Source organism: Xenopus laevis, chromosome 3S (assembly GCF_017654675.1).
Source record: "Xenopus laevis strain J_2021 chromosome 3S, Xenopus_laevis_v10.1, whole genome shotgun sequence".
NCBI classification, from domain to species: domain Eukaryota; kingdom Metazoa; phylum Chordata; class Amphibia; order Anura; family Pipidae; genus Xenopus; species Xenopus laevis.
This window is the reverse complement of record NC_054376.1, coordinates 86,850,849-87,139,206: the sequence shown is the minus strand read 5'-3', so window position 1 is coordinate 87,139,206 and position 288,358 is coordinate 86,850,849. Positions and strand designations below refer to the sequence as shown.

The window sequence follows — 288,358 nt, the reverse complement described above, 5'->3', positions numbered from 1 at the left end:
TCAATCGGCCTCTTATTAAAAATTACCAGAAGTGAAGAAATCTAGTTGGATATGATAGCCTGAACAGCTGATGTGTTTCTTCAAATGGCTGTTTAAAACTTGAGTGAATTCTTCTGAGGGGTGGTAATTTACAAGTGATACATTACTTTCCTTCTATAATTTATTATTCCATCTATTTAGTTGATCTCATATAAATAGGGAATGGCCATGATTTAGGCCAAATGTTTAGCAGCATGAGGGCCCACTGACACCAGGGCCCACCGGGACTTTTTCCTGGTATCCCGATGGGCCAGTCTGACACTGGAACTGCGCAACTTTCCTCTGACCTTTTCCAGTAACATAGTAAACCAGCTGCCTTACTGCAGTGCATGGAATGAAGAGCCCAAGCAGTACAGTATGAAAGCAGTGACCAAGCAGAAAATCTTGGTTAAAAAAATCTCAAATCTAAAAACAAAGGTATTGCTAAAATAATACAATTGGCCAGAGGAAATAAATGAATCCAAATAGAATGAATTTCAAAATATTTTTAACAACCTTACATTCCAGTCATTTTTCTTAGTGTTCAGGAAATGAACTGAACAGTTTTTAAACAACCTAAACTGTTTTTAATCTCCATTTAAACTAGAGTTTCTTCATATGTAATGAAACTGCAAGTCAGTAATAAATCAGTGTTAGTCAGTTTATCTACCAGAATGGTAAGCAGGAATGATGTTATAAATTAAAAACAAACCACTAGCAATATCATTAAAGGCTCTTATTAAAAAGAAACAAACTATTTTTACAGGTCTTGAAAGAGGCATGGCAAACTAAAATGTATGATATCATTTGATCCGATTAAATTCCTAATAAACTAAAGTTCTTTACTCTGCTTACTCAAATAAAAATTCAGTGGTCTCCCCTCTCCCTATTCATAAGTTAGCCATTCCTACTTTTAGTCATGTTCTCCTTGTTCTCTGCAACCCACAGTTTGTGTTTATTTCCCCAATGCTTCCTAATTCTGAAATTATTCCTTAAGGCTAAAAGCTGTGATAAAAGTAATGGAAAAATCATCTCTTTACAGTTTACATATGAATTATTTATAAGATTTTTTTTTGTAAATGTGTGTCTAAATAAAGACAAAGGCAGATTTTAAATACACATTTTTAGTTTGACTTATAACAGTCCTTTACATTTGCTATCAGTACAGCTTAGTGTGATAACATTTGAATATTCTTCTCCATAAATGTGATGCCTATGGTCGGACCCCAATATTTATATTAACTGTATATATGATTATCCCGTATTTCTGAAAAAGCAGATTGAGAGGAAGGAGTTTTTTCGACTCCTGAGAGATTTATCCTTTACAGCTATAAAGGAAAACAAAAAAAAACAAAAAAAAAATCTGAATTATCTTGAGCCTTTTTACTTTAATTAAAGTATCTAGAATTGCAGTTTAGGAAATATCTACAACAATAACTATTCGGTATAGCCTAAGATATACAATACTACCAAAGTTCAAATAATGACTCTCATTATTCTCCCCACAGTCCAACGCAGAGGGAGTTTTCAAGGGTAGTTGGGGGGGGTACCTGTATTTTTTTTACATGCATCTTGTATTGATTACAATATTGGGACCCTTATTTACATTTTTATCTTTGCAAAATGATAGAGCCTCAGACCTCAAATGGGGTACAAATAAGGAGACAGTAAATGGGAGAGGAAATGTATATAAAAATATAATACAGGTATGGGACCTGTTATCCAGAATGCTCAGGACCACAGACAAGATAATGGATCTTTCCATAATTTGGATCTTCATACCTAAAGTCAACTAGAAATTTGTGTAAACATGAAAAACCCAATAGGCTGATTATACTTCCAGCAAGAATTGATTATATCTTAGTTTGGATCAAGTACAAGGTCCTATTTTATTATTACAATGGTAGATGGAAGTACTGTAATTCAGAGCTTTCTGGATAACGGGTTTCCGGCAACGAATCACATACTTGTACAATGCATCAGCCTTTTTTTCAGTTAGTTCCATCCTTTTACTTTTAATTTATTGTTAGTATTGCCATAGTCCTAGTTATATTGTGACAGTATGTTCACATTTAAGTTGCAATTACATAAAAGGCCAAGGTAAAGGGTTGTTTGTGGTCTGTACAGCTGGAGAGAAATTGCATATTCTGCTTCCAATTAAGTTGCTCTGTGCCAACAACTCCACTGTGCCAGTAAATCAAAATAATAAAGGAAGGCGAACTCCAGCAGAATCTCTGCAAAACTTTTATTCCAGGTTGTGGTTGCACGACATGTTTCGGGTAGATACCCTTTATCAAGTGTACAAAGACCATTACCATGTGCTCATATATATATATCCAAAATAACCATTAACCCAATTAAACCTAAGGTATTCTGGGTAAACACTAGGCACACAGTGATTCTATCCACATTTTCAAAACAGTAACATTCATATATATAAAACTGAATAGGTTATTAATACAATGTGGCATATAAGTGCAAATATTAAAAAGCATTATTATAAATACAAAAAGAAGATATGGTTTAAAAAAGTCCAAAAAATAGTCCAAAATTGTCCATAATCAAAAATTAAGCACAGTTTCCTTTGTAGAAACCGCAGGGGCATCAACCATAAACAGTCCACACTTATGGTTGGCCACTGTATAAACCTGGCCCTCCCGATGATGGGAAACTGCCCAGAAAGGACCTATCCCAGGTACCATACCCATATGTTGCAGAACTACAACTCCCAAATTGCTTTGACTCTTGATTTTGTATTGGAGAATGGTGGGAGTTGTACTACCAGTAATATCCGTTAACAGCAAAGATATTAAGCGAGGTGGCCTAGCCATTTGTTAAAATATACAGTTTTTAGAGTACTCTAAAGAAGCCAGGAAGAGCATAATAGAATCTCCTCTAACCCACCTAAGTGTAATGACAGCAGGAGATCAGTGTAATGCTGCAACTAGCTGGCCATTTCTTAATGCCTGAAAAAAGGAAAGAAAATTAGAATTTACAAGAGACAGCTTAAAGTAAACTGATCATTCATACCTTTTGCTATGATACCATCCAGGTGCCTTATCCACCTGGCCTTCCTCTGAATCAATAGATTATTCCAGTCTGCACCCCTCATAGGTTTCTAATACCTTGCATTTAAGCTGGCAAGCACTATGTTTTTTATTGAAAAAATGTCTGGACACTGAAGTATCTGTATACGATCTGTTTTGAAATTATGAATATTACTCTTATGTTATTGTATATGGGTATGCACTGGGTGTAAGGTCTTTTCAACATAAAGCATTCTACAAGGGCATTTTAATGCTTAAACCACAAATTTACATGTGGCATATGTTTTTAACGGGATTTCCACCCCACTGGATGGATGGTGTTTGTTGGGCCCCTTAATAATAGAGCTGCTTATATTGCAGGACAGGCACAGGAAAGTGACAAATTTAGGTTTACCCAAAAACAATTTTTTGGTGGTATCAGGAGGTAGCGTAGGCCATAAGAGGTCTCTACATGATGCTCCTCTTCTATAAGCGAATCTAGGGAGTTGCAAAAAAGTCCACCATATTTTGTATCTTATTTTGATTTACTGGCAATTACATTAAATACTGATAACTTATGGATTTGAGCAGTCACAGTGAAATATTATCTCATGACATTACCAGAAAGACAGCATTTTTTTTTATTGTTCCCTCAGATGCACTAAGCAACTGATTTGAATTTTCAAGCAAGGGTCTTTATTAACCTTACATGTGAACCTTGAAACAAACACAGTGCAGTACATGTTTGAATTTTACGCCTTTTTATACGAGAACATTTTAGGAAGTCATAATATATGCAATGAAATATAAAATGGTACATTGTTGCATTACATATAAGCAATCATTTGCATATTGTACCGTATGGACAGACTTGGCATTTTAATGGTGTAAAGTAATGCAATAAAAATATCTACCTTATATAGTAAAATATGTATTTTGTATATTCAGTAAGATATGGAGTATACTGTAAGAAGTGTGCAGACTTTAGTGCGGATATTTAGAATAATTGGGTTAAAGATACTATGAACATTAAAAGACAATAATAACATACGTCATGGTACGATATGGAAACACTAAAGGAACACCCTCTGGTTATGGAATCGTCCCAATACCTAGAAACTCTACAACAGGAACAATTACGGACTGATCATGCACCTCCCAGAAATCATCAGATTAACAGATTACTCACCTCATACCTAACCTAATCCTCATAAGACTTACTCCCTCACACCTTTAACCACCACTGAGCTGAAAGTTTTATAAGATATTAAAATGTTATGCTTATTGCCATAATCACATTGCTTTTCGCCCTGAGACATATTTACTAATGTATCTTGTGATTTTACCTTGTCAATTCAATAAAAACAAGTTTGAAAAAAAAAAAAAACCGAATAATAGGATGTTTTGCCATCAATATGAATTCATGCTAGTGTGTTTAAGAAGTAAACGGTACTGTTTTCTTATGAAAGAAAAAAAGCTAAACAATCAAAAATAAATGCTTAGGATAGTATCGGAACTAGCAATATTGTATTTCAGAGCTCTCTCGATATGCTAGCCTTCAGCCCTGTTATTTACAAAAACACATTAACATTATATGGTGAAAGTTACTGAATGTAAATGCCATTCATTTCCCAGAATTCAGAACCCAAAAGATTTAATCGGAGGGAAAATATGACTATGAGCAAGCATGTAAGAAGAGAAAAATGAGAACAGCTTCTGTAAACTCTGATGTAAAGAATCCTTTTATTAGGCAAATGAGAATATATTTGCCAGAAAGGTTACAGTGTGTAGCTTTTTTGGGTCGGGTGGGCTATGTCAGAACAGTAATATTTCCCTTTACAATGGAAGCATATAACTTCCCTGCTTACAATTTAAAATTGAACAAGCTGAGGGAGGGTTTGCATTACACTGTGAGCCTAAAGGAGGTGGAGAAACTGGTCCCAGAGAGCACTCAGACAGATTATTACAGTTTCTTTTCAATCCATGCACTTAATCAAGTATTACAGGCTTGAGGCAGAGTAACTGTTGTTCACATTTTTATTGTGCAGCCACACTACATGTTTAAGCATCAAGAATATAGAAAGGGCTCTTGATGCCTGAAACCTGTTGTGTGGATGCACAATAAAAATATGAACAGCAGTTATTTTGCCTCAAGTCTGTGATTATCTGCATGGATATGCTTTATTGGAGTCTAGTGATGGAGTACAAGTGGGAATTACAGCAGCATAAGAGCATCAGCTATTGTTTGTTACCCTCAAATTTGGTGTTCCTTTCAATCCAGGTATGTCTGTGTAACACAAAAATATATATTTATATTTCACTCTTGTATGTTCAAGATGATTGCACTAATACACATATGGGAGAATGTATTAAAAGTCACAGAGGAAAATGACAAATACACAAATAAGAATAAAAATGTACATTTCACAATGTATTATTTCTTAAACTGTTATTGCATTACAGATTTTAATTGCACAGTTTTAAGAAGAGCTTGAAGGTGTTATCTTTTTGAGCAAACATAACTTTTTCAGTAAAAAGTTTTACTACATTAACTGCAATAGGTGCAAACTATACATTTTGCTAAACAGCTTCCGAGTTTGCAAAAGCTATATTAAATTTACACAAAGGAAGATTTGTTTGTGCAAATATTACCTTTGATTTTTTTTGGAAACCCAGCACAACTTTGAAAATCTTCTTCTGGAGTTCTTTTTTCATCTGACTTTAACACCATTAGACTTTAATAAATCCCCAACATTTTTTTATCCAAAATAATGGTACTTTCCCCTTTAAAAGTCCACCTAGAAAAATTCAGAGCTTAATAAATAACCCCCTAAATGTCAGCTAAACATGTTAAATATTATGATTTACATTATACTTTATATGTACAATACATCTGTGACTTTAAAATCAGTTTGTGTTTCAAATACATTTAAATGTCTTGTTACAGTCCAAAAGCCTTCGGATTCAGCTTGAGGCAAACTGCTGGCAAATCTGCTGACAGCTTCTCATTCACAATAATCAGTGACTTAAAAAGGGTAAACCCTTGTGGATGGACTTAACCTAATCATTATATCAACAATCAACCACACTTCTTACAGTTAGAAAGTTAAATTGCTTTAAAGAAGTTATTCAGAAAAGACTATTGTGAAATACACAAGCTTTAACACAGATCTTATCAGCTCAGCATTCAATAAAATATAAGGCAATTTTAAGGAGAGTTGCCAAGCATCTAACATGTAGCTCTTTGTCAAATAATGTAGCATTGATTGTATGAATAGTTCACAAACTTTTTAATAACTGTAAATAGTTATAACAATATAATTGTTTATCTGCCATTTTTTTGTGGCAAGTACAATGCAGCAATGAAGGGAAAAAATGTAACTGGGGGGCACCAATTGGTAACCTGCCAGGTGTGTCTCTTTTTGGACTTAGCCTACAGTATGTGCATTATTGAGTGTTCTGATTCTTGGAAGCCATACTGTAAAGCTATTACGTCTAACCAAATCTGCCAAATGGGACACCTGTTAGGACCGGAAAAATTTTGCAGCACCCACTGCGACAAACTTCTATGGTCCAGTTCTTTCTTTAAGAAGAGGGGCACCAGCCAGTGGTGAAAGGCTAGAGATTTCTAATGGGTGCCTATTGTCATGGCCAGTTGACAGATTGTATAAAAATGATTACCAGGGGGACCACAATATTTAGCATAGAGACCTAGAAGGAGTTTGGCTGGGAAACAGGCAAAGTAGCTTTTATTTCCCAAACAACCTGGGCAAAATCCTAGTTCCACTAACTGTACATAGATTGTATTAACCTATTTTTACACCACATGTACAGTATTATAGGGTGAACATCAATATCTTACCATACACAGGTCCTGAATCCCATTTGCCATATGAGTACCGGGAGTTTCTCTCAATGGCAGTACCTCCACCTAGTGGCATCTGAAGATACAACTATGGGTGCCCCCACTAGGAACAATGAACACACACAGTTGCAGTAAAACAGATAAAACTTTATATAAATTGCAGAATTAAATACCATTACACATCAACTCACCAGGGGCTCATACAGACCTGGTACAGACATCCACAGTGTCTCAGATCTGCAGGGCAAGCTCGCAGCACTATCCAAAGTATGAGAACACAGAAGCCATCTTTACTGTAATCCATCCACAATGAGCACCTTTAGGGTTCTCTGCTGCCTCGAGCTCCAGACCATCTTCATCCAGGACGAGCTCCATGATGCTTAGGGCCCTATACCCCAAGCCCTTCAAGGGCACCTGAATTCCTTTAGGTCCACCACTTAGCTTGATAAAAGGCCATTTGAGGCTTGAAACATTGCTGTGATGCCCAGAAGTTTGCAATAAAGACATTTTTATCTAACCTGAGTGGTGCTGTTCAATTACAATTTCTTCAATATTGACCATTGAAAAGGGGCCACTGGGGAACCTGCACCACGACTTAAGAAGCCATGTGAGATTTTCAGACCATAGGGGAATTTAACCCTATGGACCCCTATAATCGTTTTACAGGCAAATCAAGCAATTGACAGCAATGCTATACTAAATATGCAATATGTATATAGTTTATGCAAAATACCCCTATCCCCCAAAGCTTGTATAAAAAGGAACAGTAACATTTTTGTAACATAATCCTACTCTAAAGTGTTCTAATACAACATAAATCATGTTGCCCCTTAACGTTTTCCACTCATTTACCCTGAAAACACCAGTTAGAAAACATCTGCTAGAAGTCTCTGAATATTGTGATGGGTTATTGTACAAACAAGGTTCACAGAAACAACCCTGTGGTTGGAAATAATGATATAGGATAGATTGTCATAAAAGGATAATCTTTCTTTAAATGGATGTTACAACAAATATACTATATGTATAATGGAAAATTTAACATGCTGGGGCAAAAATGGTACTGTACAAAACTAAGTTACAATATTTACATAAGAAAAGCTTTCCCCTCAAATAAGTATGAATTAAAAACACACTATAGATCTGAAAGCCATAAATATAACCAAACATTTTATTCATAAATTACCTAGTAAAGACTATAGCACTTCTAAAAGACTAACTATAGAGATTGTCTAAAATTAGTGAGCTGACAAGGAACTCATCGAGGGCTGCAAAACTGATTTAGGGGCTAATCCCTTACATAGTAGTGCCAACAGGGTGCATGATCTGCTTATTCATCTTTAGAGAAAATAAGCAGAAGTTATTTATAACTGAGCATGCTATATATAATTTACAAAAATACTTGTGGAATGATTTATTACCCTTAGTAAAAGGTTTCCTGTATTTATTTTTTGGCCTAAAATGAGTGTCAACTGATTGTCTGAATCTTTTCTCCCCTATGGGTTATACATATGTGGGGCGAAGAATTTTGAGGGGTAATTAATTTGTTCTCCTTCTGAATTCCCCAGTTCGATCTTTGTTAACTCATCCTACACAAATTGTTCCATGACACACCAATGGGCAGATTTAAAAAAATAATTGAGTTTGTGTTTTTTTTCTTAAATCGACAAAAAATGTGAAACTGAGTAGTCAGCACATATTAAAGAAGAAAAACACAAAAAGTCACTGAAAAAAAACAGAATTAAAACATTGGAAATTTTCAGCCTCATTATAATCTGGACTCAAAAATTAATGTATAGGCTTCCAAGTCTATAAGACTGCAAGAAATTAAATGTTAGAACTTGTATCAAGGTTTTTATACAGGACATTGTGGGAATATATACAAGAATAGTCGACAGATTAGATTATCTGACTCACCCTCATATGTGCAATACACATTCATCCAGGAGTAATTTGGAGCTGAAAAAAGTCCAGATATACAAATCAGCCTTGACAGTCTCAAAAACACATTTGTTCCCAATATTAGACTATAAATATCCCTTGAGTAGTGGGTTAACTAATAAAGATTGCCCATAATTATTTTATAAATTTTAATATATTAACATTTCATAATACATATTTGTCTAAAATACACACCACCATCTTTCACCTACAGGCAAAGACAATGCAAAAAAATGTTTTTTAGGAAAAGGTTTTTACTTAATACAATTTTGAATATGTTCTGGCACTTTTAAAATAATTTGAATGGCTTAGTTTTGTCTATGGTGTCTCCAAATAGGAAATCTTTTGTATATAGATGACAGGAGAATGTGAAGTATTGAAATCCTGGTTGCCTGGATTAAATATTTCAAAATATAGATGCTTTCAAAAGGTTTAGAAAACATAGTGTAAATATAGGATGACACTTAATTTATCAAGCTTGATAAAGGGCCTGGTAGGCTCGAAACATTGCCTTTTTGTATGTGGGTTAAATAAATTATTTTTTGCACACTATTACAAAGTATTTCAGTGTGCCGCTGGTACATTTCTCCTGATTTACACATAAGCTTAGGTTCAAATATATCAATATCAAAATTGCATATTTTGCTTGTTTGAGGGTAAAAAAAAAATAAATTTCACATATATAAACTATAAAATCTGGAATGAAGAACTTTGCCTTTTGTTTACATGAAGGGTTCAATGATGTTGATGTGATTTACAGCCTTGTTGAATAAAAATGAATTGAACAAAGCAATTTTCATTTTTGGTTGGCTTTTCTGTCTTTATAAACCAATCTGAGTCCTTTTTAAACTATGCTTATGATTAGCTAATGCTTTTTTTTTTTAACGTGATCTTGAAAATTCATAAATCTGCCCCTGGTGTCTTTGGCACCTTGACAATAGTTTAGTTTGCATATTGTCCAGGTACCATGGAAATGAATTGCACAGAAGAAAAGAAAACTAAAATAAAAGCAATGATGCACAAAATTGATTCGGCTGTATACTAATTCCTTCACAAAACTGAATCTAAAACCTAATTTGCATTTTCAAATATCTCCACAATCCACAAGACAAATTCATCTATGAATAACAAAAACAGTCACTTTCCATTCTCCAGTAATTTAAGCCCACCATAATGCCACTCCATTTTAACCATGTATAATATGCACTTCTATGGTGCTGCGCAGTCATTTTGATTAGCAATGTATCCCTGTCACATGGAGCTTGCAAGCAAGTGTCCCTTTTGCATAAAAATGTAAGAAACACGGAGCAACAGGAATAGTGTTGAACCCTTAATTGTCTATCTTGAAATAATTCCATCTTATCGACATTTGAAAAATTAGATCTACGCTTTATGCGTTTCATGGCGTCTCACCACTTCCTCAGAAGTGATTGCTTCTAAATAAGTGGCGAGATGCCGCAAAATTATTCTCTGTGGGGGACAGACTACATGTGTAGCACGGAAATAAGCTTTTACAGAGAGGTATGATACTCCCCTTTTTTGGATTTGTTTGAATAGATTTGTCCCTTTCCTGGGTCCATTGTAGTGGACCCAGGAAAGGGTCCACTACAATGGACCCAGGAAAGGGACAAAGCTTTTTTCCTGGAGGAAGAAGGACCTGACTCATAAATATACAAAGGAACTAAAACAAGTTAAAAGTGTCCTCTCCTTCCCGCAGAGGAGTCCATGGACTTGATACTAGTGAACCCCAGAATTGGTTACATGTTACCCAAAATACACAAGGAAGGAGACCCATCATCTCTGGTATTGACACATTAACAAATGGCATATCTGGCTCAGTAGAAAACATCCTGAAGTAAATTTTAAGAAAAAACACCCAGCTTCATACAAGACACAACTGACCTTTTAAACAAACTGACCAATATAGGTCCACTTCCAGAGGGCACCTTCCTAGCTACCATGGGTGTGGAGTCTATGTATACCAACATCCCACATGAAGATAGTATTGCAGCCTGCCAATACTTCCTTGAAAAAATTCATATGCCCACAACACCAACTCTACAACTGATCAGATTTATACTAACACACAACTACTTCTCATTAGGATATGCCATATAGCTCCAACTGATGGGAAGTGTAATGGGAAGCAAAATGGCACCTCAATATGCCAGTCTGTTTATGGCCCAGTTAGAGGAACATTTACTGGGTTCTTGCAACATCAGGCCCTTAACCCATTTATGGTTATTTAGATGACATACTTATCATATGGACATCATCAGTAAAGGAACTATTGGCATTCTACCAAAGATTTAACCAATTCCACCCACTATCAGTCTTATCCTTAACCATTCTTATTCACACATCAACTTCCTTGATACCACCATCTACATCAAAAATGGAACAATACAAACATCCCTATACCAAAAACCAACAGGCCGTCCTGCACATCTTAGATGGCATAGCTTTCATCCTCATCACATAAAATAATTAGTTGTGTTTAGCCAGGCTCTGAGATACAACCAGACTTGCCTAAACCTTGATGACAGAAATAAACATCTCCATTCTTTACAGAAAACTTTTGTTAATCAGGGATACCATCTGCAGGTTATTGATGATTTAATCAACAGAGCAACTCAAATACCCAGAGACAAAATCTTAGAATACAAAGAAAAGACAGAAAACACCAGGGTAACTATTGTAGTTACCTACAACCCACAACTAAACATTATTAGAAAAATAGCCAGAGACCTGCAACACATGCTCCATATAGACTAAAGTAAGTATTCCCAGAACTACCTCTCTTGTCTTATAGACAACCAAGTCAGAAGTGCTCTTCCTAAAACAACTAAAGCAGGTACCTTGCCCTGAAACAGCAACAGATGACCTGCAAATACAACCTGTGCAAAGATCAAGTTGCTATACCAAATACACAAAAAGTCTACACCCTTCAGGGCTACAATTCATGTGCTAATATGGTATACATGATTACATGTACTAGATGCTCTACAGAAGGCATATACATTGGAGAAAAAGAACAAAAACTAGATACAAGGATGAACCATCACAGACATAAAATCAAGACCAAATCATTTGATACACCAGTGAGGCAACACTTCTGCAATCAAAAGCTCAGTCTTCTGGACATGAATTCTAAAGGGAACTTTAAAATTGAATGAAAAAGGAATCTCTATGAATTCAAATGTATGGAGTTATTTAATACATTAAGACAGGGACTACATTTAGGGTCAGGTTTCATGTCACACTATGGGACCTGACTGAATCCAGACCCCTGGACTATTGACAACCCAACTCAATTAATTTTATTATCTGTACAATTTATCTCTATCTATCTGTAACAAAAAAAATCAAGCATCAATTTTTGCTCCAAAAACTCAACATTATCGAATTTTCTCCCAGAAAACTAGAATTTATCCGATTTTTAGCAGCTTCAGAGCATAATAAATCTCCAGAAGTTCAAGATTTTTTTTACCCTTTAAAACTGGACCAGAAAAATTTGAAATAGGCCCCTAATTGTCTGTCCTGCGGGGCAGGCAATATATGATTGACAACTGAGATTTTCAAATACTTTTATAACAGGTATGGATGTTATGATAAAAAATAATACTTTTGGTTTTCTGTTTAATTTGAAAAGGGCTTTTATTTTACAGGTTTTTATGGGTGGGTGAAAAGTCTCCTTAAAGGAGGTATAAGGAAGATTGTGAATTCAAAAAAGACAAGGGCATGCTCAAAAACTCACACTCCCATAGCTGCTCTCCATTAGCATCCCCACTGTCCACACAATCATGGATCGTGGAATAAGAAAGATTGAGGTCTGAATGTAAAAATAAGCACTATATAGATTAAAAATTACTTAAATTGATAAAAATACCAAATATGCAAACAGTTAGGCCCTCCCAATATTCTGAGGCACAACTGTTTTGCAGTAATATTTTAACTTTAAATATCTAATATTTTATCTAGAAATCTTGGGGAGTCAGAAAAAGTTCACTTTGTACATAAAACAAAACACAGCATAGTAATACAGGAAAACTTTATATAGTACAGGTAATTAAAGTTCTGGTAAAAATTCTATTCCAACAAAACATTATTATACAGTTTTATATAAATATATATGTATAAGTTAGCTAAGCCTCAAAATGTTCAGGGTGACAAGGTTTGGGTTGCTAAAAGGCAAGCATTCAGTCTATCAGAACCAATTCAGTGATAGTGCCAAACAGTACCAGAATTACTATTATGGACTTATAACTATGCAAAGGTGGGCTCTGCTTCCACTAGTTATGGATATGGTTATGGAATTCTTTAGAAACAGGGAAAAGATAAGGAAATTACTTTTTCTGTGTAACTTTGGTTGTTGTTGTTACCATTTTATTGAAATGACACAAACATTACAGGAGTGCATCACTCTTGAATTTTTCATCAAGCGTAGGAGTGATATCCTTATTCTTTTAATCTCTGTGATCTATAAAGTCTTAGAAGCAGCCATATAGGGTCAGCTGTTTTCCTACCACTTATTTTGATGTACCTGATAGCCTACAAATCATTTATTATACATTCTCAAGAGAACGCTTATTTTAGTATGGTCAGATGTTTGGTTTCAGTTTCAATTTATCTTATCTAATGAGACAACTTATAGCTTCAGTCATGTTGATAGTAAAAGTAATAGCTTTACAAAACCAGTAACCTGTTGGTGTATATTGCATACTGCATTGCTGAAAAATGGGTTCCTTAGTTCAGGGAAGAAGTTTTTATTGAGCTTTTGTTGCATGATAGAAGATATAAGAAAGAGAAGTCCATTCTTAATCGCAGACTGATAAAAACAGAACAATTAATCTTTGTCTAAGGGAAAAAGCATAGAAATTAACTTCTGTTAACTAGCAAAATGCTAAAGTTCAAATAAAACGTAAATTATCAAAACTTCTGCAACATTGTTTTTGCTGCATTTTAAACTTATGTTCGCATTATTTTAAACTTATGTACATTGATTCTTAAATCATTTCTCAAACCTTTTCATGCTAGCACACAATGAAAACATGCATTGCCCATGATTTAAGATACTATTTGAACAAATTAATATTAGTAATATTAAGATTTCTGTTGGCTTTTTTAAAGGACCAGTAACATCAAAAGAAATTTTTAAAAAATTTGTTTACATCGAAAAAAAAACCACCAAGGCAAATTAAACTTTAAAAGCCTTTATTAAGAAATAACTTTCCGAAACTCCGCTTGCGCTCCTCTTCAGAAAGTGATCAATTTCGCTCAATTTCTCTGTCAAATCAAGATGGGGGAAAATGTAAAAATTATACTGCTTTTATGTTGTTGTTCTGCATTGTTAACTAGTGGGGGAAAAAAGCATTTTTTTAATTAAATCAATGTTCAACTTAGGGCAAAACATAAAATAACAAACAAAATGTAAATTACTTGCTTTATGAGATAAATACTTTTGACATCTGAAAAAACAATCTTATATCCCCTTGTTCAATGTGAGTTCAATGATAGGGCTTATGCTGAACATACTTTTTCCCTTTTATTTAAATTAGAAAACAAAAATATAGAGTGTGTAATTTCTTGAGATAAACAAGAACCCTGGAAGCCATGAAGTTCCGTAGTGTCAATAGACCAAGTTCACACCATTCATCAGAAGATACAGAATGGACACATTGACAACCATGTGGAAGTGCAAGAGTATGTATTTATGTGGGTACCTTAATGAATTTCCATTGGTTCCATTTTAGAGCAATACTCACACTTATGAGTATTGTACTTTCATAAGTGACAGCTAAGATGTCACTGATGAATTGCAAGTCCATATACAAGTACTGCAGATGATCTCTTACAATCTCTAATATAACATCATGCCATTATACTTGAGTAATGACCGTGACAATTCTACTCTCTAATGTAAAGCTATAAAATCATTTACTTCATGCAACTAGCTTCCACTCCCCCAGTACTTCTCCAACCGATTAGTTTGTCACAGCACACTGTATCTCATCTGATAAAATGAGTTATTTCCTGCATGCTACTATTTTTAAGAAATTTTATAGAGTATGACCCTAAAAGGTTGCACAATGTGCAAAGAAATGTATGGCCTGGAGAGCGCTGTTACATAACAAACCAAGAAAGGAATGTAAAAGTCTACGATTAGTGATGGGCAAATTTATATGATTTCCATCAAAATACTGCACACAAAGTAAAAGGATCATATGACCATAACAATATTTTTTGGCCACTGCTTTTCATTTTTATTTAGCTATAAAATAGGGATCAGTGTTAGAGATGTAATATAACTAGAAAAATAGTATAAATGTTTCTATTAATTGTGTGCTGTCCCTCAATTGAAATAATTTATTACAGGGAACTTTCTTTTGAAGGGCTAATGACATAATGAAGGGAGGCTACTGTATAACCTCAAACATTGCTTTGAAAACTAGTAAATAATAGATGTATTAAACCTGCTTAATCCAGTTGTGTCTGTGTGAATTTCTTCTGATCCTGTAGACATCCAAAGTTTTAGTAGGATACACAGCACACGAACATCTGATTCCAGAGTAGCAAGTTGCTGGGAATCTTTTATACAAGTATGGGAACTATTGTCTGGAAACCAATTATGCAGAAAGTTCAAAAATAGAGCTATGTATTTTTTTTTATCCAGTCTGATCTGCAAAATCTGTTATTATTGAAAGAGCACTCACATCAAATACATAACATGATTAGATAACTGTCTATATAGGAACCACACATGAGATAAAGAAAGTATGCTATGGAGCTGTCCTTTCTTAGAAGAAAGCTACTAATGAACTGGAAAGAGGTGAGAGACATGCAACTAAACTGGTTAAAGCAATGAAACTATTCAACTATAAAAAGTTTGGTTAGTTTTTGCTAGAAAACAAGTGCTTGACAAGATTTCTCAAAGAGCAAGGGATAATTTACATATAGAAAAGAATAAAGGGCATGGGGCTACCCCTTTAGACTTGAGACATAAAGCAGTGAAAATTATTCCTCACCATTTATGGAAGTGAGGCTTTGGAATGACCTACAGGGATGTGATGGCAGATTCCTTTAATGTCTTTAAAAGGGGGCTTGGATGCCTTTCTTAAATGGGCAAAATATTCAGGGCTAGAGTTATCTCTAGGTCTATAGTTTTTGTATGTACGTAAATGTTTATATGGTATGTGTGCATGTGTACGTGTGTGAATATATACAGTGTGTAGTTTTGTATATGTATATATTTATATCTTTTTTTCACCTTCCTTTAATGGATATTTGTGCCAAATTAACTACAGTAGAACCCCCATTTTAAGTTTTTCAGGGGACCAGGGAAAAAATGTGTAAAATCGGTGAAAATGTAAAATAAGGGAAATGTTTTAAAGACACATATGTAAAGTATTCAAAAGAAATAAGTACAAGAGTCATTTTTTTCAAAACACATGCACTACTCCCCTTCTTCTCCAACACATCTCACCACTTCCAACTGCTTCTCAGTCTTGTGCCTTTCCTTGCTCCTTCCCAGCATAGCTCGCCACTTCTGAAATGGTCATCTTTCCAGCCCTCTTCTTCTGCAGCATAAGTCACGGACCTTCCACACCAGAGCTCGCCACAGTCACATTTCCTGACCCTTTCCTTTCCCAGCACAGCTACCCGTTTGCTTACCCTTCCTACACGATCACAGGATAGGCATCTGCATAGAGGATTCCGATGAGCTTCGCTAGTTTCAGGAGCCTTAAATCTCAGGGGTAAGGATTTTTTTAATAAAGTAATATAAAACCCAGGAAAATAAAACGTTAAAAACGGGAATAGCACCATAGAAATACACTGAGACTGGTGAGACCACAATAAAAAACACCTAAAATGCAGGAAAATTTTCTACTGTATGTAATAGTGTTAAAATCAGGGAGCAGAATACAGCAAAATGTACCTTAGCTGAACACATTTGAAATGCAAAAAAAAAAAAAAATAGATGTTTCCATTCGGGTTGTACTGGGAAAAACCTGCAATTATTTCTGCATTTAAAGTTGCATTGGCTTTTTTATATAATTTAGAAAATGTGTATAAGTATAGATCCTTAACATAGTAATACATGGTGTCAGTGCAATGTCATTCTCTCAGAATGTAAATTTAGAATCTGTCAATTAGCAATCACTTACCACGACTAACAATGAATAGCTTATCCTTCATATTGATTTTAGCTTTCTTTTATGTTTCAGGAAGTGTGCTTACATTCAAACTGTCCATTGCATGTGTAATTCAGAACATTAGAAGAAAATAGCTTTGTTTTACCTTAATCACATACAGTACCCGACTCTCTGAAAGGTCAGTGTTAATCCTACAGTTAATCTTACACTATATAAAAGTATTTTTGAATAATTCAACATTACCCCTTTATTACGTTTCTGAACATTGGTATGTATTTGGAAAAATCATCAAAAATACATCAAGCATTTTTCTTTATACAACTTACTTTACTTCTTGCTTATAAATATCAATTATAACGAATAATGTCCAGTGCTCTTAATCTGAGCACGTTAGGGCACACGACCATGTAGACACATGTGCGAAAAGACTGAAGGGCCCATTTACTGACAATCAAATTTAGATATTTTCCACAAATCTCTAAAAATTTGTGGTTTTACTATATTTTTTAAAAGCTGTTAAAATGTGAGATTTATTAAGTGTGAAAACCACGTCAACCTCTAATGCAAAAATTTGCCATGTCAAAGTTGCCAAGGTCTTATTGGAAGACAGTGGGAGCTGCGCTGATCTTATTGGACCATTTTAAATCAATTCAGACTTTTATATGTTTCCGATTTTTTTTTCTAAGAATTATCTGAATTTTTTGTAATTGAGTAATGATGGCCGAATAAATTCGGCAGACACCAATTCACTATGAATTTCCGTGTTTCGCCACAACCAAATTAATTCACAAAACTGTGGTGACAATATGCTGGTGAAAAATCTGCTGCGTCACAAAAATGGACGCTTGTACCATTGATTTTAATGCATTTGGACCAAATATAAATAATAAAAATTATTAAATAAAAATAAATAAAATTATTTTTGACATGCATTGACGTCAATGTGTTTCGCAAATTTTTCGCTGTTTCACGAATTTGTGGGCGAAGCAAAACTGCACAGATTTGCCCATCACCACTTTAGAGATATTTTTTTTTTACCACTTCGTTCAGCACTTTTTTGTCGTTCATACTTTTTATATTTGGATCTTTTAATAAATTCAATGACATTTGTGGTTTTACAGAATGTGAGTTTAGTGGTGGTTTCCAAAACCACTAAAACCATTAAAATGAGAATGTTAATGAATAAGCCTCTGAGAGTTTTCATGGACCATACACGTTTAAAAGGGAATGGAAAACTATACCAGACAGATAAATTGTCAGAGTGCTGTAATGTGTGAGGATACAGTTTTGTATCTGCTAGTTTTTAAAACAAAATAAATAAGATACATTAGGAACAAAAAGAACCAGGGCTATAGTGGAAGGAAAGGATTGGGTGCAAGCAAATAGAGGGTTCTAGTTAGTTTTCCTTAGTCCATAAGAGCAAGACATCCAGTGGGTTTAGCCCAGGACCCTCTGCCACCTGCCATTCCAGGAGAAGAATAAAAACCTAAAAACTTACACACAATGACAAAAAATCAAGGCAATGAGGCTTCAATATTGATGGGCTGCAGACATAAACAGTCAGAGCAGTCGGCTTTGCGCAAGTCAGGAATAAGGGCTGCATTGATGGTGGGGCAGAGGGTGAGGTGTCCAGTATTAAAACTAACTAGGTCTAATACCTACACATCTTTTTAGTGGAATTGAAATATAAATCAGACTCCTGCCAATATAGTTCCTTATGCAAACATATTGTCTGTGGGGTGACATGTTTTATTGAGTGACGTTAATAGCACAGACCCTCGTGGGTCTTTCCTTTGGTACAAAAGTACAAGACATTTAATGGATTTAGCACTATATCATCTATTCATTATTTCACAGAATAAATTGTAAGCAACGCTGACATATATCAGCACTTTCTAAAAGTCTTGCTCATTAAGTTTATGCATCTTACTTTGTCGGTGTTAAATGGTCTAAAATAATTTATGGAAAATAATCTAGAAATTTATTCTGTTCAGTAATGATATTAGCTGATGAAAAATGTATTCTAGTTTTCCATATTATTGTTAAACAAAAAGTTTGTCATAAAGATTTCATTCAAAAGAAGAAGTGGATTTGGTATCGTAATCAGTAAATGAAATGTGAATAGTAGAATGTATCATTGTGAAATCATCACCCCGCAGTTGTGATAAGGCAAAAGCCTGCTTAATGAGGCAGAAGAAATGTATAGAAATATGAGAACCAACGTGAAACTGTCTCAAGGTAATTTCAGAAATACATTTCAGAAACAACATCTCTACAGTCTCTGTTAAAAAACTAAATATCTTTATAATGATGGAATTAATAATCCTGTTGGGGTATTGTAGAATTTGCATTATTTTGTTCTAGACTAGAACATGTATTGCAATGAATTAAAGCAGTATAAAATTCAAGCAAATGCTGGTGTTTGTAATTTTACCCGTTTAGTTCTATATAACATTGCAAGTGGACCTCAATTTTAGTGGCAAGATAGGAATTTTAAATTCTTGCTAATTTCAGTAGCAGATAGGAAACAGTTTTAAATGAATCAGTTCATATAATTTTTTTAAACATGATGTTCAGCATCATAAGGAGAAGTTCAGAAATGAGGTTTATTTGAAATATAGTCTGGTTGATGCCATTTCTGGCATGGGTGCCCAAATGACGTGTGTGTGCCCTATACTTTTAGTGCAATTGTGCTGCAGCAATTGACAGAGCTGGAACTACCACCTGGTTTGGAGGTGGTGGCAGCTCCAAGGTTCAACTGCGCCAATATGAATTACTGCACTCGATTCAAAGTGAGGCAGGAAGGACTGAGTGGCCTTGAGTGCAGCTATATGGAAGTGCAAAGAGCAGCCTTTGACCCAAGCATCTTTAATGAATGGAATTATTAGTGCAACTAACTGTGAGGAAATTTGCATGACTGCAATAGTCGATATAAATGACCCCTTCGGAGTTTTGCCACAAATCAAGGCATACCGAAATCAAGAATGTTATCAAGGAATTGAAATTAAAAAGCACACCGCATAACAAATAAATGACCAGGATCAAATACAAAAGTACTGTAATATAAATCAAATTGTACATAAAGCAGTCACCACTAAGCATAGTGCTATTTACAAATGTAGCACGGTGGATATTTTAGCCATTCTGCACAGGATTCACAATAGATAATAGATAAGAATCACATTGTATATTACAGAGCTTATCTGTTGTCTGCTGTGTATCCTTTGCCTTTTCTCTTTTTTCAGCTTTGAATGGCTGCCCCATGGTTACACAGCAGCCTGTTTATATAAACTATTGTAGAGTTGCCAAAGTGAACACACCCGTTTTACCAGTGCAGAACAACAGTACATTGTATTTTCATTCCTTTGTTGGTGTTACTGTTCCCTTAATGAATAAAGCATTTCTATTAGAGAAAGGGTAAGCAGTATGAAATTTGAAAAGAATAATGAATAAGAAAAAATGTAATCATTAAAAGATCTTTCTAGAGGACATATGACATCTTTACAACTTGCTTAATAGTTAAGCAAGCAGCTTAATGCTTAATTGGGATCCCTGTGAGAAAATGGTACATATTTATAACTTTTTATAAAATATAAAGTTAAACTGGAAGCTTCTTTTTTCAACTTACTATGATGCATCTTCCTACTTATTTTGAACTTGTTTTGTTAGCTTCTTGGTTTTTATAATGTCTAGATACCAATCATAACAATCTCTGGAGTCTTCCAGAAATAGGAAAACAGTATTTATTTAGAGATAATGGGCAAGATTCAATTCAGTGAGAAAAAGATACATCACAGTTTATCATATGAAAAGTCATGGGTGAGATTCAATTCAAGGAGAAAAAACTCAAATGTATTGACTTTTCACGTGTTAAACCTTTTTCCCACTGAACTGAATCTGGCCCAATGTGACAATTGGACACAATGGACTCCATTCAACCAACTGTATTCTGACCTGAGTTGGTTGCATCAGAATTTAAGAGTTTTACAGAAATGCAGATGAATAGATGAATTCAGTGGCCATGAATTCAGGAATTCATGGAGATGAATACTATAAATATATTTCAGTTTTTTACTAGGGATGAGCAAATGTTTTCACCTGATACAGATTTGCCCCAGGAAAAATTGCAATAAATGTTTGCAACATGGAAAAAACAAACAACAGAAAAAAAACTCCTATTTGGTGCAAGAAAAAAAAAAACATCAGCAAATGAACGTAAATGTGAAAATATGGGGGTAAGCGTAATAGAAGAAAAACCGGCACTCAGAGCTCAATGCATGTTGGCAAAGCCCTGCGTGTTTATTACAATGTAACGTTTCGGGGGCGGGCCCCTTCGTCAGACAGCTGTAGTACAGAAAAGGGCACATACAGGTTTCTGTTGCAATCATAATTCCAAATAACTTTTAAGCCTTTGCAAATTAATGTAAATGTATCTAAGTTGTATATATTTCGTTCAAAAATCGTTTTTACCCATAAAGAGGATCACCGTACCAGAGGCCACCCCTTTAGACTAGAAGAAAAGAACTTTCATTTGAAGCAGCGTAGTTGATTCTTCACAGGGAGGTTGTGGAATGCACTGCCGGTGATGTTGTGATGGCTGAATTTGTGGCTTGGATGATTTCTTGGACAGACATAATATCAAAGGCTATTGTGATATTTAACTCTATAGTTAGAATAGATATGGGTATATGTAATTTATGTGAGGGTATGGAGGGGTGTGTGTGTGCCAGCTTTGTTCTGTAAATTAGAAATTTAGATACAAAAACAACTCTCCTATATTTGGCATAGAGGTTAAAACAATTGGTGCAAGGATTAAGTAAATTTATACACCAAGTTTTTTGTCAATAGTCAGAAAATATTGAACTAGCCCCATTTGATAACAAATACACAGTACACAGACTACACAGAAAAAGACTTGTTTTATCTATATTCCTATCTGTAGAATCTGAAGAAACAAAGAAAGCAGCAACTAATTATCTTTGGACATAACAAGTATCAGAAGTCAAGGCCAAGGATGTCACTGAAATTAGAGAAGTTAAGCAAGCAGAGAATTGCGGTTTGCAATTAGTAACCAAAGCTGTGTTGGCCAAAACTGAATATATTTTCATCTTTGCTATAACTGTTTGCAGACAAGATGGTTGGCAACAGTGACACCTGCTGGTAAATCTGTCATAGATTAGTTGCATCAGGGATATCATTTCTTGAAAAATCATGATTTTTTTTTATTGTTTGATTATTATTTACTTATATAATTTGTTTTATTACACTTAAACAAAAGTCAACACTGTAAGTTGATATGTGCAGGCTTTAGCTCATATACAAATTTTCATAATTTTAAATAGCTGAAAGCATACTGGCAAAAACATTGTGGTCTGCTGTCTTAATGCACTCTTCTGGGTCCTGCAGAAACCTCAGAGGAAATGTTGAAACCTTCAATTGCAAGCTAATCGTTATTTCAATGTCTGCTCCAATTTTTAGCATTCACGAATCCATTTCACAGAAGCAGAATGTTGTTTAAAGAACAGTTGATTAGTCACGGAATTTAAGTTTTGCTTCAGAGTTTCTGGTTTTAACATTTAACTATATCCTTAAAGGGATGAAATAAACAGTGATACACTGTCCCAAATAAAAAAGGAAAATTTTTTACTACAGCTTATCTTGAAGAGGTAATAATAGACTGTTTTCCTACAAAATATAATTCATGAAACATATATTGAGCAATAATGTGGGCTGCTGCCTGGTCTGTATTTTAAAGGTGTTGTAAATTCAACCCACACAGCTTTGCAGTAGGTATTTTTCCTAATCCCTAATGATATCCCCTAGGCTGCATCAGGCATTCCCAGCTCTAATGTGCCATTTACTAGGTTAGTGCTCCTTTATGTCAGAACACCAAATATTTAAAAAAGTCTATTCCCAGGTTTATTTGAATATTGAAAATCAGGGAAAACAGCAAAAACAAAGATTTAGATTCTATGAATAATGGTGATCCTGTTATCAAAATATATATTATAGGTATGGGACCTGTTATCCAGAATATATGGGGCACAGGGTTTTCCAGATAACGGATCTTTCCATAATTTGGATCTTTATACCTTAAGTCTACTAGAAAATCATGCATTAAATAAACCCAATAGGCTGGTTTGTCCAATAAGGATTCATCATATCTTAGTTTGATCAAGTATAATGTATTGCTTTATCATTACAGAGAAAAAGAAAATAATTTTTAAAAATTTGGATTATTTGGATAAAATGTTAGTCTATGGGAAAGAACCTTTCATAATTTGGAGCTTTCTGGATAACGGGGTTCCGGATAACAGATCCCATACCTGTAATGTTACCAAGAAGTTCCATATACACCATATATAATACAACTATGACAATATAAAATAAAAAGGCTGCAGGACTATTGCCTCTAAACAGGATGTCTTCATGCTGCTGCTTGGTCAAATGTTTCTTAATTTCCTTAGGAAAGATAATCAGCCTTTCTTTGTTTCTTTCAGTACCCTCCTACTCCATGTGTCCTGAAAATGCAATCATGGAACCCAGGGTCAGATTTAACCCTGGTACCTGCAGTAAGCCAGAGCAATCAAGAAATCATTCATTTTATTCATCAGTTGCCCAACCACAGAGCAGCAAAGGTAAGTATATCTGCCCCTAAGTAATAACAATCACAACTATTTGCGTTTGAATAAAGGCACCTCTTTTGGGTTATAATAACAATCACACTCAGCTATTAGAAGTTTTGCTAAGTTAGCTGCAACCAGTTGCATGAAAATATAATTCATTGAAGATACTGTACTTGTATCAACATGCACAAGGTGCACTTCCATATACTGTAGTTGTGTTTGGTGCTGCTGCCTTCCTCTTGCCTCCTGTTCTGAATTTCAGGCAGTTGCTCAGGGGAACCCTGAAGCTACTCCCTGGTTCAGAGGTAAGGGTAGCTCCAAGGTTCCCACAATGACCTGCATCAATCACTGTAGAGCAGCTACTCTGAAATAACAGGTGCTAACTCACTGTTGAACACTAGCAATCAGAGTTGGATTTGCCCACTGGGATACAGATAAAAATTCCAGTGGCCCTGATGGGCCCCAGCAGTTATCTATGTAGTGCTTAAATGGACAGCAGCTTTTTTTAGTGTCTGGATGCAAACCACTATAAAGTACCTAGTTGTAATATGGGCAAGTCTAAGCATAGTAGGGGGAGAGCAGGGCTGTCCCATTTTTGCCTGCAGTATTCCTGTTTTATTATATGCCCTTCTCCGTGCAGTGTACGAACTTGCCTGCCTCCTGTGCCATAATATTCGCTTATCTCTTTTTATTTTCTTCTTCCTCATGGCACAGAGAACTTTTACATTGCATAAGGTAGGGGAGAAAGTACAGCATGAGCCCAGTAAAGATAAGGTAGACGTTATCTACAGTAAGTCATTTGGTTGACCAAAAGAAGAATGGTTGGGGGGGGGAGAATGACATACACAGAATTTAAATAGAAACGGAATGGTGGGAAACATAAGGAATGGGAAAAGTCATAAAATACTTAAAGAACAAAGGTGTTAAAGAAAAGTAATAAAACGGGTGTGTATGGGGTTACTTCACTACTTTAAGGGGCTAATCTATTAAACTGCATCTTTTTTGGGTGGTACTTTTTTTATTAAAAATTCAGAATGCAAAAATACCCCACCTAAAACCTGTTGAAAACAAGTCAATGGCAGATGTCCTTTTTTACAACTGGAAGATCTTTTTGTGATTTGTGGTTTTAGAGGTTTTCTGGTGTTTTTGATGCTGGCTTTTTTGTGACAATATGAAAGAGCCATAGTTATTGTACAACAATTTCCATTTAGAATTGGTCACTGCTGCACCTGGTGACCCAGGGCTCTCAGGCAGTAGCTCCAGGGCTTCCTGAGCTTCCATCTTCCATTGCTGCAGTGTAGTTGCACTTAAAGCCTATGTCACAGACCTCACTTGCACACCAATCACTAGAATAGAATTCTAATTTGGTGATACAGTGGCACTTTTTACTAAAAACTTTGTCCAAGTTTCACACAGCTGTATGCGTAATATTATACTATAAAAATAAATGAATAAATAATAATAATCCTTAATGAATCCAATCTTTTTATTTTAGTTATCATATGGTCTATAGACATGATATGGAAAGTGATATCATATTATGGAAACAAGATATTCTACAGCAATTACTGTGTTTTAATTTAGTACAAAATCATCTTTACCTTAACACTACACAAAGGTTTAACCATAGCCCAGTATAATATTATACCTAGACATTTAAACAATATCAATAATGAGCTGCTATGAGCAAATGCCACAAGGAACAGATGACTGCGATTTTACACAGTACATATCATATTCATAATTGGCCAAATGGCAGGTAAAATCTCATAATATTTTTAATAAAGTGAAATGTCATCAGGCATATTGAATAAACACCATAATTAGGCTATAATACTACATATTATGATATTTTGAAAATATCAATGTTATTGTTGATTTCAACAAACTTTATTAAAGTTTTCAGTTTTAGAACCAATCAATAAACCAAAATAAATGTTTTCCTTGGTCATTCTAGACTGAGTTTTATTCTTTATAGAGAGAAGCAAGTGTTATTTTTATGGATCTTAAAGGGATTCTGTCATGATTTTCATACTGTAGTTTTTATTTCTAAATTACACTGTTTACGCTGCAAATAATTCACTCTTCCATATAAAATTTAATTCCTAACACAACAAGTTTTTTTTTTTAGTTGTAATATTGGTTTGTAGGCAGCCAACTTGGGTCATTTTTGCCTGGTCGTGTGCTTTCAGAAAGAGATGGAACTGCTTTCAGGCAGGCTATTGTTTCTCCTCCTCAATGTAACTGAAGGTGTCGCAGTGGGACATTGATTTTTAGTGCTGTACTTAAATCTAACAGGGAGCTGTCTGCTGGGAGGGGTGATATCACTATAACTTGCAGTGCAGCTGTAAACAGTGACTGAAGTTTATCAGAGCACAAGTCACATGACTGGGGTAACTGGGAAACTGAGAATATGTCTAGCCCCATGTCAGATTTCAAAATTAAATATAAAAAAAATCAGTTTGTTATTTTTAAAAATGGATTCCGGTGCAGAATTCTGCTGGAGCAGCACTATTTGATGCATTTTTTTTAAAAAAAAAACATGTTTTCCCATGACAGGATCTCTTTAAAATCATTATGGATAATGATATCATGTAAAAAAAAATTGGAGGGTTGATCAATAATGTTTTAGATCCATCTTGCAAATTATAATATTTTGATTTCTATTTGCTTTTTGTGGGTTATAATGGCATGGCTACTGTCCATGTCAGCATCACTGAGAAATGGCCATAACCCACACATACTCAGCAATTAGTATAAGCAAGGGATATAAATGCTGCAGATGTAATTATCTTCCCATGTTCTGAAATGCTCAGTAAATATTAACCATAACAGACCCAACAGAATCTGCTTTTGTGTGATATTTAAATTAAGTTTCCTTGTTATTGTTTGATTAGCTTCTACCATAACTAAATTTAAAGGCTTTCTTTCAATAGGAATGGTACCATAAAAATATTTACACTTAAAGCAAAATATGCAAATTGCATGCATGCAAACTTAGGTGCCAAAGTCTATATTTGAAAAGCCCATTCCTGTAAGTTACAAAAATTGCTGAGGTTTTTTAGGCTTGAACTCGAGTGTGAGTTAGGAAACTCAAGATTGCTTGTGCCAAAAAGAATGCACAATCTTAAATGGTCTCTTTAAAGAGAAAGTAAGACTGATGGGCTGACTTATCAAAGATTGAATTGTTGGAACGAAGAAGTATTCCCAGTGGTTAGTTTTTGCATTTATATATTTGTCAGATTTTTCTGACTGCTTTGAGAAGTCAAATACATTCATTTCCCATTACAGTTGGAATCCATACTCCCTGATGTGTATCACAAGCAGGGAGAAAGGATCCAAATATTTATTTTACAAACTAGAGCAAATCATTCCACTATCATTATCAACATTTTTAGACAACATTAATTTGAAGCTTCGAAAATGTTTTTTCGTGGTAAGGACACTCACTGCACTCACAGAAAAAACAAAAAAGTGGCCACATATAGTAGCCTTCCACTGGGAAAAACAAAAACTGCAAGTGGCCTACTTCTAGAAAACCCAGTGCAGATAAATTAAAAAAGGGTATCTATGGAAACCTTCTAAACAAATATAGAGACCACTAAAACTATGGTATAATGCACTACAAACTCTGTGGTATAATACACCAATATTGTCAATGCAAACAGCAAAATTAGATAATAATGTGTGCCAATACAATGTTAGCATAAAGAAAAAATAAATGACCGTTTGAATAAATGCATAAAGACTAAAATGAAGGTACTTCAACAAGATTCTGTTTATCACAAGAACATTGCAAATCGAACATAAGAGTGTATACTAAAAACAGTACCAGATTGCTGCCAATGCAACCGAGGGTACTAATTCACCCCAGTGCAACACTCAAAGTACCACTCTAGTGCCCAATATAGATAGAAATGAGGTAGGGGTGTGCAGTTGAATAAAATGGAAAGGTGTGTGGCCTGGTTCAAGAAAAGTATGGTAGGTATTGTAATTACTGTGTCATAGAACTAGAAAATTTAAAAGAATGGTGCATAAGTATCTCAAGTATAAGTATCATGTCCATACTTTGCCCACTACTGTGCATGATCAAATAGAAACATACCATATTAAAACAAATGCTATGGAATATTGTCATATTATGGAGCCATTGCCTCCATAGGGCATTTACCAGCTGTTACAGACATAATCATAATATAGCTGTGCTCTAAATATTGGAAACATATGTAGTCTATGTCCAAGAAAAGACTGCTTCCAGTGTAGAGGGTCTCTGGTATACAAAACAGCTTGTGAAGAACAAAAAATTAAAGAAGGGACAAAGGTCCCAAAAGTCATTAAGCTAGCAGAGATTGCAAACTGGTCAGAACAGTATATCAAAGAAGACCCCCATGTAATGTGTTGAAGACTTTACCATCTGTAAAAAAATATCTAAAAAGTAAGTATGGACATCTATAGACATTTTGGTAAATTGAATTGATAGCAAAAGCACTATATGCATAAAGCACAATCATGACAGTCAATCACTTGATATGCCAAATATTACAGTTCAGTGGTAATCAAAATATAACATAGTTCAAACATAACATCAGTGTTTTTAAATGGAAAAAAAGTAACATCGGGTTATTTACTAAACTACGAATGAAAAAATCTTGAAAAATCGGGCTTTTAAAAAAATCACAAATTTTTCGGAATTTACTAAACCCCGAGGTTGGAAAAGCCTGAATCTGAAAATCCGGCATCTCAGACCTGTCGAGGTTGCATATAAATCAATGGGAGAAGAGTTTTCGGGCAAAATTCTGAGTTTTCGGGTGAAAAAACCTGAAAAAATCTTGAAAAAACCTAAAAAACATAAATCATATTTTTTACTATTCTTTCAGATTTTTTTCCCGCAAACATTTTTGGAAAAGTGTATTAATAAATAAGCCCAAAATAACGTGCAGATTTGGTCAGAGTTTTTTTCAGAAAATATTGAGATAAATTTGGACGCCTATCTAGAATAAATGTTTGGTATAGTGAATGATTAGTAGGTAAATCATACAAAGGGCTGTAGTTTGATAATCCAAGATTGGAGAAGTTAATTCTAGTTTTGCCCACATAAGAAAGGCTGCATGGACACGTGACCAAATATATTATATGGGTTGCTACTCATAAAAAGTTTGGGAACCCTCTATATATAAATATTGTATGTACATTCTATTCTATATGTACCCTAGTAAATAACCTTTTTTGGTAGATTGTGTATAGATTACATAGGAGGTGACATGTTTTGTTTTATTTATTAAGCTATATTTTTACAATATGTATTCGTCTTAAGAGGGCAGAACTTAACGGACTTTTATCTTGTTTCAACCCAGATTAGCTATATAACTATGTAATATGAAAAGTGTATTACTTGAAAGTTAAACTAAACTGTTTCAATATGCTTGCAATGAATAATATTTCTTTATTCATGCTGCTATAAATATAGCAATTTCCCACACATTTGATAAAAAACACGAACATTTTGATAAATGTTCAGTATGAATTCTTAAAAGCAATATAAATCAGTGAATAGTCACCAGCCTTGCAAAGTATTAATATATTCAATGTTACTTTTTAATGTATTTTTGTCTTTATATCCTCAAAGTCATTATCAACAACTTTGATCAGAGTCACTTAATCAGCTAGTTTGATTTTATACTCACAGTGTGAAAATAAACAAGCATATATTGCAAGAAATAGTAATCTGTTGTAAAGTAATTTTTTCCCATAATAAAAGGAAATATTTTATAATTATCTTTTAAGCCAATAGCTCATCCAACAGCCTATTTAAAATAAAATTGAATTCAGCCCTACGGCTCCTTTCTGAAATAGCATGAATTTGCAAAGTCTAAAAAAGAAAAACAATAACACTAGTAGGGTGGGAATGTGAAAATAAATGGCGGAAATAACTTTTAAGGTGCAATTTTCATTAGCTTTTATAAGATATGCTCCCAAAACACATCTGCTTCACTAGTTGATAACCCTAAAGGCAGACTACAAGATTTTTTACTAGATTGTACAGCAGGGGAAAAGTTCAAAAAAACAAAACAAAAAGTATTATCAGCAGGCTCGTATCAAGAGGAAAAATCAATCATGTCAAATAAACAACTGACAAAAGCATTATTCAAGCAGTCTAAGAAATATATGGAGGCACAGAATCAGTCATCAGCCTTCCTAAGTCTATTTGTTATTTAAAATGTTCAGTGACAGAGATAATATTTGCCAATTGAAAGAAAATAAAATACATTTTTAAAGCATGAAATATTCAAATATTATAAATATTTGCTTTCAATATAATGTAAAAATACTGATGGCAGAGTATATTTACTTTTTGTTTTTTACTTGGATGCATGTGCCACATCCCATTTGCTGCCTGGCTCAGCTTCAGAGGCCACACGTTGATGTCACACTCGCGCCTATGAATGACAGCTGTCTTAGGTCGCATAATACCTGACTTCATTAATACTGTCAAAAACAGGCAAGCAAGAAAATACTTAAGGTTTTAGAGTTCATTTACTAAGAAAGGTGCTAAATTCTAAGTTGTCCATAGCTACCAATCCGTAATTGATTTTGTCAGTCTTATAATTAATCTATTACCAGTCAAAGCAAAGATTTGATTGGTTGCTATAAGAAACTGTGTTTTTGCAATTTAACATCAGTCACATTGTGCATAATAAGTCCTAGCCTAGACAGGTCAGTAGTACAGGACCAGAAACGCCCGTAATGGTGCGCAATCAGGCCTGGACTGAGAATTAAAATAGGCCCTGGCATTTCAGGTACATAGAGGCCCACTCAGCCCACACAGAGGCCCAAGCAGCCCCCACCAGCCCACTAAATACTGACTTTCTATGGGACCTTATAGCAGCCCCTCTGGCATTTGCCAGAATCCACAGATTGCCAGTCCGGGACTGTGCGCAATAATGATGTGGGTGTAAAGTACTGCAGAGAGACCTTGCAAATAGCTGTGTATATATTTACACAGTTAGGACATTCATTTAACCAAAGAACATTGAACATATTAATTTACAATGGGCAGTGAAACAAAGCAAATAATTTTGTTTTGTATTATTCCACCAGACGTGTATTTCAAAGGAAAATGCATATTGTCCCATATCGACCATTAATACAGTGTTAAAAACTTGTATATTTAACACCAACATTTATATTAATACAGTGTTGAGGAATTTGTACACATTAACCATCAGAAAGGCCATTAGCACAGTGCAGTGGAGTCTTTGCAAATTATTCACTCCTCCCCAAATTAATCCGTTTTATGGTTTACTTTTATCTCCAACAACTCTCATTTGCACTTCCTCTTCCATTTTTTAACCTCACCCTTCAGTAGAGTTATCAGGCCCCAAACCCACTATTTTTGCCCCCAACCTTGAGAACCTGTTTCACAGACAAATGTGGATACCGAGGACACCTTTAGACCCCATTCCCAGAAACCGATGGTTCCATACTACTGTTACATTTCTAACTTATCACATGTATCTTCTCTGTTGTCTTTTTGGCCTTCCCCTAAACTTTCCTTTCCTCATACTTGCAGGGAATGATTACAAGTTAAAACTACTTCAGTAATTATCTCTACCAGGTATACGGTTACTGGCCTTATATGCCAATTACTATCTAATAACCATTCTGCACTTGATATCTTATAATCATTTTAAATTGCTGCTTCACAAGAATTTGGACACCAAGGATTTTCAATGTTCTACTGAATATCCAAGTTCATTTTGGAACCTCAGCAAAATAACAATATATAAAGGCTGATTTATACATTTTCGACTTGAAGTAAAAAAAAATAGTTTTTTCCTGCAACCATATTTTTTTCATTCTTGAGAGCTTGCATACAATATTTAAGCAAAAAATTGTAATAGAATAATCATGATGCAATTTTGTCATGTATTTGTCTCACATTTTATTTTCAATGAAGCTAAAAATCTTGACATTTAAATAAAATGGGGGAAAAATATGAAGACTAAAGTCTTAAATAAATCTTTCCATGTACGGTAATCTTTTTCAAGTTGGAAAGCTTTTGCTGATAAACAGAAAGTGTTTGATTTTGTTTATAAGATTTGAAGACAACACAAGAAACATAAGAAAAGAAACACAATTTTTATAAATTACTTTCATTAACAAAAATTTACTTTATTTTTACTTTTATTTTATGTTTACACATCTGGTCAGAAAGTAAGCCACATCTATTACTTACATTCTCAGCCTTTTTTATGAATTTTATTTTTATTCTGTTAATTTACAATATCTTATCTGCTCTCTTTGTATTTAACTTTCTTCATTTAATCAGGCCCCAGTAATGTTTGTTAAATTGCATTATCCAATTTATGTTTACTGTGCTGTAAGCTTTGACATATAATTCCCCTCTGAATTATTTGCTCAATGATGAATAAAAGTAATATTTAAATGAATGGAGAGGACAAATTAACTGTTGTATACAGTATATCTGAATTCAGCATGCTTTGAAGTTAATCATAATAGATTCATTTTGTTCTGCAGTGTTTTTGCTGTAAAAGTGTTGGCTCCTGTGTTGACTTCTTTTAGCAGCCCAACTAAGATGGAAGTTTGACCCTTTACCTACCAGGCAACTTAGAATCTATGTCAATATGCTATACTGCATATTTCATGGGACATGTTCCAAATACCAAGGAGAACCAAGACACCAAAAAAATAGATTTGTATGATTTAGCTAATGATCTTAATTAAATTACTTTTGAGAATAGGCCCCATGTTAAAATGAAGACTATGGAATATCACAGATTTGCAACATCTGCATAAATGCCAATTAGCTCCCTCCATTCATACACTTTCCATTGAAAGGAGTCCTTATAATATATGTGTTCCATAACCCATAAAGGTTTATTTATATATGTACAGTACCTGACTTCTCAGCTGCGGTTTTTGTATGAATCTAGAATATTCAGATAAAAAAACAGCCCTTGCCTTCAGTTGAGTGTTTACACTTAGAAAAAACAGTGATCCTTGAAGCAAATAACCTTGCAGACAAACTAATCACATGAAAGCCTTGTCTAATTATTTTTACACTTCAAAACTTTTAAAAAGGAAATACAAGAAATATAATCCCTTTTAACTCCTCATGAATAAAGGCAATGCAGCACGTAAATAATAAATCCAGCACTGTTAACTAACACTAAAAACAAAATAGACTAATCAGAGCACTATCTGTAATACTTTTACAGATGAGCAGCATTTTTTAACTCTGTACATATATATTTACTATGAAACACAATGCCCATTACTGTTTGGGCTTACTGAATGAATGAATGAATGAATAATTCCTACATGGCTTTACACCTTTTGTTTCAAATGCATGGTGATGTCTATATGATCTATTAAACTTGGCTTTAAAACACATATACCCCCCAAATACTTTGAATCTCTCAGGACCTGGGGTTTTCCAAATAATGGATCTTTCTCTAATTTGGATCTTCAAACCTTAAGTCTACTACTAAATCATGTAAACATTAAATAAACCCAATAGGCTGTTTTTGCTTTCAGTAAGGATTAATTATATCTTAGTTTGGATCAAGTACAAGGTACTGTTTTATTATTACAGAGAAAAGGCAAATTATTTTTAAAAATTTGGATTAATTTATTGTAATGGAGTCTATGGGTGATGGCCTTCCAGTAATTCAGAACGTTCTGGATAACATGTTTCTGGATAATGGATCACATACCTGTATATTGTATTTTTAGTAAAAAAAGAAAAATGTATACAGTATATTTATATATATATATATATTTATATATATATATATATATATATATATATATATATATATATATATATATATATATATATATATATATATATATATATATATATATATATATATATATATATATTGGATATATTACAGACATGTGGTACAGTAGTTACAGGTATTTCCACAATTGAACATGATATAGATAGTGAATCTTTTAAGAAAAGTATCAATCTTAGGGCCCATTTACTAACTTACTAACTTTGCTTAAATTTAGTTTTTTCCACGAATCTCGAATTAACCAGGGTATTTTTAGCTTGTACAGCAGTACATATATCAGAATTCCCCTTGAAAAAGGCTTACAGCCAAAATGGGGTAATTCTAATTCTGTGGCAAGGTTATCCCCTTCATTCATGAATTGTATGCTTTGCTGACAGTTTGTCTTACCTTTTATATATAACTAAATTGATGTTTATCTGTGATTGATTCTATAAATACATTTTTTTTTTTGCAATACCACTCTGTTTATTAAGTGTGCAAGCCCTTTCTATTAGATTGTACCTATTGTTTTGCCTTATATGGGGGCATGTTTTGGGCTCATTGCACCTACAATTAACTATACTATTTAACACTATTTTTACATTAGAGTTCACTCCAGTGACCAATATTTCCATATTTCTAGACCTCCCTGTTGACCCTTCTGCAAGGTATTAATTACATAGAGCAGAATCATGCAACATATTAAGCCAAGACTCTTTCCCTTTGAGTCTGTGTAACATTTTATGAACACCTAAGGACTAGTTACGTCCTGGTGCTACTGCCAAGTGAATATATAGTCGTTGTTCGGAGTATATAAAATATAAATGTGTAATTTTTACTGTAAATAGAGTTTTTTTCTCACTGTTTCAATTTATGTCTTATACACCTTACAGCCATAAGTTATTTATCTGCATAGTGTTCAAGTATTAAGAATAACCAAGAAATGTTGGCTTTTTAATCACCAAGTTGGAATTGAATTGATTATCCAATTTAAATGAGCTAATACATTGATGATGTCATACTTTCCCTTAATCAAATAATCCTCTCTTTGTGGCAATTCCTACTTTGCAAACCTTTGCCATTCTAGATGTCAGTTTTTTAAACTATTCAGTGAAAATTTCAGTTCAATTAATTTCTTCTGTCACTCTTCCTAGAGGTGTCACTGACTGAGCTCAATAGGGTTGACGTCTGGTGAATGTGTTGGTCAGTCTATTACTGACAGTACAGTACTCTTTCTTCCTGTTCTTTGGCAAACAGGTTTACACTTAAAAGTATGTTCAGTTTGTTGTCTTGCTACATGGTGAAATTCACACCAGTCAAGAACCAAGAACTGACCACAGGGACTGCATGATATTTCTGTGTGAATACAGACTATTGCATGCTAGTGTGTTCTTTAAGTGTGTTGATGTAGTTGGTATATTAGCAAATGCTTTACTCCCACACTCTTCACATTTAAAGGGGTTCTGTCCTGATTTTTATGGTGAACTTTTAATTTCTTAATTACACTGTTTACATTGCAAATAATTCACTCCATTTGCCATTCTAAATGTAATTCTTGAACCAAGAAACAATTTTTTAAGCTGTCTGGGAGCTGTTATCTTGTTACCTCACCTGAACATGGTTCTGTTGATAGACTGCTGATGGGCTGCAGGGGGGAGGAGCAGCAAAGAGTGACTGAAGTTTATCAGACCACAAGTCACATGACTGAGAGCTTCTGGGAAACTGACAACTTGCACCATTAACTGATGTATTTTGAAACCATTTAACGTCAATCTGTATCATAATGTAGTTATACCACCAGTCATTATGACATGATGTTACAAGATGTTACACTGCTTTATACTTTGACTGCATCTCAGAGATAGATATACTGTGTTATACTTTGACTGCAACAATGCTGAAACATTGTACAACATACTGAGCAAACACTGTATTTTCTTCTTATTTATAGTTCATATTCATTGGCATAAACTACGCAACACTTTTTGAGCAACTGTCTGTAATCATGACACAAAATGTACATTTTTTAGTAGTTTTATCCTTTTAGATCACTCAGCATTACTAAATTAGCTACACTTAATTGTAATGAGATTGGTACTGTATTCCGTTTACACAGCAAAATTTAATATGTGAGTATATTGTAAATCTAGGATAAACTTAAAATGTATGAGATGTTCAAAATTAAATTGGACATTATATCAAAATACAAGTGCACTCTGGTACTATAAGGGTGCAAACTATTACAGCCTGTTTACAATTACTCCTAAAATGTTTGGAAGGAACAAATTAATTGCTACAGTATATACTTTATACGAGTAGAGGTGATTTAAAAATGCAGCAGATCATGAAACTTTTATGTATATGACTGTATATTAATTCATCTCTTTACCCATTATATTATTGTTTTCTATTTGTTAATGCTGTTCATTTTAGATTTACTCATAGAAAAAAATTAAGGAGAGAAAGACTATCCATTAATTTTTCTTAAAGGCCTTATAATAATATTTACTTCTTTGTCACAGATGATGCCCCTAACTTGTTACTTACCTTTCTGCGCAGGTCCAGTCTACGGAGTTCACCGACGCCATCTTCTTCCAAGCAATCTTCTTCCTGCTTTGACCGGCGCATGCGCAGTAGGAGCATTTCGCCGGTACGATCTACTGCGCATGCGCTAAAAGTCACGAAGAAAAACTTTGTGACTTTTGGCGCATGCGCAGTAGATCCGTACCAGCGAAATGCTCCTACTGCGCCAAAACGCCATTCAAAGCAGGAAGAAGATCGAGTGGAAGAAGATGGTGCCTGTGAACTCCGTGGACTGGACCTGCGCAGAAGGGTAAGTAACAAGTTAGGGGCATTTGCCCAGCGGGACGGGTAGGCCAGGGGGGAGGAGGGAGGGTGGACAATACACGGGAGGGGGGGAGGGTTTTTGCGCCAACTAGGTTTCCTTCTCCTTGAGTTTAGTGAATGTGTCTCCAAAGACAAGAAAACAAATACACATTTAAAGGACCCTTAATTTCTATGCTATACAAGTATACTTAAATATGCCAAATCCATTTTTCTTTACTATAAAACATTATCATGTTTATTAATTGCACCCAATATAAGTTAAAACTAAAACCCAACCCTTAACATTAAAACAGCATTAACAGGGCCTTAAAAAATGGCTTTGCATTTGTTAAAGTTGCCTCTTGACAACGTCACAATGGTGACAAAATGATCATTGAGAAAGCTTAAAATTGCCCCGCTTGGGGTTTGCATACATATATCAGCAAGACGGTAGGCCCAGTGAACCAGATAGGCAGGATATATTGATGCAAGTTATTGGTATAGCACAGCCGTGTGGATGTGCAGTCTGGATGTTGATGCCATACAGGTGAGACTTACTATACCGCAGCTTATAACACATATATATATTCAAACTTGGATCATTTTTGAAACAATATACAGTACCATTTGGTACAGTATATGGATTACTATGAAACCACAAGTATGGTAATTCATCTACCAGTGTAGTTAAAATGATAATGTTACCCATCTAATTTTTGATATATCATTTATATGTGCACAAGCTATGGAGAACTGAGAATGGCTCACATTACATTTATTTTATGTAGCTAACAACAAAATAGAACTGAAATGTATTTATACAGACGTGCACCTTTTGGCTATTAAAAGTTAGGGTTGTTTAAACTTAAAGGACAAGGAAAGGTTAAAATTAAGTCTGTTTTATTTTAACATGATTTTCAAACAGTGTTCTAAGCAATCACTGTTTCCCCTTACTTTGCTTCCTTTCTCTCTGCACACTCCAGTCTGCCAAAGCTCTCCGTAGAAGTACAGTGACGTCACTGCATTGCTAGCATCTCACACCCCCACTGCCACGGGCAGTATCTCCGTTGTCTCTCATTATGGCTCATGCCCCTTTTGCATGCGCAAAAGGGTCTGCACTTTGGACAGCTAGAGTCATGAATGCCTTTACAGCAATAAAAACCTAGCGATTCAGGACACTATCTGGAGGTCGTACATTCCAGCAAACTATGTCAGGTAAGCTTTCGTTCTCCTTTAAATATGGTTTAAATTGAATGTAAACAATAAATGTGATTGGTTTTAAAAGTAAAGTGAAATGTATTTGGCATACAGTATTTGAGTATATGTTGAGAATGGAAATTAAATGTCCTTCAAATATGTATGTGTTTTCTTGTTGGATTTGCATTTGAATGTTGTTGAATTGGTACCCCCTAGCTTATGCATCATTCAGAACTCACTCAGAAATGGGGATCACTGGTGGACAAAACATGTTGGGGAGGATTGTATTTAATACCTGTCTATGGCAGGATTTAATTAGAGGACTGATTGAGGATTTGATTGAGGAAGGGCAGCTGTTGTCCTGAAATTTTTGATCATAATCTGCATGTCTTGAACACTTAAATAAACGTGGGAACACCCCACTTTTAACACAGAAACCAGTACAACTAGCATCAGAATTTAATAATCAGCCATGTAGCATCAACTTATATTACAGGCCAATCTTATTTTCTGCTTGATAATTTGTGACAACCCCTAAGCTTAGCTTCTCAACAGCTGCTCAGAGCCCACTGAGCATGTGAGTGTCGCAGACACTTTCCAAGATGGTGACTCCCTGTGACTGAAGTCTGAAGTCCTGGATCATTGCTGCTATTGACAAGCTGAACCTTTACTCTGGTGCAATAAATTGAGTATATAAAATATGTCATTTTTTAGCCATATTAATTTTTAGGGTTTAGTTTTCCTTTAAGATGAATGGGAGTATTAGCTGCCAATATGGAGCTGCAGTGTGATATCCCTGGGAGTTTATGAATGGAACATTCTCCATAGTTGCCTTTCTTATAGCCTTTACTGAGAGTGATACCCCAATTTATGACACCTAGGCACTCCCATGCACTTAATACAGTTAAGTATGAAGCTATTCAATTTATGAAAACATACTGTACATGCAATACACTGCAATTTTACTGATACCAATTATTTGCATGTACAGTTGCATTATATAGTTATCTGGTTTCCATAAATACAAAATACAGTACAGACTTTCCAGATAATCCAGAATGCTTGAAACTGGGTGTTTTATGGACAAGTGTTTTTCCATTATATGAGGCACCATGCCTAAGAATTTTAAAACACTTAAAAGATTAAGACTTAAAATATACTCACAGCCAACATGGATTTATGCTTGATTAATTATCAAGTCCAATGTACTATAAATTCTGCAAAAAGCAAATTAGTCAAAAAGTTAGGACACTTTGGGAAATGGCATTGTAATACTTTGGAGCTGTCTATATAACAGATTTCCTAATAAAATGTACCATATCTGTGCTTATACATACTTTTCATTCCTTTAAGACTAGAGCATTCTTTGGAAATTAGTTATTATTGCCAATTAGCCCAACATGGAGTTATCCACAATAATAGAACATTTAGATCATAAAGTATAATTATTTCACACAGCTGTTTTATTCAATTCTGTATGAAATTGTTTTCCATTGCTTAATTTGTTTTTATTTTGCCTCATTCACAGGATATAATGGGATGATAGAAAACAGATTTACCTACGTTTAGAACATGCCAGGAAAATCCCACTTGTGCACTGAGACAATTAAATCCTTTGAAAATTGTTAATAATACAACAAAAAGCAAAGACTCTGAGATGACCTGAAAATCAAGCTGCTGATCACACAACAAGATGAATGTTATTACACTGTCAAATTGATATTTTACTGTACACATAAAAGAATCAGCTTCCAAGTATTATTATTATGAATTTTAGCTTCTCTCTTTATATCTTATCTTTAAAGCGAGCTGTCGTTATTTCAAAATGTTTACGCTTTCACATCAATCTTTACATCCTCAGAATTTTCTTTTTTTTTACTAATAGTTCCGGAACAGTGAAACAATACCAAAAGTTTTACATTTAACAATGTATTTTAAAATAATTGTCCAAATGTTTGCATAGTGCCAAGAAGCTTTGAGAACACAACAGTTGAAAACCGTTCTGGAAAATTAAAACAGATATTAAGTATGATAATTGTGTCAGATAATTAATAAAACCTATATGCATCAGGAAAGTATTTATGACAGTCAGGAAAGTTTTGATAAAATACCTACTAAACTGCTGAGAACCTCTTTAGAATATCACAGTTCAATATTTGGCAAATTAGCCCCTTAGTTTCTTGTGTATTTGTGTATTAATTACCCATAATTACTATACCCACTATCTATAACAGTCATGCATTTTTTCTCATCATTCCTCATTTTCTTCATATTGACTGGCTGCAAGTATGTACTCATTGCACTGTTATGTATTATTACATACATTTGTACCCACTGCTCAGTTTTTTATATATTCTGAATACATTTGGAAAACATGTAAATGTGTCTTACTATCCTATATTGAACGAGAATTCCAATGTACTATAATACAAATGGCAAAACATTTCTACTTGGCTTGCAGGGTTCCAATTGCTCTTTTCTTTGTGTGCAGCATGGCACCTAGCCAACAATTCAAAGAGACTAGAGTTTTCCCCAAAGACAAATAATCATTACTGTGGATGTAGAAATTTTCCAGTGAGAGTCCAGGGTGACTGGCTAAAGCTAAGAGGGAGCTGAAAAGGACAATGTTCTGCATCTTCAACTTCTTACACAGCAGGAAAATGCCTCCTCTGACCCTGGCCTAGAGCTAGTTTCTTTTAACTGGCTATGGTCATTAGTCTTCTTTGGCATCTAATTAACCCCCTTTTTTACTGAAGTTAATTTCAGAATTCACTATAAAGGAAGAAGCTTGGGTAAGTCATACCATTTGCTATCAAATTTACACTGGTAGCTGGGTCAACTTTGCATGTTTACAGCAGATCATTTTCTGCATTTGGAAGTTACAGGTATGGGATTTGTTATCCGGTATACCTGGGGTTTTCCATGTAATGGCTAATAATTTGGATCTCCGTGTGTTAAGTCTAGTAAAAAAATGTAAATGTTAAAACCAACAGAATAATATTGACACAATATGGATGTATGCAGCTTTGTTAGAATCAAGTACAAGGTACTGTATTATTAAGGAAAAAGGAGAAAAGGGAAATCATTTTAAATATTATTTTCCAAAAGTGGTTTATATGGGAGATGACCTTCCTGTAATTCTGAGCTTTATGGATATTGGATTTGAAGAGAAGAGATTTTATACCTGTATTAAAGAAGAAGTTCATTTTTTCATAAAAGCAATGACATCCTCAGAAAAGTAGCTGTCAATATCCCTGTTGTTAAATGTTTTTCGAATTTGAAGGCTGCACCAGTTTACAGTTTCTTAGTTTCCTTCTTTTCTCATGAACTTTTTTTGAACAAAACATATAGATGTTCTAAATCACAGGAAGAGAATGCTATGAAGAAGTGTTACTGCTCTATCTATACACTGTCGTCCTTTATTGCTTTCAGAAAGAGGTTTTGCATAGAGATGACAAGAAGGACTTGCTCCTAGTTTGGAATCCTTTCCTCCACCACTATAACACCACTATAGCAGAAGGGCTATCCCTTTCTGGGGTGTGGAATGTAAACAATTAACAAGTCCAATATTTGTACGTATACGTATGTACTATATGTGTTTGTGTAATTAACATATAAACACACAAACTTGCATAAATTGAAGGATGGCTTAGATAATTCTCTTGAAATTCTTAGCTCCCTTAACAAAGAAGCTTATCTTCTTCCAGAAGTTTTGATAGCTGAGGTTAATAATGTTGGAAAACAACAGACAGAGGTTGTTCCAGTGGATGTCACTTAATGCAGGGAGGGTCTATCTTTACTTAGCAATGTGATGTCATGTTTGACCTGTAACCCTGTGTGTTTTTCTTCTTCCTCTTCCTGTATATGCTCTCTATGAAAAGTTCCTGTTTCACACATGTTAGGCTGAGTTCTATAAAGCAACCAGAGGACTGTAACTTTTTTTTACGCTTACATCTCCTGTCTGACTGACAACTACTAGTCCAAAAGTGGCAGAAAGAGGCAAACATTTGTCTTGATAAATTACTATAAATATTTGAGTAGTTTTAAAACCAAGTGCCTGGGACTTAGCTAGATTAGTAGTTATTAAATGATTTAACTTGGTTTAACATGTAATTTTTCAACATTAATATGTACATTTTATAGAGATTCTCATATTTTTTTAAAACAAGAATGGTAAAAGAAAGAGAAAAGAAACAGCAATCATCTTGTTTTTTTTTAACAATTCTTGCTGCATCATTTCTTTTACAGCTAAGCACTTGAAATCATTCATGTCATTTTACAAATTTCCCTCTTAGCTATGGGCACTAACATCATCTGATGATTTATTATACTAGTTATTCAGCTGCTGAAAGTCAGATATTAAATATTTAAACCTACAGGGTATCGTGGCAAGATTACCAATGCTACCCTTATTCAGAAATCTGATTATGAAATACATGTGAGACTTCGGAATGACATAGTGCTTTGTTTCTTACAAGAGTAAATACTGAAAATATTCCTGTGGGATGTGCTTAATAGGTTTCAAAATATTTAGCTATGTACAAGACTCAGATACTTAGAAAGTGTGTAGATTTAGTGTGTTTAAATACTCTGGTCTGTTAAAAAGAGTATTGATGGATGAAGTGCAGAGTATTTAGCAGTATTAATATGGCTTGTGCTTATTAACGGTTATTTATAAAGCACTGACATATCTCTGTCCCTGCCCTACTGGAACTTACAATCTTAGGTCCCTATCATATTTTTACCCAGTAGTGTAAATATCATCAGGTGCCAATTAACTTGCCTATTTGTTTTTGTAGTATGGAAGGAAATCCAGTCCAGTAAGATCAGCATATCTCCCATTGACTTCAATAGGACATGGGCAACTTTTACTTATCAAAGTTTGGTATTAAAGGTTTTCCTGGTGTTTTCATTTAATAAATTTCAAAATTTTAGACCTTTTAAGAAATATAGGGAAAACCACCCATTTCTGGAGATTTGTGTAAAAAAAAATCACAATTGGCCCTTTAGTGTTCAGTGCTAAATTGAAGTGTAGGATTTTTTGCAGTACTTCATATTGTACTTCATCTGTGTAGATGAAGGTCAGTGAAACAAAAGATCTGGAGAGTAAAGGCTCTGTAAGGAGGAGACCACTATTTATGACTTTGCATATCATTACTAATGACAGAAAATATGGGCCCATACTGTATGTATTAGTCATAGCAAGAAATTCTATGATATCACATAGTCAATCATCTGTATCTATTGTTGTCACAAATTTGTCTAAATTAAATTAATTCAGCACAAAAGTCAAATTTTTTCTCACATTTTTGATTTAATGTGCCAACAATATTCCACACACAACTGATATAAAAATGGAGAATGCAATTAACCTTGTAAGCTTTTGAGGCTACATATATTTCTCTATATCAGAGGTTTACATGTAGTTCAGGGGTAAAAACAGAACAGGAATTTAATAATATTAACAATGTCCAAAATTAACAAATACAAGTAAGTTGAATTTGTGTGTAAGTTGAAACATACGTTAATTTATTAAATGTGACTTAGACAGATGTTTGTCTTAACATAGTATTTATTTTTACCTTTCTGTGCTCCACAGTAGACACCACACACCAAAGGGGATTGGGGCAGGTGGTTTATGAAAGCTAAATGCTAATAAAGGCCAAACAAACCACAGTATGTTACTGTAATAGGCTCTGTAAGTGTGATTTGTAAGGAAGCCAAATGTTTGTAACCCCCCTGACTCCTGTATCCAAACAGGCCCTGATTTAAGTAATAGGTGCCCCTAGGCTGCCAGGTCCTAGCTCCTCCAAGTGCTCACTAAAATGCCCTGAAATTTTGCTACCCTAGGCCTGGGCCTTTGTTGCTTCACCATAAATCCATGCTTGTATCCAAATACAGTAAAAGGGACAAGGCTGAGTCAATCAATTCATAATGTATAAAACTAGCTTTATTATCCATGGATAGATGAGTGCAGTAATCATTTAAATTACCAATTCATTGATTTCAAATCCTAGAAGTGAACCCCTCACAGTGTTCAACATTTTAGACAATGACCCAAAATGTTTTTCACAAACTGCTTCAAGTTAATATGACTACAGTAGAACCCACATTTTAAGTTTTTCAGGGGACCAGAAAAAGATGGTGTAAAATCCAGGAAAATTTAAAATCAGGGAAATGTATTATGCATAATATATAGGTGGGACCACAAAACAACAATGTAAAATGAGGGGAAACTTAAAATTAGGGGATGTAAAATGGGGGTTCTACTGTATATGCACTATACCAAGTGGAAGTGGGATGCAAATGTGCAGCAAGTGGTAAGGAAAGGAGATCACAGGCTGGGGGAGGGGGTCTGCAGGTCGGTCACTGGACCCCCTCTGTTTGCAGACCCCCCCATAGTTGCAGGGTCGGTAGCCACTAACTAAGCCACTGATTATAACATTCAGTCTTCTAAAGTTCTTGTTTGTGTGTGTTTACTTTGTGTTAATTATATGCACACAATTCCTACTGGCTAGCCATCAGTTTACTGTACACTGATATGAATCCAACTGCTTTCACTGATTATGTAAATCATGTTTTTTGCCTTTGCCTATGCCCCCCCCCCCCTAAAATGGTGCATATTTAATGTTTCCTGGTTCTTTCTTAGTCTGTGAATCACATTTTGCTAGAAAATGCATGACTTACATAGTATCCCTTGGGTCTGGTGGGAAAAAGGTTATAAATCATTGTATAAATCCTATCTATACTTCTTTTCTGATAGATAGTCGATCCTACCTTGTTTACAACAATAATTCAGTAATCAGGCCCATCTTCAATTAATAGTTTTTCTATCTCTAAAGCAAGATTAAACATTAATTTCTCTCTGAAAAATAATTACCTATTGGCAATCTCCTGTTTTGTAACAAATGTCATTAAGAAAACATCCATTAAGTTATCCCTCTATAATTTATGACTTCCCCACATATGATGCATCAATCTTATGAATTCTATAGCCCTAGGGTACTGAAATCAGGTAGTTAGTACAGGAAATAATTGACTTCCATTTAGCCAAATAGTCTGCTCATTGTCATATTTAAATAATCAGTGGAGCAAAAAGATTATTTGATTTTGCTGTGAAATGTTAAAAGTCTGTTTCTTACATTGACACATCACGCAATAAACTTTGTATTCCTTTGGCAATTGGAATTGTACTGAAATCCAAGTGTGATTCAAATAATATTTTATATGGATATATATATATATATTCTGTTTTAAAGGAACAGTAACACCAAAAAATTAAAAAAACAAAAAGTGTTTTAAAGGAATGACAACATAAAATACTATTGCCCTGCATTGGTACAACTGGTGTGTTTGCTTCAGAAAGACAACTATAGTTTATATAAACAAGCTGCTGTGTAGCCATGGCTGAAAAGGGAGATAAGGCACAGGTTGCACAGCAGATAACAGATAAGCTCTGTAGTATACAATGGGATTCTTCAGAGCTTATTTGTTATCTACTGTGTGTCAAACTATAGTTGTGTTTTACCACTGCAGGGCAACTGCACAATACATTCTCATTCCGATAAAATATGTTTTGGTGTTACTGTTACTTTAAATACACAGACTGACTCAAAGGAATACCTGCTGCTTGATATCTTGTGTTATCATTTTGCATTCAATGACAACCTGTAAAAAGGTTAAATAAATAGATATTTTAGTCTGTTTAAATGTAGAAATATATATAAACCCAATTATCAGGTAATTCTGCTGTAAAAATCAATTCAAATAGATCACATTGTATTTCGGAATAGAACCTTTTTCAAACATTTAGCTATTTATGCAGTAATTCAGTATACCAGAAAGAAGGTTCTGTTTATCCCTTAATCTCAATAGTGGAAACTAGCCATTAGTTTGGGTGAATGAAATGAAAATACATTTAAAGCAGACCTGTCACACATACATAAAAAGCTGTATAATGAAAGTCCTTTGCAAATGAAACAGAAAACCCAAATTCTTTATTTTCATTAAAACATCCATACCTGTTAAAAAAGAGGTTATGGAGGCTGTTTATCAAAATTCTAAAAGTTCTCACTATTTTCTGAAAACGACTCCGACCAAAACCGCACTGACTTTAACCCCCTATTATCAATACATTTTTCCAAAAATGTCCTGTGCGGGAAAAAATCCAAATCTTACAAATTTTTCGGATTTGTTGCTGAAAACTGACTTTTTTGGATTTGACGCCTGAAGCCTCAGACTTTTTCAGGTTTGACGCCCCAAAAACACAAAATCTTGAATTATCGAACAAAACCCAGCTCAGATCAGGATGGGACATCTGCCATTGACTTCTACATGAACTTGGCAGGTCTGAGTTGGAGTAATTTTTTATTCTGACTTTTAACACCATCGGAGTCTAATAAATCTCAAAAAATTTGCCTGCAGCATAGAAAGAGGCAGACATTTACTTTAACTTTCAGTTCAGCATATACTAGATGACACTGCACTCCTCACAGGCCCCCTCACTCCTCATGCTCTATAATTTTGTAGGGAACTGCACATAGGCATTAGTTCTCAACAAGGTTTTGTGATTCTACACAAGTTGCATTAAAAACAGTTTCCACAAAAAGGTGCATGCCTGCTTGCTGTGACTGTGTAATTCCAAGACAAAGGCAAAAAGAATTTTAATAATATATATTTAGTGCAAATTTGCAAGACAAAAATTTGCCATGTGGTAAGTTTTGGTGCAACAAAAATGTGTTGTGTTGTATCAGTATATATCATAGGTGGCATGTTAAAAATATCTTACCAAACTGGAATATATATTTAAGTAAATATTGCCCTTTTACATCTTTTACCTTGAGCCCCATTTCGTGATGGTCTCTGTGCTGCCTCAGAGATCACCTGACCAGAAATACTGCAACTCTAACTGTAACAGGAAGAAGTGTGGAAGCAAAAGACACAACTCTTTCTGTTGTGTGGCTCATGAGACCTAATATGTATGGTTTGTTTGTATGCACCGTGACTCGTAGGATCATATGGTGCAGCATTTAGTTCTTAAAATGGCAAATTACACGAAGTATGGTTTATTTACATGAAGCAAGGTTTTACATATGAGCGGTTTTATGCAATATATTTTTATAGGCACCGACAATTTTTGGCGGAATAGTTTTCCTTTCAAAGTACATAACATTTAACCTTCTGATTCTTAGGAAGTGCTCTCTTTCAAAGCAAGTGATTGTCAAGGTTTTACAGCTTAAGCCTGCCTTGGAGGTCTAGCCTTTGTTCAGGCTCCATAGTCATTAACACTAGTAGTGGTACAAGACTGCCTTGTGCACACAGCAATGCAGCAGATTGCAAATTGCATTGTTGCAATGTGACATTACAGCCTGCACCAAAATCCCACAGGCGCAAGGGACATTTAAATTGGCCTAAATGGTTTAGTTTTGTCCCATGAGGGAGCAAGCACTTATTCAGATGTAATTTGTAAATGAAGCCTACTGTCCACCAAAAAGCCTTCTGTCCACCAAAAGCAAATAGTAAAGTCATTTCTACAAGTCTTTGGGAAGATATGTTAGATACAGTGTGTTTGTTGTCCTCTTGATTCTTAATTAGACATATATGCAAACTTACTCCTTAAGTTCAAATTTAAACTTGGTGGAGCCCTTCTTCAGAAGTGTTACTGTATTAATACCTCTGATAGTTTATAAGCTACAACTCCCAGCACTCTAACAGCTGCTAGTTTCAATAATGCTAAGAGTTGTAGATTAACAACATCTGGAAGACTACTAGAAGCCAATGCCTGCCCTAAAGGCTTTAAGGAACAGTAACACCAAAAAATGAAAGACTTTTAAACTAATGAAAATATAATGTACTGTTGAGCAACACTGGTAAAACCAGTGTGGTTGCTTCAGAAACTATAGTATAGTTTATATAAATAACCTGCTGTGTAGTCATGGGGGCAGCCATTCAATGCTGAAAAAGGTATAAAAGGCACATGATACACAGCAGATAACAGATAAGCTATTTAGTTTAAAATGGCTTCAGAACTTTTCTGCTATCTACTCTGTGTCTTGTGCTTGAATGGCTGCCCCCACGGCTACACAACAGCTTGTCTATATAAAATATAGATGTGTTTCGGAAACAAACTATCAACACTATATTATATTGTCATTCCTTATGGTTTCATTTTTTGATGTTAGTTTTCCTTTAATGGGACCAAAGAAATTCACTGGTGCTCATCACTCCTCCAACCTCCTTCTTACTTCAAACTGTAATCAGAGTAGACACTCTTTAAAGGTAGACCCCACATCCTTACTACATTCATAGCTGAGTGTCTGGGAGGAAATCCCTTCCTCGGGTGTGGAAGGGTTGGCTACAAAAACTATTCTAGATTTTATGCATATATCAATTCTTTTATATTATCAATTCTTTTATATTGTTCTTGCTCCCTTTCCAGTTAGCAAAGCTCTTAGCTTCCAGTTGTTTATTTTACTGCTTCTACAAGCTAAGTGTAGTTATTTAAATTTCAGTATGTTTAATTTTTTTCAAATATGAAAATTTGCAAATCCCAACAATAAACACGTGTGTATATCTCATTTGAAACCAGGTGCAAAGTCAATATAAACATTTGGATTGTAACTGAAACAATCAGCAAGAACTAATTACAAGAAATAAATGTAATTTGCAATACTTCGAACTTTAGACACCTATGAGAAGAAAATTTGAACATAAATAAGCATGTGGGGAAAAAAATAAGAAATATAAACATAAATAGAATATTTCTGTACAAAAAACATTATCCCACTGATTGCCGAATATAGCAATCTTGGGATCTGCATGAAAACAGTAATTTCTAGTGATGGGCAGATTTATTTGCCAGGCATGGATTTGTGGCGAATTTTCGCATTTTGCTGCTGGCAAATGATTTTGCGAAACTGCAAAAAGTCACCAGCGAAAAAAGGCTGATCGAATTTAAATCAATGGAGCAGGGGTACGGAGTAGATCTGCTTCTCTCAGCCTGCAAAAATACGCAGGCTGACAACAGCCGCTGACAACAACATGTGTACTCAAAGCCTTCTAATCTAACACAATAGCCAGTTTTATCAGGAGCTAATGAATCTGTCTTTTTTTGTTTTTTAGGTGGGAGGGAACCATACTACCTTGAGGAAACCCAGACAGACACAGTGAGAATATACAAACTCCTTGCAAATGCACAGTGTCGGACTGGGGTACCTGGGGCCCACCAGAGAATCTCACCCTAGGGGTCCACCAAATGAATAGGTACATCAGTTGCTGCGATCATTGCCACCACCACCCCTCACAGTTTTCACCACTCCACCCCTGCAATACAAACACACACATCAGAGGGCTGTCTCAAAAAATATGGGGCCTAAGGTGAAAGTGAAACTTGAACCCTCAAAAAATGCTCTGTGCTTAGCGCAACATTTTTACCATAATTACTCAGACATACAAGTAAGATCTCTGCAGAAATGGAAAACAAGTATTAGCTGCAGTAATAAAAGTAAGTCTTGAGCAATGCACAAAATAACCCCAGACATGCCAGTAAGAAATGAACAATGAGCATATTCATCTTAGATATGTCAGTAATGAGCATAGTAAACACTGACAAGCCAGTAAGATCATTGCAGAAAATAGATTGAAAGCATTAACTCACCCACTCTTCCACAAGCAAAATTCCCACCAACTTTTCTTCTTTATTATAACTCACATGTTCCTTGGCCCACTCAGCCTCCTGCAGAAAAATGCAAGATGGGCGTGTGGCCTGAATCTTGGAAATGGAGGACAGCACTCAATTCTTTTATTGCCGACTACTAATACACAACATGTTTCAGGCCTTTTGTGCCCTTTATCAAGTGTGGCGTGTGCCCATCTTTAACCTTTTTAATCTACTCATAAAGATAGCAGGTGATGGGAAAGTGGTGGGGGCCCAGCAGCATGATAGGAAGGGTGGGGAGGGGAAGCTGGATGATGGAGCAGGTGGTGAGGGGCCAAGCAGGGTGATTGCAAGAGTGGGGAGGGGCAATATGGTGTATGATGGAAAAAGTGATGGGGAGCTTAGAAGGTAGAAGGGCGATGGTGAGAGTGGTGAAGGTCCTAGCTGGGTGATGAGGTAGCCCCTTGGAGCCTTATTTTTTAATGGTAGAGGTTTTTGAAACCACGACTAAACTCACAAACTCTAAAACCACAATTGTCATTGAATTTTTAAAAGATCCAAATATAAAAAGTTTAAACGGAAAAAAAAGCACTGAACGGTGCTATTAAAATATGAATACCTCTAAATGTCCGAATTGATTAAACCCAGTCCAATCAGATCAGTGCAGCTCCCTTTGACTTCTAGATTTGACTTCTATATCCTCGACAACTTTTACTTGGCGAAGTTTGGCTTCAAAGGTTTTTGTGGTTTATACACTTAGGGGCAGATTTACTAAGGGTCGAATATCGAGGGTTAATTAACCCTCGATATTCGACTAGGAACTAAAATCGTTCGACTTCGAATATCGAAGTCGAACGATTTAGCGCTAATCCTACGATCGTACGATCGAAGGATTATTCGTTCCATCGAACGATTAAATCCTTCGAATCTAACAATTCGAAGGATTTTAATACAACGATCGAAGAAATATCCTTCGATCAAAAAAACACAGGCAAGCCTATGGGGACCTTCCCCATAGGCTAACATTGACTTCGGTAGCTTTTAGCTGCCGAAGTAGGGGGTCGAAGTTTTTCTTAAAGAGACAGTACTTCGATTATCGAATGGTCGAATAGTCGAATGATTTTTAGTTCGAATCATTCGATTTGAAGTCGAAGTAGTAGTCGAAGGTCGAAGTAGCCCATTCGATGGTCGAAGTAGCCAAAAAAACACTTTGAAATTCGAAGTTTTTTTAATTCGAATCCTTCACTCGAGCTTTGTAAATGTGCCCCTTAATAAATCCCAATTTTTTTTAAAAAAAAAACCCATAGGAAAACCACAAACTTTTCAAGATTCGTGGAAATAAATCTCAATTTGATAGTTAGTAAATGGACCCCTTAATAATTATATGGGGGGGAATTCACAATGTGAATGTGGAGGAAGCATATTCCATATTCACAAACAGAAATCTGCCAAAATACTCACTCAACTGCGACAATTTTTTGATGAAATAAAGAACAATTTACAGACACCTTTGTGAATAAGTCGTTAAAACAACAAAAACAGAGAACATTTTCTCGCGACATTTTTAAAATAGAGTAAAGCTCAGTGTAAAGCTGGCCATAGACTTCTCTATATTGATATGCGCATTTCATTGTATATTATTTGCTGTGGCGATTTTACACTAATAAATTTAAGAAATGGGCTACATTGCAAGTAATAGTGATTGTTTCTTTTTCTACCTTCAGTCATGAATTTGCTCCAGTCATTAATTTGTGAAAATCCTTGTCCAACTGTGCTTCTACTTACAGACAAGTCTTGGTGAAAGAGCGTTCATTACTACAACATTAGATAGAGCTAGAACTCTCCAGTCTCCTTCCTCCTCCCATTTCTCTGTAGGTACTGGCTGCTTGACAGTTACACACTTACATGTGCAAAATCTTAAAAACCTTAAAAAAATGTAAAAGCGTTCCATTCAAAAGTCTCTGGCAAATATGTGAATTACTGATCTTGTTCTTGCCCCTCCTGCAGTCTGCAGTCCTCATGTCTTGGACAAGCAACATTTTCTTGTAGATGTTCTTCTCTGACGTTTCTTCTTTCAATGCTGATGCGCTTCACTTCAAGTTCTTTTTTCTTTTCTCATTTTTTTTTTTTTTTTTTTATTAATTTTCCTCATCAAGACCTTTTTTGGGAAGTCAGTGACAGAAAAAGGTGCTGCAGAAAAGAGTAGTTTAGTATTCTGAACTCTGCACAACGTATCTGGAGGGGGTGTACATTAAAAAAAACACCATTCATTTATAATTTTATTGAAAAACGTCTGACAGATTTCTTTCAAAGCATTGCTGCACAAAGAATAATAAAAGTGTGATATTGTTTGTAATGTCAGTCATTCTACAATTTTACTGTGATTACAAGCCAAAAGATTCATCAATGCTAAGGCAGATTCTAGCTTAAAGGGTGGCAGAAATCAGTCAATATAGTAGTAAGACAAAACAGAGGCGCCAAAAGGATAAAAATAGCTAAAAAAATGTGCTAAAAGCACAAAACAGTACTGTTTTGTGAATAAACTATTATTGAAAATTACCACTTTCGTTGGTGTCTGCTTGGAGGAGGTAAGTTCATTACTACCTCCTCTGAATTACCCATTGGGTTTTTAAGTGCTTTTAGCTATTTTTATCCTTTTGGCGCCTCTGTTTTGTCTTACTACTATATTGAGCCCACCCCGAGTGGAGGGCTATCATCCCCTTTTTCTTCTTCTACAGAGAGCGACGTTTTATTCCTGAGTGGGGTCAAGATAATCTCCCCACCTGCCTATACAGTGGTTGCCTATCGGTAACCCTGGTTTGTGAGTATTAACTTGTTTACTCTACCATTACTCCCTGTAAAAACATATTACACTATTGGGGCTCTTGGTGTTCCTTTTTGTCTCCATTTTATACAAGAAATCAGTCAATATTCAGTAAACATTCTTTAGAAATTATTATTTAAAAGTCTGTATGTTGTCTATACGGAATATATTGTACTATCCGGAGCTTCTTTATCCTACTTCCTATGTAGTAACCATAATTTCCCCCCTGAAAGTATGGCACATTCTGAATGGATTATTGATGTGCATAGTTTGGAAAGCATTTTAAAGCACGATAAAAAGAAATTGCAAAAAGCAAGAATATCAATAACAGTTTGCATTTAAGTTTTCTAAATCATTCATATAAGGATGAATTCATTTACCTTTTGACGCATTGTGCAAAGTGCAATTTCGATTGCAATTGCCATGTTTTTCTTCTCCAAAATTGACAATTTTTTCCCGGAATTCTAGTTATGTTGCAGGTGCAATACTGGAGTTAAATCGGCCGTAATTATGCTAAGTCTAGCTCAACTGAGCTGTGTCCAGCTCATCTGCTTCTGATTCCTCAATCTAGGAGCAAATTGAGTGCAACTGCATGTGCGCTTATTCCGAATCAGACTCAGTTGCACCAAATATTTTGAAAATGAACGTGGTTTTAGATGGCACTCACTGAAGAGAAAAGCTCAACTTTTCTACTGCATCTGCAGACATAAATGAGGCCTAACATGTTCTACCTGTGAGTATAATTATCTCCTCCACAAAAACATGTTTCTAAGTTGTATTCTTTGCAAGACAGCAAATATTTAGTACACAACAAAATGAAAAATGTAGAATCTATCAAAAATTAAACTTTATGTCTCAATACTAGAGGCACAGCACAGTTTTCTCTCATGATTACAGTAAGATGGAATAGAGGATAAAGAACCAATCAAATGATGTTCAATAAACAGCTGTGTCTTGTGATATATTTGCTCCCATATTGTTCCAAGTATTTCACAAGACTGAAATGACTATTGAACTACAATTATTTTTCCTTGGCTGTCTTTCTTGTTGCTTACACTGTAGGTTCCTTCTTTTGCAACATTCCTTATTATAATCATAGTAAACAATTCTCTCCTTCTTCCCCTGGTGTTATGGCTCTCAGGAATCTGAGCATTTGTTTGACCCTTTATTCAGAAGCAGATGGGTAAAGAGCTTGCGCTAGCTCAGGAAAAGTGTCTGCTAAGAAGGAAAATCAAGTATCGGTAGAGTCAGTGCAGTGATGCTGTGCAAAACCAGACTAATTGGATGGCAAGAATGTAAAGAAAATCACTGACAATAACATGTTATTACGTCTGAAGCAATCAGAAAGAAATGAGAATGGTATAGTAAAACTTCAAAGAACAAAAGAGGAGGCCTGTTACCTGTACCCACCCTCTAAGAAAAGTCATATATCAGGTATTTATTGATTCTTAAATTGCGGAGACATTTATACAACAATTTAGAGAGATTCTGTATTGTTCACATCAGTGTCTACATTTATCCATTCGCATCCCCAACTACCTCTAGGGGGGCCATAGAAGGTATTATTTAGGGATTTTCCCCACAAGCTTTACATTTACTATTTTCAATATTTTCTTTATCATTAGAGGTCAAGGTTTCATATCTTTGTTTTTAAACGTACAATCAAATTGTTTGCTCAGCCTCACAAATTTCTTATCATTCACACTTTCAGAGATAATTAATGCAGGGACCTCGCCGGGCAGTGGTTTTGTAAGTGCAAAAGAGCCTTTCATGATAACGTTCTCCATCTTGTGTTTTGTGGGACATTTTATGTTGTTTATGTCAACCTTTGTTCCTTAAACTAAATTACTGTTTTATGTGGGAGGTGCTCCTCTAGTCTGGATTTGATGAGCAGGGTTATGATAGTGGCCAGGAAAAGAAAATTCAGACACGTATTGTAAGAAATTATATCTTCATACCATGTTAACGTACTGCGGGTAAGTTCATTCTGGCTATTTTTTGCTCAAATATAACAATATACTATAGTAATGCAGCACATACTGTAACTCTTTAATATGAAAATGTAAGAAATGCTTGAAATCAACAACTGACATGTTATTGACGATATGTTAAGGTAGATAAGTTGCATTGTATTATTTTAACAAACTATGAAATTGCATATTTACATTAAATAAGATTTATTTTTTATAAATGAATAATATTGGGGCGTTTTATTTAGAAACTGATGCAAGCCTTACTATGTGTTTATTACCTATAAAGCTCTAGAAAAGAAATCAAATTTCTTGGAACAGATTTAGTTATGAATGTTATAAACTTGAAAAGAAGATAAAATTGCTTATTGCTATTGTTTTCTGCTGCATAAATTGTTATTAATGTTTTAAGATATCTCATTTTAATGTTTTTTCCATTCCCTATTTATTTTACAGTTAGATCTGAGATGATTAATGATGATATGATAGTATGAAAGGGAAGCATTCAATAGACCTAAGGTTTCTAACAGGAGAATAATTGCAAAACAATCAAGTAGCTACATTGCTTTTAGTTATTTCATAAGAATCAAGATGAATTTACCACCGCCTAAGGCAGAGTGTAATTTCATTAGGCTTAAGTCTATCATGCATGGAATGAGGTCTCTATAGATGCTCAAAGTACCCTTGGGCTGATCACTAGCATTATTTTAGACTTATGATAAAGTGATTTCTCTGTTTAAGTGAAGCCCTAGTTACCTGGATTGAATAAGCTGTGGCCAGATGAAGGGATGTAGTAGTCTTCAAGACAAGATGGTTTCCAGGTTGTCAGACTACTACAGGGCTGGATCACTGGAACAGCATTGGAGTGTTTAAACAGACCTGGAGTTCCTGGGCATAGCTGAGTTTAAAAAGTCATACTTAAAGAATAGGACAAAAGAAACTCCTTATCAGACTGTAGATGAATGGCAAGAGGTGCAAACTGAGCCAAAAGCTGCCTCAATATATCACTATGCATCCATAAACACTGACAGTGCAGATATACTCATGAGCCTCTAGTTGAATAAAAAAGCTAAACAAGTAGCAGCAGCACTTGGAGATGAAGAAAGCACTGTAGGGAAAGAATACAGCTGGGCTTAAATAAAGTGAACACAATGTCCTACTTACAGCCCAATGGTCCTGTAAGTACCCAAAATATTAAACCAAATGTAATTAAAGAGGTAATTTCTGACTGTGTCAGTTGAATCTTCCCTGGCAACCACAACTACGTAGGAATTATGAAAAAGATGCTGTATTGTGTCTAAAAAAAATATGGGGTTGTGCTCAAATTTGCTCTTGTTACAGAAACTATGGGACAAGCATCCAATTGCTGTCTGCAACCCATGACAGCTCCACTGAAGATGACTTTTGTGTAAATTCCACAAGCTAGGGTCTTTATTCAGGATTTCACTAAATCTATCACATTGTTGCAGAGCTTGCAGTGGAAGCCCACTATATACCATAACAACCTGAAAATGGCAACACTAAATGCAGTAGAGCAAAGACCAAGCCAATCTTTGGCATTCATTCTATTGATGCAACTTGTGAAACCTTTGCATTGTGCCAAGTGAAAATCCGTCAAAGACAAAGGTCAGAAAAACAGTAATAATAATTTTAGCACTTTTTAGGTCAAAATAACATTGTGAATTTGATGGAAAATGTATTTCCCTATGAAGAGAGACAGACTGTTATGGGCCCACCTCAGTTTGATAAGCACTCAAAATAACTGATGTTCATCTGCTGATTAGTTTCTATTGGTTACTGCTCCTGGGCAAACATAGTGGTGCTCATTTATTAAAGCAGCACAGCTCTGAAAAGGTCACACAGTTTAAATGTTTGCCCAGTTTGCATGCGTATATTTAATAATGTAGCACACAAATGTTTTAAAGTGCAATTAATGTGCTACATTGGATGCTGACATTTGTGGCGCAGGAAACTGCACATTTTCTGTCGTAAGACATGTAATAAATTATGAGCACATACTAGCGCTACTGGCCACAACTTCGTTAGAAGTATGCCACAAACCACAGTCGTAAAAACACAAATTCATGGAAATTGCCTTACTCTCGCAATACTTGTGCATTGTAACCACAGTCATGCCCCCAAGAAAGATGTCATTTCTTGCAACATTATTGCCCGATATTTGCAACATGCACCCCGATAATCTTGAATCAGTCCATGCACCAGTGGATCTTGCAGTCTAAGGTCACTATTGCAATCACTATGGTCAATTTTATCTGGAGCCAATAAAATTACCGTATGCTTTTGGAATATAGGAGGAAACCCACACAGACATAGACTAGGCACAACAACTCCATGAAGACAGTGCTGTCCAGTGAGCTACCGCTCTATAAAATGTAAATGGTTTTGCCAACCTGTATATAAATCACACACAAACACTAAAAAAGCTATTGTTGGCTTTGAAAGAAATCTACTATGCATCTTATGGTGTAGTATCTAGAGTAACCACCACCAGGTCTGTGAAACAGAGAGAACATCCTCCTGAGCTAACTTAACAAAGGTCCAAATCCATTCAGGGAGTTTCTTAAATAAGGATTGGGAACATTTAAGACTGGTGCTGCAATTGAAAAAGGGGTTAAATTGAGATTATGTCCAATAACTTAACACAACTATGTAATTTTTTAATGATTGTGCCCCCAGTTGTAGGTATTTTCTCAGGTTTTCTCAGGTTACATTCAGTAAGGTCTGATTTTTTTTATTCAATTCAAGAAAAAGGACTGAATTAAAAGCAATTTACGCAGTAAGTTAAAAAGTTTTCTGCAGCTAGTAAAGTGCTTTTCTCTGCCTCTCTAGTCTATTTCTACATGTAGGAAATCTGAGAATATACTAAACCAAAGACCTGTGTAAACAATAGCCACATAATTGTGTATTCATTTTAACAGACTCTTACAAACTTTCTAATGTAAACCACATTCTGCATTTGTACCCCTGTTGTAAAACAAATTGCGGGTCATTTATAAAGTTTGCGTATATTTTTTTGGAAATGGTTGTATTGCCCATATAATCTGGAACGCTAATATATTGCACTTGTCTGCCCATCTTTCCATTTTTTGCGAATTAGCATAGTGAATACATTTTCGCAAATAGCGCATCCAATGTGTAAGGTTGTTGTGCGCGAAAATAGCTTTGACAGTAACTTAAATTCGAACTTTGCAAAACTGTTTTGCGAATATTTTCTCCGCCACCAAAGTTGTGGCGTAATTCAGTTGCAGAGTGTGTGCATAAATATTCACAATTTGCGAATTTTTGACATATTTAAAAAGCTCTTAGACATTCACATTGTGAAAAAAAAATTTGCAATTCTGTTTGCACCACACTTATTCTGCTTTATAAATGTAACCATGCACAGGGTGAATATATTCACTTTGCGAACCAATCTGCCTTGTGCGAAGTTTATAAATGACCCCATTGTGTGCTTTCTACTGCAATAAGCAAAAGTGTCTCCTTGTGACAGCATTAGTGGGAGAGTTTTAGGGTGCCTCGCTTGTTCATTTAGCACATTATGGGAGAAGCTGCTCCCCATATAAACTTTGAACCAGCACTTTAGAGTTTTGGAAACTGGAATTCATGACCCTTTGCCTAATATATTTTTGCCAGCTGTCGAACCCAAAGCCAACTTTCCCACACACAGGTTAAATGGAGTAGATACACACAATACAATCTTTTCAAATAAAACAACAGAAATGTGAACAAATTTATACAACTCTGTGAATCAATGTTTGTATTAATCTGTTTCTTTATGTGTCTTGTGACAATTTCCCAAGCCTCAACCTAAGCATTAAAAAAACCGTGTGTGGTAACATCAAACTCATTCACAAAACAATTCATTGCCAGGCAGCAAACTGAAAGCAAGACAAAAATGGCAAATGTGGAGGTTTGCTGTCATCATGTGGATCTAGAGTATAGATATTCTCTGTAATTTCTGTAAAGTATAGGTATGGGACCTTTTATACAGAATGTTTGGGACATGGGGTTTTCTGCATAAGGGATCTTTCCATAATTTGGATCCCAATACCTTATGTCTACTTAAAAACAATAGCATTCAAACATTAAATAAACCAAGTAGAAATGTTTTGCCCCCAATAAGGATGAATGATTTGTTAGTTGGGATAAAGTACAAGGTACAGTTTTATTATTACAGAGAAAAAGTGAAAGGTAGGCGTCCCGCATTTTGGACCTTTCTGGATAGCAGGTTTCTGAAAAAAAGATCCCATACCTGTACTACAAATTACAGACAGACGAATTTCAAGTCAAAAGCAACTTTTTAAATTAATGAAATGCAGGATATGGTATAAAGTTTGAAGTTATAAAGTCCCACATTTCTGGGAGTTTTAGGCTCTATTTTATGTGGTATAACATTTTTGCCAATGAAGATGAAATTGCCCTTTAACTGCCAAGCACGTAGGTACTATGTTCTGGCAGGAAAATGCTCTGACTGCCAAGCACCTAGTACCTATGTGCTGAACAGTCAAGGGCTCCCTCGCTGCACTGGTGCTTTTGCCGCCGTGCAGGCGAGTCTGTTATGTCCCCAACCCTCTAGGTAATGAGCCAAGGGGGCTGCCACTACGGTCCTGCAACGCGATCATCGCAGGACACGACTTCAAGATAACTTACATGCAGGCACAATGGGGAAACGCCACAGACCTCGTGGGACCCGATCCAACACCGCACACTCACTTTCTGTTAGCGATCCTGGGCCCTCCAACACTGCCAAGGACTCCCCCAGCCACAGAAATGGTAAGTGTAGTTTCTTTACTGATTTACACACATTTACACACTCGCATGCTTATACACACATACACTACACATGTAAGAAAAGGTAGGGGTTTTTTTTTTTGCTTTTCTGGGTTTTTTTGTATTTGTGCACTCACATGCTTTTGCACATATTTACACACTTACATACACATATAGACATATTTACACACTTTTTAGAGCTGTACACACATGCATACACAAGCACACATATATATTTTAACTTTTTTTTTTACTTTTTCTTCATTTTATCAGTTTTCCTCTTGTTATTCCACTAAAAACTGTTGATTTCACAGTGTGACTATTGTATCAAGCATTCTGACCACTAACCATGCTGTTGGATCAGTTATATTGTTATTTCATTGATTTGCCTAATTGTTTTTCATGATTTTATGCTTGCATTGTTGTTTGCATTGGTTTTTAGCATCATTTAGACTTTGATCTTTTGGAGTACAAAATTTTTTTAGCAACTTTGAATTCGTCAGTATGTGTACTTTACAAAAATATATGGTTTTGGGGGGTCTTTCTGCTGTTAGAGGGTCTTGGGCACATAATATTCAGTCCAGGGGTGTATCAACATATGCACTATTTTTATTTGGGGTCCGCACATGCCAGCTGCTTTGGTACAGAAAAGCCCCCCTAAGGTTTATGCTAAAATCGTGAATGAATGATTTACCAACTGGCGGGTTGCCATGGAGATGCGTGCGATCTAGGAGTGGGGAGAGGTACGCATGCGCATCCATGGTTGAGGCCCGTCCACAAAAGGCGCACCTGCGCAGTAAGGGATTTGAAGCCATGAGGAAGTCGTATAGACGAAACGCGTCGGCTAGCAGTGACGTCATCAGGGTGAGACCAAGAATGCGTGTCCTACAAACAACGCCAGGCAACTAACATCCACTGTAGAACACAGAATTGGGGAACCCTCAGATGGACTGAATATATGCTTATTTTAAGCACACATATGTGAGTGCAACCTGTATTTTATTCCTTATTTATTAAAGAAGTTTTACAGGATTTTAGCATATCCTTTCTAGAAAATGAAAGATGTCCTGAATTTGAGGAGCAACTATATTTTACGCTAGTGGTATAAATAAACGTTTGTAAGTATCCAATACTTACACACAGGAGGTGGTCAAGTATATCGCTAAAATATCACAGTTAAAGGGTAACTAAACCCCCCGGTGGAAGAAATCAAACCACACCACTTAGTAAATGCACAAAGAGGTGTAAATTTTATTATAAAATATTACACTATATTTTATTTCTCTGCTTTCTTTGGTGTCTACCCCTGAGCTTGCAGCGCTGGTATTTCTTCGTATGAATGAAAGATTTTTATTGTGACTAAACTGAAGGAGAACAGATTTTTATACCGGCAAAGGGAGTGAACTGCAGAACCTCTGGATTTTATTTTATTTTTTGCAATCAATATTTAGGGTGTTTTACAATTGTATGTAAGACATTGGGTGAGATAAATGTGGCCAATAGCAATATTTTTAGGTGATTTTCAGAAATGTCGTAATAACCGATGCCTTTAGTGTAGCTTTGCAGTAGTTTGGAGTAGAAAGACCTAATTACCCATTTTGATTCATCAGAATCAGTATTTTACAACAATATATGGTTTTGGGGGTCTTTGCGCTGTTAGTCGGTCTTGTGGAACAGTCAGGCTTTTGTTCACAGAAGACGAATCGGCAGCGCAGAAAATTCATATGCACTATTTTTCTTTGGGGTCCGCACATGTCAGTTGCTTCGGTTCATCTATGCATATTGGGCATCAAACTGTTCAGTAGACCCTTGGCGTCAATATCGAGGGTGTTTTCCAATTCTATGTAAGAAATTGGGTGAGATAAATGTGGCCAATTGCAATATTTTAGGCGATTTTCAGAAATGTAAAAACACCTGGCAAATTTAGGAAAGGTTTGAAATTTGGTGCTTTGGAGTAAAAAGACATGTATACCCAATTTGGATTTGGGGGAATGTGAACTTTCTGAAAATATATGGTTTTCAGGGGTAAACATACTTTTTTCTACCTTAAACCCCCCCCCCCAAATCTATGTAAATGTGTTGATTTTGCAGTATCTGGAATTACAGAACTGATAGTTCAAATGGGGTGTCTACATTTTGGGGAACCTATATGCCACATGCTTAGGTAAACCTATACCTATTGGGCATCAAACTGTTCAGTGGACCCCAGGCTTTCATATTTAGGGTGTTTTTTCTTGATACCTAATAGTATGTGCAGGTTGGAAGTTTTCAGATGATTTTTGGATGTCACCAAAATTGCCAAATTTAGGAAAAGTTTGCAGGTTGGTGCTTTGGAGTACAAAGACATTCATACCCAACTTGGATTCAAGGGATTGTGTACTTTCTGAAAATATGTGGTTCTCTGGGGTGAACATAATTTTTTCTAACTTTGCCACCTCCAAATCTATGTAAATGTGTTGATTTTGCATTATCTGGAATTACACAACTGATAGCTCAAATGGGGTGTCTACATTTTGCGATCCCTATATGCACGTGCTTAGGTAAACCTATACATATTTGGCATCAAACTTTCATATTAGGGGTGATTTGTCTTGATACCTAATAGTATGTGGGGAAGAAGGTGCTGCAGGGTGGAAGTTTTGAGGTGATTTTTGGATGACACCAAAATTGCCAAATTTAGGAAAGGTTTGCAGGTTTGTGCTTTGGAGTATAATATATGGAAAAAAAATTAAAATATATGGTTTTCTGGGGTGAACATGCTTTTTTCTACCTCCCCCCCCCCTCCCAAAATGATATAAATGTCTTGATTTTGCAGTACCTGAAATGACAGACCATATGGGGGGTCTTCATTTTGGGGTCCCTATATGCCACATGCTGAGGTAAACCTATACATAGTGGGAATCAAACTGATCAGTGGACTCCTGGCAATCATATTTAGGGTGTTTTACATTGATACCTAATGATTTGTGGGAGATATGATGCTGTAGATTGGAAGCTTTGAGGTAATTTTTCAAAAAATTCACCAATTTCTATAAAAAACTATAACTTTAGGAAAGAATAGCAACTTGGTAGTTTGCCGTACATAGATATATTTACCCATTTTTGATTTGCCAGAATCTGCTTTTTCTAATAATGCATAGTTTTTAGGTTAAACCAACTTTTAGTGGAATGTTTGGCCTTGAAATCAGAAGTATGCCATTTTGTGGAGCAGTGCTTTCGTAATTTGGTAGTGTACTGCTTAGAGATTTTGATCTATACAAGTGAGAAATCTCCATAAAACTATATATATTTGGTATTGGTGCGTTCAGGATACCTAGGGGCACATTTACTAAAGGGCAAAGTGGCTAATGCTGGCGATGATTCGCCAGCGTTACGTCATTTAGTTACTTTGCCGATTTACTAATGGTCGCAGGTGTCACTTGCTTACTTAGTAGCCATTCTAGTAGCCATTCTATAACATACTAAAAGTTAACTTGAAGGTGAAGCACCCCTTTAAGCTGCTAGTTTCTCCCAAGAGACCTGCTTATCTTAAATAGTTAAAATTTTATCTATGCTTAGCTTAAATTGTTACAAATGTATCTACAGTAGGTGCAACTGGTGAGTGTTCTGGACTTTGTGCCAAAAAAAAGCTCTGAAATTTTTAATAAATATCCGGGACTGTGGACTGAGCTATCAAAATCGGAGCGGTCTTGAAAAAAACAAGATAGTTGGGAAGTATGGAACTGGTGAAAAGTACTGATGGGCGAATAAATTTGCCAGGAATGGATTTGCGCCGACTTTCCACGTTTCAACGCCATTGAAAAGTTGTTGCAAATCAGTACTGTCGTGCGTCAAAATTATTTGGACGGACATTGACTTTAATGTATTTGGACAAAACAGTCACACGTATAAATTGCCGCTCCCATCAAAATGTTTTGCATGTCAAAATTATTTTGACGTCCATTGACTTCAAAGTGTTTCTCAAATTTTTCGTTGTTTTGTGAACTTTGCACATGAAAAATGAAAAAATGTGCTCAACGATCCAAAAAAAAAAAATCTGAATACCTCAAAACCCTTGAAAAATTTTAGTTTTTCAGACAATTCGTAGCAAAAAAATCTGAAAATGGTCCAATAGGACCAGCGCTCCTCACACTGACTTCTACAGCAGCTCGCCAACTTTTACTTGGTGAAGTTTGGCATGGAACATTCTCATTTTTTTATTATTTGATAAATTTCGAATTTGTAGATTTTTTTTAAAAAAACAGGAAAACCACATCTTTTTTTGTGGAAAAACTCACAATTTGATTTGAGTAAATGGGCCCCATAGGGGCAGATTTATCAAGGGTCGAATTTCGAGGGTTAATAAACCCTCGAATTCAACCCTCGAAGTAAAATCCTTCGAATTCGAATATCGAATTTGAAGGATTTTAGCGCAAATACTACGATCGAACGATCAAATAAAAATCGTTCGATCGAACGATAAAATCCTTCGAACCGAACGATTTGAAGGATTTTAATCGATCGATCGAAGGATTTTTATTCGATCATAAAAAACTGAAGGAAGGTCCCCATAGGCTAACATTGAATCTCGGTAGGTTTAAACTGCTGAAGTATATAGTCAAAGTATTTTAAAGAGACGGTACTTCGACTATCAAATGGTCAAATAGTCGATACGATTTTTAGTTTGAATCGTTTTAGTCGAAGTTGAAGGTCGTAGTAGCCTATTCGATGGTCGAAGTACCCAAAAAAATACTTTGAAATTCAAAGTTGTTTTCATTCGAATCCTTCACTCGAGCTTAGTAAATGTGCCCAATAGAGTTTGTGAGTTTAGTAGTGGTTACAAAATCCTCTAAAATCTGACCTTCAATAAATAAGCCTCCAGGAGTTCTAATATCTAACTACAGTAGGTGGTACATAATGCACTATATTTTTAAGTGGTATAAATTCTCCCTCACTTTAATTTTATAGAATATTTCAGATAATAGCTGATGCTAATTTATAGTAATTGTTCAGTGTAAAAATAAAAACTGGGTAAATAGATAGGCTGTTCAAAATGAAAAATGTTTCTAATATAGTTAGTTATAGTTAGTTAGCAAAATATTAAATGTATAAAGGCTGGAGTGACATTTTTAACTAACTATATTAGAAACATTTTTTATTTTACACAGCCTATTTACCCAGTTTTTATTTTTACACTGAACTTTTTCTTGAATGTATTTTAAAAATGTAAGGAAAGACTGGAATATCCCTCAAACGTCAAAGTGGACTAAAAGTATTTAGTAAAAAGCTGTAATATTAAACTAGGGGAGATTGTGGATGCACACCTAAGGCCAATTTCAAAAAGTTTAAAGCCCTGTCTAAATGATTCAAGTAAATATGCAAGTGCATGTAATTTTGAAACAGGGTTTTTTTGTTACAAAGTTATGATCATAATATTGATAAGCCACCATACCACGTCAAGGTAAACCCCACATGGTGGTCCCTAACTTATTTATCTTTAGTCATAGTAAAAAAGGAACATTACCTCTCTGTAGTAACAATTCTTTATGTAAACATCTCCTGTGCTTTGGTTTCAAACTCTGTGCTAAATCTTCCCCCGCCAACTGCTAAGCGGCTTTTAAGTGGGAGAGACTGCCTTAACCAACGCCCATTTTAGAAAAGTAGAAGTCAGGTGTTGTAATTAAAGACAAAGTAGAGTGATATGTGCAGTTGCACAATAGTGTGTATACATGTGTAAGTGAAATGTGAAGGTGTGTATGGTAGTGGTAAGGGAAAGTGTATGTGTATTTGGGAGTATGTATGAAAGTAAGCATAGAATGAAAGGGTGTAGAAGAGAAATAAATGAAGGACACAATAAGTGTGTGTACATAGAGAAGTGTCTAATGGGACGTTGGTTTTTTCACGGCTAGATCCTCCCATGCCGCTAGCATCTATGGCAGTGATCCCCAACCAGTAGCTCGCGAGCAACATGTTGCTCTCCAACCCCTTGGATGTTGCTCTCTGTGTCCTCAAAGCAGAAGCTTATTTTTGAATTCCAGGCTTGGAAGCAAGTTTTAATTGCATAAAAACTAAGTATAGTACCAAGTAGATCCTCTTGTAGGCTGCCAGTCCACATAGGAGCTACCAAAGAGCCAATCACAGCCCTTATTTTGCACCCCAAGGGACTATTTTATGCTTGTGTTGCTCTCCAACTCTTTTTACATTTGAATGTGGCTCACGGGTAAAAAAAGGTTGGGGACCCCTGATCTATGGCTTTTAAGGGAGACAGATTGCACAAACCAAGGCACAACAAGTGAGGGGGACCACCAAAAGTAAAAAGGGGTGGGTATGAGGGTGCAATAACCACATGAGCTTAGCCAAAGCTCCTGGCAAATACAAAACTAGGGGAGATTGTGGATGCACACCTAAGGCCAATTTCAAAAAGTTTAAAAGCTGTAATATTGTTACATAATGTAGTACTTGCTGCTTCAAAAATTAAACACAGAGTAGTTCAAATGATGAGATGGGCAAATGAAAAGAAACATATTTCGTTTATACATTTATATCCTAGCTATTTCTCACACCTTTGCTTTCCAGCCAGCAGGTGGCAGCAAACACTGCAAAACCTTCTTTTCTAGGGTTAATGTGCACAGTGTGAATTCTACATTCAAAGTGCGTTTTTAAAGAACAAGATTTTTTAAATTGCAACCTTTAAACCAATAAAGATCAGCAGTCATAACAATAATCATAGTGTTTATGCATGCATGTTGTAAGAATACAGTGTTCATTTATGCATTATTTATGTATTAAGTCTAAAAGCTAATTTATAAACTTTGGCATTGAAATCATACTTCAGTAGGCAAATCATCAGCCTCTGTTCGTCCTTCACCACTGAACCATGGGAGGCTTTCCCCCCATATGCAGTAAAATACACTAAGTTTGCCCATAAGCAGTAACCCATAGCAACCAATAAGATGTTTGCTTTTAAATAGGTGACCAGTAAATGCTACCTGCTAATTAGTTCCTGAGGGTTACTGCTTTCATGCAGAGAGAGTTCTTCTGCTTGTGACTATGATGCTTGTTTGTACTAATACACACCTCCTAACATTTTGGAAATAAAGAGAGGGACAAAAATGCTGGTGAAATCATTTTGACCACGCCTGTTTGTGTGGCCACACCCCCTAATTACCATGTTCATTTTACAAAATTTGGCAGGTTATGAAAGTTTGAACATATTTCTACTATTACTAATGAAGGTGAAATGCCCTTTAAGCTGGGAGTTTAACTTCTCCCAAGAGACCTGTTTAGCTTAATTGTTTCAATTACTTATTTGCTTATCTCAAAATTTTTACAAAAGTATCTTAGTTGCACCTGATGGTTGTTCTGGGCTCTCTGCAAAAGGGCAATTAAGTTAGAAACGTTATTTCTTTTTCTGGCTGTTCAGTGCAGAGAAAGACTGGACTTTTCAGTACAAATGCAGGACTGCTGGTTGAGCTGTCAAAAGTGGGACTGTCCCGCTGAAAACTGGACTTTTGGGAGGTATGCTAATATTTTTCTGTTATAAAGTTATTAGAAAATTCAAACTTAGAACAAAAAAAAATTCCCCCTCCCACCTTTATCACTATACCGAAACATATAAAGAGATTGGTTCTATTGTGAGAATGTCGGTCCACATTTTTATATAGAACTATATTTATTTTGCTCAGTAATGTCCAAGTCATCCCTGATCTGGCAAATCTTCAAATACAGGGACCATGTTTTACATGAAAATTGATTGTTCTGTTTATTGGACACCACAGTGATACAATGCCTAACAGAAGTTTTTCTATTGCAGCGCTACAAGTAGCTGTAACGTGCCAGTGTAAGATATATTAGCAAAATAGAAATATTTATATGGCAAAGGATAAACCATAATAATCTGTTTCCTCCTACACATTCATTCCATATTCACAATATATTTCCAAAGAAAAATTGAAGGCATTAATGTAGTAATTTATTTTAATGTTATCAGCCTGTAAGAAGGTGATTGGGTTTGTGTGCTGAATATGTGTATATTGTATGTGTTAAGTGAATGTTTGAATGCTGTAAAATGTTAAAATGATTGAAAATGTTGAATGGTTATTTGAAGCTGTAATGTGCAAAAATCGCCACAAGGTGGCAGTGGTGTCAAACAAGTAAGTCAAGGCGGTTTCATGGGGTTAACAAGGGAAAGGCACATGCACAAAGGTAAGAGCAGCACATGCAAGGTAAATGTTAAAGGGATGGCTAATTGAGGAAGGTATAAAAAGGGAAACTACATTCATGGGTTGTTGATGGACACAGCCTGAAATTGATAGTGGTAGGGCTACAAGTGTAAGTACTAGGTACTTCAGACAGTTAGGTGATCACTAGAATGGGTAGCCAAGACCCCAACGAGGAGATAGCGGCTTAGGAGCCAAGGCTTTGCCAGTGAGGGCAGCAGTGTTAGGAGACACGGGCATCTTAAAGGAGGGGCAAAGAAATTCCTATCTGGAGTAGGCCAGAGGGGCATAGGACTTATGCCGTACTGGTAGGACCAGAAGGTGAAAGGGAATTCCTACCCAGAGTAGGGCAGGGGGACGTAGCGTATATGTCGGGCTGCTAGGACCGGGAGGTGAGTGACCCTGGAAAGGGATGTTCCTGTGACTCTGTGCTCTGCAAGAAATGGAGTGAATGTGCTCTGGGCTGTACAAAAGTTGAATGGATGTTACTGAAGTGTTCCAATAAATATTCTACGTTTTTATTACCATCGGTGTGGATTCCCATCCTTGGAGGAAAGAATGGTTTTCATGGTGACAGCGGAGCATTAACCCTTTGATACCCTTACAAGCCAGTAATAGCACTGACCTTAATACTATTAATTATTAAGGTACAGGTATGGGACCTGTTATCCAGAATGCTTGGGACCTTGGGTTTTCTAGATAAGGGATCTTTCTGTTATTTGTATCTTCATACCTTAAGACTACTAGAATATCATGTAAACATTAAATAAACCCAATAAGATGGGGTTGCTTCTAATAAGGATTAATTATATCTTAGTTTGGATCAAGTACAAGTTACTGTTTTATTATTACAGATAAAAAGGAAATCATTTTTAAAAATTTAGATGGGAGATGGTCTTTCCGTAATTGGGAGCTTTCTGGATAAGGGATTTATGGATAATGGTGATTTTGTCCCATTTGATTTTAAAACTATAATGAGCAGAGACTGTTGTAATGTCATCCTATGAAATATACTACAGCTCCTATTAAATCTGACAACTGGCCACATGAGTTGCACATTTGATGCAGGGATGTCTGATAAAGGATGAAATATGAGGGGGTAAGCAAATGAAAGAGGAGATAACAATTTCATACGACAATCTAAACAAAGAAAAAAAGAGAAAATAGTAGACTTCAATCTGTCTTGGCCAAAACAATATTCTATGAATTTAACTTCATTTTTGCTTATAAATTAAGCTCATACATTTTGTTTTATTTTTTTTATTTAAAAAAAAAATATATCCATATATGCATTCTAGAACCTTAAATGTAAAAGTCATCTGGTGGGATATCATTGTTTCTAAGTTTAGTTCCACAATTTATTATAGAAAACACTAACAATTATAGTGTCATTTAAAAATTGTGTGGCTTTTGTGAAAAAAGGGTGGTTGATCATCATCCCATGCTAAAGGTGAGCTTGAACCAAAGTAGTCTAATTGCCTTGTGCCATTTTACCCTCATCACTTTCTTTACACTCTATGGGGCAAATTTACTAACCTCCGAAAATTTGCCAGCGACGGCTTCGCTCACATCGCAACACTTCGCCAGGCGTAGATTTAATAAAATCAATTAACATTCAATAAAATTTGCATCTTAGTGAATTTGTGTAGTTACGTCCATTCGCCAGAGCGCAACTTCGCCAGGCATTAAGGAGCGAAGTATCGCTAGAGTCTATCTCCTTCGCTAGCGAACTTACGCCAGGGACCGTTAGTAAATCGGCGAAATACCGAAATTACGTCACTCTGGCGAATTATCACCCGCGTTAGTCACTTCGCCCTTTAGTAAATTTACCCCATGTTTGCATTTAGATTTAGTCATTTCATTCTTAACTACATTAAGGGGCCCTTTTACTAACAATAAAATTGCATTTTTCCCACGAATCGTGAAATTGTTTTTGTTTTTCTTATATATCTTAAAGCTCTAAAAATTTGAGATCCATTAAGTATAAAAACCTTAAAACCTCTAATGCAAAACGCCAAGTAAAAGTTATAGAGGTCCTAAAGAACTGGCAGCTGCACTGAACTTTTTGGACTGCTTTTAATCAGTCCAGAATATTAAAGGTTTTGAGAGTTTTTTTCACTAGGAATTGTATGCCAGAACTTTTAGAGGTTAGAGGTTTTTGAGGTATTCATATTTTTTAGAGTATTGTTCAGTGCTTTTTATGTTTGTTTGTAAATTTTATATTCAGATGTTTTAATAAATTCAGTGACATTTGTGGTTTTAGAGATTTTTTTTTTTACACCTAAAATTAGACTATTAATAAATACTGTAAGCCTCCACACATGCTGTTAATATTTCATTCTACTTCTTGAAACTTTTATACAATTTTTTTATAATTTTCACCCCTGCAGTATAATCCTCATTTCTTAATCATCACACTCCGTTGCCCATGTCTCCCTTTCCATTCTTCTCAACTGCTGTCTCCATTGTTTCTTCTCCATTTTTCCTTTTACCATTTCATTACAAATACACACCCTTTCTTTTTGGGTACCATTATCATAACATGAAAATAGTTTAGGGACAAGAAAGACTATGGGGCATTGTAATGTACAAGATTGTTTAATTCAAGATTGTAGGGAATATTTATCAAAAGGTATAAATAATATTTTTTTCCTCTTTGATAAATATACCACTTTGTCATGCACTGTAGTTCCCAAGGTTATTGTACAGAATTTACAGTGAACATTTCACCATGGCAGGAATATATATGTTTAAATGGAGAAACAAACTAGATATTTATGGTTATAAGTGATTGCTTTTAATGAAATATTTGTATTTCACTGTGAACGTGATCTAATAAAGATGTTCTAGGGTAGTGAACTAATATGAGGTGTCTTTCTATAGATATGCAATGCTTATGTTGCCATGGAAACAGACTGCAATAATCCATGTATTCCTGCATCTGAAAAATGATCTTCTTTTTCATAAGCAGTAGCATTTAATTAACAAAATAAGCAGTCCGTATCAGATTACTGATGGATTCAATGCTAAAACCAACTTATAATGCATGGTTCAAAGCTAAGTATTACCTCTTCTGCATTGCAGATTTGAAGTATCAAATATGATGATGCAGAAGGTATTCAGAGGAGGAAAAAAGCTAACCTAACAATGTCACTGTAATACAACAAATCAAAGACTCTGCAATCTGTGGATGAAAGTACCAGAATTTCACAAATTGTCAAATCTACAGCACTTCTTTAAAGGACAAGGGAAGGCAAAAAAATAAAATCCCATTTTTCTTTCTTTAATGAAAAAGAAACCTATCTCTAATATACTGTAATTAAAAAAATGTGTACCGTTACTGTATGCAGTGAAATTCTCCCTTCATTTACTGCTGTGGATAGGAGTTGTCAGATGGTCCCTAACTGCTGAGCAGGGAAACAATCATACTTATGAACAGCAGGGGGAGCCCCCATCTTACTTACCAGCCATGCAGAATTCAAGCAGCTTTGTTTATGACGATCCCTAAGCAGCCCAGACCACACTGAGCATGTGCAGGGTCAGACAAAGATTTTTAACAAAGTTACAAGATGACAGCCCCCTGTGGCCAACTTTGAAAGCATAAATCATTTGTTTGACTAGGCTTTGTGGTGCAGTGAGTTCATGCTTATGTTAAGTATACAAAATACAGCATTTCTAGCCTTTTTCTAATTTAGACTTTCCTTGTCCTTTAAGCTACTGCCTCATTCCACCATCATTCCCGTACCCGTTTAACCCCAGAGACCCATACAGCAGAGTAAACATCATGGTTTCTGCATCTTGACCAGTCCAGCACCACAACCCACTTGCAATCTTCGGCCACATGGCGGCCCTCCTCCAGATCCTGCGACCTTCATTGTCTCCTGTTTGCACATAGGTATGTGATACACACATTTATATTTAAATGTTGCACACAGTTAACACACAACTTAACAAGTATACACAATGTTTTCAGTTTTTTTTCTTTTACCTATGTAGGGTGTGTGGGTTTTGTTTTGCTAAAATTGTTTTACTGTTACAGGAGTGGCCCATAATTGTACTCTTTTAATTGCACAATTTTTACATTTAATTTAGGTAATTCTATTACATTTTAGCCTTCCATTGCATTTTATATTCTATGTTGCTATTGGTTGCTTGTTTGTTCCAGTTATACATTCATTACACAATATGGCTAATGGAAGTGGGATTTTAATCACTGATCTCACTGTGCAAAATTTGCTTTTATTGCATTTGTCTGCCTCTAACATACAATCCCCATTGCTTCCTTTAAAGGGGGCCCGTCACCCAAAAAAATTATTCAAAATCCTATTTTATCACATTAGTCAAGCAAAATGAACTTTAATTACACTGTAAAAATTATTTGAATCTTGTTTCCTTCAGTCTGGGAATTCATAATTATAACAAGCAGGCAGGAGCCATTTTGTGGACACTGTTATTAAGACAAGCCTTGTATCATCTCAGAATCTTGTTTGTGCACCAGAATGGGAGACCTGATGTCCATCCCCATGCCCTGGCTACACAATTAAATGGTTAAGAGAACGGGGGGGGGAATGTGGGGAGAGCAGTGACATGTAGGAAGTGCTGAATGGAAAGTGAAAGTAATTGTCTGCTCCGCCTCTATGCCCAGGGCATAGAGGAGGGGCAGACAATATTTGATTGACAGCTGATATTTTTAAATGAGCTTACAGCAGCTTTGAATGCTTTAATAAAAAATAGAAATTGGATTTCATGTTTAATTTGAAAAGGACTTTTATTATACAAATTTGTGTGTCTGGGTGACAGGTCCACTTTAACCACCTAGCAGACTTTGGTATTCACTCTAAAGTTTACATTTCTCTGGCAGCAACATAGGAACATAGGTTGAAAAAAAAGACTTAACTATGACATATCACGCCTCTCTATGTCACATCCCGCTCCCACTGGGTCACGGCCCGCCTTCCTGTTCGGAGCTAGTTGGGAGGAAAGGTGGCAACCCTACCTTCATTACACAACATAGATAATGGAAGTGGCATTTTAATCGCTGATCTCACTGTGCAATATTATGTGTTTATGTGTATAATGTGTTTTTATTGCATTGTAGCTAGCCAGCAGTCTGTCAATACTAAACGTACTGTAGTCTGTCTCTATCGTACAATCCACATTGCTTTCTTTACCCACCTTGCACACTTTGGCATTCACTCGATTTCAACCTTTTATGTCTAAGTAATGCCTCACATATCTAATTGCCATGTTCTGACTTCCTGCTTCTTAGTTGGGTCTTCGAAGTTGCTCTGAGCACTGCTACTGGATATTGAGCACAGAATCATAGATACTTACTTCATACATGACCTGTGGCCTTGTTATTGTTTTTACCCAAAGACAGTTTTTAGTTCTCTGAAATGCACTAAATTTACTTACCTTTGTTGAATATGAAGTTAAACTGTGTGTGCCAACCGGGAGAGAAATATTATACTCTCCGCTGGTGGTTGGCCCTTAAAATACACCTACCTTTGGGTAGTGGTGTCATTTGCAAGATCACTGGTGGTTTGTGTTACTTCTTTTTGTAGCTTTTGATGCTGCATGTTTCCTTCCATTGGAGACTGGTGTTGTTTAGACAATTTCAATAGGTTGTTGAGTTAGGGTGAAAAAAAGACACACGTCCATTAACTTTTAACTTTATTATAACCTGCCTAACTGCTAGTTGATTCAGAGGAAGGCAAAAAAACTATTTGAAGCCTCTCCGATTTGCCTCAGAGGGGGAAAAATTCCTTCATGACTCGAAGATGGCAATCGGACTAGTCCCTGGATCAACTTGTACTATGAGCTATCTTCCATAACCCTGTATTCCCTTACTTGCTAAAAAGCCATTCAACCCCTTGTTAAAGCTATCTAATGTATCAGCCTGTACAACTGATTCAGTGAGAGAATTCTGCTTAGTTGCCCTTCTCTGCACCCTCTCTAATTCAATAAAGGTGAATGACTTTACATTTATCAACATTGAATCTCATTTTCAAATTAACCTAAATTGAAATTTAAAATTTCAATTTATCGTAATACCTTTTAAAATATTGGAATGACATCAGCTTTTCTCCAATCCATAGGTACCATACCAGATGAAAGCGAATCAGAAAATCAGAAATAGGGGCCGGTCTAAAACTTAACCAAGCTCTATTAGAACTCCGGGGTGTATGCCATCTGGCCCTGGCACCTTGTTAATTTTTATTAAAACTTTATGAATCATGTCCTGGGTCAGCCACTGACTAAATTGAGCTGAGCCAACAGTACAGCTATGAAGTAAGCCTGGGAACGCTATCCTGTATAGTATACACTATAATTATGTTTCTGTTGGCTGTCTACCATTCCCCCATTTGAATTCTTTTAGCAAGATTATAAGTACAATAGGAGCCCTGCAGGAGGTGATAATGAGCTTGTGTGCAGCCTGCAGACTGTGGCTACTTATGTGAAGGAAAAAGTCATATACAAATATAAATTCAAATATACAAAACAAATATATATAACAGATAATATAAATTCATCTTTTAAAAGTCCCATTAGGAAAAATACAATTTGAATATTTGATCAGTATACTAGCCTTTTAAAGTGGACCTGTCACCTACACATATAAAGCTGCATAATGAAAGTCCTTTGCAAATTAAATATGAAACCCCAAAAATTATTTTCATTAAAACATCCATACCTGTTATAAAGGTGTTTAAATAGCTAAACTGCCAATCAAATATTACCTGCCCCGCCTCTATGCCCGTGGCATAGAGGAGGGGCAGTCAATTACTTTCACTTTCCATTCAGCACTTCCTACATGTCACTGCTCTCCCCACATTCCCCCTTCCCTCCTCAGGCTCTATAATTGTGTAGGGCACTGCACATGGACATTAGGTCCCCCATTCTGGTGCATACACAAGATTTTGGGGTAATACACAATTTCCCTTAATAACCGTGTCCACAAAATGGTTGCTGCCTGCTTGCTGTGATTGTATAATTCCAAGACAGAAGGAAACAAAATTTAAATAATAAATACAGTGTAAGTAAAGTTTATTTTGTTCAACTAACATGATAGAAAAGAATTTAAAATTATTTCTTAGGGTGACAGGTCCCCTTTAATGTATTGTGCTGTAAATATTGTTTGTTTTTATGGTAACTCTTTACTCTATACTGTATGTTAATTTGACAACCATAACATCCTTTCCCAGGCAATAAGTGGTTGAAATTACATTTCCTTTCCACTTAGCATTCACCTGAAGCCTCAAGCTAACCTCAGAGCTCTGTGCATATAGAGCAGCATGTTCTAGTGCAGAACATTTACAGTACAACTGCCTCATAAAGGTACAATGGGAAACAGTGAAAATAAAAGAAAAATTTTTTACTCGAATGTCGTTGTGAGATAAATAAACTTATAAGTACACTACACCCAATAATTACAATGAACACTAAAGACTTCACTGCATATAATATGCATACCCCCTTTTTTAAACTGTGCTTACTGGGAACAATCCTTTTTTAAGGTGGGTACTCCCAAATACAATGTTGTTTTCCTATTTGACTGGTAGGTATAATGGTTCTATGGTAGGTGTTTTTAATGCTTCTAGCTCCAGTTGCAGTACCAAAGAATATGAAAAAATGGCTTTCCTGAAAGCTGGAGTAGGTTCTACTGTGGTATAGACCAAAATGAACACTTGTCTACATTGATAAAAAAAAATCACATATTCTATCTAGTGGCAGATATGCATACAGCACCCAAGCAGGAGAAATAGGAATAGGAGTCCTTTATGACTCTATCCAGTCATGTAGTGTTGACGTCATATTGCTGAATATTTACTAAGGTACTGTCCAAGGAGCATTGTCTTTTCTTTTAAATGAGACAATGCTTCTAATAACATGATTAACAATAAAAGATCCTGCAGTGTTCTGACTAAAAATGTCTTTTGATATCAGCAGACTATGAATAGTCTGTTCTCCTTTGTATTGTAGTTACATTTTTCAGATGTGGGTGACTGCCATTTAATTTTGATTTACTTTGTCCCACAATATCTCAATATCTAGATAAAATATGAACTTTTTATGAAGATTTTTGGCTCCACCACAATGGAACAGCAGTTAATAGTACTGCTTTGTAGCACTGCTGACCTGTGTTTGATCTTAACCTGTATGTTATCTGCATGGATGTTTGGGTGTATATCCTATTGGCCCAGTGGGTGTCTTGTAGTACTCCCTAGTGTATTAAATGTTTCCATTTCTAGAGAAAGATGAATGGTACCAGTGAGCTTGAAGCTTTAGTAGAGACTCACAGTCTTAATCAGCATAAGTAAGAACTGTTTTCAGGTAAGAGACAGTGGAAGTCAAGAAAAGAGACACTATAGAGGAGTAATAGTAATATAATGGTTAGTTCCTTAGGCAATTAGCCAATGGACTCTCAGCAGATAGTTCCGTGCAGTGTACATTTTCTATAGGAGCTTGTGCTAGACACCTTGTGATTATGTGATTGTTTTGAACTTTAAATGTATTCTTTTCTTAAGAATAAGTTCAGCTATAATGTTTCAGTGGCTGTTTTTATAAACTACTGGTGCCAAGTCAATGTAAAGAATTGTGAAGTATGGGTTATCACCTTGGAAATTCAATCTTCCAATACTACAGCAAAGGTCCGGCTGAAACAAAATGACATACAATGGGCAGCAGGAGGCCTTCAAAATACCAGTACAGATGTAGTAAATGATTATTATGATCATATGTAAGCATGACATACAGTAATATGTCACACATTCATGGAAACACAATCTGCGTGCTGGTTTAAATACTCTTGGTTCTCAATTTACCCTTTTTCCCCTCTGATTCCATTAAGCTGTTCAGTGCTGTATTTTTCTGTGTAAAACTTATTCTACAAAGGTCTCTCATTCTTAATGAATGAATGAATTAAAAACACAGCTTAGAGGAACAATAGAGGAGGCATGTTTTATGGGAAGATAGCCATGGAAAATAAATCTTGATACATGTAGGATGTTTTTGCTTATCCATAATTGAAAATGGATGCAAATCATGTGGTTGGTTTCTGGTTTTCTTACACACATATTTTTATTGGATATTGTTCTGCAAAGAGAAAAACCTTTAAAAAAGCCTTTTCAATGGACAAAGTGGAACAGAGCAACAATGTAAACTCTTGTCACTTCTGTGGCTGATAAATTTCCATTCCAATAGTTCAGTGTGTACACGTCCTACTTTTATTATCATGGACTACAGTGATGCCATGTCAAGTGTCTAAGGAATGGTATAAACACCACCAATATATACTTTCCACTTTTGAGTGGAAAAGCAGCAACATACTGTACAGTATGTATTTAGCTAGTGTCAGGATTATACCATGCCATATGTTGACAATGATGTGGTATTAGCTCAAAGTGGAATGTAGAACCCTCAAATCTATTTAATAAAAGTGATGGTAGTAATAGTGTAGGATTATAAAATATATTCTATTCTAATTTTACTATGCTGTTTTCTGATTTGTGCTAATATTTCTCTTTTTTCCCTATTTTTTTTTACTCTTCTCCCTTTCATGTCTTTGTGCTTTTATTGTTCTTCAACCATGGGTACTGTATAACTCTCACACAGCACTCTGTCAGTCCCCCATTTTCTAGTGGCAAGGGTGGGGGCCTCAGGGTGTGAGCCGGGTCCCCCTGGTGCATTCAGGGTGACACTGTGTTCAAGATATCAATTCTTTGTATTAAAATCATGTTGACAATACACAACTGTTTGAATGTAATGATATTTTAAGGTCCTCACTAGGATTTTTGACTTCAATAGGAGTATGTAAACCAATGGAGAATTGCATGCCATTTGTTTATCTTGAGGAAGGTTATTTATATATAATCTTTGGACAGAGACAAGCACTCCAAGTGCAAAGCAACTATGCTAGTGTAGATAAAAGCAACAATGTAACTGATGAAAGCTCCAAACAAGTTTGTGGTTTGGGTGAGTGCTGACCAATTGTTCCAGAAAGCTCCAAACACAAAATAACTAAACAACAAGAAAAAGTGTATATTGTTTATCCTTCCTGAGGAAAGCAGCCAAAACATTTGATCATTTATTTGATTTAATAAACAGCTTTTTTGTTGTTAATTGTGCTGGTGCTTTTGTGCATTTTGTTTTCTTTTTAAATAAAATTCCAATGTGGTAACTCATTTATTAAGTAAAACAAAATAATACTTTATTCCAAGAACTGAAATGTACACTATCATAGACAGATACAAGTAACATTTCACGTTTTAAAGCACAATATAAATCAAATGGTCTCTTTCCTTGGCAAAAAATAAAATCATATTCTTATGCAACATATCTTTGATGAAAATAAATAGAAATGCAAATAAATAAAGGTGAACCATATATTCTTGCCACCATGTCAATGATCATAGTAATACTTAGATTGTTTACAGAACGAATGAGAAATATAAGAATGATTGTCTGAAAATAATTCTTGTTTTGCCTGTAGATCATTTATCTAAAAGATACAAAAATATGAATGATATGTTGACATGGAACATCTTAAAATGAGACATTACAGCTTCCAAATATAGTTTATATTATAATATATTTGTTTACATATATTCCAAATATAGTTTATATTTTGGGACATACCCCTAATGAATGTTTCTACTTTAGGAATTCTGCCACTAGTAGAAAACTCATGGAGATGAGCTACAATGCAATTGCTAACAGAACGGCAACAGTATCAGTGAAAGAAATGTCAGATCATATGCTTTTTTACTTTTAAAGAGATACTCAAAATAAATTTTCTTTTGTCTGAAAGCAATCTACAGTATATTCTTAAGCAAAATAGTGCTGGGGGATTCATGTATTTTATATTTATAAAATATTCATTACATTTTTTCTCCTTGCGGATAGAAGCATTTTTCTTTACTATATCTAAATTATAATTAATTTATAGCGGTGCCGCAATACTTCATGGTGAATTAAAAATGATAAAAACACAGCACAAATTACTGGACAGTTGCAGATACTGTATTTGGAAAAAAAAGATTCATCAAGTGTTGTAATAGAATTAAGAAGAATTAGAAAGCTAAGCAAATGCAGAGCAAATAAGACCATGAGAGGTTTTAACATTTATTTCAAATGTGTATATATTTTATAATGGGTTTCTGTAAGGTTGATATATTAAATGCACAAGGGAAATGTGTGATGATAGCATCCAAAGATAACTTTTACATTTTAGTTTTTAGATTTACTTAATACATAGGAAATCATATCCCTTCAATGGGACAGATATCGCATACCTTTATGTTATCTTAGGTATCTTGTAGGTGAATACCAATTAGTATATCATAGAAATCCACTGCAACAATAAGGATACAACAGTGCTAACAAATAATGTTAGAGTAACATACACTTTGGATGTACATTTTTATACAATCTACAGCCCAATTTGGAGTACTGCAGGGACCATGAGGTAACCCCATAAATGTAGATTCTTTACACACGAACTGATCAAACAATACAATCAAATATGTTCCCAGATATGATGATACTCCATGCTTACATTTATTCACAACTAATTTACCAGCACAAACAATTTGTCATCCTCTAGCAGCTCCAACACAGATCTGTCTGTCATTGTTGTAGTCTGTTGATTTAGCAGGACTTCAGATCTCACTTCCATAAAGTAAAAGAGGCTCAGGATTCATTCACCAATAGCAGCCTCTTTCCAGTATAGTCCTTCTTATGGCTAATTTCCATTGCCCCTTTGTCAGCGGTCACAAATCCATGATATATTCCGCATAACACTGCAGTTAATTACAGCAGCACCAAATATAACATTAATCCCTTACTAATAATCTTGTCCTAATTATTTGCATTGATGATATATTAATATGTATTTCTACATATCTAAACATATTAACTCTATCATGCACCTCATGCTTTTGGCTTTAAGATACTTGAATACATTAAAGAATCAATGACATTTGTTTTTCGCTAAACTGTTAAGATATTACCAGAATTATCAGGGATTATTCAACAATCTCAAGGGTAATGTATTTTTATCCCTTTATTTTTATGAACCCGTTTTATTAATTACCAGCCTAAAACATCCTATCTGGTTCTTTACAAGTACTGATAGCCATAAGGAAAGACTGCTACTGCTGTTTGCACTAAATAATAGTAAATAAATATGTACCTGTGTTATTCAGTCTAGAACATCATCAATCAGACTCTACAACATCAATCAGACTCTACAACATCAATCAGACTCTACTTCATCAATCAGACTCAAAGCACATTAAAGACAGCTAGAGAACTTAAATTAAAAAAATGCAGCCAAAGTTCATTTGCACGGGCACAGTGTTTGGAAAAAGTGGATGAAACATTTTAACAACTGGTTACACAAACCATCATGAACACATAAGACAAACATCATTAATTTAAAAAAAAAAATGGGAAAAAAAACAGATGCTGATTTAAGATATATGCAAAAATTGCTAGATGTTTAAGGCTGGTCAAAAGGTACTTTGAAGAAACATTTCTCTCTTAAATTGATTAATAATCTTTCTAAATCTTATAATTAGGCCTGTGAAAATGTTGAAGAACCCTGGTGTAAGAAAAAGACCTGCTAGCTTAGAAATGCAAGCCTGGATGGCATTTACCTTTTTTCACACTGTGCCTTCCCAAGCCATTATGAAAGAGATCTGGCCTCTGCTTGCGTGTAACCAGTAATGACAACCTCTTTGCAGTTATCTGTGTGCAAACAACCAGAGATATTCGGAACTCTATTACAAGATTTTTTTTAGCACATTATAAAATAATCAGTTCATCTAAAATTCAAACTGTGAAAATGTAGAGAAAGAATTTAAAAAAAAAAGCACTGGCAGGACAACTGACTAGGAAATGCCAAGCGTTTGTTCAGAGCTATTTAGCAGCCCCAGGAATCTGCAACATTGCGTTGATATGGTGTGTAGACAGAATGGCCCATGTAAATGGTCTGATTGGTTACACAGCGAGTGATAAAAACAGGATTCCAATGGTCTTCAGAAAAGGGTCAGAAGCTCACAAGAAATAAACCTTACAATGGTGTGTTGATTATCATTTGGAAGCACATTGGTATTGCTGTTTTTCCCTGAAAATATATGTTTGTATTAAAGGAAAACTATACTCCCAAAATGAATACTTAAGCTACAGATAGTTTATATCAAATTGAATGACACATTAAAGAATCTTACCAAACAGAACTCTGTCTGTTAATTGGCTCATGTGACCTTACATGTGGTTTGTATGTGTGCACAGTGAATCTTACGATCCCAGGGGGCGGCCCTTATTTTTTAAAATGGCAATTTTCTATTTATGATTACCCAATGGCACATACTACTAAAAAAGTATATTAATATGATAATGGTTCATTTACATGAAGCAGGGTTTTACACATGAGCTGTTTTACTCAGTATCTTTTAATAGAGACCTACATTGTTTGGGGGGTATAGTTTTCCTTTAAGGTTACAGGCCAGTAAATTACATTTCAATCCTTTTTTTTTAATTGCCAGGAGGAAATGATCAATTGGTAGATATGTGGAAACACCTTAAGATACATTTTTAATACTGGGATAAGGAAATCACCTGCTGACAAAATTATGTTTCTTAACATTTAAAATAACACAGTGATCACATTGTCTAGATGAAGGATGTTCAACCTGAGACGCCCAGCAGATGTTGATCTACAAGTTACAGCATGGGATGAGAGCCTCAAGTTGGACGTTTCTGTTCATGATATAGGCTATGGCTGTTGTAAGATTTCTTATTTTCCATCATGAGATAAATAGGGCTTGAGGGAATTCTATTTAGTCAACTGGTGTAATATCCATTATAATATAGATGGGATGGGTGATCGAGGGCGTCTTAGAGGACAAGGTGAGCTGTACGGTGATGTTACTGGAGACAGTCTTAGAGTATTGCCTGCCAGGCCAGCTATGTTGTTTAAGCTTCTGGATTTCTCATATCCTTTTATGAAACATTGCACAGACATCAGTTGAATTCAATTAGAAAAAGACAAAGACAAAAAAACAGTAAGCTGAAATGCAATCAATTGTGATTTGCGCAAATAAAGTCCTTAGCGGCAGATAATGAGAAGCTGACACAATTTATAGCTTATCTGAATCTCTCAGAACATTTCAACTTCATTATAGACATCAAATTAAGAATCCTGTAATTAATTATTCAATCTGTACTATTAATATATTATATTTTAATATATTTAATATATTATCAGTATTAATATTGGTTTTTTTTCTTTGTAAAATATTTGAGAAAACAATTGTCAGCTGAAACAAAATGCCATGTCAAGCAGCATGAAGAAAGAGATATATGATTGAATCACATTAAAGAATAAGACATTATCTAAATGTGTGTTGTGTTACTTCAGACATGTTAAACTGTAAAAAGTGGACAATGTTGGGATTGCAGATCAAAGATTAGCAATCTACTCATCTTCAGTAACTGTAGACCTACAATATCTAAGGGGTCATTTACTCATCTCCAGAGTGCAAGTGCTAGAGCACTAAGGGGCCCAAGAGCACCCCCTCACCGCTCACATAACATACTTGTGCCCCGGGGGAATGTTTCGGACTGCACTGCATGCCAGATTAAAAATCCATCCTACAAAACAGAGAGTAATGGCAAAAGAGCACAGCCCTAATGTATCCTGAACCTTTACCACTCCTTAACATGTGTGTGAATGATTTGAATGATATGGGGTGGGTGAGGGATGCCTACAAGTCTCTCGCCCCTCACCAATGCAGTGTATTCAAAAATTCTTGACTGACTTGCATGGCAATCACCTGCAAGCACTTAAAAATTGCCTTAAAAAAGCTGCTATGTTTTCAGCCAACTGTAACCTGTGCTTGCAAGCAAATACAAGTTATTTGGGTCACTTTTTGGAGATTTTTGTGTGTTTTTGAGCTACTTAAAAAGAGACAATTTAATGTTTCCAAACCACCATTGCCAGGATATTATTATTGTTTCATTAATTGTTCTTCGATAGGAACTATGCCTGAGAAAAATAAAGGTCGAAGCTATATTTTCAAAATGATTTATTTACCCAAGCTTCTGTGAAGTTATTGTTGGATTATTTTGCAGTTTGCAGTTGTATTGCAAATTGTTAAAGCCCTTCAGTGATATTATGGCATTTTAAAGTTGGACACAAAAACATTGTTGCAGATAAAACTTTTCATGCTTGAATAAAATGGAAAATAGAACTAAAAATAAAAGGTCAATACATTAATACAAGGAGAACTCACTGGCATTTGTATTTATTTGCATGTGCTTTCATTATGCAAATGCTTTTTCATATATTTGCATTTTTAGGACTTATTTGGCTAGACCCTAGCCTGCACTGAATGCATTTGCAAAAAAAAGTTTCTTTTGATCTGGCATACAGTGCTTGGAATTAGAGCATTGCTTTCAGAAACATATTATGATTGGGTCGCAATGGTAAAGTTAGCATCAAATCATATACTGTACACTTAATTCACTCAACTTCTAGGACCTTTATCAAGTTTTCTTGATAAGATACTTGAATCCTGAGAAGTGGCGCTGACTTATGGGCAAGTTGTGTGCAGTTATGTACCTTGCACTTCTTTTCATAAATGTGCCGTAATGTAAATTTCTTTCTCATATTATTAATATAATAATTAATACTAATTAGTAATTTGCCATTTTGGAAACAAATTTAAACTGTTAGGCAAAGCATTCTAGTTGGGCACTTCTAAAGGAGAATATAATCAAAGTCATTAATGGGATAAAAATAAATCACAAAGTTAAGAGAGAACTGAAAATATTAATTGCACAGAACACAGTTATTTAATATCATCTTTTGCTATGAGATGTTTTATTACATACAGAGTATATATATGCAAACTTGAAAAAAATCTTGTTGGTTGGGTAGCAGTAGAAAACATTTGCAAAATATAAATCGTTCACACTTCAAATATTTTCCCAAGAAATTACTTTTATTACTTTACCCTCAAGCTTTTTTTCCTGCTGCTTGTAATCTTGGACAGGTCCCTTATTTTTCTGATGTTTCAAACTATAGCTGACCACTCTACTTTAAACCTTTGTTCTGAATTGAAGTCATTAAAACAAATGCCAATGCTATCTTAGTTTTATGGTATTTATATTTTTATAAACTATGAATGTAGAACCATATATAAACCATGTATGAAAAAGTGGCTTTATAGCATGCTACACATCGCCACACTGATGCCACAGTATGCCATGTAAAACTATGTATAGCTAAAAAGCTATGTAATGAGTATTAACATCCGTGTAACGTTCTATAAAATTCTAGAAGAAAAAGAAGCATTGAGTGATTATCAGTTTTTACACAGATTTTTACACCATCATTTAATTACTGCCAGAATTTGTAACATTTATTTGGATGGATTATGCAAGGTCTGAGGTTGTGTAAAATAATGTAGTAAATTAGCCTGGCATAAACAAAAATACACACCTTTACAAATACCACAATTTCCTCTATGTAAAGATGGCCTGGGTAGAATAAGATAGGGACTGGAATATTACAGGTCTACAATAGGGAGCCAGACTGGTTGTGGTTAAGGAACATGGGGGGTGTAGTCTGATGGGGAATTTAGTGGAGGGAAGGGTAAAATTAGTTGGTCTGTCACAGGGGTCCAGGCTTGGGACAAGGGATGCAAGAGACCCTAGTGAGAGACTGGGGTCAGTCACCCCCATTTAAAAGCCTGAAAGTATCAGAAGAAAAAGGCAAATAATTCAAAAACTATACAAAAAAAATCAAAAATGTAGGCCAATTGAAAAGATGCTTGGAATTATCCATTCTATAATATGCTATACTAAAAGTTCACTTAAAGGTGAAACACCCCTTTAAGTTAAACCATTGATACAATGGGGATTTTAACTTTTCTGAATAATGGCTTTTTACATAATTTGAAGCACAATACTTTAAGGCAGTGGTTACTGTACTTTTCACTTCCCCTGAAGGTCCAACCTTAATTGAGGACTTGCCCTTGCTCATAACAAAGTTACACATCTAAGAATATATTGATATATTTAGGGAAGCAAATAAATGTTCATCACAAATGTCCCCGTTATATGTCCCAATATATGCGCTAAGAGATTTGCCCTCTAAATCTCAACATAATTCCATGCCTCCCAGTTGATCAGTCCCAATGTTTTGGAACCATGTATATGTGCTGGCTTAGATACCATCAAGAACATAATTCTTTCTTGCTACAGAAAATCAGTGAGAAATAAAGAATTGTTGTTTAAATAAGACAGTATAGAACTTTCTGTATATGTAATAAAGGTCACAAAAGTTATCCAAATACAGTATCACTAGCAACCAATATGACATTTGCTTTTAAACAGGTGACCAATAAATTCTTCTGATTATATCCTATTGGTGATTAGAACTGTAGCAAACATGGCACCTTTTACTACATCATCCTCAAAGCATTTACAGGCACCAGATCTCACACCTCTACTGTATATGATTTTCTAATATCTAATCCCATATCTTTATTAATTGGAAAGGTAGATACAGAAATGTAAATATGCCTAACTAGTTGAATGTTCTAATACATTTTAAAAAAAAACAATGATAATAATATGTAGTAAATTAGCCTTGATTGTCCTAAACATAAAATACTTTGTAGTATTGAAAATCCGACTTGTAATCTACTTCTTTCATCAGAATGCAGTCTCTTCTGTATTAGTAGTGTGCCATGCAAGTAGTTAGAAGGTCTAGAACATAGGGCTGTTTCTTAACAACAGCTGAGTTGATGATACAAAGTTCTTTATTTTTTATACACAGTTTCAACTTTATGCATGAAATTAATAGTCATTTTATATATTTACAGTACATGTGTTTTTGTGTGGGGCCAGATTCAACCTTATGCATTGAATTTATAGTTTGTGATATTATATATATGTTTTTGGGAGGCATCAATTATCCACAAATTCAATTATGATGGCCACAACTGTAATATCCATGATCCAAGATGTTTTGTTCTATGACTTTCACATACATTCATGTCTCCATTTTTAAGGTTCTATAAAACTTCAGAGACTGGAATGGAGAGGTTGCATTGCACCATAAGCCTAAATAGGTGGGGGAACTGGTCCCTGGGAGCATAGAGATTATGGTTTCCTTTCAAGCTGTTGAATCTGGTATGCACTTTATACCACAGATTGAAAGGAGGAAGCCACCCTAGTTTTGTGAAAGAATATATTCATATTTATTTTGGCAGTTCATATAGGGGCAAATTCACTAAGCGCCGAAGCACCGAACGCTAGCGTCAATTCGCTAGCGTTGGGCATTTTCGTTACTTCGCAAATTCACTAACGAACGCTGGCGTAGATTCGCTAGTGTTACTTCGCACCCTTACGCCTGGTGAATTTTCGCTATGGAAGTAACTACGCAAATTCACTAACGCGCGCAGTGTACTGAACGCTACCTTTTATGCTAGACTTCCTTCGCCACCTCAGACCAGGCGAAGCGCAATAGAGTAGATAGGGATTGCTTCCAAAAAAGTTCAAATTTTTTCTAAGTCCCAAAAAACGCTGGCGTGTTTTCTATATTATGGGTGATAGGCTGAAAAAGATTGAAAAATTTTTTGGGGCTCCCCTCCTTCCCCCCTACATTTTCTAACCCATGGCAACTTAACTATACAGTGGGCACATGTGTAGGGCAAAATAAAATTTTATTTGATGTTTTGAAGGTTTCCCAGGCATTTGTAGTGATTCTACCTATTCCTCCATTGAAATTTGAATTTGGCGCCGTATGCAAATTAACCTTTGCTAACGTAACTTCGCTTCACTTAGCGAATTAACGCTAGCGCAACTTCGCAACCTTACGCTACCCCTGTGTGCAACTTCGGATTTTAGTGAATTTGCGGAGCGCTGGCGAAACTACACCTGGCGAAGTGCAGCGTAGTGCGGCGAAGCGCGGCGAAGTTGCGCCTGGCGCAACTTCGAATCTTAGTGAATTTGCCCCATAGTGTTTATGCACTTTTTTACATACACCCAACTGAATTAGCTTGTATCAAAATATGTTCTCTTTAAGAAACATGCAGACTAGGGATGTAGCGAACTGCCGATTTGGTGTTCGCGAACGCCGTTCGCGAACACCGGCAAAAAATGCGAACGTTCGCGGACAGTTCGCGAACTTCGAACACCCGCTAAAATCGTTCGATTCGAACGATCGAAGGATTTTAATCATTCGATCGAAGGATTTTCATTCGAATCGAACGATCAAAGCCATTCGATCGAATGCTTTTCATTCGATCGAATGCTTACAATCGTTCGAACGAATGGAAATCGTTCGATTTTTAGCGGTCGAAGGAATTCGAATGGTCGAATGGTCGAACGACTTGTATTCGAATTGAACGCGAACTCAAAATACGAACGTTCCCAAACGTTCGCGAACATTCGGCGGACGCGAACGGTCGAAGTTCGCGCAAACTAGTTCGCAGCAGAACAGTTCGCTACATCCCTAATGCAGACTGGGGTAATATACTTTTTGGTTCTCTGCCACAGATTTAAGGAAGTACCGAGTTTTTAAGATGCCCATAAACACACACATATGTGCCTGTGCGAAAATAAATGTGTGTGTTTGTGTGTGTTTGTTTGTGTGTGTGTGTGTGGGCACATATAAATTACTTTAAATTCATAATGTTTCTAATGCACATCATTGTAAAATCTACAGCACCACAAAGGAAATCAGTAAAACAGAATATCCAACCTCTGAAGAACACAGTAAATTCTTGTAGAGTTTGCAAATTGATATTTATATTTAACTGAACAATGGTATATTTATCTATTAAAATTAAAATAATGAATGTGTGATCTTAGAGGACAGTTAGACAAAACTCAAAACATGAGACAGTTATGATTAGACGATTACAAACAAAGCCATGCAGCTTGTCAGCAAACATGTTTTGGAAAGAAATGAAAGAACACAAGAGCTAAACGATACATTGAACAGCATACAACCATCCATTAATTTTGGCAGTGTAAATATTTTAAGGCACATTTATGAAACCGTGTGTGTGCAAAGTTGCCACAAGTGAGCTGGTGAACATTACATTTTTCTAAAACTTTGAGTAACTTTAGTATGCAGATGTATAAAAGTAGAAATAAAATATTGATTTCTATAGAAAATGTTCTCTTCTTACCTAAAGAGCAAACACAGTTACTCCTAATGCTTGCAGAAATGTCTTTCAGCTAAAATGAAGATGAAGTTGTCTCCTTGAATGTCTATTTTATCATTTCATAAAAATATTTTCTTATAGGCAAAAAAACTTTTTTCTTTTGCTTGTTTTGTTTTTTTTATCTGTGCTTTCCCATTTTGAAAATGTAAATTAGAAAATGTTTAAAGCTTGTTCATAAAATGGATCTGTTGTACAGTACAGGACAGGCCCTTACCTTTTTGTTTGTTTGTGGATAAATATACACTTGTATTGCCCATGTGAAACTCTGTCTTAAATGCCACCACACTAGAGCTTGTCAAACTCATGAATGATGTAAGAAGGTGGCAAGAAACCATTCACAATGGTTTTGCTAAACTCTTCATTTGTCACTATTACTTTTAAGCCTAGAAGTCCCTTTCTCATTTGTTAAATGGCCTTTAAGACAATTAAATGCGTTGTGACAATAAAGGGATACTGTCATGGGAAAACAGATTTTTTTTTTATATTTAATTTTGAAATCTGACATGGGGCTAGACATATTGTCAGTTTCCAAGCTACCCCCAGTCATGTGACTTGTGCTCTGATAAAATTCAGTCTCTATTTACTGCTGTACTGCAAGTTGGAGTAATATTACCCCCTCCCCCCCAGCAGCTTAACAACAGAACAATGGGAAGGTAACCAGATAGCAGCTCCCTGATACAAAAAAACAGCTGCCTGGTGGATCTAAGAACAACACTCAATAGTAAAAGACAAGTCCCACTGAGACACAGTCAGTTACATTGAGTTGGTAAAACAACAGCCTGCCAGAAAGCAGTTCAATCCTAAAGTGCTGGCTCTTTCTGAAAGCACATGACCAGGCAAAATGACCTGAAATGGCTGCCTACATACCAATATTATAAATAAAACAAAAATACACTTGCTGGTTCAGGAATTAAATTTTACATGGTAGAGTGAATTATTTGCAGTGTAAACAGTGTAAATTAGAAATAAAAACTACACCATAAAAAACATGACAGAATCTCTTTAAAGATTTGGCAGCACAGTTCTCCATTGTTTATTTGCCTCATCTACCACATTTTGACTGCAGTTTGTAAACATGTAGACCATGAATATTTTCAGGTATACATTAATGGATTGGAGTCATTTTATATATTATTGGCTGTTATAGTGAAAAGTCAAAAACTAAAAAAAAAAGCCATTTTTTTGTCCGTTTTTAACCCCCAAAGTGAATGGTAATTGCACTATCTCGCTGCCTATAAAATGCTGAATCCAATCCTTCCAAATCAGCCTGAAGATGTGAACACTATCTTTCAATATCATAGATTTTGTAATATGCATGATCATTTTTTCAAGGTAATTTCATTAAATAACTAAACAAATGCTAGCTCATGGATTGGCAAAACTTTGTACAGCTTTTCACAGATTGATAAATAGAACCTCATTAATTGTACTATGTCAAATATACTGCTCATTTAGGATTATTTTGGATTAAACTAAATCTTTAAAAAAGTTATAACATGTTCATACCTTTCCGTATCCCTCCATCTGTATTGCACGTGTATTCACCTGTGGTCAATAGGAAACAAGTTCCTGTTCTTCTGTTTTTATCCCGGGTACTTGAACGTTTTATAGGATATCTTTCGCCAGGGGAGAGTGGCTGGTCACTTCCCGAACTGTCTTCACCTGGTAACATTAGGAAAATATCATGCCATTTTAAATTAAATTGTATCTTGTATGTTGTAGAGGCATAATACATATCACTCAGACTAACAATAAGTTCTATCACTCCGAAGCACTGATGACAATAATTTATTTCTATTGAGATTATATTATAAAAGGCACTAAGTTTGCCCAGGTGAAGTAGCCCAATCAGTAGGTAATACTTACTTGTTTTACATTACATGTTTCAATGCAAACCCCTTTTTGGTTTCTATAGGTTACTGCACCTGAGCAAACCTTGTGCTTTTTATTACATAAGGGGATATATGTTCTGGGTGTGTACTCACAAAGCAGAGCATGCATTACCTTTTGATCATAGTATTTCATGTGTTTTCCATGAGACTATACAACAATCCTTGGATTTGTTAGATAATCACAATGGGTATTGAAATTGTAGGTGAAATGCATCTATAAATGCAACCAGTTTGCATAGATAAACCATTATTCAAGTATTTTTGACAGTAAGGAAAGTGTTAATAGCTGTGATAAATATGAGACATCTGGGGATTCATCAGGAATCTACAATTTGAATTTTCATAAATCTACCCCTAAACATCAGGTTAAATGAAATTAGCGCATTATGGACATTAACATTCATCAAGGTATGAAGGGAACAAGCAGAGAAGATTTCTGCAGCAAAGTCCTATAAGGAGCACAAATAACAATAAGCATATTTTGGTTGAACATCGCAGATAATTATGTATTATATTCTACTGTACCTGACATGTTGCGTTCCATCAGTCTGCTGTCTTTCCCAAGACACGTGTCTACCTGTGTGCTATTGCATCCCATATTTAAGTCCATATTGCAGAAAGTAGGGGATACAGCCTGAGGAGCATGAGGAATATATTTCTTTCTCTTCCTTGGAAGCTTCTGTTTTGCCATAGCAAGTGAGTAGTACATTCCAAAGTTGTTAACTATGACTGGGACAGGCATGGCTATTGTAAGTACTCCAGCCAACGCACATAATGCACCTACCAACATCCCTGACCAAGTCTGTGGGTACATATCCCCATATCCCAGGGTAGTCATAGTTACCACAGCCCACCAGAATCCAATTGGAATATTTTTGAACTGTGTATGTTTACTTCCTGATGGATCACTTGGACTGGCACCTATTCTTTCAGCATAATAGATCATTGTGGCAAATATCAAGACTCCCAGAGCCAAAAAAATAATGAGAAGCAAAAATTCATTAGTGCTAGCTCGAAGTGTGTGCCCCAGCACTCTAAGTCCTACAAAATGGCGGGTCAGTTTGAAAATTCGAAGGATGCGAACAAATCTAACAACTCTTAGGAACCCTAGAACATCCTTTGCAGCTTTGGAGGAAAGCCCACTCAGTCCAACTTCCAAATAAAATGGCAGAATTGCCACAAAATCTATTATATTTAAAAGATTTCTGATGAATTCAAATTTGTCAGGGCAGAAAATGACACGCACTAAAAACTCAAATGTGAACCAAACAACGCATACTCCTTCCACGTAGGTCAAGGCTGGATCAGTTTCTATTTCAATCAATGGGATTAATTCTGTACCATTGTTTACTGTTTCTGTTTTGTTAATGATGGTATTAAATGCTTCATGAGTCTCCAAGCAAAAGGTTGTAATAGATACCAGAATGAAGAGCAAGGAAGCAAAGGCGATGAACTGTTGAGGGAAAAAAAAGAGAGATGTTACATATATGGTACAATATATATATATATATATATATATATATGTATATATATATATATATATATATATGTATATATATATATATATATATATATATATATATATATATATATATATATATATATATATATATATATATATATATATATATATGTTAACTTAAAGGAGAACAAACCCCTGAAAATTGCTCATTTTCTATACTGAATTTACAGTGCCAGCTTAAAGATTCATCATCTCGGTAATGATCCATGTCAGTGGCAATGGGCAGCTAAGCTTAGGTTTGTCATTGAAGCTGATGCTTTAAAGGGGAAGGAAACCTAGTTGGCGCAAACCCCTCACCCCCCTCCCATTTGTTGCCCACCCTCCTTCCTCCCCCCTGGCCTACCCGTCCCGCTGGGCAAATGCCCCTAACTTGTTACTTACCCTTCTGCGCAGGTCAAGTCCAGGGAGTTCACCGACGACATCTTCTTCCATGCGATTTTCTTCCTGCTGTGAACGGCGTTTTGGAGCATGCGCAGTAGGATCATTTCGCGGGTACGGATCTACTGCGCATGCGCCAAAAGTCACGCGCATGCGCAGTAGATCGTACCGGCGAAATGATCCTACTGCGCATGCGCCGTTCAAAGCAGGAAGAAGATCGCGTGGAAGAAGATGTCGTTGGTGAACTCCCTGGACTGGACCTGCGCAGAAGGGTAAGTAACAAGTTAGGGGCATTTGACCAGCGGTACGGGTAGGCCAGGGGGGAGGAGGGAGGGTGGGGGGTTTGCGCCGACTAAGTTTCCTTCCCCTTTAAGGTGTATGATTTAGTTCTACTGGAAACTGGACTGATCTTTGAGCTGCCATTTAATGATCAGGCTGACTCTCAGAGCACCCTGGGAGGCAGTGTCTCTAATACAGTTTTAGTTATAGGGGATTCAATTATTAGTAAATTGGATTGGGTAATCTGTTGTAAGGACACTTAATGCCGAGCAGTCTGCTGCTTTCCTGGTGCTAGGGTTCGGGATGTGGTGGAACGAGTAGACAGGTTTTTGGGAGGGGCTGAAGTCCTCAAGAATGATTTTAAAAAACTAGGTGAAAAGTTGAGGGTGAGGACTTCCAAGGTAATTTTCTCAGTAATATCAACTGTGCCATGAGCAACATTAAGAAGACAGAGGGAGCTTAGGGAGATTAATGTGTGGCTGAGAGATTGGTGTAGGGAGGAGGGATTTGGGTTTTTGGAGAACTTGGCTAATTTCTCAATAAGATACAGGCTCTTTGCCAGGAGTGGGGCTGCACCTTGATGATGACAGTGCAGCTGCTTTGGGGGAGTAGATAGCTCGAGGGTTGGAGGAGATTTTAAACTAGGCATGGGGGGGTTCCGTAGAAGACATGTTAGATGAGGTAGTCAGCAAAGGAAGGGAAAATGGGGCAGGAGATATGGTTGGGGGTACTGTTAAGGACAGGTAGTACCACATGTCATATATGCAATATGGTACCAGTATTAAATGTATGTTTGCAAATGCAAGATGTCTGACTGGTAAAATGGGAGAGCTGAAGGTGCTGGTTCTGGAGGGAAAAACATGGCTGCATGAGTCGCATGACTGGGCAGTTAATATCAGCGGCTATACTTTGTTACAGAGGGACAGAGGAAATAGTCTGGTTTGTTAGACAGGATTTAAAAGCTAATATGGAGGAGGAGGTGATGTTAGAAAATGAGGGGGCTGGAGTCTTATGGGTGGAGCACTTCACTGATTGTAAAGAGTACAGCATATTAATTGTAGGAGTATGCTATAGACCCCCTAATGTAAGTGAGGAGGAGGAGGCGAAGCTCCTTATACAAGAATACAGATCAACGGAGGGCACTCCAATATTTAGAGTTACATAGATATGAGGTGCAAATAACCCAAAAATACTCCCCACAGAGTAACCAAAATGTACAATATTACAAATATTGGGTTTGCACACTCCAAAAAAACTGCAGAAACAAAGTGGTATGAAAATCTTTATATATATATTTAAATCAATACATTGCAAAAATAAGTCAATCATTTTCTGTCAAAAATATATACAGTTACTTCATCAAATAAAGATACATACCACACAATTTGTGAAATCAAGGCAGAAAGAAGCTACAATCAGCGGACACACTTGCCAGCAATAAGAATTGAGCTCCTGATACAAACAGAAAAGACTGCTAATTTTGGTGATTTTAATTATCCAGATATTGACAGTACTACCAGGACAGTTAATGAGAATACGTGTATAAACTTGTTGCATGACAATTGTATGGAACAAGTTGTTTTTGAACTTTGATCTCTAATGACCCAGAACGTATAGCAAATGTACAAGTGATTGAACCCCTGGGTAATAGTGACCATAATGTAATCTAATTTAATGTTTAAAAACAAAAATACACTGGGGCAACAAAAACCCTGGATTTCAGAAAAGCTCATTTTAATATCTTGAGGGTTGCCCTTCAGAACACTGATTGGGGTATTCTGTTTTCTGCTTAAAAAACACAGAACAGCAATGGTTGTCATTTAAAATTATATTAAATTGTGACTGTTCTCAATTTGTTCACTTATGAACTAAATGTAGAAGTACCAAGAACTACGCTATGTGGGGACAGAAGCTGCATTTAATGAATATAAACACTATAATAAATGTTGTAAAACCGCAATCCCAAAGGTAAAGACAAGAAATGAGGAGCACATTGTGGCTGAGGCTAAGACTAACCCTAAAAAGATAGTAAAAAGATGCAGGTTAAGCGTGTTCTTGTTAAGGGATTACATTCAAAATTGTGTCCTAGTGAATGGCATTATGAACAGCAATCAGCAAGACTTTTACATGGATAGGTCATGTCAGACAAATTTGATTGCTTTTTATGAGATGCTGAACAGCGGGAGAGCAGTAGATGTTATTTATTTGGATTTTGCCAAAATGTTTGATCAAGTGCCCCACAAACCACTGCTTTCTAAACTAAGATCCATTGGGCTTAATGAAGTTGTTTGCACATGGATAGGAAACTGGCTACAGGATCGGGTGCAGAGAGTGGTTGTTAATGGTACATTCTCTATTTATAATAAGGTTCTTAGTGGGGTCCCTCAGGACTTGGTATTGGGTCCACTTTTATTTAACTTGTTCAATGGAAGATTATTGTAATTAATGTATTTTCAGATGACACAAAAATATGCAGCCCAATTAATTCTATCCAGGATGCAGCATCCTTGAATCAGTCATACTGGCTAATACATTAGATTGCTTTAAGAAGGGGTTGGATGGCTATTTAGCAAGTGAGGAAATACAGAGTTAGGAAAGATAGCTTGTAGTACAAGATGATCAATGCACTGGACTGATTGCCATCTTGGAGTCAAGTAGGATTTTTTCCCCCCTCTCATGCATATTGGAGAGGCTTCTAATGGGGTTTTTGCCTTACTCTGGATAAACTAGCAGTAAGGCAGGTTAAATATAGACTTTAAAGGTTAAACTTGATGGACTTGTTTTTTTCAACCTGACTTACTATGTTATTATTTTACTACCTAAAATTAGTTTTCCCTTTAAACTCAGACGTACTGGCTAATACATTAGATTTAGCTTTAAGCTAATACATTAGCTTTAAGAAGGGGTTGGATGGCTATTTAGCAAGTAAGTAAATACAGAGTTATGAAAGATAGCTTGTAGTACAAGACGATCCAGGGACTGAACCATTTGCCATCTTGGAGTCAAGTAGGTTTTTTTTTCCCCTCTGAGGCAAATTGGAGAGGCTTCTAATGGGCTTTTTGCCTTCCTCTGGATAAACTAGCAGTTAGGCAGGTTAAATATAGACTTTAAAGGTTAAACTTGATGGACTTGTTTTTTTCAACCTGACTTACTATGTTGCTTTGTTACTAAGTAAAACATTTTTCCCTTTAAACTCAGACGTACAGGCTGATACATTAGATAGCTTTAAGAAGGGGTTGGATGGCTATTTAGCAAGTGAGGGAATACAGAGTTGTGAAAGATAGCTTGTAGTACAAGATGATCCAGGGACTGGACCGATTGCCATCTTGGAGTCAAGTAGGATTTTTTGGAGAAGATTCTAATGGGATTCTTTGCCTTCCTCTTTATAAACTAGCAGTTAGGCAGGTTAACTATAGACTTAGGTTAAACTTGATGGACTTATTTTTTTCAACCTGACTTACTATGTTACTACGTAAAATGATTTTTCCCTTTAAATTCAGATGCCCCAAAAGTCAGGGAACTGGTTTAAATTATTTGCCTTCAATGTAATATAAATTGTACATTTCTTTTTGTATTTAAATAAATCCTGAGTTACTATTTCGGCAATGTAAGATTTTTTACCTTTACTGTAAAATTTCCCAAGACATAATATTTCTTAGTTCTAAAAATACATTGTTATTGGAAAAAAAAGGTCCAATAACTATACCATCCACTTTATTGAATGAATGGTATAATTACACTTAGAAAAATAACTCCTGCTATGATTAGTCAAAACATGAGTTCAGTGTAGAGAAACACTCAGCTGTATGGTGTAGCTCTGTATTGTGGCTTCCATGTAGAATATAAGTACTTGATGTAAAATGCATATTAAGGCATAGGTATTCGGGAAATCTACATGGCACCATTTCTAATTCTTTTTCATGTTTCTTTTACTCATATTGCATAGCTTAGAAGAATTATTTAACTCTAGGTTTAAAATGAAAGAATAGCAATATCAGTAACTGTTCTTAAATTTAATATTTTCATAAGAGTTTGTATTTAGCCAAATAAAACAAAAATTAGCTCTAAAATTGCAGAGCAAACAAGTTTTTCAAGCAGAACTTTTTAAAGAGCAAATGTCCTATTTCAAAATGGTGGAAATAATTATCGCTCAGCCTCATCAATTACAGTTCCTACAAGAGACTACCCTGCTATGTGTTTATGCAATAAGCAGCCTTTTATTAATAACATCCTCAGGAAAGCCCATATAAATTTATGTTTTAGTGGTATCTAATGATTTATAGAATCTTCCAGATCTCCCCATCTGTCAGCCCCTATGTTGGAATGCTGGGACATGGATATCATGGTGTCCTACAGTTATTCACTTCCTGTTAGAATTGATAAAATTTTAGGGATGGGTAAATTTGACCAGTTTTTTTCGCCAAAAATTTGCCGTCGACGAAATGTCTTTAACGCCCAGTTAAGTCTATGGGAGTCAAAAAATTTTTGTTGTGCGCCGAAAGTTTTTTTGCCGCACTTCTTTCTTTTTTTTTATGCACTGCACGCCACCATACAAGCTTATGGGCATCCAAATCTGTTATCTAGAAATCCACAAGTCCTGAGCATTCTGGATAACAGGTCCCATACCTTTACACTACAGTACATGATAGGATATTCTTCACTTCTCAAAACCAAGTACGTTCTGTCACCAAATGAAAGGGTGTGAAACCTAAACATTATGCATTATGTATCCCTTGGGATTAATTGCCAAAGTCAGTAGTTAACTAGAGGGGGACGGGCCCTGGTGCGTGACCCACAGCTGGGCCCGCCACCTTTGTACGGCCCGCACAGGCTGCCAGGGGGGCCCTGAGGGGGTGCGGGCCCTGGCCCACTCTCACCCCCTGCTCCCCTGGTAGTTCCGCCACAGGCCAAAGTAGTTGCCTAAGAAATAATTCCAAATCCTATTTTATGATGTTCGTCAGGCAAAATAAACTTCACTTACACTATCAAAAATTCATAGGCATAGAGGAGGGGCAGGCAATATCCTGTATGATTGACAGTTGAGACTTTAAATTAGTTTATAAAAGGTATGAATGCTTTAATTAGAAAAATAATTTGAGCTTCATTTTTAATTTGAAAATTACTTTTTTTTATGCAATGTTTTATGTTTGAGTGACAGGTCCCCTTTAATATCAGTAATGGCAGTAGTCAAGACACTACGGCGTCATATTTATCAAGGGTCGAATTTCAAATTGAAAAAACTTTGAAATTAGAATTCAAAAAGACCAACCGATAGAGTTTTTGATAGAGTAGGTCCGTATTCGGCCGAATTCAAATCGTACGAATCGAAGGAATAGTGCACTCAATCCCAAAAAAACTTTGATTTTTCAAAGTCCACCAATTGACTCCAAGTAGGTTCTAGGAGGTCCCGCATAGGCTAAAACAGCAATTCGACAGGTTTAAGATAGCGAATGGTCGAGGTCGAATTTTTAAATAGACAGTACATGATAAATTTAGATATTCTAATTTTTTTAATTTTTTGCAAATTTGAATCGAATTTGGACTATTCCCTAGTTGAAGTACACAAAAAATAACTCGAATTCGATTTTTTTTTTCCGAAAATTCACCTCGACCTTTGATAAATCTGCTCCCATATGTACTATTATAAGATATAATGGCTGTCGAGGCAGACACCTCCATTTGGTGGGAACTGAGAAAGGTTTTTTTTATTGTAATTTGCTGACTAAATAATGCCCCCCAAGCTTTGCACTTCACTATCCACAGAAGAATGGGATTCTGTGTGCCCAGGACAATTTAAACAGCTAAGCAACAGGTACCTCTGCAGCTGAGTGATAACCTACCTGTAAAATAACATCATTATGCAGAGTACTATGTGCATTATTTTCATTAAAGTAAGTGTAGCACACCCTTGGGTGAAGCCAATTTGTATGAATAGGTACTCCAGCACACTCAATGACACCCCATATCTTTCCCAGATTAACCACAGCAAGGTAAATAGTGTTTAAACAAGAAGATCGCTTTTTGTTATTAAGAGAAGCAAATGGGAGGGATCTGAATATAACCAGAAATATTAAATAAACAGCATATTATAAAACAATAGCAGTTTAACACAATCATATACTGTAATGTATAAAGCAACTGATTTGTGCACGTTGGGGCCCTTTGGTATTAATCCTCACCAAATCAGTGGCTGATAGTGCTGTTCCTTTAGTTTGCTGGTCAGCTGTATAACTCTTGCCACTTATTGAGAATCACAACCCTTCCTGGTGAAGAATCACTTGGCAGAAGGTATAGTTCAGCAACAGCAGGGTTAACTCCTTTGGGTTAATAATTACACAGTATATGGTGTTGGCAGTTTATTCACAGTTTGTGCTCCTAAATCACTGGATCACTTGAGTAGCATATATGAGCAGATATTGAGATGATGCCGGCAGCTCTGTCCTCCAGCAGTGTAATCAGTGTCGGACTGGGACACCAGGGGCCCACTCTCAGTACTATTATTATTCTTCTCCCCACTCAACCTCTAGTCTCCTATTCTCGATTCTTTACATACTATAATCTATTATTCCATCTATTTAGCCTCTTTGTTCTCAAAGAAATATGAAATGGCCATGAAATAGGCCAAATCTTTAGCAGTACAAGGGCCCCCTGACACCTGGGCCCACCGGGAGTTTTCCTGGTATCCCGGTGGGCCAGTCCGACAGTCCGAGTGTAATCACCTGGACCTCTGTGCAGCTTTCCAGCCTGGGACTTTCTCAGCAAACAGCCAGACAGCTTCCCTGGGTTCAGGATCTCTGCAGGTGGCTCACTCTCTCTCTTTGGCAGTATGGAATGCATTTTAGGACATCCTGCGGCAAAATACCCTTCCTTCCTGCAATGTCCTATGCCTTCTGAATGGCGCATCGGGTGCTTTTACCGTCACTCATCGTCCAAATCTGCAGTCACACCTCCGTCCTCTACCCTCCCTTCTCAGCCGTCAGTCATGCTAACTCCGCCCTCAGCCTTCAGCCCTCAGGCCTCAGTCCTATTCTCAGGACTGAGGGCTGAGGGCTGAAGGCTAAAGGCTGAGGGCGGAGTTAGCATGACTAGGGATGTCGCGGTCTGTTCTGCGGCGAACTTGTTCGCGCGAACATCGGCTGTTCGCGTCCGCCGCAAGTTCGCGAACGTCGCGCGACGTTCGCCAATAGGCGTTCGCGTCAAAATCGTTCGACCATTCAACCATTCGGTCGCTAAAATCGAACGATTTTCGTTCGATTCTAACAAAAATCGTTCGATCGAACGATTAAAATCCTTCGATCGTTCGAATCGAACGATTTTCGGATGTTCGAAGTTCGCGAACTGTTCGCGGACTGTTCGCATTTTTTGCCGGTGTTCGCGAACGGCGTTCGCGAACACATTATCGGCGGTTCGCTACATCCCTAAGCATGACTGACGGCTGAGAAGGGAGGGTAGAGGACGGAGGTGTCACTGTAGATTTGGATGATGAGTGACGGTAAAAGCACCGATGCGCCATTCAGAAGGCATAGGACATCACAGGAAGGAAGGGTATTTTGCTGCAGGATGTCCTAAAATGCGTCCCGTATGGCAGATCTTTCTCCCCAAAGCAGGAGACACACAGCAGTCAGAAGTTCCCTGCTGTCCCACAGCTCTCTCCTTTAACCCCAAAGTCAAAGGGCAGTCCCCTCCTCTAAAGCATTTTGTGCCCTTTCTTCTCATTGGTAGTTGAAAGGCCCATACAGAGTCCTAAGCTCTGCTGCATGCTGGGAAATGTAGTTCTGTTACTGTCCTTGCAAACAATAGAAATCCAGGCTCTTTATTGTGGTGAGATGCTGTTTATATGTCAGGCTTACTTAGGGATGTTACATAAGTACTTAATGTTTCATTGTCTCTACTTGTCTAATGTGTGTCTTATCATCTCCACTTACATCTCAGTCGTCTCAAGTACTTCCATTTCAGACAATTACTGCATTATTCTTACTCATACCAATAATAATTGTGTTTATATAAGACACACTGACTTGTGCTGTTCTCATTCAGTTTCTGAGCTACCACATCCACCTTGAATGATTTCTAAATATACTTTAATTATACTAACACTTTTTACCCTCTGTGACATATTTATCAAAAATCAAACTGTGGAATTCTAAAGGATTTGCTGTGATTCTGTTTTCTCAATTTATAAACACTTTCTTGACTGTCATGATATTTTCTTGATATCTAGGAAAACGGTTTTCAAGAAGATGCCTGTGTCATTATGTCAGAATCTATTTGTGTATGGGGTGTTAGAGCGCAGCAGCAGTGCTGGACTCTAACACCCCAAAGGCATGTATTTTCACAAATTTTGTCCCATTTTTTATGGTTTAATATAGTAATCTAGAAAGATAAGTGTAACTTATGTATTTTGGAATATTTTTTATATTTTTAATAAAGGGGAAAGCCAATGACCTTCAGAGACAATCTCAATGAATTTACTGAGGACAAAAACTTTACACCATAAAAATACAAAACCTAGACTGTTCCTCCTTTTGTTTTGCATATTTGCATTGTCCTAAGACTTTAGTGATAAGGTATTCCTATTTGATTGGATGAAATTCAAACAAACCTGCAAACAAATACAACATTGCTTGCAAATATTTCTTTAAGGCTTGGTTATATAAATAGGCGATACAGGCTAAAGAACAGTAATAATAAAAGAAAACAAAAGGTAATGCTTTTTTTAAATTTATTTCTAGGTGAAGACCTTTAAAATATTTAATTTGTACCATTTATATTATAATGTTAGGACTACATTGGGGCCCTATCAATGAAATTATACCAACTTTTTTATAGTTTGTTGGGCCCAGTGTAGACCCAGAACCTTAATTAAAAAGGCTAATAGAGGGTAATCTATTTATATATTTACTTAAGGAAGCCCAAAGTAAATTAAATTGTTTGGGCCTTTATGTAAGCCCGGGAGACATTACTGATAGCAACACCCTCTGGCCATAAGTAAGTCACAGAATAAGTACAAGTGGAGGCTTTTGTTTTATTTTAATTATCATTTTAACAAAAGCTTCATTCATTCCCTTTACCCCATTGGGTACATGGTCAGGACAACAGAAGTAGCCCATGTTTACTCATTGTCCAGCCTGCTGCACCCCAGCTTCATAAGAAGTTGAGGGCATGAAAACTCAATCCAAAAACTGTTAAATAGGGTCTTAAGAATCATCATGTTATTTTGTTTTTATGAAAGTAATCACTACAAAACCAATAAATAGCATTATAATTGCAGTAAAGAGAAAATCCTATATTTTTTAAAGGAGAACTAAAGCTAATATATAAAAGTAGGCTAGAAATGTTTTGGGCTTTTGTGCCAGCCCAAAGCAACCACATCCCTTTAGAAGGGAAGATCTGTGTCTCCAAAGAAGCTCCAGTAGCTCCCCATCTTCCTTTTTTTGCTGATTCACTGCACATTGTCTGTGCTGCTGTTAGTTATTGAGCTTAGGGACCAACTCACAATATACTGCATAAATCCAATAGAAAAGTCACAACATAAGGCTTATTAGTAATTAATACAAATAATTACTACATGGCAGCACAGAAACCAATGCAATTAGCATAAGACTTTAATAATCAGCCCTGTAGCATCAGCTTATATGACAGGCCAACATAATTTTCTGCTTGATCATTTGCAATGAAGCTTAGCTTCTCAGCAGCTGCTCAGAGCCAACTGAGCGTGTACGTGTCACAGACACTTTCCAAGATGGTGACCCCCTGTGACAGGTTTGAAATCTTGGATCATTGCTGCTATTGAGAAGCTGAAACTTTAGGCTGATGCAAGAAGTTCAGTATATAAAATATGGCATTTTTAGCCATATTAATTGTTAGGGTTCAATTCTCCTTTAAATAGGATTTAGTGAAAAAAAAATCATGTCATATAAATATAATTTGTTACTAATATACAGTTGAAGAATACAATGATACCTGTCATCATTTTATCTTCACTAGAGTATTTTATGGGTATAAGAAGGAATAGAAATAGTTCTTGACACTCCAGGGCACATTTACTAAGCTCGAGTGAAGGATTCGAAGAATTTCGAAGTATTTTTTTGGGTACCTCGACCATTGAATAGGCTACTACGACCTTCAACTACGACTTCGATTCGAACTAAAAATCATTCGACTTTTCGACCATTTGATAGTCGAAGTACTGTCTCTTTAAAAACCTACCGAGGTACAATGTTAGCCTATGGGGACCTTCCCCATCACTTTCCCATCACATGGTGGTTACAGCCACCATGTTTTTGTTTATGTAAGCCAGGACTTTCTATCGAGAAAAAAAAAAGTCCAAATCTGAAAATCCAGCATCTCAGACCCGCTGAGGTTGCATATACAGTAAGTCAAAGATATTTTGATCTGCTCTGGGTTTCGTGCTATAATCCAAAGATTTTGTGGATGTTGGGCAAAAATCATAAAAAATCAGGTGGAAAATCCAAAAAATTCTTACAATTTGTATTTTTCATGTTTTTCTGGGTTTTTTCCCACAAACAAACTTTTTGGAAAAGTGTTTAAATAAATAAGGGGAAAAACGAATGCGGATTTGGTCGGAGTTTTTTTCAGAAAATATTGACATAAATTTGGACTTTGATAAATGGGCCTACCTGGGAATATTTAGTGAGTATCAGTACTTATTTCCAAGCAGAAAAGAATGATGCAAATTTTTAGGGTCTTTCATTTTGTGGAATGAATCATTTCGAATTGTTAATTCTGATGGATACAGTCAGGTACGTGTTTAGTAAATTACAAATTACAGGTTCCTAACAATCTCTTCAAATGACATTTTCAGATTAACTAATTTTTGCTGCTCAACCTGAACTTTTATACTGTGCTTTCTGATTTTATATATGTAATTGGGAATATGATTTTGATGTACTTGAACCATGTTTATCTGAATGCCAGGGTGTGTTAAATTAGCCCTAAAAATCATTTAGCTAATGTGAAGATTTATTCATTCTATGACCTTCACTTATTCAGAGCCCAATTCTATAGGGAACACTGAGCTCTGTCGATTCATCTTTTCTTACATGAAGCAAAGTCATGTCCTTTGGAGGAGGTTTTTAACTTTCTATTTCTATCCCTTACTAATTATGACTGTCTCCTACACTGGCAGTGACCCTTTAGAAATTCAACCTAACTAATAAAATCAATGAAAGCAATAAATGATAGGGACTATTCAGCGATATACTGTTTCATTGTACTACAAGCTTTCTGCATTCAGGATGGCTGCTAATAACAGACTCTCAGTGAAATATTCATTAACGCATTAAAGATTTTTGATTATTATCATATCTATTCAACTGAATTTGCTATCCCCCTCCCCCTGAGACTATATGATTCACAGTGCACACAAACAAACCAAGGGCACACATACTTGTTAGGTCACATTAGCCGATTAATGTACAAAGTTCTGTCTTTTGCTCCCACACTTCTTCCTGTTACAGTTAGAGCTGCCGTGTTTTTGGTCAGGTGATCTCTGAGGGAACCCCCAAGCCATCACAAAATGGTGGCTCAATGTAAAAGATGTAAAAGGACAATATTTATTGATATGTGTGTTCCAGTTTGGTAAACTTATTTAATAGGCCAATCAAAATGATATAAACCAATATCTAATTTGTTAAGTATTCATTCTGGGGGGTATAGTTTACCTTTATGGGTTAGTTGCATGTTTATCTTTGTTCTGCCCTATATGAAGGATTCCTTTAGTTTAATGTATAATTTTACAGTTGCTGGTGCCTAAAGCCATTCACTACAATGGCACGTTTTAGATCAACATTACAGTTTTAGTGACAGTTGCCTTACATTAAAAAAGAATTTGCTTTACTGACATATATTTACAAAGCAACATGCCATTGCAGGCTGTTTTCCTTGTTATTCTTTCTAGAAATATTTTCAGTTTAATGTTTATTCATAATTCCCCAAGCAAAGAACAGTTCAGTGTAGCTTAAAGCCAGTACAATTCATAACTTATTAAATACTTGTATTTCAGCCGATAAGTAATTCAATTACACTGTCAGAAAAATAGGATTCATCTTTCTGTACTTAATATACTGTAAATTTTCCTTTTTATCTTTTGAAGTGTGAGGGATCAATTCTCTGGTATATTTAATTACTGCTTATACATAAAAAAATGTATAGTCAATCTTGTCCTTAACATCTCCCACTTTATAAAGCAGTGAGCAATAAGGATGGACGAATTTTTTCGCCTTGTTTCGCCGCTGAAACGACGCCCATAGACTTGTATGGCGGCGTGCGCCAAAAAAAAAGACGCGCGTCAAAAAATTTTTTGCCACACGACAAAAAAATGTTGACGCCCATAGACTTTAATGCTCGTTGGCGACATTTCACCAGCGGCAAATTTTTGGCGAAACGAAACGGGTCACTAGAGCAATTCACTTTTCACCATCTACTGATAGGAAAGAAATGTCTAATTTAGCTAATGAACGGAAATGCTTATATTACCTTATTTCTTGTTCATGCCAAGACATATGGGGGAATGCACAAATCAAGTTTGTTTACATTTCTCTCTCAATGTTCCCATCACAACAAAGCTGAACAAGTTATAGTCCTACAAACGACATATTCAATTCCTACATAATGACCCAGATGCCCTGTTTCTTGAGCTCAGACTGGTTGTTCCGCATATTTGTGCAGTACAGGCAGGGCCGCCATTAGAAATCACGGGGCCCCGTACAACAAAATTTTTGGGGCCCCCTGGGCCCCGCCCACACTGACGACCAAGCACCGCCCCATATCCCGCCCACATCGCAGTTAAAAGACCACACAGACATCAGCGCTAAAAAAGTAACCCCCCCCCACACAAATTGTAAAAAGCTATTGATGGTCAGGGCCCCCTTATAAAAAAAAACTGGGGCCCCAAAAAAAAAAAATTAAATTTTTTTTTTTTTTTTTAAAAACATGATGACCCAGATGCTCTGTTTCCTGAGGGTACAAAATAGAAAGAGGTAATGGGAGCAGTTACAGAGAAGACAAGGGCCTAAGCACCATGTCATGGATATGAAACACAGTAGGTTAATAGGAGCTGGAAAAAGTCAATAAAGTATACAAGCAAGTAGAACTGCAAGTATTTCTTTGAAAGACCTAAGGTGAAGAATGATAGTTATGGTAATTAAACTGTTCTGGGTTCCATACCTAAGGAACTAGTGTGTGGTCTCTTAACATCCCAGCAATTTGCTGGTTATGTATCTTGATATATTTCAAAGTAATTAAATTAACGTTTATATCCTCAGAAAATTCTTCTTCGAATCTTAAGAAATACCAAAATGAAGTAAAGTCCCCCAAATTTTATGCTATCTTCGTGTAACATAGAGCGGTGGGTTGCCATGGAGACGCGTGCGTTCCAGGAGAGGGAGAAGTGCGCATGCGCACCCATGGTTAAGACCCGTCCACAAAAGGCGCATTTGCGCATTAGGAAACTGCAAGCCTTGAGAAAGTCGCAATAGACGAAACGCGTCGGCTGAACAGTGACGTCATCAGAGGGAGACCAGGAGCGCGTGTCCTACCAACAAAACGCCAGGCAAACTAAAAACATCCAGAGTGGAACGCAGGACTTGAGAACCCCAAGACGAACTGTTTTTTATGCTTATTTCAAGCACAGATGTGAGTGCAATTTGTATTTTTATCTTTTTACTATATTAAAGAAGGTTTTACACGATTTTAGCATATGTTTTTAGAAATCTAGAGCTTACCATGATTGGGACAAAGAATCTTACTATATGCTAGTGGCAAGCCTAAACGTTTGTAAGTACCCACTACCCCACACAGGAGGTGGCCACGCTATTTATAAGAGTCACGGATAAAGGGCATTTGAATCCCTTGGTGGAAGACCCCAAACCACACTATACAGTAACTGCACAAAGGGGTGCATATTCTATCTGCAAATACTACACTATATTGTATCCTTGTTTCTTTTGGTGTCTATCCCTAAGCTTTTAGCGCTGGTATATCTTCGTATGAAGAAAAGGTTTTTCACATTGTGGTCGATCTGAGGGAGAACAGATCCTTTACCGGCAAAGGGAGTGAACTGCAGAACCTTTGGATCTCATTTATTGTTCATAGATGTCCTTATACTGTCAAAGTTTGCACGTCTGAAATTTAATGTTTTAGTTACTCCCTTATAGAATTGCTTCTGCAACAGAATCTCAAAGGACAACATGTTATGATCACTATTCCCTTTTCCCATTTGCCAGTATGCAGCGGAGATTACTACTTTTACTTTTGAAATTTGCATTACTTGGTGGAGAATTATATGTTAAGTTAGTATTAGTCTGTTTTCCTTGTAACAGAGGGACTTTCTTAGCTGGTAGCCTGTATGCCCCCCTCACTCCTCCTCCATGACCCCTTACTTATCCCACTGCCCCATCTACCCTAGCTCCCCCATAATTCTTTATCTCACAACACCCCCTTGCCTAGTTTAAACACTCCTCCAACAAGTCATCCCCAACAATTAGCTCTTAAACAACAAGTTGTTCAGCACTCACTTAGATGTTGTTCTCAGTGGCTCCAATCCAGGTGCCTATTTTTGAATTCCTGGCTTGGAGGCAAATTTTGGTTGCATTAAATACCAGGAGTATTGCCAAAATAGAGTATTCTGTAGGCTGGCTAATCACAGTTTTTATTGGCATCCTGGGGACTTTGTATACTTGTATTGCTCACCAATTCTTTTTACATTTGACTGTGGCTCATTGGTGAAAAGGGCTGCACCAAAATAATAAGGTAGTTGCTCTATATTAAACATGTAACTTCTCAAACCCTTAGACCCCTATAAAGGTCAATATAAATTAAATTAAATGGTTTGTGCCCAATATAATTAGCATTAGGGTACTGTTTGTCAATAGCATTAGGGTCCTGCTTGCCAATGGCATTAGGGTCCTGCTTGTCAATAGCATTAGGGTACTGCTTGTCAATAGCATTAGAGTACTGCTTGTCATTAGCTTTAGGTACTGCTTGTCAATAACAAAGCTAAACACTCTGGTGGAATCCATAACACTTAAACCCTCACCCCAGTGTTTACTCCCAGCAAACGTATTGTAGTATTCATTAGTCTATGTAGTACCCTGAAGATGTGATACAATGAACTCACAATCTTATATAAGGTACTAATGTAACATTTATTCAGGAATCTTACAGCAGCTTGTAATATATCAAATGTAACAAATTTGAAATACCTTCGAAATTGCTTCTAATTAATAACAGTTACAATACAATTACTGCATTTATTTTAGTGTTTCAAATAAAACAAAACATAATTAAGAGGGAAGTATATTTTCTTACTTTGTTGCTTTAAAAAGAGAAGGTTTGGAAAACAATCATCAAATTAAATCCGTTAAATTACAAATAATGAATCACATAACATTTTTTTTATTATTCAGCACATGAGAGCATTTTCCCCTGCAGTCAACACTCCAGTTAACTTGTTTTGTGAAATAACTAAGCACAAACATAACCATAGCAACAGACGGTGAAAAAAAAACTGTTTGCTGATTTTAGTTCCCCAGATAAAATAAATTCTTACAGATACAGCACTGAGATATAGAAACAAACAACAGAAATGTGCACAAAAAATTTAACAATGTAAACTACGAAACAACAAATTTATGTGGTACAAGAAATTCAGCAACAGACTTTTTCTTAATTAGAAAAATATGTCTAAACAGAATTAAAAATAGATTTGCCATATCTAGGAGAACTCACCATAGTTTAAAAAGTATGTATTTATAGGATATCTTTCCCAATTTCTATATTACTATGCTGTCAATACGAGACACATTTAAAAGCATAGTTAAAAAAATACAAATAGAATCAGAACAGTTTTTTTCAAACTTTGTTCAAAGTATGGTGGAAATCTACAGATGGGCAGTTACCAGAGAAGGTTCATACATTTAACTAAATATATGGTAAAAGTACGTTTGTATGTCATGGAGTCCATCTCAACATGGCCTACTAAAGCCATTTGGAATGTGCATTTGATTTTTAATAGAAAATGGCGCTATTTTTTTGTTTTTATTTGTTCATTTATCCAATATGATACACAGCAGTACATTTTACACAGTTGAAATTACAGATAATTATAAACTGCCAATGTGTATATTAGACTTAAATCTAATGGGAGATAATCCCAACACCTGGTTACAGAAACATGACGTTATATCCTTACTTCAGATAAAACATCTTAAGTTCAGGCTTGATACATATATCCTATTGACGTTCTGATATATGCAGAACTGTGAATGTTATTTGCATGTTATAAATTGAAATGTACAATAAGTTTCCTGTTTAATATCATTGATACCTTAACAATTTACATAACTTGAGAAACAAAATAAACTATTTCTATAATAATCACTTGGAGACTAATGTCATCACTTCAGCATTATTGGGTCTGGAGTAAACTGATGTTGCCTCGATTCTATTGATATGAGTTATGTTTGGTGAGTACCATTGAATTTATAATCAACCCATGGCTGCCATGTTTTTTGACTGATTAGATCCTGTCTGTAGCTAACCCTGTTAATCTCTCATTAATATAGATCCAATCGATTGTTTTTAAACATAATGTAGTTTATGCTAGGGGACTTCCAACATACATTTTCTATTTCAATAGTACTTCAGGGTACTGATGGTTTTGCATGGGGCAGCTACATTGCAATCCATCAGTGGTAATGCACTGTACAGTATGTCCAAGAGTGACTGTAAATGTTTCAGACTGCTCTGAGGGAGGTCACATTACCTGGTTTCTGATTTAGATCAGAATGGATGGAGCACATTTTATGAGTTCTGAATATTTGGCATGGTGTATGTTTGATCCCACACTAGTGAACATTTCCACTGCTAATAAGTGATTAGAAACACATTAATTATGCACTTTATGCACTTTTGATGGTGCTAGCCGTGTTAAGAGGCACTACATATTATTTTCAGTAAGCATTTACAGCCAATTGAGAAATAAGTAGCACAATAAACAATTGGTATGATAATATCACTTGAGACACTGTATTTTATATTCTAAACTGAATTGAGCAAACCAAAGGTTCAGTGGTCCTATAATAGTAATAATGAATGTCTTCAAGTGGGGACACAGCAGCTCTTCTTGTTAATCTGGGGAGTGCCTAATTGGACATGCACCATGATGATGGAACATATTCATAGCAACATGCCATGTGCAACCCTATTTCATCAGTATACACACCTTTATTACCGTATATACCCGAGTATAAACCGAGTTTTTCAGCATCCAAAATGTGCTGAAAAAGTCTACCTCGGCTTATACTCGGGTCAGCGGTACCCGACCCAAGTAGCTGAGATTGCAGTCACTTTTAATCATTCCTATACCAACAGTACACTTGGGGAGAGACTGTAATATCCCACAATGCCCTCTGTTGGTTATATGAAAGAATAACAGTGCGCCCTCTGTTGGTTGTATGAAAGAATAACAGTGCGCCCTCTGTTGTTTATATGAAAGATTAACAGTGACTGCAATATCACACAGCACCCTCTGTTGGTTGTATGAAAGAATAACAGTGCGCCCTCTGTTGGTTATATTAAAGAATAACAGTGACTGCAATATCACACAGCACCCTCTGTTGGTTATATGAAAGAATAACAGTGACTGCTATATCACACAGTGCCATCTGTTGGTTATATGAAAGAATAACAGTGAACTTTGCAAAGAAGTCCGGTTGATCGCTGGGGGGGTCGCTTTGGCAGAATGTGCGCTGCTGGGAGACAGGGCTGTAGTTGTGTCTAGGCTTATACTAGAGTCAATAAGTTTTCCCAGTTTTCGTAGGTAAAATTAGGTACCTCGGCTTATACTCGGGTCGGCTTATACTCGAGTATATACGGTATATCTATACATTATAGAAATGCATACATGTATACAAGTTGCTATATTATTCCTTTAGATAACAAATATTTGTCACTTTTTCTGCAAGTAGAAGTATGATAACATCAATGTAACATCATTCTTGCCACCATGGAAACTGCAGAATAACTTGATGCTCATTTTGAACTGCTGAATGTTTAATGACTAGCGATTAAAATAATTACTTAACTTCTTGCTGGGCCAGACACTTAGGATTGTGATGTACAGCTTGTGTTTTGCTCAGATGTTAAATTATGTATCTTGCTCATATCAATAATGTGCAACGCTGTGGTTATACATGTTCCAATACAAAGGTGGTATATTCCCTGTATATTCCCTGTATATGAAATTGTTTTTAATGCCTTCTTCTTGTAAAACCTTTAAATAAAAATCAGGGGTTGCCCAGGTATTTCTGTAGCACAATTGCAGAGCTTAGTGATACTGCCCCTATCTATGCTCATCTTCACAACCAGTGAAGATGTCCATAATCCTGTCCAATGACTCCATACATTTTGCAAACCTTCTGTAATAATTACAAAAAGTGTTTTTTCTTTTTCTTTGTAATAATTAATTGTAATAATTCATGAAATCATTATGTACGAACAATAGCTGTTTGTTTGTTTTTTACTAAAGCTGTTACTGGGTTTAGTAATGGCACTAAAGGGATTTATCCTCATATATTACAACTGGTGAATGAGCTGATTTTTTTTTAAAAAACATCCCTAAAATCAAATTTTTCATACTTTCTAATGTACCAGGCCATCTGAAAAATTAATTTTTTTTATTGCAAAGATGTCTTTTTTCCCTACTGTGAATGTGAATATATGGTAATATATATTGACCATGATTATCCTACTGGTGTAGGTTTTTCAGTTTGTTTGTGTGAATTATAGCAGCAAAAAGATGGCACTATTTATACAGAGGACACTGTGAAACTTGGAGTTTATATAATCATTAAGTATATATTATAAAAGATAAAAATCATTTTGAACTTAGTCGAAAAGAATTTCACCAAAGGGTCCTAAATAGTGACCAACTTAACCTATCCTCAGTTGTCTTTATAAGAGTATCTTATATATCTTAGACTCTTCTTGCTTACTTTGTATAGCAAACCATTTGATTGAACCAGCTATTTCTAAGTATTAATTTTGGGGGTATAGCTAGGAAATCTATACCCCCAAAATTAATAATTAAGTTTGTATCATATTAAGTGGCATATTAAAGAATTTTACCAAACTGGTATATATATTTAAGTAAATATTGTCCATTTACATCCATTGCCTTGAACCACCATTACATATTTTCTCTGTGCTGTCTCAGAGATCACCTGACCAGAAATACTACAACTCTAACTGTAACAGGAAGAAATGTGGAAGCAAAATATAGAACTCTGTCTGTTAATTGGCTCATGTGACCTAACATGTATGGTTTGTTTGGCTTGTTTGTGTGCACTGTGAATCCTAGGATTCCAAGGGGCAGCCTTTATTTTTTTAAATGGCAATTTTTTGTTTAGGATTACCCAATGGCACATACTATTCAAAAAGTATATTATTATGAAAATGGTTAATTTACATGAAGCAGGGTAAACATATGAGCTGTCTTATGATCTGTCTTTTAGATATGAGCTGTCTTATACATTGTTCAGGGGGTAAAGTTTTCCTTTAAGACATCAAAATTTTGTCAGAGATTTGCAGGCCTCCTGTACAGCAATACAACTTAGGAGGGAGAGGTAAAATATATGACAGTGGTGCGATTTGAATGTGCTCAGTTTCTGTGTGAAGTCTTGCTAGACAGATTTAAACTTCTTGGGTAGATTTAAACTTCTTGGGTAGAGAATTAAGCTAAAGGGAGTAGAGAGGATGAACTTGTTATATTATTGTTTATTGTTGGAGGATGTGGCATAGTCTGCTTTAGGAAGGATGAAAGTCAAAAGAGGAAGAACAGAAGAATAAACATGCTTATGAAAGTAGGTATCCAAATCTAAAAATATGCAACAAGTTGCTTTCATTGTATTGCAGCTTGGTTTGTGTTGGCTAAAGGTAGTCAGCCAGAGCCAGATCTGTGGAGAAGTGAAAGTGCAGTGTGGGAGTAAAGGAGCTGCAGTAACAGGGAGACTGTGTGTGTGTATACACAGCTGGATAGCTTTGAGTTTTCAGTCTAAAGGGAGAGGTTACCCTGCATCCATTTCAGCTGTTGGATGCCAGTTTAAATCGTTGTGTGTCCCCAGTGTGAGGACAGGTCTTTGTGTACCTGCCAAATGGGAGGAGCTCATATACAAATAGTCAGCCAGCACTCACCACTTTGATTTTTAAATGTAGCGACCAGGTGCACATCAATTGGTGTCCACTTCCACCAGCTTCAATATCCCAAAATCACAGTAGACATCACCAGTCTTGAAGATTTGTTTAAAAAAGCCTTTATTGGAACTTCATGGCTTTATCATCTGAACAAACGCAACAACGTTTCAAGCCGCATGGCCCTTTATCAAGTTAATGTTTCACACATGGTTACACATTTTTATATTACCTTGTATAGCGCCATCTTGTGGCTCAATCCTTAAAAATATCACAAACTACAGATCACAAAAGATTTAATCATGCTAGATTTTGTTTTGTCGGTGGAGTCTCCTTCTCCATATCTATGCTGCTATTTCCTTGTTCAAAAATCTGTAATATTAAAAACATAAATAAAAATCCAGTTAAAAACATACTTAGCGGAATATAGAGTGTAAGTCGTATTCACGATTTAGGCCATGGGGCTCCATGGTTTCTAAGCAACGTATCCACCATGCTTCTTTTTTTAGCAGTTCCTTATTTCTATCCCCTCCCCGTCGGAGTTTGGGCACATTATCTACAACTTGGAACTTTAATTGTTGGACCCCATGGCCTTTTTCCTCAAAGTGGCTTGCAACAGCCTGATCTATTTTCTTTAACCATATGGCGGACTTGTGTTCCGTATCCTGTCTCGTATCATGCGAGTGGTCTGCCCCACATATAAATACCCACAAGGGCATTTCACAATATACACTACAAAAGTGGATGTGCAAGTGTAATATCCCCTGATCTTGATGGGGTTACCCTTACGTGGATGATACACAGTGTCTCCCTTTTGACAGTTGGAACAACAGTTACAGGAAAGGCACGGGAAAGTCCCATTATTTTTTGGGCGTAATACATCATTTGTTTGCCCCCCAGGTCCGATCTCACCAGCATAGAACCAAGGGTTTTATTTTTCTTGTATGACATGAGGGGTAAAGCTTGAAAGGCTTCCACAGATGGTATCCCCTCCTTAAGTAAACTCCAATGTCTATTAATAATTTTGGCCACATCTTTACTTAAAGATGTATATTTAGAAATAAATGGAACTCTCTTAGTTTTATTTTTATGTTTGTCCTGATGTTTACACTCCTTTCGATCACCCTCAATTTCTTTCCGTTGCTGTTTTAGTAAAGGCATCGGATACCCTCTCTGAACGAATTTATCTTGCATCTCCTCTAAACGTTCACTCTGTCTATCTTTGTTGGATACAATCCTTTTTACCCGTAGGAATTGTGATTTTGGTAATGACCTTTTTGTTGAGACTGGATGGAATGACTCATAGTGGAGGAGTGTATTCTTATCAGTTGGCTTAACAAAAAGGTCTATTTCTAATTTCCCGTCCTGATTTAATACCATAATATCTAAAAAGGCTATTTTTCTTTCATCGGCATGTAATGTAAATTTAATATGAGGTAACGCCAAATTAATTTGTTGGTGAAAATCTTTAAGGGTACATAGTGGCCCCGTCCATATTGCGAACACGTCATCGATGAATCTTAACCATATCTTGCAATATTGCAAAAACAACTCATTTACATACACATACTTGGTTTCAAAATTATTCATAAATATGTTCGCATAGGACGGGGCCACATTAGACCTCATAGCTGTGCCTTTGATCTGTACAAAGAACTCATCTTGAAATAAGAAGTAATTGTTATGTAGTATTAACTCGAGACATCGAATCAAAAAACATTTTTGAGATGCATCCAAACTCTCATCGTGTCTCAGCTCGATGCGGACTGCCTCTACACCCCCATCGTGTGGGATGGAGGTGTAGAGGCTCTCCACATCGAAAGTTACCAACAAGAAATTGTTCGGTAAATCTGACACCATTTGCAATTTTGATAAAAAATCATTTGTGTCCTTTAAAAAGGATCTGTGGTTAGGTACATACATCTTAATCACCTGGTCTACAAAAATAGAGAAGGGAGACAATATGGAGTTTATACAAGAAACAATCGGACGGCCTGGTGGGTTATCCAGATTTTTGTGAATTTTGGGGAGGATGTAAAAAATGGGCGTAACAGGAAAAGATTGTTGTAAAAATTGCACTAAAGCAGTGTCTATGACCTCTATTTGTAGCGCCTCCTTTATTAATTAATCTATTCTCCTTTTTATATCAAAGAGGGGGTTGGTGGTAACCAATTTGTATGTTTCAGTATCGCCTAATTGGCGCTTAATCTCTGTTATATACAATTCTTTATCCATTACCACCAACCCCCTTCCCTTATCTGCTGGTTTGATTACCAACAACTGATTATTTCTGATTTCCTGTAATGCCTCAAATTCCCTTTTATTCAAGTTCCTGGACTGTACATTAACCTCCCCATGAATGTATTTTTGCTCTAATTTGGCTATCTCCCTTGTGACTTAGACATAAAAGCATCCACAAAAACATATATCTGGTTTGTATGTGCTCATGGATTTAAGGCCCATGGTATGCCCAGTAAAGGTACCAAATTTTTCAATCCTATTTTCCACCCCCGCATGTCCAAATTGTACTTTAAGCTGTATGTCCCTGAAAAAGCGATAAAGTTCAATGTCTAGTTGGAAAAAATCCAGGTCTGACACTAATGCAAAAGACAGGCCCTTTGTTAATACCTGTTGTTGTTCCATCGAGAGGGGCACACTAGAAATGTTCACCACTATTTCCGTCTGTAGCGAGTCGCAGCTTGGCTTTTCTTTTTTGTTATGCTTTTCTTGCTCCTGGTGCGACTTCCGTCGTTTGTGATCCACCTAAAAAAGAAGATGCTGACGAGGAGGCAGACTCCGATCTTGGCCCTGGGGATATATCATCTCTCCTCCGTTGTTTAGGGCGGGTTTGTCGTTCCCCCGCAATGAATCCACTATCTCCGAATGATTCTTGGGTTGGGTGCCTCCATCTGTAAACCCGACCGTTGCTATAATCATTAGTGTCGCGCTGGAACTTGGAGCGCTTCCGCGTCTCCACCTCTGTGCGGAAGCCTTGCATGTGGTGCGCCAGTTTCTCCTTCCCCTGTGCAACAATGTCTGGTGCAAATGCGTTCCGGATCTCCGTTTCCTCCGACTCTATCTGTTGCTTGATACCAGGTAACTCTGTCTGCAAGCGTTCCATAGTAGCCAGCATTAGGTCAGATGAACATTTATTAATGATAGCCTCCCAGCGTGTGCAGAAATCTTTATCAGAGGCAAACAATGTGGGACACAGGCGAACCCTCAAGCCCCTTGGAATACGATTCACCTTCATATACTCCGCTAGTGTTCTGAGGTGCAGATCATAAGCCACATATTTCCTCTCGAATCGTTCTAGATCCCTAAACTTCTGTTTACAGTCTTTCATATTTAGAAATTCTGTGGATACGCAAACTGCCTCAGTAATTCTGGTTTTGTCCAGATCTGTATATGCAAATGCCATCTTATAATCTCTGGGGTGCACGGCACACGTGGAAACAGTTCATATACAAATAGTCAGCCAGCACTCACCACTTTGATTTTTAAATGTAGCGACCAGGTGCATGTCAATTGGTGTCCACTTCCACCAGCTTCAACTTCGACTACATACTTTGCCAGTTTATACCTACCGAGCTACAATGTTAGCCCATGGGCAACTTCCCCATAACTTTTCTAAGCTTTTTGTGATCAAAGAAAAATCGTTCGATCGATTAAAATCCTTCGAATCGTTCGAACGATTTTTACTTCGATCGATCAATCTAAGTATTTGCGGTAAATCCTTCGGATATTAAAAGTCGAACGATTTTACTTCGAGGGTCGAATTCGAGGGTTAATTAACCCTCGATATTCGACCCTTAGTAAATGTGCCCCCTAGATTTTAATCTCATTAAGTAACCAGGTGGCCTAGCCAAGCTGCCTATTAAATGGATAGTTCAATTTCTGACATGTATGTTATTGTAAGCATTACAAGCAAGTACTATTATCATGATATGTATGTTTAATATTCTGGCTACAGGAGACAGATTTATTGAACAGGCTGTTAGTATACTAAATAAAATATTCCTCCTTGTAAATTTTATCTTCGAATACAGATTTAGTACCTTGGTTCATGATTTGTATTCACAGTTTAAAGCTATTTTGTGAAACTGAAATAAATAATTTAATAACTGCTATTAAAAACAAAAACTTTTGATTGAATATAAAAAAAAATATACTTATGCACAGTGCCAACAATTAATTATATGGAAATGGTTTGTCAGCATGTGCCTATATTTTGGATATTGCTCCAAATGCCTTTCCTGAGTAGGAAGTTGGACAGTGATGTTGCCATAGAAGCAGTTTTGCAAAGACGTCTGCTAGAGTTCCAAAGAAATGTTTGCTGCCTAAACAACTGACTCATTACATTTAGAAGTGGTTTAGAAAGGGGTTCTGAAATAGAATTCATTTTCATGTTCTGTTTTTTAATCAATTGTTACCATTACTACTAATTTGTAATAAAAAAGATTTTTTTTTTTACCCATTTGGAGAATGGGTAAAGAAGAGCTCTGAGTGAATTTTAATTTCAATGATGTTTAGTGTTTAGTGGTGCAAGAACATTATATCTGTTTTGATAAATTACATTTTTAAAACATTTTACTTATTGTCAGGAATGTGTAGATTCGAATCACAGAAAATTTGTTGCAACTGGCCTTTACATTGGAAGCACATGTGGCACACATAGACTTGTCTAAACATCACAATATTCCACAGAGGTGAAAGTGGTAAAGTAGTACAGTCCTCCCATATTGATGGCAGATGTACTGGGATAGCAAGGCCCACCAGAAAACTTGAGCCAAGGTCTTACCACCCCAACTGATTACTATCACTGCACAACAAAATCCACCTTCCTCCTGCACCACACTGCACATCCACCCACCAGTGTGCCCAGCAGGTAGGGCCCACCAGATTCGATCCCAGCGCCTGCAAGCCTGTTTGACCATGTGTACAAGTATTTCCTCTTACACTTATCAGACATGAATCTTCTCACTTGAAGCTTTCAGTATCAGCTGTAGTCTGTCAGGAACCACCAAGTGAGGCCAACTGACCACTTCTGTTACTACTACTGTCACCTCTACCACCTTTCGTATCAGACATTACAAAAACTCCATCCAACTGCCATCTCTGGCAGATCCCTTAGGTTCCTACTGTCTTACACCTAAACACATGTATCCCTGACTTCCAACTTTTGGGTCCTACCCCTCACATATTAAACTCCTTCTTGGGCATAACTGTCCTTGCTTGTTGGCCTAGCTCCTTCTCACCTCTGGGGTGACTTTACTATATTTTAACTAGCACCTAATAAGGAACAGTTTCTACCACCTGGGCTTACTTTAAAGATCTGTACTGGCATACAGGTTACTAATATATCAGCCTTGTATGACCAAAACTTAAAGCAGAAATAACTGATGCCCAAGAATTAGATGCAAAGAAAAGCCATGTTTCATAAGATAACACCTACATGAATTTGCAAAACAGCCTCAAACAAACTGTGGTCTTTGGAATAGCTGAAATAAATGTTGCCAGAATGATAATTTTGCAATCTGTTGTAAATCACTAAAATAGGAAAATAAAAAGCACGCAGATGAGATTAAAAATGCATTATAGATATTTTACAGTACAGTGGTGGGTTGAGAAGTTTAACAGGAAGTCTAAGTATAAAATTATGATTAATTTGAATAAACTATTTTTTAACTGAAAATTATATGTATTTTTTTTTATAATTGAACACACAGATAAAGATTATAGGGATAGATGATAGCTAGATTATCTTTTAAGGAAAAACAAACAAGACCACAAGACAAGATAAACAGACAAAGTTAGGAATCAAGCAGTATACAGTATGATGTACGTTCATGCTTAAACATACATTCATCATAGTATGGATCAAAACTTTGTTCAATGTGCATGATAGAGTATCTGAGCTATAACATGAGCTTTATGGATGCTTATAGCATTAATTATTGATAACCTTTGTGTGGTATGTATGCTTATTGTATGTATATATATGACTTGAATTATGAATAGGGATGTAGCGAACGTCGGAAAAAATGTTTGCGAACATGTTCGCGAACTTCCGGGCAAAAATGCGAACGGTTCGCGAACGTCGCGAACCCCATAGACTTCAATGGGAAGGCGAATTTTAAAAGCTAGAAAAGACATTTCTGGCCAGAAAAATGATTTTAAAGTTGTTTAAAGGGTGCAACGACCTGGACAGTGGCATGCCAGAGGGGGATCAAGGGCAAAAATGTTTCTGAAAAATACATTGTTGACACAGCGCTGCGTTTTGTGCTGTAAAGGGCAGAAATCACACTACGTCACTCAGGTGATGTTTCTGGACACGGAATGTGAAAAAGCTCACACAGCTAGGTGGCAGTTGTTTGAAGAACACACTGGGCAAACAAATTGAAACAATGCCTGCAAGGTCAACGTATACACTACAGCAGTGGATACGGAATATATTATTGCTGCTTGAAAAACGTCACTCAGGTGGTGTTTCTGGAGACGGTATTATTATTGATATTTAGACAGAATGTGAACAAGCTCACACAGCTAGGTGGCAGTTGTTTGAAGAACACACTGGGCAAATAATGCCTGCAAGGTCAACGTATACACTACAGCAGTGGATACAGAATATATTATTGCTGCTTGAAAAACGTCACTCGGGTGGTGTTTCTGGAGACGGTATTATTATTGATATTTAGACAGAATGTGAAAAAGCTCACACAGCTAGGTGGCAGTTGTTTGAAAATGAAGAACACACTGGGCAAACAAAATTGAAACAATGCCTGCAAGGTCAACGTATACACTACAGCAGTGGATACGGAATATATTATTGCTGCTTGAAAAACGTCACTCAGGTGGTGTTTCTGGAGACGGTATTATTATTGATATTTATACAGAATGTGAACAAGCTCACACAGCTAGGTGGCAGTTGTTTGAAGAACACACTGGGCAAATAATGCCTGCAAGTGCACTACTATTGGTGCACTACTATGAAGAACAGCAAACAGCACTGGACACGTTAAAGAACAGTAAGATAAGTAAAATAAAAAAATATGTATATGTATATTAAAAAAAAAAATTACTCTGGTTGGTGCTGAACTACTAGGAGCAGCACACCAGTCCCACTCCCCAACACAGCTAGACTAATAGCACTGGGCTCTTATAGTAGCAAAGTAAAAAAACAAAAAAGAAAATAAAAGCAGTCCTTACAAGGACTATTGGGTTACAGGCAGCAGTCAGCAGATGAGAGATCAGCAGCAGTGCCCACAGCAGCTACATACAGAGCACTGCAGTAGAAGGTAGATTACTAGCCAGCAAAGCTACCTAACCTAAAATGTCCCTCAAATCCCTGCAGAGTTCTGTCCCTACAATACAGAGCAGTATCAAGTAGATTACTAGCCAGCAAAGTTACTATCAACTGTCCCTCAAATCACTAACAGCTCTCTCCCTACACTAGCTCTTCCAAGCACACACAGGCAGAATGAAAAAATGCTGCAGGGCTTCAGTTTATACATGGAAGGGGAGTGGTCCAGGGGGTGTGGGGTGGTCCAGGAGGGAGAGCTTCCTGATTGGCTGCCATGTATCTGCTGGTCTGGGGTGAGAGGGCAAAAATAAGCGCCAGCTAAGACGAACCCAAATTGGCGAACGTCGCGCGACGTTCGCGAACATTCGGCGGACGCGAACACCCGATGTTCGCGCGAACTAGTTCGCGGCGAACAGTCCGGGACATCCCTAATTATGAAGCACTGTACACAGAGGGAGGACAAGTAACATAATAAATACAATAAATATATATATAAGTAAACAGAGCATAAGTGCACTGTGCACTGTAAGAAAGACAGTAGGAAAGAGGACCCTGCCCCATAGAGCTTACAATCTAAGTGGGTGATAACATACAGGCGTAAATGGGAGGGCACAAGGTTAGGACATTGTCCCTAAAGTAAATGACTAGACTAATGTTCTAGTGCTTCAAAAGGTAGAATTTGAGATTTCCCTTAAAGAGATTGGGAAATTGCTGCTTTGAGAGGAATTCGGGGATAATATTCCAGAGTTAAGGAGTGGCAAAATTAAAAAAAAGTTCAAGAGGAGATGTGGCAATGGATGTGAATGGAGTGGATGTGAAAAGCCGGAGGCTTTGAAAGGAGTGGAGGATGGGACCTACAGTGAGAAAAGTGAAGAAACGTAGTGAGGAGAAGAGGTGTGAAGGGCCTTATCAGAAGGATTTTATATACTATCTTTTGTTTAACAGGCAGCTTTGCAAAGGATTTTACCTGAGATTGAATATATTTCCTCTTAGGAGAGCGCAGGAGGATCCTAGTAGCAGAGATAGATTGATTGCAGGGGAGATAGGTGGGAGTCAGGGAAACCGATTACTAGGAGGATAAGGGCATGGATTTGTACAATCTTTCCATATGCAAAAAGTTTATTTTTAACTAATGATCAAATCTAAACACAAGCAAATTATAACCAAAAAGTGTAATAAAAAACTATAGACTTTAACCAGAAAAGAGAATGCTACCCTGCAGATGCCTAAGCAAGTGCCAATCACATGATGCTAGCAATAAACTGCCACTTAATTTCTCTTTCACCTAGCAACCCCATAAACAAAACAACAATCAGTATCCAAAGTTGTGACATACTAAATCTCAGACTCCCACATATATAGTGTACTTTACATTAATGCAATATTACAACATTCCAAGCTACCTACTCAGTAATGCACAAATTACAGTTCAGGTTTCTTTGGTTGCATAATATTGCAACATTGAACAAAGGGAAAACAGAAAATGAGGGTACAGCAGCCCTTGGAACTCTTTTTCATATTTGTGTATGTATTACCTGCATTATGAAAATAAGTGAGTTCTGAAAGGCATCAAGTCATTGAAGTTAAACATGTGTTGTATTTAATAGGCACGTTATTTATAAGGATGTTGAATAAGCTTTTGCATATAACATGTACAACTTCTATTCTGTACATAGAGGCAAGAAAACATATACACATTTATAATAAGGTTTCAAATAAAAATTACATAGAGATTTTATAAAGCCATACATTGAACAATGGCAAGTCTATCTCAGTCCTTTTTTTATCCATGACACCATCATTAGCCACATCGTCAAAGTTTTCCAAGACAACCTTCTTTCTATCTATGAATAACTGAATTGATATCAGAAAAAAATCAAGTCTTCAAAGCTCTTTGCAACCTACAGAAAGAAAGCTCTTTTTGATGCCTGTCCTATTTATTAGAACTGTTGGTTTAACAATATTATTCATTTTTACATACAGACATACCAAGTTTATCTAAACATTTGGTTATAATGATTTTCCATGTCCCATCATGTGAACTGAGTTATGTCATCTTTACTGTACTTCTTTGCAGGCATTTTGTCTGGACAATTCCTTTTGTGTTTGTTTGTCTGTTTAAATCTCTTTGGTGACAATTTGTAAAGATCAAACCCAAATCTGGGAAGATCACAAAAAGCAAATTTTTATAAAAACTAGTAACTTTACACCAGTTCTCAACTTTGCCTTACTCTGCTACTAAATGGTTGCTAATTAACAATTATAATTCACGACACTGTATAAATGGATATGTAGACAGCATATGCTAAACAGAAATAATGAATATATGGGTCTCCAGCTGCCTTTAAACCCTCGGTGTCTTGCAGTACACAACAAAGCTATAATTCATCAGCAGCGGGAAACAATATGTTTATTTTAGTAAAAGGCATCCCTACAGATTTTTTATCCATAAAACGTACAGTGCCTTCATTTATTTCTTAGCAATGTACTAGCTTAATTAAATATGGAGGTCAGAGATTGCACATTACATATAGAAAGGAATCTGTAATAACTTACATCAATGCATCAGTGACTGACACATACTTTTAACACAGTGGTATGTTTTTGGTTAGTTCAATGTGGGTATTTTAATTGGAAAAATATGAAATGTGCATTAGTGCTTCCGATATATATATATTCTTGCATTTACATAATTTACAGTATAATTTTAAGCCCAGTGGTACCTCCAGACATGCTAGTAATGAAGAAAAGTTTATTAAGCCCATATAACATTGTTCTTTTTTATGTAGTTAAGGAATGCATACAGTAACTGTCTGTTGAAACTAATATTGTACTAAAATACTACCCTAGTATGTTACTGTGCTGTCTTAACACTCTAGTGACAGTGTTGTCATATATTTTAATAAAAAACGCAGAGATCAGAAAAGAAGGGTAATTACATTTTAAACAGACAAATAATGACTAGCAGATTTGGAATGGTTTTGTTGCTAAGTATTATTATGTATTTATCACCAAAACATCCTTTAGCCAAAGTTCTCCTTGAAGGGTAAGTGAGTTGGAAGGCATAGGTACTGTAATCCCTTATCAATTCATGGGCTTTACACCCAGTTTTACAGGCACAAGAAATGCCTGTGACTCTTGTGGCGGCTTTTACTAGTGATACAGCTCAGAAGGACTTCTTTTCGACCACTGTAGTGTTTGCTCATAGCAATGTCTTTTATTAAATTGTGTATTTGCAGCAGGCTGCTTTGTGTTGTCCAATCTTTTCATAGTTTAATAATTACATAGTTAAGTTGGGTTAAACAAGTCAAAGTCTAACTCCTTCAAATTAACCCCAATGCAAAAATACTGTATACACGCACTCAAACTGACCATCTACACACACACATCAATTTTATATACCAATATTTATTACTAATTGTAGATTTTAGCATCACAATAGCCTTTGATATTATTCTTGTTCAAGAAATCACCCAAGCCCCTCTTAAAGGCATTAACAGAATCTGTCATTACAACATAATTCGGCAGGCCAGGCCATAACCTCACTGTCCTCACTTTGATAAACCAACTATGTTGCTTTGAAAAAAAGTTGAGTCCTTAAAATCTATCTGGGTGGCCTCTGGTTCATTGATCTTTACTATGATATAGGCAAAGGAAAGGCTAGGGGCCCTAGATAAGGTACTAAAAATAAATACACTTTTATTTAATGCAGCCCTGGAAAATATGTTAATTACTTAATAAAAATGATTTTGTGTACATTCTTATTCTGTATTTGCCTTTACTGTATTATTGAGTATTTTATTACCACACCTAAAGCATTTAGAATTATACACTGAATTGTGCTTTCTCTATGAAATACCTCTGTTTGCAAAATTATAGGTGTGAAGCAGAAGTAATTATGTGTTACATCTATCAGCCTGTTTTCTGTGCTGACTTTTTACCTAATATCCCACTGTGTCTGAATTCTGTTATTCTTTTTTTTCTGGCATGCTGATACCCATGGTGGGACTGTGACATATACCATAATTTCATTCTTTGCTCATGAACAGGTGGTATTCCTTCATAGCAGCATGTAGTTCTATAAATACACACAACAACACAAAAGAATATTTGTTTTCACTTTGATACCAATGATTTATAAATCCTCCTAGTTAACATTTGCAGTGTATTGCTGATCATTAATATGAAAATATTTACATGTACACATGCATACCAGTATGTTGTTGTCTTATTAAATTGTCTTATATTATCTAAATTTGTCAGTGTGCGGGCATTTAATGGTTTTCTATTTATTTAGTTGTATGGCTGGCAACTCTTCACGACTGCCATCAGTCTTCAGAGGTCCTTGCCTGCTGGCTTTCTGGGAAGCCTAAGTAATTCTGTAATGTTGTGGGACAGACTTGGGCAAGGAAATCCTTATGGCACAGTGCCTCCTCCATACAAGCAGAGTTGGCAGAATGTTCAGCACTGGGAAATAATGTGACCAAAGTTCAATTAAAAGTAGTAAATACATAGTATCAATGTAATAAAGTAAGTTAGGTAGAAAAATGGACACATCCATTAAGTTCAATAGTTTTGTATAAATGACAAATGGCTAATTATTAGGAAGGTGAAAGCCCCATCTAAATCCTCTTCAGAGGTGAAAAATTCCTTTCTGACTTTTTATGATAGCAATTGGACCAGTCCCTGGATCACCTGTGTAGTAAGAGCTATTTTGAATAACCCTGTATTTTTGCACAAACCCTTCTTGAAGCTAGCTAATGTATCTGCCAGTACAACTAATTCATCGAAATTCCACAACTACACAGCTCTCACTGTAAAAAAACCCCTTCCAAATATTAAGATTATCAGCAGAAAACTGCACCTGCCTGGGGTTATTCCAGCGAGCACCACAGTGTGATCCTCTTCCGGCTTCTTCTTGCTTCAAATTTCCCGTTGCAAACGCATGCACAGTTGAACGAAATAGCTGACTTTTTAATTAAAGTTCGGATTTTTGTTCTACTGTGCATGCGCAGCTGTGCGAAGAAAGCAGAAGACAGAAGAAAAGTGCTCTGTGGTGCTCACTGGTATAACCCCGAGCCGGTGGAGTTTTCTGCTGATAGGAGCACTGGCCCGGGGTTTCAGGCAAGTCAATAAAATCACTTGGGGTGCACAACATTTGGCACCCCCAAGTGCAGGATGACTTTCCTTCTCCTCTAAGTAAAAAATCCTTTTCTAAAAATAAATCAATATAACAATGTAATATTATAATGTTTTAGCTACCTAAGCCTGGTCCTAGTCCCCTTTCTACTTTCTCTATTGATGGCATGTTTATTAACCCTGTCAACTCAGCTCGCTGTATGGGGGTAAACTTTGACTCCTCTCTCCCCTTCTCTGATCATATTAACAAAACTTTTTCTTGCGCAATATTGCCAAAATCTGTCCTTTCCTTTCACCTGATACGTCCAAGACGCTCATGTATGCTCTCATCCTATCCCGACTAGATTACTGTAACCTTCTACTAACTGGCCTCCCTAACTCCCATCTCTGCCCCCTACAATCTGTATTAAACACTGCTGCCAGAATTATCCTCCTCTCATCCAAAAGAGTACATGTCCCACCCCTGCTGAAGTCCTTATCATGGCTTCCGATAAAACAAAGAATAACTTATAAACTCCTCCTCGTAACCTTCAAAGCTCTTCATTCCTCTGCACCTAACTACATCTCATCTCTTGTTTCTCTATATGTACCTGGCCGAAACCTTCGCTCCTCTCAGAGCAACCGCTTGGTTGCACCCCCCACTACTACTGCTGTTTTGCGCATTAAACCTTTCTCTCTTAAGGCTCCTTTTAATTGGAATGTCATTCCTGAATCTCTTCGGAGAGAATCCTCCTTCAATGTTATTAAAATGAAACTAAAGCCTACCTCTGGGAGCACCTGGATAACACCTGAACTGGGAACTGGCACTTATTTGACAGTGTAACAAACTGTAACCTACAGCACTTTAATACCCCTCTGAATTGTGTCTGTCTGTTACCTTCCCATTTATATTGTAAGCCCTACAGGGTATGGTCCTCCAGACTTTTGTCTCCTTGACACTGAGCACTTAATCTGTAATTATATTTTATATTTACGTGAATTGTATTTTTAATAATGCACTTATTACTTTTTTTTTTTTTACTATTTATTGTTTTGCTGTACAGTGCTTTGCTCTCAAGGAGCACTATACAAATAAAGATATACATACATACATACATACATACATATTGCACTTAAAATAATTCTTCTATGTAGACCCTATCAATCACATAACTAGCTAACCCACCCATGTTGATTAGCAACTACAAACAAAAGTAAAATGTATTCTGAATCAGCTATGTATGGTTTTCAGTGTGTTTTTTAATCCATTGGCTTGTCTGAAAAGAATAAGAAGGCCAAGTCATTTATTTTTTTTATAAACAATATGAGGCAAAACTATTTTCCATCTTCAGCTACACAAACCCCATGGCTTCCCCTGAAACAGTGAATTGTATCCTTTGTTCACTTGTAATGTGCTCAGTAATATATCTAGCCTAAGATATGCAAATGAAAATTTGTTTCCCTATATAAGCCACTAAAGACATAACATATCTTATTGACTTTAATTGGCCATTATATCACAGAAACTAGATTTGATCTGCTACAGATTTCTCATTATTATTATTACAGAAATTTCACAACTCGTTCGCTTAAACTCTTAATTAATAAAGCTGGAAGGAAAGAGACTAAGATATTTAAATGTCTCTCTGCATCTAGTGCATTGTTATTTTAAGAGAATGACTAACGGCATTAGAAATACACCTCTCTTGGGCAACTGAACAGGGAACAGTTGAAAGCTTTTAAGGTGCTAATGTTCCTTCTTCAGGATTACTAACATCAGCTAAACATTAGTAAACATTTCTGCAATAAATATAATACAAGAAAGCAAGTCACTTGATATTGTTTTTCCCTTTTGCCAAAAGCAATCATTTTAATTAATAGCGTTTTAATGTAACATGAATAGAGAAAAACAAGAAATAGTAGCCTGTTTTGATATTTATGCAATTATATTTTAAAAAACAGACATCAGAATCAAAGTAGTAATGGTGTCAAGCTTGCAAAAAACAAATAAAATATATAGAATGGTTCTAAAGAAGAAAAGACAAGTTACTGCTGTTATTAATAGTCAATTGTGCTATAGTCTTAAAGGGGCTGTTCACCTTTGAGATAACTTTTAGTATGATGTAGAGAGTGATATTCTTAGACAATTTTCAATTGGTTTTCATTTTTTATTATTGAAGGTTTTTGAGTTATTTAGCTTTTTATTTAGCAGTTCTTCAATTTGCATCTTAAGCAATCTGGCAACTAGGGTACAAATTACCCTAGCAACCATGCATTGATTTGAATAAGAGACTGGAATATGAATAGGAGTGGGCCTAACTAGAAGGATCAGTAATAATAAGTAACAATAACCATACATTTGTAGCTTTACAGATCATTTGTTTTTTAAAAGGGAGTCAGCGACACCCATTTGAAAGCTGTCAGAAGAGAGTCAGAAGAAAAAGGCAAATAACTATAAAACTATAAAAAATAAATAAAGAAACCCATTTGAAAAGTTGCTTAGAATTGGCCATTCTATAACATAATAAAAGTTATGTTAAAGGTGAACCACCCCATTAAAGACTATCAGGTAATATACATATACAATATTTTATATCAGGTCAACCACTGTTCCTCAACCACCCAAAAAGCAAAAAAATCTTATTAACTAATACATGCCAGGCTACACCTGGGGGTTATTTATCAAAGTCCGAATTTATCTCAATATTTTCTGAAAAGAACTCCGACCAAATCCGCACAGGTTTTTTGGGCTTATTTATTAATACACTTTTCCGAAAATTTTGTTTGCGGGAAAAAATCTGAAGAAAACATAAAAATCTGATTTTTGCAAAATTTTCCGGTTTTTTTCAGATTTTCACCCGAAAATTCAGAATTTTGCCCGAAAACTCAGAAAACTTCAGGGTATTGCCAAAAACCCAGTGCACATCAAAAAATTATTGGGACTTCTCCCATTGACTTATATGCAACCTCAACATGTCTGAAATGCCGGATTTTCAGATTTGGAATTTTCCCATCCTCTTGGTTTGATAAATTCCAAAAAATTTGTGATGTTTTTTAAAAGTCAGATTTTGTAAAAAACAAAAAAAATCACAAATTTTTCGTGGTTTTTGCATTCGGAGTTTAGTAAATAACCCCCCTGGAGTCTATACCTATTACATCATAGCAATGCTGCTTACCTTTACAATGTTCAAAGTGAAACAGCATTTTATGTACTGATGAGTCTTTTGCTGATCCATACCAGTTTTTATTTCATATGTTACTCTCTGGGGTTTAAGGATTCCCACATCTCCTGTGTTGAAATGGGGAGGCTGCATTTTAGGGCAACAAATGTATTTACTTATAAAAGCCCATAGTGTACTTTTAACATTGGTGCCAAAACATAGAACAACAAGTAAACACTTCCTAATACTGTATGTCCCATATATATTTACCCTCAAATACATATTCATACTGCCCAAGATAAGTTCAGCTATTAGGAACTCCCTGGAATAGAACCAAAGACCCTTTGTATACTGGCTGCTGTAGCTCCAGGCTGAACCACAAGAGGCACTGTGGTTTTGCATGGAGGTTAGTATCAATGACTTTCCATTCTGGCTGAAATTTCCTGCCTGACACTGTGATCCAGCTGCTGGCAATAGCCCAGTTAAGTGTTTATTTAAGTCTGACTCCTCCAATACTCCAGGCTGGATCATTCCATTAGGGGCGCTTGCTGCACTTAGTAACCAGTATCAATCATTACAGAGGATTGACAAGAACTGCATGTTTAAAGAAAAGATTTATATTTTAATAATAAAAACTAAATAATCAAGGATCCCAGTGTGCAATAAACTAACAGTAAAACAAGTCCAAATATGGGAAATTAGTCTGGAAAGGTGGCAAACAAAGTTCAAGTTCAGGCACAAGGTTAGGACAGGCATGAAAAAAGTCATGGCAGGCATTGTGCAAGCAGAAATCCAAATAATAGGCCAAGTGTCAAAACCAGGGAGCCAGAACCAGAGCGGAGGAACAAGGGCAGGAAAGGAACAGACTCCTGGATTCAAGGACTTCAGGATGCAGGAATACAAAGTATTTGGACAGGATACACAGGGTATATATACAGTATACACAGGGTCCCTGAACATTTGCATAGCAACCTAGGCAAGTATATACTAGCCAAGTACATTTTCTGGATGCATATCTGCATTTCAGAAACCCAAATCCCGTTCCTTTGTTTGTAGCTCATAATAGTCACCAAACATATTCCGTGAAGGTGACATGAGGTTTTGAGTTTAAACTGGTCTTATGGTTTATGCTATACCATGGCACATTGTGTATCTTTATTGTAAAAGTGAATAGTGATCCCAGCAAAATGGACAAGTGGAGCAGTAGATCTCAGACATGAAAAGTAGTGACATGTTTACTTTAAATACTGGATCATTTTTCTCTCAGCCTACTTTCTGCTTCTCTTAAATTCAAAAATGATTATGAAACATACCATAAAAGAAAATAAAAGCTAGGAAAACAGCATTATCTCTCTGGGCAAGGTCCATGTGACCGTGGTAAACACCATGAAGGACAAATGGAAATGCATGCACAGATCACTCAGTAATTTAGAGAGGTATACAAGACAAATGCAAGGCAAGTAATGGAACTTGACATATTGTATAAAAATACATGCCCTCTTCAATCAGCCACATCTTCTACTCAAGCATCCTCTAAATGCAAACTATAGAGCCAAAGTAAAGCAAGGACAGCAACAAACTGTTTGGACCCAACAGCTAATCAAAAGATGATGGGAAAATAAAACAAAAGAGTACATTTATCAACTATAAACCAATAACAGCTTCATTCATAGTTAAGTGCTTGTATTGAATATATAACAAACAAATGCTGAAGGTAATGTTACTCAGCAGACATAAAAACAAGTGAAATGCAATATTTTAGAAACCAAGGCAGCTACCTCTTTATTACAAATCTATAGAAATATCAAAAAAAAACATGTACATATCTAATTTCTAAATCTGTCTCTTTTTTCACTTAGGGAGGTACAGCTCTAATTATCTTTGAGTAAGTGAGACTGCGGGGAGGCAGTCGCTTGTGTGTAACAACCTTAATTGCAGCAGAACTAGCTAAAATTAAAAATAAAACACAAGACTCAGTTTTCCCTTTTTATGGGTGGAGGTTTAAGTGGGTAAAATTGTTGTGCAATGGCTATTATTGTGGGGAAGAAATGTATAGTGTTTATTGTACACTTTATATATTTGTTTTAATAATACATTTTTACAGCTTGTTCAGACTGGTCTGCTATAGTCCCGCTGAAGTCTTGAAAAAGCTACATGGGGCATGGTGCAAAGTACCCCCAAGAAACCTGCTCAATGTATCCAGCTGCCTCAGATATCATTTGTAATTATAGCAAGCTGTACACAGGATTCATATTCTGACAACTGAGTGTTTTGCACCCCAGTTCATAATTGAAGAGAATGTTCATCAGTGGTGTAACTAGATCTTACTGATACAGGGGCACAGGGGATTTTGACATTATAAATGATGTGGCTCAGAAAAGGGATACATTTAGAATAATTACAGAAACCTTTAGCTCTGCTATAAATATCAGTACGGAAAGTTAAGTAACAGAAATAAAAGTTCCATCCAAGGTGTGAACCCAAGCCTGCACACATACTCAGCATCAGACTGGGGTGTCTGGGCCCACCTTTAACCTTAAAGCCCAGTGGTGTAACTAGATATTACTGGGCCCCACAATAAATTTATTTTAGGGCCCCAAACATATCCAGAGGTTGTCCTGTTTTATCAATATATGTTGAGATTGCTCATTAATTAAGGCAAAAATGTAACCCCCTATACCTCCTGGGCCCCCTATACCCCCTGGGCCCCCATGCAGCCGCAGGGTCTGCTTCCTCTGTAGTTATGCCCCTGTTAAAGCCCTTGCTTGCAATTTCAAAGCCCCTCTGCCAACATCCTCACCCACCCCATCCCCCACAGCAGGCCCGGACTGTGGGTTCTGGCAAATGCCAGAGGGGCTGCTATAAGGTGCCATAAAAAAAAAAACTGCCTGCTGTGTTACATCATTTCAATTATCTGGCTTTACAAAACTCTTTGAAAAATTATAATTATACTAAGGCTCTAGACTGTAATTATGTTTCAGCAACTTGCATAAAGCATATCAATGTATGCAGCTGGTAAGGCAGAGCACTGTGAGTTCAAAAGAATATCTGTTCAATTATTACACATCTTTACGCTTCATAACACTGTTAGCAAGATCTTTTTAGAGACATGGGAAATCATTTGCAAACGAATCAAAGTTACAGAACATCTTCATGGACTGGTATGGTACTGTCTTGTGAATGGGAGTATTCTTATATGGGTAAGAGCTGGCTGCCATAAGTATTTTATGTGAGCAATTTATTAATTGTTGGCCCAGTACAAAACAATTAAATCACTATTTACTTTGTATGGTGGTTCATAATGTTTTATCAGTGCAAACAATGAAATAAGCACATTATTTATCCAAGCTTCATGTTTTTTTTTCCTTCTACCTTATATTTTATTCACTCTACTTCTACATATGCCTATTATTTTCCCAATTACTTTTGCATTTCACATTTCCCTTTCCCTACTTTCATTCTTCCCTTACATTCTAAACATCCTCCTCATCTTCCCCATTCCCCATCTATAATTCCTTATTGTTCCAATTTCTCTTTAAGTTGCCTATTTATGTTTGGATTTCATCTTTTTTCTGTTTTCCTTTCTCAACTTCCATATTAACTAGAACAGAATTAGAAAGTGCATTTACAATACCATCCTTAATATTCTAGATACATTCAGCAGAAATTCCTCCCTATTCATGTGTTTTCATAACTGAATTCAAGGCCATTATGTAACCATCTAAGTCAGTGGCCCCCAACCTTTTTTGCCACAGGGACTGTTGTAAAGCCCTGAGGACCAGGGGGCGTGAACTGTGTGTTTCACATCAAATTTGGACATGCCAGCATAAAATTTCATGCGTGCCGCGTCAATTTCGGGCACGCCAAGTCAAATACAGACTCAGCTCGGCGGGCCAGTTCAAGTATGTCCGCGTCCCGGTAGTGCATACCTTTTATGCCAGTTTCAACAGCTGTTGCATAACATACCAAATAGCATTTGCTTCAGCCACCCCATAAAACTACATGCTACAGAAATAAAGAATATTCTAATTGCTGGAAAAACACAAACCAAAATGACCAAAGTGTTTTCAACCCTAGTATCCCATTATAGTTATCTATAAAAAGTGCACAAATTTGAAAACATACTACAAAACAACACATACAAGCAGTATAATAAGAAATTTGCTGCTGTTTTAAATTGGCCTTAGTCATTACAGTCTGAGAGGAAGTGATAAATTCCACTTAAATCAATTTTACTACTTCATTAAATAATTCATACCTAATGTGATATTCCCAATGGCCTGACCTGTAAAATGCAGGTTGTTAAGTGTTTAAAGAGAATTATATCTCACTTTCATTTATGACTCTCCTTCTTCTTCTTCCCATCACCCATAATTTCTAGGAAATTATAATCCTTCGAAATAGTACCCCCCCCAAAAAAAAAAAAAAGATTTTTCACATCCACAGTGTCTGTACTTAAACTACCTTTCCCATGGCATCAAAAGCATGCAACCCTGTATGTACCTGTGAGAATCTAGAGATTTATCTAGAGGTTAATTGGCCTGCATAGATTAATGTCATAAAGAAAGATAAACTATTATTACAGGGTGCTGGTTTCCAAGATAGATTGACCCGTTTTTTCAATTATTTAACTCTACTTGCTCTAGTCTGAAATTTGAAATATCATCTGTCTGATAAAACCTACTGACCCTAGTAACAATGCCATGTTTGAGCAGAAAATGAATATGAGAGAGTCACAATAGAAAGAGAAGTTACTAAACAATGTAATAAAAACAGTGCTAATCTAAACTCTGGGTTAACCTACTTTCTGATTACCAAGGTCCATTTCCATTGATCCTGACAGGTATAATCAACTAATTAAATATTGATTTAGAAACTGTCTACATAATAACAACATTAAATCATCAAATTAACTGCCCTTTCAAACAAATAAGTTATTAAAAGAAAAGGGATGCCCACCTAGAAGTCGGTCTCATTTATAAACACTGGGCAAATTTGCCCATGGGTAGTAACCCCTAGCAACGTATCAGCGATTAGCTTTTTTCAGCCAGCTGCTAGTTAAACAATGAATGCAAGCTTTTGATTGGTTGCCAAGGGTTACTGCCCAGGGGCAAATTTCCCCAGTGTTTATAAATGACCCCCAGTCTCCCCTATAGATACGTACATCTGCTATGAAGTTCAAAGAGAAACATGAAAATACCCATTAATAACAGAGAAGGGAGTTAACCACAACTACATTAATTATGATGCAGCATAGTGATGGAAATTCAGTTAGAGTGAACAGCTCAACTATCATTTGTGGCTTGAAATGTCCACCTTTAGTAATCAATATATTTTCCAAAGCCAGTGAAGGGACTCTAAGTTGTAAGTTCCCCTTTTCATTTGGAGCCTCATGGTGGATACAGGGTCTCCTAGAGGCACTGCCAGAGAGAAGAATTCCCAGTACCCTTTCACCTAGCATAGGGGACTCAGGACCTGTAAGTCAGTGAATATTGTGATGTACCTCGTTGGCACCAGGGGTGGTCAAAAATGGGTTACACCACTTTATATAAGTATCTGCTGCAGATGTGTCACATCTGTTTCCCCACTAAATAAAGGGGTGTAAAACATTTCCTAATGCATTAGTTTAGTATTCTCAAAGATGCTCTAAGTTATGTTAGCTAATGTTGTTATAGCTTTTACATGATAATCAAGCCAGGTTTTTGTGTGCCTCAACAAACCCTTATGGAAATTATGGAAGACTGCCTTGCCCAATATTTTTATTATGTGAAACTTTCTTATATGCAATCTGCATGCTACTGACAAGCTTAGTATTGCAGCCATTCATTCTTTAATACTGCTCCATATAACTGGCCCTAAACATCTTTTTAAAATAAAAAATCTTATCTAAAATGCTATTAAAGTGTTCTAAATATAACTAACCTACACTGACTATTGAATATTCAGTAATTCCTAAAACAATTTTATTTGACAGAGAATATAAGGCAAAAAAAAAACCCTGACAAACCAATGTTATAATATTTCCAGGTGTGCTATATATTGTATTTTTTTTCTCTCTTTTTTACAAAAGCTATGATAGACCAAGCCGAAGAATCTGTTCAGAGCACCTTTCATTGAAACACTGAGTTTCTATGGAAACTAGTAAAACTGCAAAAGTAGTGAATAGGAGCTATGTAGGAGAGAGTGTTCTGAAAATCTGAAAGAGATATGTAGGACAGACAAAAAATGTTCCAGATTTGCAGGTGTTTTATCTGAAGAACCAACTATATTGATAAATTTATTAAAATATATAAAGCAATAGATAGATATGCATTTTCCCTTTGAATTTTAGCTAGTGTTTGCTAATTCAAGGCTAAAGCAAGTCTTTCAATGGCAAAGAAGAATAATTATACCGTTCTATACACAAGCAAAGAAGGAATGCATCAAGTGAATAAAGCTTCTGCATTTTATTGTTGGATCCCCTTCATAGAGTATAGGGATGTAAACATCCACTATTGGATGGAATTGATTCACAAATCAGAACTTAGGAGTTTGTAAAGGAAGAGAGGGTCTGGAGTTTTGAAGCTAACATGGAGTAAATGCTAATTTTAATACCCTCATGTTGTTAAAGGGGAACTCCACAAAAAAACATAACTTAAGCTTTTTGAAAAGTAAATATAATTTCAAGCAACTTTGCAATGTACATTAATTAAAAAAATATGCAGTCTTTTCATGATTTTTAATGGTTTCTGACAGTTCCCTAAGCCTAGCCCCCTGCTCTTCTGCTGATCTCTCTGACTACTTTGCTGAGCTGGCTGAATACTGTCCTCAGCCTGCATCCTCCAAACCCCACAATTCCCTGCACATGTGATTTCAATAAGGAAAGGAACATCACAGTGCAATGCATTGTGGGTTATGTAGTTCCTGCATGCTGTCTGTAAGCTGTGGAGAAGTTGTTACAATTTGTAACATCAGTACTTAGTCCCTCTTCCCTGCCAGGATTTCAAATGATGCAGAAAGAAAAGAATTGTTAAACAGCTGGATTGCAGCATAGCAATGGCATTTATTCATACCTTTTGAAGAAGGGTAACTGTGATGGGTTTATTAGGGGTTTCTGTGTTATGTGGGCCTCTTTATCAAATTTTGGTTTGGAAACCAGAGTTCCCCTATAAAGTTTTATAAACACATGAAATGCCAAAATAAAACCAGACAAAATAAGCAAAGACTAACAAGTGGTAGTAACACTAAATATTGCACTAAAACTATTTTCAGCAAATAGTAGTGGTTAAAATGCTAGCAAGCCATTAACAGGATTAAAATAACAGTTGACACAATTTAGGTTAGGGGTAGAGAAGCAGGTCTAGATTTTTGCATTAATTTTGCTAGTTAATTTGCACTTTCTGCCCTGACATCCACACTGGAAGAAAATGCTGCAACCTGTAGCCACCCTCATGAATACAGCTCTGCCTGTACAGCACTGTATTCATGAGTGGCTGGGGCAAGTAGGAGCCCCACCTCTCATCCTATAACGTGCTTGCTATTCAGACAGTCAAGTTAGGAAGCGGTGGTGGGTACAGGCCATAATGAAGCCCTGTTTTTATCACCTGCTATGCAGTAAGGACAGGGCTGGCCTGGAACTGCTGCTGTAGTGGGAGGATGTTGTCCTTAAAATATTCAGTTGCTGATTTGGGGTCAAAATACCACCAATATAAACAGTGGCCGGTGACATTAAAGTTAATTGACACATGTATGGGTTGTTTGGAACAGCATTTTTTCCATTGGTACTATTTTGCCAGGGTAGAAAACACAAGCATGAATGTGACTACAGTAATGCATAAGCTAGAGAAATCCCAGAAAGAAATAACTAGGCACAAGACAGGAAATATCTGCCACAGCATTTTCATTTGTGACATTAATACATTTCTTCACAACTTTAATTTACAAACAAAGACAAATGAAAATTATTGGAAGGAATGATGGAATCAACAGCTTTATAATGTCATGCTAACCAATAGCCTATATACCAGACAAAGTAAAGGGGCTAGTATACTGCTTCCACTTGTTACTGTCACAGATGATACCTTTGTTTTCTATAGACTGAAGTTCATTTAAAGAGCTGTTCATTAGTAATCATGTGGCTCATGTGACCTAAGAGGTATGGTTTGTTTTGTTTGTTTGTGTGCACAATGAATACTACGATCCCAGGGGGCTGCCCTTGTTTTTTAAAATGGCAATTTTCTATTTAGGATTTCCCAATGGCACATTCTACTAAAAAATTATCTTACTATTAAAATGGAGGAGGGTTTTACACATGAGCTGTTTTATGTAATATGTTTTTATAGAGACCCTACATTGTTTGGGGGTTATAGTTTTCCATTAAGTAAGAACATCTGTGTAATCAACAATATACTAAATTCTGAGTCAGATATGTCCTCAAGCCCCTTAAATAGGTTGGACAGCTCCACAATGCTGCAAATGCATCATTTATAAATATTTAAACACAGTGGGGCTCATTTATAAATACTGGGCAAATATGCGCCTGGGCAGTAACCCATAGCAACCAATCAGTGGGTAGCTTCTTTCAGCCAGCTGCAAGGAAAACAAAGAAAGCAAACATCTGATTGGTTGTTATGGATAACTGCCCATGTGCAAATTTGCCCAGTGTTTATAAATAACCCCTACTGTTCTTTATTTTTGTTGCCAGGGTTGGACTAGAGCCTTGCCTCCTGGCAGTGTCCAGGGTCCCCCACCAGCCCAGTCCAACCCTATTTGTTGCTTTTCACAAATAAGGAGACAATAATAATTTAGCAGTGTTTCCTTCTTTAGTTAAGCCCCTGTATACTGTATATACTGTGTATTTAAATGATCTCCAGATGGATATGCTTTTTAAATTATGAATCCAAAATATCAAGTCGTTAGGATAAAAATGTAGCTCTTACTGTCCTTTCTCACTTCACAAATAAATATTTTTTAATATTAATGCGTCTGAGAAATCCCATAACATTCAAGCAGAAATGCAGCTTCCATGCTGGTTGAAGTTAAAAAGAACTTCCAGTATCAAAGAGAATAAATAGAGAGCCTATACCATGGTACATTATGTTTAAAAGTCTACATTATAACTACAGTTCATTCTTAGTTGAAGAGTACATTTTTTACATAAATGCACAGTGATTTAATGGACACAATTTCATGATTTTTTAGTGAAACCGTTCGAATTTCACAATTTTTTTGTGGAAATGTTCACATTTCACGATTTTTTCAGGGATATGTTTGAATTTCACGATTTTTTTGTGAGCTTTCCAATTTAACGATTTTTCGCCATTTCACGAATTTTGCAGGAAATTCTCTATTTTTCTTGCGAACCGAAACGGGAGAAATTCGCCCATCACTAGTATTATACAAACAAAGTGGTTAGGGAGTAACATGGTGATGGGTTAGGTAGATAGTGTTAGGTTTGCCAGCTGTCTAGTTTTTAGTCAGATAACCTGTTTTTTCATGGTGCTGCCCAGCCAAGACTCTTTTATAATACACTCTTCCTTCCTGTTTAGATTCCAATTCACCCAATCCATGATATGCCCAATCCCCACCCCTAAGACACAAAATCTGATCTGAACAATTCACTTGTATGACTGCCCTATGCTGTTAATGTCACCATTTAAACATACAGCAAAGTTGGCATTTCCTAACAGGATGAAAACTGAAAATGCAGTTTACCTATCTGGAAACCTGTTAAAGGAAAACTATACCCCCAAAATGAACACTTAAGCAACAGATAGTTCATAACATATTAAGTGGCGTATTAAAGAATCTTACCAAACTGGAATATATATTTAAGTAAATATTGCCCTTTTACATCTCTTGAGCCACCATTTCGTGATGTTCTGTGTGCTGTCTCAGAGATCACCTGACCAGAAATACTTCAACTCTAACTGTAACAGGAAGAAGTGTTGAAGCAAAAGACACAACTCTGTCTGTTAATTGGCTCATGTGACCTAACATGTATGGTTTGTTGGTATGTTTGTGAGTACAGTGAATCCTACGATCCCAGGGGGCGGCCCTTATTTTTTAAAATGTCAATTTTCTATTTATGATTACCCAATGGACCATCCTACTAGAAAAGTATATTATTATGAAAATGGTTTATTTACATGAAGCAGGATTTTACATATGAGCTGTTTTATGCAATATCTTTTTATAGAGACCTACATTGTTTGGGGGGTATAGTTTTCCTTTAAGCAGAAGGCTCCACAATACTGCAAATACATCACCTACGTATAACTATTTAAATACACTGTACTTAATTTTTGTTTTCACAAATGAAGAGACAATGGGCATTATTTACTTAGTTTAGCACTGGGTGCAGAGAGCAATAAATGGGTGCATTCTGCCATGTTTCTCTACTTTTGCCCTTTCCTATACTTTACTGCACATTCCCCCAATGAGACCAGCATTGTCGGTATTTGGCAAGGGGAGACATGTAGGCCCCCACCTGTCCCATAAGTTAGGGTGCTCTGGCACTATCCTCTATTCATGAGTGTGTACCAATTAGCTGTCCTCTCTCCATCCCACAATAAAACGTTCATATTAGGGAGTGCCTTGCGCTGGATGCTGGATTTTTAGTCCAACACATGAAACACAGAGTACAACAAATCCATAGACACAGGGCATATTGGATAAGCAGTTAGGGGTGCTATTTTGCATCACTTGCATCCAAAGTTTTCTTAAATGACCCCTGTCAGGTTTTCTTCTGTTTCAGACATCTTAGCCAGCCAAGTGATATTACTAGGGATGTGAACCAGTTGTACTACTATATCCATTTTTTAATCATACATTATTTTTATGAGCACACAACTATGCTACCTAATGTCATGGTATAATTCAGTGCATTTAACAGGACATAGAAAATATATATAGCACAAAGGCTTTGATTTGCAAAAGGGCTTAACAATAGCATCCATGATCATTCATGCACAGATCCTTTACACACCATACAGTAAGAGCTGTTCTATTAGATTTGTATTTTGCCTCAAGAAAAACAGCGAAGCTCAGCAAAGTTATCATGAGCTATGTAGTTAGGTTCATTAACGCAAATAAAGTGCTAAAAAAATTAAGTACTTAATAGCTTTGTTTAAGGTGGGGGGAAGTAGACATTACACTCATGAATTTTATCCCAGGAGCACTTTCTTCACGTCTTCAGATAAACTTTAAATATAATTTATTATTTATTGAGCTAAACAAGACAAACAGGGAAATTAAACCTACTCTGTCTTTGCAACATTATTTGCAACAAAATTAGATTACCAGTATATACACCCTCCTTCCTCACGGTTTGTTGTGACTGTTTAGTTAGGAAGAGTCCATTAGGATGTATGTAATAAAGAATAGAATTTAACTGCTCAAAGCCATAAATGCATTATTAAATATGTCAGTTCCTCAATTGTGGTAAAATTCAAACTGCTGAGAATAGATCAGCATGCTCTCATTCACATTCTAATAAATCTGCTAGATAATCTTCAAGTCAAAAGCATATGGCAGAATATGGGTTGAAATATTCATGAAGTTGTGACTTGTATTTCCATACCATTGAACATGTAGCAAAAGGTCAGTGTGTAGGCCTACCAAATCCCAGTTATTAGTTTGGATTTACTGTGGATGTTATCTGTAAAATGAAAAATATGGCCATGTATTTCCACACCTTTACTATTATTTACAAGGCTCAAACTTTACCCTCTGACAGCAACTCAAAGCAGATATTCAAGCATTTGCTATTATTATATGAGTAAAAGTGGCCATACACAGGCAGATTTAAGATACCGATTCAAGTCCTTTAGACCAATATGGCAGCTTCTTACAGGCCTCCCTTTTAAATGCACAGATTTCCTCCCTTTGCAGTATCCGACACATTATCTGGCACAGAATAAGACTCCCTGACACCAGCAAGTGCTTTTCGACCTAAGGAAGCTTTGCAGAACAAAATAAAAGAAGAAAACCAGGCGCGAGCATAATAACAAAATCGAACATTACATGGCATCCTCCCAAAATGGCGGCGGCACCCAGCAGGCAAAGAGAACCTCGACTCCTTCCACCAGTATGCCGGCACCCGCAGAACCGGATGGAAGTGCAGAGGAGCCCACTATGCTGCAGCTGCTTACAGCGATCAATGCTAATAAAACAGCGCTCTAAACAAGTACTGCTACGCTATCAGAGTGCATAGATGGAATTAAGGTGAACATTTCGTTGCTGCGTCATGACCTCCAGAATGTCAGAGACAGAGTAAAGGAGGTAGAGACAAGTTGGGATGGTAGAAGATGAAACCAGACCAATGAGAAATGAAATCCAATCCCTGGTACAGCAGTTAAAATAGACTCAAGCCCATGTAGAGGACCTGGAAAACCGCCAGAGGCAAAATAATATACGCATCATAGGCCTCCCAGAAAAGGAGGAGGGTGATGTGCCAGAGCAATATGTTAAACAACTGCTATTGCAACAATATGGGGCTAACAACTTCTCCTCACAATTGGTCGTGGAGCGAGCACATCGAGTCCCAGGCCACCCTCTTCCACCTGGGGCCCCTCCGAGGCCACTCCTAGCCAAACTCCTGAACTTCAGGGATAGAGATGCGGCGCTAATGGCTGCTAGGCGAAAAGGGCCTATAGTGCTCCAGAACGCAACAATATCCTTTTACCCTGACTTCTCTGCGGCGCTACAGAGGCAGAGAGCTACATTTATTGCTGTAAAGAAGAGGCTGAGAACTGAACAGATGGTCTACGCCATGATGTACCCAGCGCACCTCAGGGTTCAAGATGGAACGACCATGCACTTCTTCACTACACCTGCTGAAACAACTGGCTGGATGGAAGAGGACCAAGGAGGAGAAGAAACAACTCACCTCCTCCTCAAAATGAGCAATGATTACCCAAAACCCAAACAGCTCCATTTCCTACAGCTCTGGAGCGCAAAGCGGATTCCTTGAAGTACACACTTGTGTTGAATTGAGAGATAGTGCAAAGGGGTAAGCAACACTCTGGTGACTTTATCCTACTACTCACCTTACACATTTCCACATGGAAGGGGTATGCCTACTAGACTGAGTCCAAGTACGGGGAAGCCCATCATTATAATCTTGACAGATAAGGAAGGCTTCCATGGGCACGAACCCTCTATATCTGAGAACATATAGGCAACCCCAAATATGATAATATATATACTTTGCAATGTCTTTCTAGCTGGCCGGCACAAATCTATGAAGGGATGGGGGCTGTCAGATGGAGATCTGTGCACGCATCCCTCCAGACACTTGGAAACTCCCCTGTAGGGGTAACTTGGTTGCCATAAACTTTGTTATGGGTATAGGCCCACCCACGTTTGGGACCGGGCAGGGATGGGAATGTTATGTTCATTATCTGTGTTTTTCTTTGATCATCTATACCCTACCTCCCCCCCCCAATCGCCTGGGGACATAAAATGTATTTCAATATGTACTGTGTATGTCAAAATGGAGAGTAATACCATATCTTTAATGTCCTGGAATGTGAGGGGGATGAACTCCAAATATAAGAGAGCAGCAATTTGCATATCTTAAGAAACACCCACCTACGATACTATGTCTTCAAGAAACCCACTTAATGCTTAAAAAGCATTGTATTGCGCACAGTTATCATGCCCCATACTCAACATATGCCCGTGGGGTGTCCATAATGGTGCATAAAGGCATCCTTTATGCCTTTATGTTCCTCCCCATCTCACACTGGGACTATTGGAGTTGGTCATGGGGAAAATTGTTGAAGTTCCGCTTGGCCCCATGTGCATAATAGGAGACCTGAACTTGGTAATGAATCCCCTTATAGATAAGATTCCCCCAGGTCATAGCTCATGCTCCACCTTGGCCCGCTGGGCCGAAGCTATGGCCCTTTCAGACCTCTGGAGACTTAAACATCCTCAGGGGAATGAATTTTCCTGTCACTCGACAAACCACAGGTCACTCTCCCGAATTGACTTAGCCCTAGGGACCCAAGATTTTGTTAAATATGTTGCCGAAGTCAAATTACTACCTCAGGCCCTCTCGGGCCATTCCCCTTTATTCCTGACTTTAGTCCTTCCAGGCCACCGGCATGCCAAACAATGGCGATTTAGCCCAATGTGGCTTCAACTCCCCGTTATAGCAGAAGAAAGTGACAAAGCGATTGCACAATACTGGGAAGAAAATAAGGGTACTGCCTCACCTAATATACTCTGGGATGCCTCTAAGGCAGTCCTCCGGGGTAGTTTAATACAAACCATAAAACGATATTGTAGATCCCTGCAGGAGGAGGTCTCCCATCTTGAAAACATATGCATAGAAACCCAGAGAACTCATGCAGCTGGCCCCAAAGATGTTACCTAGCAGGAGATGCAGAAGGCACAACAGGCCTTGTTGTTAAAGCAGACAGAACTCACTAAGAAAGAATTACTATATACTCAAGAAAGACTCTTTGATCAGGGAGAAAAGAATAGTAAAGTTTTGTCACGCCTCTCCAAATTCCCCACAGAAACTATAGCAGTACCTAGACTGATAAGACAGGACACTACAGAAGTAACTGACTTATCCCCCCCCTCTTCGCAATGGCGATAGAACCCCTAGCTACTAGAATCAGGACTGCTCACACCTGTAAGGGCCTAAAAGTAGGGGCAGTGGAGGAGAAAATCTCTTTATACGCCGACAATGTCTTACTGTACTTCCAGGACACGGGCCCGTCAATAGACATAGCTATGAGATACTCTGGCCTGAAGGTCAATTGGCAGAAGTCTGTACTGTTATCGACCGCCCACTCAAACGATATTCCCCAGACAAGACTTCCAAGTGGTTGATACCTTTAAATATTTGGGCCTTAAAATACACAAAAGTGTAACTGAGTTTACAAAACTGAACTTAGACCCAGCAATTCAGCACTTCACCAGGGTTGTGGCTGCATGGCAGCACCTGCTACTTACGCTATGGGGAAGAGTGGCCCTGTTTAAAGGACCACTAACGTTAATTTGTTAGAATACAACGAAAAAAAAAATACCAACACAAATTAAAATTTAAAATAGCAAAGCCTTTATTAAGAAATAACTTACAGAAACTCCACTTCCTGTCCTCTTCAGAAACGGCGAAAGGGCGACCATCCATCCTGCAGCGCTCGATTTCTCCTCCTGGCTATTCACGGACAGCATGCAGTAGGGAGAGTGTGCATCCCCTTGTCAAGCAGCAGGCTTCTTGCGGCTCTGTATGGATGGACATGGTGATCAGCGCAATTTACCAGTTAAGGGCTTCACCAACGTGCTCCTGCCGACCCTACCTGACCCCTTGTCCGGGTCTTTGGTGGAGGAGCGGCGCAATTGCCGAGAGCTAGAGAAGGAAATAACGCCGGTGTGAGCCTCCAGGCGCAGGGACTGAGAACACGCATTGAGTTGTGCACAACTGCCGGCAATGCGTGCAACAGCACCTCGAGCCAAAAGGGGGCGATGAGGGTGCAAGTGGGGCCGTCATAACGCAGCAGTAACCTCACTCGGTCTCTGGAGGGGCTGCGGGCGCCCAGATGCGAGTACTTGACTTCCTGGGAACTCGCACTGGAACGGCGGCCCGGCATCTGAGACAGGGGTTCGTTGTCTCCCGGACATCGTTCTTTGCGCTGAGCTGTGCGGTCACCAGCAGGAGCTGCAGAGAAGCACAGGCGCTGCTCCTCTACCAAAGACCCGAACCAGGGGTCGGGTAGGGTCGGCAGGAGCACGTTGGTGAAGCCCTCAACTGGTAAATTGCACTGATCACCATGTCCATCCATACAGAGCCACAAGAAGCCCGCTGCTTGACAAGGGGATGCACACTCTCCCAGCTGCATGCTGTTTGTAAAAAATTTTGCCGTTACTGGTCCTTTAAAATGGTATGTCTTCCAAAGTTTTTGTATTTATTCCGTTACTCCCAAGTTTGCATACCAAATAGAGTCTTTCGAAGTATAGATAAAGTGATAACAACATTTATTTGGAATAACAAAGCCCCCAGAATTGCCAAAGAGACACTATATGCCCCATTAGACAGCGGAGGCCTGGCACTGACTTAATCTTAATCTAATCCACTTTATTGACCTCCCCAATTACCAAGAATGGCCGCTGGGGGGTATCAAAGAGATGTTTTGGTTGATAATATGTTTATACCCTATACAGCATTAAGGGACAAGATGTTGGCTCCTAACCTGAGGCTCCATGCCTACTTCTAATTGAGGGAGGCTTTTATGAAACAATTTCACTCTCAATTACTGGTAACTGAGGAATACCCACTGTTGAAACTCGTGAGGGCAGATCGCTTTCTAGTATCTTCCCGAGATAGACTGATACAGTACAAGTTCCTCCACCAGGTCTACCTGACACCTTCCAAGCTATATAGATTTGGCAGCAGAGACAACGACAATTTCCATAGGTGCCAGGAAGAACAGGCAAACTTTCTCCACATGACTTGGCAATGCCCTCACATACAATCATTCTGGAGAGCAGTTACAGCACACCTTTCAACACAACTGGTTCTTCCCCCGTTGCTCACTCCCCAATGCTGTCTGCTGGGAATTCCTGAGGGAGCTATTCATGGGAAATCCATGCACCTTCTCACTAGAGGATTACTATACTATGCAAAAAAATGTATCATACTGAGGTGGATGGGGCCCAGAGATCCCACATTGAAAATGTGGCGAAAGCAAGTTAACAATGTGCTCCCCTTGATCAAACTTACCTACCTATCATGGGGCTGTCCTGACAAATTTGATAAAATTTGGCAGACATGGACTGATTCTAAGGGAATAACTATTATGGGTGAATAAAAGATAAAATCTGATGGGCATAAGTGAAAACTGTATGAGGTATCTTATTAATGGATGAGAATGTAAATTCTCAGTGTCTCCCAGGCAGGATCATACCCCTCCCCTTTCCCCCCCCCTCCCCTTGTCTTGTGAATGAAATCAATAAAAATTGATGGTTTAAAAAAAAAATGGCCAGATTTCAAACCAATAAATGAAACACAGCAAAATAAGTAAACATCTACAAATCAAAAACTAAAGCTGAAGGGTTCTAGCTTGGTACAAAAATAGATATTTGTTTTTACTAATAAGTCCACTGAACACAAGCTACTCCCCCTATAAAAATACATAAATCACATGTTTATATAAAAAAAAATATATATATATATATATATATATATATATATATATATATAATTTGATTGACTATTTTATGATGAAGCTTTAGATTTACTGTTGACAAACTTTATTGTGACCTTAATGTGTCACTGAGGATGTATTCATTGTTAAATATAGTTACTTACTAGCGACAATCTCTAGAATGTACTCAATTGAGTGTGACATGTTAAGGTCACAGATAGGGCACAGGCAGAGACACTATAGAGAAATCAAATACTTATCTGTAAAGGTTGAGATTACAGACTGATAGAACAAGGGAATCTCATCTCTACAAAGAAGCTTAATTTTCCTTAAAATTAGCGTGATTTTCACAGCAAGTCCTGGTACTCTGGAATGGATACTAAATGTGAGATTACATATTGCTCTCTCGGTGTCAATAGCTTTATCATTTTTTTCAAGGAAAATGATCTTAGAATTCTATAACTATATTGGCCAGAGACCTAAGGAAGAGGAAGGTTTTTTCACTTCATTGTTACAAATCCCTCTGGTTTGTTAAACTCAAGGACCACATTTTAAGACAACTGATTTGAATACATGATTTATTACTGTTAAGAGATCCACTGGTAAGTGGAGCTCCATTATCTCTCAGAAATCTCCTTTACAGGCAGCCTTCAAGCAGAGTATTGCTACCCAGGGGTCGGGGCACATTGGGCAGATTCGGGGAGATTAGTCGACAGGCGACAAATCTCCTCTTTTTCAGGACGCCTAATCTCCCCGATCTGCCTTCTCCTGCCTTCAGCTGGGTAAAATAAAAATCGCCTGGGTGCAGGCACTCAGAGTGCTTTGTTTTCCGAAGTCGTCCAAAGTTTCCTCGTAAGGCAATTATGAGCAACTTCGGAAAACGAAGCGTTCCAAGTACATGCCCCCAGACGATTTTCATTTTAGATGGCGGAAGGCAGGGTAAGGCAGATTGGGAAGATTAGTCGCCCCGAAGAAAAGGAGATTTGTCGCCTGACGACTAATCTCCCTGAATCTGCTCGTGCCCGACCCTTACTAACCTAGTGCTAGTTTTTCCAAATAGTTCACGGCCTCTGCAATGTCAACTTTCACGACATTTAGGGTTGTAATATGCCCTCTCAGTGCCCTCTGGAGAAACGACACGTTGGCTATATATGCACTGAATAATACAACTTTTTACTTGTTTCACCTAAATTCCCAGTGTTGCAGGTCTTTTTGAATGCTACATAGACTTTTTTTGTCTTGCACCTGGGTACTAAACAGTCAAAGCCAAACTGCAGAATATATATATATCTAAATTAACAATACATATAATCAAGAATAATTCTTAGATATACTCTCTACAGTGCCCCTGCATGCTACAGCATCCTTTTATTCATCATCTATGTATTACATTTTGATGGTCTACATTTCTCAGCAATCCCATATCCTAATCTAATCACAGTGAGATGACTTTTGCTGTCAACAAAATGTGACCCACAAGAGATGGAAGAGAAAGCTGTTTGATTTATATTGGTATGTCTGCTATATGCAGAAAGTCAGTGTGGTCTTCATTATTAATTAATCCCATGCCTGTGCTGATTTTTCTTCTATTCTTAATATCATTAAGAGAAACTGTAAAAGGTAAAGAGTATTTCTTTTTTAATTGTAAATATTGCTACAGTATTAACCATTGCTTTGCCACTAATATACTTGTTTATATTTGTGTAACATTGTTATTGGGCCTATTTTCCTAGGAAAAAGCTGGTAGGACCATTATTCAATCCTGCAACATTTGACCTCCGTTTGTGAAACTTTTCATAGATATACAGTATTACAACACTGTTGTAGCATTAGATATGGGAGCCTATTTATCATACCGAGGAGGCTTGTTAAGGTAAGTGGTAAATACCTACATGGAGTTGCAAGGGAGAGCATATCGAAGTCCTATGCAATATGATTATATTCACAAGGAACATAGTTTTAACTAGGACTTTTAAATTACCTTTAAATTCACCAGCTACAACCTACATGCATTTCCAGTACTGCTAACATTATTCAGAGGAAATTTCTTGAAAGCTTTCATTATACTATTTAATATACGCATTCTCACAAAGCTATTTTCCTTCATCCTACACTGGATTTGTTGTGAAAAACAAATTCTCTAAAACGTTCGGTTGCAAAAACCAAAATGACATTTGCATTAAATATTAGCAAATGGAATCATTTATTCATTCTTATGAGAGGATCAAACACATTTAAACTCAGTAACGGACTTACTGTATATACAGTGTTGCATTATAGGTATTTAAATAAATTTTGACTTAAACAGCACAGACAGTAATAATGATTCAGTTTCAAGCATTGTGTTCTGCAGCTCTTCAATTACAATTTCTTTAAATAATTGTTTTTGGCCACATACATTTTGTATTAAAATCATTAAACTTCCCTTTTGATTCAATCTATACATTTTCATTTTGCAAACAATATTCTACCCAAGTGCCTCAAAGAAATCTAATCTCATCAAAGGTAACATCACAATTTGAATATAAAAACACGGTATCTCAAACCTGTCGATGTTGCATAAAAGTCAATGGTAACTGTCCCATTGATTTTTGGTTGTGTCGGGGGTTTCGGGCAATTTCACTATGTTTTCTGAGCTTTTGGGTAAAAACTCCGAAAAATTTGGAGATTTCGGGGAAAGTTCACAAAAAAATTGTGAAAATCTGAGCTTTTCCCTCAAAGCAAATTTTCGGGAAAATGTAATAATAAATAAGCGTTAAAAACCCGAGCGGGTTAATTCAGAGTTTGCAGCAGCCGATATTGAGATAAATTGATTAATAACCCCCATAGTGATCTGAAATGTGAAGAACTTGTCCTTTTCCTGACCAGATTCCAGTCGGACACTATGGGGCACATTTACTAAGCTTGAGTGAAGGATTCGAAAGTAAAAAAACTTCGAATTTCGAAATATTTTGTTTGGGTACTTCGACCATCGGATAGGCTACTACGACCTTCGATTCAAACTAAAAATCGTTCAGCTATTCGACCATTCGATAGTCGAAGTACTGTCTCTTTAAAAAAAACTTTGACTCCATACTTCAGTAGTTTAAACCTGCCGAGGTACAATGTTAGCCTATGGGGACCTTCCCCATTACTTTTATAAGGTTTTTTTGATTGAAGGAAAATCCTTCGATCGATGGATTAAAATCCTTCGAATTGTTTGATTCGAAGGATTTCGTCGTTTTGTCCTGCGATTTGCTGTAAATCCTACGAATTCGATATTCGAATTCGTAGGATTTTACCTCGAGGGTCGAATTTGAGGGTTTGTTAACCCTCGATATTCGACCCTTAGTAAATGTGCCTCTTAGTGTAAAAGCAATGCTCACACAAACTCCTGATTGATAGTTTAGACATAATATCCACCCACTGACAAGTCCAGATCTACAGTTCATAAAAGTTTGTGTTCATAAATAATATCATAGAGATTGTTTTTACAGGGTTTTATATTAATTTTTAAATAGACCCAGTCTCTTTAAATAATCTATTTGTCAGGTTTGTAGTCAGCTTGTATCCATTTTCAAAACATGTTGCCTTCTATCTGAGCTACAAGATACAAAAGCAACTTTTCCAAGTTTCCTAGTGGCCACTTCTAAAGCTGCTCCTGTAAAAGTGACCCTATCTGTTCTTAGCAGCTTGCATTCAGGTCTCCAGAATGAGCAGAGTTTTTTTTTAGCACAAAGTTTTGCTAGCACAGTTAATATATGCTATAATATGCACAATATATGTATTGTACAGTGAATAGTCTGTGAACATCTGGTGGTCAACATAATCAAGGTCTCCAGAGTAAAGCATATAACCAAGTATAGGATAGGGAAAAAGCTTTAAATGAGCCCTAACTACTATGGACAACCGGCTGCTAATTACTTGAATTGAATTGTCCAGCAGGTACAGATTCAGTTATAGTGTCTGGTTGCTGACATCATAATTCACCATCTCTTTTCATGCATCTAGTAGCATTTCATAATGCACCTTGACACATTACTGAATAGATATATTTTAATGTCCAACTAGAGAAAATCCATGGGTTACTAATACATTTTTTTTGTTGGGGAGTTGTTGGGGTTTTGTTATATTTTTTGGGCATAGAATGCTTATGCCCATAGAGTGTCATAGCACTACCCATTCTACTGATATTGATTGATTAGATAATGTACTAATGGGTCACATTATATAATAACAGTTGTTTTGACAAACATATAAGACTCTTGCGCCGGATGAGATCCATTAAAAATTCACCTAGTCCTCTATTTGCACAGCCTTGCTTTGCATTTATGGAAAAATGAAGTATTACCTAGTAATAGTACGTTTTACTTCAGTGGTCCCCAACCAGTGGCTCGGGAGCAACATGTTTCTCACCATCCCCTAGGCTGATACTCACAATGGCCTCAAAGTAAGTGCTTTTTTTCATTCCTAGCTTGGAGGCAAGTTTAAGTTACTTAAAAATCTGGTGTACTACCAAAACAGAACCTCCTGCCAGTCCTAATACCAAATAGCCAATTACAGCCCTTATTTGGCATCCTCAGTAACTTTTTTCATGCCTGTGTTGCTCTTGGGGAAAAATAGCAGTTGAAACAATGGGCTATACCAAGTCATTAGAATTGTCATGTAGTATACTATGCAATTTATTTGCCTGCATCATAATGTGTACAAATGAAAATGATTTCAGAAAGATAATTGAGCTGTTTACCATGATGAAGAAAGCCTTTAAGCTGGGTTTCATGGCACACTGACCAGACAGAACAGAAACCATCATTCATTGCAGAAATTTCAATTGACCTTGAAACAGCTTTTCATTCCAAATTGGAAGAGAAGGAATGATAAATTTCATTCTGTTACTCCCTAAACATTTTATCCTTTATTACTAACCTTTTATAAATTGCTCTTGTCCTGTGTCAGCCCTTGAAAATTATAGCATTTATTCTTTTTAGTCAATGTTCCATTTATAACAAAGTCCACATTTACCTCTTCAAATGTTTAATTAAACACCTTTTAATATAACCTCTAGTCTTGGAGACTATGTCAAGAAAAATATTGGGCTTGACTCTAGTAAGAAGTCAAAGTAGCAGAAGGTAACATTTAGCATCATGTCAGTTCATATCAGGAAGTCTCACATATTTTGTATATGTCCCTTATTTCATGTACTTTATTTGTATATTTATTTTACTTGGAGAACTTATACAATTTCAGTTTTTTATTTTATATATATATACAAATCAGAGCACTCACAGCATAGAATCAGTTTTTTGCAAATCTATGCTGTAAGTGCTATTTTATATATTTTTATATCAAGTACAATGTGTATATAGATATATATATATATATATATAGATATATATATATATATATATATATATATATATATATATAGATATATATATATATATCTACATATATAAAGAGCCGGAACTAGGTGTAGGCAGAGTAGGCAAGTGCCTAGGGTGGGAGGCACGTACATTCTCTGTCGTCTACCCCATTATTTGTCTTACTGCCGCTGCTATTTCTCTGTGTAATCACACTCTCTCACATGCCCGTGTGCCATTTCGCGCATGTGCACAATCGCCAATTTGCACATGAGCGGATGCCATGACCGGCTAGGTTGCCTAGGGCGCCTAGCCCGGCTATATATAAATATATATATATATATATAGTGAATAAAGTACCCCCTCTTGTAAAATATAAGGATATTATAAGTTACCGAGGAGTTTCATGACCATATAAAAACACGAGGCCGAAGGCCGAGTGTTTTTATACAGGTCATGGAACTCCGAGGTAACTTCTAATATCCTCATATTTTGCAACTGGGGGTACTTTATTTATTATAATACAAGAATTTTAGTGAGTCATGTGACAAAAATGACATCAGAACAATTTATAACTGATGACATCAGAACTCACCGTTTATAAGGATATAATTTACAGGATATTCATGGCTTTTGTGTATTATATATATATATATATACACACACACACACACATGCTAAATAGCAATCTGTAAGCACTGATTCAAATGTAACTGGTGAATGACAGTAAATGACTACTCAATTATGTATCATCAAACCATTACTTGTGTAGGGATTCATAGGGTTAATTACACCTTATGGTCTGAAATCCAACATGTTGGGAAATCCCCTGCCTGGCCAGCTATGGTTTGGACCTAAATTGAAGGGAGGGGGAAGGAGCCCTTGTCTCTGTGCAGTGTGTTCTGTCAGATACCGGAGGTTGCCAGAAGGTGGTGCTGCTGCGCAATGGGTTTGATATAGCTTTGTTGTCATGTGCTCACAGCCATTGCTAGTTTCACTTTCTTTTCAAAACATTTTTATTGGTTTACCACAATGCATCCATTTACATTATAAAGTAACCATTTTTCTGATTTTAAGCAGAGATCAGATGTTCACCTACGCAGAGGGAATCAACAGCAGTTCAATCAGTTACAAAAAGAGATGACATTCCATTTGTACATTGCATACCAATAAAAATTTTAACTAACAAACATAACCGTCTACAGCTGAGTTTTTCTCCATCGTCAATTATCGCGTTCTCCCAAATTAGTGCCAAAAAACAATAAAGTATTGACATAGAGGTTGCAACTCAATCCGAGAACCCTAATCAGTGTGGAAAGGAAAGTGCACACATGTGGGGAAAGTACACAGTAATATATCAGTATTACATATTAGTATAAGATATCCAAGGCGTCCAGATCTTGGTAAAGGTAGTAAATTTGTCAGTTGTGATACTTAACATTCTTTCATTAATCATTATCCAGTTCATCCTATGACGAAACATAGTTATAGGAAGGGATCGTTTTTTCCATGAGGCAGCAATGGTTTGTTTCGCTGCTATAAAGATAAACTGCATCAGTTGACGAGTATATTTACAGGAGACTGGGAGTTTTATATTTAACAGCACAACCAGAGGATCTTTCCGAAGATTAACTCCCGTGATAGAGTCTATTAAAGTAAATATCCTAGACCAAAATCTAGACGCCTCTCTACAATGCCACCATACATGTAGCATCGAGCCCTCCAGCCCACAATTCCGAAAGCATAACGGGCTGAGACTAGGATAGCATTTATGAAGTTTAGTAGGCACCATATACCAAGCAGATAGCACTTTATATTGTGTTTCTTGCGCCAGTAAATTAATCGAACTCCTGTGAGTAATCTCCCAAGATTGTTGCCAAAAAATGGGTTCAATTGTCTTATTCAGCTCTTTCTCCCATTGCCTAACATAAGTCGGAGGAGAAAGCAGAGAAGGGCTGAAAATTTCCTTATACAATAGGGAAATTAGTCCTCTACTACAAGGATACTTGATACACATGTGCTCCCACGCAGTCAAGGCCAAAATATTAGTGCACCCTTTAAGTACTTTGGTTAAAAAATGATGAATCTGAAAATACCGAAAATATTCGCCTCTAGGAGGGTCATGCAAAGTAATTATATTGGCCCATTGAACAATACCCTGCAGGCCTAAAAATTGAGTCACATACTGCAAATTATGCGTTTCCCACCAGCGGAAATTAGCTAGTTTCACTTTCAAAGAGAATTGAGCTGTGATTTGGTTCCTTACCAGGGTGCTGTGCACCAGGCCCTGGGACTATGGAGAGACACCACATGGTTGGCAATGCCCTGTGTGGGCTCGGGGATAACGGGACCCCAATATTTGTGAGATGCCGCCCAGGATAAGAGAGAGATTCCTGGGGATGGATGCCAATTGGATGGGCTTTGCTGTGCTCACACTGCGGAAAGTGTAGGAAGCATGTCCTAAATATTAAAGCAATTTGTTTGTTCGGCTAGGAGAGCTTTCGATACATCTGAGGATGTCATCATTGTGAAAACCTGTTCCAGCTCTGTGTGAGCCCCCGGGTGAGTTTGAATGTGGAAGGGTAGTGAAAGGATCCAGCGTGTTAAAGATTACAGGTGTTGTTTGTATGCCTGCCACGTGGCAGCAACTACCTCTACGGAGAGGTATTTGGGCTGGTAACGCTACCTGGAAAAGTTAAGAACTCTTTAGGGAAAGGGACTGAGACTCTCTTTGTCCACCAGGAGTGGAGTGTAGGATTTTGCCTGGCAATATTGCATTTTTACTTTACATTTTCTACTCTTATATAAAGTTATGTCTTTTACTGCACTGTGTGTGTTTTATTATGGTTCTTCCTAATGGAGCCACCCGCATGTATTCCCATTACAATTATCAAGGCACTGCTGTGAGAGGTAAATTCCCAGTACCCTTTCATTTAGCAAAGGGGACTCAGTAGCTGAAAGTGGTAAGAAGGTAATGGTGTATAACCTATGGCACAGGAAGGTGACCAAGAAGGGTTACACTTGCTTACAAGATGTCTAGAGTGACTGCATACTTCCTACATTAGATTCATACCAGAGCTTCTATATGTAAAATAAAACATCTCGTCAGAACAAGTAGACTTCATTATGTGATTATCCAATAAACTTTCTATATTTGTTGCTTGCTGAAGGAAAATGCAGCTGGCCTGTTCCTGGGAAAGCATTGCCTCACCCCATTTCAAACAACAGAAACACTTGTTGAATATTTAATTTGTGACTCAGACTGGAAATTGGTAAATGTTTGAAAGTAGCTACTGGAATTTGCATATCCCTAAAGCAATTCTACTCCTCTGGAACAAAGAAATGCTTCTTACTATGTATATTTCATACTAGTGCTTTCATTGCATTTATGTAAACACTTAAAAGCTAAATCAGAAAAAAACATCTGCTGAATACAAACAGGTCATTGATGCAGGTCACATTGACACATGCATATATGTAGCAGAATCTCAATTGATGTAGGGCCCAGGGTACAGGGAGGTACTGTACATGTTTGATAAGGAAAATGAAAAAGAAATCTGTTGTAGAAGCAAAATGCAGTGTTATGCCTCCCCTTAGGAGAAGCCACAGAAAACAAAGTACAATACGTTTTTAATTAAATGATTGACTGTAGTGTAAGTTTTTTTTTTTCTACATATAAATATTTGATGGGGGTAATCAATGAGTCAAGCAATTTGACTAAAATTAATGATTAAAAAAAGCAGGATTACTTAAAACAATTTAGAAACGTCAGCAATTAATGGATAAAACATTGATTGAAACAGAAGGTTTAGAATGATATTGTTTTAGGTAGTTAGGTTGTTAGATTTAGTTCTAGTTTACCTGTCTTTTAATTTGGTAAAATGTATAGGTGGCATCACCGTTGAATATCCATATCTTTTTTTCTAGTAGCTGGGACTTCAGGTTTGGGTGCTAATTCTAAAGGGATATCTTGAGGGTTAGAAAAGAATGTTCTTTCCTGGCGCCTCTCCCTATGGGGCAAATTTACTAAAGGGCGAAGTGGCTAACGCTAGTGAAAATTCGCCAGTGTGACGTCATATTGTTACTTCGCCAACACTGGCGTAAATTCGCTAGTAAAGTAGACCTACTCTAGTGCTACTTCGCACCCTTACGCCAGGCGAAGTTGTGCTATGGCGAAGAGACGTAACTACGCTAATTCACTAACTTTTCACATTTTACTGAACGTAGTTACCTCTTGCGCCAGACTTGCCTTCGCCACCTCAGACCATGCAAAGTGCAATAGAATAGATAGGGCTTGCTTCAAAAATAGTTTAAATGTTTTCTAAGTCCCAAAAAACGCTGGCATCTTTTACTTTTTTGAGGGCGATTCTGTGTGTGTGTGCGCATCTGTTTCCAAATAATTGCTGTTGCTAGGGGACCCGGGGCCAACGGAGGACCAGCATCACCATTGCAGTACAAGTGAATCAAAGGTGTGCGGTGGAATAATTACATTTCATTTTAAACCTATAAAAGTACATACAAAATATCCAATGCAAGAGGTAGAGAAGATCCTACCCAAAAGACTTTATCTAATAGAACAGTATATGGAGTTAAATTAAAAGAGCAATTTAGAGTATTATATGTATTTGAAACTGCCAGAATACTAAGACGTGTATGCAGTAAATTAAGGTCCTCATGTATTCAGTGTGAACATATAATAAATAATACACAACAATTCGATGGTTCACTTCCAAAATTCAAATAGATCTCTCCCCCATGGGGAAGACGCACGACGAGTGATGGTTATGGTGTTTAACTACCGCGAGATCTGAATCTGTGACGTCATACCCGGAAGTCATTTAAGCGCATGCATCGGAACGCCCAAACATTCGCCTTGAGAAAGCACTATTTGCTAAACGCGTGTTGGCGATATTCTGCCTCTTCTTTTAAAAATAACTCCTTAAAAGGATTTCAAAACAATCTTCTTAAATTTAGCTTCAAGCCTTGTAACTTAGCTGTGGAATTGGTCAGGGGGGGCGGTTGGTTGGTGGAGGTCGGCGCTCAAATCCCACTCTTGCTCTTTGCCTGCCTATTGTGTCCCACACTGGGATTCTCAAGGGGGCCAGGATTTGTGGTTTTGTGAGGTGTAGATAGCTCTCAACAAGGATAGGGTTAGAGTTAATATCGAGACCACAGTCCTGGTTTTCCTGCCTTTCTTTGCTTTGTGGTGTCCCAGGGATAGAAAAATAATAGGTAGTAAGTTTTGGGACAACTCCACCTTCTCTTATATCCCTTTTCCTGCTTTTAAATCGGATTGAGTTGCTGGTTAATTCCTTTTATCGCTAATTAATTGGTTCAATAATTAATTTTCACGGTTTACAAAGTCCCTGGATGGACTAACGCACTTGCACTTTAAATATTCTAATTAATTTTTTTAACACCTATGCACTTTAAGTAATAAATTGTAAAAGTATGAAATAATGGCAGAAATATATTGATTAAGTCTGTCCTTTATAACAATTTAATGAATTAGCACGGAAGTAGCACTTTAATGTAATTTAACAATTTTAATTAGATAAGTTATTTATTTATTCCAAGCAATTGAGCTTTTTATTAATTTTGCATAATTAATTACAAGTATCAGTAAGTGGATGTATTTGAATTTTGGAAGTGAACCATCGAATTGTCAGTCAGAAGAGGGGTTTTTTCTTTTCTTTTTTCTCTTTTCACTAATTGCACTAATTGAATCAGACCTCTCGAAAGACTGAAGCGGTAAATTAATATAAAGAGTATCTTTTTTCTTTCTTCAAATAATACACAACAGTCAGCACCAAGCCACCAAAACAGGGTGCATGCCCCTCTACCGACACCAACCACAGACAGGTAAAATCCAGCGGGGTGCTATCTAAATTTGCTGGATTTAACATGAAGTACTGCATGTCACAGTATACAAGGAAAAAAAACTCCATAGGAATTTGTTACCCTGTAACTATTAAACCAATCTCACTTTCATGCAAATACTCAATGCACAGAAAGGCAAAGCTTTTGATGTGGAGCTTTTCTAGGCTTCAGATGGATAAAATCTTTATTTTTAATGAGATCCTTTGCATGGATTTCTGCCTCTTTATGCTTTTTCAGAAGTCACACTGGTTTTAGAAATGTAATGCTGGTGTTCAGAGCTTACTTCCCATGCCTGTAGTTCATTGTTCCGAAACAAACTGTTTTCAAATGAAAAAGGCATATGCACACAAACCTGCCTCTGTGTAATAGCGTTAACTGTCTGCTTATGCACTTGAGCTACATTTAAACGTAGAAATGCAATGTCAATCTAAGTCATAGCTTTACCTTATTACAATGGAAATAATAAATAACGGGTTAAAGAATAATGAGTAGAATTTGACGCTGTGTCTTATAGCAGCCAACAAGCAGTCGGTATTTATGTCACATTCTTTGTTGTTGAAAAAATAAAAACACATTTTATTGGTTGCATAAACACTCTGTATGACTGGGCAATCTAGGTATTTTTTACTAGGTACTGTACAAATAATTATTGTCGGAAAAGTTAAGTATATCCAAATACAGACCTTCAAAAGGTTTCTAAAAAAAATGAACCATAGTATGTGTGAATGCAATAAGGACTTATTGATGTGATGTTAAAATCCACTGAGCAGGGGCTGGTGCGGATAATGAATAATATCTGTAAAGCACTGCAAAATATTCTGGCACTACATCATTTGTGGAATTTGCGCTATTTGACCTTTTACAACGTGCACATTATATATTTTTATTTAGCATTAGTTCTAAATCACTTGGATAGGATGAATGCATATGTGTTCTCCCAGCAAAGCACAAATGAGGTTATCACTTATTTTATTTTTCTGAATATCACTGCAGCTGTAGGAGGAGCCTAACCAAATAATGAATTCCGTCTACCAATGGAAGTTAGGCTCAAAATGAAAGAAAGCCCCTGTTTTGTGGGGTGTTTAACCCCTGGCAAGGGTTCAAGCTGCAAGTGCACTCATCTAAAAATTATACTACCTAGTAGTTGTTGTACACCAATCTACTGAAGGACCGAGTATGTTCTGTCTGCACACAGCACTATGATTTTAGAGGGTAATTTGTTATTACATAGGGCTGCCAACATATTAACATACTAGACACTTGTTCTCTATGAACTGGTTTATCTTATCTTGTCACTGTAAAACGATATATTAAGCCAGCGGTCCCCAACCAGTGGCTCGTGAGCAACATGTTGCTTTCCGAACCCCTTGGATGTTGCTCCCCATGGCCTCAAAGCAGGTGCTTATTTTTGAATTCCAGGCTTGGAGAAAAGTTTTGAAATATGGGTAAATGGAGGGCACACTCATTTGCAAAAATAAACAAACAAGATATAGTTGGAGGTGCAAAAAACCTAAAGTTACCCCTATACAGAACCACCAAATATTCACAGTGTCACATATCAGGTCTGCACGCTCACAAAAAAATTTTAGACTCAGGTGGTCAAGGCGGTGTGCCGAAATGTTGGGGCCATTCTCATTTTTTGGCAGGTGTATCCGCTTCTTGTTGCTCTTTTTCTGCCTTGTATGCACCGTAGGGTGGTGTGTATATTACTGCTATGTGGAGTTTATTGTCCTTGTAAACATTGTTGTTACTGCTGAATTGTTTTTTAAACAATAAAGCAGTTTCTATTTTACCACCTGAGTCTAAAAGTTTTTTGTGAGTGTGCAGACCTGATATGTGACACTTGGAGAAAAGTTTTGGTTGCATAAAATCTAGGTGTACTGCCAAACAGAGGCCCCTGTAGACTGCCAGTCTTAATGGAGGCTACTAAATAGTCAATCACAGCCCTTATTTGGTACCTCCAGGAACATTTTTCATGCTTGCGTTGCTCCCCAACTCCTTTCACATCTGAATGTTTTAGACTATTAGAAAATCTTTAACTTTTAAACTTTATATATTTTGTACAGTAAACGCTGGCATGGTGTTGGCCTACAGCTTAACTATAGGTCGCTATCATTTATACTCACTTTTGCTCTTTATTTAAATGTGATGCTATTACTTTCATTCAGTAGTTGATTAAGTAATTACCATCTGTCTTCATCACCATACAGATTCCTTTTGCCATTAATACATATTCATTAATGATTATAAAGGCTGGACTATAATGACATAGCCAAAAAAAAAAAGGATAAATGATAATGTATCTTAAACAATGATGTAGTAAGTAATTTTAAGAGAACAATGCCAGTAGATTAATCTGCCATTATTAAAGATTAACTGGAATTTATGATGCCCTGAAGGTTTGCCAAAAGGCTAACCACTGACACAAGGACATCTCAGATAATAATTAAGAGATTTATCCATTAAAGCACAAGTACAAGCTGTGTTCTGCTTTGGGTTTGCAAAAACATAATCATTTAACATTCATCATAAGTAACATAAATAATAACATTAATATTTATACCATTATGTATTTAATATAAGGGATTAAAATGAAGAGGATCATAATGGCATAATGAATATTTAAGCACATACATCATAGACTGCATTTTTAAACAAACTTGTGCCATAATGACTAACTTGGTGGTTCCCAAACTGTCCCATTGGGGGCAACAAAACAATGGCTTGGCTCAATAGTGAAACATATACAAGATAGAGCAGATTCCTGTTTCATTAAATGTATCTCCACTAGATGCTATATAGGGGTATTTTCTCACATGTACTTTTTATTACAGCTTACCTGGCACTTAGGAGCAGATTTACTTAGGGTCGAATATCGAGGGTTAATTAACCCTCGATATTCGACTGTCGAAGTTAAATCCTTCAACTTCGAATATCGAAGTCGATGGATTTACCGCAATTCGTTCGATTGAACAATCGAAGGAAAAATCCGAACGATTAAATCCTTAGAATCAAACGATTCGAATGCTTTTAATCCATCGATCGAACGATTTTTCTTCAACCAAAAAAAGCTTACAAAGCCTATGGGGACCTTCCCCATAGGCTAACATTAAGGTTCGGTGGGTTTTAGGTGGCGAAGTAGGGGGTCGAAGTGTTTTTTAAAGAGACAGTACTTCGACTATCGAATGGTCGATTAGTCAAATGATTTTTAGTTTGAATCGTTCGATTTGAAGTCGAAGGTCGAAGTAGCCAATTCGAAGGTCGAAGTAGCCAATTCGATGGTCGAAGAAGCCAAAAAAAACATTCGAAATTCTAAGTTTTTTTTATTCTATTCCTTCACTCGAGCTAAGTAAATGTGCCCCTTATATTCTGATTTTTTGTATCTAGATTTATTGCCACCCCTAAATTCATTAAGAACAGAGGGTGGCATACTGATATAATTATTGCACACAAAGTTTCTTACACTAGGTTAGGGGTCAAATGTTGCTAATCAGTAGCTAACAAACTAGCTAAGAAGATACTTCATTTACCAGCAACATATATATAGACCTCACCATATGCACAAGGGCATGCACTACTTTTCCATTTACAGTAAATGGATTTTATATGAACATTTAAATGAAGGTGTCAGTACTGTTTTCCAATTATTTTACTTACTGTGTAACTTACGTCATGGATCATTGGACAATCATATCAAATTGTGTCTTAGCTTCCTTCATCTATGACATTTCAAGGGCTCCAGGAATAGATGAGTGGTACGAAGGATGTCTTTGGACCTGATCTGAATAAGAATTGGCAACCATTTTGGTAACCTTGGTCATGTAACCTTACCTCCCTGCATCCCTAGCACATTAATTAGTTTACTGAGTTCAAACCTGCATGTGAGCAAATTTAAAACTTCAGGACCCATTTTACATAAATTGAAACTGCATATCAGTTAGTTCTCAACTAAGTTCTTTATCCTCTTGGTCCTAAGTCACAAGCTCTGCTTCCTCTTGTGTTGCCCTTGGTTTAACAGTTTAAAGATCCTTGCTATGTGCAAGTATATATATATATATATATATATATATATATATATATATATATATATATATATATATATATATATATACCAATAACACCCATGGCAAAATATAAAAAACACTGTGATTTTTATCAAGTATTATAACAAGAAATACCACTACTATGTTATATTGTACAGAATCATTCTAGGTCACCAGAGGAAATGTACTAAATATCTATTATTTAATGTGTTGTTTTTGTAAGATATGTTTAATAAATCACTTTGACAGATTATACTACCATCCTAACTTTTTTTTCCTTATGAAAAGACACAGGAAATGTCTGCTGTGTTATTGATTGAATAGTCAAAGTGCTTTCCACTTAGTAACTCAAGACTGCTGAAAGAATGTCCTTGCACCTGGGAAAAAAGTTTTGTGGCACACTGGAAGACAATAAAGACAATGACCAAAAGTATTCGTTCACTGTTCTAAAACTACATGTCTGCAGCTGAAACACTCACTGTGAAGCTTCAAACTGAAAATAATGTAGATAAAATATCTATTGATTTTTATGTGTGAGCTGTTATACTGTATATAGCATAGCAGTTATATACAAAACTATAAAGGTGCAACCAAATAATCCAATCGTTATTAATAAAAAGGGTTTTATTACCCTTTAAACACACTATTAAAAATTTAAAATATTTTTGAACAATTCCAGCTTAATTTATCATAGCTATTAATTAATAGCAAAGCTAGAAAATCATTAGAATAAATGTATTAAAAGCCTGGCTTTTAATACATAGGTATTATAGCTAGTATAGTTCCTTCAACAATTAGGCAGCTCTTCTGTCAGTTTCAGCAGTTGTACCTTTATACTGTATATTGCGATACAAAGTAACACACATGGCTTTACAAAATGAATACCGGTATCTTTTTTCTTGGAAATCTATATATTTTGGTCATACTATAATTATAAATGTTATATATATATATATATATATATATCACTTTTTCCATGATAATGAATTGTTTTGATAGAAAGTATAACACAATTTTATTCCGATAGATAAGCTACTTATTGTCAAGTAATTGCCGTCGCATTGTATATTCCCAACATTCTCATGAGCATGGAAAAAGCACCTGTCAAAACAGTTGCAGAACAATACCTAACAAGTTTATTTTTTAATGCAGTGTTATTAGGTAGAAAACCTATTTTTTATATTTTATTTTATTATTAATTGTAAAAAATGTATAAAAAGTGTCATAAAAGTAAAACAGATTGTCAAAAAAAAGTTTAGGTTTTTGAAAAAGTACAGTCTCTTCAATAAGAAAGATGTATTTTGTCATAAAAGTTTTCAATACATTTATATCACAATGAGGGGCTCTTCCGCCTCTTTTAGCCCTCCTTACTGTAACTTCTCTGATTCTTGCGGTTCAAGTTCTACCCCTTGGTACAATAAATTACAATGATAAGATCTAACAAGATTACAATTGGATAGAATGTCGATCTTTTGAAAAAAAAAAAATGTAATATCTAAGATAAGGGCCCTATCCCAGTCTTCTCTGATCACTGACCTGCCACTGATACCTTTTTCGTCTGGCCCTCCTATTCATACCTTTTCTCCTTCCTCTACTTTCTTTTCTATTGCTTTTTCCCAAACCTTTAGGGGCACATTTGCTATTGGTCGAATATCAAGGGTTAATTAACCCTCGATATTCGAACCTTGAAGTAAAATCGTTCGACTTCGAATATCAAAAAAAAGCAAGGAAAGCTTATGGGGACCTTCCTAATAGGCTAACATAGGTGCTCGGTAGGTTTTAGGTGGCGAAGTAGGTAGTCAAAGTTTTTTTTAAAGAGACAGTACTTCGACTATCGAATGGTCGAATAGTCGAACGAGTCGAAGTCGTAGTTGAAGGTCGAAGTAGCCAATTCAATGGTCGAAGTAGCCAAAAAAAACCTTCGAAATTCGAAGTATTTTTTATTCTAATCCTTCACTCGAGCTTAGTAAATGTGCCACATAATGTCTCTTCTTCTTTGATTTTTTTTTTCCTTTCTTTTTTTTCTGTCTACATTTAATTCCCCTTTATATTCTAACCTTCAGTCCACTTGTGTTAAAGGGAATCTGTCATCATTTTAAACTTTTTTTTTTTTTGCATTTTTATAAAAAACACACATCTATAAACACTGTCTGGCAAATAAAATGTTAATCCACAAATTTATGCATAAGTTATTTTAGTTTGTATTTTGTCATGGGGGCTTCCATTTGTGCTCATTACACATTCATCCTGTGCTGCTCTAACAGCAGGCACAGCATTACCTGTGTGCTTGGAGGCAGCCACTCTGTAATGAAAAGCCAGGTCGCACTACGACATGAGAATCTAGCTGTACCCTCCCCTCTCTGCCCATGCGTGTGATATATGGAGGAGAGAGGTCACATGGTTTGCAGGGAAGCAATTACTTTCACTTTCCTACGTTCTGCTCTACAGCTGCACTAGCAGCCCCTCCTCCCACAGACACTATCAAAGCGCCTGCCGTTCTGTAAGTTTGTTCTTTGCTTTCCTTTGGAGGGGGGAGCTTTCTCTCCTTGCTGCCTTCCTAGTTAGTTTTACTGGTTACTAGATGAGGTAAAGGAGCTGTGAGTTCCCTCTGCTATCCACCTCACACACACTGCGCTCCTTTCCTGCCTGCAATACTTCTTTTTTCATTAACTACTTACTGCCTCCTTCTCATGAGCTATTTTAACCCATCCTAGACTTCCTCTTAAGTTTCCCTGGTTTTCAAGTATGTCCTCCTTATTTTATCCTTTTTTTCTATTCCCTGTCATCAGTCCTGGGAGTGTACTCCTGTGTTTCTGCCATTCATTTTTGTGTAAACAAATATAATAAAATCTATATAAAATATAAAATATTTTTTCCAGTGCCCAAAATGAATTGTGTGTGTGTGTGTATATATATATATATATATATATATATATATATATATATATATTTTTTTTTGAAACGTAAGTGGGGGCAGTGATCACAGGACTATCTTATTTCAGTCCTTCTGAAGTGGTGTCAGTGGGAGCTTATCTTGATTCCTGCCTATTGTACAATTGACAGGCTCAGCAGACAAGGCTCTATTTACATTACAGCAGCTTGTAGGAGGGAGGGATAATGACATCACTCCAACTTGCAGTGCAGCAGTAAAGTGTGACTGAAGTTTATTAGAGCACAAGTCACATGACCTGAGGGCAGCTGGGAAATGTCAAAATGTCTAGCCCCATAGCAAATTTTAAAATTAGATATAAAAAAATCCATTTCTTGTTTTGAAAAACGGATTTCAATGCAGGATTCTGCTGTAGTAGCACTATTAACTGATACATTTTGTAAAAAAACATGTTTTTCCATGACAGTATCCCTTTAAGTTTTCCATTTGCCTGCCTTTTATATATGTTACTATCCATATATGATTTTTAGCTTCCCCTTCTGTAGATTTTTTTTTCTTTCACTGCAATTTTTTCTCCACCTGTTCTCTGACATTATCCTCATTGCCTTGTTTTCATTGATCTTCTTTCACTTACATTTAAAGAGAGACGTGACCATCCACCCACTCTTTTAGCTCAGACATATGCCTTGCTGCCAGTGTGTGGATAAAATTGTCAACTTGAAACAACTGTAATGTAACTGCACAAGGGAAACAGTTGCCTGGCACAATAGGGAGAGCTGGTGTTCCACCAGTGTCTGGGCCATTTATGAGTTCTTAACTGTCTGTGAAGGACATATTTAAATAGGGATGCACTGAATCCACTGATTTATAATTCAGCCGAACCCAAATCCTTTGTGAAAGATTCGTCCAAAAACCAAATCAGAAGCCTAATTTGCATACTCAAATTAGGAAAACAAGGGGAAAAAAGAATTGTATGTGCAGCGTGCAGTTAATGAAAAGTCATGTAATTTTTTGGATTCAGGTTTGGTTTGGCCAGGCAACTGCGCATGTGCCGCTTCACCGGTCTCCATCTCAGCTTACTGAAGACCCGGAAAATGGCTGTGGTGAACTGTGATCCCTGAATCTGCACCGAGGGTTAAGTAAAAAGTTGGGTGTTTTTCCCCAGGTGGCAGCTAGTCTGGGGGGGGAGGGAGGGGGGTCTATATGGGGTGGGGGTAGGGGGTTTTTTTGGTAAAGGGTTGAATTCTCCTTTAAGGGAGACGAGTCTGAACCCAGTCCATCTATACCCATCTATACCTCTGATATATTCAAATTTATGGCTCACCAACACCGGGGAAATCAGATTATGTGTCTACCATGTATTCAGACCCTTCTTTTACATACTAGAACCCAGTGTCGGACTGGGACACCAGGGGCCCACCCAAAAACCTTTGACCAGGGGCCCACCAATTAATCTTAGACCAGGGGCCACTCTTCCTCTCCTTTCTTGCTCTCCTCACTCAACCTCTATTCTCCTAGTCTATTTTCTTTAGATACTATACTCTATTTGTCCTACTATTTAGCCTCTTTGTTCTCATAAAAATATGAAATGGCCATGAAATAGGCCAATTGTTTAGCAGCATGAGGGCCCACTGACACCTGGGCCCACCGGGAGTTTTCCTGGTATCCCGGTGGGCCAGTCCAACACTGCTAGAACCTGGTATCTTGTAGGGGAATTATCATAACTGATAGTAATGGTAATTATCAAACAATGTCAGTCATTTCTAATTTGTGTTTTTTTTCCATCCACCCTGTGCTTTTCTTTCCTGTTCTGGGATGGGCCCTCTTTGTAAAACAGGTATGGGACCTGTTATCCAGAATGCTTGGGACCTGAAGTTTTTCAGATATGAATCTTTGCTTAATTTGGATCTTCACACTTTATGGGGCAGATTTTAATTAACCCTCGATATTCGACTGCCGAATGTAAATCCTTTGATTTCGAATATCGAAGTCGAAAGATTTACCGCAAATAGTACGATCGAATGATTGAACGAAAAATCCTTCGATTCGAAGGATTTTAATCCATCGATCCAACGATTTTTCTTTGACCTAAAAATTGTTACAAAGCCTATGGGGACCTTCCCCATAGGCTAACATGGCACTTCGCTAGGTTTTAGGTGGCGAACTAGGGGGTCGAAGTTATATTTAAAGAGACAGTACTTCAATTATCAAATAGTCGAATATTCAAATGATTTTTAGTTCGAATCGTTCGAGTCGTAGTCGAAGGTCGAAGTAGCCAATTCGATGGTCGAAGTAGCCAAAAAAATCATTCGAAATTCAAAGTTTTTTTATTCTATTCTTTCACTCGAGCTAAGTAAATGGGCCCCTAAGTCTACTAGTAAATCATGTAAACATTAAATAAACCCAATCGCCTGTTTTTTTTATTGATCTCAACTAATTCTATCTTAGTTTAGATAAAGTACAAGGTACTGTTTTATTACAACAGAGAAAAGGGATTATTTGAAGAAAAAAAAAGGCCTTTACGTAATTCAGAGCTTTCTGGATAATGGGTTTCCATATAACGAATCCCATAAATGTACATGCATGAAAAAATAATTGTCATATAGTTTTGCTTTAGGAGTTAGGAGAGAGGTACTTGAATTATGATAAGTAGGGCCAATATATTTACAGTACATTTGAGTCCTACAGTCCCACCTAACTGTTATGGGCTGTGTATATGATAAAAATAGACACTGAATTGACCTGTCAGCATAAAAAACCAAATGCACAGAGACAGCTCTGAATATTTAGACAAGGAAGGACAAAACATTCCCCAGTGATAGTGCAGAGTAAATTAATTGACTTATCATATTAAATGCTATCAGTTCTGTCAGTATCTTTGTAATAAGAACTGTAATCCATTTTACTCAAAGGAACTACTTATCATAGTAAAGCATTTTGGGTCTGCTTATTTTCTAATGACGAGTAAGCATGTCTGCTTCTAGCCAGAGCACAACAATGCAAAGGAAGGCATGTATTTGCTATTAAAACTCAAACCTTTGAGTGGTTGGGTGCTAAGGAAGCTGGATTATTTTTAACATTTTGTAAAAAAAGGAAATCATATGATCTTCCTTTTGTTGTAGATACTCATAAACTTAACAGCTTGCAGCCTTAATAAACTGCAAGGCATCCTAGAAAAACAGATGAATAATCTACATGGGCATAAAAATAAATCAGACAGACAACGTCTGGTTATACTTTATAAAGTTTAGCTTTAGGCATTTATTTCAGGCAAATGTTTCTTGACATTCTGGTTGCTAAATTGTGGTTTTCATAAGCAGGGTCCTCAAAAACAACTCTGCATGGCTTATTCTTTCTGTACACTATACAAAAACAAACCTATAAAAAATGGAATGATATTTGAAATGAGAGGGGTGCAATTATTAGGAAGACCACTGGTTTGACTTGCTCCCAAAGCTTTCCTTTTAATCTGATTAAGGAGCTTACTATTATAGACCGGGCACGGTCTCGTACTGTGCTATAAACATATAATAGAGGGGATTGACCAATGCACATTCTCTGGCACGTGTTTTATTAGGAATTTAGTCAATGCAAGTGCATACATTTTCAAAAACAGGGTTTTTTAGCTGCAAGTTTTAATCATAAATTTGCCAAGCCACGTAAACCCCTGACATTTTCTATATTATCATAAAATTATTTCAACATTAAAATTAAAAATTAAAATCGAAACTTTTATTCACAGACTGATAACATTTTGGGTTTTATGATTGTACTTTGAGAGCAGTCATTGAAATCATTGAGCTAATTTGCACCAGAGCAGTTATCCGTATCAACCAATCTGATCCCCACCCCCTCCTTAGGCTGACATTGAAGTCATTGAAATTCCCTAATTAAAAAAATGGAGAGATGGGTGTTTTTGTCTTGTAGCGTCCCAAGTAAAGGTGAGTTGTAAGGTTCTTTTTGTTTATTTTGCAGAACTGAGTACATGCAGGAATTCTCTGCCTTATCATGATTAAGTTCACCTACTTGACAGCAGATCTAAAACCAATTTCTTGAGATAGCTACATGGGTCTGCCAATTAGATCTTTGCCCTGGGCCTGAAAGTAGCATTGCTGACTATTTGCACGCTGGGCAGGGGCATTTTCTGCCTATCTCTAGTTCCTGAACAATTCAAGTATTTTATACAAATGTTATCAGCTTCTCCTGTTTGTAATGTATACAAATGTTAATTAAGTTACTAGTTAAAGCATAAGATATATCCTGTTGAGTGCTAGACCCATGATATATCAGTGTGTGTGCAGCCTCAACACGATGATACTTTAACTTAATAGCTTATTCTTTTACTTATAGGTGTAAAAGGAATGTTTCATTTTATTGACATTTCTGCAGAACTCAACACATTAGTATCAGATTATGAACTAACATATGAGGACAGTTCCCCTCTTTGGTTTCATTCAACAGCTATGGTGCAGTGCCTTTATCAAATCAATAAGTAAAAGGATGTTGTTTTCAGTGAATATAGCTGGTAGGAACTAAACTGTTTCCATGGCAACAAAAGAATCAGCATCCATAGCAGCTGAACAGATTACAGGTTTTTGAATGTGGTGAAAAAAAAAATCCTTGGTTTCCAGAATTATACAATAACATTCCCCTACTTTAGGGATAGATAGATTTGTCCATTAACATCATATACCAGAAAAGACAAAAATTAATCCCTAATTAGTTTTACTTCCATGAACTTTCACGTAATCATAAATGAGCGCAGAAATCTATCTAATATAGTGGCAGTTCGTATAAAATCATGGCAAATCCTTACAGTTCAAATGGGAACACATAATTAATAACATAAAGGAAGTTATAGCTCTCTGAGTTTACTCTTAGGAATAGATGACATCCCTTAAGTTCACTTCTGGCTTTAATCATAACTTTTCTTTATGTGATTTAACTAGGGCTGGCTTGTCTCAGCAATTGGTTTTCATTCAGTGTCTCTTTTTTTTTACCATACAAAGAGACCATAACAGCCAGTAGAGACTGTAGGATACAAATCTAAATATATTAGACCTACTTGTGATAATTCAAGAACTTCACACCTAACTCCTAAAGCTAAACTATGAAAATGTATTTTTTATGCCTGTACAGGTATGGCATCCATTATCTGGAAACACGTTATCCAGAAGGCCATCTCCCATAGACTCCGTTTTATTCACATAATTCAAATTGTTAAAACGTATTCCCTTTTCTTTGTAATAATAAAACAGTAAATAAATAATCCTTATTGTCAAAACAAGACTATAGGGTTTATTTAATTTTTATAGTCAAAATGTATTAATAAAATTGAATTTGAATTCGAACAAATCTAAAAGACCCGAAAACTCGAATCCAATTTGATTAGAATTATAAAAATTCAATTTGAATTTAAAAAATTGATTGGAGTTTTTTTCTCCGAAAAAAGATAGAATTTCAGGAAGTCTAAAAGATGTAAAAGGGCAATATTTACTTAAATATCTATATATACCCATTTGGTAAGATTCTTTAATATGTTACTTAATTTAACATGAACTATCTGTTGCTTATGTAGTCATTTTTCAGTATAGTTTTCCTTTAACCAATAGATAGGTTATATCTTGTTAGGTGGCCAATTAAATAATCTTCCAAAACTGTAATATATATATATCAGTAAACATTGTGCTTTAACAACTTTTACCATTAGCCACCATTTTCTCTGTGCTTCACCAGAGATCACCTGACCAAATTTAATGGAACTCTAAGGGGCGAATATCGAGGGTTAATAAACCCTTGAATTCGACCCTCGAGGTAAAATCCTACAAATTCGAATATCGCATTTACTGCAAATCGAACAATTCGAAGGATTTTAATCGATCGAACGAAGGATTTTCCTTCGATCAAAAAAAACCTTAGAAAACTGATGGGGAAGGTCCCCATAGGCTAACATTGTAGCTCTGTAGGTTTAAAGTGGTGAAGTATGTAGTCGAAGTTTTATTTAAAGAGACAGTACTTCGACTATCGAATGGCCGAATAGTCAAATGATTTTTAGTTTGAATCGTTCGAATCAAAGTAGTAGTCGAAGGTCGTAGTAGCCTATTCTGTGGTCGAAGTACCCAAAAAAAAACTTTGAAAATCGAAGTTTTTTTACTTCGAATCCTTCACTCGAGCTTAGTAAATGTGCCCCTAACTGTAACAGGAAGAAGCATGGGAGCAAAAGACAGAACTTTGTCCATTAATTGGCTCATGATAAGTAACATGCATGTGTGCCCTTCGTTTATTTGTATGCACAGTAAGTCGTTAGATCCCAGAGGGCAGCCTTTATTTCTTAAAATGGCAATTTTCTATTTAAGATTCGTAAGCTTCCAGAGTGCCGATGAACTTCTTATTCAGTCAATGTTTCCCAAAGGAAAAGTGTGAAATGGAACAATAGCCTTTGGTAACTGGAGATGGACTGAAATTTGACATCTTGCAATCTAGAAATTGCAGGCCACAAAGAAGATGTGTGCAAAGATATGGCAAGAAAATACAAAATGTTGCAGCTTTTTGTTCAAAATGGCAGTATTAGTGAGACAAGAGAAACACTGAAGTGTCATGGGTAAGAGACAATTGGGGCTCATTTATCAAGACTGGGCAAATTTGCCCATGGGCTGTTACCTATAGCAACCAATCAGTGATTAGCTTTTTAAAGCCAGCTGCAACATGAACAATTAATGCAGCAATCTGATTGGTTGCTATAGGTAACAGCCCATGGGCAAATTTGCCCAGTCTTGATAAATGAGCCCCATGTGTCATGCATGCATAATCCCAACTGCAGCAATGAAATTAATCTATTAGGGTAAGTGTATGTGAGAAATGCTAGACATTGTCATCAGTGGCATAACTAGATATTACTGGGCCCCACAGCAAATTATTTTTCAGGCCCCCAAATTGTCTAGAGGTTGACCTGTTTTACCAAAATTTATTGAAATTGTACATGAATTAGGGCCTCATGGGGCCCCTTTACCTCCTGGGCCCCCCTGCAGTCGCAGGGTCTGCTTCCTCTGTAGTTACGCCCCTGATTGTCATAAGAGCAAACAATTCAAATGACAAAATGTATATAGATGTGGAAAATGTATACTCATTTCTTTTTGGAATGGATGGGAATCTGATTATTGAGTCCACTAGTCCAAAAAACTCTAGTTTTTTCTTGCTTCATCTTCCATCAGTAAGTACTGTTTATCACTTTCTTTCAATGAGCATTCATTTCTAACATTTTTTATTTCTCACATCAATTTTTTGGGCACAAAGACTGCCAAGAAAATTGTTCTCACATTACACAGTGTTCCAATAGTCTTTTATTCAATGGATTTACTAACCCAACTTCAGAATTATCAAATCCACCAGTAGATTTCTTGCATAAAATAAATGCTGCCCTACAGAATATCTGAGCTGCGGAGTTGTTCAGATGAAACACTGCTAAAGAAAAAAATAAAAATCTTTGAAAAATCTTGATGTACAAAAGGATCTCTTTTTTAAGTCAAGGCCAATACAGGGGTATTTATCTACCCTTGTTACAAATGCCCCTTAGCTGGGGCAATAAAGAAGACATCTATAGGGAAAACTGGTTATGAGATTTCATCCTCAGAGCAGCACAGTGTCTGTAGGGCTACACCAAGTATGGATATTGAGATACATAAATATATTGATTACAACAATCCTAGGGGCCGATTCCCTAAAGGGTGAAGTGACTAACGCTAGCGAAAATTCGCCAGTGTGATGTAATTTCTTAACTTTGCCTATTCCCTGACTTGTGTAGGCGTCACTTCGCTAGCGAAGGAGATCGACGCTAGCGAATGGACACTAAGATGCAGATTTTACTGAACGTTACCTCATTTGTCAGACTTGCCGTCCCCAGCTCAGATCAGGCGAAGTGCAACGGAGTGCAAAGGACTTCCTCAATTTTTAGTGCAAAATTTTTCTAAGTCCCTGAGTGATAGCCTGCAAAGGTCCGTAAAACTTTTTTTGGGTAACCAGGTTCCCCACTCCATTTTCTAACATATGGAACATAAACTATACTGTGGGCTCATGTGTAGGGCATTATAACAACTCTATTTCATTTATTAAGGTTCCCTGGACTTGTGTAATGCAATGTATTTGCTGCAACATATGCACCATATGCAAATTAGGCAACGCTAGCGCAACTTCGCTTTGATTCCCAAAGTAACAATAGCGAAAATTCACCAGCATTCCGCGCTCTGGACGCAACTTCACACTTTAGTTAATTGGCGTTCTCCTAGTGAATTTATGCCTATTAGGGAATTTGCCCCCTAGGGTGCAATATCCAGCTTCCCTGGTCCAACCCTGTTGAACAGATCACTACCAAATGCAACAGCACAAGTGTTATGTTTAGGGTAGCCGAGGATGAGTAGAGTATAACAGTGCTTTATAAGCAGATTCATGCAGCCATTTTTCAACAGTAACTTTCACTTTTAAACTGACAGGAAGTATGCACAGTATAAGTCTGAGCACAGTGACATCTACAGGCCATTTGTATAAACACCACAACAAGTATTCCCAGGTCTTTTCCAAAAATGGAGTGTAGAGACCAGTGGCAATTCTGAAAGGGCAAAAGCAATGTTCTCATGCCTCAGAGGTTGTAAATGAGCCCTAAGAGCTTTGATTTACACAGCAAAACCTTCCTCTACTCCCTTGTGTGAAGTCCATCGATTGTTACTATTTCACTGATTACACATGTTAACTACAGAATGATCAGTGCTATTCCTGTAAAAAAAATGAAAAACCATTTCGGCATTGTTACTTTTAGCAAAAAACCTTTCTACCTCTACTCATGAACTGTTCTACTGTATGTAGTGAATGATTCAGTGAAGATGTTATCCTACAACCCCTTGGGATTGCTTTGTTTTTCAGTCCATTCTGCATGCTGTTTTTAAGAGGGGTTTGTTTGTTGATTTTCTTTCTACTGCAAACCACATCATACTGGTCGTGAAGCATGTATGCATGCATAATGATTAGATTAGTCATGGTGCATTCCCATCTTTTTTTTTTTTTTTTTAAAAACGTGTTCTTGTCAGTAGGATCAGAGCTGAGGTGGGTGTTTATGTAATAATGATTCATCATTTGATGTTTAAAAATACAGTAGAATTAAACTGAAAACATATTCTATTGATTGTATATATGCCTTTATTCCTGGGCAGTGAGTGAGATAAGAATTCATTTTATTTTTGGCTTATGGTTTTATTTCACTGTGCAAATTAATGGTTTATTCAATTTTGGCATTAAAGTGGCAGAAAAATATCTACTTCATGTGGTGTTCATGCAAATGACCTGTATATGTAACTGTGCTCAGGCCTGCATGACTCTGCTAATAAAGCACTGTTATACTCTACTCATCCTCGGCTACACAAAACATAACACTTCACCCACAAATGCTGATACTGGAAGCATATTGAGCACTTTTGTTCTTCTGGAATGAAGTAAAAAGGTTTGTTTTTCACCAGTTCCCAGTTGTTGTAAAGGAAAAATATACCCAATTTATTACGAGTTCATTCAGTTGGGGTTGTGTAAAAAAAAAAAGAAACATAAAAAAGATAAAAATATACATAAACACTATCTGAACTTCCAGAAATAATTTTTTGTTACATAGACATAACTGATTCCACAGATTGAAGGAAAACCATGATACTCTAATGAACCATTTCCCAACATCCTTTAGGCCGACAGAGTAATGCAACCCCTCCCTTCCCTTGTTCCATTGTGAAGTGACCAACTCTGGGACTTGAAGGCCTTTCTGCTTTCCGTATTGGTGTACAGAATCTCTGGAAAACAGAGGGACTTCACTTACTTTTTGAGACTTTAAATAAAGTGGCATAGGAATTGGATCACAATGTCTGTCTAATTAGGGGGTGGGGAAATGGTCAGTCAGAAAATGAAAGCAAAAATCTGATTGGTTTATAATGACAACAGCTCTGGTGCAAATTAGCACATATCTTAGTAAATCAATGACAATAACTATAGACAAAATAAAAAGCAGGCAGCTGTTGTGAATACTTGGGCAGGATCAAGATGACAGTAGTTTTGTATATTTTAAGGGCCTTCACTTTTGTATGGCCGATTTGTTTAGGTTTGAGTAATGTACTATGGTATACTACAATAGTTTTAGTGTATTCACTTTTTGTCATTTTAGTGATGGGCTATTTGTCAGTGTGTGGCTGCATTATTTCCATGTATGGGCAATTTTGTTATTAAACCTGTATAGTGTGAATGATAGACAAGCTTACCTTAGAGAGCTGATGTAGTGTTTGAAAGCAGAGATACCAGGTTACAATTTATACAGTATATATAAGGTCTGCGTCTATTTTATTGATTCAAAGCAAGGCATGTTACATATGTAAAAGCGTGTGCTGCTTAGTGTAACTAAGGTAAGAGCATATGTCAAGGCAATGCTGGAAATTGATTGAACAAGCCTTACAAGGAAGTATAGTATATTTTGATGATTGGTCATTATGTTCAGATGGATGCCAAGATAAATTGTTCAAATGGTGAATTATTTTTCAAGGTAAAACAGGGCTCAGGACACATGTACAGATATCTAGTACCTCTATGAGGTTCTCTGCTGTTTTGACGGCTTTTATATTTCTGCAAGAATGTCTTTTGTCTGAAAAAATATTTACCCTACAAATATTTACCATTTCTAAGCAGGACTCTTGCTGCTTTATTTGATTAATATGACTCAATTTAATAGTATAAATCTTTATTCCAAAACAATTTTACATTTTTAGCCATCCTATCAAATTATGCTTATGGAAAATCTGTGATATGTTAGGGTTTATTTATTTATTAATGAAGGCAAGCCAGGTTAGAAGAGGCAGTTGCTGTTGGGAAAAATGTGTCTGGATATGACTGTTGGTGTACCAACCGGGAGACTGGTGATCTGGCCAAGAGTCAGCTGATAAAGTTACTGATTTTCCTAGTGTTTAAAGGGATACTGTCATGGGGAAAAACATTTTTTCAAAATGAATCAGTTAATAGTGCTGCTCCAGCAGAATTCTGCACTGAAATCCATTTCTCAAGGAGCAAACAGATTTTTTTATATTCAATTTTGAAATCTGACATGGGGCTAGACATATTATCAATTTCCCAGCTGCCCCAAGTCATGTGACTTGTGCTCTGATAAACTTCAATCACTCTTTACTGCTGTACTGCAAGTTGGAGTGATATCACCTACTCCCTTTCCCCCCCCAGCAGCCAAACAAAAGAACAATAGGAAGGTAACCAGATAGCAGCTCCCTAACACAAGATAACAGCTGCCTGGTAGATCTAAGAACAACACTCAATAGTAAAAACCCATGTCCCACTGAGACTCCTTCTGTAATATTGAGAAGGAAAAACAGCAGCCTGCCAGAAAGCATTTCTCTCCCAAAGTGCAGGCATAAGTCACATGACCAGGGGCAGCTGGGAAACTGACAAAATGTCTAGCCCCATGTCAGATTTCAAAATTGAATATAAAAAAAATCAGTTTGCTCTTTTGAGAAATGGATTTCAGTGCAGAATTCTGCTGGAGTAGCAGATGTGTTTTGAGAAAAACATGTTTTTCCATGACAGTATCCCTTTAAGGTTCAATGTTTTAGTATCATATGAGGGTGAGTGGATTTCAAAGGTCAGATAATCTGTGTTTGAGGAAAAAAGAGCCTTGCCATGTGTCATGGCTGTTTATAAGTACAGAATCAGACTGAGTCTCAAAAACTCAGCAAGATCGATGCTTCTCTCTGAAAGAATTCACAGTTTCGTTGTTTGTATGCACACCAGTACAACATAGAGAGCTCTCAACAGGATAAATGCAAAGGATACGGTTAATGGCACACAGCTAATTTTCTCCACTGGTGTATAAACTAGTGATGTGCAGGTTGACAAAAAGTTAATCCATGCTCCAACCCTAACCAGCCAGCTCCCAACCTAAAGTCGACACACCTTCCTTACTAATATACTCGCCCCTCTGTGATGTCACTGGAGGGGGTAGGGTAGCTAAAAAAGTCCTTCACCACCAAACCTGCCGATCGTGCAAACTTCAGACTAGACAGGCCTTTATTCTGTGGAAAAAATTAGTGGAAAATGGCCCATGTGCCATTAGCTTAAGAAGAATAGCAAATGTTTGTTAAACATTGGAACAAATCAATGGAACTTATATAGCCTAGCAACAATTCTGTGTTTTGAACCTGTTGACTAGGGTTCTATAAAGCAAAACATCAGTGTATCAACAAGTTATGTTCCATTATGCTCCATTTTTTATCCAATTTTTACTTTTCTCTAAGCATGGTGATAAACTTGTCTGACTAGCAGTGAATGGTGGATGTCTAAGAATAGTGTTTTCAGTACACGGCTTACTTTATTTTAAGGGTACATTCAAATTCCAGGCTTCTTCCATGCAAATATCCACAATTCATAAGGGGAATAAGTGGACACCTTTATATTGGGACTATAATTGATAATTAATTATGATAGATTTCACAGCATATACTTTTGGGGGGTGATATCCTTTTTCAGATAAAGCACAGTTACAATACAAGTACTGCATCTGAGGAATGGGTTCACCCCAATGGGCTCACCCCAAAAAGCGTGTGCTGTGAAATCTAATGTAATAGATTAATAGCAATGGCCGAAACACAACAGTGTGTGTCTTCCCTTTATGGAAGTTTATGTTTCCTGAGAACTGAGATGTTATTATAGTTTTGGGTTGTAACCCAGCAAATAATGAACTGTTTTAATAATAAGCTATTTTTTACAGTCAACATAAGAACCTTGTTAGATGTGTTTTTTTATGTGCAATTATATGGAACCATAAAGTGTGCATGCAGACAGCCTGGCAGTTCATTAAGCAGCCAATCCATAAAAAATGTATCATAAAAAAATGCAACTTTATCCAATACACAATTCTTATACCCTTACTTTCACAGCATATTATTTTGCAAGTCCACCATGTAGTAAGAGACAACCAAAGTTATATTCTATAAATACATCCAGATTTATACAATCTGCCTTGGGGTACAATCTATATAGTAGTAACAGATTGCACCTCAATGGAAGGGGGTCCACTCTACTAGTTGGAACAGTGTTTAAACTAGGCAAGGGGGGGGGTGAGGGACTTTCTTCAAACCTTTGTGGTTTGACAGAAATGTTGGTGTTGAGGTTAGTAAGAAAATATGTTTTTAAGGCTTTCAAGTTAGCTAGGACAGCTGAAACTTTTGTCCCGTATAATGAGACCATCAAATCATGCAAAAAATCGGACAAGCTAAAATCTATATGGAAAAGGGTATTGCAGCAAGGAGTAAAACTAACCCAAAATAGTTTTTTAAATACAGTATTTAAATAGTAAAAATATGAAGCAGGAAGGGGTGTGACCCTTATTGTCAGGGGGGTCAGTTGGCTGAACAGAAAAAAAGAGATTCTTATTATTATTACTATTATTATCATTATATAGAAATTATTAAACAGAGATTGTTATTTTTCATCTGTCTACACAAATGAGGAACCGAGTAATGAAGGTGGCCTTCTAAATAGTCCAATTGTATTAATACAACAAATGATGCAGGGTACTAAATGAGATACTACACAAGCTTAACTTGTTTCCAAATCTCTTTACTTAATTTAGCATTGAGGTCTGGCATGGTGCAAGAGACTGGCTAATGGCACCCCTATTCAAAAAAGGGATCCTGTTCTCATTTTTAAAACTATAGGCCAGTTAGTCTGACATCAGTAGTAGGAACGTTTTTCAATGGGTTACTAAGAGATAAAATGACTTCATTGCAAGTCATAATACTATGAGTTTGTGCCACCATGGTTTTATGCGTAACTGAAAATTAAATTGGTGAGAACCAATCAAAGAACTTTTGATACAGTACCAAACAGAATGTTAATTGTTAAATTAAGGAATATTGGCCTGGGACATAGTATTTGTATTTGGATAGAGAAATGGCATTGTGTTGGGGGTTTCCTTGATTGAGAAGGGTCTAAGGGTTTTTGTAGATAATCACTTGTATAGAGTGTATAGGATGATAAACTCGCAGCTAAAATGACATTCCGTGAATTGGTAGGAAATAAAGAGGACAAAGTACGCTTTACCTTTCCATTTTTTCATTTAAAAACAAACACTTATATTAATAAACAAAATGAATTGCTCGGCTGTAATGGGTTCTTTTGAAATTGTAATATGTTGCTTATGGTAACATGTTGATGATATTATGTGTTTGGGGAAATGGCACAATTGAAGACTGTCTGCCTTCAATTAATCTCTCATTGCTTGCGTTATGTGGCCTAGCAGTAAATGACTATTGCTTTTTATGAGTTTATTTTGCATTTCTCCTGCTTTTAGTGCTAATTACACTTTTACTGTATAAAGTGCATATTCCACCATTATTTTTGACCAAACAGCTGCTTTAAGTCCCTGTTGGGGAAGCAAATAGGGGTCATTGATTTCCTTCCATCCCTGTTTTAATGTATGGTTTATAAACCTCTCATTTAATAGGAAACATATGGCTGCATAAATCTATGGTATGCATTCGTTTATTCACGCACATATTTGACTTCTGTAGAGGATGATGCAGTATTGATGGTGTTTGTTACTTTAGATCTCTCATCCTACCAACAGAGTTTATAAAGTAAAAATGACATATTCTATGCCAAGGCTGTCCATCTGGCGGCCCGCGGGACGCATGCGGCCCGCGACCCCCCTCATGTGGCCCTCCACATCAAAGTCTGCCTGCTGTGTCTGTTTACCATATGTAAAATTTAAAAGGTATCACTACAGAGATTAACTGGTCCCTGCATTGTCTAAACCTCAAATTCAAACTAATCCCCTGCATTGTTCACACCTGTGATCCCCCTGCATTGTTCACACTTGTGACACCTCTATTGTTCACTCCCCTAAAGTCCTGTACTGTTCACACCTGAGACCCAGACTGAAACTGCCCATATTGTTCTCCTGTTCACACTTTATACAAAATGCTAATGGAGCACCAGCACTGTGTCACTGTATGTAGTACATATTAGACTGGTCCTGATTGCTGTCTCCTGCTCTGTTCTGCCTTCCCTATGCCATACTTTGGTATTTGTTCTGGGAGTGTGTTAGCATTTGAAAATTATTGTTAGTGGCCCCTAAGGTGTTTAATCATATGCTGGGGTACTGTATTAAACACAGGGGAGGAGGAGGCATTTGGTTTATGGTTATGTCTTAATATGACTTAACTTTTTCACATATGACTGGCATCCTTGCCAGGGCAGGCACAAGGTAGTTCAGCACCCTAGACAAGAGCTTCAATCAGTGCCCCCTGTCCTGCATTACCATTTCCCTCCTTACCATGATGGTTTTAAAATAAAGAGAGCAAGAAAATGTACAACACTTTTTCGTTTATATTACTGCCCCCTGTACCTGTACCAGCAAGCTCAGCAGCCATTCATCATACAGCCCTCCTGCAGCCATCATATTGCTCCCAATCTTTACCTGTGCCAGCAGCAGCCAAAAATAAATCTGATCACATCATATTGCCCCCAAGTATTTATGTACCTGTGCCAGTGCCCAGCAGCAACAGCAAACATATGGGCCCCAAATCTGTACCAGGCTGTGCCAGCAGGAAGCTTCACACTTTACAGTAATATAAAGAATGTCTTGAGTTCAGTGCAACTGTGCAAGGCTGAGAGCAGCGAGAGTCACACCAAGCAGCCCCCCAGCTCTCTGCCTCTCTCTGTCATCACATCAGTAACATCATTGACGCACGTACGCACATCGTGGTGCACCGCACAGAAGGAGCTTTTACTTGCCAGCAAGAAGGAGATGGGGAAGGAGATGGATTCCACCCAACTGGGTGACCATGATTACTGAAACAAATTATTAAATAAACGCTTGAAAAAAGTGCGCCCCTCAATGATGGCGTCCTAGACAGCCGCCTACTCTGCCTACCCCTAGTTCCAGCCCTGATCCCTGCAGTGAGCGCCAACCATTTGGTTTTTTGGTGTGTTATTAATGTGGACATGGTCTTGCGGTAACATGGGTGTGGTTTTAAAGTGGGTGTGGTCTAAAAACAGGGAGTGGCTAACACTGGCTTCCGTTATCGGCCCTCCACCATGTAGACTGGAAAAATTCCGGCCCTCTGTACCATAGAAGTTGGACAGCACTGTTCTATGCTATAGGATTGAAGTGGTGTGTGCCAATATCACAGAATTGTAGACATGTGATATTTTACAGTTACAGAGGCACACGGCTTCTATGCACCTCTGTATCTACTTTGTTTACATCAGAGTATACATTGCAATTTCACAATGTACATTTGAACATAATCACCACCATTTCAGAAGACACAGAGATAACTCCATAGTATTAGAGCACAGCGCTATCCTAAATGACTAGGAATACATTCTCAATGAACATTATAATATCATTTTTAGCTATCAAATTGCAAAGTGTGCATCCATAACCACTATGCACAAAGCCAGGACTCAGATAATGTATCTATATCTTCCTCTGGGGAGCATCTTGATTTTAATGACACTTATTTGGATTACATGGGCTGCACTGTCCACTATTTTAAAATACCCCAAATGACATTTAATGTTCTGCACAACTATTATTGCAACAAAGTCCAAAGTAGCTGTAGCACACAATTCAATTTTGATAATGCAAAAAGTGACTTTTATTGGCTCATTGCAGACTTCAAAAACATGGCAACGTTTCGGGCCGCACAGGGCCCTTTCTCAAGGCTTGAGAAAGGGCCCTGTGCGGCCCGAAACGTTGCCATGTTTTTGAAGTCTGCAATGAGCCAATAAAAGTCACTTTTTGCATTATCAAAATTGAATTGTGTGCTACAGCTACTTTGGACTTTGTTGCAATTATACTGGCTCTTCGCAGGGGGCCTTGTATGCTGTCTAGCACCAGATAACTGAAAAGGTGGATGGAGAAACAGGTGAGCACTCTAATTTTTGTTTGGAACTGCACAACTATTATGACATACATTTTGGGTACTTGAATTCCTATTTATTATTTTCACTGCCACAGTATTATTTTTCCTCACATAGACTAATTGGCACCAACGCAGAATTCCCTCGAGTATAGTGATTTCCAGCTGCAGCTGTAAGACATCCCCAGTATTGTATACTTTAATGATATAGAGCAGCACAGGTGGATGAGTAGGAGGACTGAATAGACCTGCTTGTAATTCTGTCAATGTACAGAATTACATATATTACAAATGATATGTTTGTGTGTGTGTTAGTGCAAGGGCCCCCCCCCTCTGGAATTCTCTCCCACGGTCTGTCTGACTTTCTCCCAACCTTTCTGCTTTTAAAGGATCTCTTGAAACACTTATTCAGAGAAGCCTACCCTCATTCTATCTAGCCTCCAAATGCAATACCATATACTACACATCCTTCACCTCCCACCTTGCTTATTTATGATCTTGCCTACTCCCATGCCTTGCGTCTCAATCCCTTCCACTTTTAGATTGTAAACTCTTTTGCACAGGGCCTTCTTCACCTTTTGTATCAGTAACTGGTTTGTTATGTATGTAATTCTGTATGTTCTATGTATGTAATTCTGTATGTTCTTTGTATATACATTTTTATTTTACAGCAAAATATGTATCTAAAATATACACAGTTGGTTAGATGAGGACTAGAGCTAAGAAAGGTTTGCTTGCTCCCCATACAGCCAAACCCCAGTTTGGCACTGTTGGGATACACAGGAGGTGTGGTGGACTCAGTCGAAAGCAGGACTTTACTTCAGCTGCTGATGTTTTATGCTAGGAAGCTGATTGTTCTTCAATGGAACAAGAAGGATGCACCCAAGATGGACGATTGGAAAAAGACTTAGTTAACAAGGCCCTACCGTACTATAAAGCTGTGTATATGTCTAGAGGATGCACGGATAAATTTATAGCTATATGGATGATATGGGTTTTGAATGCAGATACAAATAGTCCACACGTGTTATGAATGCAGGTCTGTACTGGCAGCACAGGAATTTAGTTATGTCAGATGCTCAATCCCTCCTCACCCCACACTCTTCTTAATTTCCTCTCCTTTTCTTCTCTTTCTTTTTCTTTTCCCTCTTTCTCTTACTGTAACTATGGTCTTTGCATGATTTTCCTTTCTTGTACACTAACAGGGGAATGTAATAAAAGTCGCAAAGAGCAAAACAATTCGCACCAATAAGACTAAAAATCCACATCTCGCAATGTAATATTGTTCCTTAAACGGTTATTGCATTGCGAATTTTAATTGCGCATTGCGAATTTTAATTGCGCACTCATAAGAAGTGCTTGAAGGTGTCGTAATCTTTTGGAGCAAACATAATGACTTTTTCAGTAAGAAGTTTTATTACATTGACTGCGCATTGGCGCAAACTATAAAATTCGCAAACGGTCTTTCACTGTCGGAAGTGGTCGCTAAACTGTTTCCGGGCTCGCAAAAGCTATATTAAATTCGCACAAAGCAAAATTTGTTCGCGCAAAGGCATAACTTTTCGCATTGCGAATAGTTTTTCCGTTAGCGATTTTTATTACATTTCCCCGTGTATGTTTTAATTTGTTTTGTTTTTTTTGTGACGAAAACCAATAAAAAATACTTCCTAACAAAAAAAAAAAAGAAAGGTTTGCTTAAAGCATTTCAAACAATGTATACATGAATGGATATGGGATGATTGGTTTAATCCTGCTGCCGGGTAAAGGGGCAGCTAGGGGTCTGGTGTCTTATACACATGGACAAAACAGTGTCCATACTAGTGAAGCCTGCCTAAAACTATGTTATCCTGCAAGCTTACACTTGATGCCAAACATCAAAAATCATTTCCAAGGAAGCCTTGTTGCTGAACTATCATGCCATACAAGAATTGCTCAAAGTGTGCCACACTTCACTGCAATGTGCCACTGACATGCTAAACGTTTGTTATCCGTAACAGTGGAATTCTGTTTTACTTTAACCCTATCATAACTCAAAGAGAAATAGTAAAATAACCATTGGGAGAACAGGCAAGAGATTTGTCAGAGGCATATCCCCAGTGAGAAACCCCTGACATATTTGACAGACCACTTTTGTGAGTCCTGCAACAGTCAGTGCTTAGTGTTAAGGGGATATATGGCAAGATCAGAGATGTGTTTGGCTGTAAAAGGACAGAATGGTGGTGTGGCCTATTTATAATAGCATTTTGGCAGGAGCACCATTTGACTTAATTAGCAGGGCCCACCCTGGGCCCACCCTGACCCCTAGCAATAGACAGCTAGTTACTACGTGTTTCTTTGTAGATTTCAGATTTCTGAAGGTGGACCTAAGTCAGTTTTAAAAAACAACAGGGGCATTTCCAGGGATACAGAGTCAAAATGAATGAAGATGCCATCAAGGACAAAAGCCTGAAAACAATACTGCAGTAAATTATTATATTAGATACCTGGGCATTTGCCTGGCAGGTTACAGTGAATATCAAATAGAAAACTTTTACAAGAATATGATATAAAAGTTTCTGTGATTAATAATCTTCTTGCTGATCCAGACAAAGGCAATAAATTCTCCTTATAAAGTCATTGCAAATTATTAAATCAAATCCTCCCTGATTCCAAAGAAATGCCAGTTATATTTCTGCTGGGCGAATATATTTACCAGTTTACTGTAGAACAGAAAGCAGATGTAACTTGCTTTCAACAAAACAAACATGGAAATATAAAAAGAACAGAAAGCCCTGCTCTCAGGAGTTTGCATGTAGAGAAGATGGCAATGGGAAGCAGCAGGTGATAATGTAAACGAGTCTTATAAACATCTCCAGCTATAAGGGAAGAAGCAGGTGGTTAAAAAGTGTTTGTGTTCACATATGCTGAAAATCCATTGTCATGGTTTATGATGTAATAAGCTAAAGCTGCAAAGTAGGTTTCATTTAAAGGATGGAGTGCCTGAATTGGTCCCTCTAGTTTTCTCAAATGGTTCACGATGATCCTCTGTTTATACTCCGGATATATCTGGTTTTATCTAAGCAATATTTAAATGCAATTAGTTGTTCCCACCACAGCAACTGAAGTTACTTTCAAAGCGAATGCTTCCTAATATTAGTTTTAGCCATCTTTCCACAAAGTTTTTACAAAAAGTTGTTGTTTTTAGATATGAAGCTTTGTTTTCTTTATCATGAAAGAAAATGTTACTGTAGTCCATTTCCAAAGTATCGTAATAGAACATGGTCGATGGTTTTTAAGTCATTTGTAAATTAAATGTTTGTCTGTCCTTTGCTATTGCCTTCTCTGTTTGACAGACTTATTTACATGCCATAACTACAGTGCCCAAATCAGCACCATTCATTACATTTCCAAAGCCACTTCTTGCATTTCCATATACTTATGCTTGGTGCCATTGCATGCTTCTCCTCGCTGTGTGCAAATGTGCCTATTGACCAATAGGCACAGTGTATTTGCAGAGTACACAGTGCTGCATTTACTCATAGATTAGCAAGAGGTGGAACTGGCTGATCAACAGCCTTCCTACAAATCTGTTTTCAGGAACATAACAAACAATGAGAGTGTCCCTTTAATCAGCATGTGCAACTACTTTTCAATGAGCTCAACTGCAAAACCACAGCTTTGTTTTGGACTGTGATGACCTAAGCCAGTACTTTTCAGACTGTTTTGGTGCAAGGTCCAAACTTACCTCAAAAGGTTACAGCTATAAAAACATTTTTGTACCAACCATCTTGCAATAATTTAATGGACAACCAGGATATTAAAGATACTTAACTCAAATCACACCTTAATTGAAATTCAACCTGGGATATCTGAAACTTGAAAAAAATAATAATATTCCTAATACAATAAAAATTTCACACTAGATCTGGTGTTTTTTTCAGAAACATCACTGTTTCCATGCACCCCCTACAAAGGCCATAGACCACAGTTTGGGAACCTCTGCCTAAATGCCAATTTCTCTTGAATTTTTTACAATCATCCTGATGGTGTTAAAGGTTATGATAATATCTTCTCTCTTCTCTCTTGTACTCTCTTCATCTATAACCAAATCTGACTTGTCAAAATGTTGCTGTCAAACCTAATTAATCCAACTGTTTTGTTCTGGGAAGTCTGGTTGCGGATTAACTAATGTTTTGCAGAGAGTGGACAAATGCTTTTAGAAAGAAATGTGATACAAACTGACTTTCCCAAGGAAGCACCAAGGAAATAATCAAACGTGTCACTTTCAACCAGGCAATAACCTAGCAGAATGTGTCCTCTCTCGCATGCAATCAGCAAGATCTAATCAGCGTAATGTGATTGGCAGGCTACAGATAGATGAACTAAATGGACAGATGAGTGTTACAAGGTGACTTACTGCAACAATACCCTTCATGACTACAAAGAATATAAGGGTGTTTTGTCAAATATTCTGATAAGTGACAAAAATCAGTCAAAAGTCAGGGATCCGTAAACTTGTAAAGTATTTTTAAATTTGCGTACAAGAAGGAAATTGTTTGGGTCAAAGAGGTGTCAGAATTTAGCAATGAACTTACAAGAAAATGTAAGAAATGTTGTATTTGTTTAAAGTGATATATTCTTATAAAATATAATATAAGATAAAATGATACAGGATAAAGTTAATATATTTTTGGATTTGTAAAAAACTTTGAAAGTATTCTCAGGTTTAATGTAGGCCAATATATTAAACCTAAGTTTGGCAGTAACCCATAGCAACCAATCAGTAGGTAGGATTTACTGGTCACCTGTTTAAAAGCAAGTATCTTATTGGTTAATACTGCTCCTGGGCAAACTTAGTTAGTACCTTTTATTATATAACCCAAAATCATGTAACCCATTTCATCACATCAGCAATTAAAGGAGAACTAAAGCTCAGTAGGCTAGAAAAGTTTCTAAAAATGCTATAAACATTTATTCCATAAGGGGGGATACATAATCTTAAATATAAAATAACTCAGTAATAAGCCACAATTGTAGGTGGTAAAAAGTAGTCACTGCCTCTGAGATGCCAGTTGACCAAGGAACTCCCCAACAGGGTTGGACTAAAGTCCAAGGCCCCCTCCGACCCCCCGCCCCCCTACTATGACACGCCGAGCATGAAGGTGCCGCTTGGTGCGGCTGTGTGAAAGCGCTACTCGGCGCTCCTGAATGAATAGGTGCCACATGCATGCGCAGATGGCGCTGCGCGGCGCCTAAGAAAAAAGTATTTTTTTTGCTGATCGTGAGAGGGGACTGGCCCCAGTCCGACACTGCTCCCCAATGATATATCCTCAGTTGAAAGGTGGGAGTTAGGCAGCCTTGCAATCAATCTCTCTCTGACCTCACATAGACTTAATCAGTACTTTAGGGTACAGGTATAGGATCTATTATCCAGAAACCATTATCCAGAAAGCTGTGAATTGCGGGAATGCCACCTCCCTTCGATTCCATTTTAATCAAATAATTTTAAATTTTACAAATGATTCCCTTTTTACTCTATAGGTTAATTAACCCTCGATATTCGACTGCCGAATTGAAATCCTTCGACTTCGAATATCGAAGTCGAAGGATTTACCGCAATTCGTTCGATCAGGATTAAATCCTTTGAATCGTTCGTTTGGAAGGATTTTAATCCATCGATCGAACGATTTTTCTTCGACCAAAAAAAGCTAGCAAAGCCTATGGGGACCTTCCCCATAGGCTAACATTGACTTTGGTAGGTTTTAGGTGGCGAACTAGGGGGTCGAGGTTTTTTTTAAAAGAGACAGTACTTCAACTATTGAATGGTCGAATAGTCGAACGATTTTTAGTTCAAATCGTTCGATTCGAAGTCGTAGTCGAAGGTCGAAGTAGCCCATTCGATGGTCGAAGTAGCCAAAAAAACATTCGAAATTCAACGTTTTTTTTCTTCTATTCCTTCACTCGAGCTAAGTAAATGGGCCCCTAAAAGTTTAAATTATTTTTTATTAGACAAGTATGGAGATCCAAATTACATAAAAGTCCATTATCTGGAAAAGCCCCATGTCCCAAACATTCTGGATAATAGGTTGCCTACCTGTACAAATAAGATTCACATACATTAGCTACATTGTACCACAACAAATTCAGTGATCTTTAACTTTTTCCATAGAGTGGTTAAAATATCCAATAAACCAATTGTTTGGGCAAAACTGTTCTTAAATTGTCATAGTAAAACTTTTGTGGACTCTTGGCCAGTACCTCAAATCGTTCAAGGTGTTCCATAATGCTGAACATCACTGATTGGCACTCTCAGTTTAAAAGAAATAGGGTAAACAAACATATCCTTCCAAATAATTAATGGTTCCAATGGACACTATTTTATGTCGTTGTCAAAATACACAGCCACTTTGGGAGACAGAACACTTTAGATAGCACTTTTAAAATTTTCAACAAACATATTGAGCCTGCATCAAATGATATTCGGTTTGAAAGTCCTGTGCTGATGCATTGAAGGCACTTGGTACTACCTCTACACAAAAGTTGTAGTGTCTACTAGGTAACTGCAACAGGTCCACAGCATCATACCATGGCCTGAAATCAATGATACACTGGCTAAATGTGCCTATGAGGTCTGTTACTTAGTCAATGCAGGATGCTTTGTTGAGAGCATTATTTGGGGCCAAACTCCACAAGTTGCAGCAATCTCAACATTCATGTTCATCTGAAAATGGTTTGTAACATGAAAAAAACATTTTTTGAATTAATCTGTACTAATGGGCAATCGATTGGCAGACAGTATCTGGTCTGCAAACAAACTGCTAGTACCTCGTTGGCAAAAAAAAGCATTCCTTAAAGATTGTTTCCTTTGACCTGCTAATCCATCTTTAAGTCATGTAGAATGCCAAATAATATGTTCTTGCTTGACTTGTGGTGTAACAAGAATAGTACAATACAAATTACTGCTATATACGGGAAACTCTTCCACACACGTGTGGGTTTTTTCATTCATTATGCATACATTATTTTAAGCTTTGGGTCATGCACAAAAACACAAAGTGCAGTCTCTTGCCAAAAAAAAGACTAATGTGGACAGACAAAGAGACTTTGGTGGCTCTGAAGCCAAAGAAGCAGAAGATTCAATGATGAAGGCTGCTTGGTCAAACACTAAAACTGGATAAGGTGGTGTTGGCATAGACATCCAAAACATCAGTATAAGATTTAAACAAAACAGATACTGCCAATATAGGGTGTGAGTATGCAGTGTTGCCAGCTACAGTCCATTCAGAGCTTCACACATGTTTTATGGTAAGCTTGCTTTATAGTAATGTATAAGGTAGTTACCTGCACAAAGAGAACCCAGTTTACAATGTCCAAATACATGCAAAGTATTCATTATAACATATATGCTGAAGATCAGTTTCTAATAACTATTTCTATAATTTAAAATAAATTGTGTTCTAAAGAGTATATCATACAGTATGGTTATTTGTTTTGTCTTTCCTGTTCATATTAATATATATACACGTATATATATATATATATATATATATATATATATATATATATATATATATATATATATATATATATAATTAGTCGACACATAACTACAACCTGATATTAGAAGAGTTAGTGTGCTCACAGGACAAGAAAATATCCTTTTGCTCTTTTTCTCCTTATTATAGATGACATGAAAAACAGCAAGCCGTGAATGAACCATTAAACTGGACTTGTGGTACATCTAACAGAGCAAATAGGCATTCTTAAAATCTCAACCTAACTGGCCATCAGGCTGGGTCCCCACATTCATGCATTTTGGCCTCACACTTAGGTAAACCACAACATTACAGGCTTCTAAGAGCAATATTTAAAAGCAAATCACTCTATAATAATAGTAACACAACAGCTGTCATTTGTAGAACTTCTGTGATTAGTTAATTATTGCTATTTTCTCTGCAGCACCCTATTGTTTTTAATGGCCAGCAACAAGCATGCATGGCTGTGTAAATCTTCAAGTAGCACACATTTATGTACCAGACACCTTCCACTCTTTATGTTTTGTTATTAGAAAGGAGTCATCTTAATGGTAATTCCTCATATATTGGAACTCTACATCTGGAAAAGCACTGAACATGTAAAGGCATTCATGGGTTTATCCAGCATAGAGACCAAGTACAGTACAATACACAATGAAGAAGCAAATGCCAGGCATAGAACCCACCTACACTTCTGGCACTACTGGTTCAAGATTGCATTCTATACCGAAGCAGAGCTTTTTCTGAATTTTTGGGTTGAAGCCCTTTAAAGGCGTGGGTTTAGGGCACACTCGCATGTAATTAAGGTAAGGGATAAATTAAATAATTATTGTAATAATGTCAGTGCTGGATCCAAGAAAGAGAAATACATTTCTCTTACAATAAACTGGCATTTGGGCTGTGTTAATTCATGCACAAAGTATTGTGTGTAGCCATGGGAAGCTGCTCTGTAACACAGGTAACTAGTAAACACCTGCACCAAACACAAGTGTACAGACATGAGCTCTAACAGGTCACTAAGAATGAAATTAAAGTAAGAAGGCATAAAAAGTCACAAATATGTGCAAGTGAACGTGTAAGTGTAAGGGGAGAAAATGCACAGCACTTACCCGGGCGACTGTGGAAGAATAGGGATCTTCAAATAAAGCCCATACTCGAGGTTGTAGCCTTCTCCAACGCCCGACCTTGCCATCGGGACACACCAGGTCCTCAATGGCCAGTCTCTTACCCAACTCCTCCTCATACTCATCTAGAGGTGGCGGTTCCCCAGTGATCAGGTCGGGATTTTCAAAGCTGTCCAAAGCTTCTTCTGCATCTCGGTGCTGGTGATAGGTCATCCAGCAACAGGGCTCCACGTCCGTCTCATCAATGCCCCAAAACGCCAGTTCCTCTTCAAAGAGGGGCCCGCACACATCAGCGGGGCAGTGCAGCTTTCCAGTGCGGTAGTAGTTGAGGACATAGGCAAAGACTCCGGGGTGTCGGTCGAAGAAGAATTCATTGCCTCGGGAGGGGACGTTGAAGGAGCCCAATACTGGCACCTGCTCCAGCCCTTGGTCACTCTGAGAATCACAGGCCAGCAGAGCCAAGCGTGTCCCGGGCACTGTCTTTAAGGTGCTCCGGTAAGTCTCGTGCCTGGTCCCCCCTACGTTGAGGATTATTCGCTCGTTCTCGTCGATCTTACCCATTGCTCTGGATCCGACATGGCGCGAGCAGGGGGCAGCTGAAAGTAGGCTAAGTGCTGAAAGAACAAAGGGACACGGTACAACAGGTGAATGTCAGAGTCACACACTGCATTTTCTACAAGTTTCAGTCAGAGGATTAACAAGAGGAACTGTTCTACCTTCAGGATGGTAAAAGTTGCCAGTCTCTGCCCCTACCTGTCACTCACCCCCCCAACTACATGAAGTCACATCACATACTGAACATTCTTCTTCATCCTCAGCTGTCTCCTCCTCCCTCACACTGCATTGCCTCCCTCTCATTTCCCTAGTACTTTATAGCTAAAGTTTCAGCACTACATATTGTATTAACTCTGCATACCCGGTACCCATAACCACCTTAATAATCACATGTATTTCTGTTGCTAAATATACTGAAGAGAATAAAAGATTACAGTGTAAAAGCATCGCCCTACCTTAAAGAGAATAATAAAGTTCCTCAGGTGTTTGGCAGGCGATTTCCCGTTGGCAGGAAAAGATCCAAAGCGACGCTGAGCAGCCACAAAGTGCAAATTAATTCTTGGACTATTTTTCGTCAGGGACACGGTTTTGGAAGCGACAACGCAGCTCTCTCCCGACCCTGACCTTGTTAGCGCCTCTCTTCATTCTGGCCTTTAACCATACGCTAGCCGATCAAGTCAGACTAAACAACAGGCGGTAGACATTAAAGGCGCGTTCACGCACAAATTGGGGATTCCTGCTCTCCTGACTTTTAATTGAATGCGAGGCTCATTGTGGAGCCCAGGAGATGGCACATATATTAAAGGGAAAGTGTGTGAGTAGATGGCTGGAGGTGGTGGAGGAGGACGCGGTGCCCTCTTATTGCCCAGCCCCTCCTTGTGCCAGCGCCTGACACAGAGAGAGAAAGAGAGAGAGAGAGAGAGAGACAGCGCCTGATAAAGAGAGAGAGAGAGACAGCGCCTGAGACGCAGAGAGAGGGAAAGAGAAAGACAGCGCCTGACAGAGAGAGAGAGAGAGAGAGAGGAGCTGTCCTTTCAGCACCAGCGCACTGTCTCACTCCCAGCAGTTCCCGCGGAGACGCACAAGCTACACACAGTCTTCACTAGTCGCCCCCTCCTGAACGACTTATCATCTGAGATCACACAGCCCTTTTACAGCCCTTTTGCCAGGTAGATCCTCTCTCAGCTGCCACTTAATTACATTGCTGAGAGGGAATATTAACCCTACCTCTGCTGGGTATCCCTCTGCAACACATCTCTTGCAGTTTAAATGTACTCTTTTATATGCATTTTCCTTCAAGACAGTGGTGTTTTCCAAACACCCTGTCACAATCCATATTGCTACACCTGTTCTGTGCATTATTTCTAATAATGCCAGGGACCCATTCCCTTAGTGCCCAGCTAAATCTAGTCCAATAGTACCCAACTCAATCTGTTAATGTAGCCTAGAAATGCCAAGCCCAATATGAAAACATTGATACTGGTTGCAGTGGTTGGCCAGTTTGGGTCTCCTTACTGAGACCCTCCAGCTTTTGTATAAGAACTCACAAGAAGCATCTAGAGGCTGGAGGGCCACAGTTGGACATCCCTGTATTAGAGAACATTATACCTGCAGCCTTTATGGATGTGAGTGGCATGTCCAGTATGTATATAATATTGTGTGCCAATATGAGAGGCAGGGAGCAAAAGGGCTAGTATACATCAAATCTGAAGTGATTTATATAACCATAGTATGTAATGGGACATACATATCTGAGCATATATATCCATGACTTTGCACTTGTTTTCTTTGAAGGTTATCTGAGAAGTGCACTGTGTATCACAGTGCAATCACCACTCTTGTGTTCCACGTCTAGAAGGGGAAGCAATTTGTATGAATTAGGGAACAGCTGATACATTACTCAGGAAGTCACATTTTAGATCAGTGATCCCCAACCATTGGCTCTAGAGCAACTTGTTGCTCACCAACCCCTTGGATGTTGCTCTCAGTGGCCTTAAAGCAGGTGCTTATTTTTGAATTCCAGGCTTGGAGGCAAGTTTTTTGTTACGCAAAACACCATGTGTACTGCTAAACAGAGTCTTCCGTAGGCTGCCAGTCCACAAAGGGGTTACCGACAGTCAATCACAGAACATAATTGACACCTCAGGAACTTTTTGCATACTTTTTTTGCTCTCCAACTTTTTTAACATTTAGTAAAAAGGTAGGGGATCCATAATCTAGATGACATGCCTATTTAATAACACAATGTTTGGTGCATAATTAATGGATGGAAACCACTTGAGTGCTTAATTGATGAGATTAAGCATTGAGGGTTGCAAATTTGTAATATTATCTTGGTACAGAGTTATAATGACCTCTTGCATTGTTGCAAAAATAATGAATGTTTAGAAACAGAAACAAATTATACCAGCTGTTAATTAGCATCTGCTCAGTTGTTATTTGAACATTTTTAATTTTGTTGACTTTGCAGGTAAATAGTCACATGCCAGATTTATTCTCCCAAACCATATGCTATCACATTACCTTTGCTACTACAGGTATGGGATCCCTTATATGAAAACCAGTTATCCAAAACAGCTCAGAAATACCGAAAGGTCATCTTATATAGATTTAATTTAAAGCAAGTAATTTTAATTTGTAAAAATGATTTTCTTTTTCTCTGTAGTAATAAAACAACAGAATCCACTGAATCCTAACTACGCTACATGAATCCATTTTGACAGTAAAACAACGCTATTGGATTTATTTAATGTTTAAATGATTTTTAGCAGATGTAAGATATGGTGTTCAAATTACAGAAAGATCCCTTATCAGGAAAGTATTCCTGACACTACTGGGAGTTACTGTGGTTGAGAGTGCAGTGGCATCTGCTTAGGGGCCTCTTCATGACATAGTACTATATATATTTTATATGACACTCCATTTTGTTTGAGGACAAATCCAATTAGGACAATAAAACGAAAATGGGATATTGATCACATTTAACTGTCAAAAATGGGTAGATATTTAAAAAAAGTTTCATTAACAAATGCTCAGGAAACATGGCAACAGATTAATTAATCAATAAATTCTATTATCCCCTGCATCATTTGGCCACAATGACTCCAGGGGGGTCAGAGCTATTTAATTATTTTGGAATTATGTTACCAGGGTCATTGGAGACATCTTTGGACCTTATCTGCAGGAGTACTTTGCAATGAATCTAAAAAGTACATGGATTACTGTGCTTTAGCTGCCTCTCTGTGATGGGATGTTTGAAAGGGGTCTTTCTGTTCAGAAATAGCAAGAGAACAAATTTCTGGTCACAAATCTCAAAAGGATTTCTAAAGTTAAAATATTCACAGGAATGAGTATGAGTAGTTCACTTATTCAGAATACCAGTGTTGCTGTTCAACACATATGGTGGGTGTTTCAGTAGCCTGTGAAAGCAAACGTGGGTGTTTTTGAGGTATGGGGAACTAAAAGACAGTCTGACAAACATTCAGTTAAGTGTCCTATGTTTTTTTTTTGGCTTTTGTTTAAAGGAGAACTAAAGCTTAACTAAAGAGGTAGGGTAGAAATGTTGTACATTATGTTTTGGGCTTCTGTACCAGCCCAAGGCACCCACAGCCCTTTAGCAGTAAAGATATGTGTCTCCAGAGATGCCCCAATAGCTCCCCATCTTCTTTTCTGCACATACTCTGTGCTGCTGTCATTTACTGAGCTTAGGGACCCACTCACAATATACAGTACACATAGAATATAGATGTCATAATATAAGACGGATTAGTTATTAATACAGATAATTACTACATGGCACCTCACAAACCAGTGCAATTAGCATCAGAATTTAATAATCCGCCTTGTAGCATTATTTTATGTTATAGACCAATGGCATTTTCTGCTTTATAATTTGCGCTAATCCCTAATTTTAGCTTCTCAACAGCTGCTCAGAGCCCACTGGGCATGTGAGTGTCGCAGACACTTTCCAAGATGGTGACCCCCTGTGACAAGTTTGAAGTCCTGGATCATTGCTGCTATTGACAAGCTGAAACTTTAATAAAGAATAAGAAAGAAAAGAAACCTTGTCTGTGACTGTATATACTTCACCCTACTTTCTGTGCCTTATATAGGATTTCCCAAATCTGTGTTTTTCACAGTTATGGTTAGCACTTAGTTCATTCGTCTAAAATGTATCCACTTGTATGTATGTAACCTTATCCACTGTGTGCACTAAATTGATACTGTTGTTAATCTCAAGAACACAAGGGAATACTTGATTGTAACAATGTATAACAAATGTAAAGTTACTCCAAATATTGATAGAAGGAAACCAGTGTTTTGTGTATAAATATAAATATAAAGTGTTACGTGCAAAGATCACCAGGTCGTGTTAGAATCAACTGATAGCCGACTTCTTAATTAATTCATTAAAACTTATTTATTCTAAAATGAAATTAATTTGCCGCCTTAATCGATTATTCAAACTCTTAGCTTAAAACACTGTCATGAATTCATTTATAACCACCTTATTCTATTAATTCTATGTACCGTACTTAAAAACAATTAATTCATTTAGATAGTTGTAATTCATAATCCTGGATATTTCAATTTAATCCATTAATTCAATTTATAGATTTTAAAGTGACTTAGGCAATTAATTAAATATCCACTTAACTTGATGCTGCTTATAATCTAAAGTGCACAATTTACAAAGTGACATGCAATTAATTAATTCTAATAAATAATATATATCAACGCCGTATCTGTCAATCAAGTACCCCAAAAGGACTTGTTGGGAGTTGCTCCCAAGATTTTAACTAAATTGTTTTTCTAGTCCCTAAGAGCACCACAAAGCTAGAGAAGACAGATGTTGCAGGGCTGCGGTCTCGATTTTTACCTTTCCTATATCTTATGGAAGAGGCTATTGTAACCTATAAAACCGCAAAGCCCGCAGCTCTTAGAAGAGAAAATAGATTAGATAAAAGAGTCTGGAAGGTTTTTTAAAAAAGTTTTATCACAATCCCACCCCACCATCCGGTGGCTAAAGTAAAATCAATAGTGCCGTTCTTTGCCTTGACGCATGTTTCGCAATCTGCTTTTTCAAAAGGCAATTACTCGTTCGCATTCTGCTGGCGTTTCTTATAGCCGCATGTTCCATTTCGTCACTTCCGCCTACTTCTCACGTCGATGTCGGACCTATGTCATCATCTCGCGAGTGTTGGTGCGCTTCGCCTCGTCACCATTTTAGTTACACCTCTTTAAATGTCACCCTGTCTTATTTATATCGTATTCATTTTCTGGATGACTTAGGGAATACAGTATTATTAAATCCTTACCCACATACATCATAATACTAGCAAGATATATTGGAAAACATGGTCCCCCTGGTATAGATACTTGAATGACCTTTTAAGGATATAATAAAAGGCAAATAAAAGGAGCGAAATGTTGTATATGTAATATATAAACTATATGCGTGGATATATGTAAGTGTAAATTACATCACCCTTTCTTTTCCCTTCTCCCTTTGTTTTGTTCTGTACCCCTGTTTGAAAACTGAAAATAAAGAAATTTTAAAATCCTTATTATTGGGGGAATTTAAATGGGAATTTGTGCTTTGTTAGTATTGACACCTATTACTGACATGATTCAAAATTTTATGATGAATTGTCGAATTTATTGATTTTAATTTTTAAATAAATGCTGTAAATAAATTGTTCTCATCGATACCATGTGGTGCAACAGTGTTGAGATTAAATATCCAGTAGCTTTCTTTTTTGAGAAGTTCTTGCTCCAGATTGCCACCTCTAATTCCCAGGTTCATTTGTTCTATAGCCCAAAATGTTAGTTTCCTTGGGTCTGATGGATGGTTTGCCCTAAAGTGTTGTGCCACAGTAGATAAGATGTTTTCTGTCTTTAAGTCATTTTCTGCATTTCGGATGGTACTACTATGTTTTTGTATGCGTTGTTTTAGCATCTGGGTAGTCAACTTACCTCAAATTGCAGGGGCATTCTATGCAATAAATTACACCTCTTGTCCTGCAATTTATGTAATTGCGAATATACCTATTTTTTCAATTTAGAAAGAGTTGGGGCCCCCTTGCCAGAACCCTTTAAACTTTTCTATATTTTTATATGAATGTGATCTAAAATATCATCTGATTTTCAAACAAGACCTAAAAGTACATGAAGAAAACCTATTTAAACAAATGAAACTATAAAGATTATATTTGGTCATTTATTGAAACAAATGATCTGCGTGTGGCAAAATTAAGTGAATCCTATAATTTTAAGATGAAATCAGAGTCAGGTCTTTTTAGTTAATGGGATGACAATCAGGTGTGAGTGAGAGACCCTGTTTTATTTAGAGAATGGGGATCCAGCAAAGCCTGATCACATATAGAAATACATTTGTGGATGTGTATCAAAGCAAACAAAGGAGATGTTTGAGAACCTCAGAAAAGGAGTTGCCAATGCCTATAAAGCTGGAAATGGTTACAAGACTATCTTTAAAGATTGTATACAAATGGAGGAAATTCAAGACCATAGTTACAATACCAAGAAGTGGTCAACCATCAAAGATAACTGCAAGGTGTCTAATAGTCTGAGAGGTTACGAAGGAACCCAATGTATTTTTTAAGCAACTGAAGGCCTGTCTCCCGCTGGCGAATGTTGATGTTCACGAGTCCACAATCAGGAGAACATTGAACAGCATTGCTGTGTATGGCAGGGTAGCAAGGAGAAAGCTGCTGCTCTCCTCCAAAAATATTGCTGACCATCTACAATTTGTTAAAGATCATGTTGAAAAAACAGAAGATACTGGGAGAATATTTTGTGGACAGATGAAGCCAAAATAGAACCTTTCAGCTTAAATGAGGAGCGTTACATTTGGAAAAAGAAAAATGCTGCATTCCAGCATGAGAACCTTATCCCATCTGTTAAACCTGGTGGCGAAAGTGTTCTGGTTTGAGCCTGTTTTACTGCATCTGAGCCTGAACAGCTTGCTATCATTGATGGAACAATGAATTCTGAACTATACCAGAGAATTCTAAAGGAAAATGTCAAGAAATCTGTCTGTGAAGTGAATCTCAAGAGCCAGTGGGTCATGCAGCAAGACAATGATCCTAAACACAAAAGTTGTTCTACCAAAAATGGTTAAAGAAGAATAAAGTGAATATTTTGGAATGGCCAAGTCAAAGTCCTGACCTTAATCCAATTTAAATGTTGTCGATATAAAGTGAGCGGTTCAAGTGAGGAATTGCTGCGAGTCCATATGCACCACCGATACCACAAACATTTAGTTGCAGTTATTGCTGCATAAGTGGGGGGGGGGTGTCACACCTCGTGCTTTTCACCAAGTATACGCCAAAAAGACACAAAAACCTAGAAGAAGAAAGAGGTTAAATATTAATACTATCAACAAGGAGAGTTTTGGTAATTAGCCAAACGAAATAATTAGTCTAGAAAAGCTACCTGTTTATAAGACAAGATTCATGCCTCCAAAATATCCAGAGTAGCACCCCATCTTCTTTTCTGCTGACTCACATCTCATACTCTGGGCTGCTATTAGTTATGTGAGCTTAGGAACCAACATATACAGTATATATCCAATATAGAATTCACAATACAAGGCTAAATTAAAAATATATTCAATTTCACAAGCAAGCATAGAAGTTAATATTGTGGGATACTGTAAGATTTTAACCCCTGCAAGTGGCAAAAGGTACTTTTTTTCTTTACCAAATGTGATTTTTGCATAACCTCAAAATATACATTTTCACAAAAAGGCTGATGGAAAAACCTGAACTGCAATAAAACTAAGCTGTAAACTATATTATCACATTGAAATGTTTAAAACGTTTAAAACTTCATAATAACATAAACAGCTGTTGCTACATCAAAATGTACAATACAATTAGCATACATGACTATTCATGCACACAAATTTATTTGCATTTGCCACATGAGACCGGGGCAAAGCCAACTATGACACTACTGATTCATCAAAATCATGCGCTAATATATATGTTTATTTCAGTTTTCTCTTGCTTCTGCCTAGAAAGATGTCAATCAAACCTGTTAAAATGAGACATAACAAGGCTTACATTGGTGAGGGACTTCCAATCCAAAAACCACAGATCGCTATCAAGCGCTGACCAAGAACTTCAGGAATCCAGCACAGTTATCATCAAACTTCGGCTTTTATTCGCACATAAAAAGGGTTACAGTGGAGGGTGTACAATTCTAACGCGTTTCATGCCCCATAACTGGGCACTTCATCAGAGTGATTGGTGAGGGACTATCAGGATTCTGCAAAGAATTGCAACCAAAAAAAACCAAAACAGAGCTAAAATGCAGCTGTGTGCAGTCTGAACCTGATATGATGTGGATGATTAAGTAATAACATTTACATATGGAAATGGACCTCTTGAAACAGATGCTTTGCACACCACCAATGCACATCAATCAGGTAACCATTTTCAATACAAATGATTTACACTTGATTTAAAGGGATACTGCCATGACATATGTAAACCCTTTTATGATAACACAAAGGTTGAGAGTGTTGCTCCATTAAATAATGGTATCAGTATGGTTGAACAAATACAGAAAAGGCAAATGTCCTACATCAGTTCTTTTCTTCAGTGTATACAATAGAGGATAATCACAGACAAGATAAGGGAGCACCACCCATCAATTGAGAAATCCAGCGGATGGTGTGCAGGGTTAAGGAGATAAATATTGAGAAAAAGGAGGAGGAAATGTTAACCCTTGAGGTTGCACCACCCCATCCAGGAGCCCAGACACCCACGTGTCCTCCTCCTTTTTCTCAATATAAAATAGAGGAGTCTGCGTTCTCAGGCTCACTTTATAGCTGCACTAATGGCTCAGCTCAATCCAGTCAGTGGTTGACTCAGGATATGATTCATAAAGCTTTAATACAAATTAATGTAAACAAGGCTCCAGGGCCTGATGGCATACACCCCCGGTTTTAAGAGAGCTTAGTTAAGTTTTAGACCAGCCCCTATTTCTGATTTTTTCAGGTTCACTTTCATCTGGTATGGTACCTATGGATTGAAGAAAAGCTGATGTTATTCCAATATTTAAAAGGGGATTACGATCTCAACCTGGCAATTATAGGCCAGTAACTTTGACATCTGTGGTGGGCAAATTATTTGAAGGCTTGTTAAGGGATCATATTCAAAATTTTGTCCTAGTGAATGAGCAGCAGTCAGCATGGCTTTATGAAGGATAGGTCATGTCAGACAAATCTGATTTGTCTGACATGACCTGATTTGTGTGACAAGTAAGATGCTGGACAGTGGCGGGCAGTAGATGTGATCTATTTGTATTTTGCCAAAGCGTTTGATACCATGCTCCACAAATGACTGCTTTCTAAACTAAGGTCTGTTGGGCTTAATGAAGGCATTTGCACATGAATAGGAAACTGGCTACAGGATTAGGTACAGAGGGAGGTTGTTAATGGTACATTCTCTACTTGGAGTAAGGTTCTTAGTGGGGTCCCTCAGGGCTCAGTATTGGGTCCACTTTTATTTAACTTGTTTGTTCATGCCTTAGAGAAGGGTATTGTAAGTAATGTATCAGTGTTTGCAGATGACACAAAACTATCCAGCCCAATTAATTCCATCCAGGATGTGGCATCCTTGTAACATGATCTTGACAACCTGGCAATCTGGGCAGCTAAGTGGCAAATGAGATTCAATGTTGATAAATGTAAATTCATGGGATGTAAAAATATCCAAGCCACTTATACCCTTAATGGGACTGCACTAGGCAAATCCATTATGGAAAAGGACCTTGGAGTCCTTGTAGATGATAAACTTGGCTGTAGCAAGCAATGCCAGTCGGCAGCATCAAGGGCAAATAAGGTCTTGAGCTGTATTAAAAGGGGCATAGAGTCAAGGGAGGAGGGGGTCATTCTTCCACTGTATAGAGCACTTGTAAGTCCCCATCTAGAATATGCCTTACAGTTTTGGTCTCCATCACTCAAACAGGACATTATTGTATTAGAGAGGGTACAGAGAAGGGCAACTAAGCTGGTAAAAGGTATAGAAAATCTTAGCTATGAGGAAAGACTGGCCAAATTGGGGATGTTCCAGCTGGAGAAGAGGCGCTTAAGGGGAGATATTTATAACTATGTATAAATATATAAGGGGATCATATAATAATCTCTCTAATGCTTTATTTATCAGTAGGTCTTTCCAGCTGACACAATGTCACCCATTCCGATTAGAAGAAAAGAGGTTCCGCCTAAATATTCGGAAGGGGTTTTTTACAGTGAGAGCTGTGAAGATATGGAATTCTCTCCCTGAATCAGTTGTACAGGCTGATACATTAGATAGCTTTAAGAAGGAGTTGGATAGCTTTTTAGCAAGTGAGGGAATACAGGGTTATGGGAGATAGCTCATAGTCCAAGTTGATCCAGGGACTAGTCCGATTGCCATTTTGGAGCCAGGAAGGAATTTTTCTGAGGCAAATTGGAGAGGCTTCAGATGGGTTTTTGTTGCCTTCCTCTGGACCAACTGGCAGTTAGGCAGATTAAAAAAAAACTAAAAGGTTGAACTTGATGGACGTGTGTCTTTTTTCAACCATACTTACTACTATGTTACTTACTAAATAATTACATTTTACATACTGTATGCATATGGCACATGAGGCCTGAATCTGCCTGTGGCACTTTCCAAAGAATTCAATAAGAACCTCCTGACCTGCCAAAAGCACTCTAATGTGATTTTTTTTTTGCACTTTAACAGCGGTGTCAGTTGGTTCCATTGAGAGATTCAGGTTGAATCATTTTATTGAGTTTATAAACTGCCAGTTTACATACTGTATAATATGCCTCAGCTTAGCCTCCTTATCTCTCTTACTAATATTGGGGGGAAACGCCAAAGCCCAGTGGTTTTAAAGGAGAAGGAAAACCCCAGTCAATTGGGGTGCCAAAAGTTAGGCACCCCCAAGTTATTATAATAACTTAACTGATACCCTCTTGTAAGCAGAAAACTGCACCTGCCTGGGGTACTTCTCAGGGAGCAACACAGAGTGATCTTCTTTTTCTTTCTTCATAATCCTAGGATTGACACATGTTCAGTAAAGTAAAAAGGAAAGCTTTTTTGTTAGTTTGGCTTGTTGCTCTACTGCACATGAGCACAAGCAAAAAGAAAGAAGCAGCAGGAAGAGAATTAAATTATTATTTTCCTTATTCTAACCACACAAAAACTGCCTGCTCCCAGACTTCTTTGATAAAACAAAGTGAATCATGCTGGTTAAGCCACAATTTAATGCTCAATTTTGTGAGACATAAACTAATACATTATAAAGTCAAACCTCCTCTGAACCATCCAGGTGGAATATTTTCAGAGCCTGGTTGAATTCAGCTTTTTGTAAAATTTTATCTCCATTTTTAGCCACTTTCCTAATCCCGTGAATGTTCAAACGCCTCTGTTTTTCAGTTTTCATATCTTGAAAACAATATAATATATATATGTATATATATATATATATATATATATATATATATATATATATATATATATATAAAACAGGTAAGAGGTGATGGCACTCACAGGGTTTGCAGAGAAGACAACTTGGAGGTAAAATAAAAAAAGTTTATTAATCCAATGTTTCAGTTGGATTAATAAACTTTCTTTTATTTTACCTCCATGTTGTCTTCTCTGTAAACCCTGTGAGTGCCATCACCTCTTACCTGTTATGAATTTTGTATGCATGAGCACCCAGGTATTGTTCGCTGTATATATATAAAATAAAGTTTATATCAATCAAAGATGTTTAATGTCTTGCAATTATGTTTATGCTTCTCCGTTCATACACTTAATTCAATCTAATATGATTGTCTTATTCAGCATCCCCAGTTTTCAACCATCTCAGTATCAGCCAATATTCTACAGTAACACAACGAGAATTATTAATATATTCCTTTCCAATAGCCAATGTATCCTTAGAAGTGTCAGTGACATGCTGATATGAGGAAGTGGATTTCTGCCTCAACTGCGATATTATAAAAGTTTCACATTTAACCAATATGTGGACACTGGACCCAAAACACATCAAAAGAGATGGCTTTTACTGTATGCAGTTATGACAACTAAACATTACTGCAGAAATAATTAAGATGACTCTCTGAGTAATGCATTATATCCCATACTTAATCAGTTGGATTTACCTTTACCATTATACAAGATATACACTTTTTTAGTTTTCTTATGACCTCTAGTGGTCACTGATAATAATGCAGAAAGAATGCATCTGAAAGCTTCTTAATGTTTTAAGACTTTTACAGGCTAAAAGTTATTTTCTGATAGCACTAAGGAAGTAAATGCATGCAGGACTATCTGGATATATGAAAGACTGGCCTCAAAATCTTCCTCTTAAAAATAGAATACAGAGAAAACTAGCCACTATTTGGGTTGCAATATCAGAAAAAAAAGAATCTGCACAGTAATAGAGTGCTCAACCTGCTAACTCAATACCTTTTCAGGTGTCAGGTACTATACAGTCCATAGGCCCACCAGCCCAGGGCAAAATCAATTGTATAACTATTGTATAAGAATCCAAAATTGCTGTAGTACACTGATCCAAAATCGTTGGCTCAAAAGTAGACTAATTCTGGAAACATGTTGGGCCACACTGAGCCCTTTATCAGAATTAATGTCTTCTTTTGAGCAAATAAAGCACCTATTGCACTAACAATTTTGTATCAGTGCGCTACAGCAATTTTGGATTCTCAGAAAAAAACTAGGCAATCCTACCAGTATTATTACCATTTATTTATATAGCACAGACAAATTCCAAATTCTTTTGCAGAGATTATAAACCTGTTACATCAGTCCCTGCCCAAGTGAAGCTTACAGTTTAAGGTCTCATTCACAATATAGTCAAAAATTATAGTGTACTATCTTATACTCTAGTGTAGCCTACAAATCATACTCCCTTGCAAAGCAACTGTTTGCAAAGCAGAGGTCTGGATCACAGAAGTCAGCAAAAGCAGGCAGGGTCAAAACCGGAATCAGAATACAAATAGAACGCACCCTGGAAAATGGAACCTAACAATGGGCAGTGATAAATTCTAAAAAGTCCCTTTAAATAGTTTAAATTTCGCGCCACTTGGCGCCAAGGAGATGCACGCCGCGTGCGCAATAGAAGACTCGGCAGCCAAGCAGGAAAGATCAGCCCTGTAAATAAGAGAAAAATTAAACCGAGTAAAAAATAGAGCCCATCTAGCCTGCCTGTTATTCAACTGCTTAGCAGATTTGATATGTTACACATTTTTGTGGTCAGTATAGACCGATATGGCCCATTTAATAGCCAACAATTCTCTATTACCAATGTCATAATTGGCTTCAGCAGCCACCTCTACAATAAAGGGTAAAGTTGTATCGGGGTGACGAAGAATGGGGGCAGATACAAATTCCTTTTTCAGGAATTCAAAGGCTTGAGTAGCCTCGGGAGGCCACATACTTGGATCAGCACCCTTCTTGGTCAGATCCGTAATTGGAGAACCCACCAGAGAGAAGTTTTTAATAAATTGACGATAATAATTTGCAAAACCCTTGGGTCGCACCGAACGAAAGAGGCTGAGCCCAATCCAATACGGCCTTAACCTTCCCGAGATCCATCTCTAATCCCTTACCAGAAATGTTAAACCCCAAAAATTGGACAGAAGAAACTTTAAAGGTACATTTCTCTAGTTTTGCGAACAAATTGTTTTTTCTTAACCTGAGCAAAACCTCTCAAACATTTTGCTGATGGTCACCTAGGTTAGAAGAAAAAAATTAGAATATCATCAAGATATACCACTACATATAAGTAATACAAATACAGAATACAAAGAATACAAATAGAAATTCTAAAACGTCCCTTTAAATAGTTTAAATTTCGCACTACTCAGCGTGATGACGTCATCACGCTGGCGACATTACACATAAGTCAAGGAGATGCGCGCCGAGCAGGCCATAGAAGACTCGGCAGTCAAGCAGGAAAGATCAATGCGGCGGACGTCCCCGCCAGCCCACTAGACCACCAGGGTGAGTCCTGACATTTAATTACCTTGCATTGTCCAGAACACATTGTTCCAGTGCAGACCACAGCTTAGCTGGTATTCACCAGAAAGCTCTCTAAAATAAAGTAGGTACATTAAGGCTAGTATTTCTATTTATTTAGAATTCATCAGAAGCTAACTTTGAATTTATTATGCAGCTTCAGAAGGATACTCAAGGTACTCAAAGTGCCTGAAAACACCCTTTTTGTAATTAACTAATCTGAAGTAACAATTGCTTGGGCAAATGACAGAAAAATGAATTTGTAAATTGTATATATATATATATATATGTCACACAACTTCTTGATGGAATCTAATATTCTTGTAGTATATACAGTATGCAACAATGGGCCAGATTCAATTCAGTGAGAAAAAGAGTTTATCATGTGAAAAGGCATGGACTAGATTGAATTTGAGATGTGATTGAAATCAGAAAAACTTCTCACTGTTTATCACATGAAAACTCTATTGAAGTCTAGTGGAAAAAAAACTGGAACTGAATTAGGAGAAAAGTTTTTTTAGTTGAATAGAATCTTGAGTTTTTACGTGATAAACTGTGAGATAACTTTTTCTCACAGAATTGAATCGGCCAACTATTGGCAAAAACTTCCTCACATGATAACCTTTATGTCAGCAAACTTTATGTCAATGATAATATCATAGCAGAAAGAATCCCAAGGCACACAGGATAATTGCAAGCAAGCTGCCTTGCGTGTTTATTGGGAAGTGCAACATTTCGGGGTCACGCCCCTTTCTCAAGCATGCTTTGTGCACCAGGTGTCCTTATTTCAATTTACTAAGGGTGTGCAGAGCCATAGTTGAACTACCAATAATAATATCATTCCATTCTCACAGCCATGCTCATTACAATGTGCAGGATTGCAACATGTCCGGGTCAAATGTAAACTAACTATGAAATGTTTTATTTACGTTTTTACTAATTTTAATATCTAAAAAGTTTTTATGTGCAACACATACAAAAAGCCTTGGATACAAAACAATAAATGATTATTATCAAATTATGGCATGCTAGAGACCTGTATTAACCAAACAAAGGTATAACATAACTAGGGGAAGGCAGAAGAGGCACCTGCCTAAGGTTAATTGGGGGTGCTGGACAGGTACCTCTTAAATTGTCTTCTGCCTACCCCTAGTCCTTTTTCGCAGCCCTCTTTGGTTCCCCCCCCCTCTCCTCCATTGCTCTCCTCTCATCCCCTACCCTCTGTTGCTGTTCCCCTCCATCGCACTCCCACCCTCCGTCCCCTCCATAGCTCTCCTCCCTGCGTCCACTCCCCTCTGTTGCTCTCACCTCTTTCCTCTCTCTCCCTGTCCTGCCGACCTACACATGTCTCTGTCCGTCTGGTCCCACGTGCATGGGGGGCAAGAGGAGGGGAGCAGGGGTTAGTTGCCTAGGGCACATCGATGACTTGGCCCACTGGTGCCCAGCATATGGTTAATCACTATGTTTCTATCTTACTAGGTTTACATTCTTATCCTAAATAATCAAATTACTGTTTCTTTATTGTTATCTCCATTTGCTTGTCATTGATCATATTTTTGTAATGCAAATTGTGTATTTATTCTTTTATGTAGGAATACATGCTGTACATGGTAGACAAATGTATGCTTTTATCAGATGAATTCTTATTATTGGAATGTATTCAAGGTTATACTTGATTAAGATAATCATATCATTATTGATCCATGGAGGAATCTGATTTCCTGGTTGTGATCTGATAACCAGGAAGGAAATTATATTCCTTTCCTTGGAGGGTAGAGGTTATGATTCTTTCGGTGTATCTAGTATAATTAATTCTAAAACAACTGGACTTGCTGAGTAATCATTGAAGACGTTTCACTACTCATCCGAGCATCTTCTTCAGTTCAACTGACTTATATGCCGAGGACTTCCCACACCAGTCAGTTGACTGTTTATTATAATCCACAATGATTTCATTAAATTAGGTGTTGATTGTACAGGTATAGGATCCCTTATCCGGAAACCCAATATCCAGAAAGCTCCGAATTACGGAATGGCTGTCTCCCATAGACTCCATTTTATCCAAATAATCCAAATTTTTAAAAATGATTTCCTTTTTCTCTGTAATAATAAAACAGTAGCTTGTACTTGATCCCAACTAAATTATAATTAATCCTTATTGTAAGCAAAACCAGCCTATTGGGTTTATTTAATGCTTAAATGAATTTCTAGTAGACATAAGGCATGAAGACCCAAAATACAGAAAGATCCATTACCCGGAAAACCCCAGGTCCCGAGCATTCTGGATAACAGGTTCCATACCTGTATTAGCAAGATTGGAGCTTTGATGTGTTATTAAACTTTCCAGGGAGAGGTGCCAAAACAGTACTGTCTCTTTAAAAATTCGACTTCGACCATTCGCCATCTAAAACCTGTTTTAACCTATGAGGTATTTGGAGTCAATTGGTGGACTTTGAAAAATTACATTTTTTTTTTTTAGAAAAAAACTTTGAATTGAATTTGATCGAATACGATGTTACTTCGATTCCTACGTTTCGAATGAAAACGGCCTATTCACCTGAAAAAAAACTTAGATTTTTTTAATAAATTTTGGTTGGTCTTTTTTATTCGAATCTCTGCGTTTCTTTTATTCGAAATTCGACCCTTGATAAATCTGCCCCAAACAGTACAAAAATCATCAAGTTCATATGGTTTTCCTGTACTGAGTCCACAAATATGACGATAAATCCCCTTCTGGATGAATGGTAAGGCATTTGTCCTTAAAAAATTGGAGAGATATTTTTATTTTTACTTACTATGAAAAGTATTTTAGTAAAACAGTTACAAATATTGGTGTGGAAAATACAGTTTTAACATTGCTTATGTAGAGTTATTGACATACAATATGTTAACACATTGCTGCTCAAAAGTACCATGGAGACAGTTTAAAAGGGTTTGTTTAATTTTTTATGGGATGTTAAAGTTCAGTCAATATAACAGTCGGCAAAAAAGAAATAACAGTTTCATAATTATATTACACTTCAAATCAAGTCTTTGGGGCAGATTTTTTTATAAATTGCAGTTTGTTTACAAGGAAGTCAGGAAAAAGTTAACAAATGTTATAATATTCAACTGCTATGAATCCAGTTTGCTATGAATCCAGTTTAAATATAAATTGTTTGCCCCCCATTTTACTCCCAAGTGGTATCATTACAGCTTTGAACATGCTACAGAGGCTTAATAAATCTGCCTCTGCATTCAAACCCATGTTTACTTTGTTTACTTATATGTATTGTAAGTTTTGTGCTGGATAGCTGGGGCCACAAATGTATGCTCTTACAGTAGAAGCCTTTTTTTTTCAGAAGACTTGTGATTATTTAGAAAAACTGCTCAAATTTGAGAAGCCAAATTACAATTGGGTATTTAGGAAATTTGGGGGGTGGGTGACAGACTTATTTTCAGTTTGAATACTTGAGGATAATGATTTTGAGTACAAACTGTTTCCCAATAAACAATTATATCATTGTACCCGTTTTTTTCCAAACTGCCGCTATTCATATACAGTATTGTTTCAGACTTAAAATAAATCGGATAAATTCCTGACAAGCATCACGTCCATTTCTGAGATCAATATATTAATAAAATCATCTGTTACTTTGAAAGTTTTACGGGTAAGTGAATCCCCACTAAGAGCTTGTAGGGAGGGTAACCAGTTGTTGTAAACTCTTTCTCCCACATAGACACAGGGTCCAAGTGAACAGGAAAACAATCAGTTCTTCCCTTTTCCATTCGGATCCGAATTTCCCAGGAACATACATCCAACATTCTGTAAATCCACACAGGCATCTCAGGTTTACTCTTTTATCTCAGAGGGTTACAATTGGACGGTAAGACCAAACTCGCCTGCACACCTTGGCCCTCCTTAGTAGCTGTTGCTAGGTGCTCAGTCCTTGGGGGATACAGCTCTCCCCACGAGTATAGGATCCTTCAAACGAAGTACTGGCACACAATAGCTTTGCAAAGGGGTGATTCCCCTATGTGTTTATTACATCAAACAAATACTGTTTTAATGGATTTGCAGAGGTGGGAGTGAAAGAACTTGCCATCATAATGTCATGACCTCAACTCAAATGAACAACTGTGGGATCATACAGCCAGATGACACAAATGTAGAAAGCAACCAATAGCCAAGTGCTGACTGACATAAGGAAATAATGCCCTTGAAATTCTACCAGTAATGTTGGAGTACACAGAAACTTTCAGCAGGTGGCAGCACACTATAACAACAGAACTCCCTCAATCACCAGCCTGCGTTAGACAAAGCATTGCTTTTTTAGACACAAAAGTACATGCTTTGTAAGCAAAATGCATACATGTATGGCAGAAATGTACTTTTTCACATAGATGCCAAATTATGTTGTGTTCAGATTAGATTTCTAGAACCCCAGTGGCAGAGACAGACATTCAGTTATTATACCAAGTTTAATTGCTGCATGAACAATTCTAAAATGAATCTCAGTGGTAAACTGACTGCATATCTCAACAAAAAAATAAAGAGCTTCCAAAATAAGTAGTTGATACATTGGATGTGAACAACTTGAATAATAACATCTATCTACATTTATCTATCTACATTTATCTAAAATATTACAATATGATATATTAAGAGCTATAGTACATTAATGGGTTGGTTGACCAAATATCGAACAGGGGAATGCTGAAGTATTACCAGCAGTGCAATATTTTTAGACCTCTGACTATTAGTAACATTTTCCTAAATTTCAAGAAAGTTTTTAATGAAATTAATATGCTGAATTATCAGTTAGGGATGCTACAGTAAAAAAGACCCTGGTGTTTTTGATGGCTGCTGAGAATTGCTTTCTGCTGACAGCAATGGCCAATGTCAGTAATAGCATGGAGTGGAAACAGTATCTGCACACAAGAAATACAGTCATATGAAACCGTTTGGGAACCCCTCTCAGCCTGCATAATAATTTACTCGCTTTCAACAAAAAAGATAACAGTGGTATATTTTATATATGTACTTTCCTGTATGGAGCCTCATTGCACCCCCGCCTAATGGTTTTAAAAATGAGTGGTGAGCACAACTTTCCCTTGTTTGTTATAGTTATACAGAAGCAGTGACCAGCTCCATGTTGTAGCTCCCCCCCTTCCCAGCTATAGTCAGGTGATCCCACTGGTGTCTAATAAAAGGGCAGCCAAGTTTGGGAGTTTAACTTTGAAAGCAGCAAGTAAGTTGCAGGTAAAACTTAGTCCCTTTGTAAAATGTATAATGAAGCAATAAAATTCTTAATGAATCAGATAAAATTGAGCATAGGACTGGCCAGATATGGGATGACTTTGATGTAGTTGGCCAGCTTAAATATATTGCAATATATGGACAAACAATCCCTGTTTTGTTTAAAGGGTAAGGCATTTTTCAGTAGCAGTATGCACAAAATGTCTCTGTCTTACATATATTGCTAATGGGTTGAGTGCAGAGGAACGCTTGTATTTGTCTATTTATAGATAGATAAATTAATGATTTTTTGTGTGTATAAATGCTCATATCCTGTGACTGTCATTAGAGCTCATGACTAAGTGTCCTATAGGGGTGCGAAACGCGTAAGGTGGACTTTTAACTTTTCTACAAATAAAATTATTTATTAACTGAACACCTCTGGTCCTGTGGATCCATTCGAGTGCCGGTCAGCTCTGCTTCCATATTTTCTGCTGTACCGCTCCCTAAAGCTGGGGGTCTTTGGCTGGTGCACCCAGACCACTTTCACTGTTTGGTGAGTTATTTTACATTTAATTCTGGAGCTCCTTGTTCTCCCCTAATTATTTAAATCTACTCTGCGTATGAGTTACGCCAGAACTTTGGTGGCGCTATTTTGGTCAACGCTATTTTTGCGCACAACAACCTCACACATTGGGCGCACTCACGCAAACCTCCATCTCATTTGCGAGCCATTTGCGAAAGTGTATTCATAATGCGAATTTGCAAAAACCGGAAAGACGAACACAGCAGTGCAATATTTTAGCGTTCAGGAAAAAGCATGGGCAATACAACTAATTGCAAATAATTCTGCGATGCACGAACTTTATAAATGACCACCCCCCTGTGTGTAAAATTTAAGCAATGTTTCTAAACACTCCAAACTGCCATCCAAATGAAAGAGAATTGTATTAAAATCAACACAGAGCAAGTACAAATAAAGTGGTGGAAATAATTTTCTGTTACTATGAATTGGCCTGTTATGTTTTTTATGAGCAATGCTGATCCCAAACCTGTAGCAGTAGCACCCCTTCTTCTTCGAGGATAGCTGAGACAAGCTGTTTTTTACCTCTTTACTGAGTCAGGTATAAAAATATAGTTCATGTTATCAGTAGTCTTATGTTTTCCTAAATCTGCTGACAAAGCAAGGGTCCTGCAAGTTCCTTAATATGTGAATGCATTCTGAAACATGACCTGTAGCAATTTGGAGGAAATCTGTTTAGTGTCTTAAGGTAAACAGTTTATTACATATCTAACACAGTGAACCATTTATTTAACCCGGGTAGCTGAGTCATGCCCATATATAGAAAGGAATAGTTAAGAACTATCTCACAATGTATGAACTCACACAAATATTCCAGTCAGTGGCATGGGAGCAGTAATCACATCTATACACCATAGACTATGCACTTGAATCTGCCAGTTGGGCAATGCAAGTGTATCCTGTGCTTTTGTCTTGAGAATTAAAAGAGCACAAGGGTGGGCCTCATTTTCACTTGCCAGCATATATGCATTCCTTGGCCTGTCCAGAAATGAACTACAGTATGTAGTGTATAGCTTCATCCTTATAATCATTGTTGAACAAAAACAGCCCAGCCAGCAATACTGCACTCAGTTCACATCTATCTCTGGGCCTGGACATTGCAAATACACTTTAAAATTATTATTACTGTACTCTCCACAGAAGTAATGATGTTTGGAGGTATCTGGTCTTTAAAGAACTATGGAGACTTTTTGACATGTGTTACAGACAAAGGTACATATATGTTATATAAAAACAGCTAGAATGGTGATTTTAAAGGGATACTGTCATGGGAAAAAACATTTTTTTTCAAAATGAATCAGTTAATAGTGCTGCTCCAGCATAATTCTGCACTGAAATCTATTTCTCAAAAGAGCAAACAGATTTTTTTTATATTCAATTTTGAAATCTGACATGGGGCTAGACATATTGTCAATTTCCCAGCTGCCCCAAGTCATGTGATTTGTGCTCTGATAAACTTCAATCACTCTTTACTGCTGTACTGCAAGTTGGAGTGATATCACCTCCTCCCTTTCCCCCCCCCCCCACCAGTAGCCAAACAAAAGAACAATAGGAAGGTAACCAGATAGCAGCTCCCTAACACAAGATAACAGCTGCCTGGTAGATCTAAGAACAGCACTCAATAGTAAAAACCCATGTCCCACTGAGACACATTCAGTTACATTGAGAAGGAAAAACAGCAGACTGCCAGAAAGCATTTCTCTCCTAAAATGCAGGCACAAGTCACATGACCAGAGGCAGCTGGGAAATTGACCAAGTCTAGCCCCATATCAAATTTCAAAATTGAATATAAAAAAATCGGTTTGCTCTTTTGAGAAATGGATTTCAGTGCAGAATTCTGCTGGAGCAGCACTATTAACGGATTCATTTTGAAAAAAATAATTTTTCCCATGACAGTATCCCTTCAAGTAAAAATGAAATGTGTTAGATGAGTAAAATAAAATCACAGAGAGATAATAATTCTTAATCAGGAAAGAGGCAGAGGTGTGGGCAAATTAGCAGGGGAGTGCTAAGTATTTCAATGTAGTATGATTCAATTGGTAAACATTGCTCAAGAGATGGAAAACAGCCTTAGTTAGTCTGTTGTTAAGTGTTTCATCAATAAAGCATGATATTCAAAAAAAATCAAAAATTAATTAAAGTAAACAAGTGAAAACTGTTTTTTCTGTATTGTTCAGAAAAAAGACAGTGAAGCTATACATTTTATATATATATTTTAAACATTATATGGTAAAGCTGACAATATCTCAAACAAATAAAGTCAGCCGATTTGGTTACTTTTAACCAAGCTGGAGAGCTAAGGCTTGTGGGGCCTCTGTGTATTGTTTAAACAATTTCATCCAGTGTGGTCAGCTGCACTGCATTTGCCACACTTTTCTTGTGCTTTGATTTAGTGTTTATCAGCTCAGAACTTTAACGTTTTTAGATGTTGGATGATGGAGTTCACATAGGGGCAAATTTACTAAGATTCGTAGTTGCGCCAGGCGTAACTTCGCCGCACTTTGCCAGGCGTAGTTTCGCCAGCGCTCTGCAAATTCACTAAAATCCGAAGTTGCGCTCAGGGGTAGCGTAAGGTTGCGAAGTTGCGCTAGCGTTGATTCGCTAAGCGAAGCGAAGTTACGCTAGTGATGGTTAATTTGCATACGGCGCCAAATTCAAATTTCAATGGAGGAATACGTACAATCACTACAAATGCCTGGGAAACCTTCAAAACATCAAATAAAATTTTTTTTTTGAACTACACATGTGCCCACTGTATAGTTAGGTTACCATGAGTTAGGAAATGTAGGGGGGAAGGAGGGGAGCCCCAAAAAAAATTTCGATCTTTTTCAGCCTATCCCCCATAATACAGAAAAAACGCCAGCGTTTTTTGGGACTTAAATTTGAACTTTTTTTGAAGCAATCCCTATCTACTCTATTGCGCTTCGCCTGGTCTGAGGTGGCGAAGGAAGTCTAGCGTAAAAGGTAGCGTTCAGTACAATGCACGCGTTAGTGAATTTGCGTAGTTACGTCCGTTGCGAAAATTCGCCAGGCGTAAGGGTGCCAAGTAACACTAGCGAATTTACGCCAGTGTTCGTTAGTGAATTTGCGAAGTAACGAAAATGACCAACGCTAGCGAATTGACGCTAGCGTTAGGCGCTGCGGCGCTTAGTGAATTTGCCCCATAGAGTGAGTCTGTAAACTGAACATTTTGATTCTATTTCTTCACAACTCATTTGTCATTAAATTGTCAACTTCCTGAAATATTTGTTGAAATTATTTCCACTTTTGAGGAAGAGCAATGAGCTTGAACTTGTGTGTTGTTCCCTAAAAATGTCTATTGGGGAGGAGGAATATGTCTCGAAAATGTATGTCCCATGGCATATCTAGCTATGTAGTTCTCCGTCTGTCTTTTGGCTGCACCACATGTTTTCAGGGATGACGAAAAGAAATAAAGAATATTTAAATGAAAGTTCCTTCTATGACCATATGAAAACCTACAGTAACTTCTGTGCTTTTCCTCTTTGATCACATGCTGTCTGTTCAAAGCAAAGTTTGGTAACAGTATAACAATTTCTCCCTTTCATGGTCTATGTTTCTTCTCAAATGAAAAGTATTTTACATTAATTTCTGTATAACCGTTTCTTCCTTTCATGTTCTGTGGTTCTTCTAAAAGGAAATGTATTTTAAATAATATTCTGACTTAGATGTTTCCAGGGCTGTTTCTGTCTAACACAAGCTATTCATTTTCATGGATTCACGTAAAACATATTGATTTCATTATTCTTGTTGCCAAAGTTTGCAGAATGTACTTCCCCTTTTCAGAATTTTTCCAGATGTTACACAAATGAAATATTGTTCCTCCTGCGTCTAGGAATGAACTTGTTCAGCAGTCTGATCTCATGAGTGGGTGGAAACAAAGAGCTTTAGCGTGCTTGACTTAAATGTTTTATGTGGTAATTGAGTCCAACATTCTTAGATTCAGCTCGACTCTCTTCTCTTTTCCTTATATATGTGTGTGTGTTTTTTTCTAACACAATGAGGACAGTTTGTATTTCTTTTTTTTTCTAGAACTTCAGACTGTCTTCCTGTTTTCAGAATAAAAACATCTGAGCTATGTTCAGCAAAATAAGCACTTTAACCAGTGTCTAAATCACATTAAAATGTTCTTAGGTCAGCAAGTATTTATAAGCTAACAACTTAGCTATGACATGATGTGATCTGTAAATGTGTGTATATGGGATAACATACAGGAATATCAGTGTGTCTTCAGACAATGCAGAAGCTTGTTACAGCTGATTTAGTACAGTGTAGAATGAACATTATCCTGGGAACTTTGGATCATTATAGATTATCCTGTGAACTTTGGATCATTATAGTCAGGACTTTAGAAATATTTACTTTTTTGAGGTGGACTGGGGAGGTGAAACCCCTAAATGAGTTTACAGCAGCATTAGTAATTGGCTGCTCCATCATGTATGGTAGTACAGTCTTCCTTTTCAGATATTTATTGCCAACCATAAGGCAGTAAAGGACCTCAGGACTAATTTTTCTAAAGAAATAAAGTCAACTCAATCAAGAAAACTCAGCAAGAACATGGAGAAAAACATGATATGCTAATTTAATCTAAATTTAAATCAGCATGCTTCCAAAAAATACAATTCAGCCAGTTTCCTTTGGAGTCAGAAAGCCAATCTGACACTGGGAGCGAAAGTTATTCATCTTCCCAATACATCTATAGTTGTGTTTACACAGTTCTATTTTCAGATCATAGCAGTTTGCAGTGTAAAGACTAAAGAAAAGTCTTTGTAGTTGAAGAATAAACTCATTAGCATTAGTGGATGTACCAATTACATTTTGTTTATATACAACTGAATGGAAAATAAACCACATAAACATAGGCAGGGTTAAAATTACTTTTATAAGTAAATTTTAAACTTGACTTTTATCTCACTATCATTAGAACATTGTACTTTGACAGATATTTAAAGGAACAGTAACACCAAAAAAAATGATAGTGCTTTAAAGTAATGAAAATAAAATGTACTATTATGCTGCACTGTTTTGTTTAGTAGTCAGAAAGACTACTATAGTTCACTGCTATATTCAAGGCTCGGGTTACATAGTAGATAACATACAGTTACCATACAAATACCATTATATTCTATTACAGAGCTTATATATTATCTGCTAAGTAACCTGTGCCGTTTCTTCTTTTTCAGCTTAAATGGCTGCCCCCATGGCTACACAGCAGCTTGTTTATATGAACTATAGTAGTCTTTTTGAAGCAAACACATAATTTTAATCAATGCAGGACAAGAGTAATATTTTAATTACTTTAAAATACTATACGTGTGTATTATAGAAAAACAAATGTACCCCATGTTGTAACATTTGAGGATATTAGATATACCCACTCAGTCCTCTGCTTGTGCTCTTATATGGTCAGTGAACTGTTCTGTGGCTTCTTTATTTTGCAAAATAAAGTACATTATTCCCTATATATAAGCTTGAAGCTAAAAAACCTTTTTTAATTGCAAAGAATGAATTTCTAATAAAACTTGGATGTGGGAAAACATGATCTATAGTCCCATTCTTCAGTCCCATTTTGTATAACTGAAAGCCCCATGTGACTAAAGTCCCAAGACTTACAAATAAAGAAGTTCCCCTGTACTTTTTATTACTGCCTCATTGGAGGTTGCATAGGTCAGTCTAAAGCTGGCCATAGACGCAAAGATCTGATCGTACGAATCGAGGATTCGTACGATTTTCGAACCGTGTGTGGAGAGTCCCGACATTTTTCGTCCGGCAGAGATCGGTCGTTTGGTCGATCGGACAGGTTAGAAAATTTCTGTCAGCTGCCGATAATATCTCTGCGTGTATTGCCGATCGTACGATTTTCAGTGGGAGACTGTCGCTAGCTTTGGTTGGACATAGATATCGTACGATTGCTGTTTTTCTTTAACTAATCTGACTGGTAAGACTTTGATCTGAATGGTTAGTGGCGGGTCGGGAGATGGGAAAGTCCAATCGTACGATGATTCGTACAATCGGATCTTTGCATCTATGGCCAGCTTAAGACCTTTTCATGCACGCAATATTTCAGCCCTGTGGACAAATACTTAAATCCCCACTAAGCTCACAAACGTGTTTTTGATGAATGCATACTGTACTACATGGCCCTCACCAGCTTGGCCAGGCCCCAAAGCTCCTCACTTGTCTGAAGATTATTAGAAACTAAGAATAAACAGATGTTTTTAGAAAGACATAAGGAGAGAGGAAGAAAGCAAGGCAGAAACTTGAAGCACCTTAATTAATATACTGTAAAGCACAGTCAGCAACAAAACATATCTATACATCCAAATTTCCATGAAGCAAAAACATATTACTGATAAGTGTTTCGTCCTGTTAAGCTAAGGATATTGAAAATCATCAAGCTATCATTACCACTGTAAAGCCTCAGATATATAATACAAATATAAATATGTCTGCTGTGTAGTACTTTATTATTATTCCATATTCATGCTATTTCTATGTGCCTTCCATTGTTACTCTGCAGCAAGCTGTCATGTAAAATATACACTGCACATAACTCTCAAATGATTAAAACCAGGGATCATTGATGGATACATATAAATTGATGTCAGTGCAATATACCATCAGTAAAAAAAATCACTCACAAAGCCTACAGTTTCCTTTTGTATTGATGCAGTACAGCTAAGCACCAGTATTTAAATTAATTGTATGCTAGATGGAAAGTAAAGAGGCACTGGAATTAACTCCTGTCTGAGGATGGGTCACTTCCATTGGTTGATCACATTACACATTACACAGGCACCATTTAGTAGTTATTTTTGTAGGAAAAATCACTGAATTGTGGGTAAAAGTTGTGACATCAGTATTTAGCACCTCCTGAGCCCTCATACGTTTGTTATCCTTATATTGGTAATCCTGCTGTAAAACTGTAGGTACACCCTAGAAATAAACATAATCGCCCTGTTCTGTGCCAAAGGATCTTGGACAAGACAAACTTAATGACCTGATCTTAGATACAGAAATCTAATTTTCACAATAAAGAAAAAGGAATTACAAGTAAAAAAAAAACTTAAAACTTAAATATGAAGAAAAAAATATACTGTGACTAGAACTCCTATAAAAACCACAGTATTGGCTTCACACAAAGCCATATCCTTTTTCCCAAAAAAAAACAGCCTGGAATTTCTGGAAGCTCTCAGCCAGGGTAGTATACACTGACACAAACTAATGAAACACATCTGGAGAGATTTTTATTGCCAGAGGGGAGAGTTAGGGGAGGAAAATATCTTTCACAATCAGTCACAATCTAAACTGACGTTGTTTCTGGTCTTTGTAAATTCATATGGAATACATTTAAAGTGGAAAAAAACAAACATAAGAAGATATACACAAATATAGCAGTGTATTAAAGGTTAAGTAGGGTGTTATTTCCCATAGTACATAATGCATGTCTTTTATATATTTGAGTGAACAGTATATGGCAGTATAATAACCAACTGTAAATAATGGAGATGGGCAGTATATGCCCTGGATTAATTAATTAGTTAGGCAGTTTTGACAGGCTGTCCTACAGTCCTATAATGACCCCATGTGCCAAAGCCTTTACTCAACACATTAACAGATGCAAAAACAAGAAGGCCACAATTCCATTTCACTTTCACATCTCTTTGTACATACCACCACACAATCAGGAAAACATTTTAACCCATTTTTCAGTGTCGTCAGTAATGTTTTCTAATGTCAAATACTGTTCTGCTGTATGGGGAGTTCAGTAAAAGTACTAAGCTGTACTATAATGCCCATTACATTTTTTTAAATTATTTTTGTTTTTACCATTACAAATAAATAACTGTGACTGTTTTTCAGTGCTGAGTAGGACTTTACACTGTGGTTTTTTTTTTTTTCAACAAGAAATTTAAAAAAATGAGAAACGGAACAGACGGGGAAATAATAGAATACAAGCTTGCAAAATTAAAGGACAAGGAAAGAGAAAATCACTGGGGAAACATCCAGTGAGCAAATCACTAACCATTTTTCCAGGAATATTTCTTTAAAAAAAAAAAGGAATATTAAACTTGTTGTATTTTTCTGGGGAGAGCCTGGCATTAGCTGAGTTTGTGCAGAGCAGAGCTGGGATGTTTTCTTTATCCAACCCAAGCCCTCTCAAAGAACACTTCAAATCAGAAGAAAAGAGATGCCATGCTCCCCAGCAAGGTCTACTGGCCTGTTAATTTCTATTCATAGACGATGAATCTCTCATGGCAAGAGGTTAGTTAGTAAGAATTGCATTTCTCAAAATAAGAGGAACTTTTTGATAGCATTTAAACGTTGTGTCTGGGCTGGTGTCAGCTGATACCCTTCTTATTGCTTGGTTGTTCTGCACTGCAGCCATAGGCCAGACTACTACTACTGAAGTATTAACCAGGTTCCATACAAGTACTTATGCTATTTCTTACAGCCCCATAATATGTCCCTGCTTGCTTCTACCTTCTTTCACTTGCTTTTGCACACCAAGGCTATTTGATTAGGGTATAGTTTACAGCTGGATCTTCTAGTTGTGGGGCAAATGCACTGCACTGTAAAGCCCCCTGCACATATTTCGATAAACAATGTTGTTGCTTAAGTATCTTTATGTGCTGTCACCCAGCAGCATGCCAAGACCTTTGTGATGCACGGTATAAAATTAGGATCACCACACAAATACCACCACTTCTCCCATCTTTACACAGGACATTTAAAAGGTAAATAATATTTTTTTGTAATGGAAACATTCATTCAGAATTTAATGCAATAAAGCTGGCCTTATGTATTTCCTGTGTATGCCATAACTAGACAGAGGGTGGTAAATTGGAGTTCTTTGTTTATATCCTATTTCTGGCAATTTAGGACAATATTAATGACTGTTTATAGAGAAACAGTTGTGCAGCAGAAGCGCAGAGTCTCATTCATTTGGACTTTGTGTCTGTAGAGCCTTTTTGAGTGGGTGTGTGAATGGGATAAAATAAATAATCGTTCATTCCAGTAACTGCTCCACATATGGCATAGTCTTCAGATGATATCAGTAAGTTTTTTTTCGGCTAAAATCAGAGGAGCTTAAGTTGTCCTTCAAACTTTGTCTAAAAAGAGATAATATCTTGCAAATTTGAAAGGATTAAGCCTCAGGTTACAAAAAAGAAAAACATATCCATGTTCAGGGAAACTGCCATTAAAGGAGAAGGAACGTCGTTTCACACTTGGGGGTGCCAAATGCTAGGCACCCCCAAGTAAAAGTATTTACTTAACTGAACCGCAGGCCGGTGCTCCTATCAGCACAAAACGGCACCGGCCCAGGGTTATGAGAACCACAGAGCGATCCTCTTCCAACTTCTTCTTTGTTCTCGTGGCTGCACATGCGAAGTAGAGCGAAAAGCTGAAATTTAACTAAAAAGCTGGCTATTTAATTTTACTGGGCATGCGTCTGCCCCTGGAAATTTGAAGAAAGAAGAAGCCGGAAGAGGAGTGCTCCGTGGTGCTCGCTGGCTGCTATAAATTGCTATGCCCACCTTTCATATAAATTAGGCAGTGCTGTTTTTGGCATGAGTAAAATTGTGACCTTGCTAGGGGCCATGGTTCAGTGTACACTAGTGATTTCCCCCCCCAGTCCAGGCACTGAAGGTAAGTGTGGTGGGGGTGCCAGCTCAAGTGGCAGCAGGCCCAGAAACTCCCCTGAAATTAAGATTAGTGCTGCCAAATGGAAGAAAATATTATGCACTGTGGACTTTTGACCCTTTACTTTATAGTTGTCAATGAGGTGAAAAGCTTCATAGTTGAAGGTTTTAGGGTGCACAAGTAAGCATAGTTTGCATACTTAGCCAAGCCTAATTTCACTATAAAAAAGTAGTAGGATCCTCCTGTTTTTTCTCTTAAGAGTTAACCTGTTCAACCCCAAGTAAAATGTTTAGCATGGCTGTTAAGCCAAGGATAGCATATAACATCCTTCTGCTAACATTCAAAGCCTTTCACTTTTCTGCTCCTCAATACATTTCTTCATTTGTTTCACTGTACATTCCATAGCCAGCCTCTTTTCACACCTTCCACATCCACTGCCTTCTCAGTTTTGACAAAATTTGGCTTTTTCTCACTGTGATTAAAAAAAAATTGACCAAATCCTTAATTCACCAATAAAACGTCTCAAAAAAATCTCGAAAAAAAACTCAACTTTATTGAATTGTCCCCTTGACAACTCAAATTTATCAGACTATCAAAGGAAAACCATCACAAACAGCTCAAAACTATAGAGAATCCTGAAGGTAAGACCATATTCCAATTGTAAAAGGGACCATCTGCCATTGACTTCTACAGGATTTTAACTGGAGTATTTTTGGATTCGGATTATTAGCAGCTTCAGAGGATAAAAAATCTCAAAAAAAATCTCGTTTTTTTCCCCTCTAATAATTTGAGTTTTTCCCCTTTAAAAACACGACCAGAAAAATGTCAGGTTTAATAAATAGCCCCCCAAGATTCTACCTTTTGGCACTTAAGGGACAATGCCTTTACCAATGTCTTTACCTTGTGCACTTTTCCTCTCCAATTTGTGCTTGTATGTTATCCACCCACTTAGACTGTAAGCTCTACGGGACAGGGGCCTCCTTCCTACTGTCTCTCTTACCACATGGCACTAAATCTCTGTGTACTTTGTGTAATTTAATCTGTTACTTAACATCCCTGTGTACTTTTATATATTGTACAGTTATGTGGGTCCTTACAGCTCTTTACAAATAGGGGCAAATTTACTAAAGGGCGAAGTGGCTCACGCTAGTGAAAATTCGGCAGTGTGACGTCATTTTGCCACTTCGCCGATTTACTAACGGGTGCAGACGTAAATTCGCTAATGAAGTGTACCTACTCTAACGCTACTTCGCACCCTTATTGGCCGCAACATTTACGTCCATTGTACTTTAACTTGGTGCCGTATGCAAATTAGGTATCGCTAACGTAACTTTGAACCACTGATCATAACATCGCTAGCGCAAAAGGATCAGTAACTTGTGCACAACTTCGGATCTTCGTGAATTTGCGCAGCCCTGGCGAATCTATGCCTGGCAAAGTGCGGTGAAACCAACACTGCCGCAACTTCGGAGGTAAGTAAATTTGCCCCATAAAGTTATACATACTTCTTCTTCTTCACAACTAGTCTGTACATAACCCTTTAAAGGGGAAAAACACAATTTTTTTCATGGAAAAACAAACTTGAATTTTTCATGATTTATTAAACCCCAAGGATGTTAAAAGTCTGAATAAAAAAGTACTCCAACTCAGACCTGCCAAGTTCATGTAGAAGTTTTTCCTGAACAAGAAATTATTTGGAAAAATGTACTGATAAATAAGGGAAAAATTGTGTGGATTTGGTCTGAGTAATTTTCAGAAAATTCTGAGAAATTACAGATTTTGTTAAATAACCCACTTAAATTTGAGGGAACATTGCCTACAAACTGTGATAAATACATGCATATGCTCAATAAATGGCTAACACAGTCTTCAAACAGCCGGAATGTGATTTGTTTTTACAATGACATATGGAGTCTCAGTAGTGGGTGCGTATTCTCCCAAGTATTTCTGGAGCAAATGATTCAGTTTAACAGCTTGTGATATGGATCACTGATACGTATTTGCTTTTTTTTTTAAAAAAAAATATCTATTTAGATGAGCATTTTATGTGGGTGACCACATTTGAAATATGCTAGGGAAATTTGCAGAGAATAATATATAATAAAATATATTGCCAGTGCTGCAAATGGAGTTAGCACATTGCAAAAGCTGTCAGGGTGCAGAATCGCTCCTGTCTGTAGACTCCAACCTCAGAAGGGGGAAAATTCTAGATGATTGGTGCCATTTAATATGTTTCAGGAGGTCCAGGGACACCTTTTAATGAGAGCACATCGAGTTTACCACTATCTCTGGCTGCATGCCTGAAGTTATAAAAGTTGGGACTGCAGTCTGAGAGGGAAATTATGAAACCTATTGAACATCGCAGAGGTATGTACCTACTGTAGCACAATATAATTCTTGCACTTTATACAATAATTTATCACCTTCTGATTCCAAAGACATACAGTAAATAATTTCCATGACATCTATCCATTCTTTTATCTAGCAACATGTATCAATCTATGCGTCTACAATATTTCTCTATCTATCCATTTAAAAGCTCTGTACACAGCCATGTAATTGCAGTCCTATAAATATCACAAAAGCCAGTAAAGTATTATTTTTACTTTACCAGCACACTGCAAATCAGAGAAGCTATAGTTCTTCACAAAGGATGTGGTGTCTCCTGTATTATAGTGACTATTAGATTGAATCACGCCACTCCCACTTGTTATAAAACAATGCTGTTCTCAGTTAATTTATTTTCTCACTTTAGTCACATTGGGTTTGCCTTCTCATATCTAGGCTTACAATAAGTACAACTACAGGTAAATTCTGTTTTTTTGTAATTTTGTATTTTTTTTCTTACCAATAGTTAGAAAGCAGACACATCTCCTTTTTACTGAACACTGCAGAGAGTTTGGGGCATCGTCCACTTAACATTTATAGCAGATCATTAAAATCATATCACAGCAGTTTCTCTAGGGCAGAGGTCCCCAACATTTTTTTACCTGTGCTACATTCAATTGTAAAAAGAGTTGGGGAGCAATACAAGCATAAAAAAGTTCCTGGGATGCTGTGATTGGCTGTTTAGTAGTCTCTATGTGGACAGGCAGTCTAAAGGACTAAAGAAGTGCATCTGGTTTTATGCAACAAAAACTTGCCTACAAGCAAGTAATTGGAAAATAAGCACTTGCTTTGAGGCCACTTGTAGCAACGTTCAAGGGGTTGGTGAGCAACATGTTGCTCACAAGCCACTGGTTGCCGATCACTGCTCTAGGGTATATCTCACACCACAGGTGTTTACCCCCCCCCCCAAGCTTCTCTCAGTTTGTATACGAGATTTCACACTACCCTGGGCCTTACAAAATAGAGACCATACAGTTTGACAGGTGTTGCCTTGATAACTACTGCTTGTGAAGCATACTGCTCTTACTATCTTCCCCATCTATCGGATATTCCTGGAGCATATTATGATGGTAACTTAACTGTCACGCAGGATCTCATCCCCAGCTTCCACTCAGGTGTCTGGAGCCTATTACTACTCAGGATTCTCTTTAACAAGGCCTCCTGCCTTAGGCTCTCCAGCAGTATCCACCCCCTTCATATCCCAAAAGACAAATGGGGGGTTAAGTAGCCAATGGACATAGACCTCAAACTTGCTCAAAAGTGTTTTTATAATACAAAATGTACAGTGAGTGGAACTGAATTGAGTGCTGATACTGACCTGATTGTGGACCATTTATATTCAGGTAGTGCAATCTTGGCAATGGTATCATACAAGGCACGGGTTTTTCCCTCTCTAAAAACACCCAGTGGATGTATATTGCCCACAATGATATACTCTTGTCAGAGCCATACATTGTACTAAAATGGTGTCAAAAAGTACACAATACCACTACAATCTTAGTAGAAAGTAAAAGCCAGGTAAAGATATAAAGGTAAGATATCCAGTACATGGACAAACCAATAAAATGTTATGCCATTTCTCATCCTTTAAATATATAAAGTTTCTTTATATACAGATTGAAATGTCATAGGATGTAGGTGGAGGATTCTGGTTCTGTAATTTTTTGAGTCATCTTTGGTGATGCCATAGCACACGCCATAAAATTCTGTCAGTTTAGTGGACATCCTCGTTTCGTAATTCTGCATCCATAAGAGGAAGTATGTGTGTATTGTGAGCTAACCCTTCTGTGCGTAGTTACAAACATCTGCAGCATAAGGAAGCTTTATGGTCTCCTCAAATAGTCTGGAAATTTTTTTATTTATTGCAGGATACTGAGATATTACTATGTATGGAGAGTCCATATTTATCAGAATACCTGATATCTGGATTGTATGAAGTTTCTCTGTTTATTTTCACACTGTATCACCACTGAACAACAAAACAATATTAAGGTTGTACTTTTGAAATGGTTAAAAATGTCTGAAAGCCAATTACGGTAATGTACATATAAGTCATACAAATGTAACATTTTGTTGTGTTAAAACCAGTACATCTGCAGCGTAATAAAATAAAACGTTGTGAGCCCCATGCAGCTTTCTGAACAGTTGCCATGCCAACAGACATAAGGTTGCTGGATCTTTGTAGAGACATGACAGTATATGAACCCTGTGGGCAGATGTAATATCGACCCCCCCCCCCATGAGACATACACATACATTAAGTAAATTCTGTGTCTTCTATTTTGCAGGTTAAAATAAAGGTTTCTGCTTTTTTTTTGGAGTGGGGAAAAAGTAAAACGGACAAACAATAATGTGAAGCAGTGGTGTAAACTGATTTACTCATGCCCCTCTGGGAAAATAGTTTTTTGGCCTCCTGCACAGCATGTTAACACAACCACTTTACCTCCAAGCCCATGGAGGAATGATCTGTATGCAGGCAAAATGGAGGGTTCCAGCCAGGTCAGACTGGGCTGGTGGGACACCAGGAAAAAACCCAATGGGCCCCATCCTTTGTTGGCCCCACTAACCCAGGACTGACCCCCCCACCACCCCAAGACAACGGTATGAGGCACAGGCGGGTGTGCAAGCATGGTAAAGGAGGTGTGGCGCTGGGCTTGCAGTATGAAGAACCTATAGACTGGGGTGGTGGGCCTGAGGTGTCAGTCCCAGTGGGCCCCACAGACCCCAGTCCAACACTAGGTGCCGGTAGAATGTGGGTCATTTCTTGCCACATCTAACCTAGGCCCCTACAGTCACAAGGTCTGCTGATTGGTAGTTAGTTGCTGGTATGAAACAACTGTATTGTGTGCTCTAGAGAAACCTTACCATTATCTTGATACCTCTGATATGGAGAGCACTTACTGTATATATTATGCAAACCAAGGCTTTATGAATGATAAATGGGAGACCTTTGTCACAGCTGAGCTCTTGTCTAGGATCATTGGGCAACCAATATAAATTGTAGGCAAGCACAATATCTAGTGAAATCTGTTCAATATATCTGTCACTCCTTTGCATCAGGGAATGACAAATATAAGTCCCAACTTCCCAGTCATTCATTTCCCATATTTTTGATCACTAATCAACATTCCCCAAAGCTAACAAAAACAACTTTCTCTTTCTCTTTAAGCAGCGATCTCCCTGCAAAGGTACTGCAGATAAGCATCTCCATGAAATTATGGACTCATGAATGGAAGCATAAACTCTTCCATGGAATCCAAAATAGAATGCAAAAGGAAGTGCATACATAGGGGCAGATGTATCAAAAATGTAATTAGATTTTTTTTCCACGATTTGAATTTTTGTTGCACCCAAACTTGCACATTCGACTTAAATTTTCGTAAACTTAAATGTCTGGTATTTATTGAGTAAAAAAAAACCTAGAAAATTTGAATGTAAAAATTTGCCATCTAAAAGCTGGCAAGATCATGTAGAAGTCAATGAGAGTTGTCCTAGGTAAAGCTCAAGTTTTTTGTTGATGTGGGGGTTTTTAACTGAAAACTCTATCAATTAGAGTTTTTGGGACATAAACCAGATCAATTGAGCAATTCTTTGGGGACATGAACTCAATCATCAGAGGTTTTTTTCCCTGTCGTTTTTCATTCAAGGTTTTTGACATTTGGATTTTTTCATAAATACCTAAACATTCAAAATTCAAGTTTATCTGAGGTAGAAAACCCCACACACAACTCACAGTTTAGATTTTTTGATAAATATGCCCCATAGAGTAGTATTGTCTTAATTAATAAAGATAAGTAGTAAAGCTCTTAGAGCCACTAAGTGTTTAAAAATGGTGCCTGGAGAGTTATATTGCAAAAGATCCCCCCTTTAGGTTATATACTTATAAGATTTCTTGGAATTTTGATGCATGTTATAATGTCAGTCCTTCACCTTATGATTTCCCTCTATTCATCCACCAAGTAATATAATGAAAATATAAAGCAAAATATAGTATAATAGTACTTTAAGAAATGTTAAAATCACAGCAAAACAACCAATTTTCTACTCACAAGCCAGATCATAAAGCACGTAGTACCCAAAGCAAAATAAAAGTCTGGGCTTATCTGGGACCAGGAAGGCTTCTCCTGTCGAGTCCGTGATCGGTAAATAAATCACACCACTCCAATAATAATTCTTCAACTTCCCTAGCTTGTAGAGCAGTGATTCCCAACCAGTGACTTGTGAGTAACATGTTGCTCACCAACCCCTTGGATGTTGCTCCAATGGCCTCAAAGCAGATGTTTATTTTTGAATTCCTGGCTTGAAGGCAAGCTTTAGTTACATAAAAAACAATTGTACTGCCCGTCCATGTAGGGACTACCACATGGCTAATTAAAACTTATATTTGGCACCCCCAGAAATATTTTTCATGCACGTGTTGCTCCCCAACTATTTTTATAATTGAATGTGTTTCACAGCTAAAAAGTTTGGGTACTCCTGAAGCAGAGAATAGAACATTGACGACCACCCTCTATACTTTTCTATCCATTTCTGATCCAACTTTATCAAGACCTTAGTTTAAAGAGCTTTGTTGAAATACAAATAGATTGCATCTACTGCTCCCCCAGCTGTTGATGTTCCTATTAACCTCATCATAAAAAGAAATCACGCACATGGGATCAGGAGCATTTGATGGAAATCTGTCACTAACTGGTCATGAGGCAGTCATCATAGTCACCTGTCTGTTGACAACAGTGGGAGGAAAAAGGCTTCACAACTGAAGCTGGGGCTTCTGCTTATTTGTGTTGGCTGGAATTACCAGTGTGCTAGTTGTGTCTAAGTACTTCTTTATATATATTTCAATTGAATTATACTTACACCTAGAGTGAATTTCATCATTGCTTATCTTGCTTATACCCCAATAACTCTCCTCATGTGGTGAGTGAGATATGCAGCAATTCTGTTGTTGATGTTCTCTATCTAGTTTTTAATGCTCCTGTGTAATTCGCTCTCATAACATTTCCATAAGTAAAAAAAGGATGTGGTTGTAGTAATAGCACATTAAAAAATATAGAGACAAGAGCTGGATGAATCGCCTGTTGCTTTCTGTTTCATATTTGCATTTTTGGAATGCTAATGACCAACTAAGAAAAACATAATAGCCGCAGTCAAATTCAAAGGAAGTGGGAGTGGGAGTTGTGGGAAAGTAGATGCATAGGCTGGAATTTAGACATTTTATACCACATAACCAAGTTACAAAATAAATGTGACATTGTCTGTGATGCATTTTCCTGTGTGGAGTTCTGAGCAATTTCCCGGCAGTCAAATTTATTTTCATAATAAACAAGTCCAATGCCAATTAAGCTAAATTTTCCTGGAAAAGAACTCCATAAGTTCTATAGACCTCCCATACTGGAGTGGAAAATCTATTTTCTCCTGAAATACTATTGTTAGTTTCAGTCATACTCATAAATAAAAAGTTCACGCCACTGCATGATCATCAGTTGCTGCAGCAATTAACTGGAACATTACCCTGCGGATGTAATTAAAGGGATTCTGTCTTGATTTGTATGATGTCGTTTTAATTTCTAAATTACACTGTTTACACTGCAAATAATTCATCCTACAATATAAAATGTCATTCCTGAACCAGCAAGAGTATTTTTTTAGTTGCAATATTAGTGTGTAGGCAACCATCTCAGGTTATTTTGTAATTTTGCCTGGTCATGTGCTTTCAGAAAGAGCCAGCACTTTAGGATAGAACTGCTTTCTTGCAGCAATTGTTTCTCCTACTCAATGTAAATGAATGTGATGCAGCGGGACCTGGATTCTACTATTGAGTGCTGTTCTTAGATCTACCAGGCAGTTTGTATATTGTGTTAGGGAGCTGCTCACTGGTTACTTTCCCATTGTTCTGTTGTTAGGCTGCTGTGGGGGGGAAGAGAGGGGGTGATATCACTCCAACTTGCAGTACAGCAGTAAAGAGTGACTGAAGTTTATCAGAGCAAAAGTCACATGACTGTGTCCAGCTGGGAAACTGACAATACTATCCCATGTCAGATTTCAAAATTAAATATAAAAAAATATGTTTGCTCTTTTGAGAAACTGATTTCAGTGCAGAATTCTGCTGGAGCAGCACTATTAACTGATTCATTTTGAAAAAAAAGCATTTTATCCCTTTTAATATATTGGATGTTTTCCTTTGTGATGGAAAAAGATGGATGGTACTATGCACAACCAAATGAGAATAAATGTAGTGTTATATTTACTTGTGGTACCTTTATACACTTGCTACCAAGGGTTGAGCACCTCAGATGGTCCTGGTTTTAGAGGAAGAGTATCTAGGCTGAACTGTATCTCTTAACACATTCATTTTCATAAAGTATCTTCCAACAATAATAGAGTTAGACAAGCATATTAGTCAGGGTTCAGGAAACAGGGGGGAGGTCTCACAATAGGAATTTAGATTGCTGGGAACAGGTAAGATGCATTGGAACAAGGTAGAACATTAAGCAATATGGCAATGTCAGTCAATGTCAATCAAGCAGAGCAGTTGATTCTAAATAAGAAAACGTGGAAAATAGTTAGCATTGGGGGTTTTTTGGGGTTTTTTTACGAGAAAATGCTTAGTGAATTCAGGCTGCCTCTGCATTGCAACAGTGCAGCCAGGGAACCCCAGATGTCAAGGCTTTGGGTTCAAATATAGCGGGAGACTGTTAATTTGGAAAAATCATACTTGAAGTACAATATGCAAAAAAAAAGCTTTTTATAGAATTCCTATTCAAGTGTGCCTGTGGAGTTGGAGCAATTTCTTGCGGATGTCCAGAAATGGCAAGAAAATGCTTTTTCAACCAGTCAGCTTGAAATTCATTTTGTCAATTTCATGCACTGGAATCTCCTTTACTTAGCTAGTGACCCGATCCTACCTACTTGATTAGCACAGAACTAGACACTGCAGTTCCTGTGATTATAAGATGGATATTCTGTGACTATGAGACGGTTATGCCTGAAAATTTATTACGAGCAGCTGTATTGCTTTTGGATGACTCCACCCCCATCTGAACTTTGGAGCAGAGCAAGTGGAGTTGCATTGCTAGTGCAGAAAGTGCAAGCTAAAATTCCAGTTTAAAACCTAGAATTTCAGCTCTTACAGTTACCAGCAGTGGCTTTTTTAATACCCCAGTAATTTATGGGGCGCTACCGCCTGAGGCAAGGTTCCTATCTTGCCTCATGGTAGCAGTGCCCCTGATTACAAGTTAAAATCTTGAATTCCTTGGCAACAATATGGCGCACTTCAAGTAAGGATGAACAAATTATAGTGCGGTTAGGTTGTTTTTCTTCATTTGTCTTGCTTTGCATTTCAGTAAAATAGAGAGATCTGCAATTACTCATACTAGAAACATTTCAAGTGCACTGCCAGGCTACCCTGAGAGTGACAGGCAGCGGTAAAATATATTGCTGTGAATTTCACAATATGATCTTTCATATAATATTAATGTCATTTTCCAGTGTAATATTTCTTCAACAAGAAAAGTAACATTTACTACCAGCTAATATTTCCAACCGCCACAACTAAAGACCTAAGAAGAGCCCTGCATGGAAGAGAAGTGATATCACATAAAATATGTGGTAAAAAGAAAGAATGTGTTTTCCTAGGTAAATTAGAAAAGGGGCCGATTCATCAAGGGTCGAATATCGAGGGTTAATTAACCCTCGATATTCGACTAGGAATTGAAATCCTTCGACTTCGAATATCGAAGTCGAAGGATTTAGCGCAAATGCTACGATCGTACGATCGAAGGATTATTCCTTCGATCGAGCGATTAAATCCTTCGCATCGAACGATTCGAAGGATTTGAATCCAACGATCGAAGGAATATCCTTCGATCAAAAAAACTTAGGCAAGCCTATGGGGACCTTCCCCATAGGCTAACATTGACCTGGGTAGCTTTTATCTGCCGAACTAGGGGGTCGAAGTTTTTTTTAAAGAGACAGTACTTCGACTATCGAATGGTCGAATAGTCGAACGATTTTTAGTTAGAATCCTTCGATTCGAAGTCGTAGTCGAAGGTCGAAGTAGCCCATTCGATGGTCGAAGTAGCCCAAAAAACACTTCGAAATTCGAAGTTTTTTTACTTCGAATCCTTCACTCGAGCTTGATGAATCGGCCCCTTAATGTAACTTACAGTAATATTACTTGTTGTATATGTAAAGACACACATCAGTTATCTTTTTTGATGTTTTTTTTTATATGATGGTATTACATCATATAATGAAATATTAGAGAGGAAAATATAAATGCCATATAATGCCATATAGTGTCTGCTATATTGTTCGAAGACACTGAAAAAGTCTGTAACGTTGAACAACAACCTTTCTTCCAGGATCCCGTTGGGAAAATGGGAAGCGATATTGCCTCATAAAGCCTGCTGTAAACCAACAAATGTGAGAGAATTCTCATGTAACAAGGGAACATTCCTCTGTGTGAGTATAACAACGTTTTCTTTCATCAAAATATAATTGTTCATTAGAGACCTGAGGGAGGTTTCTGCAAAATAGCTCTTATATCAAAATGTGTTCTTCAGTTACCAGAATCAACTCTTACATGTCCCAAGGGAGAACAGTTGAAAATTCCATAAACTGTAGCTTAAGAAAAGTTTCTGGTTGAATCGTGTAAGGAGAAATGCAGATTTATTACTTTATTTGTCTGTCACTACAAGAATGTAACACAATATTTTGGTATTTTCTTTTCTTTGCCTTGTATCAAAAGGTTTGCTCATACTATGCTTGCGGGAAAGTGTAGTGTTTAGTAACAGCCCTTTTAAGAACATGTTTATAATGCCTTGTTTATGTGTATTGCTATGCTGCACTGCTGAAGCTAGAGGGCACCATCTACAGTAGTCCAGAGAGTATCTTAGAGTATCCTAGAGTATCCTAAGATTCTATGGTTATGACACTTGCCATGTGGAGCTGGTTAGGCAGTTCTGCAGCCTGTTGAATAAAGCCTACAACCAAAACCTTCTGTGTGTGTGTGTCAAGATTCTACAGGAAGCTGTAACTATTGCCCTGGATAAATGGAACTATGCCTCTGGGGAATATCCTATAGTATATTAACACGCATAAAATAGGAACATTTCATAAATATAAAGGCACCATGTTGTGTTGAGGTTATTAAAAACTGCAAATTAAAACACATTATCATCTACCCAGTGCTTATACATATGTCTCCCAACCAACATCGTGGTTTTAGTAAGGAGTTTCAACTGAAACAAAGAATTTCAATATCCTAGCTAGAAAAGTACAAAATTCTATCCTCACAGGATTGTAATTCTATATGTAGTCTTATATTACAGTAATTACAGGTATATTTAATATACCACAATGTGAAACCACTGATTACATACTGTAGAATGCAGAAAATGAACACATCGCCGAAGTATTTAGTAGTGCCCTTTAATTAATATTTATCATATTATAGGAGGGTTTGGTGCTATGCTGTGTGTGCATTTAGGGGGGGAAATAATTATTTACTCTTAGAATTTACCCACATGATTTATCAGATTTTGTCTGCTATGCACAACTCCCAGATTATGTGCTGTCTGTTTGAGACACTCACTAGAAGCGTCATTTAATTTGCCTGTAAGACTATGGGGTATATATGAACACTAAGGGGCAGATTTATTAAGGTTCTAATTGAAAATTGCAATTAGAATTTTTTTAATATTTTTATGGTCAAAACTCTCAAATTCGAATTGTGAATTATCCAAATTTGATTCAAGTTTTAATTCAAATTTTAATTTCGAGATTTATCCCACTCTGGCCCTTTAAGAACTCAAATTTGACTATTCGCCACCTAAAACCTGGTGTATAAGTCAATGGGAGAGGTCCAGGGATCAATTTGGACATGTAAGTTGCCTTCCTGACATCAAATCGAGTTTAGTCTAATTTGATTCAAATTCGAATCGAGTTTTCGAGATGGTAAAGTTTGTCCAAGTTTTAGATATTCAATTTCTTTGAATAAATAACCCCCCAGTTGAATTTCGAGTATATTCAAATTTAATAGAGTTTTATAAAAACTCAAATGAATTCGAAATTCAACCTTTAGTAAGTGTGCCTCCCTGCAAAGTCATTTTTGCAAAGGTAAAAATGAGATCAGAGCTGGAATATGTATAAGGCTCTTTATGCAACTGCCAAGAGCCCTACAAGTACTAGGTGATCCAGTAATGGCATGAAAGGAGCAGCATGGAACATACAATTTTGGCTGCAGTCCAGATGGTACAAGGCAGCAACACAGAAACTTTGGGGTCAAATTTTTTCTTCAATTTAAAAGCCTGTTTAGGTAACATGACAAAGACTGCCAAGGTTTTTTGGCACAAAACCCTGTGCAATTAATAAACTCATGCAGAATGCCTAGGGTCATATCCTATCTTCATATATCTCTATAAATGTTGTGCTTGGTATAATTTTGAAGAACAAAGCTTTTCCTTCCTATTAAGGCAAAGAATAAACAAGCAGACTGTAAGGTTACCTAAACACTTAGTTTGGACCCGAAGACTAGGAAGTGGCTGGGGGCAGCACACACCTAGGGAAGATGAAGCTTTCTGGTGTTGCAAGATGGCTGGACATCTTGTAATCCATGGAAAAGTGGCAATTTGTTGTTTTTTTTCCTTTTCCTTACTACAAAGCAGGATGCAGCAGCATATTTGAAGTTACTAATTTAAATTGACTGATTGGGATTGGATTCTCTAACAGGTGTTACTGGTCCTTTAATATTTGATTACTGTTCGGTAGGACAATCTGTCACTGATAGGAAGCTGGGGCCTCTCAATTCTAGATCTGCTTGTGTCTCATATAAAGCCGGCCATAGACGCAAAGATCTCATCGTACGAATCGAGGATTCGTACGATTTTCGGAACGTGTGTGGAGACTAGTCCCGACATTTTTCGTCCGGTGGAGATCGGTCGTTTGGTCGATCGGACAGGTTAGAAAATGTCTGTCGGCTGCGGGTAATATCTCTGCCTGTATTTCCGATCGTACGATTTTCAGTGGCAGACTGTCACTAGCTTTGTCTATCATACGATTGCTGTCAGGGGCAGAACATCGGCTGATCTGTTCTTTAACTACTTTATTTGGTCGGAATGGTAAGATCTTGATCTGAATGGTTAGTGGCAGGTCGGGGGATGGGAAAGTCCGATCGTACATTGATTCTTACGATCGGATCTTTGCGTCTGTGGCCAGCTTAAGTGCCTGATAATTGGCATTATCAGATCAGATTTTATGCCTGGATGGACCAATTGTAAACCAAAGTTTCCAGGAAGTCTCTCTGACTACAAGATCTGTGTTTGTATGACCAACTTAATAATTTGCATGAACAAATAAACAAGAATACAGAGAAAGGGGTACCAGACAAACAGGCTATATAGTATAATATGTCTGTATAACCAGTACACACTGTCTGAACAGGTACTAGAGCATTATATACAGTTGTGTTCAGAATAATAGCATTGTGTTTAAAATAGTAAATAGAGATCAAAATCCTTATAATAGCTTTTATTTCCATACACACAAATGTGTGGCACTTCGTACAGGGGATAGTATAATCATTATAGGCACTCTGTATACTATCCCCTGTACCAAGTGCCTATGATGATTGTCTTCTGAGAAATGCACTATAACCAGCATGCACAACATTTGCTGCCTTCCTTCCTTAAATAAGGGCCGTAATTGACACCTTTTTTTTCACAGAATGATTGACCTCATTAATTGAACTCCACACTGTTATTATTACAGTTATTACACTGTAAAACAAAATCTTTGTTTTTTGCTTGTACCTGTGTGTTTTCTTTTTAAAGTCTGGTTTGTTGAATCTATCATATTTTCTTTGGAACAGAAAATGTATTAATTATATTAATATCCAAATAAAGCAAACATTTTAACAGAGCACAATGGTCTGATTCACTGAAAATTATACATTGTCCATTGAGTAACCTATGTATAATTACATCAGATGACACATAACAAAAGTGCTATTTTTCCTCCTTAATTGAAATAACAGTTCATCAAATGAGGCAGTGGTTAATAGGCCTAGAGTCACAGACAAGGAAGCCTGTTATGTGAGGGTTTGACGCAATTAACAATGCTACTTTGCCAAGCAGGATTAGTCATTTCATGATTTTTTTTTAATCACTTTGAACATTTTGTACTAAATAAAATAACAAACCCAGCTTAACTTGTATGTGAAATATTGGAGTCAGATATTTTAGGAAAATAAAATCCAAGGGATTCTGTCATGATTTTTATTGTGTAGTTTTATCACTAAATTACACTGTGTACATTGCAAATAAATCATTCTACCAATAAATATGTCTTTCTCTCCCAATAAGTGTATTTTTTTACCTGTAATATTGGTGTGCAGACTAAGGGCACCTGGGAAACTAACAGCATATTAAGCCCCATGTCAAATTTAAAAAATAAATATAAAAAATATTTTCGTTCTTTTGAAATGCGGATTACAATACAGGATTTTGCTGGAGGAGCACTATTAACTGGTGCATTTTGCAAAAAAACATATTTCTCCATGACAGAATCCCTTTAATATTTCTGATACAAGCATAGAGACACCTAAAACATATGGAAACCTGTATAAAGGCTTATCACAAAGCTAAAGTTTGTATCTAGAAATTCCTTGCTTGCATAACGCATTTCTATAGTTGGTTCGCCTGTTCATAATATTCAGTGTATTTTTCATGACAGCTGAAAAGTAGTCTGAATAATGTCTTGTTGTTGGCACACCTTGTGAAACTGAAGCATACTGGAAAGCCTTCACAAAACTCAACAGTTAATAGGACACACAAGCCTTGGGGCGTCTAATCTAAGAAATCCCTGAACTGAAATATGTCTGTATTAACTAACTGGCAACACTGCATCTCATGCATCAGAGAACACATTGATCTTACTACAGAATATGCAGAACAATCAATGTGGTTTAACATTTTGCTTTTGACCACGTTCTGTCCTGTAAATCTGCCATCTGTAAAGTAACATAAGTATCAGTTAGTATGTCAAGCTGTCCACAGTTTTGGCAAACTAACAGCTAATAAGGAATTGTTCATCGTTCATATACAGGTATGGGACCTGTTATGCAGAATGCTCGGGACCTTGGCTTTTCCAGATAAGGGGTCTTTTTGTAATTTAGATCTCCATACCTTAAGTCTACTTGAAAATCTTTTAAACATTAATTAAACCCAGTAAGATTGTTTTGCCTCTACTATGGATTGATTATATCTTCGTTTGGATCAAGTATAAGATTGATTATTAATACAGAAAAAAGGAAATGATTTTTAAAAGTTTGAATTATTAGCTCATAATGGAGTCTATGGGAGATGGCTTTTCTGTAATTTGGAGCTTTCTAGATAACTGGATAATGGATCCCATACCTGTACCTATAAATGATATCAATGTTGCACTTCTGCATGGAGAAAGCCAATAGATAGTCATAGGCAATGTTACTGTACACATCGGCAAATAATACCATTTTTCTCCTACTGATTACTATTTTTAAAAAATGTAATTATCTGTAATAGTATCTTAAGAACAATACAAATAAGAAAATGTCTTGGAAAGTCTTGTATTTTTACTGTGTTCCTGCAATCACATAACATAGAGTTCAAAACCAGTTTGCAATGGTTATCATCAAAAGAAAACCCTGAGAGATCTGTATTCATCACTAAAACATTTTCTGTCCAATTGTTACTTCCTGTGGTAAAGGATCATTAACTATTCAGTTGCTGTGAAGCCCTCAATACACCAGTGTCTAGACTTTGGTAAGCATCCAAAAGTGACACAGAGCTTTCCACTGTAGTCAGTCCGTTCTGTGAGATGCCTTGAGGCTTCTACCAGTAACGCACATAAAAGTACCATTTCTAGCATGAGATGACAATAACTGTATGTTCCCTATGGTTATTTTTGCTAATTATTTCAGTTCCCCATTACTTCCCACTGAAGGGCTCCAGCACATGGTAAATTACAGGTTTATCTAAATGGTTGGTATAGTATTGCTGAAGAAAACAAACATGCTAGGGCATCAAATGGGCATTTTGTAACGTTATAGGTCATAGTACAAAGAAAGCAGAAACTTGAATTAAAGTGTGGGGAAACATTTTCTTTGTAGTAGCCACTTATCATTTTCCAGCAAACTGTTCTAGGCCAAGGAGGCGAGACCGGTCCTATAAATTACAATGCTTATCTCCTTGAACTTGAATTTGGCCTATTACATATATATATATATCTATATATATATCTATATATATATATCTATATCTATATATCTATATATATATCTATATATATATATATCTATATATATACATATATATATATATCTATATATATATATATAGATATATATATATATATTGTATATACAGTATTGCCCATCTATAGAGATGAAAAACAGCTATAGAATGTGTATAGGCCACTTTGTTATTTATTTCTAAACCATGAAGTGAAATGAGATTAAAAAAAAATATAAAGCAAACTGTTTCTAGCATGGAGGAAAAGAAGAAGAGGTAGAAATTATTGTTGGTTGATGTTCAAAGCACTATAACAGTCACACCACACATGCCGGCACTGCAGGGGGGCCTGGAGGGGGGCCCTGGGGCAGCAGCCCCGGTGGGCCCTGGGCCCCACAGTCCGACACTGCGCATCATATCGCTGGGGAACACTGCTTTCCCCATACACTTAAGGATGCGGCTGGGTGGCATGCTGCCCCTACAATTTTGCCACCCTAGACCCAGGCTTTTGTGTTCTTGCCACAAATCCGGGCCTGGTCTTATCACCTTCACACTAAAGGCCCCCATACACGGGCCGATAAAAGCTGCCGACAGACCGAGTCGGCAGCTTATTGGCCCCTGTGTGGGGCCCTCTGATGGGCTTCCCCATTCAAAATCTGGCCGATATGACCTCAATGTGGGCATATCGGGGAGAGATACACTTGTTTGGCGACATCAGCAAACGAGTGGATCGCCCTGTGTATGGCCACATTTACACCAGTTTAACTAGAAATATGTTGTGGACTGTTGTAGGAATTCAGATTACTGAAAGAAAATCCAAGGAGAAGCTACATACAGATAGCCCTCTTTGGAATTGAACCAAACACCCTAGCAATGCAAGACAAGAATGGTAACCACTTTGCCTCCACACAGATGGTCTGAGAAAAGATTGTTTGAGAACAGATTGCTTGACCACATGCTTTTCATACTCACCAAGTGCAACTTGCACACTTTCTTCCAGGTATAATTGACATACTTAAAGATAAAGTCCTTTGTAGCTCTTGAGAATGTAATGCAGGTTCTAAGAATGGGTAGAAGGAGTGCACCTCTGGCAGTTTATTAGATTTAATAAATGTTATGAGATGGTATAATCATGAGAAATGGCTTGCTAGTGAGCTAGTGGGCACAATAGATCCTTTCTTTTGGTACCCAAGAGCCTGAAAAATACAAGGTTCATAGGTGGAGTGCACCATCTGTACTAGAATATGATCAGTATGATTAGGAGATGTTGTATATTTTTTTACATGATCAGACCATGACCCTTTCTAGGGACCACATGTCAATTGGTTTAGGACATTAGCCTTTTCTACTTTTAGCACCTAAAATAAGTTAATACGTGAAGGTAGATAAGGTTAAAAACCAAACAGGCTTTATTTTTTTTCTAAAACCTTACTCGTGCTTCATTGTTCCAAATGTATTAACTACTAATCTGGTTGGACAAAAAAAGTTAGAAATTACGTTTTGCAGAAATTAAAGGGATTGTTCCACACTTTTTCCATTCAGTTGGTTTCAGACAGTTCTGCAGAAATAAAAACTTTATTCAATAACTTTCTATTTTCAGTTTGTGACAGTTTTTCTAATATTGAAGTTTAAAGTTTCTTTTTTCACCTTCGTATGTCTTGTTAAAGCAACTCTGGGAGAGGGGGGTCACCGAATCTGTAAACAATTTCATATTGATATATTAGTTGATACATTTCTTAATGTTGGCCCTGCTGAGCAGAATCCCTGAGTTTCATTAAAGGCAGCTGTTAGAATTGATACAATAGTTGTTAATATTCCAAAGATACTACATGTCTCAACTTATATTTTTACTTTACAACCCTTAAATATTAATTAGATTAATGGGCACAATTCAGGTGAGGGAAGGAACAGAGCAGATGGTCACGGCAGGTGTTAAGTACAGGGATCCTGAACACTGGAGTTTGATGTGTCTTGTGCCTCTTTCACCAAAGTAGGAAGAGAGCGCAAACTAATGCAAGGTACTCGTTTGCATGAGCACAGTAATTGCAAGGCCGTTGTTAATGTTTTTGTAATCATTGCAGATCTGTGTTATTTTTATTAGCACCACACCAGCCAGTTTTAAATGAACCCTTACATTTAATAACAGAATCAATTTTGTGCCAGCTTTGCCTATAAAATGATAATATTTGTATCCAATTTAGTGATAAATGCCTGGTAACTGTGTCCTACTAAAGAACATTTGCACAATGGAAATACTTAACTGCTGGTTAAGTATCATTGTTGATTAAAGATCATTTGTGTTAGCTCCAGGTCATCTTCAAAGCCAACAATGATTGTTCTGTCCCTCACAAACGAAAAGAAACACGTGTTGTATTCAAGGTGAATTTAACTCCTGCGTGTGTGCAATGATTGTTACTGCACAATATATCTGGAAGGCATCATTTTAATGCCTGATAACATTTAATCTTTCTGGTTCTTGTGGCCCATATACCAGTTTCAGATCAGTTCCAGTTTTTCACAGTTGTATTTTTTGTACACTTAAAATCAAAACACCTAAAATTACTCATCAATCTGTTACCATATAAAATACTGTACTGAGAGTACCACGCTAAAGTCTGTTCTAATCCCCTTTGCTGAGCTGTGTTACCCTGCAAGCCAATCCTACAATAGACTGAGTTGCTGTTCCTGGGTTAATCGTGCTTGAGTTCTCTGCAAGAGACGGATCTGTTACTCCTGCAGACTTGTCTACACCTGTTTCCCTGCCAGGTCTGCTCTGTGTGCCCCCCAGTGGTAAACCACCACTCACTTACCTTGGTCTGGTCAGCCACTGGGTTGGTAGGTCCCCCTCTCGTTCATACTGACCTCCGAAAGGGACCTCTGCTTCAATCTCCTGACGAATATCAAAACGTTGAGTGGAATAAACACATTCTGTTTGCATCTAAAATGATCCCGTGAGTGTTGCTTTTCGTACAAATATTGGTTTTCCCTAGCTGGCACCTGGGTCCTTACTAATTAAATGGAGTGCACCTTTGGAACTGATATATATACCTGTATATATATATATATATATATATATATATATATATATATATATATATATATATATATATATATATAGATATATATATAGATATATATATATATTTATTAATTTAATGGGTGGGTTACCAAAAACAATACAATTATCAAATAAAGTATATGGCAGATAGTCTGCCACATTTTTCTGTATGTGAAATGCTATGTGTTAATAGAGAAAGCAGTCTTTCCTTGTTGGTTTTTTTTTTCTAAGACTTTTACAATTCAAAGGAAAAATACAAACAAAACAGGTGTAAACATATTATAACATTAAAAGAGCTGGGTATTTCAGAAAAATCATGAAACTGCTAAAAAAATTCCAGAAACCGCAAAATGGGTATCAACATTTTAATATTCGCAAATTTTTTTCTCACTGCAAATGCATTAAAGTCAATGGGCGTTTTTCTTATGGCGACTTTTATGTCTCTGCGACAATTTTGTCTAGGTGACTTTTTTTTCTGCCGCAATTTCACAAAAAAATTGCAGATGGCAAAATGCGGAATTTCAACAAAAGTCAATGCCTTGCGAAAAAAATTTGCTCATTACTAGTACAGGAAAATAGAAGAATCTAATAATTAACACAAAATACAAATACCTCTAAGCAGCACCAAGCCCCCTCCATGTATTTTTTTCCCCTGTTGTTCACTTAGTACAGGTCACAGAGCCAGGCACGTTTCAGGGGCTGCTGCCGCCTGAGGCAGCAGCCCCAATGCCACCCCTCATCCTGCTCCGCTCTTCTAACTACCAGCGTCGGAGCGGGTGGAGGAGGGGCCGCATCGCTAGTGCAGTGAGCGCTATTGCGCTCGCTGCGCTAGAAGAGCCGAATTTCCGTTTTAAAAAACGGAAATTCGGCTCTTAAAGTTACCAGAGGCGGCTTTTTGCCGCCCCTGGTAACTGGCTGCTCCGTGCCGCCTGAGGCAAGATTCTCACCTTGCCTCATGATCCAGGCTTCTAGGGGCCTGAAGACTGTATGGCAGACCACTCTAGAATGGGTCTTCCAGGGGAGGCAGATTCCCTTAGGGGGTTGAGGCCCACTAGTGATCCTTTCTGCAGGCGGTAGAAGATAATGCACAGAGCCTTCCGGCTAAGATCCAGGCTTCTAGGGGCCTGAAGACTGTATGGCAGACCACTCTAGAATGGGTCTTCCAGGGGAGGCAGATTCCCTTAGGGGGTTGAGGCCCACTAGTGATCCTTTCTGCAGGCGGTAGAAGATAATGGTAGTAACTAGGGATGCACATTTTTGATTTGCCAAACACCAGATTCCAAAAAAGGTGTGACCAAACTTACAGGGGCAGTCAGGGCCTCCATCAGAAATCACAAGGGCCCTGTACAACAAAAGTTTCATTGGTGGCCAGGGTCCCCCCTACAAGTTGAAATATGCTGCTGTTGAAATACACTGAATCCGGGACAACTTTCCTTCCTATGCGCCCCTGATGGTGGCCCTGGGGCAGTACACACCCCTTTTCAACAGAAGGTCAATATATACAGTACTTGTGCCACACATTGAATTGAATTAAATATATCAGGGAGCCACAATGAAAACATTGGTCTCACAGGCTTGATCCACTGTCATCTGTGGCTTTTATAGGAGAAAAAGCTTGAAAGAAAACTTACAGGGAAGGATCAAGCCTGCTACCATGCACAGAGGTGCCAGCCTTTGTAAAATAGGACCAGAGGTAAATATTTAGGACCACCACATGAAACACATGGAGCATTTGTACAGATAGTAAATAACTTTTGACAGAGGGGATCAGGGAATGTGCATTGATAAATCCCCTCTCTTTTGTATGCTGCAGTTAATTTGGCCAAATCTGTTGCACTTCCACTGTTTTTATATTGGAATGCTCCGATAACCCAATTTTTAAGTATTTCTATCCTAACTGGTGAACAATTTGTGACATGTTGGTAATACTTCTGGAAATATTCGGTGGCCCAAAAATATATTTAATTTGCTAGTTACACCACTATTAGATTTGTTATGTCTTGCAATACACAATAAAATGAAACCATAATCATTTGTCTAGCTTCCTGTTCTACTGAGTCATTGTTTGAGTAGGAGGCCTAACTAAAACAAATTACAAGTCCATAGATAACCCCCCCTGCATTAAAAGATACTCCAAATTTCAGAGGTTGCAGTTTAATAAGCTGAGGTTATTTTCGTTACAGAATTCCTTATCACCATTGGAACAAATTACCCTGCTTAGAGAGGGAGGGGGAAGCTCGAACAAAAGCAAAACAATTTTCCATTAGTGCTTTATAATAGCAAATTTAGGAAAATGTGGATTTTTCTCAAGAGCATAATACTAGTTCAACACACCTGAATTCAAAATAGCATATTTAAATTGACCCTCTTTTCAACATAACTTCAATAAATAGGGAATGGTTTACCATATTACTTATTTACTGTTTACATTTTTTATTTAAATATCTATGTCTTTTGTCATTTCTTGAGCTAAACTGGGCAAACAGAAAGACTGAAGGTACTCCATGTTTGGTCCTTGTGGGGTAGGTAATTAGGTTATCAGCGCATAGATAACCCCATACATGATGGACATCTTTTATCTGTGAATAGACCCCTGCAATATGTGCAAATCTTCGCTCATGGATACCACCCTTTGTGCAGTGGCTGCTTATGGTAACAAAACATCTTCTTTTTATAAATTTAGAGGAAGAGAAATAAAGCACTGCAATTTTGCTTAAAATAGGGAACAAAAAAAAAAAGGGCAGAGACACATGGTCAGAATCAGGGAGATTAGTCGCCCTATGACAAATCTCCTCTTCATCAGGGCAACTAATCTCACCGAACTGCTTTCCCCTGCCTTCCCGCTGTCTAGAATGTAGATCGCCAGTGGGATGGCACTTGGAGCCCTTCGTTTTCTGAAGTCGCCCGAAGTGAAAATGAAACGAGTGCCATTTACATTCTAGCCGGCTGGAAGGCAGAGGAAGGCAGTTTGGGGAGATTAGTTGCACCAAAGAAGAGGAGATTTGTCGCCAGGCAACTAATCCCCCCAAATCTGACCGCGTGTCTCTGCCCTCAGGGGCCCATTAACTAACAATGGAATTGCATTTTTTTCCATGTATCTCGAAAAATTTGTGGTTTTCCTTATATATCTAAAAAAGCTCTACAAATGTGAAGTTTATCAAAGGAGCATTCAACCCTAAAGTTAAAAAAAACCCTACCCCCCACCCTACATAGACCCCCCTCCCCCGAGCCTAAGTGTTACCACAGGCAAATGCCCCTAATGTTTTACTTATCCCTTGGTGCAGATTCAGGCATCGGAGTTCACGGACGCCATCTTCAGCTGCTGCAGAATGAAGATTGTTTGTTTTATAAAAATTGTCATGTGATATTAAGAAACTGAAAAAGGCCACGAGCACACAAACTTGCCTGAAAAAGTAATCAGTTATTGAAGACTGCGATAAAACAACATTCCAAATAAAAACAGTATCCGGACTTGGGTTCATTGCCCATTTGCCATACTTCCTGGGTTCTATATTTTCTGATATTTTGTTTTAACTCCTGGCCTGTTTCTGACTATATCCTGATCACAGCCTGCCCTAACCTGTGCCTGGATTTAACCTTTCTGATATCACTCAATGTCATTTAACCTGTTTTGCCAGTTCAATATCAGCTTTCTGCTTAATCCCTACTTCCTGCTTCTGACAGCCTTGCGGACCTCACACTCATGTGTTAAAACATATAACCACATCATTGCAGCAGTCAGGGATAAGGTACAATCTGAATAATAAAAGATAATAAAAGAAACTTTGTTATATGTGTAATGTAAAAAAATTACCCGCTGACTAGTTACAATAAGTTGCTAGACCTAGTGCAACTTTTATCATTCATCCCCTAAATTTTATATGTTCATTTTCCCTTGATCAGGTCTCCAGGCCCTATTAAAAAACTAGTCATTTTGGATACATTTGCACCTTCAAGCACACTAATATAATTTTAAAGCAGACATCTTTTATGAATCATAATTCTTAATGGTTCTTAATGCATTTTTGGCCTCAAAAGCCTAAATAATTTTTAATCATTATGAATCACCATATGAGTTACTGACTAACCATTTCCAAACAATTTGCCTTTCAGAGTTTCCTTTATGAAACATGATGCTGAATAATTATTTTTTTTGTAGTTAAAAAATGTAGAAGCTTCCAATTATTATGTCTACATAATGGTTTCTCAAGGGCTGTGCTACACTGACTTGAAGATGCAGGTTTGCTTGGGGCACAACTGATTTTTCATACAATATTGTATTTTAACAGGATGATTGCACTGTATATCTTCTCACAGAAAAAGGGTGGATCTCCTATGACCCAAGAATATGCCTTAAGGCACCCAGGATCACTGTTCAAACATGCCACGAAGAACAAAGAGCTTTTTATACTCTATAGACTAGCTGCTTGGTTGTGTTTCCTACCCTGATGTGAATAAAAATATAACTAGCCCTTTTTAATTATTAGTGGTATACTGATGAAAGCCAAGAATTACACTGTATGTCTGGAGCTCATTTACACGATATAATTAAGTATAAATGGGTGAGAAAAAATGCAGGTTATATTTCGTTTATTATAATGCAATCACAAAATTGGGAAATACACAAAGCAAACACTGCATCCACTGACATATTTAAACGAGTTATCCTGTGTTTGGCTACAAATATCTGGTTTCCATACAGCCTTCACCCCTCTGTTGCTCAAGATCAGATTACTGTAGTACAGGTTTTAGCTGGAGTATTTTTTTTCCTCTAAAAATGTGAGTTTTTTCCCTTTAAAACTTCCATTAGAAAAACACAAGGTTTAATAAATAGGCCCCTTAATGATCAACAACTGGAAAATGCTACCTGTGATCTATCCTTTTGCAAATGGTAGTACAGACAGTAGGTTTCAATATTTGAAAATGCTATCTGCTTGTTGGGGAGTCACCAGCCAAACCAAAAATATGATTTATTATACTGTTATTCTTCCATTTTTTCTCTTTCCATTGTTTCTCTTTCCATTTTTATGTAGGGCCACTAATTAAGTCCTAGCAACCAGAGGGCAGTTTAAATTCCAAGTTGGGCAATGCAAAGTTAAAAAATTTCCAAAAATGGCAGAACGGTACAGCGTTATTTGTGCCAGAACACATTTGTACCAATCTGGCCACAGGTGATCAGTGTAAGCCATTAGGCTGCCTATAAAACCCCCTACAATGATTGCCCGAACTTAGCTCTATTTGCTGATAGTTTCTGGGTGTGAATCTTGTGATTTTCTGTTACTGACCTTTGCCTGTTTTTGACCTTGCTGTATTGCTTCCTGAATGACCCTTGCCTGTTTGGACACTCTTCTGGATCCTGACTTTGTACCATGTTACTGATTGGTTACTGACTGGTTTTGACTCTGGCCTGTTTATCCTGACTACGCTCCTGGCTCCTGATTCAGTACTGCACTGTTTGACTGTTACTGATCTGGCCTGGTAATCCTGATTACGCTCCTGTCTGATTAGTACTGTCCCTGCCTGTTCCGGGTCTGCACTCTCTGTGCCCTGTCCTTCCTGCATATGAAATGGTTCCCTTGCTTGTACAGAACTCCCTCTTGGTCCTCTCATTTTAAGACCTGGCAGCATCCAAGTAGCAGAGGGTTCCTCCTGTAGCAAAAGGAGGTTGTTAAAGGCAGAAGCGTGAGCCAAGACCGGAACCTTGGGGTTTGTTCTGGGTTTTGGGATACCATACGAGACACAAATTCAGTAGACAAGATGAGATAAAATTCAGAAGCTCAGGATGCATAGAACACAAGCACAAGTCACTAGGTTTATAACCTAGCAATGAGCATGGGCATCCTTATAAAACCAAGCAAATGAGTGACAAAACACATACTGGTGAATAGTTATACAGTTGCACAGTAATATTATGCACTTGGCACAGACACATTCACCATAATACACAAGGCAACTGACTGTACACAAGAACCCCAAATTACATGCCCAAATGAGAGAGGCTGAATACTCTTACGGTGATTCAAAATGCAAAACATAAAATATGAAGACTTAGAATACTTACAGTATATCTACACCATGCTACAAGTTAATTCTAATGTCAACCACTGGTGAACTATCTTTTCAGTGTTCTTAATTTTATTTATTTATTCCCTTTTTGATCTGCCATCTGTGAAATACCTGGCAGAATAGGCAATTTACTTCACATTTGCAAATATTGAAAACCTGTCACATTCGGCACCCTAACTCCAGAACCAATGCTAGGCTCCCTGATCCCGGCTCTTGCTTCTGCTTTTAACAGCCGCCTTTCACCTCAGGAGGAGCCTGAGCCAGAATGCCGCCAGGTCTTACTAAGAGAGAAGCAAAGATACAGGTTCTGGATGAGCAAATGGGCACGATCGTCTCACCAAGGATACTGGTTGCAAGAAACACAGCATGGAAGACAGACCAGACAATGCAGCGTGGATGTACAGGCTGAGCCATACAGGCCGGAATCAGGATTGGAGAGAGTAGAATAGTCAGACAGGCCAGAATCAGGATTGGAGAGCGGAGAATAATCAGACAGGCAAGGGTCAGCTTGGAGAGTTCAGAATAAACAGCCAGGCAAGGGTCAGGATACAGAGTTCAGAATAGTCAGGCAAGGCAAGCGTCAGACCAGAAGAACAAGCAGGATACAAGTAGAATTAAGCACCAGGAACTAACTAATAGAACCTAACAATGGGCAATGTGTTATATTATAAAGCCCCTTAAAATACTTTGAATTTCGCACCATTGCGCGATGATGTCATCACACCGGCACATAAACCCAGAAGCGCGCGCGAAATTCAAACCTATTCAAAGGGACTTTGTGTATTTTGTCATTGCCCGTTATTGGTTTATCTTTGTGAGTTCCTGGGTGCTTTTCCTGCATTATTCTGTTATCTGATTCCTGTTTTGACTCCTGCCTGATTGACTATTCTGACTTCTGTGATTATGACCCCTTCCTGGACTATTCTACTCTCTGTAACCTGACTCATGCCTGTGATTGATGTCCCGGCTTTGACCCTTGCCTGTCTGACTCCGCTAGAATTCTGCCCGCACCGACCCAGCCTGTTTGACTACGATTTTGTCTAAACCTTGAACTGTGACTTTCCACCCAAAGAATTTGCTTTACAATCATGCCCCACTGCTTGTCCAGAACCCTTTGCTTGGCTCCTCTCTTAATAAGACCTGGCGGCATTCGATTAGCTGAGGGCTCCTCCCAATGTGAAAGGCGGCTGTTAAAGGTGTAAGCAAGAGCCGAGCACAGGGAGCTTAGCATTGGTTTTTTATTTTGGGTGCCGATTTGTGACAAAGTCTTTGTTTATGGTGAAAAATCAATCAAACTCAATTGAAAAAGTTTTTGGAAGGTGAACAACCCCTTTAAACCCCCAAGGCGGCTATAAGTCCGAATAAAAAGTACTCCATCTCAAACCTGTCAAGGTCATGTAGAAGTCAATGTTCCACTTACAATTGGAAGATATCATGACCATATCGGTGCTGGTTTTTGTACAATAATATGAAGTATTTGTGGTTTTCAAGTGATAATCCAAAAAAATCAGGGGTTTCGGGTCAATCTGAAAAAAATTGTACAATTCGGATTTTTCCACACCAGATTTTTTTCAAGTAAATTTATTGATAAATACAGTACAAATTTGGGTGGGAGTTTGATTGGAGTGGTTTTAAGAAAATAGTGAGACACTTTCGAATTTTAGTAAATAACCCCCTAAATGTCATTTAGGTCCAATCCAGCCTTTGGGGGAAAGCTCCTTTCGCCGATAAGATGTATTAGAGCTCACTGTTTTAAAATCACTGGAAATCCTGTCTCTCTAAATGCAGGATTTGTGCAAAAGTCAGTTATTTTGTTAAATTTTGTTTGTGCTGCAAAAGTCAGTTATCTGAGTAAGCTCTAACACAGCTGCTAGAAATGCCCCCCCCACCCAAAAGATATATTGCATCTAACTGTCAATCAAAATCTGACACCCAACTCCTGCAAGAAGACAGAATAAAAAGAAACAGACGCTGATAGTGAAGATGTGAAGTTAAAAATTGATTATTTCAGAAACGTGCATCATTTTTACTTGATTATATTTAGATAGTTTCTTATTTCAGTATGATGATTAAATTTTCATTTTGAGATAGTTCCACTTTAATTTGGTCAAAACGATGTCACACAGTCTGCCAGAGATCACTGCTTCATGCATTGGAAATGGGGTAAAGACACCAACAAGCAGAGGTTTCCCAATAATTCTCCCCTGAAATGTTACCTGTATTCCATAAGCTTAAATAAACAGTTCTGAGAATGTTGTAAATTAGAAGCCTGAAATACTGAATGCAGGACCAACACAATATAGAAAGACTGCAGTGCAGATCATGGCCTATTGGAGCAGTGGGTTCAGAATGATATTTGATTAAACGCAGGGCTGCTTGGCTGCAGTGACATGTCTTGTAAATTAGTATTAGTATGACAAGGAATGACAGTTAATACATTTACATTACCTGATCCCCCCATTCCTTTTTAAAACTGCAAATTGCTATTTCTTTTTTTCCCAGTCTCAGATTATTATCACTAATGCAATGTGTCAGGTTTTTAAATGCAATGAAAATACTGCAAACTCTGCTTGTAATGGATATAAACAAGCCTGAATATCTAATGCAGATGATCTGTACAAATGTGTTCTAGAAATCACTGCCCAGAACAATAGTACAGAGATTACAGCTAAATATGGGCTTTCTGAAGTGGATCATTATGGATTGTTTGCCGTTTTTATGAAGAAATAATTCTGAGCAGATGTCCCTGAAAAGAAAAACTGATGGTTACATTCAATTGGCATTGCCTTGTAACAAGTGGCACCAATTATGAGCTGAAGCAAAGAGAGATGGGACAATTAAACTGTATTATTAACTGTACCCAGGATATTCTACTAAACAAAAATTATATTTTTAAAATAACTAAAGTAAGGTAACAATGTTGGCATGCAATTTCCTATAACATGTTAACCCTTTTAGCACCTTTCAAGTATTATCAAGCATAAATACAATACCATAAATGATTTTGTTTTATACATAGACGTGGTGCAGAATAAACCTTTCCACCACTCCCTACTAAGCCTCTCCTGATCATGGGTCAGATATCACTAGGGAAGGTTGGAAAATCCTGTTGGAGGTCTGTACCAGGTCATAGCAGGCCGTTGCTTCGGTTCTCTCTCAGTGGAGCAGCCCAGACCTCCTATGTGATCTAGTTATTGGCATAAATTAACTTGTAACATAGACAGTGATATGCAGTTGGTCCTTGGTGTGGGTCTTTATCATTATTAAGCAGCTCTCCAATTTGACATTTCAGCAGTTTCTTGTTGCTAGAGTCCAGTTTAACCAAGCAAAAAAGGCAGCAGTTTGAATGACAGACTCGAAGATTAACAGAGGATGAGCCGAATAGAAAGATAAGTAATAAAAAGTAGCGTCACAGAGCAATACTGTTTTGGCTGCAGGGTTCAGCGTCCCACAACAAACGGATAACTTAACATTCCAAATTAAAAGCTAGAAATATGCAGTTGAAAAGGACAAAACATTAAACAAAATTATTTTGTTTTTTTATTATAGTTGAAAAGCTGCTATAAATAGGATAACAAACTAAAAGTTAAATTGAAAAGCTGTAGCATTCATTTAACCTATTCATATTAAGTTGCTAAATTTGTCTCTTGACCAGTAGCATAACTTTGGGGACAAGCCCCTCCTGCAAAATATTATGGGTGACACAGGAGACCTGCAAAACTGCTGTTCACTGACTGCTCACTGACCCCCCCCCCAGAGGTGGCCCAACACCTATAGTATTTGCCCCCTCTACACAATTGCAACTTTTTTTCACTTTATCCTGTTTATATATCATATTATATACATCATTTCATTTAAACTAAATTCCCTTTAACTTCAAAAGAATATGTTTGACGACTTTATAACTATTCAAAAGCAATATCAACAATATCAAAGGAAACCAAAGTTGCACTTTTTTCAGACAGAATATGATAAAGTATCCTTTTTGCAGCATAAAGTTTATGTGATAAAATGAGAGGTTTATGGAGCTAAGCTTAGTGCTCTCAACTCTTTCCAAGTTGGTCCATGATGAAGGCTATGAAATGGGAGTCTGCCATTCCAAAAATATTCACCTGATACAAAGTGGTTGGTTGCAAAGTCTGGGCTGCAGCTTCAATGTAACCACAGAAAGTTATTTTTCATATAACCAGCAGCTGCTTTCTTTTAGAATTTGTACAAACCTTTTGTTCATCGTTTGAAGGCTCATGTAGGAAAGAGACCAAAGAAAATTTTGTTTCAAGTAATCATGGAGACTTACTTTGGTTGTATCTAGCGCTGATGGAACAGGAAGAGAAAGGCATCCAGTATAAATGTTCCTGCCCAATTCCAGTATACCACAGGCGAGTGCATAACAGCATCCTCTGCCAAGATTGTACTGGCTGATTTCCACTCTGAAAGTATCACTTTTATTCCTATATAAAGAAAGCAAAATTTTTTAATATACAGTAATCTCTATTCTACTTTCACTCAACAAGTAGACATATAGAAAATGTTCAAACAGATTTAAATATTTATGTGAATATGTGGGGTTAGAAAACTCAGGAAAAGCACCCTTTTGGCACAGTTACTTTCTTGTTCCAATTGGACTGTGGGAAATTACAGGCTTAAATAAGTGGGTCGCCTTCCTGAAAGTCCAGTTGCTTTAGACTTATTGCTACCACACACACTGTATATGTAGCTCGTGAGTAACATGTTGCTCACCAACCCCATGGATGTTGCTCCCAGTGGCCTTAAAGCAGGTGCTTATTTTTGAGTCCAGACTCAGAGGCAAGTTTTAGTTGCATAAAAACCAGGTGTACTGCCAAACAGACCCTCAATGTAGGCTGACAAGCCACATAGAGGCTACTAAATGGCCAATCACAGCCCTTATTTGGCACCCCAGGAACATTTTTCATGCTAGTGTTGCTTCCCAACTCCTTTTACTTCTGAATGTTGCTCAAAGGTTCTAAAGGTTGGGAATCCATGCTGTATATCATGACTTGGATAAAGGAACACCTTTATAGACATACGAGAATTGATTTTGGGTTATATAGAAACTGGGCTGATTGTATTATAAGTCACAGGCTCATTTGTATGGATTAGGCTCCAGTATGCATGAAATGCAGAGCTTATGACCTTTATACCTATAGCTGTATCCCTAGAAGGATGGAGGCCATTTTAACTAAGGCTGAAAAAGGCCATGGATAAACATTGAATAGTATAGATTACCTGCCCTCGCAGGAGCAATGGAATGACATGCCAATAAGACCTGCTGGTACCAAAAGGTCAGACCATGATTGACAAGTATAGGCAAAAGAACATACAGAGTCTGGGTCTAAGACCAGTGGCAATTCCCCTGGTCATAATAGCACTGGTGGAGCATGATAACAGATCAGAGGAGGAGGTGTCCTCATTATAATACCTTGTATGATAAAAAGAAGGTAGAGCTTGCCAACTATGCATCTGGACCCCTGTCAGCTGCTAGGAGAAAGGAAGGAGGTTGGGAGCTTGGAATCAAAACAACCAAAAGAATTGCTTGATGCTCTGAAGGTCAGTTGGATCCCCTAAAAAGTAAAGCCAGTGAGTGTTCCCATAGTAGTACTTCTTTCCCTGGCTTGTTTGGGTCTATGATGGGTGCTCTGTATCTATCTACCTTTTAAATAGTTTGTATGGTCAGAATTCAATGTCATTGCCCCGTCTGTAGGACAGACCAGAGATTAGAGTCCTGCTTTAATCAAGAAGAGAGCGGTATGCAATCAATTATGTTAGTGCACATTATTTAATTTTAAAAAGTCAAATTACATGTGTAAAATATGCCATTTGTTGACTATTAGCTATTAGATTGTATGACATTATTAGTGGTGTGTTTTTTTGGGGGGCAATAATTACATGTTTCTCTTCAGTTTCCTTCCAGGTCCCTGGTTATGCTGATTCTGTATCAGAATATCTTTTGACAAATTCTTCCAAAAAGGGGTGGTGAAGCGATGTAGTTTGGATTAAGATGTGACTGCAAATATTTGAGCAACTATAACCATTACGGTTATATCTTTATGTTTATCTGTAATATTCCAAATATTTTCCACTATAGAACAGGTCTAATAAATCTAATATTTTCAATGCAACAGATTTAAAACTTACATCCTCAGCCCACAACCAATACCTTACAATACCTATCAATTATCGATTTTGATTCATATTATGACTCTGCGACCCTCTGTGCAAGTATGACTCAATGTATTGTATTCTACTAATCCCTCACAAATGTGTTCTCTAAAGTTTTCTGAGAATTCGTTTTTGTTTAGAATAATTAACCATTTTCATGAAAATCAGATGACTCCTGGAGGATAACCAATGTTTTTTTTTCTTTAACAATTTTGAGGGCCTAAATTTCAAAACGTGAAAGTCAAACTAACTAAATATTTTGGTCTCACCTAAAGCAGTCCCAAAGATATCTTTAGTATTTCCTGGGAATTGTTAATCTTGTCCATTCCAACCGTGAAAGCTGAATTTTTTTTCTAAAATACCTAAGTTTCAAAATATTCAAACAAATGGGGTCAAACAAACTTTCTCATTATTTCCATGAAACCAAAGTGAGCAAAAAGATGGTCCAGTTAAGCAAAACAATAAAGATGTGGGCTGTGTCCAGCAGACAAAAGGAATTGGCTCCACAAGTCTAAAGTAAATATGGAAAGGACCTGAAAAACAGAATTTAAGGCTATGAAAGACAAAGCCTCAGTCTAAACCCAGATGTGGAACACAATGGTTGTTTGTATTAATGAAGCTTATTGTTTGTTCAGTAAAGTAAATGTTTTCTGCAATCCCATCATTCAACTCATGGCTTAACAGAACAGAAATTGTGTAAACGTGTCACAGTTTATATTCCCGAGTGAAAGATTTTCTACATATGCTGCAAGAGAACAATTACATTCATAATGATATCGTTTTATTCACAACAAATAAATAATGCTGGTGGGCTCTGTGAAAGGTGTTTTAGCAAACTAAACCCATCATGAAACATGTTCCTAGCCATAATCCTTGTGTGAAATATAGATATGCCTACTCAGGGTATTATTAAACTGGATATATTTGTAATGGTTGGGTATTAATGATGCAGAGGGATGTCACCACTGTGTCTGTGCTCTAACACCCCATACAGCAGAATTAAATTTGCCTGTTCAAAGCAACCTAAAGCTGTCCATACCCAGCCTGATAAAAGCTGCTGATTCGGCCTCTTCAGACCTAGAGTAGTCAGCAGTTTATTGGTCTGTGTATTGGGGCTTTCTGACAGCCTATCCAACCAATATCTGGATTATTTTAATGTTTAGTTGGACGACAACGGAAGAAGTGCATTGATGTGATAATCACAGGTGTCCATAGGTCCTTTAGAACCTTAGACTAATATGGACAGTGTCGGACTGGCCCACCAGGATACTAGGAAAACTCCCGGTGGGCCCAGGTGTCAGGGGGCCCTTGTGCTGCTAAATATTTGGCCTATTTCTTTGAGAACAAAGAGGCTAAATAGATGGAATAATTGATTATAGTATGTAAAGAAAAGAGACTAGGAGAATAGAGGTTGTGTGAAGAGAGAAATAATAATAATAGTACTGAGAGTGGGCCCCTGGTCTATGGTTCTTTGGTGGGCTCCTGGTCTAAGGTTTTTGGGTGGGCCCCTGGTGTCCCAGTCAGACATTGAATATGGACCTAGAAGAAAGGAAACTTTCTCCATTCAGCTCTTAGCAACTCAACCAAGGTTGGTTATGCTTTGTGAACCTGTAGACAGGGTCTCATTTTTATCTTTGCAAAGTTTGAAAAGAAGGCTGCAGTAACTTTTTTTGTGCATATACTATTGCTAAAATGCTTATTTATGTCAGTCACGGGTCTCATACAGATGGAATGAACAAAGAGCATATAAAAACATGATTTACAGGGGCATGTTAGAAAAACTGGTGGACTGTGGCAATGACTTATTGACAGCAATAAAAAAAAACATGCATATACTGTACATACAGGGGTGAGATCAGGAATAAATCTATACAGACACTTAGCAGGAACTAAAATGAAGCAAATGGCTTATTAAGTACCTCCTCCACACACATACATGTTTCTCTGTAATTGCGCCACATATCAGGGAGATTGTCAGAAAAAATCACAACACTCTGTATATTCAGTATACAATCCAACAAAAATATATACAGTACCTATCTATCATATACAGATTGGCATTTCACTGGTGTATGTGTGTCTTGTAGCAAGAGGAGTTTGTTTTACTGACACCCTCTACTTACTAGATAAGCTCTCTTACTAATAGGTGGGGAAAAAGATGTACATTTGAAGGGCGTTTATAATAGATTACAACTACATGCTTTCTTCTGTACTGGGGTCTCTTAATATTTTCCTTGAAGGATTCAGATAAAGTGTGGGAATCAGCTTATTTAAATTGTTATTGTGTACTGTAGCAGGAAGAGTATAAAAATAAAAGTAATGTCAAGTAAAATGAATTATTTGTATTTCTGGTGTTAGCACACACATGAGCATGCCAGCAGATATGTAGGGCTGCCAACAAGATAAGTAGGCAGACAAGGGCAATGACGGCCACTTATGCAAGTACACTTGTGTGTGTTACTTCCAACATTCCCCTTTAAAAACTGTCAGTTTTTATATATTTTATGTATTTAAAGCATAAGGGAAAATAGAAGCTTTTTTTACTTCAAATATGATCTTTAGGGAACATGTGGAGTGATATACTGCATCACACAATGTTGCATCTGCAAAAACTAGCTAGCTGATGCCGCTCATCCTTCACAAATCCACCAGCTCAGCTGCCTCTCTTACTGCTTCACTGAGCACTGAAAAGTACATTAGATGTATGGGTGGAAAAGCATTTCACATCAATATTATTCTTGAATGGCTCAGTTTGGTTCAGTGTCAGGCTTGGATGCCAGGGGCCACCAGAGAACCTTAGACTGTGGGCCCACTTTCCAAACTATTACTCCTCCTCTCCTCACTCAACCTCTTTATTCTCTTAGTCTTTTATATCTAGTTACTAAATTCTTCAATTATTAAGCATTTGTCCCATAAATAAATAGGGAATGACCATGAAATAGGCTATATGATTAGAAACAAAAGGGCCCAATGACACCTGGACCCACTGGGAGTTTTCTAGGTATCCCGGTGGGCCAGTCCGACACTGGTTTGGTACACAAAGAATTAACTGTAACATAAAAGAAGTCCATTTTTTTTAGAGGCAATGGATATATAATTAAACTCCTTACTAAAAACTTGTCGGTGAGAATTCCTGCTAAACCTGGGAACCTTCAGTAGTTAGCTATATAAATACATTTTGATAATAATAATTAAAAACAGTCCACCAGGCAGAAGTGCAAGAGCATTAAGGCACAAGCTGGCACTCATGGACATTTACTGCTCAAAAACACAATGTGAATGGTAATGGAAATAGTTCTTGCTGGTGTTTTTTCTATTTTATTCATATTCTTTGTCATGTACTGTATTCTAAGTGAATCTGTAACAAAACCACATAAAGAACCCATTTATTATACAGGTATGGGGTCTGTTATCCGGAAACCAGTTATCCAGAAAGCTCTCAAAATATGGGAAGGCCATTTCCCATAAACTAACCCTCTAAGGACCCTTCCACATTCACACATAGTAGGAGCAATTTTATCAGGAGCCAATTTACCTGCCTGTATGGGAGGAAACTGGAATACCCAGAGGAAATCCATGTAGACATAGGGAGAACCTGTTATGACCCCAGCATTGCACGACAGCAATGCTAACAACTGAAGAATCATGCTGTGATCTAGGAGCAAACGTGGAATAAGAGTGACTGAAATATTTGATTCACTACTTCTAGACCATCATCCAGCTACATTGAATTCCTGAAGAGGTAATCATTTTTATGGTAAAAGATACACATCTAAAGTAGCAGTAACATCAACATATGAAAGTATTGTTCTAATTCTGTTTTTTTTTTTCATGCCTCTAAATGTAATGCAGTACTGATAGACATAGATCCAATGTCATTTATGATTTTTCTACACACATATGAGATGAAACCTTTCAATAAATGAAATATGGCTCTTGCTAGCAATACATATTTTATTTGCTTCTACCACGAAAAATGTTAGGTTATGCTGATATGGGCTTTTTAAAGCAGGCCACTGTTATTGAATGCAGTTTATGGGTTGGCAAGTGTATAAAAGGCTACAGGAATCTTCTGCATACCATTGGTTATGCGATTTTTTCCCCTCCTGTTATGTAATTGATGTTCATCTTGCGTCATTGTTTTTTCTTCTTTGTATCTGTATTATTCTCTGTAGGCTTTAATAATTTGCCCACATTTTAGTTTTCTTTATAGCTGAATGGAGGTATATCAGAAAAATATAGATCAATATACACTTTACGTATATTTAGAGCAATGTGTGTGTATATGTATCCATATGTATATGTTACTTCTCCCATGCTCTTAGGAGAAGTGTAGGAAGCTTATCAATACTCGAGTGGCATTTCATAGGCATGTAGCAGTCATTTCCATGGTTAATTCTGATTGAAAAACGTTTTCTTTAAAATGATCTCCTTTGTATACAGGATATGGAAAGCAATTTAGTTGTTAGAGCTGATAACCACTGTAAATATTGTGTTAGGGCATAGAGGATATCTTAGAACGCTGGAAAAAATGTGGGTGTAATAGTCACATTCAATAGATTTCTTTACTCTTATTCGCAGATTGCCTGGGGAGAACTGCTTACCAAAAGTCATTTGTTAAATGGTATTAAAATGCCTTGTCAATTTTCTCAGCAGTGTCATGACCATTTCCTGTGTAAAGTAAACCCACAACATGAAAATATAAATGAAAAAGATTCAGGATCTTGGCACTAAGTGGGGTGTACCATTGGAAGATTTGATGCAAATACAGGTTTACAGGCAATAAGGCTTAAGGTGGCCATAGACGCACAGATAATATCGTACGAAACTAATTTTCGTACGATATTCGGTGTGTCTATGGTGGAAAAAGAGCCGGCCGACATCGGCAGAAGACTTGGATATCGGTCGGCTCGTCGATCAGGCTGGATGGGAAATTTTGATCGGGTGCCTTTGAAGGCACCCAAACATCGGCCATTGTTAGTGCTGTATCGTCAGATACAGGTAGAATTCTATTGTTTCTACCTGTTTCTACCTGTATATCTGACGATTCAGCTCTACACGTGTATATTGAAACGAACCATCTTTCTTGGAAAGATCTTTTCCAAGAAAGATCGTAATTGTTACGTCTATGGCCTTAATGCTCAGGCAACCTCATCTCTTCAAGCAAGAAATATTCAGCTTTTTACGAAATTTTTTTAATGGTAAATGAACGATAAAACTTACAGCCTTTATATTTCCATGGTTAGCAAGGTTTCTCAAACAAAATGCTTTTGTTATTATAGGTTGACAGTCCTGTCAAGAGAGACTGTTAAGATATGTATTAATGTGTGTGCTCTCATACAGATCCCATACTGATCTGATACTGACACAGTGTCATGTGACATGATCTTTGTCTGCTAATGCAGAAGTGTTAATAAAGTTATGTCTTCTTGAAGCAAGAGAAGTATGGTGTCTGTGTACAGTTTCTCCTCTGTCTAAAAGAAAGCTGCAGGCTTAAGTAAGATTGAGCTACTGGTTATCCCAAAATCAATTCAAACCATCAACTAATAAAAACCCCTACCCTACATAGTTCCCCTCCCTGCTCCTCTCACACAGGTGTTAACACCTGTAAATACCCCTTATTCTGCAATTACTCCAGATGGGCGCCATCTTCTCCTCTTTGGCAATCTTCGGAAAGTAAGCGCCGTATCAGCGCATGCACAGTTGGAGCAGGCTTCGTGATCACTGTGCATGCGTCAAAAGTCACGAAAATTGCCGAAGGGAAGGAAGAAGACCCGAAGATTACTGAAGCGCTAGAAGATGGAGCCCATGAGCTCTGCTGCGCTGTATCTGCAACGAGGGGTAATTACAATATCAGGGGCATTTACAGGTATTAACATTCTGTGCAGGGGGGAGCAGGAAAGGGGCACTATGTAGGGAAGGCAGTAGGGGTTTTTATTAGTTGGGGGGTTGAATTCTCCTTTAAGCAGAATGGCAACAGAGACCACGCCAGCTGGCATTGTCTGTTGTGTATAACACCTTAACAGCAGACAAACACACTCATGGTTCCTCCTCATTGAAGCTTCTTGCTTACATTTTCATTAAAGGAGAAGTAAAATGTAACTAAAGAAGTAGCTGGAAATGTTGTAAATTTTGTTTTGGCCTTCTGTACCAGCCCAAGGCAACCACAGCCCTTTAGCAGGGAAGATCTGTGTCTCCAAAGATGCCCCAGTAGCTACCCATCTTCTTTTCTGCTGATTAACTGCACATGATCTGTGCTGCTGTCACTCACTGAGCTTAGGGACTGATCAAAATATACAGTACACATAGAATATAAATGTCACAATACAAGGCTGATAGGTAATTAATACAGATAATTACTACATGGCAGTATAGAAACCAGTGCAACTAGCATCAGAATTTATTAATCAGCCTTGTAGCATCTGCTTATATTACAGACAAACCTCATTTTCTGCTTGATAATTTGTGATGACCCCTAATCTTAGATTCCCACCAGCTACTCAGAGCCCACTGAGCATGTAAGTGGCGCAGACACTTTTCAAGATGGTGACTCCCTGTGAAGTCCTGGATCATTGCTGCTATTGAGAAGCTGAAACTTTAGTACAATAAGTTCAGTATATAAAATATAAAAATATGGCATTTTAGCCATATTGATTGTTGGGGTTTACAGTAGTTCTCCTTTAAGTGCCATGATCTGCTACCAAGAAAATCTCTGCTCCAGTATTTCTGCAATAATGAGTGCATGACAGACCTCCTCTATATTTTATCCTAAAATTGCTCTTATCAATGTGGACGGAATAATGACTATAGGGCCAAGTGTTGTTTTCTTATTAACTAATTTTCAGGCTGCAGTAATGATTCATTAAATACTCATTGTCTTCTAGTTCCAATAAATATTTCACACAATTGTGCCAGCTAGCGCTGCTTCTATCATTATTCCAAATACTGTAGTATAAATCAAACAGAAAGAGCGCACAGACTCACAGTGTGATGCCATACAACTCTTTGCACCTTTAATACCTTGCCCTGCTTCTAAATCCTCAGTCATATTACATACAATTATTATTTTTATTGTTATTACGCTTTTTTTACACTGTTTACACAGTGATTAACAGAAATTGTTCTTCATTCACATAAGTTCCTAATCTAGTGGATCTTACTTAAAAACAACACTTCTAGAATCAGCCACCTTTACCTTCCCCAGATTCTTTGTGCTTATTCACTCCACTCTAACCTGGGATTGTTGTGCCAGTGTAGCTGCTCCTTCCTTGCTCTCATAGGGTTGACATCATATTGTCAAAAGTACAAAGTATTTGTCTGATAAGAGTCACATTATGTGACATTTGCCTTAAATGAAATAAGCTTATTATTCTAGCCAGCTGTAACCCAGGGGTAACAAAATATAACCCAAGCAAATTGCCATTGCCTTTTATACAATTTATAGTATGATTGCTTTCTTTTCATCATAATCAAAAAATATTAGGAATTATGACTAGAAGATACATCTTAGCATCATAAATATATAAGTATTATAGATTAAATATGTCTTAGTGGGCCCTGGGTTAACGGTCTTTTTGCTCATTTACTAAAGCAGATGTGGCCTTGTCTGTTCCTCCCCTTAAATTGAATGTATTATGCAGCAAACTGGGACAAGGAACAAGAAGTTTTAAATTGTGCTGGGCAGATGAACAAATACATTCTATGCAAATGTATTGTTTTCTAAATCACGACTTGCCTGCACCCAGAGGTACAATATATTATTTGGTAGCTTAGCCTGCAGCTATAGCATAATATGGTGGCTGCACACTGGTCCCAGTGGGAGGACTTGTCCTAGATTTCATATTTCTGTGTGACTGAGATACCAGTAAAAATAACTCATAGATTTATTAGACTTGGAATTTATACTTTTCCCTTGAAACAATTTCATGGTAAATTGATTCTTCTCTGTAGCAAGCAGACTAAAAATATGATGATCCTACTGCATATTGTAACAACTTGGTGCCTGGCTCTGCAAAGCCATTATAAAAGATTGACTATGATACAGTAATGTCTGTGGTGCTGATCAGTGACACAGAAATTACATTTACATAGGAAGATTAATTCAACAAAGACAAACAAGTCAACTGAGAGCAGTTTATGAGTGATTTATGTTTATATATTATATATATATTGTCCTTTTCCCTTTGAGTAAGTATCAATAATATTTCAAGTACTGACAACTTAACAAACCAAAGATTAGGGAGGATATTTGGGAACACGCTATAAAATCCTTGGAAAGAAATCTGACACTTGGGGGGGGGGAGTAGGGCCCAGTGTTGCTAGAGATGTTTCTAATTGCATTTCATTGTCACATAGCATTGGGTGTGTTCCTCACCAACTTGGCACCAAAATGCTGTGTCATCAGCTGCTCCCTGGCTGAACTTACACTGGAGCTGCAGACACAAAACAGTGCTTATTATAAGCCAGTCTATAGCCCAAGCTCCCTTCTTATAGATCACAAACTAAAGGAATGCAACCTGCACTGCTTCACATCGGAGTTTATAACTCCCATGACCCCTGAAAGCCTTCATCTATCCATGGGATGCTGAGAATCATAGTTCAACATCATATAGTAGTTGTCAGTCTGCTTTTGACCTTCAAAGAGTAAATTCCTCATACAACATTTTTTATTCACAGCCCTCTTATATTTGAGGGGTAACTATTACTACAAATTAACTATTGCGGGTCATACAAGACTTTTCTATGTTTGCTTTAAAGTTGCTCCAAGCAGACATAGAAAGATCTACTATGTAATTCTATGGGACCATATGAAATTTGATGGCCATACTTAGCCATCAGTCTTGCTTGCATAAATGGCCAGGCTAGACTTTTAGTTTAACACCTTCTACAGAAATCTGTGTCCTTGGTCACACAGCAGAAAATAACTACAGGTATGGGATCCATTATCCAGAAACTACTATTCCAGAAAGCTCCAAATGAAAGGAAAGCCATATTCCATAGGCTCTTTTTTAATCAAATAGTTCAAAATCTGTAATAATAAAACAATACCTTGTACTTGATTTAAACTAAGATATAAATAATCCTTATTGGAAGCAAAATAACGCTATTGGGGTTATTTAATGTTTAGATGAATTTAAAGTAGACTTTAAAAACAAATTATGGATCTCTAGAAAACCCAAGATCCCAAACATTCGGGATAACAGGTTCCATGGCTATATTGCTTAAACCTAAAGAGCAGCTGCAAACATAATCTTGCGTGTGGGTAGTCTTGTCATACATGGCCAATGGCAAGGCTAGATTTATGATATCAGTTATAGGCTTTCCACTGTCCTTTCTGACTAGTAGAGGGAGAACAGGCAGACTTGTATTACACCTAGTACACCTACTCCAGTAAAATGTTTCTCTGTAGCCATGTCCCATGATTTGCTTTCATTAAGAAAAAAGCAGCGAGGGAGTATTGATTTTATGACCTATCCCTAGGGTCTGGAACACTTTTGTTTTATAAACAAGAAATAATCAAGAGAAGCAGCAGTTATAACAACATAGTAACTTGGATTGAAAAATCACCCTCTAAGTCCATCAAGTTCCATCAAGTTCAATCTTTTATGTCTTTATAAAACCTGCCTAACTGCTAGTTGATCCAGAGGAAGGCGGAGAAAACCCTTACTGAAACCTCTCCAGTTTGCCTTGGGGGGAGGATTCCTTCCTGAGTCAAAGACAGCAATCAAACCTGTAATAACTGTATTTTCTCACTTGCTAACAAGCCATCCAGCCCCTTCTTAAAGCGATCTAATGTATCAGCCAGTAAAACTGCTTCAGGGAGAGAATTCCACAACTTCACAGCTCTCACTGTAAAAAACCCTTTCTAAAAATTAAGATGGAACCTCCTTTCTTCCAATCGAGAAAAGTAGTTCATAATATTCGGAAACGGTCTTCAGCTAGATATCTATTGGAGAGGCTATCGGGAAGGGACCATATGCAGCTAAAATATGGCCATGTATGGCCATCTTAAAAGCATCAGCACAAAAGGATTATTTCAGGTATTTTGAGGCTCCAACTGGTAGTTCAGCATGGAGGGAAGAAGACTTAAATGAGCTAGGAACTGGGGAAGGAGATGGAATGTAAAATGTGTTGGTTAGTAAAACACTAGGCAAGAGGCAGTTAATGAGATAAATTCTAGTGTGGCAAATTATATGGCAGGCAGAGCAATTGGTAAACAGAGTTGGAATAAGGGGCTTGTAAAAAGATTGGGGGACAGAGAACAGCATATGAGAGTTGGCACAGGGTGGCAGGCAGGCAGCCATATGGTTTAAATTACTTTGTTTTTCATAGCCATGGGTTGGTGGGTATATGCTCCGCTTTATGTGTAATTGTAATGTGAATAGTCTCCTTAGGCAATCCTAGGAAAAAACATATCATGGTTGCCCATCTAATACTGTTGCAGAAGGTGGCAAAATAAAACAGGCAGGGGAGAGCACGGCTTAACTAGTTTCGTGACTATATTAGTCACTTCCTCAGAAGCCATGTATGTAGTATGCATGTTTTTCACTTGATTATTACTGTTATTATTAAACAGTTTTATATACATTTTCATATTTCTAAAAGTAAAGCAGTGATCTGTTTAATGCCAACTTGGGTTGGGTGGGTTAAAGAAACAATGAGGGGGGTAGTATATAAAATGGGGTTAATTATAAGACAGTAGACACTTCACAGTCACTTATCTTTTTTGCAATTTGTTCCTACCCTCCAGCACCATTTCCTTTATAGAAAGTCTTTTAAACTAAATATCCAATGACCTTGGATTAAACAGGGAACCACATGGTGTGCCAAATCTACATATTGTTGATCTCCCCCACCAAAATGTATATGGTATCTGCCCTGTGCAGAACATAATGTTTATTCCAGCAATGAGACTTATGTCAGATGACACTGTTTTGAGAAATATTAGGATTCAAGCACTATGTGCATCTAGAGCATGTCTCTGAGAATAGTTACATATTACTTTAATTAGATAATTAGATTGGAATATATGTGTTTCTATGTCTCTTAGCACATGGCACTCAATCTTTATAGCTCCTTATATATTTAGTTAATTGCAATAAGGAAGACACAATTTCAATAATTTCATTATTGCGTACGTCCTCATTGTTTGCATTGTTTCTGTTCTGTGAAAATGCACTACAATCATCACTACAGAAATAAGGTTGAATATACATACATATAACAACACAAAGACCCCCAAGTGTCCTTTCTTAATAAAGGCTTCTTAGCACAAAAAGCTTACACAAGCAATACTTAGAGGCCAATCTTAACCTTAACAACCTTAATTAGGCCTTTGTGATTTGTCCTTGTAGAACGGTAAATAGAAAAAGCAAAAACATTAGGAATACATAAATTACAATGCCGGGCAGAAAGAGTGAAAGTTATTTTTAACGTGTTCATGCTCCACGTGATGTATTCTGCATGGATATGTTTGAATCATTTCATTTAGCATCATATAATTTAGCAGCCTTGGCGGCTGGCACCATGCAGAGAACATCATAGTCCCATGGCACAAGATTAGCAGGCCATTGATAAAGTGTGTTCACTGGGATATGACACTGTCTCTGGAGCCAGAAAATCCCTTGCCAACATTGTTGTTCTGTCCAGGAAATGCTAAATCTTGGCACTATTCACTGTGGATAATCAGTTCTTCTGTGAGCTACCACTGCCAGTCATAATTCTTTTTTTAAATCAGCACCACAGTTAATGAGCACATATAAAAAAAACTGTGACATTCAGTGATTCTAATTATTATCCTTTCCCAAGGCAAGGTCAACGCACATAAAGGTAGCAAAACATAGAGCCTATCATATTCCAAATGTTACTGATATATTATGCACATAAACCATGAATATATATTAGAAATGGTACTTAGTGATGTCATAAATGGTGCCCAGTGACATCACTTTTGTCATATGACAATGAAACGAATATACTTTAAGAATATGTCTATGAAGATTCTTATTCATCCAAGTCATGATATTCAGTATGTAGTAAAATTAAATCAAAGGCAGTTGGACTTTTTCTGGAAAAAAGTTTTAGCACTCATCCAAGCTGCTTCTTCTGTTCTTCTTAGTGCTAGGGAATTCTTCGGCATTCAAAATCTTAAGGGTCTGTACTACCCTTGAGGGTTTAAATGCAGGGGAATTCCTTACCATTCAGCCCCCTAGACGAGTGCTGAAAACTCAGAAAGTCAGTTGGGTTTGACATTTTCTAGATACTGTATATTATACCTATATATTATGCCAGTGCTAATAATGTTAGAAGCTGACTTGAAGTTCCACAACCTGAACTTGATATGCCCCTATGTAGTCATGATCTCCTTATGCTTTAAAATGGGGGCTTGTTTTATGGGGTAATATAGAACAGGAACAACACTGCTCTAGTTATAATAACTTTAGTAACTTATTGTTAAAATCTTATTGGCTGCTATAGGTTCCTAGAACTGGAGAGATATTTGTTCCAGTTGTTATATTACCCTCCTGCGGGCATCATTTAAAAACTGGAAAAGGGTGCTGAAATCAGGAGCAAATAACTTTTAAGCTGGTGAAAGCCGGGGCACTTGTATCCATTGGGTTGGTAAATGAGCACTAGTAGGTCAGAGCAAGTCCAGAACATCACGTTGTAATTACTTTCTTTGTTGACTAACACTGTTTCATTTAATGCACAGCTTATTCAAATGGCATGATTTCATGGTTGTTTAAAAACAGTTATGGTTGCTCAAAACCACAACAGTCACCAGAATAGGATAATGACATGATTAACTCCTTTAGACAGGAAGTACAGTAAATAGCAAGGCCCAGAAGATGAAGGGTGCACAGACACCCATTGAATTAAATGGTCTCTGCACAGTATGAATGTCTAGGTGCAGCAAGGTTTTCTATGCAAAAAGAATATATATCAGTCCAAACCGAATGTCAAAGCTATTTATCACACTGAAACGTATTGATAATTAAAGTGTTAAATGTGGGTAATGAAGATACACTGTGCTCATAAGTACACAAACACAGGGTTCAGTCACTGATGATAGCCTAAGGCACCCATAACAAGAGGATGTACCTTAATGGCTGTTTCTTTTATGAATCCTTTATTCTACTGAGATTTTGCCCATAGGACACCAGCATAATAGGGGATCCTGTTAGCCTTGGATGACTCACATGCCAACATTTCCTAATTAGAGCGCTATGAAGGAAGTGATTCATTCTAAGCTTTCCAGATGCCATCCTGGAAAAGTAAGATCTCTCTGGGTACTGATTCATTCAGTTATCACAAGAAATAAGAGGTTTTTATTCACAGCCTGGATAAGATTATGCCTTTAATTAACATTTGGTTTCTTTATCTGTGTTTGTCTCAGAGATTAGAAATCTACCATAATCACAAAGCACCATGAACACAAATTGGGTGAAAGAATAACATGAAAGAAAACACATTTATGTACTGCTTGGAAAAAATAAAATCAAGTTGCTACTGGAAAAATGCTAATTCTGCTTTATTTTCACATTATACTGTTATCTGTTTTGATGCTTACAGATGTATGTATATATATATATATATATATATTAATTGCCCTATGGTCTGAAACCACATGGTGGAAGTCCCCTGCCTGTATAGCTACAGGGTTTCCTAGGGAGCCTGGTCCCTGTGCAGCATGGTCAGCAGATACTGGAGGTTGTCGCAAGGTGTGGCTGCTGCACCCCTTTTGAATATATAGGAGAGCCATGTGCTCACAGGAGGATTCCTACTTCCCCTTTCATGGAGAGAAGGTGAACAGAACTCATGCAAAGATGTAGGGGGGGGGCTAAAATGAGTTTGATTGCCCTGCGGGCTGATGCAGGGTACTCCAAAGCCTGGTAAGCTCAACCATGCAGGTTTGGAGCTTGGATGGACATCTTGTGTGCTCGCGCTATGCAGAGTGCTGGGAGCTGTATTGTAAGAAGTTTATCATGCTTGCGCTATGGACAGTGCTGGGAGCAATACCCTGTAGATAAAACAAGTTGTGTGCTCAGCTAGGAGAGCCTGGAGCTTCTGAGGACTTTGTCGTTGTGGCTGCCTGTTCCAGCTCTGTGTGAGCCTACCCATCTGTGTGAATCCCAAGGGTGAGTTGTGCCTGAGGGAGGGTAGAAAAAGAAAAGGATCCAGCAAGTATCCTGTTGTGATACAGGCTTTTTGTGTGCCTGCCACATGAGAGCAAATACCTTGTCCAACAGGAAAGGTATTTGGGCAGGTAGCGTTACTTGGGGACACTGCGGAAAAGGTGCTGAGACTCTTTGTCTGCCAAAGGAGTAGTGTGGGACTTTGCCTGGCAGGAAGGTGTCAGGACTGGACTTGCACAGGTTCCCCAGGGTAGGCTCATGCTATTGAATGCATATTTGTACTGTGAATATTTACTTACTTAATCTGCACTTTCTTTATTATTAAGTTGATATTGTTATAAAGCAAAGTGTGTACTGAATGTTTTTCCTAATGGGACCACCCACAGGTGTATTCCTGGATCCCATTAGGTGGAGGTACTGCTAGGAGAGGAGCTTCCCAGTACCCTCTAACCTTGCAAAGGGGACTCAGGACCTGAGTTGGTAAGACGGTACAACCTTGGCACCAGGGGGGTCACCAAGAGGGTGTTACACATGTAAACATTAAATAAACCAAACAGGCTGCTTTTGACTCCAATAAGGATTAATCATACTGTATCTTAGTTTGGATCAAGTACAAGGAACTGTTTTGATATTGTTATATTGTTATTGTTATAAAGCAAATTGTGTACTGAATGTTTTTCCTAATGGGGTCACCCACAGGTGTATTCCTGGATCCCATTAGGTGGAGGTACTGCTAGGAGAGGAGCTTCCCAGTACCCTCTAACCTTGCAAAGGGGACTCAGGACCTGAGTTGGTAAGACGGTACAACCTTGGCACCAGGGGGGTCACCAAGAGGGTGTTACACATGTAAACATTAAATAAACCAAACAGGCTGCTTTTGACTCCAATAAGGATTAATCATACTGTATCTTAGTTTGGATCAAGTACAAGGAACTGTTTTTTTATTACAGAGAAAAAGGAAATAATCTTTAGAAATTTGTATAAAATTGTCTTTTTGTTGTTGGGAGCTTTCTGGATAACAGCTTTCCAGATAATGGATCCCATACCTGTATAAACATATGTAGATGTAATACATGAGGCCTGCCCACACCTTACAACAGCTTATGCCCTGGTGCTACCAAGACACATTTATGCAAGAATGATGAGTGCTCACTACGTATTTGAAATGGAACCTCTTTATAGGAGCCATGGATGCATTTCATTGAAGTAAATGTGGCTGGGCAGTTACAGAAATAAAATATAGATGAACTAATGCTTCAAATTATGGAGGTATAAGAATTTGGTTTGTTCTCCCTAACTATAGGTTTATACATGCATACATACAGATACAGTATGCACATACTGTATATACTCACAGTCTGTGTTAATAGGAATAAGACATACAGTATAAGGATAAGGAACCAAGCTAATTTAAAGCAGAAGCCACTGTATTGTGGTTCAGGTGACATAATGTCTGGGTCAGACTCTGGCATCATATCTCCAATGTCACAAAATCTTTGCCATAAGGCTAGCATGCATGGATAAAATTTCTGTGTATAATGCACCTTGGCACTGAATAAACCTGCACCCTGCTACAAAATATACCTCTTAATAGAAAATCAGTGAGCTGCTCACACATCTATTCACACAGCCTGTCTTGTTCTTCTGTTCAATAGGTAATGCAATATGGCCTTACATTTGCTCTACCTGTGGAGCAAGTAAATTCAGCCAGTGATATTGTAAGTAGCACAAATCAAAGGGATGTTTTGTGGATTTACCTTTCAGCCACAAGGTTTTATGTTTATTGTATTGTAACTGATCTCCTGTAACGCTTGCTGAGAAACTAAAGACGGCCCAATTCATTCACCTTTCTAAGATCTAAATAACATCTAGCCAATGGTTTGTAAGACAGACAATGTTTATTAAAAGAAAAAATATCAGTCACAGGAGGACAAATAAATCTTCAGCTAATTCAGGTCCCACGCAAAATGGAAAAGACTCAGGTTAGTGCCTCTAAACATAAACTCTCTGCTCAGGAATAAAACAACCCCTTTGGGTAAGAACATTGTGTTTCAGTGTCCTAACTGGCCTCACTAGCGCAAGGAAAGCAGTAGTTGAAAAGTTAACAGGCTCACCTCACTGTTGCCTTATTCATATCAACCAGTGGAAGGTATGGATAGTCAGGTACGTCGCAAGGGATTTCCCCTTCATCAATCCCGCCATCAGCAGGGACGCCCGCCAGGCTCCTCTTCTTCCACTCTGCCGGCAAGTTAGGGTGCGCACGGCGTGCATTCTCCTTATTTATAGGCGCATGCGAGCCGTGAACAGGGTGCTTTGCATTGGTTCTGGATTTAGGGTGCTGACTGTGACACCTAGTTGGCATTGCATAATGAAATAGAGAGTAACTAATTCAGTCCAAATCCATTTCTCTAAGAACATTCACATTTATTTTTCCAAATTAAAAACAGCAGAAACCGGAACAGTATACATGAAGGATAAAGTGCATACCCTTTACACTTAGCATGTTTCATCCCCTCCTGATGACTTCATAAGAGGTGAAGTACCCCATCCCAAACAATCTTTTATGTACCCCAGTATTTCACACATGGTGTCAATAGATACAGTATATCCAATCTGAAACCATATTACTGGACATATTACTGAATCATACTGAATTCATTCTTTAAAACATGTATGCATGTATGTATACATGTATCGTTTCTCCTGTTGTGATCAACCAGGGACAAAATATACATAGTCCACTGCACTTCTCTGCATTTTTTTTTACAATAAAGCACATAACGGTGACGGAGAGGGGAAGAGGGTAATGCCTGCAAGTTTACTGGGACTTTTGGTAGGGGGGTTTAGTTCTCCCTTAAAGCATCCTTATATTCTTAACAAATTAGTTCTATGGGGCATTTCTCTGGATTATAAAATACTAGGTGATATAAAGGAGGCCAAGAATTTGTTCTGTTTATAAACTAATTTCACCTTATGACTGCGATCAATATTCTTAAATATTGGATTTCAGAACCTCCATTCTTTGTTCAAAAATTCACCTAATTTGCCTAGACTTTCCAGGCTACTACAGGAAGTATATGAGCTGTTTTCAAAAGTCCATCTCTATTTATACATGATAAGGTTTTGTGATTATTTTTTTCTGTAAATATTCATCTACATACAATACACATGTATTCACAAGTTTGATACATATGTCTAAGAGACATATGAGCTGGGAATTTTAGGTTCAATGCCTAATAATAATAATGATGATAATAATAAAGCCTGGCCTGGCTTCTGGCACAAATGTTTACTCTCCCAATCACAAGCACGCAGTAAACTATGGCCCTAAATGCAGCCCTTTCTGATAACAGAGAAATGCACTCCTTAAACTCCCACCCCATTAAACAGACACATAGCCACAAATACTATTTATTTTCCCAATGCTTCCAAGAACTGCATTGTTTATTATTCTCTAGACTGAGATCTGCTTGTTTTATTTCATCCCATATCCACTGTAAGCTCAGAATAACCAATTACCTGTATCTCTGACAGCAGCTCATAGGTGTAGCTTGATTTTTACCACAAGCAATCCATATGGATGGTACATTCCAAACATAATTTAACCACTCCCCCTATCTTAGAAATGTGACACAGGCTCAGCATATCACTGACTAAAGAATAGCATGAACTCATTCTCTTGGCTGAATACATTAGTGCTTGTTAACTTTTGCCACAAGTGGGATCTCCTGCAAACTGAACATGTGAGACTACAGTGCCTGTTGTCATTTTATATTCCCAGTTTACCACTTGTCTATTCACATAAAGCTTTTCTTACACAGATTAAAATATACCATCCAATTAACCACTTTAACATTAACTTTTAGCATGTTATAAAATGTCCTATTTCTAGGAACATTGCAAAAGTTCTTTATTGTGTATTTTCATCTACATCTTTCTAGTTTTTAAATGGGGAGTCACTGACCCCCACAGCTAAAAGACAATTGCTCCGAGAGGCTACAATTCCATTGTTATGGGTACATTTTATTACTTGCCATTTTATTCAGCCCCTCTCCTTTTCATACTGTATCCCAGGCTCTCATTTAGGGCAGAGACAAATGCTCAGATTCAGGGATTCTTGAGGCAACTTCAGGTGACTTCGGAAAACGAAGCACTCCGAGTGCCATTTACATTTTAGCCAGTGGGAAGGCAGCGGAAGTCAGTTTGGGGAGAAGAAGAAAAGGAAATTAGTCGCCAGGTGAATAATCTCCCTGAAGCACTGCGTATCTTGACAGCGCTATATAAATAAATGATGATGATGATGATGAATCTGATCGTGTGTCTCTGCCCTTAAACCAAATTCTGGTTGCTAAAATAAACAAGACCCCAGCAACAAGATAGCTGCTGAAATTCCAAACTAGGGGGCTGCTGAGCAAAAAGCTAAATAGCTGAAAAAGCACCAAAAAATGTAAAATGTTTATATATTGTCTCAAAATATCAATATCTACATCATACTAAAAGTTTAAAAATAGAGACACCATTTCATTTAATTTAATATTAAAATACAGAGTTAATATACAAGACATGTAAACAATGCTAACCGTGATGCATTAGATAATATATCATTTTGGAAATTATATAGCGACATGTACCCCCTCTTGTAAAATATGAGGATACTTTTATGACCATATATAGGCACAAGGCCAAAGGTCGAGTGCATTTAAACAGGTCGTGGAACTCCACTTTAACTTAGTACAGCAATCATTTCAGTGAGTCAGGTTACAGAATTAAAGGACCAGTAACATAAATTTTTAAATCGTTAAGTCTTTATTAAGAAATTCTTCTTGCGCTCCTCTTCAGAAAAGGCGACACAGCGACGATCCACCATGCGGAGCTCGATTTCTCCTCCCTGCCTTCTATAAGAGAAAGCCAGGGAGGAGAAATCTAAATAAAGACTTAGCGATTTAAAAGTTTAATTTGCCTTTGTGGGTTTTTTTTCGTTCTATACTAACAATTTTTTTTTTTTTTTAAATTATGTAACTGGTCCTTTAACATCGTTAAAGGGGAATTGTCGCGAAAATTAAATTTTAATATAAGTGTCAGCATACTGAAATAAGAAACTTTGTAAATATAATCAATTAAAAAATCAGTACCATTTCTAAAGTAATCAGATTTATGTTGACTCTTCCTCTCTCAGCATCTGTTTCTCTTCATTCTTTCTTCTTGCAGTAGTTGGGTATCAGATATTCATTGACAGTTAGATCCAATATATCTTATAGGGGGGTTTCCTTTCCTAGCAGATGTATTAGAGTTAATGATTCCAGTACAAACAAAATCTAACAAAATAACTGCCTTTTGCACAAATCCTGCATGTAGAGAGACTTGATGTCTGGTGAGTTTAATAGAGTGAGCTCTAATACATCATCAAGGCAAAAGGAGCCCCCCTGCAATATACATTGGATCTAGCAGTCAATGAATATCTGACACCCAACTCGTTCCTGAAGACAGAATGAAGAGAAACAGATGTTGAGAGAGTAATAGTGAAGATGAACTTTATTATTTCAGAAGCAGTACAGAAAATTACTTGATTGTATTTAGAAAATGTCTTATTTCACTATGCCAAAACATAAATAAAATTTTGATTTTCACAATAGTTCCCCTTTAAGCACAGATTAATATTGATACCAAAGTTCAATTTATAAACAGGAAGGCTGCAGACTGAACACATTTCTATAGATCACTGTGCTTTCCAATATATTTTATACTTTGCAGTGTGGGCTGAATTCTCTTACAATATATGTACGTTAGTTTTGGGCAAAACAAAATAAATGTTATTCACAAGAGTCTGTGTCTGAGATTATGTAACATGGTGGCAAGCAGAGGATTTGGGAATCCCCCTCAGAACACAAAATATGGAACATGCTGTTTAAAATATGAAATCTAAGCTGCTGAATGTTTCTAGCACAGCAGGAAACATTTCACTGTTGGCTGTTTCCATTAATGAGCTTGTGGAGTGTTCCTAGACAGGAATGTTTTTAGATAAATGGAAAGACTGTGTTTAAGTGCATACAGTGAAAATTAATATTTTAGAGAAAGGAAATGGTGGAATAACCCAGTGAAAATTCCTGCCCTTAACCCTGCCCGTTCCTGTTTGCTTTAACTCAACTTCTTGGGTTCTGAGCAGGCTTTACATCAGAGTAGTTTAGTTTGCCCCCTATTTGTAGATGTACTTCACTTGCCAGTTAACTACTAAATTAGTTACAATCCCGTTTTCAGAAAGTTCTGAATTATGGAAAGGTTGTCTCCCATAGCCTTCATTTTAACCAAATAATCAAAAAATGTTTTTTAATTATTTACCTTTTTCTCTGTAATAATAAAACAGTACCTTGTATTTGATCCAAACTAAGATATAATCAATCCTTACCGGAGGCAAACCCAGCCTATTGGGGTTATTTAATATTTAAATTATTTTCTAGTAGACTTAAAGGGAATGTAAAGGCAAAACAAATAAATACCATTTTTACTTTCGTTAATGAAAAAGAAATCTATCTCCATTATACTTTAATTAAAAAATGTGTACCGTTTTTATAATAAACCTGACTGTATGCAGTGAAATTCCCCCTTCATTTACTTGCTCTGACTGCTGTGGAAGAAACTTCAGATGGTCCCTAACTGCTCTGCAGGGAAACAATCATACTTTCGAACCACAGGGGGTAAACCCCCCACCTTACTTCCCAGAACGCCAGCAGCTTTGCTTGTTTCCCTGTAAATCAGCCGGCGACTGTGTAGATATTTGTATCCACAGGCCCAGTGCAGTCTGCATATTCTGATTATTATTCAGTCTTGCTGTATCAGCTATTACGGCAGATATTATTTTACTTGTGCTGTTTTGATAATTTATGATGATCCCTAAGCTTAACCTCCCAACCGAAGCCCAGACCACACTGAGCATGTGCATAGTCTTGGTCTTGCAAAGATGTTTAACATAGTTACAATATGAAAGCCCCCTGCGGTCTCATGATGGACTTTTATGGTGGAATTTCTTGATGGCGTTTTAGAGCGATCTCATAGAAATCCCAGGAGACTTAGAGAGCATGTGGTACACTGATATTTAAGGTCCTGTAGTTTTTTTTGTAACTATACAAATCTGAAAGTACTCAGGTTCAGAGGGAATATCTCTGTAGACTGATTACATAGCACCTGCCAATTGAGTCTGTGAATTTAGCAGTGTCAAGTGACAAAGATATTTGCCAGAAGTCTGTATTCTCATGCATGAGTCTGCATCTAATTTTAAAGTATTGTCCTTCTGAAGTATTCAAAGCATTTGCTTCACAGAAGGTAATGTGCACCAATACCCATGAGAGCTATTTTTCATATAATGTTTTAGAAGAATGTGGAAGACAAAATGCCCCAAACTGTTTTGTTAAAACAACCATGCCAGTAGACCAATGGGTGGGGGATTCAGGTGTTCTGATTTAGTCCAATTGCCCTGTCTATTTTAGTTTTTTTTCACCACCAATATAAGAGGCAGTGCTTGAAGGATTTTACATGCAGATGTATGGGAACATGAAAGGGCTTGGAAGTCCCACCTCTAGACAACAGACCTCTAGCTGGGTACCCCCTAACCCCAACAAATGATCCTGCACTATTTAGTCTTTTCTGTGCAAGTCACACCAAAGGTGCAGAGCACAGTGTTTAGCTGGTGCCCACAATAATACTGGAATTTTGGGGAAAACACTGCATTTTGAGTAATAAACATGGTCATTTTTAATTTTTAATAACGCAGACGTCAGATGGGATAAACAGTATGGGATGTTTTAGGAAATAATTTTCATACTATTCTTTGACCGGAGTGGTTTCCATTAATACCTACACTGACGTATTATGACAAGGCTGACAACCTAATATACCAGAGATACCCATGTGATAATGCAAAGGCCCCAAAGATCAATGAAATAAGCTTGCTGTTGAAGAAATTGCCAGTTCCTCACATTTCTTTCAGAAGAGTAACAGCTACAGCACATGGATACTTCCAAAGGTACGAAATAGGCAACAAAATGAGGCTAGTACTTTCTCAATATCCAATGTCACTTTAAAGGGGTGGTTCATAACTTTTAGTATGTTATAGAATGGCTAATTCTAAGCAACTTTTCAACTGGTTATCATTAATTTATTTCTTATAGTTTTTGAATTATTACCCTGACTCTTTGCAGCTTTCAAATGGGCATCGCTGACTCCCATCTAAAAAACAAAGCAAATGCCCTGTAAGACTACAAATGTATTGTTATTGCTACTTTTTATTACTCATCTTTCTATTTAGGCCTCTTCTATTCATATTCCAGTCTCTTATTCAAATCAAGGCATGGTTGCTAAAGGACTTACAAGATTGTTTCTATGCAAATTGAAGAGCTGCTGAATAAACAGCCAAATAACTCAAAAACCTTAAATAATAAAACATGAAATCCAATTGCAAATTGTCTCAGACAATTGTTCCTCAAAGGTGAAAACCCCCTATAATGTTTCACTGAACATTACTCAATTTATTTGAGCATTGTATTTGTTATTTTGTGACTGCCCTTTTACATTGCCCTTATTGATTTCTACTGGGCTCAGCCTGTGCAATTTACAGCAGAATTTAAGCAGAAACTGACATGGTTCATGTTGTAAACTTCAGTTTCAGCAGAGGGATCAGGCTAATATGTGATCAGAAAAGAACAAATCCCCAGGCTAGTAAGATACTGGGGACAAATCGCAAAGTGCAAAAATGAAGCATAAAAGGAAATGTTATTTTGTTCACAATGCAGCTGCTTAGGACAGGCATTACATACAAGATTCTCTTGTAGCTGTGTGCTGTGTTCTGTAACCTCGCACAACTGTCATATGTGCTAAATGTATCATGTGTTAATGGATGCAATATTCTCCCATTAGCATGCATTACACTTTTACCTGCTGTTACACTTATCTAAATCAGTTATTTGGTGTCTTGTGAAAAATCAGTTTTTTTCCCTCGTCAATGCTTATTTTGTGCTTCCTGATTTTGCTGCTGTTTACAATATATTTATCTTCTATTCTAATAGCAACAAAGAATATGAAAGCAGATGTTTTCTAAATCAAATTCTTTAAGGAAAGGGGATAAAAATGTATTTTCAGTGCTAACAAGCAGGTGTCTCTCTCTGCTCCCAAGATTTGACTCAGTTTATTGTGCTTTAAATGACAGTAGGTGAGTCTGATATTTTCCCACACAAAAACTTATAAATACAAGCTAAAATCTGTTATCTGTTATCTGCCCACTGAACTCTTAATTTAAAATAATTCACATGTAGTTTAATTAAACTGTTGAGACAGAGCAATACATATGCTGTATATGTTGTTTTACGCACGCACACATTCGCTGATAAATAAATGCATGTAGAATGGGTTTTTTTTTCCTTAAAGGTATTGAAGGCAAGTTCACAATCTGACAGGATTCATGTTATATGCTGTAGTGAGTCTCTTGCGTGGGAAAATCTCAGTTAACACCTCTTTGATTAGTAGATGGGCAAATCATAACAAATAAAGGCCACACCTGTGTCACACAGACAGACCGGCTGTATCACTTCCTCCTCCATACACAGCTCCTGCTCCTGCCATGCACTTTCTCAGAGGGTTTATTTCACAGGCAAGTCTACATTTGTTCTCTCTTGCAGAAGTCATCAAGAAATCACAAAAGAAGCAAAGACAACAACATTATTCTGCAAATGGAAACAAATGATGTATAAAGTAGTTGCTTATGAAAGAGGTATTGCTGTCTGATATCTTTCCTGCTATATAAACTCATTTTCTACATCAAATGGTGAGAAAAACATAAATGAGTCGTGTATTGTAAACACATTTTGATTATGATTGTTAGTTAAGGGCGTATTTATAAAAAGGGGGGCAAAGTTCACTGACTTTGCACCTTGATCCCCTATTGCCTGCCACCAACAAAATCAGGGAAATCCATACAATGAATGGCGTGCAAGTGGGCACAGGTCTGAGATGCCGGGTTTTCAGATTCAGACTTTTCCATCCTCTGGGTTTAATAAATTCCGAAAAATTCGTGATTTTTTAAAAGTCATATTTTATAAAAAAAAATCTTTCGTGATTTTTGCATTTGGAGTTTAGTAAATAACCCCCTCAATTCCACAGGTGTATGAATGATCTCTCCATGCTTCACACTGGATGTAACAACCAGGCATAAACAATGCAACTGGTAGGTGCAAGTGTGAAGTATATGGCCCCTATAGTGCCCCCATTAGAACGCTGCCTTACACCGTTCTGATAATAAATGTGCTACCAGAGTTTACAGGGATTGTTTATCCTGTATTCAGTTTTTTCTATATGTAGATAGTGATAATCTAATACAATTTGCAATTCTTCTCCTGTTTTGTTAATGTACACATTACTGCATTAATTGAATGTTTACAGGCCATACATTGTATACAAATAGAAGTAGTCCTGTATATCTAGGTAACTCACTAATTAAAGCAAGAGGCCCAAGTGTGCGCCCTAAACCTTCAGCAAGGGGAGCCGTTTGAACCAAAAAATAGTAGAGCAGGCACTCAGGTAAAGGCAATCTTCCACCAGGCAGTACAAATAGGTAAAATAGTTTATTATGTCACATATAGATACACAGCCTGGCGTGTTTCCAACACTTAATCATAGCCTCTTCAGGGCAGAGAGCTTTATTGTTATGTTCCTTGTTACTACCCTTGTGTTTAATCTCCCTTTAGTACTCTGTATGTATGTGTAGCCCTTTTTGAGATCGGTGTGATACATAATGTACTGTATGGGTAGTTAACTTTGAAGTTATACGTGGGGAATTTTAATTTATTTATTTAGATTTATGTATTAACAGATTGATTCCTTTTAGGACACGTAGTTACTTGGATACACATCAGAGAATATAACCTTTTATTATGTATTATTTATATCTATGACACATTCTAGTGGGTTTCACAATAGTAGGCGGGCGTAGAGACTCGGGTAATCACCTGTGCATAGTTTAAAAGTTCTGAGGTATATAGAAGGGTGTGCTTCTATGTAGTGTGAGCTAACGAACATGAGAGTTCATTAAACTACTGTTATAGAGTCAGTGAGAGGGACATTTACATAATTTATTATAATGATATATGAAAAATATACTTAGTTTTATGGAGTTAAGGTATAATATGGCCCAGTGATAGAACGAGTTGTCCATGTCTTATTAGATCCTCATGAATTTTACACAGTAGCAACACTTCTGATTGTTACAATTTTATTATAATAATTTCAACAATTAACATTGCAACAGTGTGGTTTATTTTTAACTTTGTTTTAAACTGATATTTAAAACTAGCCTGTTGGTTCCCTATAATGGGTTTAGATAAATTAACCATTTAAGCAACCCTGATGTGCAGCCATGAAAGTTGGTTTGATTGGCAGTCGCTAAATGCTGACGATTACATCACGTCAATCAGACTGTTGTTTTCCCGCCTTATCATGTGTATAAAATGCATTTTCCATATTGAATTGTTACTTTGAGAAAGGCCTGGGACCAGGCCGAAACATCAGTCTGTAACTTCTACAATAAATCATTTTTTCCTTTTAAGAAGTCCTGAGAGTGCGGACCTTATTGCATTTTGGTGTATATATATATATATATATATATATATATATATATATATATATATATATATATATATATATATATATATATATATATATATATATAAGAAACATTACCCACTAAAGGAGGAAATCTTGTGCTATGAAGGCATTGAAATGTTAATGCACTTTATTTGTATTTATTCTCCTTTATTCCATGTTCCAAATGTCCCTGAGAAAGTGACCAACATTGGCACTTCCATATCAAGAATTCACTCCACACAAGTCTTCAAAACCAGCACCTTTCTTGAGCTCTTAAGATACCAAAGCCAAGAATGCTGACAATTTGCTGCATGACGTCCAGTGTATGAGATTTGTCACTATGAACTTCCCATGATAAGCCAAGTCATCGCTTTAAGTGATGCAGATCTTTACATTCAATACAGTTAACAAATGCTCTTGCATACCAGAAACCACATGCGAATCAATGGAACCTCTTAATCTGTGTTTGCAAAGATTTATACAGTTGCACAGCTAATAATATACTCTTTCTAAAATAGCATTCCTATTTTTACAGAGCAATGTATACACGGTTTTTCAGGTGCACTGTGACCCTGCCCAGAACAGTAAACTGTCTAGCATGTGGAGTGCTGTGAGAAAGCCATGAAAGACATGTGGTCACAGGTCGTTGAAGAAAGAGCTAAAGACATTTGTGTACACTTAAAGGAAATCTTAAGTTATGTTTATTTCAGACCATACTGAATGGATTATCGCCAGAGCTGCAGATACCCCCTCTTACATACATGAGTATGCATTGAACAACCTCTGAAGAACCACTTTCTTGTTTCACTACCATCAGTTATGCATTAAATCTGGCTACAGGTTGTTTCTTTTATTTAGGCCTCATCTAAGTTATTAAAACTGTGGGTGCAAGGACCTCAGACGTGACTAAAATAATTTCAAATATAAACATAAATATGAAAACATTTGAATAGTAACCAGGAGGTGACAACTACCCTTGCCCTGGTGCATTGACTTGTCACAGCAGCAGAACCATTGTTGTTTATTTCTGTTTATTTTCTAATTGAGAGCTTTTGAAGTAGTTTGATGTGAAAAAGGCATATGCCCAGGACACAGCAGTGGGGGTGCTGTTTGCCTACCCATAGTCTGGGCCCTTGTCACCCACTGCCCGTTCTGCACCCATCTGGCTTGGGACAGACCTGTATTAATCCATTACCAGAATGCGTAGCCTGGGAAACGTGCACATTGGGCTGACATGATTTGTTGTTATTCAGTACAGCTCCATTTATGAACAAATCATTGTTATTACCCAGTTAATTAAACCCAGGAAGTAAAATTAAAAGGATACTCACATAGTGCTTATTTTATATATTTAATACACCCAGTCCTATTCTAATAAACAAAGAAGAAGATGCCATATTAATCCTAAGGGGGTTATTTACTAAACACACGAATGCAAAAATCACGAAAAAATTTGTGATTTTTTTTTTTAAATCTGACTTTTAAAAAATCACAAATTTTTCAGAATTTATTAAACCCCGAGGATGGAAAAGTCTGAATCTGAAAATCCAGCATCTCAGACCTATTGAGGTTGCATATAAGTCAATGGGAGAAGTCCCAATGATTTTTTGATGTGCGCTGGGTTTCATGCAATAGCACGAAGTTTTCAAGTGAAAATTACGGAAATTTTTTTTTCCTGCAAAGCAAATTTTTGGGAAAATGTAATAATAAATAAGCATAAGCAGTGAGAAAGCAGGCAGCTACTTTATTATTTACAAGTGTTTAGGTAATGTTATGAAACATGAAAGTCCAGTATTCTGTAGAAGGCGGGAGTTTGTTGTGCTGTTATTTAAGGTGTTCATTTCATGTTGCCTTAGATGAAAAGGGTAAGAAAAAATGCAGATTAACAAGAAGCAAAGTCTGGTGCTATGCTCCGGTGAAGGCATTGTATATACAGGCAGCACATACACTAAGCTGTAAAGATCTTTTCGTACAAAGCAAAGAAGGGGCTGTAAGGAGTCTGAGTTATGGAATGTGCTTTACAGAACGATATTCAAGCTCATATTTTAAATACAATGGACAACTCCTTTTGTTGCATCATTATCCAACCACAATGCTTACATCTGCTGCCACTCCAAGAAAATAGAATATAAGAATATATATGACCCAGCAAATTCAGGATACACATCTACACCTTTAAATGTCATGAGGCAGCTTTGCTATGGTCGCTTATTATTTTACTCATTCAATACACTAATGGCACTTTAAACTAATGATTCACACTATTCTCTTTAAGTGAGAGCAGAAGTGTTCTGTTTGAATGACAGATTGCATGGTAGAAAGTGAAAATGTTCTAGAGTTTCTCTAAAGGCCATGTAACCTCAAGAGTAAAGAAAAGATATACTTCAGAGTCAAACAAGACTGAGTTCAGAGAATACCAGCTATAAAAACAATGAAACAATGCCTCCAGTGGGCAGATTGTGTTAAAACACAAAGTTAAATGTCTGCTAGCTGACAGTCCCCATATATTGCAAGGACAATAAAATTGCAATAGATTATATCTCAACTTGTGCAATTTACTTGTGTCACTGGTTTTTCTTAGTCAATGTGTATGAAAATGGTGTTGGTGCACAGATCCATAAAATGGTGTTGGTCGGCATGTTAATTCACAAAAACCCTTGAATAATACCTCCTCAAAAGCATTAGTGCTAGGCATGGTTTACAGTGCAAGGAGCATGTATGGAGTACCTTTGTGAATAGTGCGTCATTGCATTTGATTTCTGTGGCTTGCACTTTGGCTTGGGTTTGTAAATGAGCCATAAAATCGTGTGTTATTCCTCTTAAAGGAACAGTAACATCAAAAATAAAGTAATAAAAATATAATGCATAATAATATGTTGCCCTGCACTGGTAAAACTGCCGTTTGCTTCAGAAACACTATTGTTTATATAAATAATCTGCTGTGTAGCAATGGGGGCAGCTATTGAAAGGAAAAAAGGCCCAGATTACACAGCAGATACGCTCTGTAGAACATAATGGTGTTATCCACTATTTAACCTATGCCATGTAGCCTTTTTTCAATTTCTGCCATTGCGACACAGCAGCCTGTGTGTTGTTTTCTGTACTACGCTAGATAGAATGATATCATTTGATGGGTGAGCCCAATGATTTTACAATGGTCTTACTAGTCAATGCACTATATACAGAAATATATATTTAGGTTTTCAAAACAACACATCTTAACTTTTAGTTACATCCCCAATGGCTGATATTTATCTTCAGATTTTTGGATTTGCAGTTGTTGCAAAGTTTGTTTTACATTAATAGTCATTTCATGTAGGCTTATCTAGACAAACATTACATAAAATCAGTTTAGTCTATGTAAACAGAGGAAATACTGGTTCCTATGTGTTCAATGACAAAGCATTTGGTGTTTGAAAGAATTATCTTCAAAGTGCAGTCATAGCACAGAAACTTCCTACATATCTCTGACCAGATGAGAAAGGTATGAGACAAATAATACACCCTTTTATTCTCCTGAGGTGTAGCTGATAAGGGTTCTTTGTTTCTGCTTCTTTCTAATAACTTCACGCCCTTCTTGCGCCCCTCTCCGTGTGTTTTTTTTAAAACAATCAAGTGCACTGCAGCCATTAGCATTCATAATGACACAGTATATTCACCATGGGTCACATACTCATACGTTTCTTTGTTACTTTGCACCAATTTGAAGGCACATATTCATTTATGAGCATTATCAGCAGCAAGAAAATTCAATAAAATTTAATTCCACGTTGATTAGAGAAACCTACAGCATGATTTCCATCTTATAACCACTCCTTCTGTTGATCACTTACAACTTCCAGGAAAGCTGTGAACAACAAAATCTAGAGGTTGCAGATTGGACCTTCAGGGCTGAAACAGTTTCACATTATATTCTGATTCTCAGCAATAAACCACTAGCTTTGTTACTGTATATTTTTACAACTTTAATTTACTGTATTATGCACAATTGTATGATGATACTGGTATACAGACATATTGGAGCTGTATGTGCCCTCTTATGGTGGCTACCTGTTAGCAGAGGAAAAAACCTTAGAACTCTCAATGCCCAATAATAACTATTTTCTGAAGAAATTTAATCTTCAGTCATTCTAAAAAATGTAGATTTTTGTTGAATTTCATCACCATGATACCAAGCTTCTGCAATGTTCAAAACTTCCCTAAAACAGACAGCATCCCTCAGCTAAGCATATCCTGATGCTACAAGTATTATAGAATTCCATGTGTTCTTCATCCTTCTTGGCCATGATCCAATTGTTAGTCACCTACCAGGAGCCTTGCAACATTCTGCCAAGTACCTGACCTCCTGTACCTCTCCCTTTGGAGCATTTCAAGCACACAGAGTACCAAACAGCCCCCACTGACCAAACTATAGCACCTTACAGCAGCCCCTCTGGTATTTGTCAGAATATAGATATCCCCTACAGACCTATAGCCCAGACTCTAAAAAACATTGTATTTCCCACAGAGAATCCAGGCTGCAGTCGGCAGCGCCTACAAGCTGTCAGAATCTTCAGGGTACCTACATTTGAATTCAGTGACCTCAGTAGAATTCAATTAAACTAGAAAATGAAATGGAAATTAAGTGACACAACTCTATTTGCTTGCACCTGCCATATAGGTAATGCTGTCACGGTCAGAATTATTAAATGTCAAAATTAATTTTATTCTACATGCACTGGCAGCTCCATATAAAGGTAATTACATACATTCCTCCTCCTTATGCAAATGATTAACCAAGCTCCATCATCAGTATAGACTTAGCTGTGCATAAAAACAAAAGTCTTATTTCTGTCCATAAATACAAACAGTGTATTTTCCCTTAGGCATTGAAGTATGGCGACTTACTATATGCCCATAACCTACTTTCACAGCAAATTGAATTTCTAGGTCTGACAGCTACATTACCTAGGCAAAGCCATTCTACATAAACATCAATAACCAGAGTTATTATACAGTATTTCTCCCAAAGGAGAGTCAAGCAGAGCAATGTGGCAGCTATTATGGTCGCCCCATTTATGGAAAAATACCTACTGAGTATCTTCCATAATACCAGCACCTGGGTCAAGTATAATTTTTACATACCAAGCCGGTAAAAGATCATTCCTACCTGGTCCTTGGCATCACATCATGGCAGGTCAATCCTCAAAGGAAAGTTTTTATTGGCTCCACACAGACATTGCAGCTCCTTCTCTTAACTTCTTGCTTCAAACAATGGATGCTTGTAGAGTATAGGTCAACCCATGTATGGTCATCTTTAGACTATTACATTTTTGGTGTTCAAAAATTAAAATTAAAGTTAAAATCCTGTTTTCCCTACAATTGGGTTCTTCATAAAAGCTTTTTCAATACAGTCAAAATTTCATTACAAACTCATGTTAAACTAATTAGCTTTAAAAAGGAATGATTATCTATAAATACAGTATATAGGGTGTATTGGATGGGCACGGGAATCATCCCTTTTGTTGAGGAGTAATAATAGCTGAAGTCTTTAATGCCTTGTTTTTTTAAGCATGAAGAAAACACAGGGCGCCAAGGTTGGTGTTTAGTTATATTTGAAACACTAAATTGCACCAAAGTCATGCAATCTAAAGTAAACCAATTTTAAATTATGCAGTACTACTTTAATTTTAATCACTGACCCTTTTATTTCATCTCACAAAGTTTCCCCATTTTTGTTGTTATGACTGATCCCTTCTGCAACACTCATAACATTCTTTCATAATATAAAGTAAGCAAACAATGGTTCCGTGCCTTGGGGAAATAGCTGCCCACACATTCATGAGAGGAGTATGTGTGGGATACATTTAACATGTTCTGGTTAAGAAAAATACGCTGTGCCTGTTTGCTGGAAGAAGGAGGAAGCTATTTAAAGGGCCCCAGATCATATTGATGTTGAGAAAGTACTTTTAACGTGTTGCTTAAAAGCAGTGGAAATGGTAACAATTTATATCAAGATTTGACTATCTCTCTCTCTCCCTAGATATTATATATATATATATATATATATATATATATATATATATATATATATATATATATATATATATATATATATATATATACTGTGGCAAACTGGCAGCTTGCAACATGTAACTTTTGGGGGGGATTAGTCAATGGTAGGCAGGCAGCATAGGACAAAGGAGCAGAAAGACAGGGACACAGGCTTCTTTAAGGAAAACAGGTTTATTTTCCCACTTTTAAACAAACAGTCAATTATGCACAGGGGTGATCATTGTGGCAAACAAACATAAATCATAAAATAAAAACCTTGCCCACTGGGCACTAACTTCACACTTTGAAGCAGTCCCTGACTAGACTGGGCCCCTTGTGGACGACCAGCACAACAAAACAGTATTGTTTGGCTCACCCCTGTACTCACAGGACTCTTTCCTGGTAAAGAGTTCAGCTTTCTGGCTTCCTTCACTCACGTTGCCAGACTCACAAGCTAAACCAACTCACGGTCCCGGTCACTTTCTGCTTCAGGCAGACACAGCCAGCTCCTCTCCTACCTGCTGAGAGACACACTCTCCCATTCTAATTAACTTTAAATCCTTTCCACAGTACAGCTTTCCTGTGGATGGTGAACTCCAATCTCTGGACTGGATCTGTTGAATTGAGTCCCTGGCTACTAAAGTCTTTAAACAGAGCGCTGATTCTCTGTTTCATAACTCCCTTCCTGGAGCCTCTCTCAGTCCCTGGGGAGAAAGTAAAGGCCAGAGTGACATTTTTCCTCCTTTTCCTTGTCACTCTACCACAATACGAAGAGAAATCATATAAGATAGATAGATAGATAGATAGATAGATAGATAGATAGATAGATAGATAGATAGATAGATAGATAGATTATAGCTAATACTTCAGGTGGACCCTGGTGTCAGTTAGCCTTCCTGCTCATAACTAAGTAGGCAATTTTACAGTAATTATTTCTGTTTAGGAACAATTGCCAGGGAAGTAGATGAAGGGAGTGGGTGTGCAATCTAAGGATTTCTGGTGGGCTCCTGGCATCCCAGCCCATCACTGTATATAATGTCTAGACATTCGTACTCTAACTCCGGCCAATATTTTTGATTTTATATCAAAATGTGCTCAGATATGTTGGTACAGGTGCAGTATGGGACCTGTTATCCAGAATGCTCGGGACCTGGGGTTTTTCTGGTAAAAGATCTTGTTGTAATTTGGATCTTCATACCTCAAATCTACTAGAAAATCATGTAAACATTAAATAAACCAAAACAGGCTGGTTCTGCTTATAATATGGATTAATTGTATCTTAGTTTGGAGCAAGTACAAGGTTCTGTTTTTTATTACAGAGAAAAAGGAAATAATTTTAAAACAATTGTATCATTAAATAAAATGCAGTCTGTGGGGGAAATTTACTAAAGGGCGAAGTGGCTAACGCTTGTGAAAATTCGCCAGCGTGTCGTCATTTGCGGCACTTCGCCAATTTACTAACTGTAGCTGGCATAATTTCACTGGCGTAATTTCGCCAAGGAGATAGACTCTGGCGCAACTTGGCACTCTAACACCAGACGAATTTTCGGACTGGCGAAAGCGTTACTACGCAAATTCACTACGTTTTTGATTTTACTGGCCGTTACCTCTATCGACAGACTTGTCTTCGCCACCTCAGACCAGGCAAAGTGCAATAGAGTAGATAGGAGTTCCTCAAAAAAAAGTTTAAAAACGCTGGCGTTTTTTCCTATTTAAAGGGTGATAGACTGAAAAAGATCGTAAATTATGGCATATGACATATGGCACCTAAACTATACTGTGGGCACATGTGTAGGGCATTGTAACAACTTTATATAAATTTATTAAGGTTCCCTGGCCTTGTGTAGTCAGAAACGGAACTAGAGGGGAGCGGGCCCTGGCGCAGGACACGCAGCCGGGCCCCCCGCCCCCCTCCGTAAACCCGGAACTGGCCGGGATATGCGCGGCGTGCGGACTGCCGTGGGGGCCTGAGGGGGTGCGGGCCTAATCTCCCTGAACTGCCTCCCCTGCCTTCCCGCCTGCCAAAATGTAAATCACCGGTGGGATGGCACTCGGAGCGATTCATTTTCCGCCTGAAGTTTCCCCGAATTTGCCTGTGTGCCCTGACCCTTAGAAGGTGTCAGTGACCCCCATTTAAAATCTGGAAACAATCAGAAGAAGAAGGCAAATAATTTAAAAACTATAAAAAAGAAAGAAATAAGGCCAATTGAAAAGTTGCTTAAAATTAGCCATTCTATAACATACTAAAGGCTAACTTAAAGGTGAACCACCCCTTTAAGCCAAATGGGCAGATCTGCACATTATATTTACATATTCGGGGTTATTTATAAAGGGCTAATTGCATAGATCCCAATGCACAAACATATGCAACCAGTCCTTCTTGTGCAGCACTGACAACAGCAAAGTCTTCCATAAGTAGATGGTAAGAAAATGGCTCTCAAAAGAGCCCACGGGTGTCTGGAGGCAAAATATCAGTGAGGCTAATGTGTTGCCGAAGGACAAGGCCCCTTCTACTGCAGTACAGGTATGGTACCTGTTATGCAGAATGCTCGGGACCTGGGGATTTCCAGATAATGGATCTTTCCGAAATTTAGATCTTCCTACCTTAAGTCTACTGGAAAATCATGTAAACATTAAATAAACCCAATGGGTTGTTTCTGCTTCCAATAAGGATTAATTATACCTTAGTTGGGATCCAATAAAAGCTACTATTTTATTATTACAGAGAAAAAATAAATCATATTTTGTATGATATCATTATAATGCAGTCTATGGGAGATGGCCTTTCCATAATTTGGAGCTTTCTGGATAATGGGTTTCCAGATAACGGATTCAATACCTGTATTTGTATGCTTTTCTAATTGTGCTCCCCCAGTGTTATGCTATATACTGTGCAGTAATCGCTGGCACAGCTAGCCTGCAAGCAGAAAATAAAAAAATATTCCAGGGCTGACTATACCATGTTGATTTTCCCCTTCATTAAACACTGAGAAACTAGACATTTCCCCCTGCTGAAGTTGTACTTTGTCCAACATTGCATATTTATATAATGATCATGATTTTACAGACATTAAAAAGGCATTAGATCTGGAATGCTATCCCCAGTCAGTGCTGTCTATTTTTATTAACATTCATTTTCTAGTAAAGTATTCTCTGCCTGATGAAATTACACTACGGTACAACTTCAAGTAAAGCACAGAACCAACAAGCCCAGCACAGCAGTACTTAATACAAAAATGAACTTTAATAATTGAACCATTTGCTTTAACTAATTTCAATGCAAAAACAAACATATTGTACAACATGGTGCTATTACTGTGTGCTCACATTATCAGTTCTGATCTGAGTAAATGCACTCATACAGCTGCACCTTATATGGCTTACTCCGCCTTGGAAAAAAACATGATAGATGGACTAGATGGATAGAAATCTCTAATTTGCCAATAAAGGAGGAAAAAAATCCTTCCTGACATTAAAAAAGCATCACATCAGCCCCTTGATCAGTGCTACAGTATATGTAACCATTTTCTCTAGTCGGCCCTCCTGTCAGTGCAGACGTATGGAAATCAATGTACTGGAACTTCGAGCAATTGTGTTGGCCCTTCAGGGCTGGTCCGGCCTCCTCCGGGCGCACCCGGTCAGGATTCAGTCAGACAATGCCACGGCAGTGGCCTACATCAACAAGCAAGGGGGAACTCGCAGCAGACAAGCGATGCTGGAGGCTACCAAGATTCTGACATGGGCCGAACTCCATGTTCCGGCCATCTCAGCGGTGTTTATTCCAGGAGTCCTCAATTGGGAAGCCGACTTCCTCAGCAGACAAACACTGGACCAGGGGGAATGGAGTTTGCATCCCGAGGTATTCTCCCAAATCACCAACAAGTGGGGGATTCCAGACATCGACATTCTGGCATCCCGACACAATTTCAAAGTTCCATGTTATTGCTCCAGAACCAAAGATCCGGAGCAGCGTTCACAGATGCGTTAGTGATTCCCTGGAACTTTCACAAGGTCTATGCTTTCCCACCGCTTCCGATTCTACCCAGAATCATTGCCAAAATCAAACAGGAAGGGTCGACCACTATCCTCATTGCTCCGGACTGGGCCAACAGACTGTGGTACTCAGATCTGATCAGCATGTCCATTTCCAGACCCTGGAGACTGCCCATGCGGTCCGACCTTCTCCTGCAGGGACCAGCACGTCACCCCAATCTGCCTCTGTTGCGTTTGACGGCCTGGCACTTGAAACCAAGTTGTGGTCCAAGCGGGGGTTTTCCCCGGCGGCTATAGATATTCTGCTGCAAGCTCGTAAAAAGAATACAGCCAAAGCTTACTACAAAGTTTGGAAGACGTTCATTGACTGGTGCTCCAACCATCAGCAGTCATGGGAAGGTAGCACGTTACAGATTATTACTGACTTCCTGGCTGCAGGGTTTGCAAAGGGTTTGGCACCTAGCACTCTTAAGGCTCACATATCTGCCCTCTCTGTTCTATTCCAAGTGAAATGGGCGGATCATCCAGATATTCAGCAGTTTTTCCAAGGGGCATTGAGGGCCCGGCCTCCCTTTAGGAACCCCACACCTCCTTGGGATCTGACGTTAGTTTTATCTGTCTTACAAAAGGAGCCGTTTGAACCTCTTCACAGCTGTGACCTCAGATGGTTAACTCTTAAGGTTGCCTTTCTCATTGCGATCACTTCCGCCAAGAGAGTGTCTGAGATAGCGGCATTGTCGCATAAAGAGCCTTGGCTGGTTATTCACAACGACAAGGTTGTACTTCGCACTGTTCCTGGTTTCCTCCCTAAAGTCGTCTCGGCTTTTCATATTAATCAGGACATTGTTCTTCCCTCATTCTGCCCGAATCCGCATAATGACAAAGAAGGTCAACTTCACAAGTTGGACGTTGTGAGGGCAATTCGGATTTACAAACAGCGAACGGCTGGTTTTCAACGATCGGATTCTCTTTTGGTTTCCTACTCACCTACACACAAGGGCCTAGCTGTGTCCAAACGCACTATTGCTCGGTGGCTCGTAGAGACTATCAACCAAGCCTACCTGCTCAGCCACAAACAGAAACAGTTCAGAGTGGTGGCCAACTCTACCAGAGCACAGAGCACCTCGTGGGCTCTCCAGAATTCAGCTACACCAGAACAAATCTGCAAGGCTGCTACATGGGCTTCGCCCAACACTTTTATCAAGTTTTACCAGTTACACGTTTTTGCTTCTACGTCGGCCGTGTTTGGCCATAAAGTTCTACACGCTGCAGTTGCTGAGAGGCGTGTCTGAAATTCATTTGGCTTAAATCAGCTATGCCCACCCAAATTATTGAGGGACAGCTTTGGAACGTCCCATACGTCTGCACTGACAGGAGGGCCGACTAGAGAAAAAGGGATTTATACTTACGATAAATGTTTTTCTAGTAGGCCCGAACTGTCAGTGCAGTAAGTCCCACCCAGGCTGATTTTAGTATGGGTCTGTGGACTCTGTTCTCTTGTCTCTCTCTCTCTATGTTCCTACTTTTGTCTCTTGACCTTCCTTCATTTCTGCTGTCTCTTCAACCACCTCACTGAGCTTTATAACAGAACTGAGGAACAGAGGTGGAGCCAGCCTATATATCCTGAGGGAGGGGCCAAGAGACCAATTCTTCTGTCCTGCCTCCAGAGGTGAACCTGGACATAACCCATACGTCTGCACTGACAGTTCGGGCCTACTAGAAAAACATTTATCGTAAGTATAAATCCCTTTATGTACTCACTGGCTGAAAAGATCCACAGTTGATATTACTCACAGCATATATTTTATTTTTATTCTGATCTCTAGGGTACCATGTATCGTCTGTTAAAGGGGCTGTTCGCCTTTATATTAACTTTTAGTATGATGAAGAGTGGGATGTTCTGAGACAATTTGCAGTTAGATTTAATTTTTTATTATTTGTGGTTTTTGAGTTATTTAGTTTTTTATTCTGCATCTCTCAAGTTTGCAACTTCAGCAATCTGGTTCTAGGGTCTAAATTATCCTAGCAACCATGCATTGATTTAAATAAGATACAGGAATATAAATAGGAGAGGCCCAGAATAGAAAAAGGAGCAATGAAAAGTAGCAAGAACAATAAATTTGTAGCCTTGCAGAGCATTGGGCTTTTAGGTGGGGGCAGTGACCCCCATTGGAAAGCTGGAAAGAGTCAGGAGAAGAAGGCAAATAATAAAAAAATATATCAAGAAAAACATAAATTATATCCAGAACATTCAAATGGCCGAGGGACAAATCACCCACCATACGAATAAGATTGCCCTTACTTTTAAACAATACTACTTCAAATTATATAACTTACATGCCCACTCACCCCCTGATGAGCAACAGTTAAAGTACTACATAGCGGAAACTACACATACACGATTACTAGATGCAGACATACATGAAGCACTGAATCAGCCCTTCCTCCAGGAGGAACTCAAATTTGCCATCTCCACAACCCCACAGGGGAAGTGCCCAGGGCCGGACGGCTTCTCCATAGGGCTGTATAAACAGTTAGGGGATCCCCTGGCATCAGTTATCATCCCAGCATTCAATGCAATCACTGAGAAGGAGCCAACCTCCCAGTCCTTTCTGGAAGCGACCATAACAGTAATACCCAAGCC

General features: G+C 37.2%; 1 protein-coding gene across 4 annotated transcripts; it reads right to left on the bottom strand.

Moving 5' to 3' along the window:
• Nucleotides 1-77,082: 77,082 nt before the first annotated feature.
• On the bottom strand, nucleotides 77,083-189,549 carry kcnc2.S (potassium channel, voltage gated Shaw related subfamily C, member 2 S homeolog). Of its 4 annotated transcripts, XM_041588599.1 has the most exons (6): nucleotides 188,898-189,546; nucleotides 187,873-188,501; nucleotides 89,561-90,488; nucleotides 88,650-88,805; nucleotides 79,554-79,644; nucleotides 78,609-78,695 (listed from the first exon to the last, which is right to left on the bottom strand). In XM_041588599.1, the coding sequence occupies exons 2-5, from the start codon at nucleotides 188,446-188,448 to the stop codon at nucleotides 79,583-79,585; spliced, it is 1,722 nt and encodes a 573-aa protein (XP_041444533.1). In that variant the 5' UTR covers nucleotides 188,449-188,501; nucleotides 188,898-189,546; the 3' UTR covers nucleotides 78,609-78,695; nucleotides 79,554-79,582. The 4 variants fall into 4 exon arrangements, with proteins under 4 accessions (XP_041444532.1, XP_041444533.1, XP_018111436.1 ...); XM_041588598.1 differs by lacking the exon at nucleotides 79,554-79,644 and having other exon boundaries at nucleotides 77,083-78,695; nucleotides 188,898-189,545; XM_018255947.2 differs by lacking the exons at nucleotides 78,609-78,695; nucleotides 79,554-79,644 and adding an exon at nucleotides 80,762-80,898 and having other exon boundaries at nucleotides 188,898-189,549.
• Nucleotides 189,550-288,358: the final 98,809 nt, after the last annotated feature.

Coding starts and splice junctions, on each gene's coding strand:
- kcnc2.S (XM_018255947.2), bottom strand. CDS start 188,448: ATGGGTAAGATCGACGAGAACGAGCGAATAATCCTCAACGTAGGGGGG. Junction 90,489..187,872: donor ATTCTTCCACAGTCGCCCGG/GTAAGTGCTGTG, acceptor TTCCCTCAACAG/TTCATCGCCTTTGCTTCCTT. Junction 80,899..88,649: donor AGATGGAGGGATACGGAAAG/GTATGAACATGT, acceptor GTTTCATAAAAG/GATATGAGAAATCCAGAAGC.